Here is a 288,358-nt window from a genome sequence, read left to right as displayed (position 1 = left end):
CGTTCTCCCTTGAAGGCATAACAGCGTTGTCATTGATGCGATATGTGTCAAAATTCAGCTGAACCTTTTTACCGACGTTAGTGAGGAAATGTACTCATCTTGAAGTTCCTTATGAGATGACCAGCAATCACGATAATAACAAGGTTTCTTGATTCCCATTAGAATGTTTATAGCCAAAAATACTTTTAATTCAGCTTTAGAAAGAGGCTTGAAATTGCAACCTTTCTACGTTGCGTACAGGTTAGACTGGAAAACTATGTGTTCTAACATAGGTCACAAAACAGACACAAAAAAATCTACTGGTTGCATACCTTCATTGTCATTTTTAAGTTTTCCTCGTACACCAGCTTCCTCTGAAAAATTGGTGGCAAAGTTCATTGTACTGACGTCCTTTCTCCATGAAAAATTCGCAATGGAAGACAGTGGCAAATCGTCATCAGTGCTGAAACTACACTCCTGGAAATTGAAATAAGAACACCGTGAATTCATTGTCCCAGGAAGGGGAAACTTTATTGACACATTCCTGGGGTCAGATACATCACATGATCACACTGACAGAACCACAGGCACATAGACACAGGCAACAGAGCATGCACAATGTCGGCACTAGTACAGTGTATATCCACCTTTCACAGCAATGCAGGCTGCTATTCTCCCATGGAGACGATCGTAGAGATGCTGGATGTAGTCCTGTGGAACGGCTTGCCATGCCATTTCCACCTGGCGCCTCAGTTGGACCAGCATTCGTGCTGGACGTGCAGACCGCGTGAGACGACGCTTCATCCAGTCCCAAACATGGTTCTCATAAAAGTATAATAAAAAATAATGTAAGTATATTTCATCAAAATATTGGGAGTTTAAAGAATAAAGTAGATGAGCTTCTGGTTTGTTTGGAAGATTTAGAAGCTGAGAATGAAATAGATATACTATGCCTGTCTGAGCATCACATTGTTACTGATATGGATAAGGTAAATGTAAGTGGTTATAAGCTCTCTGCACATGTAATGAGAGAAAATATGGAGAAAGGAGGAGTTGCCATATATGTCAAAAGTTATCATTGTGCAAAAAGTATAGAAACAAAAAAGTTTTGTGTAGAGAAACATATAGAAGCATGTGCCTGTGAGCTTAATTTAAATAAAGGCACATTTATAATTGTAACTGTATATAGGTCCCCATCAGGAAATTTTCATCTATTTCTGAAAAATTTGGACTCCTTGTTGTGCTATCTGTCAGACAGGGGGAAGCAAATTATTATTTGTGGGGACTTCAATGTAGATTCTCTGAAAGAGGGTAATAGGAAAAATGACCTTGAAGTATTACTCGGTTCTTTCAATTTGACACCCGTTATTGATTTTCCTACTCGGGTGGTAAAGGATAGCAGCTCACTGATAGATAACTTCTTTATAGACCAAGATAAGTTTAACCAGATAAATGCTCAGCCTGTTGAGAATGGTCTTTCTGATCATGGTGCACAGCTAGTTACAATATATGACATAGCTCCATTCAGCAATACTAAACAGTCCTCCAAAGTAGTACGTTCAGTCAACAATTTAACAATTGCAAATTTCAGGGAAAGCTTACAGCAGTTAGACTGGGATGAGGTGCACCGTGAACCTGATGCCAATTTAAAATATAATTTATTTCATGACATTTTTGTAAATGCATTTGAAAACTGCTTCCCCAAGAAAATAGTTAAATATACTCGTAAGAAACCTTGTAACAAACCATGGCTTACTAAGGGTATAAAAATATCTTGTAACCGGAAAAGGGAAATGTATCTGACAGCAAGAAAGAGTAGTGACCCAGAAACTATCAAAAATTATAAAAACTACTGTGTTATATTAAGAAAAGTTATTAAAAAATCCAGGAGTATGTGTATCATGTCTGAAATCAGCAACTCTGATAATAAAATTAAAACAATTTGGAATATTATTAAAAGAGAAACAGGTCAACCAAGAGCAGAGGAAGACAGTATTACCATCAAATTGAATGAAAACTTTACGAACAAAAAGTCAGAAGTTGAAAATATTTTTAATAATCATTTTCTAAATGTGGATATAGTAGGATCCAGGTGTTCATTAGAAGATGCTAGGCTGTTAATGGAAGAGGCCATACCTATGCAATTTGATACAATTGAAATCTCACCCACTTCTCATTCTGAAATTAGGAAAATAATAAACTTGCTTAAAAGCAAATACTCACATGGAATTGATGGCATTTCCAGCAAAATAATAAAAGCTTGTTCTCAACAGATAAGTAAGATTCTCAGCCACCTGTGTAATAGCTCTCTGGAACAGGGCATTTTCCCTGATAGACTGAAATATGCTATTGTTATACCTTTGCATAAAAAGGGGGATAGATCTGATGTCAACAATTACCGTCCAATCTCCCTTCTAACAGCTTTATCCAAAATTTTTGAGAAAGTAATGTATTCAAGAGTAGCTTCACATATCTGTAAAAATGAAGTACTAACAAAATGTCAGTTTGGTTTCCAGAAAGGTTTTTCAACAGAAAATGCCATATATGCTTTCACCAGTCAAATTTTGAATGATCTGAATAACCGAACACCACCCATTGGGATTTTTTGTGATCTCTCAAAGGCTTTTGATTGTGTAAATCATGAAATTCTGCTAGAGAAGCTCAAGTATTGTGGCATGAGTGGGACAGTGCACAAATGGTTTAATTCGTACCTAACTGGAAGAGTGCAGAAAGTTGAAATAAGTAGTTCTCGTAACATGCAAAGATCAGCACATTCCTCAAACTGGGGAACTATCAAGAATGGGGTTCCACAAGGGTCAGTCTTGGGTCCTTTGTTGTTCTTATTATATATTAATGACTTGCCATTCTATATTCATGAAGAGGCAAAGTTAGTTCTCTTTGCTGATGATACAAGTATAGTAATCACACCTGAGAAACAAGAATTAACTGATGAAATTGTCAATACTGTCTTTCAGAAAATTACTAAGTGGTTCCTTGTAAACGGACTCTCACTGAATTTTGATAAGACACAGTACATACAGTTCCGTACAGTGAATGGTATGACGCCATTAATAAATATAGACCTTAATCAGAAGCATATAGCTAAGGTAGAATATTCCAAATTTTTAGGTATGTCCATTGATGAGAGATTAAATTGGAAGAAACACATTGATGATCTGCTGAAACGTTTGAGTTCAGCTACTTATGCAATAAGGGTCATTGCAAATTTTGGTGATAAACATCTTAGTAAATTAGCTTACTACGCCTATTTTCACTCATTGCTTTCATATGGCATCATATTTTGGGGTAATTCATCACTGAGGAATAAAGTATTTATTGCACAAAAGCGTGTAATCAGAATAATAGCTGGAGTCCACCCAAGATCATCCTGCAGACATTTATTTAAGGATCTAGGGATATTCACAGTAGCTTCTCAGTATATATACTCTCTTATGAAATTTGTTATTAACAACCAAACCCAATTCAAAAGTAACAGCAGTGTGCATAACTACAATACTAGGAGAAAGGACGATCTTCACTATTCAAGATTAAATCTAACTTTGGCACAGAAAGGGGTGAATTATACTGGCACTAAAGTCTTTGGTCACTTACCAAATAGTATCAAAAGTCTGACAGATAACCAACAAGTATTTAAGAAGAAATTAAAAGAATTTCTGAATGACAACTCCTTCTACTCCATAGAGGAATTTTTAGATATAAATTAAGAAAAAAAGAAAAAAAACAAAAATATTAAAAAAACAATAAAATAAAAAAAAAATAAAAATAAAATAAAATAAAAAATAAAGAAAAACAAAAAAACACAAAAAATAAAGTTGTTATATTAACTTAAGTATGTTGTTAAATTAACCTAATTATGTTATGTATTGGAAAATTCGACTCGTTCTACATCATTACGAAATATCGTATTCATGATCCATGGAACTAGTATTAATCTAATCTAATCTAATCTAATCTAATGGGGGACAGATCCGGAGATCTTGCTGGCCAGGGTAGTTGACTTACACCTTCTAGAGCACGTTGGGTGGCACGGGATACATGCGGACGTGCATTGTCCTGTTGGAACAGCAAGTTCCCTTGCCGGTCTAGGAATGGTAGAACGATGGGTTCGATGACGGTTTGGATGTACCGTGCACTATTCAGTGTCCCCTCGACGATCACCAGTGGTGTACGGCCAGTGTAGGAGATTGCTCCCCACACCATGATGCCGGGTGTTGGCCCTGTGTGCCTCGGTCGTATGCAGTCCAGATTGTGGCGCTCACCTGCACGGCGCCAAACATGCATACGACCATCATTGGCACCAAGGCAGAAGCGACTCTCATCGTTGAAGACGACACGTCTCCATTCGTCCCTCCATTCACGCCTGTCGCGACACCACTGGAGGCGGGCTGCACGATGTTGGGGCGTGAGCGGAAGACGGCCTAACGGTGTGCGGGACCGTAGCCCAGCTTCATGGAGACGGTTGCGAATGGTCCTCGCCGATACCCCAGGAGCAACAGTGTCCCTAATTTGCTGGGAAGTGGCGGTGCGGTCCCCTACGGCACTGCGTAGGATCCTACGGTCTTGGCGTGCATCCGTGCGTCGCTGCGGTCCGGTCCCAGGTCGACGGGCACGTGCACCTTCCGCCGACCACTGGCGACAACATCGATGTACTGTGGAGACCTCACGCCCCACGTGTTGAGCAATTCGGCGGTACGTCCACCCGGCCTCCCGCATGCCCACTATACGCCCTCGCTCAAAGTCCGTCAACTGCACATACGGTTCACGTCCACGCTGTCGCGGCATGCTACCAGTGTTAAAGACTGCGATGGAGCTCCGTATGCCACGGCAAACTGGCTGACACTGACGGCGGCGGTGCACAAATGCTGCGCAGCTAGCGCCATTTGACGGCCAACACCGCGGTTCCTGGTGTGTCCGCTGTGCCATGCGTGTGATCATTGCTTGTACAGCCCTCTCGCAGTGTCTGGAGCAAGTATGGTGGGTCTGACACACCGGTGTCAATGTGTTCTTTTTTCCATTTCCAGGAGTGTATTATCATTGTCATTGTCAAAATGGTCCCCACTCTCACTTTTCGATATAATTTGAGATAAAACAGGTGTTTTCGTTCGCAAATCCAGATCACTGTCTCCAACTAGCACATCACTTTCACCGTCACTGCTAGTGTCAATCTGTGAGTCTGGATCTGAAGGAATATCTGCGAAAAGGCGCTCCAGAATTTGCTCATCCTTTAGTCTGTGAGAATACATCACGTGAAACTGGGGAAAAAAATATTCGTCACACCTACTAATGCTGCCGTTACAGGAGCAATGGTTTCAAATGGAACCACCGCAATATTCACGGAAATAAATGCATTATTTTGGTTATTACTGCAGTACATATAGTATTAATGTAAACAGAAGAGTACTCTGCATTTAATATATGCATAAAAGTTACCTAATACAGAAGAATACAGTTACAATTTGAGAACAAAGACGTTCGCTCACAGCGTACAAAAATGGCTATCCAACTCGCCTCACTACTTGCTAATATTTACAGATTTTGAAGCGGTTCCAATGATAGCCGCTAGAGGGCAGCACTAACTAGGCTGCTGAAAGGTGTCCCCAGTTGTAGCCACTGTCCTTTCGCCACAAAATGAGAAAATTGTAGGTGGTTTCAAACGGAACCACTTCCCCTGAGAGGGTTAAATTTTCTGGGAAAATAAACGGCCCTAGTAACTGGTCACACACAACACCATATAAGACACTGACACTGAATCTGCGTTGAAATTGAGATATTTCCATAGCATGGGGATTTTCATCTGCCCAGACATGCATGTTGTAGATGCCATCTCTTGTAAAGTTTGCCTCATCACTGAACATTATGAAGAGATGGAGCTGCCAATTTCCATTTTACCAGCTACAAATCTGCAAACTGTTGGCACAATCCTGTGGCTCTAAATAGTGAACTTAATGCACATGAAAATGATACAGTCCATTCTTATGAAGAATCCTACATTGTGAAACGTTCATTCGGGTAGCTAGGCGTCTTGCACTTGAACGAGGTCTGCACTCTACTGTATTAAAAATGTTTTCCTCTTCTTGAACGTCACGATGTCTTTCGGAGTGAATGTGAATACTGGGAAGAGAGCCAGTTTCTAGCAGTGTTCGATATCTTCACCAAATATCTTAAAGAGAGTGCACTTATTTTTTGTAATATGTCAATTAGGAAGCAGCATGTATGGAACAACAGCAAAAAAGTGTGTGCAGGCTACACTGAGTTGGGCAACGTTGTGAATGTAGATGCTGAAGAACTGGCTACTGAAGATTTATTATTTCAGACAGTGTCATATACTGAAGATTAAAGTGTCCAGTTGCATATTTCTTTGCGAGTAAACTGTCATCAGACGTAATGACTGAAATTCTGAGAGTTTGTGTACTGAAACTGTTTTCTGTAGGTGTTCTTGTGAGATCAGTGCCATGTGATGGTGCTGCTGACAAAATTCAGACACTGAAGAATCTTGGCTGCTCATTGAACCTTGAAAATTTTACCCCTTACTTCAAGCATCTTGCCAATGACAGTAATGTTCATGCAGTTCTTGAGCCATGCCTCATGCTGAAATTAGTTCATAACACTTTAGCTTAAAAGAAAATTATTAACTTTGAAGCTGGAGATGTGAAGTGGGACTTTATTTTTAAATTACATTACCTGCAAGAGTGTGAATCTTTAAAAAATGCAGTTCACTCTCTGGTTCAGATGTGAATTTCTATAATAAGGAAATGAATGTCTCTTTACAGGCCCGGACAATGAGCTACAGTGTTGTTGATGCCATTTAATTTCTAGAGAGTTCTCAGCACACAGATTTTCATGGCGCTTTTTCCACTGTATAATTCATCAGAATTATTGGTAAACTGTTTGATGTGTGCAACTCTAGGAATATTTATACCAAGGGCTTTAAATAACCATTGAGAACTGAAAACGTAAACTGTTGGACTGAACTTCTGTGTTGTGCAGAATACTTCCTTCAAACATTAGGGATTGATGGTGTGTGTGCATTAGTACATCTACAAAAAATATTTGTACTGGGATTTTTGATGTGCATTAATGGTGTTAGAAACCTCTCACAGGGGTTTCTATTTCATGTTACTGAATCTCTAAAGTATTTCTTAACATACAGACTCTCACAAGATCATCTAGAACTCTTTTTCTTGCTGCTCTGAGAACAATGTTGCTCAAGAACAATGTTACTACAAGTGAGAAGAGTAATGTAGATGACACTGAGAAAGTGAGCTCTTCCAATGTTCATGAATTCATGTGCCATAAGAAGCAAAGTGGTAACTTCACTGATGATAGTGAAGATAGTACTTACTTTGAGGCCCTTGACTCAGCACCACTCAGTGAATACCAGAAGCTTATTACCTATTACGTGTCAGGATATGTTGTGAGAAAGCTTATGCAAATGTTAAGATGTACTGAGAGCAAAGACTTATTAATGTTCCTTACAAGTGCCCAAATGATCACATTCACTGCAAGACTCCTGTGGCAAATCCAACTGCCTCTATCATGAAGTTTGACAGATGTGGTTTCCTTTAAACTCAATACATTTTTTTGTGACAGGCTTATTAATTATGTTGGTTCTTTCTTATGTAAACAAGCCAACGTATTGGGCAAAGCGCATATGCAAGTCTCTGCCACTGACTGTGAAGACATGCCTGAGTCAAGTTAATATGATGGATTGCTACTGTGTACCTTCAGATTAGATTAAAGGAACACACAAAAAAGCAACAGCTGCTGCACAGGGTAACTTCTTGCATGAGGCAGAGGTTGGTGAAGCTAATTACATTTGCCAATGTATGACGTGTATATACAGGGTGCATCACCAAGTTTTCCCCCAGTTGCTGGAGGTTTGTAGGGAAGCAGCCTACTCACGCTGTAGTAAATTCACATCAGTTTCCATTGTGTGCCAGCCAGTCTGCTGTAACTAGCTCTGACGTCATAAATGTTGCGCAATACCTTAAAAATCAAGCACATGAACTAAAACTTTTCTAGCATGTCAGAAATAATACTAAATTAATGTGTGTTAAATATCAGTTCGATAACTTCAGCCATTTCCGAGATTTGGACGTTTTTCTGGAAAAATCATTGGCGCAACAGAACAGAGCTAGAGACTTCAAAATTTATATTTAGATTCATCTTTCATAATGATTTAATAAAAACAGTACTTTGGATTTCACATATTAAGATTTTAGTGGAAATTCATGATTTTCTGGTTTTCGTCTCAAAACTGAAGGAAGCAAGATAGATTAAGTAGGCTAGTAAATAAGGCTAGGATGTTTAGATTTAAATAGGTTGGAGGTCCGCTATGATTATGAAAATGTGTAAAGTTTCTTTTTAATACCTATAAAATTATAGCGATAGCGGATCTCAACAGGGCCAGTTCAGAGCTCATCTAGTGCGTGCAGGGCAATTAAATTAATTCTCTCGCCTAAAGTATTTAACTTAGCCACGTCAAAATTTTATTATCAATACTTACCTGCATGCTGAATGCACGTTTAATTTAAGAGCTTCTTCGGCCATCAGCCAAAGAAGCTATAACTTATTATGTATCTTGAAGTGGTGCGTTACTAGCCCAGCGGCTAGTCGGGAGAGCGGATTTGATCAGGCGATCCCTCAGCCGTCCGCACCGCGGCTATATATATAAGAACACTGCGCGAGGAAGCAAGGCCCCAGTTCTCTCCAGCCGCTGAATGACACGCCATCTGTGTCGGTAGTCGCGTCGCATCAGTGTATCTGCTACAAACAGCCTCGGGTGCCGTATTAAGTTACTAGAGATATGCGGAACCATGAAAACATTTTATGTGAAGTGTTAATTCTGGAATGATTTTCATTATCTAGCTTCAGTTTGCGTTTTGTCGTATTTTCACGTGCCGTCGCGGGACAGACATTCTACCAAATATTTAGTGTGGCGTTTGATGAAATATTTTCATCAAATTTTGGCGAGCATTCTTTTTAATATTTAATTCGGACATTTATAGTTGCATCAGCGCATTAGACTCTGAACTGCTCTGTTAGTTAGGTTGTAGGGATACTTGTGTTTTTTATCAGTGAATTTCAGAATATACTCAACTATTTTGGAAAACCGTTTTTGATTAGAAATCCCGGACAATCTCCTAATTCCTCAGAGCTATAAGCTGCAGCTATAAGAACATTCTCAGGTAAAGTGGGCACTAGGATATCTATTTACTGGCTCCAAGTTTTATTAAATCACTTTCTGGGGGTCACGGAGTAAATAGAGAGCCAGTGTTGAGAACGGCAAAAGACAGCAATAACAACATTCTAAAAGCTAGAAACTGATTCAACACGCAAGCGTATATCCAGCAATAGATTTACTATTATTACAAACTTATACATCCGCCGCCCCACATATGGTGCATCGGCCGGGAAAACAACTAAGTGAAAGTGATTTTTAACTATTCGGATTCGCGAGTGAAATGCGACACGCAACTGAGTATAGAACAGTGAATGTGTTACGTGTGCATGTGGACGACGCAATTGGATTAACAACGCATCTGGATTGACGGAGCTGGCACTGAGTCTAGCGGTGCTGCCGGCATCGCGAGAAGCCAGTCTCGCCGCACCGCAGTCGTCCGCTGGAGCAGCCGACGCAGAGCCTGCAATTGCGGGCCACGCTAACACACAACAGCCGTCGGAGAGCCGTCTGCAGTTCAACGTGCCACGTCGCATCAGGAATCCTGGTACGCCGCGCCGGCAACGCCATACGTCGTGCAGAAGGAACTAAGTTAAGTGAAAAGCTGTTAAAAAAATTTACTAACCTGCACTAAAAGACTGTTGGCGATGGAACCGCCAAAAGAAACTGAGGTTAAACTTAAATTAGAACCTATGTCTGTTGAGGGAACTGTAAATACAGACAACGGTTCGAGTGTAAATATGCATGAAAGTAGTAATGTTAAAGTGAAATATGAAGTGTTGTCTCCTGACAGTAGTGTGGGAAGGGGCAATGATTCAATAATAGAGACCCCTGTAGTAAAGCGGAAAGTAGAAATTGTAAATTTATTGGATGATAGTTTCTCTGATGAATTAAAAATGAAACAGTCATCAGAAATGGTAGAGTTTAAGAAGAAGAAGTTAGATATGACTAATCAATCAGAAGTTTCAGTTAGTTTTGATGATTCTGGTGTTGGAGCTAGTTTTTCGTCACCTGAGTGAGATAAAAAGCCAGCTCGTGAGCAACCCAAAGATGCTGGGGCTGTTGATTTAAATGTTATATTACAAGCAATAGCTGCCAGCAATGCTGAATTAAAGTCTGAAATGGTGGCCAGTCAAACAAATTTTAATAAACGGTTTGAGGCAATGGACAATAAATTAGAATCCAATAATGCTGAATTAAAGTATGAAATTGTGGCCAGCCAAACTAGTTTTAATAAACGATTGGAGGTAATGGACGATACCTTCAAGGCTGGTTGCAATAAGTTGAAAGAGGATCTTGACAGTTTGAATTGTAAAATTGATTGCAATCATGAGGATATTAAGAAAAAGGTTGCTCAACAGTTTTCTGAAATGTATAAAACAGTTAAATCCGAAGTTGCTGAGGTTCGCAAAGACTTCCAAATGGAAGATGCGAAGCTGGAGCACAAGTTAACAGAAAAGATCGAGGCAGAATCTGAACTGTGCTCAGATAGATTTAAAGATGTTAATATAAAAGTAAACATATGTCAAGCAGAAGTAGAAGCAATCAAAACTGACACTACTCATATTGTACAAAGAGTAGATAATGTTGAAACGAAAGTAGAAAATATCAGTACTAACATTGCTAACATTGAAAGTAAAGTAGCTTCAGTAACTTCTGGTAATGGTGGTATACAACAAGTTGTAGCTGCAAACGCCGCTTTTATCGGGTGTCGGCAGTTCTTGCGGTTCGATCCAGATAAAAATATCCACCCGCTAGATTTCTGGAACGATTTTGAAGATGTGATTCCACCAACTTGGTCTGAGCGAGAGAAAATCTCATTTATTAGAAGCCGTTTAGCAGGTGACGCCATGCGTTGGTCAGCTGATGTTATGTTGAAATGTAAAACTTTAGCGGAATTTAAAACAGCTTTTATTAATGAGTATTGGTCTAGCAATAAGCAAAATGAAGTGTTGAGAGAATTTTGGAGTGGAAAACGCTTCAATGCAGGCAAGGAGTCTATTAAAGAGTTTGCTAAGTCATGGATTTCACGTTTGTCACATTTGGCGGAAAAGCTAAAACCAGAAATGATTATACTAGGTCTGGAAGCTAAACTGCCATGGTACTGGCAAACTAGAATTATATCAGCTCCTAGAGACAATCTGGATCGTTTCATTGAGTATTTGGAACGTGTAGAACGTGTTGCTGCCAATGAGGAGCAAGCACGTAATAATAGAATTGCTAATAATAATGGTAGTAATTTTAGGAACGAGCAAAATGGCAATGTAAACATCAGAACAGTAGGTGTTCGCCATCCTAAGAGAGGTAGGAATTGGGGAAATAATTATCAGAACCAACAATGGCATCCAAGGGATAATAATTTTGTTCCAAACAGAAATATGCATGTAAACAACAGTACGGAAAGTAAGGCTATGCCAGCTAACTATAATGAAAATAAAGGAAACAGTAGTAGACCTAGGCAGGAAAACTAGTTCCCGTCTATGAGGACACTGGCGCTCACCAGGCGGTTACTTTTCCTAAGCCAGTAGTTAAGGGAATGGGTAAGACAGATCAGAATACTCAAACTGAACAGATGGATGAAATGTCGGTAGCACCTAAGGATACAACAGAAATATTAGATCACTCACAGTATTTGATAGATACCGTGTTAGAAACGCTTTCTAAGTGGGAAGAGAAAGAGAAGGCGCAACAGTGTAACAGTAGGGATGAGCTACAAAATACTGAATTGACAGGTGAAGAAGCAGAAGAAATTCATGCTTATATTTACGATGAGGATGATGTGCTCTTATCTAAAGTGCCTGTGCAGGATGTTGATAATGTACTAATAGATTTAGGACAGGAGATAAGTAGGAATGTAGAGGGTAGGCTGTTTGTGGTCAATGAACCCAGTAGCTGTGACCAGTTGTCACTTGAGAAGGAAACCGACGATAATGGTGAAAGTGGTTTAGCTGTAACTAATGTTATGCCCGGTCTGGAGGCGCAGAATCGCTCAGACTATAGTAATTTGGCTCATGTTCAGCAAACTAAATGTAATGAAGTCGTGCGGTGTTTCGATTTAAAATTAATAGACAGACTGGAAAAGGCAGCTGAAAATGTAATTCAGGAAACCCCTACACACTGTGACCTAAATGTAATGAAGACAGATGTTGATCACTTTAGTTGGAGACAAATCCAAAAGGAACTACTAGATGAATGTGAGGAACCACCTGTACAACCTAGAATAAGCCACCCTATAATAATAGTGAATATGTTGGGTAACAATGTACGTTGTCTCTTAGACAGTGGAAGTGAGGTGAGTGCAATATCTCAGTCCTTCTTTGATGCATTACCTGGTAAAGACAAACTTACTGTAATGAGGGTATCAGGACTAAGAATAATTGGTGCTACTGGCAAGGTGTCAAAAACAGTAAAGCAAGAAGCTTTGCTACCCTTTAACATAAATGGTAATGTAATTGATCATCCATGTTTAATTGTAAACAATCTCAGTATTGAGGTTTTAATTGGCATAGATTTCTTGTAAAAATATGAGAGTGTTGTTGACTTTGAAAGAAGCCAGTTAAAAATGGTCTTGCCAATAACCGGAGTAATTATAGTACCTTTTAGTGATAAATATGTAGTAACTGATCATGAAACTTGGGAGCTGCCTATACGAGTTCTGAAAAACAGGAGGTATTGGGACGAGGATGTTAATCTTAATAACAATAAGTTGAACACAGAAGAAGAAGAAGAAGCAATTATTTTAGACAAGATAGAAGCTAAGTTGCAGGAAATCGATAAAATTTCCGCCAATCAGAAGGAAGAACTGAGACAGGTTCTAAAAAGGCATCATAAAGTATTTTCGGATCGACCTGGCATAGTCAAGGGTTATGAATGTCAATTACAAGTGAAACCCGGCCAAGTGTTTTTCAGGAAGCCATACCAAATACATGTAGCTAGGAAGGAGGCAGTTCGAAAGGAAATACAGAGAATGCTAGAGTGGGGTGTGATTGAGAAAGCGGTCAGTGAGTACAATAATCCTCTTGTTGTTGTACCAAAAAGAGACGGGAGTGTCAGATTGGTCTTGGACGCTCGTTGGTTGAATGAAATTGTGGTTAGGGAAAGTGATAGACCGCAGAACATGGACGAGTTACTGCAAAAATTCCGGGGAGTAAAATTCTTAACGTCTATGGACATCACGTGTGGGTATTGGAATTTGCCACTGGCGGAAAGTTCAAGGAAGTACACAGCTTTCTTGTACGAAGGAGTTTGTTACCAATACCGTGTGGTACCTTTCGGACTTAATATCTCTGTTTGTGCCTTCGTACGTGTGATGTGCCATGTTTTAGGACCAGCTTTAAGCAATAAAATAACAGTTTACGTAGATGATCTGTTAATAGCAACTCCTACCTGGGAAGAACATATAGCTTTATTAGAGGAAGTGTTAGAGGCTATTGAGAGAGGTGGCATGAAACTAAAGATTGAAAAGACTGAGTGCGTTAAAGAGGAAATAGGTTTCTTGGGATATAGGATAAGTGGAAAAGGTATTCTGCCTGACCCAGGCAAGCTAGCAGTCATTGAAAAATTTGAGGCTCCCAGAAACAAGAAGCAATTGAGATCAATGTTCGGTCTTTTCGGCTTCTATAGGCGTTTTGTTAGTGACCAGGCTTTTAATGCTCCTTGTCTTCACCTCCTGCTGAAAAAGAATACCCCTTGGGTTTGGACAGCAGAATGTCAACAGGCGTTTGAGGTGCTTAAACAGTCTTTAATTAATAGTCCAATTTTGCATCATCCTGAGTTTGAAAAACCATTCTGTATGTCTGTTGATGCTAGTGGCTATGGTATAGCGGTGGAGATATTCCAGGTAGAAATAGAGAACGAACAAGAAGTGCACAAGACTATAGCTTTCGCAAGTCGATCTTTACAGGCAGCAGAGAGAAATTATGGCATCTCAGAACTAGAAGCGTTGGCAATTGTATTTGGGGTACAGAAGTTTGAGCAGTATCTATTAGGTCACAAGATAATAGTTTACAGTGACCATAAGGCTTTGACCTTTTTAAAGACCTGTAAGTTGAGGAATTCTCGTTTGGTAAGATGGTCATTGTATCTCCAGCAGTTTGACCTTGAGGTTAGATATATTCAAGGGAAAGACAATCTGGTAGCTGATGGGTTATCTAGAAGTGCAGAGCTCTGTGATGACGCAGGAATTACAGCAACAGACCCAAATGAAATTCGAATGTTTGCATTGCACGAAGTAAAGGAAGAAAGTGCATTAAAGAGGGTGATTAAGAACTTGAGACGTGAGCAGAATGCAGATGACCAACTGAAATTAGTGAAGAGCTATTTAGGAAATGCGAGCTATCCTAAGGTTTCGCAATACTATTGTTTGCATAAAGGTATTCTGTTTAGGAGGAAAAAGGTAGGTGTTTCTGAGTGGAAGCTGTGCTTTCCCTCACAACATGTAGACTTACTAATCGACTATGTACACCTGAGGTATGGGCACTACGGTGCAAAGAAGTGCATTGCAAAATTACAAGAGAAGGTTGTATTTGACAACATGTACCGCCGTGTGGCCAAGCGTCTAGCATCGTGTGTAGTGTGCCAAAAGGTCCGTGCTGCCAACACCAGAATACAAGGGGATATGCAGTCAGTAGAGCCAACTGAAACCCTAGAATTACTGGCTTGTGATTTGTTTGGCCCTCTTCCTGTTTCGAGAGGTGGTTGCACCCATGTTTTTGTTGTGGTGGATGGATTCAGTAAATATGTTAAGCTATACCCAATTAAAAGAGCAAATGCAAAAACATTGGTTGAAAAGTTGGAAAAAGATTTCTTCGTGAACGTTGGCGTTCCGAAGAATTTGCTGTCTGACAATGGACCTCAATTTACTTCTGATAGATTTAAGGAATGTCTAGATAAGGCCGGCGTGAAACATCTGAAAATATCTGCGTATTTCCCCCAAGGAAATATGAGTGAACGTATTATGAGGGAATTGAATAGGCTTTGCAGAACTTACTGTGCTCGGAAACACTCAAGTTGGGCAGAGCACATTAAGTATTTTGAGAATGTAATTAACAACTTAAGACATGATGCAACTGGTTTTGCACCTTGCGAATTGATGTTTGGCCAAGAACCGCACAATGTGATTGCAGATATGGTAGAATTCCCTATTCTAACGCAAATATCCACAGACGAGAAGAAACTAAAGGCTAGGGCTAATATGAGAAAAAGAGCGTTGGAAAGGAAGAAGCGTCATGACGCAAAAGCTGTACCTACTAGCTTTGAAATAGGTCAATTAGTCCTTGTCAAAACCAAAGAAAAATCAAAGAAAGTAAATGCAGAAACAAAAAAATTTATGTTCGTATACCAAGGACCTTTCAGGATAATAGGAAAGCCACATGCCAATGCATATAGGCTGGAGTACCCAAAAAGTAAGAAGCTATTAGGTCTCAGGAACGTGATTGACCTAAAGAAATTCATAGGTAGTGAATGAATGCTGTAGGGAGGAGGTTGTTCTTTAACCTCTACACAGTGTGGCAGCTGTGCAGTCCCAGCTGTGTGAGATCTTCTTTCCCATTTCAGGTCTCACTCAATCTTCATCTTTCCTATCCCCAAAAATTTCGACCTCTACTTTCCAACACAAAATTTTCCGGTATGATTTTCACGTCAATAATAAGCTAATGAATGCTGTAGGGAGGAGGTTGTTCTTTAACCTCTACACAGTGTGGCAGCTGTGCAGTCCCAGCTGTGTGAGATCTTCTTTCCCTTTCAGGTCTCACTCATCCTTCATCTTTCCTATCCCCAAAAATTTCGACCTCTACTTTCCAACACAAAATTTTCCGGTATGATTATCACGTCAATAATAAACTAATGAATGCTGTAGGGAGGAGGTTGTTCTGTAACCTCTACACAGTGTGGCAGCTGTGCAGTCCCAGCTGTGTGAGATCTTCTTTCCCTTTCAGGTCTCACTCATTCTTCATCTTTCCTATCCCCAAAAATTTCGACCCCTTCTTTCATACTAAAATTTTCCGTTATGGTTATCTTTACAGCATTAAACCAATGAATGCTGTAGGGAGGAGGTTGTTCTGTAACCTCTACACAGTGTGGCAGCTGTGCAGTCCCAGCTGTGTGAGATCTTCTTTTCCATTTAAGGTCTCACTCACTCTTCATCTTTCCTATCTACAAAATTTCGACATCTTCTTACAACACATAAAAATTTCTAACTGTTCTTTACAGCATTAAACTAATGAATGCTGTAGGGAGGAGGTTGTTCTGTAACCTCTACACAGTGTGGCAGCTGTGCAGTCCCAGCTGTGTGAGATCTTCTTTCCTTTTCAGGTCTCACTCACTCTTCATCTTTTCTATCCACCTAAAATTTCTAACTCTTCTTTACAGCATTAAACTAATAAATGCTGTAGGGAGGAGGTTGTTCTGTAACCTCTACAGTGTGGCAGCTGTGCAGTCCCAGCTGTGTGAGATCTTCTTTCCTTTTCAAGTCTCACTCACTCTTCATCTTTTCTATCCACCTAAAATTTCTAACTCTTCTTTACAGCATTAAACCAATGAATGCTGTAGGGAGGAGGTTGTTCTGTAACCTCTACACAGTGTGGCAGCTGTGCAGTCCCAGCTGTGTGAGATCTTCTTTCCCTTTCAGGTCTCACTCACTCTTCATCTTTTCTATCCACCTAAAATTTCTAACTCTTCTATACAGCATTAAACCAATGAATGCTGTAGGGAGGAGGTTGTTCTGTAACCTCTACACAGTGTGGCAGCTGTGCAGTCCCAGCTGTGTGAGATCTTCTTTCCCTTTCAGGTCTCACTCATTCTTCCTCTTTCCTATCCTCAAAAATTTCGACCTCTTCTTTCATACATTAAATTTTCCGGTATGGTTATCAATACAGCATTAAACTAATGAGTGCTGTAGGGAGGAGGTTGTTCTGTAACCTCTACACAGTGTGGCAGCTGTGCAGTCCCAGCTGTGTGAGATCTTCTTTCCTTTTCAGGTCTCACTCACTCTTCATCTTTTCTATCCACCTAAAATTTTCTAACTCTTCTTTACAGCATTTAACCAATGAATGCTGTAGGGAGGAGGTTGTTCTGTAACCTCTACACAGTGTGGCAGCTGTGCAGTCCCAGCTGTGTGAGATCTTCTTTCCATTTCAGGTCTCACTCATTCTTCCTCTTTTCTGTCCTCAAAAACTTCGACCTCTTCTTTCCAGACATGAAAATTTTCTGTCATGGCTATCAAGCCATGAGTTATGTAACCATACTATCTACCGATTAGTGACAAAAAAATACCTAATGTGACAAACCTAATAGTGACAAACAATAGAGAAGTATGACGTAATTAAGATATAAAATGTATTTGAGTAACAAGTATGTATAGTACCCTGGTAATATAATAAGTACAAAGTGTTGTTTTATTGGAAATGGTCCACCAACAGTAATTTAAAAAGATATATGAATTCATGTACAAGCAGGATCTGAAGTGGTAGTGAAACCTAGTGTATGCATTAGAGCTAGCTAATAAATAGTAAGAAAGAGATTGCTTAGTGTTATGAAAAATATGCAGATAAGTTGTAAGGATGAACTCACCTGGTGTAGCAAGGAAAGGCAGTGTAATAGAATTGAGCAGTGTTTGTGGTTGAGACGTGAAGGACACGTCCCTGAAGTATTTATAAGGTTGGAGCTGGCCATTATTTTAGTGTAGTGTGTGACAGGATACACCTACATGTATTGAGGTTATGAGTTGGAGGCGTGAATGCGACCATAGGTACCCTTATGTTAGATGAGACAGAGCAGCTCATGGTGTCCTATAGGTTTAAGGAATTTAGCATTACGCTCGTCCATAATTACTTGATGCACTTTAGTGGTAGGTCCACGAGAGACTACCTGAGGTTTCAGCGTCCGATCGAGTGGAAATGGATTGCCACGTGAGCAAACTAATCCACTGCAATACACTATGAATATGAAATAAATGTGCTGTCCTATGCTTTAAATATTAATAGAGTGAGTGTTAAATAAGTACATACACTAGCAAAATAAATAAATAACATACTGACAGACGTGAAACATTATTTTAGCTCAGCATAAATACACTTCAAAGTAAGTAAGTACCTAATTGCAGATGTGGAACTGACAACAGCAGAGGACCAATAAGTGGATTTAGTAGTCAACTAAACGTAGTGTGTTTTGAACACTCACAACTGTACTATTACCAAAAGTTACTCACATGTACAAAGAAGCTGAGAAAACAACCACTAATCATACTCATACTATCTCTAAGAATAAAGTAATCAAAGATGAGTCAGTTAAGTAAATAAAATGCAGATTTGTCAGGAATGTACCGAGCATTGGTTCAGTGTTCCGGCCCAGAAATAAGAAATTCAGATTAAATATGATTTATGATTGTATGCCTTGAGCATAAATTTTCTCTAGTACCTGACTAAAGGCGTTTGGAGCCATTTGTTTACCGATTTTATGACAATTAAGTAACCACGAGAATAAAATTGAAAAAATTCTGTTAACTTTGTTCCAGCAACATATTGAAGGATAAAATGTATATATCCCCATTTCATTGTGACCCACCCATAGATATTAAGTGGACAGAGTCTGAGGCACTCTTTTTGTTTGTTCTACAGGACAAACCAGATAATGGCAGCCTGGTAGCTGCGTGAAAGCGTGGAGTGACTTGGACACAACTCACAGTGACCCCTCCCCTTTCCCCCATGTAATTTAGAGAGAACGTGAAGGACGCACACCATAGCATCTTCCCCTTCTCTACCCTTGTGAATGGAAGTGGAGGACGCCAGCCAAAGCGGCTACAACCACGTGTGTAAAAATTATTTGTGAACTTTTCTTTCAGGTTTAGAAAAGACTGCTAAGAGATAATCATCTGTTTATGTATCATGTTATTTTCTTTGAATTTGTGTATGTAAAAATGTATTTAATGTAGTTAAGATTTTCATAATTTTTCAATTTGTATGTGTTTGTTTGTCTAAGGCAATATGTATGCCAAAATATTTCATTGACTTTGCTTAAAATTTTGAGTAATGACATTGTTTAAAAGGCAGTGAACATGCCTACAATTTAAATAATTAATGTAGGTAATCAGTTTTCTTTAATGTTTATACAGGTTTATATTTCAATTTTGATGTTTCATAGGAAGTTAAACTGTACTCTTGCTTCCCTTTTTGTAATTAAATTTTTTTTTCATTCATTAACATTCATAAACAAAAAATTTAAGTAGAGGGTGATGTAGGGAAGCAGCCTACTCACGCTGTAGTAAATTCACATCAGTTTCCATTGTGTGCCAGCCAGTCTGCTGTAACTAGCTCTGACGTCATAAATGTTGCGCAATACCTTAAAAATCAAGCACATGAACTAAAACTTTTCTAGCATGTCAGAAATAACACTAAATTAATGTGTGTTAAATATCAGTTCGATAACTTCAGCCATTTCCGAGATTTGGACGTTTTTCTGGAAAAATCATTGGCGCAACAGAACAGAGCTAGAGACTTCAAAATTTATATTTAGATTCATCTTTCATAATGATTTAATAAAAACAGTACTTTGGATTTCACATATTAAGATTTTAGTGGAAATTCATGATTTTCTGGTTTTCGTCTCAAAACTGAAGGAAGCAAGATAGATTAAGTAGGCTAGTAAATAAGGCTAGGATGTTTAGATTTAAATAGGTTGGAGGTCCGCTATGATTATGAAAATGTGTAAAGTTTCTTTTTAATACCTATAAAATTATAGCGATAGCGGATCTCAACAGGGCCAGTTCAGAGCTCATCTAGTGCGTGCAGGGCAATTAAATTAATTCTCTCGCCTAAAGTATTTAACTTAGCCACGTCAAAATTTTATTATCAATACTTACCTGCATGCTGAATGCACGTTTAATTTAAGAGCTTCTTCGGCCATCAGCCAAAGAAGCTATAACTTATTATGTATCTTGAAGTGGTGCGTTACTAGCCCAGCGGCTAGTCGGGAGAGCGGATTTGATCAGGCGATCCCTCAGCCGTCCGCACCGCGGCTATATATATAAGAACACTGCGCGAGGAAGCAAGGCCCCAGTTCTCTCCAGACGCTGAATGACACGCCATCTGTGTCGGTAGTCGCGTCGCATCAGTGTATCTGCTACAAACAGCCTCGGGTGCCGTATTAAGTTACTAGAGATATGCGGAACCATGAAAACATTTTATGTGAAGTGTTAATTCTGGAATGATTTTCATTATCTAGCTTCAGTTTGCGTTTTGTCGTATTTTCACGTGCCGTCGCGGGACAGACATTCTACCAAATATTTAGTGTGGCGTTTGATGAAATATTTTCATCAAATTTTGGCGAGCATTCTTTTTAATATTTAATTCGGACATTTATAGTTGCATCAGCGCATTAGACTCTGAACTGCTCTGTTAGTTAGGTTGTAGGGATACTTGTGTTTTTTATCAGTGAATTTCAGAATATACTCAACTATTTTGGAAAACCGTTTTTGATTAGAAATCCCGGACAATCTCCTAATTCCTCAGAGCTATAAGCTGCAGCTATAAGAACATTCTCAGGTAAAGTGGGCACTAGGATATCTATTTACTGGCTCCAAGTTTTATTAAATCACTTTCTGGGGGTCACGGAGTAAATAGAGAGCCAGTGTTGAGAACGGCAAAAGACAGCAATAACAACATTCTAAAAGCTAGAAACTGATTCAACACGCAAGCGTATATCCAGCAATAGATTTACTATTATTACAAACTTATACATCCGCCGCCCCACAGGTTCTTCCTTAGGTTATTTGGAACAAAAACTGTAAATACAGTAATATGATCAGATCCATAATTGAGCAGCTACAGTAACTGAAAAACGTAGCAAAGTGGCAGAAAAAACTTTTATTGTAGGATTTCGGTATCAAAAATGCACATAATGATTAGTTGAAACAATCATGTAGCATTCAGAGTGGATCAGCAAGTGTTCAAAATTTCCTCTCTGCATTTGAAGGTAACGATTTGCACGGGTTTCTTTTTTTCAGTACTTCTAGTGAAGACAGCTGTTGTTTCCATCTTTTTTCCACGCCACTTCAATTTCATCTGCAGTCGTCTCACTTTTTTCCTAAGGGCCACAATTCTGTGAGAGACATCAGTCTGAACACTTGCATCATACTTCTCATGATCGACATCGGCTTCACACAACGCATTTATCATTTGGATCTCATTCATTTCCTGAAACAAAATTAAAGGAATCTATCAGCAACTATTAGAAATTCAGAAAGATACATTAACAGCAATGTGTATCCTTGTTGTTAATGTAATACGTGGTTTTACCTCAGAAAATAATGATTTGTTCCGAATGAACTGCCTCCTTCAAAGTATTTCCACTTGCAAATGGCCTGGAAAACTGAATAAACTTTGTATAGCGTCATACTTCAGTAGCTGTCTATCAGCTCCTGGGCGAAACATGTAGCTGCTTTTTATAAAAGGAGATCTACAAATGACACTGTGTTTCAATGACATCCAGTATTCCCTTTGTACTGCATGCACCCATTTCTTTAAAAGTTCTGGACGTGAGTGAGGAAAACTGAAAAGATTTTAGATATCTTTTTACAGTATTTGAATTTCTCGAACATTTTTTCCTTAAGTATATAGAAGCATATGTAACTTACAGATGGAGTTGACTACCATGTCCTGGTGTCCCTCGATTACTGTATTACTATACAATATAACTCTTGACCATGTTTGCCAAAAAAGAAACAGAATCACTGTAAAATCATAAGTAGGAAGAACGATAAGAACTACTACTGTCCCATTACAATATGGTGACCTCACTAAGTCATGAGTTTCTAGGCAGAGACGCCTTGAGTAGTCTCTCCAGTTTATTATCGAATTCACTGGTTTTGTCTCACGGTGATTCCTGCTTGGTTTTTCGCCTACGTCGGGAAATGCCGTCTGCTAGCACATCTTTGGTGTTTTACTTCATTAGACACTGATACTTGTATCCAATTTTTCATTGCTCTGCATAATTATACATGTCTTGCGTTTTACACAGCACACTTTTTTGTAGACCACTGTTTACTGCTTCTAAGTGTGCACTGTTTTGTAGTGTAGCCAACATAACATTGCCACTAGTTTGTCTTTGTCCTATAATTTTTTTGTTAATTGTATGTGTGTTACTCTATTTAGTTATGGTGGTGTGTGTTTATATACTGTGTAAGAGTAGTGAAGAAATAGTGGTGGAGTGCTTTTTCTCTAGGTGGTGGAGGGAGAAGTAATGATGAATGGACATAAGTGTATAGTAGCATGATGGAGTACGGGTTGGAGGAAAAGGTGAGGAGCAAGAAGTGAAGTGAAACTGGGAGGGGGGAGGGTTTTGGGTGGGAGGGGATGGAGGATGGAAGGCTCTTTTCTTTTCCATGTTATTTCTTCGGTTAGTTTGTATAGTGTCTGGTTTCCAATATTTATTTGGCCATTGAGCAACTGTTTATTTTGTGTTAATGCTTTGTGAATGTGGAAATTTTCTTGGAAAGGTAGGAAGTGTCTGTCTTTACTGATTCTTATGTGTTCATAGCTTTTTCAGTATTGCTTGCTCTGTGGTATTATTGTTTTAGATTATCTGCAAATGTTGAATGGTTTGTACCACATTTAAATGCTCTGACGTGTTGTTTATACCTTGTGTTGAATGTCCTGCCAGTCATTTCAGTGTACATTTGCTCACAATCTCTGCAAATGAGCTGATAGATACCAGATCGTTGGTATCTGTTTGCTTTTGATTTCAGTTTTGGGATGTGCTTCTTTACTGAGGTTTTTGTTTCGTAAGCAATGTTTATAGCTTGATTTTTGTATATGCTACCTATTTTATGTGTGAATCTGTTTTGATAGGTCATTGTATGCCTTTTTTGTGATAGTGCAGGTTGTATGTGTTGGTGTGGTTCAGTTAGTTTTTTTTTAATTTTTTGTCTGTTTATTTTTCTGTTTAGTTTGTCTACCATTATTTCTTTGTGTCCATTTTAAATGTCGTTTGTTTTATAACGGCCAGCTCTTTCCAGTAATCATATTTGTTTAGAGGTATCCTGTTCAACTTATTTAACATGTATCTGAGTGCAGCCTGTTTCTGATTCTGCATGTGGATTGAGGTTGCATTTAAAATAATGCCACTTGTTGTGGGTTTTCTGTATATGTCAAATGTGTGATTGTTATTGTCTTTTGTTACGGTTATGTTTAGAAAGTTGAGTGAGTTTTCGTGTTCTTCTTCTATTGTGAGCTTTATGTTTTTGTGTAGAGTATTTATGTCTTTGTGCAGTTATTGTAACATATTTTTAGGTTCATCTGCCATGCATGTTATGTCATGTAAAGATCAAAAACAGTCTGAAAGCAGTAAAAGTTACGGCAAGCCGCTAAAAATGAGTGGCAGAAAGACGAAATTAAGTCACTATATAAGAGAAAACAGACACCAAACCTAGAATTATATGAAATTCACCTTCAGATAGCAAAAAGTTAAAAATTTTCCTACTTTCATGAACATACAAATGAAACAGTAAAATTGTTACAGTTATAACACAATGAAATTATTTTGAATTCAATCAAGAATACAGGAAGAAGGTTTACTCATGGCTTTACCCATTTCACGAATATTAGCTAACACTTTTATGAATCATATAGAAAAAATAATATTTGAAGACATAATAACAAATAAAAGCTACATCATCATCGACTGGTACAGGTACATAGATGACATAATATGCATGGTACATGCTTTACCTCAATAAAGCAAAACGAGTCTAGTGAAAAAACACGCATTTTCTTGTCGTTGTAACAGTGGAACGGAAATACCCTTGGAAAATAAACGCACTTTACGGGAGCACCCCTCATCGAACGCTAACAAAAGTCGATAGTAGTTTCTACTATCTTCGATAACGGCGTGTGACGCCATGTTTGCACGATGTACTGTGAACGTAGGCTACCCTCACAAAAGTCAATACACGGCCTCTGTTGCGTTCGATACAGCGTGTACACGTCATAATGACGTCACACATGGTCTTGACTGAGTGAACTTCTATTGGAGGGTTGACAACTAGCGCCACAGGTGACCAAGCAACGAAATTCCAAACAGAAGCACCTGCGCAGCAGAGGGAGGAGCGTCTGGATGAAGGTAAGAGCACCAATGGCCCTTTGTTAAGTTTTACCGCGTAATCAATTTTCATGCAATATTGTCGTATACCTGTGACTAAAAAGCGTCATCTCAGTGGTTAAATTATAATAGTAGCGCATTTTGGTTGTGCAATGGTCGGAAGGATCTGGGGCCTTTTGTACTGCTAATTATTACAGCTAATAGTTTGACTAATATTAAAACGATTGGCTGCTTTGCCACGATGTAGTCGATGCTTACCAAATTAAATTTCGGATCAATACATTATATTCTCAACTGCCTGGCTATAAGTATGCCTCATCGAAAGTATGTCGTCTCTAGTAACAGTATAGAGAGGAGTGTTCGATACGAGCGTCGGGTGTGACCAGTGACGCAGGAAACATGCGGCAAACGCCGTAAACAATATGACGATTATATCGTGAAGTTATCGTAGAGTTTTTTCAAAAAGGCTAAGGTACAGATCAGTCTCCCATCACAACCAATTTTTTATGCTTTCTTGTTCGTAGCCTTCGACAGCTTTTTTTTAAAAAAAAGAAAAAAAAACAGCAATTAAATTTACGTCACTGGCCAAAGCCGACGAATCCTATCGAACTTTCCCCTTGCTCCGTAAGTACACACTAATATGTGCCTGTCAAATCAGTGGCCTTGAGAAGAAAATGTAAGTTTTCCCACAGTGTTTTAAGGGAGAAACCTTTGTTTTGGTCATAATAAAACAACGGATTGCACCCCCCATCCCCGCCCATCCTCCCCCGACTTCATCCAGTGCCTGCTCCTCCCATTTTCAGCGTCATGCGCTATACGCCCGGCCACTCACAGTAAATTACGCATGCACAAAGGCGCATGCGTAGTTGCGCTCTGTTGGAAGTACACCAGAGAAAAACCATTGCATCTGAACATTCGTGACAATCTAGCTAATCAATATGATTGCTGCTCATTTCATTCGCAGCTAACCACTCCCTCAGAAATCGCGACATATTCAGAAAAAAGGGTCAAATATTTGTGACAAGAACGAAAATGACATTGCTGGTTTTCTCACTCTCAGCAATTTCGTCTTTGCCTTTTTGATCAGACTGATGTCACAAAATGGAACTCATTACTGATAGAGCACGCATATCCTACTTTCGAACGTGCTTTTTTTCGACTCTACGACGACACGCCCTAACCGCAGGATCACAGCTAACGCGTGCATAGTAATGCTTTAACATTGGTCATCATAAATTTTCTCATGATTTCTACGGATGTCGTTAACTGAAATTTAATTATAACAAGTTGCACCCAGAGTGCTAAATCTTCATGGCTTCTTTGCATTATAACGGCGTACTGCCGTTAACGCTTAAGTTATAGTACAGAAACAATCGAAATATGATGGAGCCAACATGGAGTCCCAAGGGTAGCGAGCGAGTGACGTCACGTGAGCGCTTTCCGATTTCAGCCGAAAGCCAGAAGCATATTGATTTTTCTACGCCCATCCAAGGCCCTCCCGCAACCATAAAAATCAAAAGTTTCGATTTTTGAAAATTTGTGATAAAACTTTCAATGACAAATGACTTTTAATAAAATACTGTTTCGAAATGAACGCTTTTAAAACTTAATTTCTTATAATTAAAAAAAAATCCTGGAAAATGCCGAACGACATTCCATCACGTTCCGGCCGAAATGAAACCCTGGTTAGAATACTGGGTTTTCAGGTTAATTTATTGGCTCTGAAGGTAATCCGATAAAAATAGGTGTGGGAAACATGCTTTGGTATAGCATAGGAGATGGGGAAAGTAGGGTAGACATACAACTGGAACTGCCTTGTGTTGGTAGGAGTTACATCGTCTGGCAGCACTGTCAAGTCCTGTCAAACAGGCGGTAGGGCATTGAGAGTAGTGGATTGAAATTCGAAATTAGGTAAGGTTCTGGGGTAGTTTTCGATATTTACACGTACTCGTGAGACTATTGTGTTATTTAATGTTAGTTGCGTTTTTGTAACGCCTACGTGTGTAAGTGTAAACATAATGCAATTAACCCTCTCAAAATCGATATTCCGGTGTTAAAGGGCGTGGAGGGGCGGGGGTTGTACTTTATGCTCACTTTTTGAAAATATTGTATCTGAGGTGGGGGGGGGGGGGGGGGGCGGGCCGGATGTTATTTATGTTCACCTTTTGAAAATATTTTGCTCTTGGTCACATAATTTATATTTTAAAATTCTGAAAAAATATTTATTTTTAAAGAAGTCGTGTACCAGATTCCCAAAATGTTTTTAATTGTTCAATAAAACTTAACCCATAATTTTAAGTCTCAGTAGCAATGACTTTCCAATGAGCGTCATATTAAGTATTTTCAGTTTCAGGGCCCTTCTAGCACTCCAGTGTCTCATTAAAAAGTATGCTGTGAGAAGTCAACAAGAAATAATTAACGAAATTTTTATTTTAAAAAAATGTGGTGATGACAAAGAAGCCCCCCCCCCCCCTTTCCTCCCTTTTTGTGGTACTGGTTACTGGAAGGGTGTACATATTTTGAAGGTAGAATATGCTAAAAGATATTTTCATAGCCTAGAACCAGTTTATACATCAGTAACTCTTCAAAAAGTCTGTTGTTAATGAGGGAACAACAATTAACAAATTTTGGTTTTATTTATTTAGGGTGATATATGCAATTTAGATTTTCCAGACGTTATAATATGCAGTTATTACAGGACTTCAGAACAAAGCTCACAATGAAGATTTAGGAAATTATCGCCCAGTTTCCTTGCTGACATCTATTTCCAAAATATTCAAAAAATGTAATTTACTTAAGAGTAGTTGCACATGTTAAGTGGGAACAATTTATGCAGCATGTCACAGTTTGGATTCCAGAAAGGTTGCTCGACTGAGATTGCTATTTATACAGTTACTCATCATATTGGACAAATCTTAAACAATAATAATAATAATAATAATAATAATAATAATGACAGTTGGTATTTTTTGTGATCTCTCCAAGGCCTTAGATTGTGTAAATCATTATACTCTCTTATAAAAGCTCCTTTTGGCTAAAATCAAAGTGTAGTATCTGTTCTTATTAGCTTAATATCTGATACATCTTGCATCGCAGGACCAGAATATTAAACTCATTTTTGGCTCATGACGGAGTGCTTCAAGTTTTCTGGAACTGATGGCTTTTTACTAAGCTGGTTTGAGTCATACTTGACAAACAAAAGACAAAAGCTTGTGCTGAATAATTCATAATTCAATGTCAGAATTGCATGAGCAGGAATAAAATGATGGTGTTCATTAATGTTAACAGTTAATCATATGTACAAATCCTGTAAACTGATTCATTCCACATCGTTTCAATAAAAGAGTCATTAAAATGATCTGTACTATATGTAACCTACCCACCTCTACCTATCTCCTCTCCCCCCCCCCCCTCCCCCCCCCCTCTCCCCATTAATACGTGTTACTAAAAACATGTTGGTGTTATGAGGGTTAAGTGTTACAAATAGGCATTCTTCCCTCAAATGCCTTAAAAAATAAATTGATTTCAGAAAGGATAGTCATTGTGTATATTGTTTATTGTGCCCACATATGTTGCTTATGCAAATGAACAATGTTCACCTTAGGAAGATGTATCAGACCATCATAAACAATAAATAATAACTTATATTTACGGGTGTTACTGTCTTATGTTAAGACACCATTTAATGACAGGCTTATTGGAGAACAGTGATATAACTTCTTCCCCGAGAAATGATGAAAAGAAACTTCATGAAGAATTTTTTTTAACACGGTGCTATGTTTTGTGCCAACTTTCAAGAAGCAGTTAATAAAATTAATACAAAGACAAATCAACATTCTGGGTTTGTTAATTAGCTTATTGTGAAAATATCATTTTATTTTCTTCAAGCATACTTCCACAAATTTGTTTTCCTTGTTTCTAACATTCCTTTCGCCTTTGTTATTGCATCCGCATTTGCAATTTATTGTATTACTTTTTATTGCCCTCCTGCTGATAAACAGATATGTATGAGCTTCCAGCATTCTGAAATAATTGCAGGTCTGCGACGTCTGGTAAACAGTACAATGAAAAACCAGCCAAAATCGCAAATTCCATTTTCTTTTATTTACCTGATAACTAGTTTGTGCCAGAGACCCATTTTAAAATCGTCCTACAGGACAGAAAACCAAATTTACACATGTACAATACAGATATTACCTTATTTTGGAGCACATGCCAGGAAAAACATATTGTTTCAAGACTTACGTAACATAGTCAAAATGGTATTTATGAAAAGACACATACAATATCAAAAATATATACTTATTATGAAGTGAAAATGAACAGTTACAGTGCATACAGATTACCGGCAGTCTACTACTGTTGCTGTAAGGAAACCTTGGGGAGGTGGTGCTCTATCAGGATATAGGAAACATTTCGTATGTATTACAATGTTCTCCAACCCTCAAAAATACAAGAGTTAATACCATAACAGTGCAAGTCAACAATAAAACTAATACTTTTGAAATCTGTACCAAAAGCAGTCACATACTTAAAATCATTGAACAGTAAAACACAGCAGTGTAACATATTGTGCATATGGCAAAGTTGTATGTCATGTTGGAATGTAAAAATCATTACATGTGAACCACAGTATTAGTATTAAGGAAAAAAGAAATAATAGGACATTGAAAAAAAAAAAAAAAAAAAATCTGAACTTGCAACCCTTTAGAAGCATAAAAACCTTACCAATAACAATCTTTAAAAACAATTTTTTTCCTGATATGTCCCAGGTAAAAACATACATTAAACCACAAAGTTGTCTTTCATAAAGCACTAAAAATGTACTTGCAATCCTGGTATAAACACATTCATGGACACATATGGTGGGAATGGGGTTGTAAAGAGAGAGAGGGGTAGGGGGTGGGGTGGAGGGCTGGAGAAACATGTAGGGGGAGAATGAAAATGGAGCAAAAAAGAGGGAGCCCAGTGGGCAACATAGCAAGAATGTAAATGTGTTATCAGTTGTAGTAAAACAAACTTACAGAAATTGGACCAGAAACAACTATTTGCCATTTTTATAATCAAATAAATAAGAACTACCATAGAGTAATAGATTCAACAGAGAAACCATGTGCATGTTACTCGGGAGTAATTGGACAAATAATATATGCCAACAAAAAGGAACATAAACAGTTAAAAAAATAATAATAATTTAGTGATGACCACATAATCAACCAGTAAAACGAGCTCCATAATCTGGTATCCAGTCATACCACATATGCGGTATAAAGGCACAACAAATGCAGAAACCTTGTTATCTAACCAACAGCAGCCTATAGGTACCACAAATAATAGGGCATACTGTAATCAAAAGTTATACTCCTCATATATTGGCAATGGAACACTAATGATGGAAGCACATGATAGACCAATAAGATTTGGAAGGGGGTGGTGGGGGGGGGGGGGGGGGGGGAGAGGAGTTGAGGGGAAGCACCAATTGCAGGTGGTAGTCAGAGGGGTGAAATAGCTGGAAACTGAACTCAGTACTTGACAGTCAACCTGGGGAACAAAATGTCACTGTGAGAATATTAGAAAAGGTGAGACTTGTAGAAGGGAGGGGAGGGAGGCAAATGAGAGGGAGGGAGGCAGGTAGGTATGCAGGCACTTGTTAGGAGTTTGGTGGAAATGATACGTCATTTTGGAATAGAGCAAAGAACTGACTAAACCAAATATTGACTTGTTTGTTCAGAACTTTATCTGACTCCCGTATTTTGCTCATAAAAAAGTCTCAAATTCCTCCAAAATTTCTGAGTGTATATTTCTTGGTGCATGATTCCAAACCGTTAGTGTGTTATCTGTAGTACCAACACTCCTCATTTATAAATGCTGTCCAAATGTGGTCCTGTTAGAAGGATCCACATGTAGAACTTGGGATTTTTAAGAGCAAAATAAAGCAGCCAGATAAAGTTTTGGATGAACCACTCAATTTGCAGTTTAGTTTTTCTTTACTGTGTTCCAAAATGATGTAGAGTTCATACTCTCTTCGCCTACCACCAACCCCTTTGTCATTTCTGCCAACCCCTTGGTCACAAACTCTTGTATACCCAGTTCCCCCTCCCTCCTCCACCACTCCATTTCTAATATTCTCATCATGACATTTTGTTTACTGGGTTGACTGTCATATATTGACTTCAGTGTCGAGCATTTTCATCCGTCTGACTACCGCCTGCAACTTGTGCTCCCCTCCCCCTTCCACCCTCCCTTAACTAGTTTATAAAAATAAATTACATGTATTACCATCTGTAGTTCGATTCTTGCAATTACCGGTGGTTTGTCTGGTGCTCCCCATAATTGTTGTGTTCCATTGCTGGTGTACTGAGGAGTACAACTTTTCATTTCAGTGTGCACTATTGTGGTACCTATAGGCTGCTGTTGGTTGGGTAATACAGTTTCTGTATTCATTGTGCCTTTATGTTGCATACATAGTGTGATGTGCATGCCAGATTATGAAGCTCGGATCACTGGTTGATCATGTGGTCTTCACCACTAAATTATTTTTGAGAAATTGTTTAGGTTCCTTTTGGTAGCATATGTTGTCAGAATGATTACGCCTGAGTAATATATGTGTATGGTTTCTCTGTTGAATCTGTTAGTCTATGGCAGTTCTTATTTATTTGACTATAAAAGTGGCAAATACTTGTTTCTGCTCCAATTTCAGTAAGTTTGTTTTACTACTACTAATAACATATTACTTACATTCTTGCTATGTTGCCCACTTGACCTCCCCCCCCCCCCCCCCCCTCCCCTCCTCCCACCTCCCAATCCTTATGGTGCTCCTTCATCTTCTCTCTCTCTCTCTCTCTCTCTCTCTCTCTCTCTCTCTCTCCCTCTCCCCCCCTCTCTCCCCTCCCTCCCTCCCTCCCTCCCTCCCTCCCTCCCTTGTCAACATGATGCAGTACAGCCTCTTCCATTACAGCCTCTTCCATTTTGGATGTGCAGTGTCTCCTTGGAGCATTAGTCATGTCTGCTGAGGATGAAGGTACCCCTTTCTTGAAGCCATTGTGTAATTGTAGCAAAAAGGGTATTTGATGGAGTCAGACGTGGATAACTAGCATTGTGGATTGATAAACGTGATGAACAGCTCTTCCGTTACTGTGAACTTCACCATGTAGAAGGATCGTGTCAGTATATTCTGCAAATGTGCACTCAGCCATGTCGCTCTAATACGTACATATACGTGAATGATGCTCAAACCAAGTCAGAGGTGTAGGACAGACGTCAAATGACATCAGCCAATCCATCAGCACCCCCCAACATGACTCCCCTGTTGCATAATTACTTATTAAACATGTTATCAAACAGCTGTAGGATGGGAATGGTACATTTCTGGACTTAGGTTCAAATTCAAAATATGATGTACGTGCACCCCTCTAAAAGTCCTAGAAGTTTGTAATAGGAATTTCTGAAAATCCTGTGTAACGACAAAATGGCTGCATCACACACCATTTTCTTTTTTACAAAGAACTCTCACTCAATATTCTATAAATGCCTTTTTCATTGATTTAATGATATATATTTCAGCTAGTGTTTCTGCTAATGACTACAGGAAGATGAAATTTAGATGTCAGTGGTTGCATGATGGGTTCATTGGCTCTTTCTTTTCATACAAGATTATTGTGCATGTGGGAAAAAATTTGATGATCACCCCTACACATCAATCTGAGCCTAGTAAAACAGTTTGTGAAAAATCTTACCCAAAAATGGAAAATATATTTTGAGTTTCTTTGCGAGATGTGTAATAATCTGACAGAACCGAAACTGATAGAGGGTGTAGAGGGAGGAACTGAAGAGGTTAAGGGGGGAGGAGGGCAAACAGCGGTGGGAAGTGGTAGCTGGGAACAGGGGCCACAGAAAGAGGACAGTGTCTGACAGTTTCCCAATTGGCACAACCAATAGATTTGCCTTGCTACCACAGTTAAGTAAGGAAGAGGCTCCAGTAGAAGTAGATGTAGTTAAGATGCAACAGAATTTCACTAGGAAACCAGCTGTTTCAAAAAAAGTAGAAAGTAAGAGGAAAGTTCTGTTGCTAGGTAGCAGCCATGGAAGAGGTGTGGGCCAGATTTTTCAGCAAAAATTAGGTGACAGGTACCAGGTCACAAACTTTTTCAAGCCAAGTGCAAGTCTTAGCCAGGTGGTAGAGGATATAGGTTCCTTGTGCAAGGGATTCACAAAGCAGGATCATGTGATGGTAGTGGGTGGAGTGGGATAAGGGCTACAGCATTGAGTGTGACCTGGTGAAAATAGCCTCAGCAACGACCCATACCAATGTTTGACTGGTGCCTGCTTTCGTGCGGCATGATCAGCCCCAGTTGAACCGCTCTGTCAGGAGGGTAAATATGGAGTTGGATCAGTTGCGTAGGGCGGCCACTTTGTCCGACATTGGACTGGTTCCTGTCGAGGCTATTGATAGGGGGAATTTCACAAGGCATGGCCTACATCTCAATAGGAAAGGGAAGGGTACACTGGCAGGGTTGTTAGCGAAATCCGTAAGGGGGGACACTAGTACTCATGGATGTACCTCTCTTTTAGGCTAATATCAGTGTCCAATGAGGAGTTCAGGCAGGCAGGTGCTAAAGAGGTCCAAAACTCACAAAATTCTCACAACAGGAAAGTCAATAATAATGTTACCATATTTAACCAAAATATAGGTGGATTATAGAAGAAAGTAGATTCTCAGAAAAGTAAAGTAAAAAATAATGTTACAATTTTTCACCAAAATATTCCGGGATTGAAGAATAAAGTTGATGATCTCCTGGTTTGTTTAGATGACATTGAATCTAACAATGTAATAGATATACTATGCCTGTCTGAGCATCACATTGTGTCTGATATGGAAAAAGTAAATATCAGTGGTTATAAATTAGCTGCACATATGAGTAGAGAGAATAAGGTGGGAGGAGGAGTTGCCACATATGTCAAAAGTTATCACTGTGTAGAAAGCTTAGATACAAAAAAGTTTTGTCTAGAGCAACATATAGAAGCATGTGCCTGTCAACTTAAACTGAAGGAGGGCTCTTTTATAATTGTAACTGTATATAGGTCCCCTTCAGGAAACTTTCATTTATTCCTGGAAAACTTGGATGCCTTGTTATTATTTGTGGGGACTTCAATGTTGATTCATTGAAAGAGTGTAATAGGAAGAATGACCTGGAAGTCTTGCTCGGTTCTTTCAATTTGACATCTGTCATTAATTTTCCTACTCGGGTAGTAAAGGACAGCAGCACATTGATAGATAACACTTTTATAGACCAAGATAGGTTTAAAAACATAAATTCTTGTCCTGTTGAGAATGGGCTTTCTGATCATGATGCTCAGCTAGTTACAGTATATGACATAGCTCCATTCAGTAATTCAAAACTGCCCTCCAAAGTTGTGCATTCAATTAATGACTCAACAATTAGAAATTTCAGAGAAAATCTTCAGCAGTTAGACTGGGATGAGGTGTACAAGGAACCCGATGCTAATTTAAAATATAACTTATTTCATGATACACTTGTAAGAGAATTGGGAAACTGTTTCCCCAAGAAAGTAGTTAAATCTAATTATAAGAAACTATGCAAAAAACCTTGGCGTACTAAAGGAATAAAAATATCTTGTAACCACAAAAGAGAACTGTATCTAACAACAAGAAAGAGTAATGACCCAGAAACAGCCAAGTATTATAAAAACTACTGTGCTACATTAAGAAAGGTTATTAAAAAAGCCCAGAAGCATGTGCATCATGTCTGAGATTAATACCTCTGATAACAAAATCAAAACAATTTGGAATATTATTACAAGGGAGACAGGACAACCAAGAGTACAGGATGACAGCATCACCATCAAAGCGAATTGAAACTTGATAAACAACAAGCCGGAAGTTGAAAACATTTTGAATAATCATTTTTTAAATGTTGTAGAGAAAATAGGATCTAAATGTTCATTAGAAGAAGCAAGGCAGTTAATGGAAGAGACCTTACCCACACCATTTGATACAATTGAAATTCCACCCACCTCTCCATCTGAAATTAGGAAGATAATAAACTCTCTCAAGAATAAAAGCTCACATGGGATTGATGGCATTTCCAGCAGGATAATAAAAGCTTGTTCTCAAGAAATAAGTGGGATTCTTAGCCACATATATAATAGCTCTCTGAAGCAGGGTATTTTCCCAGATAGACTGAAGTATGCCATTGTTATAGCGCTGCATAAAAAAGGGGATACGTCTGATGTCAACAACTACCGCCCAATCTCTCTTCTGACTTTCTTATCCAAAATTCTTGAAAAAGTAATGTATTGTTGAGTAGCTTCACACCTTTGTAAAAATAAAGTTTATACAAAATGTCAGTTTGGTTTCCAGAAGGGTTTCTCAACGGAAAATGCTATATATACTTTCACTAATGAAATATTAAATGCTCTGAGTAACCGGAAGTCACCCATTGGGATTTTTTGTGATCTATCAAAGGCTTTTGATTGTGTAAATCATGGAATACTTCTAGATAAGTTCAAGTACTGTGGTATGAATGGGACAGTGCTCAAATGGTTTAAATCATACCTAACTGGAAGAGTGCAGAAAGTTGAAATAAACAGTTCACATAATGTGGAAAAAACTGGTGATCTCTCAAACTGGGGAACAATCAAGAATGGGGTGCCGCAAGGTTCGGTCTTGGGTCCTCTGTTGTTCTTAATATATATTAATGACTTGCCATTCTATATTCACGAAGATGCAAAGCTGGTACTTTTTGCCGATGATACAAGTATAGCTATCGCACCCAACAGACAAGAATTAACTGGTGAAATTGTAAACGATGTTTTTTCAGTAAATCATTAAGTGGTTCTCTGCAAATGGGCTCTCATTAAACTTTGACAAAACACAGTATATACAGTTCCACACAGTAAATGGAAAGATCCCATTAATAAATATAGACTTTGATCAGAAATCGGTAGCTAAGGTAGAATATTCAAAATTTCTAGGTGTATGCAGTGATGAAGGGTTGAACTGGAAAAAACACACTGAGAACCTGCTGAAACGTTTGAGTTCAGCTACTTATGCTATCAGGGTCATTGCAAATTTTGGCGATGTACATATGAGTAAATTAGCTTACCACGCCTATTTTCATTCTCTGCTTTCGTATGGCATCATATTCTGGGGTAACTCATCATTGGGTAAAAGAGTGTTCATTGCACAAAAGCGTGTAATCAGAATAATTGCTGGAGCTCATCCAAGATCATCATGCAGACACTTATTTAAAGAGCTAGAAATCTTCACTGCAGCCTCACAATATATGTATTCACTTACGAAATTTGTTATTAACAATCCGAACGAATTCAGAAGTAATAGCAGTTTACATGGCTACAACACTAGGAGAAAGGATGATCTTCACTACTCAAGGTTAAATCTAACTTTGGCTCAGAAGGGGGTAAATTATGCTGCCACAAAAGTCTTTGGTCACTTACCTAATAGCATCAAAAGTCTGACAGATATCCATATAGCATTTAAAAGGAAATTAAAAGAATTTCTGAATGACAACACCTTCTACTCATTAGATGAATTTTTGGATATGGAAGAGTGTCATGTAATATTTTGTCTAATGTAATATCTTGTATAGACACCTTTTATTAACCTGACACGTTCCACATCATTACAAAGTGTCGTATTCATGATCTATGGAACAAGTACTAATCTAATGTAATCTAACCCTGACAAATATGAAGAAGCATGTGAATAAGAAAATTGGAGTTTGTCAGTTTGACCTCTAAAATCTGTAATGAAATGTTCAGTTCCAGAATGAGATTTTCACTCTGCAGCGGAGTGTGCGCTGATATGAAACTTCCTGGCAGATTAAAACTGTGTGCCCAACCGAGACTCGAACTCGGGACCTTTGCCTTTCGCGGGCAAGTGCTCTACCATCTGAGCTACCGAAGCACGACTCACGCCCGGTACTCACAGCTTTACTTCTGCCAGTATCTCGTCTCCTACCTTCTTTCAGGAGTGCTAGTTCTGCAAGGTTCGCAGGAGAGCTTCTGTAAAGTTTGGAAGGTAGGAGACGAGATATTGGCAGAAGTAAAGCTGTGAGTTCCGGGTGTGAGTCGTGCCTCGGTAGCTCAGATGGTAGAGCACTTGCCCGCGAAAGGGAAAGGTCCCGAGTTCGAGTCTCGGTCGGGCACACAGTTTTAATCTGCCAGGAAGTTTCATATCAGCACGCACTCCGCTGCAGAGTGAAAATCTCATTCTGGAAACATCCCCCTGGATGTGGCTAAGCAATGTCTCCGCTATATCCTTTCTTTCAGGAGTGCTAGTTCTGCAAGGTTCGCAGGAGAGCTTCTGTAAAGTTTGGAAGGTAGAAGACGAGATACTGGCAGAAGTAAAGCTGTGAGTACCGGGCGTGAGTCATGCTTCGGTAGCTCAGATGGTAGAGCACTTGCCCACGAAAGGCAAAGGTCCCGAGTTCGAGTCTCGGTCGGGCACACAGTTTTAATCTGCCAGGAAGTTTCAAATGTTCAGTTACCATGGAAAGTATTGTCACTTGCTGGTGCAGGAGTTAGTGAATAGAGTCAAACATTTTGGCCAATCAAAATCAAAATGTACATGTTTGTGAGGTTTTTGCAGTCAAAACTATAAAAATTGTAAAAAAATTTAGCTGGTGTGGCCTCTGAGTGGCACAGTTATATTGGGTGCTGTTAGGACAAATGAGAGAGCAAATATAAGGGCATGGACACATCAATCCTACATGATAAAGAGGAGTATTCATGTCTATGCTTCAATAAAACCTATATTTTTATTGAACAATTAAATAACTTTTCATTCCAACTGTGTGTGTTATATATTTTCTAGTTTATAATGAAGTTACCTTTGACAGGCCTGTATTGTACACAACCACCTAAATCCAGATATGGTTTCAGGGCCAGAAAACAGATAAAGCTATTAATGTAACAAAATGTGTTTAAAAAAAAAACAAAAAAAAAAAACAGTATAGCATTTGTCTGTGTAACTGTGGCTGGTGTCAACATTTTCACTCAGTTTAAACCCACACACAGTCTTTTCTTTATTACATGAGAAAATGCTTTGCTACCTGTTATTCTCAACATTTTATTTTAATTGAGCTAGGTTTTGGGTTCCAAGCCCATTTCTCATGTTACTGTTTCAAAGATGATTATTTATTGACTTTATTTATTTATTCACATTAATTCATCCATAGTCCATTTAGTGCAATAGTGTCAGACATGTGAGATAGATTACAGAAATAATTTATACAAATACAAAAAATTAACAAAGTAGGATAGGATTAGGTGAGGAGAAGGTAGCAAGTCGGCCCTGGTCTAGTTGAAGGAACCATCCCTGCATGCTATAAGTTCAGGTACCATCTTTTGGTTTGACCTGCCACTTTCCAAATTCTACAGAAGTGCAGGCCATATGGGGAAGGATGTCTTACATGGTGCATGAGTTAATTCATAGTGGCCTTAGATTCAATCTACTGAACCTCTTTTCATGGCTTTGCATCTCCACCTCCAATTCAACTATTTTGGTGAGGACACTATCCAGGGTATGTCAACTTCTTCTTTTGTCTCCTGTCCTTCCTTCGCCCCCATGACAATATTGGATTTCTCTGTGCCCAATATCCAGCACAGTAGCCAGTCTGTTGTGGTGGGGCTGTCATGTACCCATTTGGTGGATAGCCTCCTGACAACACAGGGATTGCACTGCTGATGCCTGAGCTGTAAACTCCCCATGTATGCCAAGGAGTAGATGCCTGTCTTCCTGGGGCATCAGGACTCCCGGCATTGGCCACCATGCCAGGTGGCCTTTGCTGTGTCTGGGTGGCACCCGTGGGGAGAGCCCCTGATCAGAGTGGGTGGCATCAGGGCGGATGACCCACAATGAAGCAGATTAAGTCGTCTCTTGCTGGTGACCGTATGACGCCAGCAGTCTCTAAGAAGGGCAAGATCGTGTACAATGCTGACAGATATGACCATAAATCGTTTCCCTCCCTCGCTACACCATGGGAGGAACGTAGGACTACAGAAAGAAGAACCATATTTGCCTCTGTATTTAATCTACCTATGAAGCCTCAATTTGTTGTTGATCATCGTGAGGATAAGTTTGGGAAAGTGATAGCGCTGTCCAAGATGAGAAGTGGTGCAGTCTTGATTCAGACAGCATCCCCAGCCCAATCCCGGGCTTTACTCTCTTGTGACTGGCTGGGTGATATTCCTGTTTCCGTCACACCCCATAAAAGCCTCAACATGGTCGAGGGGATTATTTTCCATCGTGACCTCCTCTTGCAGTCTGATGATGAGCTCCGCACCAATCTAGAATGGCGGGGTGCTCATTTCATCCGGTGCATTTACAGGGGACCCAAAGACAACCAGGGTTGTTACTGGTGCCTTCATCCTGGCCTTTGAGGGTGATTCATTGCCTGAAAAGGTCAAGGTGATGGTTCACCGCTGTGATGTTAAACCATATGTCCCTCCCCCTATGCGGTGCTGTAAGTGCTGGAAATTCGGGCACATGTCTTCCCGCTCCACTTCCAGCGCCACATGTCGAGACTGGACGTCCACTGCATCCAGAACTCCCTGTGTGCCTCCTCCCACTTGCATCAACTGCGGAGAGCAGCACTCCCCTGCTCACCAGACTGAACAGTACTCCAAAAGGAGCGGAAAATCATGGAGTACAAGACCTTGGACCGGTTGACTTACCACAAGGCTAAACGTAAATTTGAACTATTACACCTGTCCGTTCAGTTGACATCCACAAATGCTGCAGCTACATTACCATTACAAGTACCAGTTGCACCGCACTCTGTGCCAGCCCTCCAGGCCTCCAGAATACATCCGCCCCCTTGGTGGTAGGGGGAAAATCTCCTTCCACTGCTCCCAAAGTACGAGGGTCACTCTAAAAGAAATGCATACTATTTTTGTAAAAATAAACTTTTCATTCTGCATATGTGAATGTTTTACAGTGTGTAGATACATCCTTCCCACTTGTTTTCAAACTTAGTTCAACCCGTTCCCGTGAGTGGTGCCATCACAGCATGTCTTCAAGATGGCTGCTACACTTGACATTTGTCAGAAGCAACGTGCTGTCATAGAATTCCTGTGCTGTGAAAACAAGACAGTGGGAAACATCCACAAGAAGTTGAAAAAGGTGTATGGAGATGCTGCTGTCGATCGCAGTACAGTTAGTCGGTGGGCAAGCATGTTACGTGATGAAAGCAGGCACGGCAATATTGAGGATTGTCCTCACAGCGGCAGGCCTCGTACTGCACACACTCCAGAGAGTTAACGAATTGGTGACTGCTGACAGACACATCACAGTGAATGAACTGTCATGCTACGTTGGGATAGGGGAAGGAAGTGTTTGCAGAATACTGAAAGTGTTGGAGTTAAAAAAGGTTTGTGCCAGGTGGGTTCCCAGGATGTTGACAGTGGCTCACAAAGAAACAAGAAAAACGGTATGCAGCGAACTTTTGGAACAGTATGAGAATGATGGAGATGAATTTCTTGAAAGAATTGTGACAGGTGATGAAACATGGCTCCATCATTTTTCACCAGAGACGGAAGAGGCAGTCAGTGGAGTGGCATGATGCAAATTCACCCAAGAAAAAAAAAAAAAAAAATTCAAAACCACACCTTTTGCTGGAAAAGTTATGGCTACGGTGTTTTTCAATTACGAAGGACTCTTGCTTGTTGACGTCATGCCAAGTGGAACCACCATAAATTCTTATGCATATGTGATGACACTGAAGAAACTTCAAGCTCGACTGAGTCGTGTTCGACCACATCAGCAAAAGCAGGATGTTTTGCTGTTGCATGACAATGCATGACCACATGTCAGTCAAAAAACATGGAAGCGATCACAAAACTCAGATGGACAACGCTGAAACACCCGCCTTACAGTCCTGATCTGTTTCCATGTGACTATCATCTCTTTGGGAAACTGAAAGCCTCTGATCGTGGAACAAGGTGTGAAGATGATGACTCCCTTGTGCACGCTACCAAACAGTGGCTCCAACAGGTTGGTCCAGAATTTTACCTTGCGGGTATATAGGCGCTGGTTCCAAGATGGCGTAAGGCAGTTGAGAGGGATGGAAATTATGTGGAGAAATGAAAATATTGTTCCTAAAGGATGTATCTACACACTGTAAAACTTTCAAACATGTAGAATAAAAGATGGATTAAAAAAAATAGTGTGCATTTCTTTTGGAGTGACCCTCGTACCTACTTCATGCGGTACTTTGGATAAGTCCTCCCAGCAAGCCCCTAAAGAGAAGTGAGGGCAAGCAAACAAAGAAGTCTGCTGAGAAAAAGGGTTCTGAGGTGGCCCCAACACCACCACTCCCTACCAATTCTGCACCTGCTGGTGAGGTGGAGATCTCTGCATCCACTGAGGACGTGGATCTCACTGATGCCTCATCCACAGTAGGAATGGATACAAATACTCAGTCGGTGGCAGCAGGTGACCCTGAGGCATAACCTGCCTCCTTGCATGCTTAATGCCTTCCCAGCCTCATGATAACGTCATCCTCCAGTGGAATTGCTGCAGTTTTTTCCACCACTTGGCTGACCTACGACAACTGTTAAGCTTTACACCTTCATTCTGCATTGCCCCCCAGGAAACCTGGTTTCCAGCAATGCGGACCCCTGCCTTCCATGGCTATAGGGGATATTACAAGAACCGTAGCGACTATAATCGAGTGTCGGGTGGAGTTTGTGTCTATGTCCTGAACTCAATATGCAGTGAACCTGTACCCTTTCAAACCCCTCTTGAAGCCGTGGCTGTCAGGATAAGGACAACACAGGAAATAACTATCTGCAACATATATCTTCCTCCTGATGGTGCAGTACCCCTGAACACATTGACTGCACTGATTCGACAACTCCCCAAACCCTTCCTACTTTTGGCAGATTTTGACACCCATAACCACTTGTGGGGTGGCACCGTGCTTACTGGCTGAGGTAGAGATGTTGAAACTTTCCTGTCTCAACTCAACCCCTGCCTCTTGAATACTGGGGCCCTCACACATTTCAGTGTGGCACATACTCGGCCATTGATTTATCCCTCTGCAGCCCAGGACTTCTCCCATCTGTCCACTGGAGAGCCCACAATGACTTGTGTGGTAGTGACCACTTTCCCATCTTCCTGTCACTCCCCCAGGGCCATTCCCCCGGATGTCTACCAAGATGGGCTTTAAACAAGGCAGACTGGGAAGCTTTCACCTCTGCTGTCACTGTTGAATCTTCCCCACAAGATACCATCCATGTGGTAGTTTAGCAGCTTGCTAGAACTATCATTTCTGCGTCAGAAAACACGATCCCTTGTTCTTTAGGGTGCCCCTGGGGAAAGTCAGTACCTTGGTGGTCTCCGGAAATTGCTGAGGCCATTAAAGAGCATCGGCTAACTCTACAGCGACATAAGCGGCATCCTTACCTAGGGCACCTAATAGCTTTAAAACGGCTCCGTGCCCGCATTTGCCAGCTTACAAAAAGACAGAAACAGGAGTGTTGGGAGAGGTCCGTCTCAACCATTAGGTGCCATACATCACCTTCCCAAGTCTGGACGGAGATCAGACATGTTTGTGTGTACCAGACCCCGACAGGTGTTACTGGCATTAACATCAGTGGCATGTTACCTACCGATGCAAATGCAATTACTGAGCACTTTGCTAAGCACTATGCTTATGCCTCTGTTTCGGAGAATTACCCCCCAGCCTTTCGCACTCTCAAACAGTGGATGGAAGGTAAAGTCCTCATTCATTATATGCCCCATTTACAGAGTGGGAGCTCCTCAGTGCCCTTCCACATTGCCCCGACACAGCTCTTGGGCCAGATTGGATCCACAGTCAGATGGTTAAACATCTCTCATCTGACTACAAATGACATCTCCTAGTCATCACCAACTGGATCTGGTGCGATGGCGTCTTTCCATCGCACTGGTGGGAGAGCACCATCATACCAATGCTCAGACCTGGCAAAAACCCACTTGATGTGGATAGCTATCGGCCCATCAGCCTCACCAATATTCTTCTTAAGCTGCTGGAACGTATGGTGTGTCGGTCATCTGAACAGCCTTTTCCAGACACCAACACCTTGTTGCTGTCTTTTTCTTATTTATGAAAATCGAATGACACCACTTGGCGACATCATATCCTTGCCACATTATATGAGTGGGATCTTAGAGGCCCGCTCCAGATTTTTATCCAAAATTTTCTGTTGCTTGCTACTTTCCATGTCCAAGTTGGTGCCTCCCATAGTTCCCCCATACACAGGAGAATGGTGTCCCGCATGGCTCTGTATTGAGTGTATCTCTAGTTTTAGTGGCCATTAATAGTCTAGCAGCAGCTGTATGGCCATCGGTCTCACCCACTCTGTATGCAGACAACTTCTGCATTTTGTACTGCCCCACCAGTACAGGTGTTGCTGAGCGGCACCTACAGGGAGCCATCCACGAGGCGCATTCATGGGCTCTAGCCCACGGCTTCCAGTTCTCGGTCACAAAGTCGTGTGTTATGCACTTCTGTCGATGCCGTACCATTCATCCGGAACCAAGAACTTTACCTTACTGACAATCCCCTCGCTGTAGTGGAGACATATTGATTTTTAGGACTGATTTTCGATGCCAAATTGACTTGCCTTCTTCACCTTCGTCAGCTTAAGTAGAAGTGCTGGCAGCATCTCAATGCCCTCTGCTGCCTGAGCACCACCAACTGGGGTGCAGATTGCTCTACACTGCTGCAGCTCTACAGAGCCCTTGTTCTAGCCTGCTTTGACTATGGGAGTCTGGTTTATGGTTCATCGGTGCCCTCAGCATTGCGTTTACTCAACCCAGTGCACCACTGTGGCATTTGACTAGCGACAGGAGCTTTTAGGATGAGTCTAGTGACCAGCATCCTGGCAGAGGCTGAAGTCCCACCATTGCAGGTCAGGCATGCACAGCTGCTCACCAGTTACATTGCACACATTCGTAGTTCCCCTGCACATCTGAATTACCATCTCCTTTTCCCACCCACAGCAGTTCATCTCCCATATCGGCAGCCCAGGTCAGGGCTTACATTTGCAGTTCACATCTGATCCCTTCTATCTGAACTGGAGTCCTTGCCTTTACCACCTATACTCAAGGTCCATTCGCATACACCTCCATGGTGTACACGTAGGCTGTGGCTTTTCCTGGACCTTTCACATGGCCCAAAGGACTCGGTTCACCCTGCAGCTCTCTGCTGTCACTTCCTCTCGATTCTTGACATGTACTGAGGCCATGAAGTGGTTTACACCGATGGCTCGGTGGCTAATGGTCATGTCGGCTTCGCATATGTCCATGGAGGACATATTGAACAGCATTTCTTGCCCAATGGCTGTACTGTTTTCACTGCAGAGCTGGTGGCTATATCTCGTGCTCTTGAGCACATTCGTTCATGCCCTGGAGAGTCGTTTCTTCTGTGTACTGACTCCTTGAGCAGCTTACAAGCTATTGACCAGTGCTACCCTCATCATCCTTTGGTAGCGACCATCCAGGAGTCCATCTATGCCATGGAACAGTCTGGTCGTTCAGTGGTGTTTGTGTGGACCCCAGGGCACATCGAAATCCCAGGGAACAAACTTGCTGACAGGCTAGCCAAACAGGCTACACAGAAACCGCTTATGGAGATCGGCATTCCAATAACTGACCTGCGTTCACTTTTACGCTGCCAGGTTTTTCGGCTTTGGGAGACGGAATGGCATAGTCTCAGTACACACAACAAACTGTGTGCCATTAAGGAGACTATGAATGTGTGGCAGTCCTCCATGTGGGCCTCTCGCAGGGACTCTGTGGTTCTCTGCCGGCTCTGCATTGGCCACACTTTGGTGACCCACGGCTGCCTCTGCACCGTGAAGACTAGCCTCAGTGTCGATGCGGCACCCAGTTGATAGTGGCCCATATTCTGGTGCACTGTCCCACTTTGACTGCCCTGCGATGGAATCTTCTGTTACCGGACTCGTTGCTGCTAATTTTATCTGACAATGCCTCATTGGCTGATTTAGTTTTATGTTTTATTTGTGAGGATGTTTTTTGTTATTTGATCTAAGTTTTAGTGCATGTCCTTTGCCCCTCTGTGTCCTCCACCTTAGTGCTCGTAGGGTGGAGTTTTTAATGTGTTTCAGAGTGGCTGGCTTCTCCTTTTTATTCTCATGGTGAGCCAGTCATGGTAATCTGTTTTGTTGTTTTAATCTCTTCTACCTGTTTCTTGTGTTTCTGTGGTTTTCTTCTCCCCTTTTGACCATTTAAGTGTTTGTTGCCCTTCTGTCATTCTTGTGGTTTTTCCTTTTTCTCTGTTTTATGTTGTCAGCTTCACTTGTTTTATTGTCACCCTTGTGGCATTGTTTTATTCGGAACAAGGGACCGATGACGTAGCAGTTTGGTCCCTTCCCCCCCTCTTTTAAACCAACCAACCCAGTACATTAAGACTGGTATAGCCATCTCACTCAGAACGTGACTGAGAGGAGAATCACAAATACATTGTCTACATTGTGTGGTATAGCCATCTCACTCAGAACATGACTGAGAGTAGAATCACAAATACATTGTCTACATTGTGACTGCAACATGCAAAGGAAGTAAATCAATGAAAAAGACAATTTGAAAATGAATGTACTTCTGAAAAAGTGAAAACACATGATTGCATTAGATAACACTGCTTAAAAAATAACACATGAAAACCTGTCAACACTATATCCATCACAAGTAGGTTAGCATCATATCACTTCATGGAGGTGTATTGCACTGTGAAACAAAGGGAACAGAAACCAATGTCTGAAACAGTCTTTCGCAAAGACAACCACATCATCCATCCATCAGTTAACAGAATCAAAAGTACTCAACAATAAATGTGGGCCTAGTAATCCTGTTAGCTAACAGACTCGTTTACATTGTAGAAACACTTCTCAACAAGCAATGATTTTAACTCTGCTCTAAAAGCCTTTTCCATCTCAAACGTGTTTATGTATGTTGGCTGTACACTGTAAAGAATGATACAAATGTAGCTCGCATGTCTTTGAGTGTGGTTTGTTTTAGCTTGCTCTATTAATTAATTGATTAATTTCTTCTGAAACAGTCTACAATCAGCAAATAAATGAGGAATGATTCAGAGTACAATACCTTACAATGTACAACAAATAAACTAAATGATGATGCAAGGCAGTAATTATGTAATATTTAATCTGGATTACAGTTTAAATATGTAGAATCTAACTACAGTAAACTTGACAGTATTTAAGGATGGGCATGCATTATACAACTGAAAGGCACAGGGTTCATAGGCGAGTGAGAGAGGTCAACCACATTATCATTTAACTATACTTGTAATAACCAGAAGTGGTAAGAAATCTGAGTCTTTCTACAAATCTGAGTGTTCATTTGGGTGCCCTACAGCATTTTGTATGTTTGTACTATTTCATTTTGCTTCTTGGTATTCTACTGAAATATTCCAATGATGTCAAGTGCTCCAGATGTCCACCACTGATCTTGGAGTCAGGAATTTTCACAGTGGAAAGTGCAGGTTGGAATATCAACAATGTCAGGAAAACGATGGTGCTAATCACCTTTAAGATGATACACTGAGTTGCAGACAGTGCTATGAAGAGACTGTTGCACATTTAGCTTTTGGCTAAAGCCTTCTTCAGAAAAACACTTGTTTAATTTCTCTTGGTTGGGGACAGCACTTCTCTAATAATTTAATTGATTTGCAGCACATAACCATCTCTAATATTTCTGAGCAACCAGACATTGAAACTAGTGTTCAGTATGTGAAAGAGGCAAAAGGATATTGTGAAGACCAGAAAGATATTTGATTCTGGAGGGGATTATGTTCAGCTTGGATATATTTAGTCTGTTAATGTGGAAGATTATTACAATATAATGAAATTTTAATTAGGTTTGGACATAACATATTGTCATTTAAGAAACAATAATACACAACTGTTTTTTTCCAGATTTTAGTCAGTTGGCATAGTTGACACAAAACACTTGCTGTTACCATGGGAATGACAAATTTTCAATTTTTTATGTTTAGAATGAAGCCACAACAATACTGTGTAAGTCAAACATGGGTAATGAATTGTAAATTCAGCACTTTAACTGAATGAAACTTCACATAACAGGAGTACAGGGAGATCTGAGGCTTCTTGAGGACAAAACTGTTGTCCATAGGGTCTTTGCAATGTCAGAAAACTCTAGTGAAATGCAGGAAGACCAGAGGTGGTGCTAGCCAGGGGGGTTAACTGCACTGGCTCCAGGAGAGTTGCTGAAGGCCAAGATTCAATTAGGTAGTCATCCTAATTTCAGCATCAGAGGGAATTCCCAAGATAGTACCCCTATCCCAGTGATGAATACATTAGAGCCATCCATGAAGCAGACTTGCAAAGCATTGGCAGTTATTGCAGTGGCTTTCCACTACCAATCCTCTCAAAAATAAATCTCCGTGATCATACACTACTTTAAAGTGAGCAAGATTTCTTTCTTGGTGAGTAGATCTTTTGGAACATTATCCGTTTCCTTCATCTGAAGCTTTGACTCGGGAACTGCTTTCTAATCTGAAGAGATACGTCAAAAGCAATAACAGCATGCTGTGACTCTGTACACTTTTGCGTTGATGCTGTATTGTTTCTTCAACAATGATATAAAGATTGAAATTCTTCTTCACTAGTTGCAAATTACTTTAAGACTAAGCCTATGGTATACTGATGTTAAAATCATCAAATAACTCTGTGTATGTGGGCAGCTCTCATAAAGTCATTGAAATTTCCGATAAAGTTTCCTGCCTCAAACAAATATTTTCATGTGGTGAAAATAAACTACAGGGCTTAGCGAGGAATGTGTGTGAACTTATTTTCACTGGTTAATGATGTAATAGTGTCACAAACAAGAAGTTTTGTTTTCTCTGTTTCAGGTGTCTCCTTTTTAAGTGTTGATTAAAAAAAAAAAAAAAAATGATGCAGTACAAATCAGCTCCGAGGACCAGTAAGTACCTCACTGGAATACTACTTGTAGTGTACTTTGGACTGTAGCTTTGGGTACACCTTAAATAAGTTACACTGGGCACTATTCTAATGGAACTGTTATTTGAAAATATGAAGAACACTTATTTGTGGGTGAGGTGTCACTGTGTTAAAAGAGTGGGCTCAAAATCAAGGGAACTGGGTTCAGAGCTAATCCAATCATTCTCATTTGAGTTTTGCATTGTTTTTCTAAAGCTGTTCAGCCAAATACTGGATGATTCCTTCATGAAAACCATTGTCTGTTCTTTTTTGAACAACTACTTGAACCTCAGTAAGTCTGGAACCTCAGGTCATGGTGAAAGAGACATTAACACCCAATAAAAAATCTGCCATTCATGTTTGTCACTTAATAATGTAAGAGGAGAACTGTGCCATAGCTTGCTTTTTGGTGCAGTACTTCCATACCTTGTAATGACAGAAAGTGAGAAAATTTTTAAGCACAGCTGTTGACATAATTGGACTCAAGGAATTAATTATTGCAACTTGTATGTGGATTGTGAATATAATGGTGATTTATCATCTCTAAGTAATGTGTTCCAGCATCTGGTTTCAGTTTACACTCAAAAAGAACACATTTATTTTTTGTTCAGTGCATTGAAGTGGTCCTTCAGCAAATCTACAACTTTTGTGTATAATTTTCCACTGTGGGTGGGGCACTTTCATCTTGGAGTGCATACAACAGAAAAGGAAACTCTAATGGTGCATACTGTTTTTGTGGCCCAAGGGTAAAACCTCCACAAATTCTTATTTCTATGTAAAAGTTTTTAAGAAGAAAGAGAAATTAAAGAGATTACCTGGTGAAAGGAAGAGAGAACTGGAAGCACTGTCGATGTAGCACTGAAGCACTCATGCAGTCTACTTTCTAATATATTCCTTAATTGCAGTTCTTTGAGGTTGTCAGAGTGAAATAATATTATCTTTCAAAAATTAAGTTGCTAATTTTATGGCTGTTATTCAATTTAGAGATGAAAGACTGTTCAGTATTCTGAAAAGTTAAATTTTCTTGAAATGTAGGTGTAAGACCAGGGCTGTACTATTTTATATTAGGTAGGCCTACCTGTTTATATCTTGCTGTATGTACATTGAACTGAAGTTCAGGTAATTACACAATCACAAGTAACTGTTTTGATTTGTTATACTATGTTGCTTCTACTCCATTCCTTTTGAGCCCATCTAGAGCAGCATAGACACAATTTTTCCCCTTCCAAAGTTTTTCTAACACTACATCTCGTAGGTGTCACTTTCATCACTGAGATGTTGTACAGCATGCAGCTGTTAGTTTGAAATGACAATAAAACTCACTTCTTTTGGACCAATGACCTACCTGTTTGGTCCCACTCCCCCAAATCAACCAACCAACACACCTCACTTCTTTAATAGAGATGTGCCCACCAGCCCCCACCCCCCACCCCCCACCCCCCACCCTGCCACCCCTTCTGTTGTCGCATGCTAACACTAACAGAACAAATTGTTTTGTCTTCTTAGTCATTAGACAGAATAGTAGCAGTTTTCTATAATTATCAAATGAGATGATAATCAGTACTGCACACTGCATTAAACACAACTTTTTCAAAATAAAAGTCTTACACTGCTTATTGCTAGAGGTTGAAATATTGTTTCTTGTTGCCTAGCTTATATGTTGTTTTCTTTTGAAGTAATGTTGCATATCAATCTTGGTGAATGTTGGCCGTACTGCCACTTAAATTTTGAAGACCCTACTGCATGGAAGTAATGCAATGAATACACTAATGTCAAACGTTATGTATCTTCTGCTTATAGCTTAAACAATTGAGTAAAGTAGTGTAATTTTCAAGATGCTGCTGTAGTCTGAGTAGGCACAGAACTTAACCGCATGCATAGAATGGTATTGGCAGGTGGCATAATTATCATTAGATTCCTTAATTACTTGTTCTATCTCATATGATTGCAGCTATTCATCCAGCATCTGTTATTTCCCTTTTTCATTCATGACTGCTGTTTATTTCTGAGATTGTATCATAACATCTAGTGTGTTTTAAATTGTTGGATTCCTGTGTAAATGAGTGAGATGTGCTAAATTTACACATCATATAGATTGGTGGTATTATGCTAATTTCCTTGTTTCCTTACATCTGTGCCATTTCAGTCCAACAACATATTTTATAATGCATATCCATGGTTATTCATCCTCATGGTGTGTACTGCCTGTACCTGAAACACATTTGTCACTTTTACATCATTTCATTTTGCAGTCCATCTTCCTAAAAATAAGATTCTTTTCTGCAAATAATCACTATGGTATCACCCCTGGATCTAAAAGCAAAAGAATTTCATATATTGTTGCATTTTTGTTTACTTATTTTTACATTTAATGTTTCTTTTGTCACACCTAATTTATTTTTGAAGGTTTCATGCTAATATTACATCTTAGTGAGTAACTGTATTTAATTTACTTCATTTGTTAACAGCAATGAATTTTTCCTGTCTATTTTTACAGGCTCCGACACACTGTTGTGGCGTTTTGAAAGCTGTAATATTTTCATTGCTCCATGCAGTTATAGAAGGTATGCTTGTTCCAATTTAGACATATTTGCACTGGCTATCGCTGAGGACTTCTTCTCAAAATCGGTGTGCAATACATGACACACATTCTTTTGCAGCGTATGCAGTTACATCTCATTATGACATTAATAACTTACTAATTTTACATGGTATTTGAATGATTTTTTGGATTACTTACATTTGCAGCTTGCAGAGACATAACGTTCAAATGTTGTTTAATATGCTGTACATCATCATTTTTACTTTGTGTGTTGCGTCAGAAGTATGTTGGCATTGTTTTGTATCACCATTTTAACTTTGCAGGATAACCATTTGTGCACTTAAATTTTATGGATTTCCTTACAGAATTAATGATGGTGTAAGCTTTTTCCTAACAGTTTGTGCAGTGAGTATTTTGCTCTGTTTTGCAGGCTCATCATGGCTGTGCCATTGTAGTTGCTAGCATTTCACCGAATATTTCAAGCAGTGAGCTGCACTAGTTAGCTTACCTTAGACGAGAGTTGTGTGTAGCTTTCTTTTCTGAAATCCATTGTTTAAGAGGGGGTGTGGAAGTAAATAATTACTGTAGATGCCCCAGGGAACTTGGTTATGATTAAAGAACTTCGGAGACTCTGAGATATTAAGCTTGGCATTGATAAATTTCACAGTAGACGTTGTACTGTGAGAATTACGTGCTATGAAGTGTCAGTCCTTTAGCTTCATCATGGAGCATTGTGCATTTTTCATCAGTACAAAAGCTGTAGAGAGAGGAAAACATAATAAAAAAACCTTAACAAAGGAAGCAACATATTGTGGAGAAAAGTAGGGTTGTTGAGGCAAAATAATTTTTAGTCTGCAACATCCAGGACACTGTCCACGACCAAGTCACATTAAATATGTTCTATTACATAGATCTGAAAATCTTAGGTTCATTATTCACATCATAATTTTCTGTTCGAAATGTAGGCATGCTGAAAATTGAACCAGCACAGTAGTGGGCACCTTAGAGTACAAAGAACAATGAAGTGGTATCACAGCATAAACAATTTTCTTATTTAGTGTTAATTACAAATTCTGTGAGCAAGTAAAGTATACAAGTAGCCATTTCGGCAACTTCTTAAGCTTAATTTCACTGAAACAGGATTAGAACAGACTTACACACTAACTTTAATTACAAGAAAGGAGTTGTAACTTACAAGAATATCAAGCAACTTGCTTCCAAGAAATTATAAAGAAATTAGGCGATGACAGGGTGACCAGAACCAATGTTCTGAAGAGGTCCTGACAAGATTTCTGCCTTTATATTCAGTCAACATACTGATTTTTCGTGAGCACTTTCTCCATCTGAAAATCACATTGTATGTCCTACATTATTTCAATCACTGTAAACATCATTGACATAGAAACATAATGTGTAAAGATCAAGGTGCTTGTAAAAAGTACAGTTCTTGCATTCAGGAATAAAATAAATGTTTCCAACACAGGGATAGGTAAAAGGGTCTGGAGGTGCTTACCCGCCACATCTTTTAATCTGACCATTTATTGGTGAACTCACTCCCTTTCAAAATGGATGTTTATCGAGGACAACAGCAAGTGATACTGAAAGGTCATTGCTGTTTTGATCTAGAAGGCTTCTACTGGTACTTTACAGACTGATCACATTACCACTGTGATATAGTTGTACATGAAACCTACACATTGGAGCCCTCTGTACATCTTAAATGCCCATCTTTTCCTAGGAAGAGTAAGGAATATCACCCTGCACTGAGGGCAAATGTATGTTGTTTAGAGTTTCAGTAACTTGCTATCCTCTGAAGACCTAGTTTTCTTTCAGATAACACATGTTAGAACTGAACATTTGAGCTGCACCACACCATTTACGAGAGTGTTGCAGAGCAAAAGAGTTAGGCAAAGACATGATACATTCACTGGGTTGCAGATCAGTGGACAATAAATTTGTTTGACCAGGGACATAACATGAGCAATGATATAATTTCGTCACTTGCAACTACGAGGGTTGACTGAAAAGTAATGCCTCCACCTTCATAAATCTTCAACAGTTGGCAGCTTTGATATTTGGCAGGTACTTCTCTACAGCTCCAGTTGGCAGGAAGCCTTAGCAATGAACAGTTGTGTTGTTACAGTGTAAGGTATGAAACCTCGTGCAGACGGTCGGTCAATGCGATTTAAGCAACGTGCAGTCATTGAATTCTTGACAGCAGAAGATGTCACCCCAAGATAGATTCATCAGAGAATGAAAGCAGTTTATGGTGATTGTGTTGATGTGAGGGCTGTGCGTCGTTGGATGAGTAAGATGTTTAGGTGGAAACATCTGACCTGCGTGACAAACAGAGTTGGATGTCCTGTGACAGCAACCGCTGTGTTTCACAAGCAAAATGTTGGCAGATTGATTAAGGATGATCGTCGTATCACTCAGAGAACTCCAAAACGATGGATAACAAAAGTCCAAAAGGAAAAGGGAAATGTTTTCCTGCAGCATGACAATGGCGAACCACACACTTCACATGCCACCACAGCAGAACTTCAGAGGCTGAAACTCACCACCGTACGGCATCCTCCATACAGTCCAGATTTAGCACCGTCTTACTTCCATCTGTTGCCAATAATGAGATGATCTGCAGGGACATCATTATGCTTCTGATGAAGATGTTGGGAGAACTTTGAGACTGTGGTTGAGGCCATGTGCCTAACATTTTGTCTTTTAATGCTGCAGACATCTTTGGAGGCTAAAAAAACTTGATTAGTAGCTTTTCAAAATCAGACAAGCTCAGCAAGCCGAATTTCAGAAAGCTGCTAATGAAGTCTTTATAGCCTTCAAGGATGTCTCCAGAATTATGGGATGGAACATTAAGCACAGAAACATGCCTTAGACCAGGGCCTAATGCTGGTACATCTAAAATCACTGAGAATGTAAATGCGAATGGTAAAAGCTTTTATTGTGGGGCTCTGTGTTCTTTTATAATGTAACACATTAAGTTTCTGATGGTGCCTTTCAGCTCTAATATACCTGTTACTCTGTGAACAATATTTTCATTGGAGTTGATGCATGAAGGGCTCTGAAACTTTTTAAAAAATTAAACAAATTGATGGCTTTTCCAGAACCTTGACTTCGTTATTGAGTACTCATTTTATTTGCCATTGCATGAGATCATCATGGTTTACACAGAGCTTACTCTTGATCTCTCTTGCTATTTTCTTTCTGCTTGAACACTATAGTGTATACCTAACACAATGATACTTTACTTCCAGTTGTCCTTGAAGCCTAGTTATGAAGTCTCCAAAATTGAGAATAACTGTACCCTCTGCCAAGTATGTCATAGGTTTCAGAACAGCTAGTGAGTCATTCTCCACAAACCACCCATTACATCCAGTACAAAGTCACAAAAGCAGAAACAACTAAAATCACTGAGCCATTATGGAAAGCACTTACATCCAGTATCCACCATTAAATTACGTGCCTGATATACAGGTAGTGGGAAGAAAACCCCCTGCTACAGAATTCTGTGGGTGTAGGAAAGTGGCCTACTTTCACACTTACTGGGGAAATATATCTAAAACAGAATAACTTTGCAACACATAAGAGATATGAGCAATTGTTCATTAAAATAATGTACATTGAAAGATATTCGCCTTTTGCATGCAGAGGTGTGACGCTGACATAAAACCTCTGAACCTGATCTAACCTAACACAGTAAATGATATCTAACTGATATAATTAAAGTTTAGTTTATAGGTTCAGTGTCTCTAAACGCGCCCTATGAAGTCTAACACCGTGGGCTGCATCTGGCAGAGCCACAGCACATCTGAAAAATTAGTTCCTGTGTATTGAATTATATGGGCTATTAGTAACTGTTGACAAGCAAATTGGGTATTGTTTCTGAAACAAGTGGTACAAAATCTCCATTAGTGTAGTGCCTTTCCATTTTTATACATCTCCTTGCTCGCAATATGAGCATGAATTATGGCATGGGATCTTCAACATTGTTATCTTTTATGTTTGTATGCCAGTTTATTCATATGTCACTTAAAATTCCCACTGTTCTCCCAATATGTCGAGTCTGCATGGCACTTGGTATAAGTAGCTGGCTTGCTACCATGGAAGTTTCTCCAAATTCAGTCCAGGACATTGCTAACAATCTGTGGCAATGCATTGTTCTGGAGCATAATCTTCCAAGCTGCTATGGTCTATAAGTCCTACAGGTATTGATTAAAACCAGTAAATTGCCATATGCCATTACCGTAGCAACTAAATTTGCTACTCAAATTTTAATGAAGCATTTTTCTTTTTTTATCCGGACTGTAATTCCTCTGATAGAATTTAACACTTTCTCAGACTTGTTTGCCTATGTTGTCACTGAATACAAAGCCTGTTTTTCACACCTGTGGCATGAGATGTTGGTCTCCCCATTGTCTTTGCCTGGTATTTAATTGAAATGTGATGTAAATTGAGAAGTCATTCAGAAGACAAACCTTTGATAAAAACATTTATTCATTGGGAGGTTTGGAACTATAATTCCGATTTAAGTAGTTTTGTTGATATTCCACACACATTTCCCATTACTCCCATAATTGTTGGGACTTTTTGCATGTCTTTCCTGGAATCATGTTCACCTGCATCATCACATTTTGCATGGTATCTTTATTGGCTATCATAGCATTTTTCAGCTTGGCTAATAACCAAAAATCACAAGGAATCATCTCTGTGGAGGAGGGGGTTCGGTGAATTTAAGGAATGCTATTTTTGGCCAATCGAGTGTGAATCAGATAGGTGGGTGTGATACTGCAGTGAAGCTGTTATAAAGTCCTCAGTTCATCATCTTTGGAAGCGTGTAGAACTTTGCAATTAGCTTCTACTTAAAAACAAACACTATGGTGCAATATTACTGTCAGTCATTCAGTTGTCACCAAAGTTAGTACTTGTCAACAGACTGCTTGTTTGTGTCACTTCCTGCAGGCTGTAAAAAGTAGTGCTATGTTATCCTAAGATACCTTATTTTAATTTATTCTGATTTTTGGTGATGTGCTGTAGATTTACAGTAGGTACAGCTAAGCTTTGTGTAGTCTCCAAACAGTTCTTCGAAACTTTATTATAATGGCGGTTTTGCGATGGTTTTGGGGGGAAAATGCACCAATGCATAGTGTGAGGCACGAATACACAGTCCTTTGAAGGCTTTCGTTGTATGGGAATATAAGATTTCTCAGTGACCTCCTTTTCACAACAGGGAGTTGAAATCAGGTCACTCTTATAGCTCATTTGTCCTTCCATTAGGTAAAATAGACGTCCCAAAAGATACATATACTAGATGTTTCGCAGTGGGCCATCTTTCCACAGTTGATTGTGTTAGGTGTTATTTTGGTACATTTGAGTGGGCTATTACTCAGTTTTATTATATCTTTAATAATATGAAATAAATTCTTCTTTGTTAATAAGTATGACAAAGAAAAATAAATTAGTCAACTCACGATATGCTGTCCTGCACCTCTACATATTCTGTGATTTCTTTGGGCATTTATTTCCTGATGATTTGGTGCTTGTTAGAGAATTAGTAAAGCCAGTTGACACAGCTTACTTGGTAAGGATGTTTTCCCACCTTAGGCGTACGTGCTGAATTGATCTACTGTATGTTGTGGCTTGTAAGTTGTGCGGCTTTTAGCAGATGATTTTGAACAACTTTTATGGAATTGCTGGCATTATAGCAAAAAGGTAATACTGTCATACATATGAAGCTCTTATGGTAGATTTCCTTTACTTTTAAGTACATAACTGGGATCTTGTGATTACATTATAATTTCAGGGTGATAGTTTCTTAAAGCGCCTACATTGTTGGGTGAGGTTCAAACTTAGTAAGCATAGGATAATATTTGTGCATATTTCTGGGGATAGATGTTGCCAGGGTTTCCTGTTTATCTTGTTTCCTTTCATTTTGTTCTTTTTTGTCCTTTCTGGTAAAAGCTTTTCAGCTTCCTACATAGCAATTGCATTGTGTTGCTGTTTCTCTTACAGTTAGTTATTCGGTAACTTGTGCCTGACAGTACATATTTATTTGATCCACACTGGGCACAACAAGCTGCATATGTTACTTTCTTCTACACTGAATGTATTGTGCACCAGGTTTAACTGTACCAGGTGTACCGGTATGAAATGAGCGTTAAGATACAAATGTGTCGGTAGGGAACATTTGTTGTGAACGAGCCTTAATTTTTTTTTGTTTGGTTGGTATGACACCTGTCAAATATATTTAGTATACATCAAGTCATGGAACAAACAAAATCATATGTTTTCATTGTGTTAACAATGTCGAATTTTGTACCAGAAAGTGATGATTTTTGGAAAGTATTAATTTTTTGTTTTCATTTGAAAAAAAGTGCTGCAGAGTTACATCGAATGCTTGTCGAGGCATGTGGTGATCATGCTCTATCAGAAGCAAAATGCAAAAGATGGTTTCAACAGTTCTGAAATAATGATTTTGATGCTCTGAAATAATGATTATGATGTAAGAAATGAAGAACGTGGAAGACCACCAAAAAAGTTCGAAGACGCCGAATTGCAAACAATATTGGATGAAGGTGATACTTTGAGTCAAAAGCAAATGGCAGCAATGCTAAATGTTGCACAACAAACAATTTCTGACCGTTTGAAAGCTATGGGAAAGATCCAAAAGTGTGGAAAATGGGTGCCACATGAATTGAATGAAAGACAGATGGAAAACCGAAAAACCATTTGTCAAATTTTGCTTCAAAGACATGAAAGAAAATCAATTTTACATAAAATTGTTACTGGCGATGAAAAATGGATTTATCTTAAGAATCCTAAACGGGAAAAATCATGGGTTAATCCGGGACAACCATCAACATCGACTGCAAAACCAGATTGATTTGGCAAGAAGACAATGCTCTGTGTTTGGTGGGATCAGAAAGGTGTGGTGTATCATGAGCTTCTAAAACATGGTGAAACTGTGAATACTAATTGCTACAGACAACAAATGATCAATTTGAACTATGCGTTGATCGAAAAAAGACCAGAATGGGCCAGAAGACATGGCAAAGTAATTTTTTTACACGACAATGCACCTGCACACAAAGCAAAACTGGTTCAGGATACAATCAAAACACTTGGCTGGGAGCTGCTACCCCACCCGCCGTATTCACCAGACTTGACCCCTCCGACTACCATTTGTTTTCATCAATGGGACACGCATTGGCTGAGGAACACTTCGATTCCTATGGAGAAGTCGAAAATTGGGTATCTGATTGGTTTGCTTCAAAAAACGAATATTTCTATTGGCGTGGTGTCCACAAATTGCCAGAAAGATGGTCAAAATGTATAGAAAGCAATGGTCAGTACTTTGAATAAAATGTTTTTACTTTTCAATTCAAAATCAGTGTCTCATTTTCACAAAAAAACGCTCGTTTCATACCGGTACACGTGGTACAAGTGAGTGAATGAGAGAACAACATCTTTTCTTTCCAGATAAGAAGACAACTTGTGTCAAGCACTGCAGTTCTTTCCTTCAAATTCTTGGGACTTCAAAGTATTACTTATTGTAGTCCATACCTCACTGCAAACAACATGTATTATGATAAGAAATTACGTGCTGTAGATTTATGTTTACCCATTTCTTGTGATATTTACACTGGCCTTATCATTCAGTATGTGGAATAACACTTGGGTGCTTAGGCTGCCTTTGCAGTGGCGCCATTGCCATAGGTCACCCAAAAACATTGACCGACAGTGTGGTCTCTGTGGGAGTATGGAGGTTAGGTTAGCGGGCATGTACTACCCGCGAAACTGGAAAGCTGGAAAATCCGGGAAGAACTGAGGAAGTATTTCTTCCAGGAGAAAGTCAGGAAAAGCCTGGGAATTTTTTAGAACCCTGGGAAATTTACATTGTTTCAGTTTCCATTTAAATTTTTGTAGTTTTGACTGGTAAGAACTGATATTCTAACAAAGAATTTTACTTTACCCCACTACTGCAGAATAATACTGCAGCAATAAGAGAATAACATCAAAATGCAACTATAGTTGCAAAGAAAATGTGCCATTTACAACAACAAAACATGGTGCACACACAAGTGTCTGTTGACAGCAAAATGTGTCAAAGACTATTCAATGCTTCATAACAAGAAACTGCTTTTGATGCGTCTTTCTTGTGGGCCTCATTTCGGTGATCATGATGTCACAACTGTTTACATTTCTGATAGGTCACAGAAAAATATTGGGAGTGGTGGTTTGAGAAGCGTTAATTTAAAAGTAAATTTCCTTTTAATGTACTTCCACCAAAGAAAAAGTGTGTTTCACCTGAGAAAGTGTGTTTTTGAACAGGAAAAGTCCAGGAATTTTTTTTCTTGTCAACGTATACACATTGATTAGGTTAGACTCTATGCTATGTACAAAGCAGGTCAGAATTTAACTTCTTAGGGTGGGGTGGATATCAGGACACCTCTGTGTGTCGAGAAGAGTGGTGAATTACGGTTTTGCTATTAAAATGCTGCCAAATGCATGTGAATGACCTATATCTGTTGCAAAAAGAATGTGGTGAGTACTGTACACTCTGTCCTCAGTTACTGGAATTCTTTTCTTTCTTTCTTTTGCGTGTCCCTTTGTCCCGCAGTGACGCAGGGTCAGTGTGATTAATCAGATTTGGCAAGGTTAATTTAAGGGCTGGCTGGATGCCCTTCCTGTCACCACCCCGTACCCCCTGGGACCGAATTATTGTACCCCCTACTGTCTGCGTCTAGTGTAATCCATGGAATAGTGTGAATGTGTGCAGATGTCTGCGAGCCGTGTAACTGAGGTGGTATTTGGGGACCAGCCCGGTATTAACCTAGGGGGATATGGAAAACTGCCTAAAAACCACATCCAGGCCGGCTGGCACTCCAGCCTCTGTCGTTAATCTGCCAGGCGGATTCGATCCGAGGCCAGCGCCCCTACCCAAGTCCAGGAAGCAGCGCATTAGCGCTCACTGTAATAACAAAATAAATTGATAGGAGAAATGTTCTGTTCCATATCGAGATGATTCGTAGTGACGTTAACCCTTTCAGACCCCTTGGCTACAATTTTGTAGATTAACTTTTACTTTGTCTTAGAGAAGTATTTTTTCCCAATGGAAACCTGAAGTAGACATTTTGTGTATGTTCTACCTTTTCAACATGTGCAACTGCTGCCAGCTGTTGCGTATCACTATGAAAATATCACCAAGCCAGTGTAGCAGTATGCAGCAGCTTGTGACCACCAGAATACATGGATGTGGGTGTTGTTTTTATTTTGCATGGTAATTATTGAATGATCATTTTACTATTTATTACAACAGAGAATATTTCGTAATTAGTTATTTTAGTCCATAAAATGAAGTCAAATGTACAAAGTATGTTTTGAAAATGAGTACATGTTTTGTATAAATATTGCATCTCTAATCATTAAAAAATTACCTAACAGCTTTACCACATATATAAAAATTTTCCTTCCTCTGGAAAAAAATTCAGGTCTGAAAGAGTTAAAAAGCAAGATTAAAACATTCTGTTTTACTGTATTTATTTAAAGTTGTGTAGACATATGTCAATTAACCTTCAATGAATGCCACTCAGCATACACATGTAAGACAAGCATAAAGTTGAACATGAGATACTCTGTATGTCTAAAGCACTGAAAAGTGGAAATATAGCACATACCATACACCACATTTGTGAACCACTTAATATAACGGAATCACATCACACTGGCATAAAAATGCCAGTAAGCTATAATAATTTGTAGACAGCTATTGTCAACATACCACAACCCAAAAAATATCCACTACAACAGCTATAAGCATAAGATAAGCCATCCTCCTCACTTGAACAAATTACTTTTTGAGGTTTATAGTTTACACTTGAAATTTCTGATAAAGATTTTGCTTACTTGTGGTTTCCAATAAACATACGACTTCAGTCCATAGATACTGAACTGTATCCTGATTATGATATTTTCATCCTCAGGATACTACAAACTCTCATTGTACTGGACTAAACTTATCAGTTTCTCACATTCCATATTTTGTGTGTGAGAAAGTCGGTCAGTTTGACCAAAGAAAACAAATTTATTTGAATTTCACTGATTGTCATCCAAAGTCTGCATGTTTGGTTGATGAGTCAGCTATAGTGTGACCGTGCACATTGTGGCTTACTGATTTGAAAGATTGGGCTTCTTCGGCTGTTGTCTATCATTGGCAGATTCCACCAATATCGGTGCCACTGTGACCGCAGCCTTACGTTGTGACAAATAGCCAGTTCATATGCAGTGTACTAGAGCCATGTTCTTGCACTCCACCAGAGCAAGTTATATTTGAGGGCAGCTAATGAAAGAAATGAGACTGATGATAAAAACTTATTTAATTACCAAATATGTTCAGTTAGTGATGATTGCCTTTGAAATAGGACATAGTTGAATCAACATACATATTTATTCTCCACGTCTGTAATAGACTGCTTGAACAAATCACAGTGTGGTGATGCAGTTAAAGGCAAACAGAAATCTGATATACCATGGAAAATAGTTCCATACTAATTCAAGTAGCCCTGCTTTATTTATGGTGCACCTGAATATGTTTAGGGCAAGCTTTATCCTTCTCATTTACTGTCTGGCACTTATTGAGATTTGCATCTGGGGCTATCAGACACACATTTTTTGCGAACTACTGAAGCAATTAATTATGTAATACTTATAAAGATCAGTAATGATATTTTCTTCTTCAAGACACCATTGTGTTAAGCAAGGAAGGAACTTGATTACTATAGAAAGAATAGAAACATGTCACTGATTCCAATGAAGCAAAAAATATTTACTGCTGATTGAACATTACTTTTCTGTTAAACTATGATCAAACTATCATCTTCACAATTCATTTAATAGGTTAATTTCCTTTAAGGGCTAATAGTTATAAGATAAAAGTGCAGAGTATATTGAAGTACATCTCTTGGATTATTCACTGTTACTTAATTAATAACAAATGGTTGACAAAATTCCAGGCATACTGTTACAGTTAACTTCTTTGCATGTTGTCAGTTATTTTATCCATCATTTGGCTGGTCAACTTAAGATTTGAAGCAACAAATATAAAGAGCTGGTGAATCTGGTGCCACAGATGAAACAATCAAAATTCAACAGTATTATTAAAAGGAAAGTTGCCACTCACCATATAGCAGAGATGCTGAGTCGCCCCAGAATTCAAAGTTATGAAAAAAAAAACTTGAAATGATTTGGGTAGCATAAGATAAGGGCTCATTTTATTGTGTGATACTATTCATAATGGAGTAGCTGAATTTGATTGCTGACACACAAATGTCCTGTATGTTCAGGACGCAGGAACTGGTTTTGACAATTCAGACATGGCATAGAACCTCTACAGACTAAGTTAATTTGAAACATTGTTTATTTATAACATGAAGACTTTGAGCTTCAGGCCTAATAGAGAATTATATTTTTCCTTATTCTCCTGTGATGCACTTGAGCTGTAATAGTGTATCCCTCTTAATTTTGAAATCTGGGTTGTTGTGTCAAACCGGTCTGTAGTGTAGCCAAAGATCTAGTTGGAAGGTAATAATTTGTGAGTTAGTGAAATCAGCAACTGTGAATTCAAAGTAAAGGTTGTGGTAACAGACTTAGCTGTAGCAAAGCCCAAGGTCTAAATTTGCCTCATATTTAACTTACTGTTTGCTATAAGTAACTAAAACTAAAGTAATTTCAGAAAAGGTGTATCACATAATAGGCAAATCTCTGATGAGTATTTAGGTGTGTATTATGTACATACATTGTTCATCAGCTATGGTAAATGAAAGGGGATTTGTTTGGGGCACTACGTAATTATTACCCCCGCCCCCCTTGTTACTGTCTGAAACTATATGAAATTCATAATATACCACAAGCCTTATCTTTGTACAGTTACTGGTTGTAAGGTTAAGGTAACAGTCTGGTTCATGAATTTACAAAATTTCCAGGTTATTATTTTCATGTGCATTAGGCATGCATTATCTCCTTCATCTACAGTGTTGGTACATGTGTAACATTGTAACAAACTTGAGTCAGAAAAGAACTTACCTTGCACATTAATCTACCATTTCAGGCATCTGAACTATTCTTGGATGTGGTGAATGCTATGACCCACTCATGTTAATGGATAGCTCCTATGCAGCTCTCCATATTCTTCTTCTCTTTTACAGGGCTGTCCTCACGAAAAATGTCAGGGTACAGATACAGAGGGTACAGAGGTTATGGAGGTTATGGAGGCTACGGAAGTTATGGAGGTTATGGAGGTTACGGAGGTTATGGAGCTTATGGATATGCTATAGGACTGAAGCAGACAGACATTGATCAAATCTGGGATGATTTTAAACATGGCATGGAACAAGTTTATAGTCGCCAGCCAATGCCAAAACCTCGCTATATGCAATTATACACGTATCCTTTTCAAGACTGTTAATGTGCTATATTGTATGCTCCTCAGCATTGGACATTGTCATTCCACAAATAAAAATATCAAAAAGTTATTTTTTTTTTTTGTATGTTTGAAATCTTAATTATTTTTAACTAGCTATAAGATACCATTCACAGCCACTTTTATGGTTAATACTGAGACAGTTAAATTACAGAAATTGGTGCCGGTTGGAAAAGCATTTTATGCAATTTCATTGTACTGGATAAAAGTATATGTGAACAATGGAGAAAGTACGGAGTTGGTGAAGTAGATAATATTTTCATATACCTTGATCATGACTGAAGTCTTAGAGTAATTATCAGTTTAAAAAAATTAAAGCAGCCATTGACTCAAAAACTGGTCTGACCTGCCTGATTGGGGTTGGGATTTGGGGCCAAATCTTCTGCCATTGCAGTCATGTTTTGTGCCCTAGCACTGGGAGGGCCCGATGAACTGGTCTGTTATGTCTTGAAGGTCTTGGACACTTTCAGGTTCGATGGTGGCATCCAAGGTGTGTCGTGTCATGTTTGGAGCTATTTTTCTTCCACCAGTGCGCGCCGTGGATATGGCAGCCAAATTGAGAGCCCAACATTACTGCCACTGCTGTCGTTTTGGCAAGATTGTTTTGCAACCAAAAAATTGGCTACTAATGGTTTATGCTCTGTTGTGAAATGGAACGTTATAGTGCAAAAGTAGACAAGAAGCTTTTCGATTACATAAAGAGTTAATAAAATATCTGTTTTGACTCGTGAATAATTATTTTGCACCAGATTTTTGTTGTTGTTGTGTATCCAGTAGGTTTCTTGGTATGATCTGGATTTGTGTACTAACATTCCAACAATGTCGTATTGAGATAACTGCTGCTGTAACTCTTTGCCCTGACTGTAATTTGCTAAGGGCTGAAATGAAGGAAACTTTGGTTGTGATAAACCAAATGCATTTTACAGTTGGGAGACCAGTGATAAGGACGTCTTTACCATTATGTCTGTTCAGTTGATACATGAAATTGGCAGCCTTGGAAATGCATTTTGCATGATAAGTCATATTGTCTATACAAGCTTGTAATTCAGTAGTGTTGTTCATTCAAGGCAGTGTATCAGTGACTACGAGATGGCATTTCATCATCAAAGTGCCAGCTGTGCTGAGAACATGACCCAAATACTCAGCCTAATTAAAAAACTTGTTACTTGAACACTTAAAACCTACATCTCAGAGGTTAAAGACAATCCGCCAAACATTGTTTAAGTGGTACTCTTTCCTTACCCTTAGGACAATTGTCATCAATGTGGTTTGTGCATTATTGTGTAATGTGAGTGAGCTGTTTGAGGAAGCAATAGAAAACTGATAATTGTATGTGCATTAGCCACTCTGAATGGTAGCCTACTGTACTGATAATTATTTGTGTGGTCACTTCATCAAGATGGAGGTAGGTGTAGGCAAGATCTATCTTTGAAAAGTATTTGCCACCTCCTAATTTAGGAAGCTGTCCATTTGGACAAAGAATGGGCTAAGAGTTGATATTCATGGTGGTCTTTGCACAGTTATAACAAACCACTCACTTTTTCCGCTACAACTAACAGCATGACACAGTTCTAACAGTATGTTGTTTTAGGCCTGACTGTCTTGTGTTTCTGTATCATCAAGTCTGTGCGTGAAGTTGATTTGATGCGAGAATTGAAAGTTCTAGGTTTTGCTGCAAGTTTGAACCTAAAGTGTGCCTCAAAGCTGGAAGCACAACAAAGACATAGTGATAAAGAGCTGTAACTTTGACACATTGTGTAACAAGGTAACTTCATGGACTACACATCATTGGTTTTCCTCTTACTTACAGAATTTTCAAGTCAGTACCCAGACATCAATCTCCTAAAACATTATAACACAATTCACAAAAACTCAAAACGATTTCAATTTCAAAGTGCTGCTAAGGACAAAACATTTTCAGTTGAGTAATGTAGTTACCAGTAGCTGAGTCCGTAGCATACAAGTCTTGTAATCGTAAAGTGGCTGGATCAGTTATTGTTTATAGCAACTTTTTTTCTTTTTCCTTTCCTTTTATTTAAATTCTATATTTATTAACAGATGGGGTGTTAATTAAATTATATTGAATCACAATTTTTATTAAAAATATTTTTAGGTTTAAATACTAATAACTTGAAAGATAGGTTTATCCACAGTAAATTAAAAATTGATACAGAAATCCATAACATCAAAGAGAAAATAAAATACTTTATTTCTTAGACATTGAACAGTCTTATTGATGTATATTGTTGCCTTTTAACAGTAGGACATTTCACAAGCCAGTTAAATTTAAATTTATTTTGATGCAACCAGTAATTAAAAATAAAAAGATGTTACTTTTATTAAAAATTATAATTCTGTATTTTTGTTAACTAACTTTTCTGTCTGACAGTAAATATAAAATTTGAATAAAACTGCAAAGAAAAGGTTGCTGTTGAGAATAAAACCATCACTCAAAAGTCCTGCACACTGTGCATGCTAGACTGTTATGGTGGGGTGATCAAGCTGAAAGTCATGTCAGTTGTGTGAGTGAGATTTAAGATGTAATGGTCATATATGTGTTAGCTGGTTCGCATGGCTGTGCCATACAGTTTTAAAATGGAAGCTGAAACTGACTCAGGTTGGATTACACATAGTGATCAAAGTTTCTACATCAAAATCAAATCCCAACTTGCAAAGAATCCAACGGATATTTTCAACACTTTGAGAGAGGTATGGGGGAATAGTGTAGTGGTTCGTAGGACAGTATCATGGTAGTTTGCTCATTTCTGTGAAGATTGGATAATCACTGAGGACAACCGAAAAAGTTGACAGCAATTAACTGCAACAGACTACACCTCTCATGTTATTTTTAAGGACATTTTGAGAGGGGATCAACAAAAAAATGATGAAATTGTAAATTAGGCCAGAATGTCTGTCATGTCAGTTTACAAAATCATGACTGAAAAATTAAAGATGATACAAGATGGGTTCCACATGAATGAAAATCAGAAAGCAGGTCACAAAAGAATCACGGAATAATTGCTTCAATGTTATCAAACAGAACAACAGTTTCTGAAAAGAGTTGTTGCCCTTGATGAAACCTGGATATGAGATTTTGAGCCAAAATTGAAATCTCAGTTGTCACAGTGGAAAAGTTCAGACCCTCCGTGCCTGAAAAAATTCCACCACCAATAATTGCAGGTGAAACTGATGATGATCTTTGCATGTGACACGAATGGACTCAAAGCTACAAATACAGTGCCACAGGGGATGTGTGTAACAGGTGAATACTAAAAGATGTTTCTGCAACATGCTCCTGAAAATTTGGCAAAGAAGGCCTGACATGCTTGCAGCTGGTGTCCTCATTTTGGATGATAATGCAGGACCAGATATTGACCTACCAGTGAGAGCAGCACTTGACATATATGAATGGGAAATACTTCCCCACCTGCCATACAGTTCTGATATGAGCCCACCAGATTTAGATTTGTTTCCCAAATTGAAGGGACAACTTTGTGGAAAACATTCTGATACAAGTGATTAATCTGTAGTGACCTGAACAATCAGACAGCTCATCAATGAAGATAGCCCTTGTCTGTAATACAGAAGTTGCCAAAACATTGGGAAGCTGTCATAAGAAAGAATGGAGATTATGTTGAAGGCCTAGTAAGATATTTTGTAAAAGACACTATTTTACACTACAGAGCGAAATTGATGTGTGTGCATTGAACTTCAAATCCTATAAAATTACGAAGAAAATTGAGGAGGGCAAGTGTCTAATGTCCCCTTGTGTAATGGAGAAGGGAGTGCAACATGAGATAAAGTTGACAATAACCTGAACTGTAAAACTGAAAGCTGTAAAATTGTCAAATCCAAAGATGTTGATTGCCTGAGACAAAGCTGTGTCTAAAACAGTTATAGTAGAACATCATTAATCTGTTCCCTAAGGGATCAGGAGCATGATTGGAATGCAGAAGAGGTTGGATTATCAGAGGACCACCTTTATTGACCTGTAGCATCACAATATAGTACAGCACAACTTTAATGTTCAACTGGAAATACTGTCTGAAACATTGTTCCGTCTTTGAGAACTAACAAAACAGTAGAAAAGGTAGACACATTAAAAAATCTTACATGAAAGTATAATGTACAGTAAAATACTTACATATTATACAGTACAATATTGTTACTGTGAGAGAAAGTTCAGCAACTGCACATAATTTATTACAGTACTGCACTGACAAACAACTGACTCGTTTTGTGCAACAAGAGCCCTTGTAGGGAACATTTTGTAGTTTGTCAAACTCATGAATGTTACATATTTGATCAGAGAACAGATTAAGCTCTTTAACAAAATTTTGAAATTTTGGAACAAATTCATTGGAACTGTTTCGCCAACAGACTGCTTCTTGCTGGAATTAATTACATTTTGGATACCATGTCATTTCCACTGACATAACCAGCATTCACTCACTGTAAACTTTCCATTCTCGTTGTCCCCATTAAATTTTTCATACAAAATCAGTGACTTTTTTTTATGATTGGTCCAAATGACTGAGTTCTTTTTCTTGTCTGCCACTCAAACTACATCCACAAAGCATCGTCTAGAGTTTCACTTTTAGGAATCTTCAAAGTCTTGCGTATTTTCAGCTTGTTCTTATCATCAATCATCATTGTATGACTTTAAAGAGTTTTCCTAATTTTTTGCCAGTCTCAGACAGTTGTTACAACAAAGCGTACCTGACATGTGGTGTTTCGAAGGGAGTCACTTTTCTCTAACCTTACAAGTACTATATTTTTCCACTAAAGAGAGCGTCACAGATTTACATTTAGTTGATGCCACAATGTAGTTTTATGCACTTCAATACGTAAGAACAACACTGCAACTAATTTATAAAATATGTGTGTGCACTATCACGCACATTTATCGAGTTATACCCAAGTTGTTTCATACTAAAACTGATCACACTACTACTCCTATCATTGGCCAACTGCCTACTGATTCATATTGCAGATGACGATTTTTTACGAGTCCAAATGAACACTGGAAATGGGATGGTCAGACTAAGCAGGAAGTTAGACTGTGTGAGGTTGAATTTATGAGGTTCTACTGTTGCTCAAGAGTCATGAATTTATAGATCTCTGGTTTTTATGTTTCAGATTTTTCTTCATAAGCTTCAGAATGTTGCTTTGAACTGTTATGAATAGTGCTGTTTATGTCCTTTGTACAACTGTTGCTGATGTGTGATTGTTATGTAAGCTCAAAAGTGATGTCCAAAATTATGGATTGCCCTGCACTATGGAAAAGTTTGTCTCTGGGTAAATTGGAAAGAAATGGATTTGAAGCTGCTGAAATGTGGATAGGGCGGAAAAGAAATGAACAAGCTGAACAAAAAGAACAACCAACATTGAAGTCTTGAGGAAAGTCAAATGAAGAGATGAGATTATGAAAGGAAATGGGAAACAAAAAAATTCAATTTATTGGGCATGTCTTCAGATGCAACACTTCCATCATTAATATTCTTGAATGGAAAGAAAACAACTAGGACAGCCTAGGAAGTATTTGAAAGACATTGAGAAGGGGATAGAATGCAACAATTACTTGTAATTGAAACAAATAGTCATTGACAGAAGAGAATGGTTACATTGACTTGACATTAGCCTTTACAGTATGTATGTATGTTTTTTATGCAGAGAAAAGTTCTCGACAGTGGTACATAATTTCGTGGTCCATTATTAGCAAAAGCTGTATCTAAAGCATTTATGGCTATCGTATTTTACGGAGTATAAGGTGATACGTACTGTAAGATGCACATTAATTTTTAAGCCATTTTTAAAAAAGCATTTTTACTCTTTTTATTATTACATTCCAAAGAGCCAGATTCAGCTTATAAAATCGAACTGATGTTTAAAATCCCTGAAAATCATCACATGAACCACCACCTCCTCGTCCTCCTCCTCTTCCATCTGTTTGTTCCAGTCATCTTTCATATACACTTTAAATGGTTTATTTATCCAGGCATCAAGAGGTTGCAGTTGTGAAGTAAGTCCTCCCAGAATAACAGTAAGCTCTGTATTTCTCTGTCTCAATTTCTCTTTCACAGAATTTTTCAAATGACTAGTTAGCTGATCTAGCTCAATGAAAGAACTCTTCTTCAATAAAGCACGTTCCCTTCTCTCCCACACTTTGTTAATCCATAATTTCATACCAGCCTTGTCCAGCCAACCATTGTCATGTACATGACCACCACCACCACCACCACCACCACCACCACCACAACCACCGCCACCCGGTAGAATTTCAAAAGATTTTGTCATTGTTTTGTGCTGGAGAATGGTCATTCCATCAAGTTTAGTACCAACAGTACAGCATGGAAGGACAACGGTGTAATGCATTTTTTCATGTCCACTTGTCATTATAGTTACAGTTTTAGCAGTTTTCATGGCAATACTTCCGTTACTCGTCACATGAAATGTCACAGGAGTTTCATCCATATTCGTTATTTGGCTTAGCTCTAAAAGATAATATTTTCTCTTCATACTCTTGTGGTATTTTCTGAGATATTTTGGTTTTGCCTGAAATGTATTGGCAATTGTGAATATGGACAACCATCAGCCGTAGAATGGAATGACGTCAATGAAAATTTGTGCTGGACCGGGACTCGAACCTGGATTTCCAACTTATCACAAGCAGTTGCCTTACCATTTGGTTATCTGCACACACCTCACAGCAAGAACCAAACTTCCATATGTCATCAACATTGCTTCTACAACCTGTACTCGTACATCCATTGCGTATATTCCTGTACAGATGAGACATTGTACTTGAAAGTCTCGTGTCCAGTGTCAGCAGATAAATACAATATTGCAGTGCCTGCAATATCATATTTTGGTTTTGGTTTGCAAGCTAAATCTGTGACATTTCATAAACCTGTAACACCAACCAGTTCCACCATTAAAGTGTCTGTTAAGTTTCACTGTAGTGCAAGCTTACAAGCATGTTTTTGAATCATTTTTGTATTAATTCCAATGTCACTTTGATGGTGTCCCTAGTCTAACTCATTTTTCTCAATTCTTCTTTACTAGCCCACCAGTAGTGAATGGTTTTTTCTGTTGTTGGAGGGCCAAAATGCTGCTCAGCTGCTCTGTTTCCATGTTGTTTTGTATATGCTATTACTTTTAATTTGTAGCCCACATTATATGAATACCTTTTATTTTTTTTCCAGTACAAAACTAGCAACTAAAAAAATATTGTACTGTTACTGACAATGCAAATCACTTTCAGTTCAAGATCACTGGCACTGTAGACCACAGTGGTGAATCATAGGCTACACAGTGTTCTGGGTTTGTGAGAGCAGGCTGGGAGGGGAACGGTTTAAGCAAGCTTGTTAATCCTCACAAGCTGTTCATTCCATCGGTGCACTGCTGCTGCCAGTTGAATCCAATGTTGCCAGATAGAGACAGGTTTACTGCGGCATCGAATATATAGCCATTTTTAAGAATGTTGGGAATTTTAAATCAAACACTGGACATTTTTATGTTATTTGTGAGTGTGATGCACCTGAATTTTGAAGGCAATTTTTCAAAGAAATAAGTGAATCTTATAGTCCGTAAAATACAGTACATGTTTCTTTTTCTATAAGCACAGTGAAAAAAGTAGTCAAGAAATAATTGAGGCAGATATATTAAAAATACGAGGCACATAACGAGAAGTCATTCGATCAGAATACTCATAACATTTGTTTCTGGGTGTGCTGCCATTAAATTGCTTCTTGGTGGGTTTGCAAGGCATACATATGAATATATTTCAGGATTCATGAAACGGTTGTTATGAACTTGCTTACCTCATGAAGTAGTTGCTAATGAATATTTTGTGTTGCTTTCGTTGTATGAAAAATTTTTGTGTAGTGTGATGAAACACAGGTGGTGAGTATTTATGGTAGTTATACTTCAAATTTTTCTTAACATTTTTCCAGTTATGTTTACAACTACTGTACAAGTGTTCAGCAAAAAGTGAACCGCCCAATAAACAAATCAAAGAAGGGACCACATGGTGGGGCTCAGTTGGTGGGTTTTGAACTGTATAAAAGAGTGAAAGACTTTCTGAGGGATTATGTTATAACACTGTTCCAGGTAAGACAATGTATAATGTAAATGTTCATTCAGTTTTGTTTGCATTAATGGTTCACTGAGATTCTGTGTGATACATTATGGTTTGCGTGCAGAGGAGGGGAGGTGGGGAGGGGAGGGAGGGAGGACAGAGTGTCAGGAAAAAAGGAAATGGCAGGGCTGTATGGCATTGAACTGATAGTTAATTGGTGTTTCATAAGTACTCATTATGACATCATGCATGCTGTTAAGAATGCAATTGTGTAAATACCTTCTCTTTTTAAGTGCTGTTCCCAGCCTTACAGCTGCTCAGTATGTAGCACATGAATCATATTATTGGCCTATCCATTTTAATGTTATTTTGCAGCTTAAACTAGAGATTCTCCATTTGAAAAATATTTTCATGCAATTGTCATATTACTTACTAGTAGCATAAAGCTTTTTTTAATTTTTAGAATGCTGCATAATACATACCCTAATGAGAATTAATAACCTATTGGAAGGAGGTCTGAATATTCATTTGTGTGCATCAGAGTCAATTAGAAAGTTGCTGTTAGAAAACCTCTGGGAACAGTTGTGATCCTCTGAGTTATTAATATTATGCTGTTATAAATCATTCAGTGCACAGCTGGCATTTACATTTCACTTTTGTAATCATCCAGAAATCCACAGTTAGACTGGTGATTACTATTAAGTGAAATGCTTGTGACCTAAAAGTATTTTCAGAGTATGAATGAGGTTCCATTGTACATCAAAATGGCTGCATGTGCTTACTTTTTATCAGATTGAAAATGCTGAACTAGATATTAACCTGTAATTAAATAGTTGACACACACACACACACACACACACACACACACACACACACACACACACACACACAGAGAGAGAGAGAGAGAGAGAGAGAGAGAGAGAGAGAGAGAACACATTGAAGCAGCTATTATAAGATATTTGTGTGTATGGCATTCATTACTGATGGATATTAATGATATTTTGTGTGAGTAATATCTTGGAAGTGCTTTTTCTTTTGTTGCCATTTTATAATGATATTAATTTATTCTATTCATAGAAAAGATTGTGCTTATCCTGTGAAGACACTATACAGTATTTATTTTCTAATGTTAAGTGCTCACATGTAGGATATACTGGTTTTTACCATTTTTAAGCAGTTACTTATTTAATTTGAAAACAAAACACATTTAATCTTCAGCTACTAGTGATTTTTGCATTTTCGTAATTACTGTTTGTTTTGCAATAGATGTTCTACTTTAAACGAATTTGTCAGATAGACTTTAACCTTACTACAGGAATGTCACCCTCTGTATTTGCTAAAATTGGGTTAAAAAGTGCCTCCTCTGCTTAGTTGCATTCTGTGTAGTACATAAATTGGTGGAGACCTCTTATTAGACAGAAATTTAATAGCTTGAACAGTCTACCTGTCTGGTTCAGTACCAATGAAATGCAGTGAATGTTCGCCTGTAGAGCATGTTGTTCTTTTTTTTTTGTGTTGATGGAATTTCCTCAGTGATGACACATAACTTATTGCTCTCAAGGATCAGGAAGAGGTGGCAAAAATAATACCCACAATGATGTGATGTACCCTCCCTTTATAGAGATTCTGCAGAGGTTTGAATTTTAACCCAGGACTTTGGTACACAAACTAATGATGTGGAACTGGACACAGTTATCCCTTTATCAGCTAAATTTTGGTGAGTAACATTTCTTCCACTACAATGATTCAAACTGGCTGCTACAAGGGAGAGTATCGTCACACATTTATGCATTAGCAATGCCAACCACAAAGGCAGATATGCAAGGTTTCAAAAATGGTAGCATCTTCAGGATGTCAAAGCCAATCCTTAGAATTCAAGATTTTCTTTGTGTTGTGCAGCAGAAAAGGCATTATCATGTGAAGTCTTATTTAGGGGGGGGGGGGTCAGAATCAGTGCAGTTGGGCACAGTCATTCTCTGAATTTGGAAATAAAATACTACATGCTAGAAGCTGCAGAGAAGTAGTAGAGTTCATTTGACCATCTTGATTGGGCTGTGGTTCTTATAAATTGATTAATGCAAATGCTGGGATTTTTTCTTCAGAAAGGTTATGACCAATAACATTGCCTAGCTGAATTTGTGCTCCATCTGTAATGGTCCTATTGTCAATTGGATGTTAAAGTCTAATCTTTCTTCTTTCCTTCCAATCCTGCCCCAAGTCAGTGGTAGTCAACCTGGTCCCTACCACTCACAAGTGGGAATTCCGCCTTTCATGGTGGTCAGTAAGTGGTAGGGATTTTCAAAATATTTTCATTAGGTTTTCAAAAAAATCACCATTACTATGGAACTGATTTGGGGGGGGGGGGGGGGGGGCTAGAAAGTTCTAGTGCTAACAGAGATGCAAAAGTGGGTGCTAGGTAAAAAAATATTGACTGCCCCTGCTCTAAGCAAAAGTAATGTTTATAATGTGAAGGTATGAGAATTTTTATGTGTAACTAGACCATGTTTTGAGTGATTCTTGTTCTTCACACATAAAATGCTTTCTTTTTTATGTGATGCCATAAAGAAACTGACTGAAAAATACAAAGATGGTTGGTGTTATCTGTGGAAAAACATCTTGGGTGAAAATTTGTGTAGTGAGATATTAGTGTGAAGTACTGACTTGTTTCATATCTTATTTGACCACTGTTTTGTAATATGTTTGTGAAATTTTGTTGTCAAATGGTTTTGCAGGAGGGGGCGGATCTTATGGATGAAGATATCCTCCTGTTCTACACAAAGCAATGGGAAGACTTCCGGTTCAGTTCCAAAGTTCTAAATGGAATATGTGCGTACTTGAACAGGTAGTAAATCAGAGCATCATTTTAGATACCTTTATGGAATGCTGGAAATGTCCATGATACAAGGACGAAATTTGTTTTCATTGCTAGCAGTAACTATGTACTAAGGACAAAAAGTTATGGTTTGTACCGATGAGACTAAGAAAATGTGGTAATTTTAATGTGAATGCTGTTACTATTTTGTAATTAACACAATATGTTGTAAAATGTACTAGTAATTGTAGGGAAAAACACTGATTTCTGAGTGTTCAGTCAATAGTTTTGAAAATATTGTAACATATTATTTCCAAGTGTGAAAAGAGAAGTGTTTGGAGGAGCAATTATCTCTTTTAGATTGTTTTGGAGTAGGAATTTTGTGTCTTTTGAATCTGGCCTGATATGCAACTGTTTCTTGGGAATGTGATCCTTGCTGTTCATAATTTCAAAGCTGGAATCTGATAAAGTTTCCATGATCCCTGTGGGTTTCCACGATCCCATCACTTTCAAACTGTGACCTTGAGATGATTTTCCATTACTTGCCTAAGGTGAGCTGTAATGGAGACTCAAAATGCCATCCAAATATTGTGGTCTGTGCTGGATATTTTTTCAGTACTATAAAGTTGGAAATAATATTATGAGGAGGAGTCCTAATAAGAGGAAAAACTTTCCAAAGAAGAGCTGTTAGTGAGAGAAAAGGGGTGAGCAATGAAGAATGCAGGCATATGAGTCAAAAGCCAACCACTTTACAACTCACTCACTGTTGGCTGAAACTTCTGAATGTTTACAAATTTCTGGAGGTGATTGGAGTTCACGAAATCTTAGATGTACCCAGTAGCATTCCTGGTTAGGAGGCAAGGTATAGGTCCTGAAGGACATAGGTACTGTTTCTCTGTGTTACTGTTCTCAGAAGTTAGAAATTAGATATCTGCAGTAATTGATTAAATTATTCTAAAAGAAGCTTGCGATGATTTTCAAGTTCATTCCTTTGGAATAATAATCAGTTTTTCTGATTTTGTTGGTATGTGTTGTCTTTGCCCATGCACATTTTGGGTTGGTATGGGCCTCATATTTTATTGTGAAGATATTAGCTACAAGGAGAAAGTTAGAGACTGATAAAAAACTTGGCACAATTTAATTAAAGAAAAAAAAATGCATTTGTATACATAGAAGTGCAAAATACTTTGTGACTTCTGATCTGTTGGATTTTTGAGTGCTGTAAGGCTGTCCAGGGTGTCATTGGAGTAATGGCTATTAAATCCCTATCTCATGAATCAAAGCAAGGCTGGTGGCCCTTATATTTACAGTTTTTTAAGTTGTAACATGGTGTTGTAGAAGTGGTGACTTGACTACAAGAAGGGAGTGGTTGATGAGTGACATCCTGAGGCATCAAGGAACCATGGATTTGGTTATGAAAGGAAGTGTTGAGGGTAAAAATTGTCGAGGGAGGCCAAGGCTAGAATTTCTAGGCATTCACCAAACCCAAACCCAAACCCTTTCATCTGATTGCCACAGGATACAGCATGATTCATCACTCATTTCCAGTCATTCACTGTCTAGTGATGTTGCTCTTTGCAGCACCTTGAGTGTTGCTTGCCACTGACTACAGAAATATGTGGCTTATGAGGAGCTGCTTGACCAGTGTACCCATTATTCTGAACTTCCTATACAGTCAGTGAGTTAGCTGGATTGCTGGTAGCAATTTGCAACTTATGAGTGATTCCTTCTGTTGATTTCATGTGATTTTTTTTTATTTTATTTTTTTTATAGCTACTGTCCACAATGCTGAACACTATCTGTCCGTCAGTATATGAGATCTGACTAGTCCTTAAATAGCTGAATGTTGGATTAGATGTGCAGAGATGAAGAGGCTTGCACAGTGTGGAGAACTGAATTAAACCATTCTTCGAAATAAGTAGAACATCAAAGGCAACAGTAGGGATATTTGATCTGACACTGCCAATAAAGGTTTCCTTGTGATTCAGCAGTTCAACACATTGTTGTGAGCAGGAGCACATTAATTCTGGCAGAAGGTGGAGGGTGGATATTGCGTGCCAGTGCAGTATTTGCAAGTAAAAGTCTAAGTAACATTGCAGTATTGTTAAAAACTGAAGAAACCGTTAAACTATTGAATGTTAGCAACAAGGTATTACATAAATGACCTGATCAAAAGTATCCAAACAACTGAAAAGATTTTTGAATGGAGGCCAATTGGAAGAATACAGATAGGAAGGCCACGAAAGTGGTGGATAGACAAGAAGATATAAAATCTCTCAGAGTTAGAGAATAGCATAAAACTGTGCTGGAGAGGGCATAATGGACGAAATTTGTTGAAGAGGCTAAGACCCATGCAGGGCTGTAACATCATTAGGAGGAGGAGGAGCAGGAGGAGAAGAAATCAAAAGTATTGGGAATGTTACGTGATGGGGAAGTGACTACAAGATGCCATGAGAGATGAACCTGCCAGTACAGAAGGAAGTGGAGAGTATCATAGTGTAAGAACTAATAACAGCAGAAAGGACCAGTTAAGAGAGCTCAGTGACTTCGAATGTGGTCTATTCATTGGATGCCACCTGAGTAGCAAATCCATCAGGAACATGTCAATCCTTCTATAGCTGCCCAAGGCATTTGTTTGTGATGTAACTGTGAGGTGGACACGTGAAGGAACAACCACAGCTAACCATGCCTAGTCTGACCTCATATACTGATGGACAGATAGTGTTCAGTATTCCGGACAGTGGCTATGAAAAATCATGTGAAATCAACAGAAGGAATCGCTCATGAGTTGCAAATTGCTACCAGCAATCCACCCAACTCATTGACTATATAGGAAGTTTAAAATAATGGGGTACACTGGTCAAACAGCTCCTCATAAGCAACAATCAGTGGCAAGCAACACTTGAGGTGCTGTAAAGAGCAACTCCACTAGACAGTGGATGACTGGAAATGAGTGATGAATCATGCTGTATCCTGTGGCAATCAGATGGAGGGGTTTGGGTTTGGTGAATGCCTAGAAATTTTTACCTGATAGCGTGTGTAGTGCTGACTGTGCCAACAATGAAGTATGGATGAGGCAATGTTACAATGTGGGAGTGCTTTTGTGTTTAGGGTGTGGTCCCCATGTTGAGCTTAAGAAAACACTAAATGCAAAAAGATAACATAATTTACAGCATTTGTATAGTAGAGGAACAGTTCAAAGAAAATGATTTATCGTATCAGCTTGAAAATTCACTTTGCCATAAAGCAGCATCTTTGACACAACAGTGTGTGGACGTAACATTACAGAAATGGATTGGCCTGCCCAGAGCCCCAATGTGACGTAATGGAATATCTTTGGGATGGCTTAGAATGTTGACTTCACTGTAGACTCCAGCATCCAACGTCGCTACCTTGGTCTCGCCTATTGAGGAAGAATGGGCTGCCATCACCTCACCTCCACAGCAGAGGTCAAGCCTTCACAAAGCCATAGGGCTACAACAACTCATATTAATGTATGCTAATAAGTGTCCAGATACTATTCATCTGATAGTGTATGCACAAAATACTACAGAGTTGTATTCCATTACATTCAAAGCTTAACCCAGCATTTAAATCGTATATTACATAATCTATGGAGAAGTTGGGATTTATTGTTTTCTAGTATTCTGGGCCATGTAATTAAACCAACTTTGGATTTTATTTTGCATGTGAGAAAGAGGTTTATCACACAGGGAGGTGGGGTGTGTGAAGTGGGAACGATTGTGCCCCAATAATCTCTGCACATATATTCTGACAGTACAGGTGTTCATTAATCTGGGCTGTAGAGTTTTATAAAATGTATAAGAGGTGATCAAAAAGTTTCTGTTTGAAGGCTGTACAGTCAAGAATCAGTATAACAATCATGCAAAATTGCTCTGAGCATTGGGCAATAATGCTACCAAATCGACAGTGGAAGGTAAGCATTTGGTAAAATGCTGTGTCCTGCTACATGAATAAATCTGTAATTACCAGCTGCACACCCTCATCTGACAGGTATATTCAAGTCTTCAAGACCTTCTTTAGAGACCAAAGGCATGATAATGACAAAGGGAGAGATAAGAACCATAGGGTGTGTGCCCGAGTGTCTCCCGCCTGAGTTGGAGTAAATTCTGCATTAGGACAGTTGTGATATGGGGATGTGCATTAAAATGAAGCTGCAGGACTCCTTGGCACACCACACCATAACGGTGTTTTCCGTAGACGTGCTGCCCACACACATTCTTCATTCTCCGATGGATGTATACCAGTGTTTGCCCTTCAGCAACCAAGGAAAGAACTGCAGCATGTTGGTCATGTGTGAACACATTTGGTAATAACATCGTCATTGTTCACATTTCCTCATCTATGCCACACACATTATAAAGACATAAAGGCCACTCTAATCCCTTGCCTACATGTTGGTGGTTATACACTGCCATTGGAGTGGTACTACGTTGCATATATGCTGCAACAAACCCTTCAAATAGAAACTTTTTGATGACCCCTTATATTAAAAGGTCCTTTATATATTTTTGTGATAAAACTGGCAGTATCATCAAAGCAATATTTCCTGTTGTATGATGCATATTTGTGCATATTGATAATAGAAGGAGTAAAGGTTGAGCAAGAGACACGTAAGAAAAACTGAATTCTTAACCAAGTTTTTGGACAATGCCCTTGCTGTGAACTAACATTCACCCACACATGCATAGCTACATTACCCCAGAATAGCACAATGTAGCCCACACACATGAAAAACCACATAATTCAAAACTGAGATCGTGTAGCCAAGCATAACTATATGTTGCGTGATTATCCAGGGCTTTCCAGTATCTTGTTTCTCATGGCTTGTATCTTAGGCAATAAACAAAATATCTTAGTAACCATGTTCAAACTCTTCATGCTTAAGTGTCAGTGCTACCACCTCTCTTGAATACGGCAGGTTCTTCCTGAACTGCCATGTAGAATACACAATTTGTGGACTGCCCACATTTAAAATGTTGATGTTGTTGTGGACTGACAAGACAGCCAGTCCACAGTGACGGGTAACTGAAAGGCACGCACTTAGACTCAAGCAGGCTGGCTTGAGGTCTGAAACAGGATACGTAATGAATGCTATAAAGAAAAGTACGTAGCTGCTGGAATGCTTAACTTTAATCCATCATTTGCATACATCGTTCTTGATGAGACATGCTTCATACGATAACTATCAATTGCTATGGCGCCTTGCTAGGTCGTAGCCATTGACTTAGCTGAAGGCTATTCTAACTATCTTCTCTGCAAATAAACGAGGCTTCATCAGTGTTGCATCGCTAGCTAAGTCGTCCGTACAACTGGGGACGAGTGCTAGTGAGTCTCTTGAGACCTGCCGTGTGGTGGCGCTCGGTCTGCGATCACTGACAGTGGTGAAACGCGGGTCCAACATGTACTAATGGACCGCGGCCGATTTAAAGCTACCACCTAGCAAGTGTGGTGTCTGGCAGTGACACCACAGATGTGTTGAGGAGACGTGCGGATGTATTTTTTATTGTATGTTTCATGTGTATGCATTGTCACTACTTTTACTGTTGACGTTATTGTTACTTGATAAGTAATTTACAATCTTAACCATAAAACCTGGCTGCTGGCTGCCACAGAGACAATGTCTGAGTTGTTCAGTGAAGGCAGCCGATAAAACTGGCCATCCCTCAGTAGGCTATGGAAGTGTCTGGAGGAAGTCTTCTTCTCGAGCTGTCACAATGCTGTATTAGCTCATGGTCTAGTGGTAAATGTCACGAAATGTAGACACAAAACTTTGTGTTCAGCATCTCCTCTCTGTCGTGAGTAGCAATCTATCCTTTTCATAATATTGTCATTAATAAAATGCAAAGTATCGGTAACATGAGTGAGCCTGTGATCGGCATGAACTGTTAAGATAATACTCACTTTGGACTTTGAAATGGTCTGTTTTTACTAGTTGTCTTGCCATAAGCAAATACAATGGAAATGTGCCATTTCCTAAATAAAATTGTGTACTCGCAGTTACCAAAAATTATCGGCAGAAGCAGAAAGGACGTGATCAGTTGTATAGTATCATAGGTTTTTAGCCCTTGCACTGTGGGGATATTGGAAGTAGCAAAACAAATTTTTTATGGTTAGTTATTCTTAAGATTTCCTTATAGATTTTTGATATGGCTGCTTGTAGGAACACAGGAAGGCTGAAAATTTAGCCTTCAACAAGACTGGAGCTGTGAGCTAAAGGAACCTCCACTCACACAATATAAAAGATGAAATTAGTTGCAGTTTCCACGTGGAACAAGTTTCCAGGACTCAAAGCCATGAACTGACAACCTTATGTTACACCTTAAGTGAAAATCATTCTGATTATTCAATGGAAATGCCAAGGGAAAAAAATGAATTTAGCAGGATAATTCTGTGCTAACCAGGACATAACTCGTTGGTCACACAGTTGCCAAACATATCCTGCATTGTTGATAAGGTTCAGCCTTTGAGTTCCTTGAGTGGGCTAGAAAGTGACTACAATTCGCATCTCAGAGATGCAACTGTCAAGGGCCGGAATACCCAAAGTATTTGTCGATGAGTCTTATTTGCATCTCTGTAATTAGGTTTAGTTACTAATAATAATAGTCATATGCACTAACTGCAAAATAAACATCATAAATTAATAACTATTACAGTTACTTATAGTTTTCTGTCTTCAATGTACTGAAAACTAAAACACTGGTTTACCAGACAGGATTTGCATTTTTGGAGTGTTTCATAAATTATACTGTAAACATTATTGGACAACACGTCATTTTCTTTAAGAATGCTGTCATTGGCACTATCCTCTAAATGTAGGAACACAAATGAAAAGATAACACAGTATTGATGGCGAATCATGAACATCCACAGAGAGACTTTGTAAGCTATGAATAAGACAAAGTTTGAAATCAAGAAAGTCTAATATGCACGGAAGTCATACACATAGAGACTCTGTAAGCTATGAATAAGACAAAGTTCCAAATCAAGAAAATCTAATATGCATGGAAATCATACACCATGACCAAGAAAGAGGGCTCAAAAAGCAATCGGGAAAGTCAAACCAGCTAACATAAAAGGAGAAGCAGTTGTCACCAGAACATGGAACAAGGGACACAGAGCAATGACAGTAATGTGTAGAATAAGTGATCCTTAAGTAAAATTATAATTCGGTCTATAAATACTGAAAGTATGACAAAAATCATGTATTTGTAATGATTACAATATTATCACTTCTGATGCTCTGTCAATTAAAGTTAAAAGCGTATACATTGAAAAGCATTTCAATTTGCAGTATGCTTAAGACAGTGAGAACCAAGCTGAGTGTTTGGTGCTAATTTCCTATGCAACACTCCAGTTGACACAGTGTGTTATTGATTTAGTCCCTGATGATTTCATACAAACGACACCTATAGGCTACCCCGGTATTCATATGAGAATTAGCGAGGTTTTAATCATCTTAAGGAGTGGAAACCTTGCCCTATACAAACACTTGTCTTTCCTTGCCTGTGTATCCTGAGGGGATTATGCCTTAATGCCTTAAAACACTTAGCCATCCAAATCTCTAGTTTGTATACAACCCTCCACCTCTTCCCAGTACACATTGAACCAGCATTAGAAGATACAATCCGTGAATGAAAATGCTGAACTTTGAAACAAGCACACTTGCACCCACTTGTCCAACAAAATGAGGGAGGCTAGTCCTCCTAATAATCAACTTGCTTTTACTAATAGGACACAGGGAATCATAAACCAGAATGTTTTTTTAGTGATCAAGAGGAAGGAGAGGATATTTGAAAAAGTGTCCCCCTTCTAAACTGAAGAGCCAAAGAAACAGGTACACCTGCCTTAATATTGTGTAACATCGTGTAGCCCCCCCCCCCCCCCCCCCCCCCGCCCCCTGCAAGTATGCAGAAGTGCCATAACACGAAGTGGCAGGGACTTGGTTAGTGTCTGAAGTAGTGCTGGAGGGAACTGACACCATGAATCCTGCAGGGCTCTCCATAACTCCTTAAGAGTACAAGGGGGTCTCTTCTGAACAGCACATTCCAAGACATCCCAGATATGCTCAATAATGTTCATGTTTGGGGAGTTTAGTGGCCATCGAAGTGTTTAAACTCAGAAGAGTGTTCCTGGAGCCACTCTGTAGCAATTCTGGATGTGTGGGGTGTTGCAGTGTCCTGCTGGAATTGCCCAAGTCTGTCGGAATGAACATAAATGGATGCAGGTGATCAGACAGGATGTTTACGTATGTGTCACCTGTCAGAGTCATATCTAGAGTATCAGGGGTCCCAAATCACTACAACTGCACATGCCCGACACCATTACAGAGCCTCCACCAACTTGAACAGTCCCCTGTTGACATGCAGGGTCCACAGATTCATGAGGTTGTCTCCATACCCGCACACATCCATCCGCTCAATACAATTTGAAATGAGACTTGTCTGACCAAGCAAGATGTTTCCAATCATCAACAGTCCAATGTCGGTGTTGATGGGCCCAGACAAGGCATAAAGCTTTGTGCCATGCTGCCATCAAGGGTACACGAGTGGACCTTCGGCTCCGAAAGCTGATATTGATAATGTTTCATTGAATGATTTGCACGGTGACACTTGTTGATGGCTCAGAATTGAAATCTGCAGCAGTTTGCAGAAGGGTTGCACTTCTGTCACGTTGAATGATTCTCTTCAGTTGTCATTGGTCCCGTTCTTGCGGGATCATTTTCTGGTCGCAGCGCTGTAGGAGATTTGATGTTTTACCAGATTTCTGATACTCATGGTACACTTGTGAAATGGTCATATGGGAAAAATCCCCACTCCATTGCTGCCTCAGAGATGCTGTGTCCCATCACTTATGTGCCGACTATAACACCACTTTCAAACTCACTTAAATCTTGATAACCTGCCATTGTAGCAGCAGTAACCAATCTAACAACTGCGCCAGACACTTATTGTCTTATATAGGCATTGTCGACCATAGTGCTGTATTCTTCCTGTTGGCATATCCCTTTATTTGAATATGCATGCCTATACCAGTTTCTTTGGTGCTTCAGTGTATATCCATAAAGGCTTGGAAGGGCTTGCTGGTACCTTAGAGCCTATCAAGCAGTTGTGAAGTGGTTCCTTACTGATAGAGCCACAGAGCAAAGCAGGTGGAATTTCTTACGAAGTTGCAAAAATTGGTGGACTGTGACATAATTGTTGAGTTGTGTAACTCCCTTAACTCCAGCAAGGATGTGGTCACATGCCATAACGTTGTGGATGTGGATGTAAAAGAGCTGAAATAAGAATGGTCATCACAGGGAATAGTGGATATGGAGCAAAGGACACATAGGAATAATGGAGAAATTGAGTAGACTGCCACCTTCACTGTGACTTCAATTTCCCAGTGCTGCCTGAACACATCATGGCAAGGTTCCTACTGCTCTGTTATTGCTGAGGAACGCAAAATTCAGGAAAACAACCAAGCAGATCCTATACACAGAACCAGAAAGGAATATAAGGCAACAAAACCCCATCTTTACCAATTCTTTTGCTTCCATGGTGCAGAAATATGTTCCTAAGGTTAGAGCTTCCACGCATATGACATCCAGTGCACCACTGTTCACCACTAGCACCAGTACTTGCATCTGTACATGCCAAAGCAAAGTTAGTAAAGGCATAGTGATCCAGGGAGCTACGACAGAAGAGCCCAACAAGGGTTTTGCAGTGAGTCCATCACAAAGGCCCCCTAAAGCAGAGTGCCTCTCAACACCCCCTTTACCCTTCATCCGTGAAGGGTCAGAAGCTGTCCCAAGCACCATCAGAAATCATTTTGGCTCATTTGACTGATAAGGACATTATGGATTTTGATGCCTCATCGCTGAATTCAGGCAGTGTCTCCATCCCCTCTCCCTCTGAAAGTTCCTCAACACCCCAGCACAAGGACAGAGGTAAATCAATACCACATCAATGAAATGGCTCCCATATTCCAGTGGAATATTAATGGATACAGGACCTATCTGGAGGAAATGAGATGTTTTGAATTGGACAGACCTTAAGGCCTCTGTTTTCAAGGGACTCATTTCAAACAGAATGACTCGCTTGTACTTGGAGGCTACTGCCTCATGAGCCTGTTGACAGTGAGGTACTTGCACACCTTCTTGATGAACTACCCTGTCCCTTTCTCCTTTTAGGGGTCTCCAATGCACACAGTGTGCTATCAAGTTCTATTTCCACTTGCCTCAAGGGCTGGATGCTATAGGATCTGAAACGCACTACAGATATCATACTGATGAACATGGGTCAAGATATACATTTTAGCACTGCTACAGGTTTGTTTATAGTCACTTACCTCTCCTTCAGCTTGCCTGACTTTGCAGACACTGCTCAGTGGAGAGTGGATGAGGACGTTCATGGTAGTGACTACCATCCTATCTGGATCCATCTGCACTATGGAGCATATCCCAAAAAGAAGCCTCTGAGATGGTTGTTCAGAAAGGCTAGCTGGATGCTTCACAGGCAGTTAACTGTTTTCAAGCAGTGTGATGGTGTCCAGGACTGCATGGATGACATTATAGCTGTGATTCACCTTGCCGTGATACATCCATCCCAAAGTCAATGAGAACATGTAGGGGGTGACCTGTCCCTTGATGGAATGATGAGTGTCATTCTGTGGCTATGTGCAGATCCTGTCAGTGCCTTACTGGTGTGAATCTTGCAAGAGTTCCTAACCTCTAACAGTAGGTCCACATGCGCAAGTAAAGTATGGGAAGCCATCAGGCGGATCTCAAGGAGCAACTCAGGACCACTATTAGCAGCTGTACAAGAGTAGGTGTTTCTCCTAACATTGCTGACATATCTCAGGCAATGACTGAATCTTATAAATCCCTTATGGCCGATTCTATCCAGGATCCAGCTTTCCATCAATATTGGGAGAAACAGGAGAAGGCTGATTTTGATTTCTGTTCTTCCAGTATGGAGGAATACATCCAGCCTTTCTCTCTGTGTGAGTTGGATTCTGCATTGTCAACAGCTCGTGATACAATGCCCGGACACGACCCGATAACACACAGCATGTTGAAACAGTTTGACCCATTGTTGAAGGAGGTACTCCTCCAGCTCTTCAATGAAATTTTGTCGATGGAAGTCTTTCCCAGATCATGGAAAGAATATATTTTAATCCCAATTTTAAAACCAGGGAAAGACTGGATGAACCCTGGTAGTTACTGTAGCATTACCATGATTAGCTGCATAGGAAAGACACTGGAGCAAATAGTCGATCGGCACATAGTGTGGGTTCTCGAAACCAGGTCACTACTAAGTCACTCCCAGTGTGTGTGTTCAGGAGGTGTCACTCCACACTTGATATCCTGGCCCTGCTCAAAGAAGCAATTCAACAAGCTTTCCTTCATAAACAACACCTTATTGGTGTCTTCTTCAGTTTGAAAAAGGCCTATGATACTACCTGATGGCATAATATTTTGTTGCAGCTGTATCAGTGGGGGCTCCATGGACTTCTACCCACCTTCCTAGGATCCTTCCTCTCGGGCAGGTATTTTAAATACAAGGTTGGGAATGTCCGTTTTAAGCAGAAGATTGCTGTCCCTCAAGGGAGTGTTTTAAGTGTCTTGGCATTCGCCTCTGCAATAAACAATATTACATCCACAGTGTGGTGTTCCTTGTTTGTGGAAGACTTCTCCATCTTCTGTGCATCCTCCACCCTTTCAACAGCTACTTGACAATTGCAATTGACAATCAGGCAGTTGGAGGAATGGCCTTACACCACAGGTTTTAAAATCTGTGTGGAAAACTGTATTTATTTTAATCACTCTTGCTGTGTTTTTAATTTACCTGTTTTAAAACTGGAGGATACCATTCTCACTTTTAAGAAAAGTTGAAATATCTGGGCCTCACTTTTGACGAGAAGCTGACATGGCTGTCATACCTTAAAAAACTGAAGTTGAGATGTCTCAAGGCCTTAAACATCCGTAAATGTGTCAGTTGTAGGTCCTGGGGAGCCAACAGGGCATGTCTACTCTAATGTTATAAGGCCTTTGTGCTACCTCAGCTTGAATAAGGATGCCAGGCTTATGAGTCAGCAAAGTCTTCATACCTCAGGAGCAGTTCACCATGAGGGTATTAGGCTGTCAACAAGGACCTATCCCATAAGTCCTGTTGCTAGCCTTTGTGCGGAGGCTGGTGAGCCTCAGTGCCCATTCAAATTCTTCTTCTTGGGGTATGCCAAGCATGTAGGGCTTTATCCTGTCCTACATCACCAGCATTCTGCTATGTTGCATAGCCACTGCTGGGATGGCTATTCAGTCACCAGCTACAGGCAGCAATGCCATTTGAGATCTATGCAAGGGAGAGCCTTGAGTTACTACAGGTGGAGGTATTAACATTCAGAGACAGGGGTTGAGTATGGCATCCCCCTTGCTACAAATGAGACCGATATTACTTTTAGAACTGACTGCTTACAGGAAGCTTGTATCCCAGACTATATTTTCAAAATTAATTTTACTAGATTTTACATAGTCACCCAGTTTTATTACTGTTTACATATATGGGTCTAAGCATTGAAATTTTATCAGTTGCTCTGTATTGTTACTCAGCGTTGCCCTCAGGATTGGGCTACCAAAGCAATTTTCAGTTAATTATGTGGAATGTTTTGTTACCTTGAGAGCAGTGGCACAGATGAGATGGTGTCATGACAAGAAATTCCTTGTCTGCTCAGATTCTCAAAGTGTCCTCCTTGCTATTGGTCAGCCATGCCAAGCAGATTGGATGGTGCAAGAAGTGCAGGATACTCTCGTCTTGCAAAGGCAAGACAAGGAAATCATTTTCTAAATGAACTCATTGATTCAGCTGCAGAGGAGGCTAGAGCCCTTCCACCTCCTGCTCACTGTTCTGTCCCCTTGCAGGCTGTCACCCCTTTTATGACCAGGAAGGCCTTGTGTTGGTGAGAGGTTCAGTGGCTTTCTCTTGCATCATGAGGAGCCTGCAATATGACACAGGTGCAGGACACAGCTATCAATCAGACATATTTTAATTGTGTGTGTTTTATATAATGATGTGAGTGTTGAGATGGGTCTCCACAGGACCTGCCCTCTATTTTAAATGACAATGAGGCAAGTGGTGTTCATGTTTTAAGATTTTGTGTGGTGTCTGGAATTTCTCACATAAAACTGGGTGTGAGATTTTAATGTTTCACAGTGTGACTTGGGTCACTCAATATTAATAAGTAGTCATCCAGCCACAGTCATCTGTCCCTTTTTAACCATATCTTTACTGGTATTTTATCCACGATTTTATCTAGTTATTCTGCTATGTTTCATCAGGATTTTGTTATGGGATTTTCTGATAATCACCTTATTGAGATTTCTTTTCAGTTCTTGTGGATGAATGCGACTCGGTTTTCTGTTTTATAGTTATTTTTTAATATATTTTCACAATGCTCATCAGTATACGATTAATGCAAGGGCATTGGTGACCTTGCTGTTTAGTGATCTCACCCATAAATAATAATAATAATAATAATAATAATAAAGTCACCTATCATTGTTGTTGTTGCCACAAAATAATGATAATAGGAATAGTATTATTATTATTATTATTATTATTGCATACAGGAAAATCTCATTGTTGAGTGGCTGTAGGAGGATACAAGGTGACTTAACCAAAATTTCTAGTTGGCGTGATGAATGACAGCTTGCTCTGAATGTAGAATAATATAAGTTAAGGAGGATGAGTAGTAAAAAAAGAATCTTGTAATATTTGAATACAGCATTATTAGTGTATTGCTGGACACAGTCACATGAATAAAATATCTAGGCTTAACATTATAAAGGAACACGAAGTTGAATGAACATGTCAGATTGCTAGTAGGGAAGACGAATACTAGACTTTGTTTCATTGGGAGAATTTTTGGAAAGTGTAGCTCATATACAGGGTGTTACAAAAAGGTATGGCCAAACTTTCAGGAAACATTCATCACACACAAATAAAGAAAAGATGTTATGTGGACATGTGTCCGGAAACGCTTAATTTCCATGTTAGAGCTCATTTTAGTTTGTCCTTCCCCGTACGCTCAATGGAGTACATTATCATGATTTCATACGGGATACTCTACCTGTGCTGCTTGAACATGTGCCTTTACAAGTACGACACAACATGTGGTTCATGCACGATGGAGCTCCTGCACATTTCAGTCGAAGTGTTCGTACGCTTCTCAACAACAGATTCAGTGACCGATGGACTGGTAGAGGCGGACCAATTCCATGGCCTCCACGCTCTCCTGACCTCAACCCTCTTGACTTTCATTTATGGGGGCATTTGAAAGCTCTTGTCTACGCAACCCCGGTACCAAATGTAGAGACTCTTCGTGCTCATATTGTGGACGGCTGTGATACAATACGCCATTCTCCAGGGCTGCATCAGCGCATCAGGGATTCCATGTGACGGAGGGTGGATGCATGTATCCTCGCTAACGGAGGACATTTTGAACATTTCCTGTAACAAAGTGTTTGAAGTCATGCTGGTACGTTCTGTTGCTGTGTGTTTCCATTCCATTATTAATGTGATTTGAAGAGAAGTAATAAAATGAGCTCTAACATGGAAAGTAAGCGTTTCCGGACACATGTCCACATAACATATTTTCTTTCTTTGTGTGTGAGGAATGTTTCCTGAAAGTTTGGCCGTACCTTTTTGTAACACCCTGTATAAAGGAGATGGGATATAGAATGCTACTGTTAGCCATTCTTGAGTAGTACGGGAATTTTGGGGATCCCACCAGGTAGGATTAAAGGAAAACTTCAAAGTAGTTCAGAGGGGTACTGCTAGATTTGTTATAGTAAGTTTGATCAGCAGCCAAGTGTTAGAGTTGCTTCATGAGCTCAAATTGGAATCCCTGGAGGGGAGATGATGCTTTTTTCATGAGGCAATATTGTGGAAATTCAGAGAAGCTGCATTTGAGTCTGACCACAGAATGATTACACTACTGCCATTGTACATTTCACATAAGGACCATGAGAATAAGATGAAAGAAATTGGGGCTCATACAAAGGCTTATAGAAAGTCATTTCTATCTTGGTCTATTTGTGAGTGGAAAAGGAAGAGGAAATGACTAGTACTGGTATGTATTACCCTTTGCCATGCATTGTATAATGCCTTATGGAATATGTATGAAGATGTAGATGCAGACATCTTGACTGTTTGGAACATGACTTGCAAAACATCAAATACGGCACATTTGGAATCAGTGAGATGAGCAGCTATTGTCCTCAAATCTGGGCACCTTCTATTACAGAATAACTTGGATGTAAATTCGCAGATTGGTAACCTAGCCCAGCTAATTCTCAACAGCAGGGAACATCTTCTCATCAAGACAACATACATTTCAGACAGGCTGATTACGTAACCCTTAAGTTGAACTGTAAGATTAGCATTCAGATTATTTTTCCCTATGCAGCTACTTCCGCTTCAACATTGAAGAACTACAGCAGTTGTACGAGTATTGGACAACAGCAAAAGATTAAAAAACTACCATATTTTCCTAAATACTTGGCGATTTTAATACAAAAATTGGAGTGAAGTCCACAGAAGACCATTCATTGGAAATGTTGGACTCTAAACTCAAAACCAGAGATGACAAATGATGAATTTTCTTAACCACCAGCAGAAAAGTTAAGAGGAATGGAGCTGAACAAACTCTCAACAGAAATTACCAGCAGTAGTTGGACAGCAGTAAAAAAGTCACTGAGCACAAAAAAAAAAACAGAAAGAAATCAGTGATTCAGTTTCGAAACTGAGCAGCTAATAGAAGAAAGATGAAACATTGAGAGAGAGGCACCCAAATACAGAGACCTCAACAAAAATGTGCAAAGAAGATTATTAGAAAATATCAGTGAATGCAAAACACAAGGATGTTTATTCAACACAATGGAAAACATCAGAGAGAAATTATCAACAATACAGGTTGCCTCAATAGTAAGTTTCAGTATTCAGAGATATGATAGGAAAAAAACCTTTTGAAACAAAAAATGTGTAGCAAACATTGGCTCTCAAGTGTATACCTTAGGAGCTGTGAGCATTCATTCATCTTCAGAACTGTGGAACTCTTCTCTGCTACTGAACAAGTGCTCACAGCTCTTAAGGTGTGCATTTTAGAGCCCATGTTTACTAGACTTTTCTGCTTTGAATGATTATTTTGCCATGTCCCTGAATATTGACCATCCCTTCTGGGGTACCATTGTATATTCTTAAGTATTATCTAAAACAATCTGACATTGCTGAGGTTGTTTATTGATTCCATGCCTGTAAGAACCAGCTGGTTCTGAGGTAAAAGATGTTGTCAAACCTGTTTTGAACTGCGTATTTGTCTGAACAGGAATTTTCATTATGGTTGTTAGATAAGGAGTTGAAAAGGTAAACATTTGAGGGCTTAAGACCAGAAGAATTAAATGTGTGATGGAGGACTTGCTAAACAAACTCCTGGACAGTTTAGTTTGTGAAATCAGCAGAGTGCATTACTGTGTAGTAGCAACACTTGATGCGGGTTTTGTTGGTCATTTTCTTACACTCTGACTGAAAGGTGTCTTAGTTGTTGGCAACAGATACTAACTGCAATGGATACACCCTTTTGGACGAGTCTGTAGAGTGCAACACCCTATTTGAGCCCCCAGATGGAAAATACTACGTTCACACTGTCCTTTGCTCGAGTATATGTCATTTGCTAGGGTTCAGCCATTAATTTCTTTTGAAGAAGTTAACGTAAATGTGTCAGTCACTAGTAGCAATCCAGGAGGATTGCTCGATGAGCAAACTGATGACACTCAAGTGAATATGCAGCAATATTCACTCCCATAGTTTTTGTTGCTTTGAATTAGAGCTTGCAGTACACTTAAACCAGACTTCTGAACCGTGCCTATAGAATCCGAATGTCATACAATCGTTAAATGGTTGCAGTTCATCAAATGTCAGTTATCAAGACTTTCTGAAAATTCAGGGTGTATACGACCTGGGACAACCGGGATATTCGTGAAAAACTTGGGAATATTTTTATCCGGGAGAAAACCGGGAAAAACTTGGGAATTTTTCATTGTTTTAGTTTTCAGTTAAATTTTTGTGATTTTGATTGGTAAGAACCAATACTCTAACAAAGGATATTACTGTATCTTGCTTCTGCAGAATAATACTGCAGCAACAAAACATAAACGAGAGGGAGGAAAAAATAAAACTCAAGTCACAAAGGAAATGCGCCATATACAGCAACAAAACACAGTGCTCATACAAGCGTCTGGTAACAGCAAAGTGTGTCAAAGGCTTTAGGAAGACTATACAATCCTTCCTAACAACAAATTGCCTCTGATGAGCGTGACGTGACAGCTGTTTACATTAGATTCATTTGAGCAGTTGCGGGCGGGTTCTTGTGCATGCGCACTTGAGTTGCATATGAGTAGTACCACAGTCTAACATAACAGTCGCGACACTTCACACCGATTTTGTTGCCTACCGCGCCAGCAGTGCCCCAAGCGGCCAGTAAGTTAAACTGTTGAGTTCAGCGCGACCGTGAAAGCGAATAGTAGTTGTTTATTTTGATTTCTACAATGGTTTTTACAAGTGGGAGCGTTTGTAGTGCAATAAATTGCAGCAACAACAGGAAGAAGACACCACAGCTGTCTTTTTTTTAGGTTTCCTAAGGATCCTGACAGGTATATACCATCATCTTACTAAACTTTATCATCAGGTTCACTTGCAAACTACATGTGTATTAATGATTAATGTTTCATTTTAGGAGCAGAAAATGGCTAGTTCATAGCAGAAGAGAAGACCTTCTGAAAAAAGACCCAGTTTACCTGTATAATAATATTAAGTTTTTTTTGCTACATTTTGAACAAAACCAGTTCATGAACGCAGACAATAATAAACTCATGTGGAATGCAGTACCCACACTGTTTGACATCCCAAATGAGCCACATCAACTGACGATGAAGAGGAAACTGCCACAAAGATTCGACAATCCATGTACATCTACATCTACATCTACATCCATACTCCGCAGGCCACCTGACAGTGTGTGGCGGAGGGTAGTTTGAGTACCTCTATCGGTTCTCCCTTCTATTCCAGTCTCGTATTGTTTGTGGAAAGATAGATTGTCGGTATGCCTCTGTGTGGGCTCTAATCTCTCTGATTTTATTCTCATGGTCTCTTCGCAAGATATATGTAGGAGGGAGCAATATACTGTTTGACTCCTCGGTGAAGGTATGTTCTCAAAACTTCAACAAAGCCCGTATCGAGCTACTGAGTGTCTCTCCTGCAGAGTCTTCCACTAGAGTTTATCTATCATTTCCGTAACGCTTTCGCGATTACTAAATGATCCTGTAACGAAGTGAGCTGCTCTCCGTTGGATCTTCTCTATCTCTTCTATCAACCCTATCTGGTATGGATCCCTCACTGGTGAGCAATATTCAAGCAATGGATGGACAAGTGTACTGTAACCTACTTCCTTTGTTTTCGGATTGCATTTCCTTAGGACTCTTCCAATGAATCTCAGTCTGGCCTCTGCTTTACTGACGATCAACTTTATATGATCATTCCATTTTAAATAACTCCTAATGCCTACTCCCAGATAATTTATGGAATTAACTGCTTCTAGTTACTGACCTGCTATATTGTAGCTAAATGATAAAGGATCTTTCTTTCTTTATATTCACAGCACATTAAACTTGTCTACACTGAGATTCAATTGCCATTCCCTGCACCATGCGTCAGTTCATTGCAGATGCTCCTGCATTTTAGTACTATTATCCATTGTTACAACCTCTCGATATACTACAGCATCATCTGCAAAAAGCCTCAGTGAACTTCCGATGTTATCCACAAGGTCATTTATGTATATTGTGAATAGCAATGGTCCTACGACACTCCTCTGCAGCACCTGAAATCACTCTTACTTTGGAAGACTTCTCTCCATTGAGAATGACATGCTGCATTCTGTTATCTAGGAACTCTTCAATCCAATCACACAATTGGTCTGATAGTCCATATGCTCTTACTTTGTTCATTAAACGATTGTGGGGAGCTGTATCGAACGCCTTGCAGAAGTCAAGAAACACGGCATCTACCTGGGAACCCGTGTCTGTGGCCCTCTGAGTCTCGTGGACGAACAGCACGAAACACACGCTGGGTTTCACACGATCGTCTTTTTCGAAACCTATGCTGATTCCTACAGAGTAGATTTCTAGTCTTCAGAAAAGTCATTAAACTCGAACATAATACTTGTTCCAAAATTTTACAACTGATCGACGTTAGAGATATAGGTCTATAGTCCTGCACATCTGTTCGATGTCCCTTCTTGAAAACGGGGATGACCTGTGCCCTTTTCCAATCCTTTGGAATGCTACGGTCTTCTAGAGACCTACAGTACACTGCTGCAAGAAGGGGGGCAAGTTCCTTCGCGTACTCTGTGTAAAATTGAACTGGTGTTCCATCAGGTCCAGCGGCCTTTCCTCTTTTGAGCGATTTTAATTGTTTTTCTATCCCTCTGTCATCTATTTCAATATCTACCATTTTCTCATCTGTGCAACAATCTAGAGAAGGAGCTACAGTGCAGTCTTCCTCTGTGAAACAGATTTGGAGAAAGACATTTAGTATTTTGGCCTTTAGTCTGTCATCCTCTGTTTCAGTACCATTTTGGTCACAGAGTGTATGGACATTTTGTTTTGATCCACCTACTGCTTTGACATAAGACCAAAATTTCTTAGGATTTTCTGCCAAGTCAGTACATAGAACTTTACTTTCAAATTCATTGAATGCCTTTCGCATAGCCCTCCTCACACTACATTTCACTTTGTGTAATTTTTGTTTGTCTGCAAGGCTTTGGCTATGTTTATGTTTGCTGTGAAGTTCCCTTTGCTTCCGCAGGAGTTTTCTAACTCTGTTGTTGTACCACGGTGGCTCTTTTCCATCTCTTATGATCTTGCTTGGCACATACTCATCTAATGCACATTGTACAATGGTTTTGAACTTTGTCCACTGATCCTCAACACTATCTGTACTTGAGACAAAACTTTTGTGTTGAGCAGTCAAGTAATCTGAAATCTGCTTTTTGTCACTTTTGCTAAACAGAAAAATCTTCCTACCTTTTTTAATATTTCTATTTATGGCTGAAATCATCGATGCAGTAGCCACTTTATGATCACTGATTCCCTGTTCTGTGCTAACAGTTTCAAATAGTTCGAGTCTGTTTGTCACCAGAAGGTCTAATATGTTATCGCCACGAGTCAGTTCTCTGTTTAACTGCTCAAGGTAGTTTTCAGATAATGCACTTAAAAAAATTTCGCTGGATTCTTTGTCCCTGCCACCCATTATAAACATTTGAGTCTCCCAGTCTATATCTGGCAAATTAAAATCTCCACCCAGACCTATAACATGGTCAGGAAATCTACTCGAAATATTTTCCAAATTTTCCTTCAGGTGCTCAGCCACAACAGCTGCTGAGCCAGGGGGCCTGTAGAGACATCCAATTACCATGTTTGAGCCTGCTTTGACCGTGACCTTCACCCAAATTATTTCACCTTTGGGATCTCCGTCAATTTCCTTCGATACTATTGCACTTTTTATCGTTATAAACACATCTCCCCCTTCACTGTCCAGCCTGTCTCTGCAGTATACATTCCAATCTGAGTTTAGAATCTCATTATTGTTTACATCTGGTTTCATCCAACTTTCTGTCCCTAGTACTATGTGGGCATTGTGACCGTTTATTAATGAGAGCAGTTCTGGACCTTTCTATAGATGCTCCTGCAGTTTACTATTACAACATTAATATTGTTATTCCCTGTTGCGTTTTGCATACTATTACCTTGTCGCGTCTCAGGAGGCGTCTTGTCGGGCCTAGGGAGGGAATTCTCTAACCTAAAAAACCCACATGTGCACTCCACATGTACTCCACTACCCTTGTAGCTACTTCCTGTGTGTAGTGCATGCCTGACCTATTCAGGGGGACCCTACATTTCTCCACCCGATAGTGGAGGTCGAGTAATTTACACCCCAGATCTCCGCAGAATCGTTTGAGCCTCTGGTTTAAGCCTTCCACTCGGCTCCAAACCAGAGGACCGTGATCAATTCTGGGAACAACACTACAAATAGTGAGTTCAGATTCCACCCCACGAGTGAGGCTTTCCGCCTTCACCAACTCCTCCAACCACCTGTACGAACTGAGGTTGACCTCCGAACCCAGACAGCAGGAGTCATTGGTGCCAACATGAGCAACAGTATGCAGTTTGGTGCACCCAGTGCTCTGTATCACTGCCAGCAGGGCCTCCTCCACATCTCAGATGAGACCCCCCGGCAAGCAGACAGAGTGAACACTGGCCTTCTTCCCCGACCTTTCCGCTATTTCCCTAAGGGGATCCATCACCCGCCTAACGTAGGAGCTCCCAATCACTAATAAACCACTTCCCCCGTGTGCCTACTCGGATCTTGCTGAAGGAGTGGGCACATGTCCACTCACAGGCAGAGCGGGCGATGCCATACGGCCAGCCTCCACATTGACCCTCTGCCTCGTGCGCCGTGAACACCGCTGAACCCACCACTCTCCTTGGGGAGAGGGTGGCCCAACTGTGCCCGGTACCTGCGAAGATGCCATGACAGCAGGGACTGTGGCTGAAGCATGTAACCCCGGGGTGTACCATGCGACGCACCAGACTCCCCACTGCCACTACACTCCGAGGCAGCAGCCTGAAGACGGCTGACCGCGGCCATCAACATGTTCAGCTGTTCGCGAACAGTGGCCAGCTCCTCCTGCGTCCGTACACAACAGTCACACATTCTATCCATCCTGAGGAATCAACAATTTACTGTAGAGAGTTAATCAACTTTTAACTAGACTGCTAATTCACTAAGGGTGGCTGATAGCTGACTAAACTGTGGTTACTAGACACTTCTTGTTGAAAACAATGAAAATAAGTGCTACCTGTCTCTGGACTGTATTCAAAACAAACACTAGCACAACTAGCACAACAGCTGACTAAAGGGACTCTCTCTGACTGTATTCAAAACAAACACGGAATCTATGGAACACTATTACTAGTACTCAAAAATTAAAGCTCGCTAAAAGCAAAAACACACGGAAGAAGAAGTGACAAGTAAGAAAAATACAGTTAATACTTAAATTAATGTAGCTCGCTGCACAGCAGATGTGAATCAGATGGCAGTTACCAATGTGTTGTTGCTTGCCACTCTATTCATGGTTTTTGTCCATACTTGCACTTATTTTAGAATCATGTAAAGCTGTAAAACAGTCCTATGACAGAGCAGCAGCCAGTTCAACTCTCCATGTATCAGTGCCAGATTCGTGTGAATCATCAACACAGACCTGCTTTGATGATGAACTGGTTAGATTAAACACAGTTATTCGTGTCTTACAAAAGTGTGTGCAGTGTCAGAATGTGCAGATCGCTAGACTTCGTGCAAAACTATTACGGGACAAGGAAAGTGCTTACCAATTTAAATACAGACAGCGACATAAACTGTATCAGAAGTATCAAGTGAACAAGGACAAACGAATGCTGAAGACTATAGGATCCTGATATTTAAAAAAAAGATGCCCTTGACTTGTTTTTAAGCCAGATTAGCACGCCATTGAAAGAGAAAAGTGCTGCAAGATGGAAAGATGAAAATATTTGATTTTGTGTGAAATGTAGGGTAATCAGCTCATCTAATGTTTTCAGTGTATTTCTCCCACTATTTGGCAGTTGCTTGTCCCACTTAGGTTAATATAAAGATGAAGGTTGTACATGTGGCAACAGGTGACAATGACTAAAACACTGTAGGCCTACGTAATGATAAATGAGCCATCGATCCCTTTTGCATGTAGAGGTACATGTCTGTGCTTCTTAAGTGTGAATCTGTGTGTTTATATTCTTTTGATATCAACGTGGTATGCTGCAATTCTATCCAACATCACAAGTGTTTCTTCATGAATGAATTGTTGTTTGCCACTCTATTCATGGTTTTTGTCCATACTTGCACTTATTTTAGAATCATTTTTAGAAACATCTATGCCTTCTGATACTACAGAAACCCTTAAGAGGCAAGAAAATAACTCAAATATTTCGTAAATTACGTAGGAAATGGATGCAAAACAAATATTATGCTTACGATGCGTCTGACGTTCACCTTTCTCGCCGCTTGGAGTGCTAGTGTCATTCCGTCTGTCAAGGGTAACAACTTTTACAGCAGTGAGTGTCGCAACTGTTATGTTAGACTGTGGTAGTACCTTCTCCGTCTTCTGGCTACAGATGTGTGACTGGGCGCCACTATGTAATATTTCCCTGGTTCGGAAATATCGTGGAACCGAGGATGATGCACAGACCAGTGTGAGTTGTAGTGGGGAGGTGGGTAGTCTCCACGTGACCCTTGTTTACATTTAGTGATTTTTCTGTTTCCTCTTCATTTATTGCTCTCACATTAAATGAAAACAAAATGGATTTCTGTGGCCGGGAACTATCAAATGAATTAAAATATGTTCGCATCATTACGGAAAGCTAAAATATGTTATTAGTTTCAGGTTTTATTTCCACCTTTTTGACAGTCCAGCATTAATCGCATTGCAGAACAATGAAGTTATTTTTGTCAGTTTGCTAAAGAGATGTGGCTTTTATTAATCTTTTGTGCCAAGGCAGTCAATTTATTTGAAACAAAGTGTTTAATTTCACACTGTTGGCTAGTTTCAACTGTTCGCTGCATTTCAAGTGCACATTTTCCATCTTCTAGCTTGTATGGCATTATGCCATAATAAAGAACCAAACATGAGACAATACAGTACTGGCACTCAAGAAAATTTACATCCAAATCTGGACATACGAATGTGCACTTTCAGTTGAATTATGCATTTTAGTATGGTTCATGAATTTCTGGTGCTCTTGAAGTATCCTCTGATGTCTTGTTTCTTTTATGACATAATGCAAGATCTTTTAATGTGTTACGTGTACAAACATACGGGCTTCCTGTGTCATCGTAGCTGTGCAAGTGCAGTAACGCCTGTTATCTGGCACTCTCTGGCAACTGTTGAAATGAACCAATTTCTAACTGGTCACGGGAAAATATTGCGAATGGTGGTTTGAAAAGCGTTACTTTCAAAGTAAATTTCCTTTTATGCAAGGTGAACTATGTGCGAGAATGTACGATTAATTTCTTAAATCACAGAGCGTTTGACTCTCATTTAAAAATCAACTCTTTGAGGATGACCATCTAGAAGAATTTTGAGCCCAGAAGATCAGACATTTACGCCATTATTAAAAATTTTACTGGTACGTTTTTGTCTGTAACACACAGAGTTAAAAAAAAGATCAACATTATATGTAGAAGCTTAGCTTCTCTTGCAGCTTATTAATCTTAGAGACCAATATTATATGTGAAAGCTTTGTTTTTCTTGTAGCAACACTATGTATATTAATTTAAACCATTAACTTTTCTTATTTGTGTGTGCTTGCTACTGAAGAGTGATCTTGCTATTGGCTGACAACATCACGTGTCCTGTGCTGTCATCAGCTGGTGAGATCACGTGACATTAGCTACGACTGGCTTACAATCTTGATTTCAGTGCCTCAGAAAGTAACATGCGGTGTTTAGTGCAGTTTGAATTTATACCTTTGTAACCTGAAAATATACAGCGTACTTGTTGCTGCACATCAAATATCTTTCCAAAACATGTTTTTTCTCCCTGAGTTTTGTTTTCTAAAGTGCCAGGAAATTCTACGTTGGTGTATAAAACCATAAACATTCAAAGGATTGATAAGTTTTACAGTGCCAAGGAAAAGTATACTGTCACTTAACATTGAAAAAGTGTATTTTCACTCAGGAGAAAGTGTATTTTCAACCGGGAAAATCCAGGAATTTTTTTTCCTTGTCCATGTATACACCCTGATATTGAAAAATCATTCATGTCAGAATGATCTTTCTTGAAAAGAAAAGAAAAAACAAAAATTCTGGCTTGTTTTGCCCAAAAGCACTTATCCTACACATTGTATAAAAGATTCAAGCTACCACTGCTTCCTTCACCTCTCTAGTAAACTCAAAGCAAGCAATGCTGCCTTCATCTCTCTATTAATCCCAAGGTGAACAATATGTCAATAATTTTTTTCCACTTGCAACTCTATTTTACAATAAGATTAATATTAGAACTTCAGACATGAAAATGACAGTTCATAAACACACGCATAGGGCCATGGTCATGGTGTCAGACAGTGGGTGATGTGTGGCCAGTAGCTGTTGGCCATCCTGATTTAGGTGTTCTCTGATTTCCCTAAATTGCTCCAGGAAAATGCCAGGATGTTTCCCCTCAAAGGGCATGGCTTACTTCCTTCCTTGTCCTTCCCTAATCCAATGAGATCAATGACCTCGCTGTTTGGTCTCATCCCCCAAACAACCCCATTGTAGGATGAGGAAACTCTCAAGTGTGAACTGTTCTGATCCTGATGCAGCCATGAGCTGTTTCACAGAACTGTTTCTGGAAGTTCTTGCTATTACCGGTGGGCTAAAAAGTGAAGAAAATTGTCTGCAAGGTTCCATCAGTCTGATAAAGAGCAGACAGCTGAAATGCGATTTAAAAAAATTGGGGAATGTGTGGACCCAAACTCGCGATTTGTGTTTGTGACGTTTACCACTAGAGGGCGAGCTGATACAGCAGTGCCGGCCTGGGTGGCCGAGCGGTTCTAGGCGCTACAGTCTGGAACCGGGTGACCACTACGGTCGCAGGTTCGAATCCTGCCTCGGGCATGGATGTGTGTGATGTCCTTAGGTTAGTTAGGTTTAAGTAGTTCTAAGTTCTAGGGGACTGATGACCTCAGAAGTTAAGTCCCATAGTGCTCAAAGCCATTTTTTTTGATACAGCAGTGTAACAGAGTGAGAAAGAGACAGCACTTCCTCCAGACATTTCTGCATCCTACAGTGTTGTCAAACTGTGCATATGGCCTGGAGGGTGGCCAGTTTTAGTGGCCACCGTAAGTGAATGACTTGGGCTCAGTCTCTACGGCTGCCAGTTGGCATCCAAGTTCTATGTCTAGAAGACTGCACACTGTGTCATACTTAATATTCCTTTATTGTCTGTGAAGTATAAGCATCATAGAGCTGTGCTAGATACATTTAGCGTGAAACAGTATAAACTTTATAACTATTGAATCAAATAGCAGTTCTAGGGGTACTCTTGGGAATACCCAGAGTTTATCAGCCTAATAGAAACGCTCAAACAGAAGACCAGATATACAAGACATACAAAATACAAAATTCACAGGTCGTTATGTCTGTATCACTTAAAATCCTTTGAGAGTGAAACTGACGTGACGTTCAGTTGACATTTAAGCCCAAGAGCAGATGATTGGATTGTCCTGGTAATGTCTGTGGTAAGAGGAAAGCAAAGCACAGTGGTGTAGTACCACCTGGTGGAGTTGTTGTGGGAGATGAGATCTATTCTGCTTTAATTGAACCTTAGTGATGGTAGCACCTGGTCTGTGATCGGATTGGTAAGAAGGGAGAGAGGCATTGAAGATATCTCAACTAAAATTAATGGCTCTTTGATACTACCACTAATGCGTTTACATCAGTTGTGTGGGTGGTTTCATTTGTCACTTCCTCTTGGATTTGCAGTGTGGGACATGGTGTACCACAATTTTCATAATCTGCAACAGAAATTTCATGGTGCACGTATTGTGCCTGAAACATTCATAAATGTTAATATTTTGATACAATTTAACATGCCTTTCAAATGATATGGACTTTCTGGGGACCCTTTCCTCAAGAAGTTAACAACCATTGTAGAATCACTTGTACTAAGCTGTGGCCAAGGGGAAATAGTGGTCAACGTTGGGGCCTAGTCTCCATCAAGTCCCACCCATTGCCTTAGAAATCCTCATCTGGAGCTGGTTGTGAGTGAGGGCACAGATTGTGCATGTGTGCAGCTGCTGAAAGCAGGTGGTGTAGCAGTTGTTGCTCTCAGCTGCTGTAGTTGATGATTTCTGGTCTCTTCTTCAGTTTTGGCTGGGGCATTGACTGTAGTTATGGTTCACATATGGACAAGGAAAGGGAAATTACATAAGTAATCTGCTACTACAAGCCAGTTAATTCTTAAGAAATGTTTCCAAGAAATTGAAGTGTAGTTGTTCTCATGGATCTTCAGGCAGAGACAGCTCATGGGGCATAGCCCCACATTGCTGAACGTTTTATAGTGCAACAGTTACTCCTACATTGTCTGATGACCAACTTAGTTTTCACTTTCAGAACCTAATTAATTATAAAAAGAATTGCACTTGATTGTGGGATATGCAATCCATAAGAGGGTAACGTGCTACAGCAGCTGCAGGAAAAGGAATAAATAAATGAATGAAAGAAGTAAGTTCAGTATTTCAATGTTAGATCTACAAAAAGTGAATGTGTAGCTTACTATTGTTTTATGTAGTTCAGGAGTAAAAGAGACCTCTCAACAAATAGTAGAAACATTGTCATAGTTGCACACAAAATAGAATGAAAACTTTGCAAGCTTTCTGATGAATCTCTCTCTCTCTCTCTCTCTCTCTCTCTCTCTCTCTCACACACACACACACACACACACACACACACACACACACACATGAACCAATGCAGCTACATTGTGCCAACTGAACACACAGTGTCATGGCTACAGTTCAGCAGGTAGACAGATATGATGGGTGGGTAGAGGCAGGAATTGGGAGGAGAGTTTGAAGAGTGGTACATGGTTGTGTAAAGAGGCAACACATATGTGAGATAGGAATATGACACATTAGCACCAGAGCCAACGAGTTGGTGCAGTGCACGATGACTATTTGCATGGTTTGGGAGGGGGTGACAGGAAAGAACAGGGGAAGGGGAAACAGTTGAGTAGAGGGTATGACTGCAGTGGGTTAGTGGCAATTGTGGCCATGAGGATAACGCCCATCTGTGTGATTCAGAGAAGCTGGTGCTTGAGGGAAGGATCCAGAAGGCGTGGGTTGTACAGCAGCCATTGAACTCGAGCGTGTTGTGTTCTGCAGTACATTCTGCCACTGGGCCGGTCTGCTTTTGGCCACAGCTTGACAGTGGCCATTCATTCTGGTGGACAGCTGGATATCATTTCCACATAAAATGCTGTACAGAAATTGCAGTAGAGCTGATAGATGACATTGCTGCTTTCACAGATGGCCCTCCCTCTGATGGGATAGGATAAACTTGTGACAGGGCTGGAATAGGATGTGTTTGGTGGGCAAGTTTTGCAAATCTTGCACCTGGGTCTTCTATTGTCTGGTGAACAACATGGGGGGATGAGGCCGGCATTTCTTTACATCTTGCTCATGGGAGAATTAGAGGAGTGTGAAGATATGGCATGGGAAATATGCTTGTGGAGTAGGCTTAGGGGATAGGGCCCCTCTGAAGGCCTTTATGAGACCTTCAGCATACTGGGCAAGAGAACTCTGATCACTGCATATACGCCTTCCCTGGATGGCCAGGCTAAAAGGCAGTTATTTTTTTGGCATGGAAGGGGTGACAACTGTCAAATTAAAGGTACTGTATGTGGTTAGTAGGCTTGATATGGATAGAGGTATCCTTCCTAAATGAATTCCTGTGAAACATTCCATAATCTCAACAGTAACAGGGAAGATTAGGTGGCTCCTGAAGAGACATGAAATAGACCAGTGGTTTCCAACCTTTCTGAGACCATTAACTCTGGGTGTGATTAGATATTAGCTAGTACCTCCCCCCCCCCCCCCCCTGTCCATCACAGACACTAGCATCAAAGTACACTTCAAAACTAAAAAGAATTTTCTATGAACACTTTATTTTTAAAACAATTGAAAGATATACTGATGTTCCAAACAAATTGGTGTAGGCATGCGTATTCAAATACAGAGACAAATAAACAGGCAGAATATGGCACTGCGGGTGGCAATACGTATAAAAGACAGCAAGTGTCTGGTGTAGTTGTTAGACCGGTTACTACTTCTACAATGGCAGGTTATCAAGATTTAAGTGAGTTTGAACATGGTGTTATAGTCAGCACATGAGTGATGGGACATAGCATGTCCGAGGTAGTGAGTTAGTGACAATTTTCCTGTGCAACCATTTCACCACTGCACTGTGAATATCAGAATCTGGTAAAACACCAAATTTCCAACATTGCTGTGGCCGGAAAAAGATCCTGCAAAATTGGGACCAAGGACGACTGAAGAGATCGTTCAATGTGGCAGAACAACCACCCTTCTGCAAATTTCAATGCTGGGCCATTATAAGTGTCAGCATGTGAACCATTCAATGAAACATCATTGATCTGGCCTTTGGAGGTGAAGGCCCATTCATGTACCTTTGATGATTGCACGACACAAAGATTTATGCCTCGCCTAGGGCTGTCAGCACCAGCAGTGGACTGTTGATGACTGGAAACATGTTGCCTGGACGGCCAAGTCTCGTTTCAAATTGTAATTTTTTTTTTGGATGGACGTGTATGTGTAGGGAGACAACCTCATGAATCCGTGGACGCTGCATGTCAGCAGGGGACTGTTCAAGTTGGTGGAGGCTCTGTAATGGTGTGGGGCTTGTGCAGATATAGTGATATGGGACCCCTGATACGTCTAGATATGACTCTGACAGATTACACATACGTAAACATCCTGTCTGATCACCTGCATCCATTCATGTCCCTTGTGTATTCTGACAGACTTGGACAGTTCCAGCAGGACAATGCAACACCCCACACCCCCAGAATTGCTACAGAGTGGCTTCAGGAACACTCTTCTAAGTTTAAACGTTTCAGCTTGCCACCAGACTCACCAGACATGAACATTATTGAGCATATCTGGAATGCCTTGCACCCTCTTGTACTCTTACGAATTTGCGGAGAGCCCTGCAGGATTCATGGTGTCAGTTCCATCCAGCACTACTTCAGACATTAGTCGAGTCCATGCCACGACATGTTGTGGCACTTCTGCTTTCTCACCGGGGGGAAAAATTTTAACAGCAAGATGCTGTTTACAAACATATATTCACTACATCCGGTTAATATGAAATAATGGCAGCTGGCTGTATTGAAATTTCTGATGAAATGTTAGACTGTATGTATCAATCTTCATGTGGCAGACAGGAAGCTTGTATGGAACCTGGTGGCTGGCATTTGGAACACTACCTTTGAAAGACCTATTCCATTTCTTCTTGAGAATTGTTAACACTTGTTAATTACATTTTCCAGAGAGAGAGAGAGGGAGGGAGGGAGGGAGGGAGGGAGAGAGAGAGAGAGAGAGAGAGAGAGAGAGAGAGAGAGAGAGAGAGGGGGGGGGGGGGGAGGACTAGTTTCTAATTTAGTCTTGTTTCGTTTTGTTATTGTTGATAGGTATTTCAAAACAAAACAGTGTGACTTTTTAAAATAAATACTTGTCCTAGTGACTATTAAAATGTTTATGTGGGTTGCAATTTTATACCCTAGGCAAAACTTCATTTCTGTGAAGACAGCATATCAATAGCACATTCCATTTCAGAAGTGTGTAGGAGGCTGCAAGTTTTGGGTGAGTCACCCCTTATATTTGTATATGTGACTATCTCCAGAAAAATGTGCCGTAAATTGGAAAATCACAATTTTATTTTGTGTATTCTGATAGTAGGTGAAATTAGAATGTTCCACGAAGTAGGAGTGTCAACTGAATTTTGTGTTTATTTTAAAGTTTCCATTTTGTTTATAATGAAGTAGAGCAAAATGAAATTGGACAACAGTTTTCATGCACAACCAACTTATAAAGCCTGTTTGAAGAATTTGGCAGACAATGCAAATGCTGTATTATTTCACCCATACTGCATTTATTTCTTGCTCTGTAAAATTTTAGAAGTGCGTAACACATGATATTAAGACAATCACACTTAATGTAATTTAATTCATAATTTAGAAAGCCGTTGGATTCCTGTAGGAGTTGGTAGTGTGTAATTGCTGTGTTACTGTATAGTTAACAGAATGACGATTATAAACTGAATGATTTTGCTGGTTACTCTAGAGACCTCTAACCTCAGTGGGAATTGTCATCAATATTCCCATAATGTATAGCAAATATTTTGCTGTAGTGTGACTCTCAATTCAGTTCCTAGTAGTTCCATCTCTGCAAATGATACAGTAAGTTTAGCTTAGGCTGCTCTTGATGATGTTGGGGGGATGCCCATTTGGCTTCCTATTCTTTCTGCAAGTTAGCTGCCTGTTAATACTCATGTTGCAGTCAAGACTTCATATATTTATGTATGATATGTGATGACTGATTGAACATATAATGAGTGGTTAGTTTCCCATCTGTTGCAGAACAATTTACCCTGACTAACTTGCTCTTTGAAGATACAAAGGAATTAAAGACATTAGCTGCCAGTGGACATTGATTTACATCAGTAGGACAAGTTGAAATGGACATTGATTTATATCAATAGGACAAGTTGAAAATTTGTGCCTTACTGGGATTTGAACCCAGGTCTCCTGTGGGTTCAAATCTGTCTAGCATAAATTTTCAACTTGCGCCACTGATATAATAAATCAATGCCCACTGGTACCTAATACCTTCAATTTCTTTGTGTCATGATTCATAGTGGCTGCAGGATCAAAATTGTGTCTGTTAATTACACCACATATACAATTAACTTGCTCTTTATTATTTGGTCTCATCCAAGGTACATAATGTTCCAAAAAGATTCAAACAATTTCACAAAAAAGGATTTTCTATGTGAATGAAGATAGAAACTTGGATAAATTTTAACTCTCATAGGGCTACAAAGTTTTTATTTTAAAAAGAACCATCCAGTTCTACAACGGCAAATCAACTTGAATGCACTTTAGGGTGGCTCTTATATGATTAATTTTGAAAAAAATTTCCTGACATCTGTAAATATTTAAAAAAAAAGAGGAGGGTGTGTTTGTTGCTTGAATAAGTTCATTTTTGTGATAAATTTCAATTATGCTCATAAGACGAGAATGAAATTTTGTTATATTTGTATTTTCATTCCCATTGTGTATGTGAAAACCCCTTCTGAGTTCCTGTATGCCTTCTGAAAACAAAACACTGTATTTGGATTTCAGTATTCTTTCAAAACTTTTATAAACATAAGGTTGTATGTGTATCATGCAGTCTCACACAGGTTTACAAAAATCAACAATCAATGATTGCTCATGTATCCTCCTCTGCCACCTTACCCATCTTCGATTGTAATTAGTCTCCTGATTCAAAACTGAAAATGATCGGTGCATTTAATCATGAGCAATACCATACGATGAAGATGTGAAAGCATTCAGGAAGGAACTGATTAATCCCCAGAAATGGTCAATAAGGGTATGGAACAGTTTGTTTCTATTAAAATAATGATATTCATACAAGATTTGATTTGAGTGACAATTTCTTTCAAAAAGATTGTTCACAGTGGGACTGAAATGAAGATTTTGTCAACTCTCTGCACCTAATCATGAAATTGAAAATGATAAACGATCTTAATAGAGAACTACAAGAATAATTTATGATGAGAAACAGAAGCAGCATATGCTTCAAATTGTATATGAATATTGCCATAGGTTTCCAGAACATAAAAAGAGCCATTAAGAATGAAAGAGACATTTGCCACCCCCCCCCTCCCCCCCCCCCCCCCCCCACACACACACACAATAGTTCTATAGACTGCATAAATCAAATTAATACACTGAGGTGACAAAAGTTGTGGGATAGCAATATGTAGATACAAAGATGGCATTAGTATTGTGTACACAAGGTATAAAAGGGCAGTGCATTGGTGGAGCTGTCTTTTGTACTAATGTGAGTCATGTAAAAAGGTGTCGAACTTGATTATGACTGCATGACAGGAATTAACAAACTTTGACTGCTGAATGGCAGTTGGAGCTAAAGGCGTGGTACATTCCAACATTTTAACTGTTTTTCTTTTTTTAACCGTTTGAGAAATTGTTAGGGGATTCAGTATTCCAAGCTCTATAGTGTCAAGAGTGTGCCAAGAATACCAAATTTCAAGCATTACCTCTCACCATGGACAACACAGTGGCGCAGCCTTCACTTAATGATCAAGAGCAGCAGCATTTGTGCAGAGTTGTCAGTACTGACAGAAAAGCAACAATGCATGAAATAACTGTATCAGTGAGGGATGTATGACGAATATATTCGTTATCACAGTGTGGCAAAGTTTGGCGTTAATGGGCTATGGCAGCAGACGAGTGACGTGAGTGCCTTTGCTACCAGCACAAAATTACTTGCAACGCCTCTCCTGGGGGTCATAACCGTATCAGTTGGATTCTGCATGACTAGAAAACTGAGGTCTGGTCAGATGAGTCCCAATTTCAGTTGGTGCGAGCTGATGGTAGGGTTGAAGTGTGGTGCACTCCCCATGAAACCATGGACCCAAGCTGTCAACAAGTCATTGTGCAAGGTGGTTGCTCCATAATGCTGTGGGCTGTGTTTACAAGGAATGGACTGGATCCTCTGGTCCAACTGAACTGATCATTGACTGGAAATGGTTACTTTCAACTACTTGGAGACCATTTGCTGCCATTCAGGGACGTCATGTTCCCGGAACAACGATGGGGCTTTTATGGATGACAATGCGCCATGTCACCAGAGCACAATTTCTGGGGCAATTAGTTTGAAGAACATTATGGACAGTTCATGTGAATGATTTGGTCATCCATATTGGCCGACATTAATCCCATCAAACATTTATTGGACGTAATTGAGAGTTCATTTCATACACAAAACCCTGCACCCACAATACTTTCACAATTCACCCACAATACTTCCACAGTTATGAATGGCTATAGGAGCGGCATGGCTCAATACTTCTGCAGGGGACTTCCAACAACTTGTTGAGTCCATGCCATGTCCAGCTGCTGCACTTTGCTGGGCTAAAGTAGGTCTGACATGATTTAGAATATATCCTATGACTTTTTTCACCTCAGTGTACAACAGTATTGATACATAACTTGAGATTAATAAACTTATTTGTTAATCAGAAACTTTTCACCATTGTTTTTAACATAAGAGATAATGTTCATCCGCTCCCCTCCCAGTGTGGGGCGGGTGTTATCATGCAAAAGGATATTCCATCTGAAAGCATTCCTGGGTGTTTGGACTTAATGGAAGTTTGCTTTGATTGTTGTTCCATGCTCGAGGAACTCGACGAGCAGAGGGCCTCCACAGTTGAAGGAAGAGATCATCGTTACATTACCTTATGCCCCATCTCTGATGGTCCCACTGTTAACAGTTTATTAAACCCTTATCTTAATTTCATTCTCAAGGCTGTAGAACAAACCACAGAATTTAAACCTCATTTTCACTTATTCTCATATATGAAAGAACAGACCTTGTTGGTGGTCCACAGCTGTACAAAATAACTGAAAATTTATTTGCTGACTGTGAATTCATTGACATCAGCTTGTTTACTTATTGTGAAGATATTACTGCATGTAGATGTGAAGAGGTAGAGTTTTAATAGTGTTGTTAATAATATCTACAACATTTGATTCTGATAAGAAACAAATCTATGGACTGAAAGTAGTTTTCCACCAGTAAGTCACCAGAGTTCTCATAAACTGCGCTTCATTAGTAACTGTATGAAGAATGGAAATGTCAAACATTCTAAGTGCCATATTTTCACAAAACACATTATCAGTGCTTTTTGGTTCTTGGTACTTATTAAAAACTTAAATACACAGTATTGAGGTTGCACAATAATATTTATTTTATAGTTCGTTATGGACTAGTGTTCAGCCTTCTAGTCCATCCTCAGACAACTTCAGACTAAGTTAGTACACACCACACGAGAAAAACTTTATCTCCTGCACAAAGATCACTTGCCCAAAGTTATGTGACCTTTAACAAGAAGTATCGATATACAAAAACACAACCATAAAGAAATTCACAAAGCATCTCTGAACAAATAAATCTTGTGTTACCTTGTACTTAAAGATTAAAAGTATAAAAATTTATAGGCCTAAAATGGTGTACAAATGAGTACTGGCACAGATCATTATGCTATATGGACAAAATAGCTGGTGAGCTAAAGGGGCAAGGAGTCTATGGAATGTGCATGGGAACAGTTATAACAAACTTATTATCTAATGGTGAGAAAAGAATATTATCTGGGTGCTGCTACTTCAGTAAGGGTAAATTATGAGATTGTGTTTGGTCACTAAGGATAAGGTCAGGATTCAAGGATAAGGTAAAGATTCATTGACTGATGGTTATTAATAGACACAGTTGTGACTAATACTAGTTTTCTGCCTTTAGTTCATCTGTGGCAGGGCTTCACAATGTACGTGCTCACGGAGCAAGCTATGAGCAGCCAGGCGCAAGCACAGAGCAGCGCGAGCATGCTACCCCCACTACCGGACCAGAGCAGAGAACGGGGAGAGTCACGTGGGGCACACAACAGCTGCTGCCAGTCAATGTAAATCCGCGGCCACCTGCAGGGATATCACTCACGAATTATTACTGCGACAAATGAAACAAATAAAGGAGAATGTACATGTGCCACATAATTTTATTAGCTTAGTGTATGCCTCTACATTCGTATTAATTTGTGAACTGTTACACAATAAAAGGTGTCACTGAAGTGTGGGATTCTCGGCTATCTTGTACTTTTTGCCCTTTACAATTGCGTCTATGTTCGGAGTAGTTGTTCTTGTGCATCGTAGGCGCAGTGTGCTGTTTAAATTTCGATCAGACAATGTGTTTCTCAGGCGCGTCTTGTTACATTTCATTGCAGAGAACAGTTGTTCACAAACATACGTGGAACCAAACATTGATATTATTGTAGCCGCCAGTTTGTGCAAACGAGGAAATCTATCCTGAGGGAAGTGTCGGCAGAATTCCAAAATGTGTTTCTTGTTCTGAAATTTGTCTCTGTATTCTCCGTCACACTGCATGTCAATAAGTTCTAGTTGCAGCTCAGGACAAATCTTTTCAATATTCGCTGAATATGGAGAGGAGAACAGATCAAAATCACTGTCTAGTGCTGTCAGATCTTGAAAGCGTTGATCAAATTCTTCCTTAAAGGCAACTAAACTATGTGAATAACGTTCACAGTCTTTGTGAACATCTTGCATGGATGATAATTTAGGAAAATGAGCTAGATTTCCTGTTTCCAGCTGACTCACCCAAAGTGTCAATTTCATTTTAAAAGCTCGTATTCGATCTATGAAATGAGTAATTAGCAGATTTTTACCTTGCAGTGAAATGTTCAAAGCATTCAGATGGCTAGTTAAATCTGCTAAGAACGTGAGATCACATTTCCATGAAGGCTCTTTCAATTCAGGAACACACATGTTATTTATTTCCATGGACTTATTTATCTCATCTAATAGGGAAAAAAATCGATTTAATAATTCGCTACGACTAAGCCAGCGGACCCCACTGTAATAAGGCAGGCTACCATACTGGCTTTCTACATCCTCAAGAAAGCTTTTAAATTGCCTGTGTTGTAGCCCATGCTTCCTTATATAATTGGTTGTACGAACAACAACACTCATCACATTTTTTAGAGTGATACTCTTTGCACATAAGTTTTCCTGGTGGATCACACAGTGAACGCCCCTTATTTCATTCGGCACGGTCAGTTTTTTCATTTTCTCCTTCAACAGTGCAATGAAACCTGATTTTTTTTTTCCCTGTCATCGCTGGTGCACCATCTGTAGACACTGAAACTAAAGAATTCCACGACAATCCTATATTTTCAACACTCTCTTCAACACTACTTAAAATATCACCTCCAGTTGTAGTGTTCTTCATGGCTACTACATCGAGGAGCTCCTCCCTCACCTGAAGATCTCTATTAACACCTCTAATAAATATGGCAAGCTGCGCTGTCCCAGTGATATCAACACTTTCGTCCAGAGCTAGAGAATACGCCATAAAATCTTTACAGATTTTTGCAATCTGGCTCTGGACGTTGTCTGCCATGTCCTGTATGAGACGCATGATGGTCATGTTAGATAATGGCACAATCAGAAGCTGTTCAACTTGAGATGGACACAAATGTTCCGCTGCAACTACCAAATATTCTTTTATTAAATTGCCATCAGTGAAGGGGCGCAGGGATTTTGCTAAAAGCAAAGCAATTTTGTAACTCACTCTGAGAGCTGCCTCAGTTGATTTTTCTTCATCATCCAGATCTTCTTCGGATAGCTTCCTTTAAGTTTAATAACTTCCTGTGCACGATCTGGTCCATCACATTTTCCACTACCGTAGTCTTTCGCGTGGTACGACATATAATGTCGTTGCAAATTAAATTTCTTAAAAGAATTCAGCGTTTTGTGACGTACTAAACATTTTGCAACACCATCTTTTACTGTTAAGACACAATTCCTCCCAATGGGGGTTGAACTGCGAAAGCATGGTTGGGGTTACACAATGGTGACTTGACGTGATTCTTAACCTGCGAAGTGACTGTTAGAGCTGATCGTAGTACTTTAAACGTTACACAGTCGGCGCGAATTCAATAGGCACGCTGCGGCCCTATTCAAATGTGCACGCGCATTTCCCCTCCCTCCCCTTCCTCCCTACTCCGCGACCTTGCACCTGCTCGCGAGCACGTGCCTGAGCAGATGCGAGTACTCGCGCTCAAAACCGGCCAGCTGTTAAGCCCTGGTCTATGGAGAACATTACATTTAATATTATATAAATGACATTCATTCAAAGGATGTTCAGCCTTTGTAATTGTAATTTTTATTTGGGCCAGTAAATCTTACGTGTAAAGTAAAGCACATCAGATATCAGACATTGGAGAAGTCAGTGCAAATATATCTTCACGTTTACATGTTTTCTGTGTATTAATTATATTTTTTTCAGCTCTGACTTATTATTAAAATACTTTATCCTGAAAATTACAATTGAAAATATGAATAAACTAATATTAATGATTACAGCCTTCATATGCTACACGTAGGTAGTCATATTTATGCAATTTTTTGTAAGTGATAGAGAATGTGGCTTATACACTTAACATTAACTTTATTAGGCTCTCGAAGATTTTGGAGGAACTCTTCCAGACTATAGAAGCAATGTATTAAAAGACAGCCTTTCAATACCGATGTAAATTTGTTTAGATCATTTATTATTCCAATTTCTTTTGCAACTTTTTGTAAAAAATTTTACTATGGTGTAATGTTCCTTTTTGGTACAAACAGGTTTTTATTTGGAGCATGTGGAAGTCAGTTTTCTGTCATGTTATGATGCCGAAGATTTTCATTCCTGAAGAGGAAGCCAGGATGTGTTAACATATTTCTTAATAAAGGTTTAATTTTCAAGGAGGTAAATATATGAAAGGGCAAGAATCCCCATCCTTTTGAATAGTGATCTGCGGAGTTTGTTTCTTTATATTCCAGCCATGATTCTCATTATTCTTCTTTGCATCATATCTACAATAACAGTTGCCAAAGTTGACATTTCATCAGAAAGTGTCCGAGGAATTTCACAGAGTGAGAAAGAAGTGGCCAATGAAATATTAGCATCTCTGCAAGATGAATCAGTGCAGTGTGTAGTGTCATATACTCTCGACTGTGCAGACAATGTACACGAGTAGTACAATGATGATGATGATGATTATGATTATAAGTTTTTTTAACAAGTGTAAGTGATATTGAAACAGGTGTCAAACCATGTAATTCATAATCCTTGTTGGACTGGGACCGACAAATTCTGTCTCTAGTGAAACATAGTAAAGAACAATTGTTGTCCAAGGAGCAGGTACTAAACATAATTACGTACCTGGAAGATCATCTACATCTACATCGATACTCTGCAATCCACATTATGGCACATGGCGCATGGTGGATGGTACCTGTACCACTAGTAGCCATTTCCTTTCCTGTTCCACTCACAAATAGAATGAGGAAAAAATGACTGTCTATATGGCTCCATATGAGCCCTAATCTCTCTTATCTTATCTTATCTTTCTCATCCTTATGCGCTAGCAGCCTCCTCTGAATTGCTTTGATACCTTCCTTTAATCTGACCTGGTACAGATCCCAAACACTTGAGCAGTACTCAAGAATAGGTCACAGTAGTGTCCTATATGTAGTCTCCTTTACAGATGAACCTCACTTTTCTAGAATTCTCCCAATAAACCTAAGTTGACAATTTGTCTTTCTTACCACAACTCTCTAATGCTCATTCCATTTCATGTCACTTTGCAATGTGATGCCCAGATATTTGAACAATGTGACTGTGTCAAGCAGGACACTACTGAAGCTGTTTCTGAACATTATGGATATGTGTTTCCTACTAATACACATTAACTTACGTTTTTCTTCATTTAGAGCTAGCTGCCATTCATCACACCAACTTTAAATTTTGTCTAAGTCATCTTATATCCTCCTGCAGTCACTTTACTTCGACATCTTACACACCATAGCACCATAAGCAAACAACCACAGATTGCTGCCCTCCCTGTCCATCAAATCATTTATGTATATAGAGAATAATAGCAGTCCTATCACACTTTCCTGGGGCATTCCTGATGATACCCTTGTCTCTGATGAATGCTCGCCATTGAGGAGAGCATACTGGGTTGTATTATTTAAGAAGTCCTCTAGCCACTCACATATCAGTGTACCTATTCCATATGCTCATACATGCTGTAACAGCCTGCAGTGGGGTACTGTGTCAAATGCTTTCCGGAAATCTAGAAATACGGAATCTGCCTGATTCCCTGCATCCATAGTTCACAGTATATCATCTGAGGAAAAAGCACACTGCAGCATAGTAAAAAAAACAAAAAAACAAAAAAAAAAAAAAAAACACAATTATGTACAGATTTTGAACGAGTGTGCAGCAATATGACCATGACCATGTAGGGCATAAGAAAAACTGCGGACATTCAAGTGAGTACAAGGTGCGCATATTACAAAAACTAGCATTTGCACATTTCAAGGCTACTCAATACAGATTGCAGAATGCACACGATAGTGACCTGTGTGTGACGTAGATTACAGTGATCTCAAGGGAAGTGGTGGATGGTTGCATAACATCAAACAGGGCTACTGAATTGGAAGACGTAAGATAATGAAATTTCAAGCAAACATCAACTTGAAAATGCACAGCAAACTACAGAATTGGACTGAAAATTTGTTGGTGAGATAAACAAACTTATCCCATCGTTCAGTAATGAACTATTTTTTCTGTTCTAACCAATGGGGATTTGAAGAGAAAATTCATATGAAAGGAACCCTGGAAATTAGAGGTACCAAGAGAGATGTATCAAGTTCAACTAATGTCAATGCCGTAATGCATTCATATACAGTTATGCTGACTGTTAATATGGATGATAAATTGGCTGGAAAGTTATTTATTAAGTTGTCAGAAGTTGGAGGTGCTCGGCCCCCTACAATTTTTTCTCATGTGTGTGATCTTGCAATGGCAGTAGGGAATATTTATGCCACATCAAACAAGAGTGGGAAAATGAGCGTAAGAGAACAACTATGATATGAGTAGTGATTTTGGCCAATAGTGGGTCAAAATAATGTGCTTTTGCTTGATTCCTGGTCTCAGTATAAAAATCGTACTCCTTTAGAGCAAACTATCCCTCCTCAAAAGTGTATGACATTGCACTTCATACCACTTGCCACCAGTGGACAAATTAAGCCTCTGGATGTTTGTTTTTTCTATGCCTATTAAACATATTATCACACTATCTGCAGCTACACCTTAAAGGGTAGCAAGTTTCACAATAAAGTCCATGAAAAACTGTTTCACATTTGGTTACATGCCATTACATTCCATCACTTCTCATCACCCCTTTACACCCTATGATTCTACATGCATTCTTTAAGAGTGCATACCTAGCTGAACGTTCTGTACGGTTTGTACTTCCAAGGAGTTCACCTTCAATCTTGATGGTGCAAACTTTTGTGATCACTGTGGTATGCTATTTTTCATTCAGTGTTCAGGTGCAAGTGAATGGTTTGTTTTGAACATTTCATGAATGTCAATGACATCCATTTTGTGAAGTGCAATACATACATCCCATAGAAGGCTGATATCTGCATCTCCTGGACACTCATTTTCTGTTGCCCTCCTGATGCACATGGTGAGTCATTAGCAGCTAATATTTTTCCTGTCATAACTGTTAACAGAACATTTTCAAGTGAGCCTTACTAAAGAATGAACTTGCGACCTTGCACTCAATGGGTTCTGTGTAAGCCAGTTGTTAGGTGTACCTCTGACACAAATACTATCAAGTGTCTGCAGCAATAGGATATGGTCTATGATGTCAAAGGCCTTAGACAGATCAAGGCATATGGCAGTTACTTTTTCTCCACTATCAAGTTTGTTGAGCACTGCACTCAGAAATTCAAATACTGCTGTTTCTGTCGATCGGCTTTTCTGGAAACCGTGTTAGGCTGTGGATAATATGTTGCACTTTCCTAGGAAATCTAGATCTAGCAACTTCTTATGAAAAATGTCTTCTAAAATTTTTTTTTAAAGAAAGAGAAAGAAATAGATAGCAAAGCAATAGGTCTATAATTGGCTTTTCTTGCCATTTTTGAGCAGTGGCTTAAGTTTCACCATCTTTTGGCAGGAAGGAAAGATAACGGTTGTGAATGAACTGTTGAAAAGATGGGCTAATGGTATGGAATGTGTTTTTAATGACATAGCCTGAAATCTCATCCATATCTGTTCAAAATTTTATTCATAACTTAGTAATTCCTAGTATAATTTCCTTTGGGCTAGTTGGGGAAAGAAGTAGGGAGTCAGGGTTTCTATTTAAATTTGTTGGTGATGTGGTATAATATTTATTGGAAGATTTTATATCACATAGTAATTGTTCACTGATACTTTTGAAACTTTGTATTTAAAGCACTGGATACTTCTTCTGGATTTGTAATTTGTTTGTCTTCTTGGTCAAGCTGGAGGTTTACATTTTGAGGGGCTCAATTCCTACATGCTGTTTTACTATCTTCCACATGGCTTTCATTTTGTTCCTGGCTGTTATTTATTATATGGTGATCATTTCCCATTTTTTAGCTGCTTTTATGACTTTTTGAAGCACACCAGAAATTCTTCAGTAACATTTTGTGTTTTTGAAATTTCATAATGTCTTCTCTTTTCAGCACTAGATTTTTTAAGCCTGTTGTCAGCCCAAATTTTTGGTTTCTATATGGAAAAGAAATAGTGAAATAATGTGAGAATATTTCCATAAACATGTCACTTTTTTTAGATGTGTCCTCACATGTGTATACACTATGTGATCAAAAGTATCCGGACACCTCCAAAAACATACATTTTTCATATTAGGTGCATTGTGCTTCCACCTACTGCCAGGTACTACATATCAGGGACCTCAGTAGCCATTAGACATCGTGAGAGAGCAGAATGGGGCACTCCATGGAACTCACGGACTTCGAACGTGGTCAGGTGATTCAGTGTCACTTGTGTCATACATCTGTTTGTGAGATTTCCACTCTCCTAAACATCCATAGGTTCACTGTTTCCGATGTGATAGTGAAGTGCAAATGTGAAGAGACACTTACAGCTCAAAAGCGTGTAGGCTGACCTCGTCTGTTGTCTGACATAGACCACTGACAGTTGAAGAGGGTCCTAATGTGTAATAGGCAGACATCTATTCAGACCATCACACAGTAATTCCAAACTGCATCAGGACCCACTGCAAGAACTGTGATAGGTGGGAGGTGAGAAAACTTGGATTTCATGGACGAGCGCCTGCTCATAAGCCACACATCACGCCAGTAAATGCCAAATGACGCCTCGCATGGTGTAAGAAGTGTAAACGTAGGACGATTGAACTGTGGAAAAACATTGTGTGGAAAGATGAATCATGGTACACAATGTGGTGATCTGATAGCAAGGTTATGTATTGCGAATGCTCGGTGAAGTCATCTGCCAGTGTTTGTAGTGCCAACAGTAAAGTTCGGATGCGGTGGTGTTATGGTGTGGTCGTGTTTACAGGGAGGGGGCTTGTACCCCTTGTTGTTTTGCATGGCACTATCACAGCACAGGCCTACATTGATGTTTTAAGCACCTTCTTGCTTCCCACTGCTGAAGAGCAATTCGGGGATGGCAACTGCATCTTTCAACACGATCAAGCACCTGTTCATAATGCGTGGCCTGTGGTTACATGACATTAACATCCCTGTAATGGACTGGCTTGCTCAGAGTCCTGACCTGAACTCTATAGAACACCTATGGGATGTTTCGGAATGCCGAAATCGTGCCGGGCCTCACCGGCTGGCATTGATACCTCAGTGAAGAATGGGCTACTATTCCCCAAGAAACCTTCCAGAACCTGAATGAATGTATGCCTGCGAGAGTGGAAGCTGTCATCAAGGCTAAGGGTGGGCTAACACCATATTAAATTCCAGGATTATGGATGGAGGGGCTCACAAACTTGTAAATCATTTTCAGACGGGTGTCCAGATACTTTCAATCACATAGCGTATGTCATTATGTCATTCCATTTTTTTTTTTTTTTTGTTTTTTTTTTTTCAGTAAGTGCTTGAGGTGTTCTAAGTTTTGCTTGTGAAAATTTCTACCTTTTCTTGTCATTTGTGGTTAAGTATTGCCAGTGGAATTCAATAAATTGTGCACAGTGATTACTGAAACCTATATTCACACTTCCGATTCTGTATGAATATTTCTCTGAATTTATCAGTGCCTGATCTGTAATACCGGTGGATGATTTGGTTACTCTGGTAAGGGATTTAATGATGTTGAGTTGTTGTAAGTTTTTAATAAGGCCTCAAAGTTTAATCTGTCTTTTATTTATTTAGTCGTGTTCCATAGATCCAGTATACAAGAGAATTGTATGGGTGTGTAACGAGTCATAATTATACATGAGAAGAATAGCCTACTTATAGATGCAAATTGCAGTGTGTGTAAAGGAACAAAATGTGTTACCTATTACAAGCTTAAGCACTTTACAAGTAAAACAGAGGTGTAAAACAATACAATAATAAATTACAACTATTCCATATTAAGCTATAACTTTTATAGAAGTAAAGTACATTGTTATTCTGACATAGGCCATCATGTTCTGTTACAAAGTGGTAAAGGCAAATCTTACATGTCAGTGTGCCATATCTGACTAACAATATAGAAGTGTTTATGTCAAAGAACTCACCAAGAGAGTAAAAAGAGTGTTCCAGAAGATATTCTTTTAATTTACTTTTAAAGTGTGGTATTACAGTACTAAGATTTTTTATGTCCATAGGAAGTGCATTAAACACCTTTTTGCTTGAGAAGTGTACACCTTTTTGCACTAGGCTCAAGTTTTTCCCATCCACATGCAAGTCGTGTTTTGATCTTGTGTCATAGTCATGACAATCACTGTTGCTTTTGTGCATGGGTTGGTTCTTAAGCAAAAATGACCTAAGGGATAGGATGTATTGTGAGGCCACTGTTAATATTTTGGTTGTTTTATAAAGATTTCTGCATGAATGATTTCTACCACTCCACATAGAATTTGGATTGCTCTTTTCTGAGTGACAAGTATTTTATTTGCCATTGGTTGATTTCCCCAAAACATTATGCAATATGACAACTATGAATAAAATAGCCAAAATAAACAGCCTTAACAGGGTCAGTATTTGCAGTCACTCCTCTAATACATAATAAGTTGCTGAACTAAGTCTTTTTCCCAAGTCCAGAATATGGCTCAACCAATTTAATTTATTGTTGATGTGGAGGCCTAAAAATTTATAAGAATATGCTTGATGTATATCTTGATCATTACAGCTTAGACTTATGTCCTCCTGCACTTTCTGAGACCCATGGAAATGAATGTACTGTCTTTTTAAAAGTCAGGCATTTGCAGATGAATCATTTGTAGATATCATTGAACACAAAATTGGCAGATGTTGCAATGTAACTATCAGATGTTTTTTCAACTAAAAGAGATGTATCATCTACAAAGAGAGTAAATTTGGTAGTAGCTTTTTTACAGTGTGGAAGGTCATTAAGAAAAATAAGAAAGAACAAAGGGGCTAGCACAAAACCCTGTGGCACTCCTGTACCTACTGTTCCCCAACCACATGAGACTATTCTGCCATCTCTATAATTAAGCAATACCCTCTGCTTGCTATTCAGTTAGGTATGATAATATGATGCTTGGAATCCAAATTGACAATGGCTAAGAGCCTTGTGGATGTTCATGTGCTCAACTATTCTCTTATGTATAAGTTTCTCAAGAACTTTGGAGAAACTTGTTAAAAGGGAAATATGGCAGTAGTTAGAAGCATCAGTTTTATCCCCTTTCTTGACTAGTGGTTTCACATCTGCATACTTTATTCTGTCTGGGATAATTCCTTGTTGAAGGGATTCATTAAATACATGGCAAAGTTTTACACAAATGGCATTATGAGAATGTTTAAGTATCTTAGAGGAAAGATTATCCAAACCAGATGAATTTTTGGCCTGCATTTTAGTGATCATCCTTTTCATCTTTCCGTCAGTAACTGGGGCTATATGCACTTTACTTATTTTGCACAATCCAAATTCTTTCAGAAGGTCCATAACCTCATTGACCGAGCCCTTACAACTGGTTTTCTTGGAAGCTGTTAGAAAGTGCTCATTAAGGACACTTGCAACTGTATAAGTTTCTTTAATCAAACTACCACAATGTCTTACTTCTACATTAAAAACACTATAATCTTTTTTCCTCAGCTCCATTTTGATAGCACTCCAGATGATTTTTATTTTATTGTTTGAGTTGTCCTTTTCAGATTTAAAATGTAGTGTTTTAGAGCACATTGTAATCCTTTTCAGTATTTTACAATGTGATCGATAACGTTCTTTTGCAGTAGGCTCATCAGAACATCTTTTATGCAACTCTCTTTTTGTCTTACATGAGATTTGTATCCCTTTTGTAATCTGGGGTTTCATTATGCAAGCCTGGGGATTCATTTTTACAGTTTTTTTGGTGAAATACTGCTTCAAAAAGAGATATAAATTCATCTGTGGATAGGTTGAATTTAATATTAACATTACTTTCTTTATATACTGGGCTCCAGTCAATCTGCTGCAAGAGCTTATTGAAATTTTCTAACAGTGATTGTTCTGAAACAACTAAAAACTGATTTACATTTAATGCTCAGACATATGTTATTAATGAGAATTTGACCTACAGTACTACTGCTAAACTTATCAATAAAGATGATGTCGATAAGGCTTACACTGGTATCTGTCACTCGGGTAGGAAATTCAACTACTGGAGTTAGAGTGAAGGCTCATAACAAATGTTCTAGTTCTCTTTTATTGGTGTTGTCTGTAAGGAAGTTTACATTAAATTTACCCAGAATGACTAACTGCTTAGCCTTTGAATATATTTTTAACAAAACTGATTCAAGCTGTTTTAAGAAAACACAAATTTTCCCTGCAGTAGCTGTATATATTGTCACCACTGTAACAGATCTATTATCAGCAAAAATTTCAGATCCACAGGCTTCAAAATAAAATGAAAATCTTTACCATACATACGTAAGTGGTTTTTTTTTTGGGGGGGGGGGGGGGGAGGAAGATAGGGCAAAGTCCTCTGTCCTTGTAAGTGATGATATATTTTATGTCAATCATTTTTCATTAACACATATAAGTGTCTTTAAATTCACCTGATGACAATATTCCCATCTCATTAACTTTATTTGATAGGTACTGCACATTTTGGTGGAGGAACATAAATTTTAATGGTGGCATATTTACTTGGTTGCTTAGGCCTGTCTTGGTTTAACAGACATGAAATATCATTCATTACATTTTACTATTGTAGATTTCTTCCCCCAGTGATGTTTTACAAGATGAATTTAATATTTCTCTGGAATAAAAAAAAAAAGAAAAAAGAAAAACCATTGTGATTCTTCCCATTGTGTGTGAGGTGAGTTGGTGCGTCGTGACAAGGCGTTTCAGCAGTGGTTTTTGAAATTTTAACTTGTGGCACTGCAATTTGATGGGCGCTTCTTCTTGCTGTTTCAGCTTTTCTTCAATCATTGGAGTATTTGGTTGTTCAATTGAAACTGGTGATTCCATTTCTGCTGCTATAATTGGAGGTTGCACTAAGCCTGGCTGATTTTGATTTAATTGTTTCAGTGCTTTGCGTCCATGCTTCTGTGCATTCCATAGACAGAGAAGTCTTCCTTTTTTTGGCTGCCTGCATTAATATATGTTACATTACTGAAAAGCTCACATATTCTCCTGTATTTTCAGTAGTTGCTACTATTTCTGCATTTACACAAGATGTTTTCATGAGGTCGTGTCTCAGAGGTATGCTTATTATAAATCCTTTCATGCCCATAACCTTTTCCAATGCTTTTCTTATTCCAATGCTTTTCTTAAAGATTGCAAAACAAACTTAGCCTCATTTTTATAGACACCATTTGCTCCAACTGAAATAATGCAAGAGTTACAACTTCCTTGATTAATGTATGTGTCAGTATTGAGTAATGTCTGGCAGTGGAGCAACTGGTTTCACAAGTCCAGACTCGTTAATTTATTAGTTTGTCATTCACAATCTCTGCCAATCCTTTTCCATCACTATCTGAAAGCAAATAAATAATGCCAGCACCTTGTTTTGTGTGTTGGCTGTTAATTTTTGTTGTTTTCAGCTTTTAAACTTTCTGTTGCAGATTTGCATCGCTTGGTCTGTTTGTTTGTTTCTGATAGCATGCTAAATTTGTTTGTGCGCATGATATTGGTTCATTCAGTAACTTTCTTTGAGAATGTGATACTTCACTTTTCTCTTTGTTTGGAGTTTCAAGATTATTGTGAGGCAAGTTTGATTTGTTTGCATGCTTGTGCTCATTATTTTCCACTGTCACACTATTAACTGTTTGTGTGTGAGCAAAGCTGGAATCTTTCTTTTCAGCCACCTCCTCCTTTAATGCTCCATCAGTCTAGTCTGAGAATATTCACTTGCCTCTATAGACTTGATGCATCTCCACCAGAAAGCTAAAATCAAACAGTTATCTAAACTGAAACCAGACCCAACATCCACTAAACGTCAACAATTTGCAGAATATGTCATTAACTTATCGAACCTAAATTTAATTTCTGAAGTATTCCAAAATTTAAATAAGGGGATTAAATATGATCCAAAATGTAATATTTCTGGAAAACAGCTGGATATACTGTAAGTGTACCTTTGATATTCTTTGTCAGACAATGTATAAACAAAACATCTGGTACCACATGAACTAAAAATTGTAAATGCAGGTAGGTTCAATGCTAGTTGTAGGGAGCAAAGAGTGTTGACAACACTAAAGAAAAAACTGTCTTCTCAAGAAGTGATAGCCACCAAAGCTGATCAGGTGAACAGCTTTGGTGGCAAAAAGTTGGAATATATTGAAAAAGTGTTTACATTCATTAGTCCTGTAGATTTCCTCAGTTACATAATGAGCCCACTATAAAATATGCAGTAGACATGAAGCGCTGTATTAAAACCTTTAAAACCTGCCCATCAATATTTACTGACAGTCACTGCAAATACCTCACAGACACGCTATCCAACAGCACCCAGGTTGTATGGGTTACATAATATTCACAAAGAAGGTATTCCAATAAGACTTGTAGTGTCTTCAATTTCAGTACTTTACCATAAATTAGCCAAAGAGAGAGAGAGATTCACTGAGTAAAACAAAAACAAAATTTCAAATACCTAATTTGCTTCCATTAATGCAAAAACTAAAAAATGTACCCATTCCACCTACTGCAAAAAAGTTGTCTCACTTCATCTCAGCGGGCTATTTTGCAACATTCCTGTTGGAGAGGCTATGGAAATTTTGGCAGAATTGTTATATAAAACCAGAACAAATCCAGTGGAGAAACAGGATATAAGATTGGCTACTGAGACATGGTTAAAGCAAAATTATTTCCAATTCTAACAGACTCTCTGCAGTCAGATGGGTTATCAGTGGGGCCCTCGCTGAGCTCCTCGCTAGATGAAAAGTTTATGGATTATTTTGAGCAAACATTTTTAGGCAAAGAGCCCCTAATGTCTAAAAACAGAACTGCACTAGATATGTGGATGATTTACTGTGATTGTGGTCAGGTACCACCAGACAATTAAATAAATTTTTCCATCTTTTAAATTCACCCCACACCAAAATCAAGTTTACTATGGATTTGGGATCAGACTCAATGTGCTTTTTAGACATTACCATTGACATTAGCAAGCAAAAGCAGTTGTTTAAGAATGCGGGAAATACCTGCCAATTCCCAGCATCCCGTAACACACAGGCATGCAGCATTCCACTCTGTGGTGCATTGCCTGCCATCTGTACCCCAAATCAAATCAGATTTTGAAAATAAATTAAAACTAATTAAAGAAATAGCATATAGCAATAGTTATAGCTATACTCTAATTGAGAACGTACTTTGTAGAAAGAAGAGAGAGAGGATAAGAGCACTTCTGTGTCCTGCTCAGGAAGCACTAAACCACACTAAAAACACATGGGACACCATGCTATATGTAGATAGGAATTCACAGATACTTGCCAGTGAGCTAAAATCAGAAGCTATACTCCACATCTTTATGCCACAAATACTTTTGTCACATTCTATTCAACAATATGTAAAGACAAGATTCCACCTGAAGAAAAAAGTGGAATTAACAGGATATCTTGCAGTCTGCCATGTTGGTCAGTCAGGTAGGGCTGCAACTACTAGACTAACTGAGTATGAAAGGAGCTGGAGACTCCATCTTTGCTCAACATGGTCTGAATGAATGTTATTCTTATGATATTCAATGTTACATTCTACATAGAAAAACTAAAGGCACAAAAGGAACATGATTCAAAATTCTGCCCATTAATGAACACCAGTCAGTGAATCCTGACCTGATTCTCAATGACCAAACACAGTTTCATTATTCACGCTTACTGAAGTACCTACACTATGTACTTAAAAGTATCCGGACACCAGGCTGAAAATGACTTACAAGTTCGTGACACCCCTCCATTGGTAATGGTGTTGGCTTACCCTTAGCCTTGATGACAGCTTCCACTGTCACAGGCATACATTCAATCATGTGCTGGAGGGTCTCTTGGGAAATGGCAGCCCATTCTTCATGGAGCACTGCACTGAGGAGAGGTATTGATGTTGGTCGGTGAGGCCTGGCACGATTTTGGCGTTCCGAAACATCCCAAAGGTGTTCTATAGGATACAAGTCAGGACTCTGTTCAGGCCAGTCCATTACAGGGATGTTAATGTCATGTAATCACAGGCCGTGCATTATGAACAGGTGCTTGATCGTATTGAAAGATGCAATTGCCATCTCCGAATTGCTCTTCAACAGTGGGAAGCAAGGAGGTGTTTAAAACGTCAATGTAGGCCTGTGCTGTGATAATGCCATGCAAAACAACAAGGGGTGCAAGCCCCCTCACTGGAAACATGACCACACCATAACACCACCACCTCCGAATTTTATTGTTGGCACTACACACACTGGCAGATGACATTCACTGGACATTCGCCATACCCACACCCTGCAATCGGATTGCCACATTGTGTACCGTGATTTGTCACTCCACATAGTGTTTTTCCACTGTTCAGTCGTCCTATGTTTACACTCCTTACACCAAGCGAGGCGTCATTTGGCATTTACCGGTGTGATGTGTGGCTTATGAGCAGCTGCTCGACCACGAAATCCAAGTTTTCTCACCTCCCGCCTAACTTTCAGAGTACTTGCAGTGGATCCTGATGCAGTTTGGAATTACTGTGTGATGGTCTGAATAGATGTCTTCCTATTACACATTACGGCCCTCTTCGACTGTCGGCTGCTTCTTTGTCAACAGATGAGTTCAACCTATTCGCTTTTGTGCTGTACGTGTCCCTTCACATTTCCACTTCACTATCACATCGGAAACAGTGGGCCTATGGATGTTTAGGAGTGTGGAAATGTCGCGTACAGATGTATGACACAAGTGACACTCAATCACCTCACCATGTTCGAAGTCCGTGAGTTCCGTGGAGCACCCCATTCTGCTCGCTCATTGTGTCTAATGACTACTGATGTCACTGGTATGGATTAGCTGGCAATAGGTGGCAGCACAATGCACCTAATATGAAAAACATATGTTTTGGGGGCTGTTTGGATACTTTAAATGACATAGTATAACAGCAGCCGTTTAATATTTTTTTCTCTCTGTTACATAACATGCTTGTTATAATCATTCCACGTGCACGTTCCATGGACACCTTTATCCCCTCTGCCCCCCTTCCTCCTTTTTCGATATATTCATCACATCCATCATTTATTTTGCCCATATAACACAGTAGTATGTTCCAGAGCTCACTTGTACACCATTTTTGGCCTATGCTATCTTATACTTTTAATATTTCAGTACAAGGGATTACATGATTTATTTGTTCAGATCTTCATTGTGACTTTAATTACGTTGGTGATATTTTTATAGATACATAGTTGCTAAACATCATGTATCTTTGGAAAAACAATTTTTAATCAGCCATAAACTTTCACTGATGATGTAGGACTATCTGTTTGCCCTTAAGTTACCTGAGGATGGCCTAGGAAGCCCAAAATAAATGTTACTGTGGAACATCAGTATTCTGTATTTAAGTGTTTAAAATGCTACAGTATAGTTTATATTATTGCTTCAGGCTTCCTAAAAGTGCAGTTATTAGTTCAGTGATATACCATATCCCTCGAAGCTTTTCAGCTATTGTCACAGAATAAGGAACAAAAATGAATAAGGAACTTATTGCCAATCATTGAAATCCAAATTCACAGGCACAGTACATGTGATACTGCAGCAAGCAATCACTGTCAATGTACAGCATGTTACATAATTCCTGGTACTAATGGTGGCACTAGGTAAGATTGCAAAGCAACTTTGCAGGAAATATTTGGGGTCAGGCACAGATTTTGTTAAACTCTTCAGGCTGGAAAAAAAGGAGTAGTATCTGTGTATGCAGACACCCACAGTAAGAATGCAGGCCATAAAAAGTTCAGTGACAGTGATAGACAGCAAGTTAAAAGATCGCATAAACAGCTTCCCACATGTTGAAAGCCATGAAAATCATTCCAAGTTGAGTAAAAAGTACTTGAGTCCAGATTTAAACCTATCAAGAATGTCCATTTCATATATATGGTAATGTTTCTGCTGAAATCTGTTCCCTGCAGATTTTACATGTCAGTTATTTAGAGAGATTTTCCACATGTGTCTTTTCACAGGCCTCATACAGTCACATGCAGATTATGTGATGCACTAAGTTTTCACATACGAGATGATAAGGATACCTCAGTTACAGCCGAAGTTGAACAGACAAAAGTACATTGAATTTAATGGGCATTGTTAAATCTGAGTCATAACTCCCCAGTTGTGAAACTACTGTTATATCTATTGATATGAACAAGTGTTACCTGTATCAATGTTAGCACATTAAGTATATATTATAGAAGGAAGACAAATTGGGTTTCATGTCAGTGATAATTAAATTAGTGTAGATTCAGTTTTCATTCCGTAGACTAAAAAATTAGATGATTCTCATGGTTTTGGAACATGTGAGGAAGTATAACATAAAACATTTTAGTATAATACTCACTACGCTGATCATTTGTTAGGAGATTGTCAAGATATGTGAATACATTACAGTAAACTAGAACTTAATATTCACAGAATAAAACCCTATCAGAATGAAACATAGTTATGCACTTTTAATAAATCTATCATACACAAAATACCTAATCTTGACTGTTGTGACAAAGTGCTGTCAAAACTGAAATCCAACAGACATTTTTACTTATGCTGGTCTAACAGTCCCTGTTAAGATATTCATCTATGGAATAGAAGAAGTTGCATATCAAAAAGTCCTTAAAACTCTGTTTAAATTGGGCTTTATCTGAAACCAAGTTTGTAATGGTTGCTGGCAATTTATTGAGAATGTCTGTTCCTGAATATTGGACCCCTTGTAGGATGAAAGTCATATTATGCGGGGTAGCTCTTAGCTTACTTTATATTTGCTTAAAATCTTCAGTTTGGGCTACTTCAGCATAAAAAAAATTGTCATCTAGCCAGATAATTGTGCTGTCCAAAATAAAAATAGCACAGTTGTGTTTTTAATGATGTTTCTGGTAACTGTGGGATGGTTGGAAGAGTTAATACAGAAGTTTTTGGTTAATGGCTACAGTTTTTTCAGCTCTCGCAGAGGTTTTGCAGTTGTGTAGAAATAGAGTCTTTGTTCCACAAGATTTACATAAAATTGTTGAGTCAGCTAAAGCTATGAAATCATTCCATGTAATTTCAGTGCATACAACTGACTTTTTTAATTTTAAAGGTGCTGCTCTGCTGAACCATTGTTGTCAATGCAGGTGCATCTCCAAATGCAGTACAATAAAAGTGCCTCATACTTGTCAGTCTCAAATAGCTATTAAAAATTCTTACTCTGAAACAGAAGACTGGAAAAATGTCATTGTATTCAGTAGAGGAAAGAACATGGCTTTTGTATGCCATGCCATACTTCATCTGAAAGACAAGCCACATTTGTCAGTTGCAAAACAGGAAGACATGTTGGTGATGTTGCCACATTTTTTTTCTTCAATAGCACAGGAAATACTGCAGCAAATTTGACATCTGATCCCCAGAATGGTGTTGTGTAATAAGCAGAGTTCAGTACTGAGAGATTTTTTTCCTTGGATTTGATTTTGTTATTCTTTTGTTGAAAAAAAAAACCCAAGAAGTTCTTTTTTTTTTACTGCGGTTGTACTAGTTAAAACATTACAGCTGTATTTCTGTATATGTATAATCACAAATAAAACTTACTGCCTCAGTTTTATTGGCACATGAAATGGAAACTTTATTACTGACACTTAGAACCAGTCAGCTTCCTGGTATGGCACCTGGAATATTGTTGATAGAGGGGTATTTATTTTCTAATTTGTTTCATTTTTTGCAGTGATGATGTGAGCAGCATAATTCTGTGATACCATGCTGCTTTCCAATTTTTTGTGTACATATAAGTTATGTACAAATGTGAGATTTGTCATTTAGAATGTTTGACATTTCCACTCTTCAGATGTGTTGTTATTGGTGGAAATTTACAGAAAATTGATGTTTCTGACTAATGGAAACTATTTAGGACTGAAGTGCCACATCATTAAGAAGCATGGTCTTAGTATTGGAGCTATGAACTTAATTTTTGAAGAAAAGGCGATATATTATTTGCAGCAAATATCATTAAGGACTACTGAAAAGTTGTTTATTTATACAATTCCTTGATCTGGTTTCTACAAGGCATCTTAAATTTGTGCTGTAAGAAATTCATATTATCTGCTTTTGAACTCGGAAAACTTTAACTTGATTTGTCAAGTTACATCAAAATATGATACCAAATGGCGTAGAATGAAGTTAACAAATTGTGGCATCTTATTCATTTTTGTGTCATCTGTATGTATATGACATGATGTGCATTGAAAATAATTTCTTGTTCAAGTGTACCAGCAGTTCTTTAATATGCTCCTCCGAACTGAATTTATCATCAAGCTTAATCCAAACAAAGTAATGCTACTATGAACCTCTTCTATTTTCATGTCCCTGTATTTTGTGCCTATGGTATGAGCTGAACTCGGGTAGATCAGTTTGGTTTCCAGAGAAATGAGGGAACATATGAGGCAATACTGACCCTATGACGTATCTTAAAAGATATGTTGAAGGGAGGTGAACCCAGAACCTGTGTTTATAGCTTTTCTAGATTTAGAGAAAGCTTAAGACGATGGAGTCTGCGTATCAACTTTTGTGATCATTTGAGATGCTAAACTGTGTTAGCCATTTTTGCAGAGGAATTGAAGGCCAATTCACACTGGCCACCAAGTCAATGAAAGTCACATGGTCTCAACTCGCATGGCTGTCCGCAACGTTCCTCTTTTTTTGTGATAATTGCGATCTTGGCAAAATGATTTTCAACTGTTTTTATGCGTGAAGTGCACTTACAATACGCGGTAGCTTATGTACGTGCAAGCTGCAGTGCACATTTCTAAGAATGACATTTATTTGACTCAAATGGTTTGCTGCTTGCAGGAGTATCTAGTATATTACAGAAGAAAGACAGAAGTGCAAAAAACACAAAAAAAACTGCTGGTCTGAAAAATATCATTACTTAAGTGGCGTGGAAGGGGAATTTAACACACTATACAGAGAGCTCGAGGAAGAGGAATCTCCATCTTATGTTTCAGAAAGTCGAAGCACCAGTTTTCTCATTAATTATGTCAAATTGACTCAGAATTATCAAAGGGAACACAGTGTTACGAGCAGCCATCACAGCCTGTTAAAAAATTGGTTTGTTTAAGGTTAAGTTTAGTTGCTAGTCCAGTGCAAAGTTGTGTGCAATAGTCATATCTCCCTCAATACCTTTCCCTTCAAGATTAGTATGTTTTCGATACTTCATGTATTTGGCTTCTAGTAGTTCAAATGCTTTATTCATACTGGGGTTAGCTAGTGAAACCAAATAAATATTGATTGCTGACGCTTGTAAAACTGTTTCACACACAATCCAGAATACTACAATAAATAAGCCTGCCACAAACACATATTTAAACAAAGGCAACTTGCAGTGTCTGAAGATTTCAGTCCATTTCTTTGTGAAAGACTACAAATGCCTGACAACATTGAAATAAATTCTACCAGTTATAGGTGGTTCCCAACCTGGGGGTAATTACCCCCTGAAATTTTATGAGGGGGGAAAAACTGAACAATTCGATTCTGTTTCAGTCATGAAACTAAATTATTTTTAAAAGATCATTTTGTTAAACTCTAATACTGATTGCATACATGATCAATAATCACTTTTTCTCAGTTAGAAACTTGGAATTCACAGGTTACTCACATATTCCACTCAATACATATGTTGTTCCTTGTCCGGTACATTGCTGATGATAAAAATAAGACATACCTGTAACAAATGCTAAATATCTCAAGAAAATGTCTTCTCCAAGTTGTAGATAGTAACTGCAGTAGTCCAGTAACAGGTTCATTTTACTCGCTTCGAGACAGATAAATAAATTAATTGACAGCACAACACAGCAGTAACTACATAAGGGCCCCTGTAGTGCTGTACACAGTGCTATTATTATTATTATTATTATTATTATTACTATTAGAGTGGTTAGACAAAAAGCATTAACAGCATGAAATTGTCCAATTTCTGTCAGTTTAGAAGTAAGGAGTGATTTACAAACAGTATGTACAGTGCACACATGTGAACCTGTTTGATTTTAGAAGGGATTGTAATGTGCAGGTCAGGCAAGTGCCACAATGGAGAGGAGTAATACAGGGGAAGTATGTTTTGTAACAAGTGTCCACCCTCACTGTGGATAGTTAGCTTTCTTGTATTTCAAACACATCAGGGAAATTTGGAAAAAAAAAAGAAATCTTCTTTTGTCTCAGTAGATGAAATGATTTATTTATTCTGGTGTCATGCTTCGTTGCTGGCTGGGTGCTGCTGAGTACATGCGCCACGTCCCTTGTCCCACATTACAACTGCTTCTCCCCTTCCTACCACTCCCCTCAGCATGCCATCATTTCTTGTCACTAGCCTAGCAGCTGCCAAAGAGAGGCATGAGGAGTGGTTTGTTTGGATCTGATTCACAGAGACTGTAGACACAGTGGCCTTATACAGTGGTCATGTGTGCATGAGTTGTGTCAGAGTGACTGTGTGTGTGCTCTTGTTTTCTGTCAAAATCTATGGCTGAAATTTTATTTGTGAGAGGATGATTGTCTTTTCCATGTGCCTCTCTGCGGCTCAGCAGTCATCTTTACAGTGAGTCGCTACCGATCCTCATTATTATTGATTCTCAAGAGTATTTGAACAATTTATCTGTTGCATGGATTGATAACTGCAGTCTCATTTCATGGACATGCTGTCTGTGGCTCACAAATAGCTGGCCACACAAGTGGATTTTCATGACGGGCCAAAACCGCTGGCCATTTCTGCAGATATCTAACAGATCGGGCCTGCCAATTTGAAGCCATTCAGTTCCCATTAATGTGCAGCCCCTGTCTGTCGGATCTAGTCTCACCAATCTGCCCACAAGCTGGGTCTGTTTGTGTGTGGTGTAATGCAGCAGATTTTCGTGGTTTATCCATGGACAGGACTGCAGTCATCCATAATGCATCGGGCCTGCCGGTCTGAAGTCATTCAGTTTCCCGGTAATGTGCAGGCCCTGCCTATCGGATGTAGTGTCACCGATCTGCTCGCAGGCCGGGTCTGTTTGTGTATGGCATAGTGCAGCAAATTTTTGTGGATTATCCATGGACCCAGGACTGCAGTGCTCCTCACCTGGCCAGAGGCCATGGGTGAATTGTGACTGTCTCACTGCAAGTATGTTGTGCAGTGTGGCGTTTTGTCGACATTTTATTTGTTCTAGTACAATTTGGCACTTCAGAAGTACACCACTGAGCATTAAAATTTCTACACCAAGAAGAAATGCAGATGATAAATGGGTATTCATTGGACAAATATCTTATACTAGAACTGACATGTGATTACATTTTCACACAATTTGGGTGCATAGATCCTGAGAAATCAGTACCCAGAACAACCATCTCTGGCCCTAATAACGGCCTTGATATGCCTGAGCATTGAGTCAAACAGAGCTTGGATGGCGTGTACAGGTACAGCTACCCATGTAGCTTCGACATGATACCACAGTACATCAAGAGTAGTGACTGGTGTATTGTGATGGGCCAGATGTTTTCAATTGGTGAGAGATCTGGAGAATGTGCTGGCCAGGGCAGCAGTTGAATATTTTCTGTATCCAGAAAGGTCCGCACAGGACTTGCAATGTGCGGTCGTGCACTATCCTGCTGAAATGTAGGGTTTCGCAGGGATCAAATGAAGGGTAGAGCCATGGGTTGTAACACATCTGAAATGTAACATCCACTGTTCAAAGTGCCGTCAATGTGAACAAGAGGTGACCGAGACGTGTAACCAATGGCAGCCCATACCACCACGCCCGGTAATACGCCAGTATGGCATTTATGGATACACGCTTCCAATGTGTGTTCACTGCGATGTCGCCAAACACAGATGCGACCACCATGATGCTGTAAACAGTACCTGTATTCATCCGAAAAAATGACGTTTTGCCATTTGTGCACCCAGGTTCGTCGTTGAGTACACATCGCAGGTGCTCCTGTCTGTAATGCAGCGTCAATGGTAACCGCAGCCATGGTCTCCGAGCTGATAGTCGGTGCTGCTGCAAACATTGTTGAACTGTTCGTGCAGATGGTTGTAGTCTTGCAAACATCCCCATCTGTTGACTCAGGGATCGAGACTTGGCTGCACGATCCATTACAGCCACGCGGATAAGATGCCTGTCATCTTGACTGCTAGTGATACGAGTCCGTTGGGATCCAGCACGGCATTCCGTATCACCCTCCTGAACCCACCGATTCCATATTCTGCTAACAGTCATTGGATCTCGACCAACGCGAGCAGCAATGTCGCGACACAATAAACCGCAATTGCGATAGGTTACAATCCGACCTTTATCAAAGTCGGAAACGTGATGGTACACATTTCTCCTCCTTACACGAGGCATCACAACAATGTTTCACCAGGCAACGCTGGTCAACTGCTGTTTTTGTATGAGAAATTGGTTGGAAAATTTTCCTTATGTCAGCACATTGTAGGTGTTGCCACCGGCGCCAACCTTCTGTGAATGCTCGGAAAAGCTAACCATTTGCATATCACAACATCTTCTTCCTGTCGGTTAAATTTCGCATCTGTAGCACGTCATCTTCGTGGTGTAGCAATTTTAATGGCCAATAGCGTAGGTTGTGTGATAGAAAGTATGGATGATAAGAAGAAGAAAATTGTGTCAGTTACTGGCGTTTTGTGCACTATGTACTCATATATTTCTCAAAAGAAAAGTCAAACAATACCTGTAAAATAACATATATAACACAGTGGGTAATAACAGACAGTAACGAACATAGTAGAACCAATATTTTATTCGCCAATAACAGTATTAGTTTACCCAATTCTTCCCCTCCTTATACACTTCTTTTAAGAGGCCTACTTTTTTCTGAGGTTATTTCTGAAATCAGTGAAGGTATATTAAATCAGTGTTGCAACTCCAAGCAAATGTGTATTTTTGTCACCAAATGCGTTTTGTTTTATTGAAATAAAATAACATCAGTGGTCTTAATGAAACACACATACCATTTGGCTTGCTTCTTCCATCTAAAAACAGTTTATTACAAACAATGTTGATGTTAGTGCTTAAGATTTTTGCTCGCATCAGGAAACGCCATCTGCTTGCAAGATATCTCCTCGTTTGCACTATTGTTTCTTGTACTGTAGCTACAAAGACAGATTGTCAACTTACATCTCAACTTACCCTTGAGACCTCAAAATCTGTCAGGGAAAAAACCTAAAACTTGACTGGAAATCGCAGAATTTCACTTGGGGAAACTTGTGGCAACCCTGTTAATGCTTCATTTTAAAAATAAGTGTTCCAAGAAAAGTCTCTTGTTCTGCAGTTTAGTTAGGTGCTAAAATTAGTGAGAATGTGGGAGAGGAGGGAGGGTGGGGTACTAGCTAATGTCTGATTGCATTTAGGGGTAATGGTCTAAGAAAGGTTGGGAACCATTGTACTAATTAATTTGATTCTATTCACAGCACTTTTTTGACTTCAAGATGCAGCCATATTGCAATCCATTTCATTGTAGAACATTAAGTATGGAACCTCTAAGTATAAAAATCCACTATACAAATGTAGTAGAGGGCAAGTAATTTAGCACAATCATAGAGTGAGATTTTCACTCTGCAGGCAGGTTCGCAGAAGAGCTTCTGTGAAGTTTGGAAGGTAGGAGGCGAGGTACTGGCAGAATTGAAGCTGTGAGGACGGGTCGTGAGACGTGCTTGGATAGCTCAATTAGTAGAGCACTTGCCCGCAAAAGGCAAAGATCACGAGTTTGAGTCTCGATCCGGCACTCAGTATTAACACAGTCATGTTGTACAATTCAGACTGCTACCTCTCTGCTTCAATTCATCATTCGTCATTTATTATAAATTTTAACAAAAGAAATAACAAAACGAACCAATTTATAAACGAACATCAAACAAGTGATATCAGCCGCAAACACCATGACAAAACGAAATATGGAGGCCTGCACATGGCCTTATAGCCATAGCAGGAGGAAGTGAGCTTGTGCGCCACATCTTCAACAACAGACGGATGACGTCAATCATTAAATCTGGATGGTGCCGTGATGGCTCATGTGGATGCTGCCAGCTGCAATGCGTTGCACAATGTTTTGATGTGACTCGACGACCAGTGTAAATTGACCATAAAGGCGTAGCTCATTATATCTTCAATTGGTATATTCGCTGTGGTTTTGGAATCTATTGATGCCTTTATTTTCTTTGAAAATGTGAACCTGCCAACTTTCGTGGAAAAAATGAGCTCACAGTACTCTTTGTAAATGGTAAATTTGAAAGTCAAAGAATCAACGACACCGTGTAGCTCGATCAATTAACTTATAAAAATTGCCCCCAAGTAGCAGCGTGGCACGGAGTCCGCGTTATAAACTCGATGCAAGTACGGAATTACCTTCAGAAATGATTCAGTTGTTAAAATTAAAAACTGAAATGTCCAGCGCCAAATGTCCATATTGTTGACAAGTTACAAGTAACATATGAGGGTGATTTGAAAAGTTCTCAGAACGGAATAGAAAAAAAGTACTTACATCACTGAAACTTATTTTATTTTTCAATTTGTTCCCCTTGTAGATTAATGCACTTGGTCCAACAATGTTCTGGTACCTTGATCCCATCTCGAAAATGAGTTTCCTCCAGGCCTGAAAAATAATTGTCAACTCCAGCTATCAATTCTTTGTTTGAAGTGAATCTTCATCCATCAAAAAAAAATTTCGGGTTTTGGAACAGATGGAAGTCTGACGGAGCTATACCAGGTGAATAAGGCGGATATGGCAACAATTCATACCTTAGTTCGTGTAATCGACCACACATTTTTGATCCAGCGTTAAGAGTCGCGGCACCCATCTTGCAGATATTTTTTTCATTTCTAATTCTTCAGTTAAAATGTGATATACCCTTTCAGATGACTTGAAAAGACGCACCAAAACTCTTTAAAATGCGTGGAAAAAAAGATCAGTTAAGTGAAGTGCTGCCGTAACATAGGACTAGTATAATAAATTAAAAATTGAATGAAATTAATTTCTTGGGATGTAAATAAAAGTTATCCTCTTTCATGACGTAAACTGAAATAAAATCATCGCAATAAAGGAAACTAAAAATTTCTTGTTCATTACGTATATATGTTCCATTTAGTGAATTCTTCAAACTTTTAGTTCGAGTTTGAATTCCTGTCTAGTACTTTTTCATTTTCGTTCGTAGTTACGTGCAGTGTCACCTGACTCTCGTATGAAGGATACTATTTCAGGGTTTTGCCGAGGCCTTTATGGCTACCGCAGTGGCCCCGGTGCCCACAAAGTCCCTACCGTAATTCGTCCTCAGCAGCTATCCCTTACATGTTGTCATTACTTTTATACATTTCACAACAAAAAATTGTAGAGCTATATGTATCTTATCCTACATCCATTTTTTGAAGAACGATGTTTAGCATATTATCAAATTGTACATTGTGATCTTTAAATGAGAGTGCTCGATAATACTGTTTTTCGATATGCGTTCAGAATTCCTGTAGACTATCATCCCCTTTCTTGTTGATTGTATATGTAAACAGGCAGAATACGGTGCTGCGGTCGGCGACGCCTATATAAGACAACAAGTGTCTGGGGCAGTTGTTAGATCGGTTACTGCTGCTATAATGGCAGATTATCAATATTGAAGTCAGTTTGAATGTGGTGTTATAGTCGGCGCACGAACGGTGGGACACAGCATCTCCGAGGTAGAGTGAATATCAGGAATCCGGTAAAACATCAAATCTCCGGCTTCGCTGTGGCTGGAAAAAGATCCTGCAAGAATGGGACCAATGTCGACAAAAGAGAATCGTTCAATGTCACAGAAGTGCAACTATTCCGAAAATTGCTGCAGATTTCATTGCTGGGGCATCAACGTGTGTCCTCATGCGAACCATTCAATGAAACATTATCGATATGGGCTTTCGGAGCCAAAGGCCCACTCATCTACCCTTAATGACTGCACGACACAAAGCTTTACGCCTCACCTGGGCCGTCAACACCGACATCAACTGTTGATTACTGGAAACATGTTGCCTGGTCGGACGAGTCTCGTTTCAAATTGTGTCGAGCAGATGGACTTGTACGGGTATGGAGACAACCTCATGAATCAATGGACTATGCATGTCAGCAGTGGACTATTCAAGCTGGTGGAGGCTCTGGTAATGGTGTGGGGCGTTTGCATTTGGAGTGATATGGGAACCCTGATAAATCTACAGGGTGTTTCAAAAATGACCGGTATATTTGAAACAGCAATAAAAACTAAACGAGCAGCGATAGAAATACATCGTTTGTTGCAATATGCTTGGGACAACAGTACATTTTCGGGCAGACAAACTTTCGAAATTACAGTAGTTACAATTTTCAACAACAGATGGCGCTGCGGTCTGGGAAACTCTATAGTACGATATTTTCCACATATTCACAATGCGTAGCAATAATGTGGCGTAGTCTCTGAATGAAATTACCCGAAATCTTTGACAACGTGTCTGGCGGAATGGCTTCACATGCAGATGAGATGTACTGCTTCAGCTGTTCAATTGTTTCTGGATTCTGGCGGTACACCTGGTCTTTCAAGTGTCCCCACAGAAAGAAGTCACAGGGGTTCATGTCTGGCGAATAGGGAGGCCAATCCACGCCGCCTCCTGTATGTTTCGGATAGCCCAAAGCAATCACACGATCATCAAAATATTCATTCAGGAAATTAAAGACGTCAGCCGTGCGATGTGGCCGGGCACCATCTTGCATAAACCACGAGGTGTTCGCAGTGTCGTCTAAGGCAGTTTGTACCGCCACAAATTCACGAAGAATGTCCAGATAGCGTGATGCAGTAATCGTTTCGGATCTGAAAAATGGGCCAATGATTCCCTTGGAAGAAATGGCGGCCCAGACCAGTACTTTTTGAGGATGCAGGGACGATGGGACTGCAACATGGGGCTTTTCGGTTCCCCATATGCACCAGTTCTGTTTAGTGACGAAGCTGTCCAGGTAAAAATAAGCTTCGTCAGTAAACCAAATGCTGCCCACATGCATATCGCCGTCATCAATCCTGTGCACTATATCGTTAGCGAATGTCTCTCGTGCAGCAATGGTAGCGGCTCTGAGGGGTTGCCGCGTTTGAATTTTGTATGGATAGAGGTGTAAACTCTGGCGCATGAGACGATACGTGGACGTTGGCATCATTTGGACTGCAGCTGCAACACGGCGAACGGAAACCCGAGGCCGCTGTTGGATCACCTGCTGCACTAGCTGCGCGTTGCCCTCTGTGGTTGCTGTACGCGGTCGCCCTATCTTTCCAGCATGTTCATCCGTCACGTTCCCAGTCCGTTGAAATTTTTCAAACAGATCCTTTATTGTATCGCTTTTCGGTCCTTTGGTTACATTAAACCTCCGTTGAAAACTTCGTCTTGTTGCAACAAAACTGTGTTCTAGGCGGTGGAATTCCAACACCAGAAAAATCCTATGTTCTAAGGAATAAACCATGTTGTCTACAGCACACTTGCACGTTGTGAACAGCACACGCTTACAGCAGAAAGACGACGTACAGAATTTTTGAAACACCCTGTAGATACGACTCTGACAGGTGACATGTACGTAAGTATCCTGTCTGACAACCTGCATCCATTCATATCCACTGTGCATTCAGACGGACTTGGGCAATTCCAGCAGGACAATGCGACACCCCACAAATCCAGAATTTCTACAGAGTGGCTCCAGGAACACACTTCTGAGTTTAAACAGTCCTGCTGACCACCAAACTTTCCAGACATGAACATTATTGAGCATAGCCGGGATGTCTTGGAACGTGCTGTTCAGAAGAGATCTCCACCCCCTCATACTCTTTACAAATTTATGGACAGCGCTGCAGGATTCATGTTATCAATTCCCTCCACCACTACTTGTCCACCCACGGTAGCTGAGTGGTCAGTGCGACAGAATGTCAACCCTAAGGGCCCTGGTCATCACTTCTGTATCTAAGCTGGTCGTAGGTTGCGTTCCAAAAATGAACAGCATTGAGGCAGAAGTGATGACACGTTATGCAGGACCTGACCATCATTTCGCAAGACAATGCTCAAGCACGTACAGTGCAAGCTGTTACTGATTTGTTTGACTGATGGGGCTGCTAAGTCCTATACCATCTACTGCACTCCTCTGACTTAAGCCCTCGTGAGTTCAACTCGATTTCTAAACTGAAGGAAACACTTCACAGCATTCGCTTCCGAACGGTTACAAGTTCATCGGGCAATAGACCGCGCCACTCGAACTGTCAACACAACTGGTACTGCTAAGAGTATCCTACGACTTCCACATCGCTGGCAACGGGTTATACACAATGCTGGTGACTACTATGAAAGGCAGTAAAACTTTGAAACACGTATCTATTTTGTACGAACTGTAAATAAATAGTTGCTACTATTAAAGTTCCAACCCTCGTATTTACTGTCAGTTCTTTTAATCACAGGTATTTTTCTTTTTATCTCCTTCCAGATATGCAAACAGCTATCACATGTGAATCGATGTGACAGCGTGTTGACAGGGAAATATTTTTGACACAGATTTGTATCGCATAAACCAATACCATGACGTCTCTCATTTGTACTGATAACATTATTTACGACTCCGCATGAGGACTCCTTTATTTCACTTTATAAGATATTTGTGGCGAGATTTTTCCAGACTATCTTCCAATTCTTATCTGAGTATTTCTGTTCAATTCTGTTTCGTTTCATATTCTGCATCATCACTTCTATCATCGAACGGTTGTTTGCATCTGACTGGTTTCTTCACTTGGCTCTGATGTGAGTGAGTTCGATGTAAAATCGCCTTATATGTTGTAATTTAGGACTGATGGATGCTACATTCGTCCCGGGTCGAGGCTCTTGGGCTCTGTCACTTTCAGCAGTGCTGCAGTGATGGCGTCTGGACAGTTATCAGTGCACTCTGAATTTATTTTTTACATATAAGGCTGTTGTTTTCTGTGCATACCAATAAGACCTAATCCTCCTTCACCCATGTTTAGCGTTAAAGCATTGGATGCAACGCGGAATATGTGCCCATGGCATGTACAGGGTGTACATAAAGTCTGGGAACACTTTCAATTATTTATCGCATAAGAACCAAACGTTGTACACATATCATACGTATGTCATTTTGAATAGAAACCCTGAGAGTTCTTTTTTTTTTTTTTTCATGCATACCGCCACAGCGCAGTTTGCCGATAGTCAGCGCGTCGCAAACACGGCGAGTTCAGGTGCAGAGCGAGCTTTCTGTGTGTTGGGAGTTCGACAAAAACAAGTGTGCTACAGCTGTTCAGCGGATGTTTGGAGCCAAGTACGGTAAGGAGCCACCAACAAGGAAGGCCATTTACCACTGGCACAACAAATTCGTTACGACGGGTTGCTTGTGCCTGGCAAAGAGAAGCGGACGTCCTAGTGTGAGTGAAGCGAATGTGCCTTGTTACGTCGACAACTGTACAGGCCATTCTTCTTCGCCGAGAGCACTGTCACCAGATATTTCTACTTGGACATGTTGCAGCAATGGCTGATGCCTCAAATGCAATCGGACTCTCTGTTCATTTTTCAGCAGGATGGGGCTCCACCCGATTTTCCTCGTGAAGTTCGTGGGTACTTGAACACGGAGCAGCGGCATCGATGTATCGGCCTTACTACAGAAGGGGACAGCTGTTTCATGAAGTGGCCTCCTCGATCACCAGATCTCACTCCCTGTGACCTTTTTCTGTGGGGCACATTAAAGATCTGGTGAACGTACCGTCTCTACCACGTGATGTAACAGAGCTCCTGGAGAGAATACGGGCAGCGACTGCCACAGTCGACGATGCCATGCTTGGACGGGTATGGCAAGAATTCGATTACCGTATTGACGTCTGCCGGACCACCATGTTTCGCATATCGAATGTTTGTAAAACAAACAAACAAACAAAAAAAAAGTTTCGCTTCAAAATGCAATATGTATGACATCTGTACAATGTTTATTTCTTGTGCAATAAATAAGTGAAAGATTTACCAGACTTTATGTACACCCTGTATAATTACATACTAGAGTCATTATAGACTTCGCTATGCCCTTTGGAGATTGGCAAGCAATGTCATAAATAAAGTGCTTTTGCCGGGATATTAATATTAACCAACTGAACGTTCTGCAAGACCTTCACGTCTCTGCGTCTGTTTCCTCTTGTTGCGTATCTAATATTAGGTAACATTGCCTTCCAATTCATGGTATTCATTTTAAGTGGGCGCTTATGAAAGACGATTCCTAGGGATTTGTGTTGCTCCGCGTTTTCAGCCCAGTCTAAATACATCTTTACGAAACCTCTTAAGTTTAGCAGGAAACTTTTGGCCTCACTTAACATTGCCCCTGAGGCTTTACTCTACTCGTCCCGTACAGTTTTCAATACACATAACTCTTCTCTGCTCCTGACTAACATACCTAAGTAAAAAAATTTTGCTGAATGCTTTTATTGTCTCGACGTAAAACCTAAGGCTTCACCCAAGTATGTTTCCTTCTTTTCCGCCGCTTCTATTCCAAATGCACACGCAAATCCATTCTGGTACAACCAACTGCAACGCATAGTAATAAGTTGTTGTCCGCCGTCTTGAACTTTGACGAAAAGTATTATTGTGTAATACCCCTTTTTAGGGTCACGTCAAAGATCTTTGTCAAAGAAATTTGGCGAATATTTGATCATATTTCTTTGTTAAAGGCCGGTATTACACTATTAAATTTCTTTGTCAAAGATTTGATCAAAGATGTGATCAAATGTTCGTCAAATATATTTGACAAAGATCTTTGACATGGCGCTAAAAAGGGGTTTTACACTGTCATTATGCTGACAACAACTTGTTATTAACCGCAGCAGTTGCATGTACCACAATTGCACTGTGTGCACTTGCGGAAGAGAAGTGGGAAAAGAAAGGAAACGTACCTGGGTGAAGCCGTGGGTTTTACGACGACACGATAAAAGCATTCAACAAAACTTATTACGCAAGTACGTCAAGTCGTACATAAAATACTTAAGAATGGATGAACATACATTTCTGTATGTGCTCAGTGAAGTGTATCCTCATATCACAATGTACTGCTTTGCTACAGGAGAGAGTTAGGGTAGGTTAGGTGAGGTCTCCAATCTTCTTAATTTATTTTTGTATTCAGGGTGCCTCCCGTTGTTAAGCACCTCATCAGCTTCATACATCTCTATTAATTTTGTAGTTGTCGGTACACACCTATTGCATTTACCGGCAATGTTTATAAAGACACTACAGATGAAAGAACGCTGCAGCGATGCCAGCGCTCCACGTGGTAACATAAAGACACTACAGATGACAGAACGCTGCAGCGATGCTAGCGCTCCGCATGGTGACATGTCACATTGCGGTGAACAGAAGACGAGCGATTTCTTTGATCATATACAGGGTGATTCAAAAATGCATGTAAATATTTCAAGGGTGTATTTGTGAGGTAAATATAAGACAAAAATGTTCTATAAATGTTTTTCCATAAACGTTTAATTCCAGAGTTATCGTTAAATACGAAAGTCATGTCCGTATCAAAACGACGGCAGTGCAAGCAGCAGGATGCCATATACTGGTATGTAATTCACATACGTATCTCCCAACAGTTGATTCGAAACTGCATGAATAGTGTTTGTTTTTGTTTGCACGTGATGTTTACTCCTACTGTACGGAAGATGGCGCTGATGTTGTTGGTAACGGAAAAGTACGTCCTGTCGTTCATTCATCGTCGGAAGGCTAAAGGTTTCGTGCACATGATGTACTCAAACAGTGAGTATGCTGATATGCACCTTGTGTATGGTGCAGCAGATGGAAATGCACTTGCAGCAAGACGAAGGTACAGTGAGCTGTTTCCAGGAAGACGGTTACCAAGTCATCAGACGTTTGTATCTGTGGACAGACGTATGCGGGAGTATGGCATTCGTCCTGGGCCACATTCAGGTCGACCACTTGAGCATGCAGTGAACGTCGAGGAACATGTTTTGGACCTGGTAGACCAAGATCCATCTATCAGTACGAGACAAATTAGTGCAGCTGTACGACTTCCACAATCTACTGTATGGCGGCTGCTTCGGAGACAACAGTTGCATCCATTTCACCTGCAAAAAGTGCACGAATTGACACCTGAAGACTATCCTCGCCGTCAGCAATTCTGCCAGTGGTTACAAGAGCGTCATTTGAATGATCCAATGTTCATTCGGCGGATATTATTCACAGATGAGGCCATGTTTACTCGTGCGGGTGTAATCAGTTCGCATAATATGCACCAGTGGGCTGTCGAGAATCCTGGCGCGAGAATTGTGCGTGGATATCAACATCAATTCTCCATAAACATTTGGTGTGGTATTGTGGGGAATTACTTACTCGGACCTCATGTTCTGCCTCCAAGGCTGAATGGGCACGCGTACTGCGAATTTTTGGAGGGAGAATTGCCTGGATTGTTACAGGATGTCCCTCTTGCAACACGAGCCACCATGTGGTTTATGCACGATGGTGCTCCCGCCCATTACAGCCGCAACGTAAGGGCGTACCTCAATTCTGCGTATCCACATCGATGGATAGGTCGCGGAGGACCAATTGCTTGGCCAGCCAGATCACCTGACCTGAACCCTTTAGACTTTTATTTATGGGGCCGACTAAAGACATTGGTGTATTCTTCTGCAGTACCGAACAGAGAAGTGCTACAACAAAGAATTGAAGGTGGTTGTGAAATTATTCGTGGAGAGTTGAACGGACTGTGTAATGTGCAGAGATCATTGATGCGACGAGCACGGGTCTGTCTGCAAGTTCAGGGACAGCATTTTGAACATGCATTGCATTAAGATTTGTGCAAATACAGTACAGTACAGTACAGTCTGTAAAATGCTTCAATTTTCCTTAGTTATTGCGCATTGCTGTAGTTCAATCAACAGGACCTAAATTAATACAGTGTTCGCGAGGAATTGTTTCCGTTTGTTACGTCACGTTTATTTATCAGTTTGCGTTGTTAGTCCAAATGCACTGTAATTAAACTGTGAACTCTGGGAATTAAATACCTTACGTTGTATTGAATGTATTATCCTGTTTTGTTCATAACTCTGTAATAAGCCAAGTATGGAAAAAATTGTATAGAACATTTTTGTCTTATATTTACCTCACAAATACACCCTTGAAATATTTACATGCATTTTTGAATCACCCTGTATACAGCGAGGCCCTAGATTTGATCAAATATTTGACGACATTAGACTAAGTTCCCTATTACACCATCAAATTTCTTTGACAAAGATATTGGACAAAGAAATTTGATAGTGTAATTCCGGCCTAAGGCAGCTTACGTACTCGTCGATGTAAGTACATCGGGGGCATGCCGAGTGACTTCCGGCAGTGGGGACTGAGACTGAGTTACGACCTGCACTACGGAAGGGAGGGGTGTCGCATCTGTGTCAAGCTTCTCTACGTGCATCAACTGGTCAGCTAGTGGAGTGGACGCAGATGTATCTGCAGTCAACTACTGGGCTGTGACGGGCGCTTACTATTGTGTTGCACGGGTCGGCTGTCTCGCGCGACGTTCATTCGAGCTGCGGCCACGGCCGACTACGTCAGCGGCATGTTTACGGCCGGAGCGGCTGGGTGGGCCGCGTCGTCGCCAGACGGCAACTGGGCTCTGCGCGCGGCGCGGACGCTCGGCGCGTACATGCTCCGGAGAGTCGCAAACGCCGTTCTTGGTTTTCCGTCATACATCACCAATGCTCTATAGCTTGAGACTGTGATGAACGACGGGATGTTTTTTTTTTTTTTACCAAATCAATGTTACCTGGCAAACACAGGTGAGCACAGACAATGAAAAACCGCTACCTCTCCTCAGTAACCGAATATACACACCCATATTGACTAAGCGCTCGGCAAATATGATTAGGTGCCTTTTAGATTGGGTTATGTCACAAATTTCTCTCCCCCAATTTGATTTAGAGCTCCCTCATTAGTTTTTCGATCTACTGATATAATCTTCAGCATTCTTCAGTGGCATCATGTTTCAAAAGCTTGTATTTTCTTCTTGTCTGATGGGTTTATTGTCTATGTTTCACTTCTGTACAAGACTAGCTCCACAAAAATACCTTCAGAAGGAACTTCTTAACATATAAATTTATATTCAAAATTCACAAATTTCTGTTTCTTGGAAAGAGTGCTTTTCTTGCTATTACAAATCTGCACTATACCCGCTCTGCTTCGGTCATCATCAGTTTTTTTGTTGCACAACTCATAGACTACTTTTGCTGTGGGTGAACGATGGTAGAGGCACGCGTGGCGTCATTATGACATGTACACGCCGTATTGAAGACGACAGAAACCGCATATCGACTTTGTGGTCGTCCAAGACGCCAAACTGTGATAGCCATTTTTGCAGACGAATTAAAGGAGCAGCTCATTATATCTTCAATTATTATACTCACTGCGTTTTTTGAAGTTATTGATGTCATTATTTTCTTTGAAAATGTAAACCTGCCGACTGTTGGAAAAAAGGATCTCACAATTGGCTTTGTAAATGGTGAATTTGGGAAACGCTGTATGAACGTCAAAGCAGCACAGCACCTAAATAAAGTTATGCGGTGAAAGAAATACCATGTTGGAAACTCCTGAGGATAACTTTTTTTTAATGCGAAAATTGCCGCCAAGTAGCAGCTTGAAGCGGAGTCTACGCTAAACCACTGGCAGATACAGAAAAACCTCATGGAGGGGGCGCTAAAGATATCTTGCGCTACCTTTACGTTTACCACAATACAAAATAATCGAGTCACATACAAAGTTTAATAGAGTTTTATTTAAACTGATTATACACAAAGACAAGACAATGCCATCTTGTTGTTGTTGTGGTCTTCAGTCCTGAGACTGGTTTGATGCAGCTCTCCATGATACTCTATCCTGTGCAAGCTTCTTCATCTCCCAGTACCTACTGCAGCCTACATCCTTCTGAATCTGTTTAGTGTATTCATCTCTTGGTTTCCATCTACGATTTTTACCCTCCACGCTGCCCTCCAATACTAAACTGGTGATCCCTTGATGCCTCAGAACATGTACTACCAACCGATCACTTCTTCTAGTCAAGGTGTGCCACAAACTTCTCTTCTCCCCAATCCTATTCAATACTTCCTCATTAGTTATGTGATCTACCCATCTAACCTTCAGCATTCTTCTGTAGCACAACATTTCGAAAGCTTCTATTCTTTTCTTGTCTAAACTATTTATCGTCCATGTTTCACTTCCATACATGGCTACACTCCATACAAATACTTTCAGAAACGATTTCCTGACACTTGAATCTATACTTGATGTTAACAAATTTCTCTTCTTCAGAAACGCTTTCCTTGCCATTGCCAGTCTACATTTTATATCCTCTCTACTTCGACCATCATCAGTTATTTTGCTCCCCAAATAGCAAAACTCCTTCACTACTTTAAGTGTCTCATTTCCTAATCTAATTCCCTCAGCATCACCCGACTCAATTCGACTACATTCCATTATCCTCGTTTTGCTTATGTTGATGTTCATCTTATACCCTCTTTTCAAGACACTGTCCATTCCGTTCAACTGCTCTTCCAAGTCCTTTCCTGCCTCTGGCAGAATTACAATGTCATCGGCGAACCTTAATGTTTTTATTTCTTCTCCATGGATTTTAATGCCTACTCCGGACTTTTCTTTTGTTTCCTTTACTGCTTGCTCCATATACAGACTGAATAGCATTGGGGAGAGGCTACAAGCCTGTCTCACTCCCTTCCCAACAACTGCTTCCCTTTCATGTCCCTCGACTCTTAGAACTGTCATCTGCTTTCTATACAATGCCATCTTATGATATAAAAAAGTTACAATTGTGGTTCTCTTTCTTAAATGATGAACTCTGATAATCAATGTCAGACTGAGTGTTCAACAGAGCTAAGCCATTAAGTCGATCCTCCTTCATCGTCGAATTCAGCCATGTGTGTCTGTACGCCGCAATGTTGAAAAATTTCTTTCTACTGTAGCAACAGATGCAGGTAGACACGCAAATATCTTGTACAGCGTGTGCAAAGTAGGATAGTCAGATCTGGGAGAAACAGACAACACTTGCATAACAGTATCACAATCATTAAGGGCGTTTATGCTCGTTTGCTTGTATTGAAGAATCTCTCCCATTAGTCTCTTTTTAATCACCAAGAGTGATTCTTCTTCAGAGAGCGGTAGTACGGTTAAGCACTGATTCAATTTATTTGCTAGATCATTACCGTCATAGTTCAGTAGTTGTGAGGGCAAAAGGAAGTTGAATTTTAAATGATAAATATTTTCTTCAGCAGAACGTACTCTCATGTCATATGGTCCAGCGTTGGAATAAAAACAGTTATTTTCCAATATGTCGTAATTATGATTGCAGTTTTCCCTGTGTCTTTGTCTGCGTGTAGGACGAGGATCACTCATCTCCAGGTCTATTTGTTCCATAACTGTCTTCGCCTCTTCAACAATACGAGCAAAGTGGCTATCAACACTAGCTCTCATACTGTCGTACACCTTGAGTGTCGAATCTACACTACTGGCCATTAAAATTGCTACACCAAGAAGAAATTCAGATGATACAAACAGAGCTTGGATGGCGTGTACAGGTACAGATACCCATGCAGCTTCAACACGATACCACAGTTCATCAAGAGTAGTGACTAGCGTATTGTGATGAGCCAGTTGCTCGGCCACCATTGAGCCACGCGGGATTAGCCGAGCGGTCTGAGGCGCTGCAGTCGGACTGTGCGGCTGGTCCCGGCGGAGGTTCGAGTCCTCCCTCGGGCATGGGTGTGTGTGTTTGTGCTCAGGATAATTTAGGTTAAGTAGTATGTAAGCTTAGGGCCTGATGACCTTAGGATTTGAGTCCCATAAGATTTCACACACATTTGAACTTTTTTTTTTCAACCACCATTGACCAGACGTTTTCAATCGGTGAGAGATCTGGAGAATGTGCTGGCCAGGGCAGTAGTCGAACATTTTCTGTATCCAGAAACGCCCGTACAGGACCTGAAACATGCGGTCGTGCATTATCCTGCTAAAATGTAGGGTTTCGCATGGATCGAATGAAATGTAGAGCCACGGGTCGTAACACATCTGAAATGTAACGTCCACTGTTCAAAGTGCCGTCAATGCGAACAAGAGGTGACCGAGACGTGTAACCAATGGCACCCCATACCATCACGCCGGGTGATACGCCAGTATGGCGATGACGAATACACACTTCCAATGTGCATTCACCGCGATGTCGCCAAACACGGATGCGACCATCATGATGCTGATGGATTCATCCGAAAAATAGACGTTTTGCCATTCATGCACCCAGGTTCGTCGTTGAGTACACCATCGCAGGCGCTCCTGTCAGTGATGCCGCATCAAGGGTAAGCACAGCCATGGTCTCCGAACTGATAGTCGATGCTGCTGCAAACGTCGTCGAACTGTTCATGCAGATGGTTGTTGTCTTGCAAACGTCCACATCTGTTGACTCAGGGATCGAGACGTGGCTGCACGATCCGTTACAGCCATGAGGATAAGATGCGTGTCATCTCGACTGCTAGTGATACGAGGCCATTGGGATGCAGCACGGCGTTCTGTATTACCCTCCTGAACCCACCGATTCCATATTCTGCTAACAGTCATTGGATCTCGACCAACGCGAGCAGCAATGTCGTGATACGATAAACCGCAATCGCGATAGGCTACAATCCGACCTTTATCAAAGTCGGAAATATGATGGTACGCATTTCTCCTCCTTACACGAGGCATCACAACAACGTTTGACCAGGCAACGCCGGTCAACTGCTGGTTGTGTATGAGAAATCGGTTGGAAACTTTCCTCATGTCAGCACGTTGTAAGTATCGCCACCGGCGCCAACCTGAAAAGCTAATCATTTGCATATCACAGCATCTTATTCCTGTCGGTTAAATTTCGCGTCTGTAGGACGTCATCTTCGTGGTGTAGCAATTTTAATGGCCAGTAGTGTAATTTTGCTTTTGCTGTTGCGATGTCCAAGCTAGGGTCTTGTAAGATTTTGCTGACTGGATATGTTATGTTTATAATGTCACTTAGTGTAAACAGAGTGAGGATAAACTCGCAATTAGAGAAAGCTCGAAGGAGAATATTGGCTTTGGCAGCTGTTGTTCTATCCCTCGGACACTGTATTTCTTTAAGGACTTTGCAAAAGTCTTCCGAGATCAGCTGCGAATCGAGTAACACCATCATGTCGCTCAACCCATCTCGTTTGACAATGTGACTGCAGCGAGAGTTTTAGGTGACTCTTCAATGTTGCGGAGAGCCTATATCTACACAGTTCTCCAGTGACAGAGAAAGCCTTTCCATTCTCCTTAGAATCGTAGTCCCTAATACTTCACCAGTTACGCTACGCTCTTCATCTTGACCCTCTTGAGGTTCGTCATCAGTGTTTCCACTACACTCATTGTTTTTATGGATGTCAACGAAACCCAAAAATCTTTCGTGTACTTTGCTGTCACCATCAACATATCTTGCAGCTAAACTCAATTGGGAGATGTGCGCTATGTCCGTAGTCTCATCGAAGATTATGCTGTAATAACGAGAATCTTTTATTTCCTCCAGTATTCGTGATAACATAACTGTTTCACAGCATGGAATAAGTTTGTTAAACGTTTTTTTACTTATGTAAGTGGCGTTCGCTTTAGTGGTCTCAAGGTGATGTTTTACTTGCAAGTCTCCAGCGTCAGTTCTAAATCTTAGAAGAGCTCTAAAGTTTCCCTCGTTACTCACTATACTTTCACGATCACTTTCGTTTTCTAACAGAATCCTATCATCTCTATGCCCCCGCAGAAGAATATTTTGCTTTCCATGAAATATGATTATTTTTATTATAGTTACAAAACGGTCTCTGTTTTCCCTAATTCTTTCCATTTTCTGTCTTGACAATTGATTTATGACCTCAAGTTCGCGGTTGTCTCGTGTCGCGAAAAATAATTTTGCATCTGTTCACGCTTCAACGTGGTACTTGAGCTGAGAGTGGGTCTCAAGGTCACCATCTTTACCAGTAAGTCTGGCAAACTTTGTTAGTGGTGCAGTCATAAGTTTCTTGATGATAATGGATTTCTTTCCTCCAACCATTTTATTACACACAAAAATTGAACAGTTAATGCAAAGAAGTCCCTTTTTAAGTAGTGAGAACGCCAGCCACAGATACTGTCCAAAGTGATTATCGTGCACTTGTCTGCGTTCAACCCGTCTCATCGTGTTGTGCTCGGAAGTAGGAAAGATATAACCTTTTTCAGTTTTTCTTGAAGTTGTGAGAAGCTTGTGTTTTATATCATCACTAATATTCCCTGACGCTAATATGTCTAAATAATTGCCAATATCCATGGGATTAAAGGAACCAGTCAATGAACTTTGTTGTGGAAGTTTCGTTGAAGTGCTGGGCTCTGCCTGTACATCTGCTGGTGTTTTGCAGCTGAATAGTGACCGGCATCTTCAGATGTTTTTACTTTTCTTTTTATTTTTACATAATGATCAATTTTATTATACTGTTATGACGTAGGTGAATTTGGTGCCAATTATTCTCGAATAAACACTTTATTCTCACTGAAAAATGCAACACTAGTACACTTAGCGCTAAAATACACTTGGTCACACTCCGCATATTTCTAATATCACTAAGCACAATACTGACTGAAGTCCAGGGTAATAGCCAATAATTGCAGTTGTTCACTTTTTATCACTTACAAGTTATCGCGACGAGTGTAGCTTTCAAACTGACTACCTGGCGCATTACGTTGCGTTTGTGACTCACGTGCATTCAGTGCACGTTTGGAGCAGGTTAAGCAGGGCTTGCTGTTCCTGCATCGTAGATTCACAGTAGGTGTGTGGTCCTCTCTTTTTGGTTTGTCTTCTCTTTGTCACTACAGCAGTTCCTCTTCTCTTGCTGCCTGGACGTTATTCCAGCAGCAGGTCAGGCCATCTGGTCGCTGGCCGCCAGTGGAGTTGGTTTCCCACTCCACTGACCAGCGGGTTGTGTGACGTCCTCGCCGACTCGTAGAAGCAGCGCTTCAACGTAAGAACGCCCGCGATGTCGAGCAGCAGACGAGTGTCGTAATCCCTTGGCAGGTGGAGCGCCGGCCGAAGGGCTTTGTTCTGCACTCGTTGCAGCGTCTGGAGGTGGGTATCTGCAGCGTTTCCCCACACCACGGACGCATTCTCTAGCACCGGCGTGATGAGTGCTAGATAGAGCGTGAGGCCACAGTGAGGGAGCAGCGTCGTCGTAGGGTTGAGGAGGGGATACAACGAGCGCATCCGTCCAAGCGCTCGACCCCTGAGCTCCCGGATGTGTGGACCCCAGGTCAGGCGTCGATGCAGGGTGACGCCGAGGTATGTTCCAGTGCGCGACCATGGGGTGGGGCCTCCCATGATCCGTACTTGCGGCAGCGCGTCGGGTATGCGGCGGCACGTAACCACCACCGCCTGGCTCTTCCCGGCGTTGAACTTAAGCCGCCATTTCGTGGCCCGTGCTCCGACCTCGTTGCAGGCAAGCTGCAGGCGGTGGTGCATCAGCTGCGCGTACACAGCGCGGTATCGTCGGCGTAGAGCGCCAGATGTACCCTCGGTGTCGCCTTCGGGACATCGGCAGCGAAGAGGGAGTACAGAAGGGGGCCAAGCATGGACCCCTGCGGTACTCCACCTCGGATGTGGCGCGCTGTTGACACGCCACTGTCAGCACGCACATGGAAAGTGCGCCCGTGCAGGTATGACTGGAGAAGGCGGACGTGCGACACGGGCACCCCCTGTACCAGCAGCTTATACAGGAGGCCGTCGTGCCACACGCTATCAAAGGCCTTGGAGACGTCAAGGAGCACCGCCCCAAGGTTCTCGCGACACTCCAGGGCCCCCATCGCCTGCTCCACCAGTCGCAGTAGCTGATGATGTGTCGAATGCCCACTGCGGAAGCCAAACTGCTCGTCAGGAAGCAGGCGTTCTTCTCTGACGTGATGCTGCAGCCGTTTGGCGAATATCCTCACGAAGGTCTTCGAGAGCAAAGGCAGGAGTCTTATCGGGCGATAGTTGTGCGCCAGCTTGGGGTCTTTGCCAGCCTTCGGAATGGCGACCACCTCGGCGTGTTTCCACGCCACGGGGTAGGCGCCTGTGCGAAAGATGGCGTTGAAGGTTACCGTGACAACGCGCACTGCTTCCGGCGGCAGCTTCTTCAGCGGTGCGTTGTCGATCTTGTCGCATCCCCCTGCCTTCCTGGGCTGTAGGAAGGCGAGGTGACGTTGCACTTCATCCTCAGTGGTGGGTTCAATGACGCCCTCCTCCTGTTGATTTAGGTACGGCGGGAGACGCTCGTGCACCTCCTGGATTGCGTTGTCGTCGGCAACGTCGTCCATTGTCGTGAAATTATCCACAAAGGTGTCTGCCAGCACGCTGGTCTTCATGTCTGGCTCTGCAGCGACGTCATGACCAACTTGTAGCGGCAGGATGCGCTGGCCCTTGCTCAGAAAGTTCCTGGTCACGGCCCAGGCGCTACCGTCGTCGATTCTGAGCGTGGCTATTTTGCCAGCCCAGTCCCGATTTCGGTGGTGGCCGACGGCCGCCGAAACTCCCAGCGCAGGCGGTTGAGCAGCCGCTAGGTGGCGGGGTTTCGCATGATCTGCCACTCACGAAACACGCAGTTCTTCACACAGATCGACTCCAGGATGTCAGGCGGAAGCTGTTTGGAGTTCTCTTTCGGCTTCTGCAGTCCCCGCGGCGCTGCTGCATCTGCCGCCGCAAGTATGTAGTGGGTGAATGCTGCTAGTACTGCTGCATCCACCCCCTCCTCGTTGGGATCGGGTGTAGCTGTGACTGTCTGCCAGGTGCTGCTGAAAGTGCGCCCAGTTGGTGTTGGGCGGCGCTGCGATGGTCAGGTGGTGCCATTCCGTCTGTGTCCAGGTCAAAGATCACTGGCAGGTGATCGGAAGACAAGGCACAGCAAGTGGTCGCGATCGTGTTGTGTGCTGCCCCTTTCACGATCGCGATGTCAAGCACGTCGGGACGGCCGCGTATCTGGTAGTGCGTGGGGTCAAAGGGACCTAGCACCATGGTGCCATGGTCATTAACGACCCGGAGTAGCCGTCTGATGGTGGTGACCCTGGAGTTCCACTCCGGGTGTTTTGCGTTGATATCGCCGCTGATGAACAGATTCCCGCGCATTGACAGCAGCGTCTCGACGTCCCTGAAGTAGAGGTGTCCTGACGGCTGTCGGTAGGCCGCCACGAATGTTACGGGCCCACGGAAGTGTTGACCATGACGCCAGCGTCTTGGGGAGTTGCACCTGGTGGTGACGCAACGACGTCTGAACGTATACCGCCGTTGTGGGTGGCCCGGTCGGTGCAGTATCGGCGACAGTTCGCCTCCCGTACATCCACTCCCAGCTTCAGCCAAGTTTCTATGACGAGACAGACGTCCACATGTTCGTCCCGCAGAAACTGGCGAAATTCTCCCGCTTGGGAACGAATGCTGTTTGCGTTCCACACACAAACGGTTAGACCCTGGATGTGTTTATCCATTTTTGGGTGTGGAAACACCTGTTGTGGTGTTGGCCTGGGCGGCCGACTGCACTGCAGACTCAAACATCGGCGGGAGTTGTTGCAGGAGCTGCTTGAAGTCCTCCCTCAAGGCCCTGACATCATCCGCGACGTTCACTGTGGATGTCGTGTCAGTGCCGCTTCCTGGGCTCAAACACTGTCACTGTCACTGTCACTTAACCATACGAGTCTGCCCTGACTCGTGAAGGGGGCAGGCTAAACATACACTGCTATTCCTGCATAAACCTATTTTTGTGGAGTGGCTTCCTCACGGTCCGAATTGGCCTGAGGTGTTTTCTGGGGAGTGTTGTCCTTGCTCTGTCACGAGATATTACTCTCGTAACAGGTCAGGCCAACACGTGGTTGGCCTGTGGTGAATAGGGTCCCTAATGAGCCTATTGTCAGACCGTTCAGCCTGCTCATAGAAGACTCGCGCCGATTGTTTAAATCGGTCACGGAGGAAGGGGATGCCTGTTTGCTGGTGCAGCCGAGCAGTCGAATAGAGCCTCGGCAGGCGCAGTGCGAGCTCGAGCGCCCTGTTCTGCACCCTCTGCAGCTTGTTGATGTGTGTGTCGGGTGCGTTGCCCCACACCACGGCCACATATTCCAGCACTGGACCAACCAGTGCCAGATATAGCGTGATGCCGTGGTGGAGAGGCAAGGCAGACGACGAGTTGAGCAGAGGGTACAGAACGCATAGGCGCCCTATTGCTCTGTCCCTGACATTCTCGATGTGATTCCCAGGTAGCGGCCAGTCTTGCTCCATAGGACGGGGCTTCCCGTGATGGTGACTGGCGGAAGATCGGGTGGCAGTGGTCTTTGTGTGAACACCACTGCCTGGCTTTTCACCACATTCTGTTTCAGGTGTCACTTAGTCGACCACGCACCGAAGGCCTCACATCCACGCTGGAGCAGGCGGCGCATCTCGACCACCTTCATACTCCGCACGAATAGTGCCGAGTCGTCGGCGTATAGTGGCAACTTCACTGGCGCCACTTGCGGAGCGTCAGCAGTGAATAGAGAGTAGAGTTGTGGGCCGAGAACGGACCCCTGCTGCACTCAAGCACGTATGGGTCAGTGTGTGGACATCCCCTCGTTCTGTCGGCCAGATACAGTCGGAGTAGGACCCCATGTGACGTCAGAACCCCATGTGCAAAACGTTTGTACACGAGGCTGTTGTGCCACATGGAGTCGAATGCCCTGAGGACGTCGAGGAACACTGCTCCAAGGTATTCCCAAGTTTCCAGGGCGCACATGGCCTCTTCCACCAGCCGTATCAGCTGGTGAACTGTGGAGTGTCCCCTCCGGAAACCGAACTGCTCGTCCAGTATCACTCCTTCTGCTGTCACGTGGCGAAGCAGGCGCCTGGCGTAGAGGCGTTTGAACACTTTGGAGAGTGCCGGTAGCAGGCTGATGGGTCTGTAGTTTGCGGCGTCACGTGGATCCTTGTTCGCTTTGGGGATGGCCACCACCTCTGCGTGTTTCCACACAGAGGGGTAGACATCCGAGCGAAGGACCTGGTTGAAGATACCCACCAGCAGCAGATGGGCCCCTGCCAGCAGGTTTTTCAGCAGGTGGTTGGTGACCCCATCAGCGCCTCCGAGCTCCCTAGTGTTGAGCGCCTTCAGCTGTGCGGCCACCTCCGGCTCGGAGATGGCGTCGATTACGTCTCCGTCGTCCCTTGCCTCCAGGAACACCGGGAGTTGCTCGGCTACCCGCTGGATGTGGTCTTCATCCAGATTGTCGCCCACCGGGGTGAATGATGACTCGAATTGGTCCCCCAGGACACCTGCTTTGCCATCTGTGTCCGCGATCGATTCCAGGACTGTCTCCTGGAACTGCTCACAGTCCATGTGCCGGTATGTCTGTCGGCATGGTGGCAGCGTGGCTCCGGCGACATCTATGGCGAAGACCACCGGCAGGTGGTCCGACGACAGCGCACACTGTGTGGAGGTGGTTGTGTGGTGCCTGATGCCTTTTATGACTGCGACATCGAGCACGTCTGGCCGTCCCCTGGCCGGGTAGATTGTGTGCTCCTGTGGGCCCAGGACCTGGGCGCCGTTCTCTGGGCAGCGCAGGAAAGTCGACGGCCACTGACATTCGTGAGGCGGGAGTTCCATTCCGGGTGCTTCGCATTGAAATCACCCGCAATGAACACGCTCCCCCCAAATGCCAGCAGCACGTCGACGTCTGCCTCCTGGAGGTGTCCGCGGGGTGGCCTGTATACTGCCACAAACATGATCTGCCCAGCTGTCGTGGTACCAGTCACCCCGGTGGCTTCCAGGGTGGCCAGATCCGGGAGCTGCACCTGGTGGTGCGTGAGTGATGCACGGATGTAGATGGTGGTGCCCCTGCTGGCTGTTGGCCTGTCATTGCGGTACATGCACGTAGACCCCTGGTTTAAGGTGAGTTTCGCAGACCAGGCAGAGGTCAATGGCCTCGTCCAGCATGAACTGGCGAAACTCACCTTGTTGGGGGAACAAGCTGTCTGCATTGAAGCTGCAAACGTTCAGTCCATGTATGAGTCGACTATCCATAGTGGGCTTCGTGGTGACGGTAGCAGCCTGCAGGGCCTCCGTGACTGCCATGACTAGCACGGGAAGTTGTTGGAGCAGGGCAGAGAGGGAGCCCAGAAGAGCTCCCAGGTCTGCAGCTCCTGGTCCTGTTGATGGTGCGGGTGCAGCCGCAGCTGTGTGTGCGGGGGCGGCAGGGCGCGGCGTCGCCGTCACGTCCGTTCGCTGGGCCGCGTGCCCTGCAGCCTGAGGCACGAGAGTGTTGAGTGGACGGGCAGTGCGTCGTCCGCCATTGTGGTGGCCGGCCTGGGAGTCAACTGGTGGGGTCGACGAGCCAGGCGTGGTGGCTGGTGCGGTCTCGTTCGAGTCCTGTTGTGGAAGTGGTGGGAAGGCCACTTGTCGTCCCATGGTGGCGTTAGCGGACTCCCCCTTTGTAGCAGAGGCGCAGCTGGTGCCAGGTTGCACCTTCCTGGCAGTTGCTGTCCGTCCTTTCTGCTGTGGGCAGCGTCGGAATGCAGCGCAGCCTCTGTAGCCCGCCACATGTGGCTCGCTACAGTTGCAGCACTCTGGCGCCTCCTCTCTCTTCTTGGTGCAGTCCCGACTCTGGTGGGAGTCGGCGCACTTGACGCAGTGGGGCGGCACGGAGCAGAAGCTCGCCACGTGATCAAGGCCCTGGAAGGAGAAGCACTGGGCGCGCCTCCCCTTGGCCGTGAGTCGCTCCACTTCCACGCCAATCTGGGCCACCATCTGCAACTGAAAGACTTTCCTGTTTTCGAAGTTGTCTGGGAGTACAACTAGGAAAAAAGGCATATCTCACCTCGTCCTGGGCGACTTCATGATGGTCACGGAGCTGGCCATGTAGTCCAGCCCCGCCAGTTCGTCTTTGAGATGCGAAGTCTCCATTCGCAGTGGGAGGTGGCGGAAGACCTTTTTCAGCTGCTACAGGGGCTCTGCATTATGCGTAAAACCGTGTAGCTTGTCGTTCTCTGTGATCTTCATGGCTGCTCGGTAGTCATCCAAGGTGCCATCGAAACCCGGTATAGGTCTCGTCCGACACATTTGACATTGGCAATGGACGTGACTGTCTGAATTTTATCAAGGAAGGACTTGTAGGTGTCCTTCCATGAAACAGTTATCGGTGGTGGGGCGGGTGCCCACCTCTTAGGTGGCTCAGTGGCCTCCATGGCCTCTGGCTCGTTGACGTCGATGAATGAGTTCATTTCGAGCCGTTTGGCCTGAGCAGTGTGCCGCCGCTTCAGGACGGTGATCCCGTCGTCTGGCGCCTGGTCTGCCTCAGTGGGGGCAGGGTCGTCTGCCATCTTCTGCTTCTGGCTCCTCCTGCAAACAGACTGAGAAAATGTGGAGGAGTCGTCGTCCTCCGTGGCTGCAGGCCTCTTTCTAGAGGGCTGAGAGGTATCCATGGTTTCTGCCTCCAACAGATCGCCAAGATTGGCCTCTACTATGTCCTCCATCCTGTTGTTGTCGGCGTCAACTGGCAGAGTGGTGACGTCTTCTTTCGTCATGCCTGGCAGGACAGTGTCCGGTGCTGCAGTGGCCTCTTGATCGGGAGAGGCCAATGGGGCAGCCAGAGGTGCAGCAGTTTCTTGCGTAACTGACCCGTGGCGCAACACCCGTAGGGGCCGCCCCTGGCAGGGCAGTGTCATCTTCTGTCGACATGCCTGGTGGGGCTCCCAGCGGTAATCTCACCACTTCTCTGGCCATGCATCCGATGGACAGGAGGTACTGCTTGAACTTGCTCTCAGCTCATTCGTCAGCAGCGCGCTGCGGATAGTCCTGTTATGTATGTAAACGTGTCAGGACTTTATATACTTGCTCCGCTGTGAGCGGGCAAGTAACCACAGAGGAAGAATCCAGGCCATTGTCCGTCGTTATTTGCCGCGTCGGTGGTCTGCGCCCGTGGATGACTACCGCTGCTGACTGCTGACTGCCTGCCACGCACCTGGACGTCAGCGGGGGCGGCAGGACGCTGCTCAACCGACTTGTCGGGTGCCTTATCAGTGGCAGCGGAAGCGTAGCTCCTCCCTGTTCATACCAGTGTGGATTGTGCCAGCTGTCCTCTTTTTGCGGCGGCATGCCAGAAGGCAGTGCAGCCGCAGTAACACGACACATGTTTCTCGCCACAATGGCTGCACGTGGGCATGTCTGTCCTCGGAATCTTGCATTCCCGACTGGGATGGTCCCCTGCGTGTTTGCCACAGTGGGGAGGCATCTTGCAGTACTTTGCCACGAGGTCCAGGCCCTGGCAATTGAAGCACTGCGGCGGGCCGCGTCTCCTGTGCAGCTTTTCCACAGTGATGCTGACATTGGTCACGTGGGTCTGCTGGAAGATTTTGCAGTTCTCGACGGTGTCATCGAGAACTGCCATAAACAGTGGCATGTCAGAGTGGTCCCTGGGTAACTTCATACACTCCATGGTGTGTATCGGGAAGCCCAGGTCCTCAAGCAGCTCCTGCAGGTACCCAGGGTCCATGCTGAACGGGAGCTTGCGGAAGACGACTTTAAGAGTCTTCACTGGCTCTGAGGAGTAGGTGAAACTGTGCAGTCCCTCTCTCTTGGTGAGGTCCAGACCCCACAGTAGTCCTCTGCAGTCTTCATGATAACACGATGCAAGTCCCGCCCTGCGACTTGGAATGTCACATTCCCTTTGACTGCAGCTTTGATCTTCTCTTGGAATTCTTGGAAGCCGCCAGTCCACTTGATGACCATGGCAGGTGGTGGGGGCAACTTCTGCTGCTGCTGCTGGCTCTCCATGTGCTTGATGGCATCGCTAGAGAGGCCAGAGAACCGGTTGCCGGTGTTGACTGCTGACTGTTGTGCGAGCACCACAGCCCCAGCTGTGTGCTTACAAGAGGGCTGCATAAAACCCTCATTGTCTACAGTTGGGGGAAGGATCCTGGATCCCTTCCGCGACACCTTCCGCTGGGTGCGGAGCGTGGGCTTGCTACTAGACGTGCTAGTGGCGGACCTCTTCAAGTCAGTTTCCGTGCTCACATCTGCTGGCCACTTACGAGAGTGCTGCTACCTTCCATTGTTTCGGAAGACGGGTCGGTGCCTGGGATGAGGCCCATCAGGAAGGCGAGCTGCCTTTCCGCTTCCGGCGTGTGGCCTGGGTCCTTTGCAGGGGCTGTCTCCGGTGAAGTGGTGTCCTCAGGTGCAGGAGCTGACTCTGTTTCGGCTTGCGGCTGGGGAATGGCCAACTGTGGCGCGCGCGAAGCCAAGGGTATGCCTGGAGGGCCACGAACATCGAGCACACCGGCTATGGCATGCAGAGGCATGCCCCCATCCGCCGAAAGTGTGCGCTTGCCTTTCTGTGTAACGCCAGTCCTTCTGGACCTGTCAGACATAGGTGGACGGCGGTTCGTGGCCGCTGACGAGGCAAGCCCCACCATACGGCTGTCCGCCGTACCACTCGCTGCCTCAGCTGAGAGTGAGGTCGCATAATGCAGCAGGCTCTGCCGGACGGCGATCCGCCACACCCTTCGCTTCTTCACTGTGGTCCGCTCGGTATGGCATCACGGCTTGGAATACTACCTGGCAGTGACTCTGCTTCCCTTATATATGTGGCTCGGTTGTTTCTAGAACATTTGCTGCCAGAATGTCTGCTTCCAGATTTTTATGTGGTGTGAACAAATACCTAGTGTGAAAGCGACAGGCCAGTATGTACCTTAAACACTGATGCAGTTCTTCACTACACTTGTAACTGGTTGACAATATGGAGGATATGCTTTGGCGTGAGACATTTCAATCTTTAATTTTGACAACTGGATCATTTCTGAAGTTAATTCCCTACTTGTGTCAAGTTTAATGTGGACTCCATACCACGCTGCTACTTGGAGGCAATTTTCACCTTTAAAAAAAATTTAACCCCAAGCAATTATGAACATAGAACCTCTGCCTCTGCATAACTTTGTTTAATTGACTGTTCCACTATGATGTTGATGGACTTAGTTCTCAATTTACTGTTTACAAACTGAATTGTGAGCTTCTTTTTTCCCCCAAAAGTTTGCAGGTTCATATTTCCAAAGAAAACAAATACATAAATAGCTTCCACAATTGAGGATATAATAAGCTGCTCCTTTAATTCATTTACAAGAATTGCTACTGCAGTTTAGCATCTTGAACAATCACAAAAGTCGATAAGCAGTCTCAGTCATCTTTGATACAGCGTCACGCATGACTCTACCAGTATGCAATAACTAAATGTACTCGATGAGTTGTGCAATAAAATAACTGATGCTGACCGGAGCAGAGAGGATATCAAATGCAGATTTGTAATAACAAGAAAAGAGTTTCCAAAAAACCATAAATTTGGAATATTGAATGTAAATTTATATGTTGAGAAGTTCCTTCTGAAGGTATTTTTATGGAACTGGCCTTGTACAGAATTGAAACATAGACAATAAATCCATCAGACTAGAAGAAAATATAAGCATTTGAGATTTGATGCTACAGAAGAATGCTGAAGATTATATCAGTATGAAACTTCCTGGCAGATTAAAACTGTGTGCCCGACCGAGACTCGAACTCGGGACCTTTGCCTTTCGCGGGCAAGTGCTCTACCAACTGAGCTACCGAAGCACGAATCACGCCCGGTACTCACAGCTTTACTTCTGCCAGTACCTCGTCTCCTACCTTCCAAACTTTACAGAAGCTCTCCTGCGAACCTTGCAGAACTAGCACTCCTGAAAGTAAGGATATTGCAGAGACATGGCTTAGCCACAGCCTGGGGGATGTTTCCACAATGAGGCAAAGGTCCCGAGTTAGAGTCTCGGTCGGGCACACAGTTTTAATCTGCCAGGAAGTTTCATATCAGCGCACACTCCGCTGCAGAGTGAAAATATCTCATTCTGGAATTATATCAGTAGACTGAGTAACTAATGAGGAGGCACTAATTCAAATTGGGGGAAGGAAATTTGTGACATAATTCAACTAAAAGACAGGATTGATGGATAGGACCCCCAGGTAATCATCAGTTTGTTAGGCTTGAATACAGTATGTAGCTTCAAACTATGATGAAAAGGTTTGATGGGATAGACTACCATGGGTAGCTACATACACCTGCAATTTTTCCTTCCCATATTATACAAGCTTCACAGAAATTCTCCTGCCTACCTTGTGGGACTAACACTCCTGGAAGGAATGATAAAAGCAGAGAGTAGGCTTAACCACACCCAAGGGGATTCTTTCCAGTTTGAATTTTCACTCTGTGGTGAAGTATATGCTGATTTGAAACTTCCAGGCAGATAAAAACTATATGCTGGAGCAGGACTAAAACCTGGGACATTTGTCTTACACAGGTGTGTGCTTTATGCTTTACTGAATGAACTATCCAAGCATGTCATCCCATCCCAGATCTCAAGTTTGAGGCCTAGTCTGGTACACAGTTTTAATCTGCCAAGAAGTTTCAAATCAATGCACACTTCCTACAGAGTGAAAATTCAGTTTGCGTCATTGTCAGGCTGAAGACCATTAATAAATTATATGTAGCCAGTTCCTTGTTGTAGATGTATATTCTGATCAAGTGTTTTGTTAGTAATGATACTTATTATCTGTGACACGGTAGAATGAATTTTTTAAATGTAGGTTGAGCCTGTAAGGTATTTTAGAGACCAGCTGAAACTGGTTTCTGCCAAAGTATGGCTTATAAATGGAAATGAAAGTTTATTTAGCCCTGTTGTTCAAGCTTTTGAATGTTTCTACAGCAGGAGTTTTTAAAGAGCTGACATGTTTCACTGAAACTATGGTAGAGTTGTTCAATTTTTTTTTTTCTGCCAGTGATAATTGGAAACATCATTAGTGTAATAGGGTACAGCTCATCTGATGATTTGATACTAGTACAAAAAAATTGATGTTGGTAATGGTCTACTGTATATTTTCAGAACCACATACTGGCTGAAGCAGTGACATAGCCTAATGGAAAGACCATAATAAAATATGCTATTTAGTGGTCTGTTCAACTTATTTAGGATTCCTGAAATGAGATATTACTAATGATGAAAATTTTATCAATGTTCTTCTATGAACTCTGAATGATAAACAGGCAGAACCAAAGGAAATTGTAAGGCTAGCAGGATTAGGTTGCGCTGTTTATTTCCCTGTTATGCGGGATTTTTGTACTGTTTTGGAAGCTAGTCTAATTAGAGAAGTAAATATAGAAATAATGATTACAGCCACTGCATAATCCATGTGTGAATGTAAAGTCTGTGGAGCCACTGTACATCTGGTGGTGACAATGAATGCTAACCAGTAGCATTGGTTCCACCTCACAATGACCAACCTAGTGAATTTCGACATGCCTTTAGATTTAATAACTTGTGTTGTTGTCCTTGCAATGAAGCAGATAAGTGATTAAGTATGTGTAGATTATATTTGTTTAGGTCTTTGGTGAGCTTTGTCAAGTTAAGTCATCAAACCAAGACAGCTAACAATTGAATGATAGAATATACATTTTGTCTTTGTAGAGAGAGAACTGAACATCTTAATACAATGGCTGTTATTAAATTGGATGCATAACTGTAACACAAAGTGACTCTTAACATTTGTAGTAAATGGTAAGACATCATAATATGTACTAGTGATACAAGAGAAAGCATTGGGTTTGTTGAAATGCCAAATATTCAAAAAGTGTAATACATTAAAAGTAAATTTTCCTCTGTGTGTAAGGTAAACAAAACCAAATGGTCTCCTAGGGGATGACAACAGGTTGTTTCAAATATTTAGGGTAAAATTGAAACAGATGATGTTGGGGTCACAACCTATTATATTGAGATGGGAAACCAGTGGTCAGAAATGCATATTTATTGTGTTATGGGTACACACAGTGTACGTGTTATGGGTACACACAGTGTACACAATATGACACCAACATAGCTCATAGTAATTGTTCAAAGTTATGACTGCCAGTCTCAATGCATGCACAGCAAGGGCACATGAAGTTGTGCCTCACTCCCTCAAAGATCCTCGGTGTCTGTTGTACCAGGAAACAGACGACTTAGACCCTAGCAAGCAGGTCTTCATCCTTTTCTATGGGGTATCAGATACCAATATCTTGATGTAACCCCAGAGGAACAAGTCCAGGGGTGTCAGATCAGGGGATCACACTGTCTCTGGGACAGGACCTCCCTTTCCAATCCAACAATGAGTGTACATATTGTTCAGGTGCTCACGGACATTAATGTGGAAGGAGGCTGGTGCACCATTGTGTTGAAACCTCATCCTTTTGTGGACAACGAGGGGTACAGTCTCACAAGAACTGTGGCAGCACATCTTGCAGGAATGCAGGTAACGTGGACCAGTCAAACAGGGAGGCAGCAAGTAAGTTCCTATTAGATGATCTTGGGCAATGCCCAGACATACATTTACAGAGACTCGTTGCTGGTGGCCACTATTATGAATGGCATGCGAATTTTCCTCACTCCAGACATGGCTGTCCCAGTTGCTGAATACACCATCAAGAGTGAATGAGGCTTCATGTGTGAACAATACAAACTGTACAAAGTTTGACACAACAGCATCATGGTGTATAATCCACTGACAGAAGTTAATGCTGAGCTCAAAATCCATTGATACCTGTGCTTGCAAACGTTCTTTATGATAGGGGTCTAATACTTGTCCCCACTACTCTCCACACTGTATCCTTCAAGTCATGTACAGCATGTCTTCTGTTTTCTGGTCGAAAATGTACACTGTTTATCACCCACTGTCTGTTTCAATGTACAACAGACACCCGGTATCTTTGCAAGAGTGCAGCACAAGTGCATGCGCCACTGCAATACATGCATTGAAATGGTCATCACTTTGAACAATTACTATTAGCTACATTGTTGTTATGTGCTGTACCCTGTGTATGTCCATTACACAATGTATATGCATTAGTGACCATTTACGCCTTGTCTCAATATAATCGGTTGTGGATTTACTATCACCTGTTTCAATTTAACTGAAAATGTTTGAGACACCGTGTATACATTAAAGCCTAATAACATGCATGTGATTTAGTTAATGAATAACAGCATGTATAGTTTATCAAATTGTCCTTATATTCTTTATGTTAAAAATAAAAATGTATTGTATAAGTTTCTTCTTTCCATTTTCATTTTATATAGCTTCAGAATAATTGACAGTTTGCTAATTTTTTGCAGACATTGGGTCCGAAGAGAACGTGATGAAGGGAAGAAGACTGTATATGATGTGTATCAGCTGGCATTAGTTACATGGCGAGATAATTTGTTTAAACAGTTGAACAAACAGGTATTGGTACTGCTGCAGCAGTGTATATGGTATTTTTTTAAAAAATAGAAAAATACAGTGAGACCAAATTTAGTGGAACAGAAAATTGTGATTAGACTGCTGTAACTTCCATGAAGACTGGTATTTCATTATATACTGATCTTCGTAGTTATGCAAAATGAGTCAACTTTAAATCAATATATGTGCAAACCATTTAGTATTATTTTCAGTATATTCCATATCTTACAGACAGTTGTAGACATATACTGCTAAAGATGTATTGTGATGTGTTACTTGTAAGTATCATTTTAGTTAGTATTGTCAGTTCACTCAATTTTAATATGAGGGGACACTCCATTTTCTTGTTCCTATACTAAATATACACTCCTGGAAATGGAAAAAAGAACACATTGACACTGGTGTGTCAGACCCACCATACTTGCTCCGGACACTGCGAGAGGGCTGTACAAGCAATGATCACACGCACGGCACAGCGGACACACCAAGAACCGCAATGTTAGCCGTCGAATGGCGCTAGCTGCGCAGCATTTGTGCACCGCCGCCGTCAGTGTCAGCCAGTTTGCCGTGGCATACGGAGCTCCATCGCAGTCTTTAACACTGGTAGCATGCCGCGACAGCGTGGACGTGAACCGTATGTGCAGTTGACGGACTTTGAGCGAGGGCGTATAGTGGGCATGCGGGAGTCCGGGTGGACGTACCGCCGAATTGCTCAACACGTGGGGCGTGAGGTCTCCACAGTACATCGATGTTGTCGCCAGTGGTCGGCGGAAGGTGCACGTGCCCGTCAACCTGGGACCGGACCGCAGCGACGCACGGATGCACGCCAAGACCGTAGGATCCTACGCAGTGCCGTAGGGGACCGCACCGCCACTTCCCAGCAAATTAGGGACACTGTTGCTCCTGGGGTATCGGCGAGGACCATTCGCAACCGTCTCCACGAAGCTGGGCTACGGTCCCGCACACCGTTAGGCCGTCTTCCGCTCACGCCCCAACATCGTGCAGCCCGCCTCCAGTGGTGTCGCGACAGGCGTGAATGGAGGGACGAATGGAGACGTGTCATCTTCAGCGATGAGAGTCGCTTCTGCCTTGGTGCCAATGATGGTCGTATGCGTGTTTGGCGCCGTGCAGGTGAGCGCCACAATCAGGACTGCATACGACCGAGGCACACAGGGCCAACACCCGGCATCATGGTGTGGAGAGCGATCTCCTACACTGGCCGTACACCACTGGTGATCGTCGAGGGGACACTGAATAGTGCACGGTACATCCAAACCGTCATCGAACCCATCGTTCTACCATTCCTAGACCGGCAAGGGAACTTGCTGTTCCAACAGGACAATGCACGTCCGCATGTATCCCGTGCCACCCAACGTGCTCTAGAAGGTGTAAGTCAACTACCCTGGCCAGCAAGATCTCCGGATCTGTCCCCCATTGAGCATGTTTGGGACTGGATGAAGCGTCGTCTCACGCGGTCTGCACGTCCAGCACGAACGCTGGTCCAACTGAGGCGCCAGGTGGAAATGGCATGGCAAGCCGTTCCACAGAACTACATCCAGCATCTCTACGATCGTCTCCATGGGAGAATAGCAGCCTGCATTGCTGCGAAAGGTGGATATACACTGTACTAGTGCCGACATTGTGCATGCTCTGTTGCCTGTGTCTATGTGCCTGTGGTTCTGTCAGTGTGATCATGTGATGTATCTGACCCCAGGAATGTGTCAATAAAGTTTCCCCTTCCTGGGACAATGAATTCACGGTGTTCTTATTTTAATTTCCAGGAGTGTAGATTTACCTTATCGAAGGCATACAATCAGTGGTTCAGTGACATCTGCTGCATTATGCAATGCCAGGTAAGATGGCTCAATAGTTAGGACCATTTACTGACATTTACAAGAAATGAGTTTTAGATCCCTGCCAGCTCACCATGATATAGATTTCCCATGATTTTCTGAAATCAGTGGAACAAATGCCATAATAGTTTCTCAAATAAGGCCACAACTGTATTTCTTCAACATCCTTATCCTCTGAATTTGTTCTCTGTTTTTGGTGATGTCTTCCTTCCTTCTGGCTTTCCACTCAGAAATTGTTCAGTTGGAAGTAGTAGGCTGCCTTTTGGAAAAGGAAAGAAACTTATTCTTGTTTCCATTTTGTTTCAATATTAGAATAAATCATCAAGTAGACTCATAATGTGAGGGAAGATCGGAAAGTAATGCACAATAATTTTATTACCAAGAGGGTTATTAGATATTAAAACAAAAAAGTCACAGTTGTACTTAGATCTTTTACCTACTTTTCTTCATAGTCACCAATGTTATTCAACACATTTCTCCCATTGTGGTACCAGTTTCGATATTCCCTGTTAGTAGAAGTCCATTTGATTGGAGTATAACCATCTACGGACTGCTGATTTCATTTCTGCATCTGTTACAAAGCGTTAGCTGGCCAGGAATTTATTCGTGGTACCAAACAGATGAAAGTATAATGATGCAAGTTCTGAACTTTATGATGGATACCAGAGCACCTACTACCCAAATTTGGCAATTTTCTCATGACAGGAGCAGCATCATGGGGGTAAGCTTTGTCATGAAGAAGTTTGACATTGTCAGCATTAATGTTGTATTTGTCACAAACAGCATGATACAATGTAACCAAAGTTTTAATGTAAGCTGCAGCATTCACACTGGTCCCATGTTCACTGGAGTCCATCAATAACACATCATCCATATCCCAGAGCACTGTCACAAGCATTTTCCAAGCAGGTTGAGTCAGAGAACTTTTTTCATACTGGGGAACCAGCATGTTTCCACTCCATAGAGGCCTGCTTGTTTTTGGGCATGTAATGGTATGCCCATAACGTATCATCACTGACTTTCTGTGGCACAATGCATTAACCGATCAAAGCTTGTCACCATTTGCTGGCCCTTATGGTCATCTTTCAGGTTCTTAAGCACCCAGTGAGAACTAACATTATGAAATTTCAAAGTGTCATGAACAGTGTCATACACCACACCACAGGAATTTTTAACTGCTGCAAAAATGTTTGCACTTGCAACATTAGTCATTCAAAATTGCTGCCCCAATGGCTCCAACATACTGCGGGTTTCAGTTATTACTGGCCTCTCAGTGTGTGGCAAATCACTAAGCTTCACATGGCCCTCTTGGAAGAATTTGTAATTCGTAATTTATTTGCGTGAAACATGTAATTACATGCATAGCAATTGGTAGTACAATACAACAGTATATAATCTAATTTTACTTTATAATAGGAACTTGCACATCACTTGGAGACATTGCTATGGTCACATACAGTTGTTCCCATACATGTCATGCATGTCCTTCTGAATTTCACTTGGTTTATGCTCTTTGGCCCACAAATATTGAACTACACTTTGCTGCTCCTCACAGGTAGATAACAGTAACATGTGTGCCATGTTTTGATGACAATAATGTGTGTGCCTTGTTTGTTTCATAGTTTAGGCTTCTCTTGTTACAGCTGAACATGGAAACAAAATGCTCTGTGTAGTGCAAAAAAAAAAAAAAAAAAAAAAAAAAAAAAATGGCTCTGAGTACTATGGGACTCAACTGCTGAGGTCATTAGTCCCCTAGAACTTAGAACTAGTTAAACCTAACTAACCTAAGGACATCACAAACATCCATGCCTGAGGCAGGATTCGAACCTGCGACCGTAGCGGTCTTGCGGTTCCAGACTGCAGCGCCTTTAACCGCATGGCCACTTCGGCCGGCTCTGTGTAGTGCAAACTTCAAACTATACCTTAATAAAATTTCAACATTCTAGCTGCAGTACCAAGGGAGAAAAACATTATTGTGCATTACTTTCCAATCCTCCCTTGTATATAAGGTCCTGTTAATCTACTCTTGAAAGTCCTGGGATATCAAACAGAAGTTCTCTTTATTCATAGTCTGGAAACTTATACAGTAATAGTAACTGTAATCTTGATCATTAACACAGTGATTCAGAATGAAGATTTTTTTGCTCATGTGTAAGATAACTGTGATAATTTTAGATCTGTAATATCGTAAACCACAAATAATCTGAAGAATCAGTTAATTTGTTCTCGTCTTCTCCATACAGTTCATGAAATAATTTTGAAAATGCTTCCAACTTTATATGCTTCTACAACTTCTACAGGCAAACTGAAAGTGTTGATTTGAGTGGTTGCTCTCTTGATTGAATAAGGTCCTTCTCCTACTGCCTTCAAAGCTATCATTTGTTTTCATCACATGCAATATGCAGACAAGTCCCTTCAGTGAAAGTGTTTTACATTTTATTCTTTCAGATTTCATATCTATTCTTTACGGGTTGTATAACATAGTGACAGCACATTAAGAATTACATATCTAAGTATGGCAGTCTTTTGTGATCCAATTACCACAGCTAGAGCATCTTAACTCACTGATGGAAAAAAATTCACCACTGTGTGACATAAATGAAAGTTAGTAGATATGTTTCTACATCTGAAATATGATGCCTGTTCAAATTTCATGCCAGTCGTATAACAGTGGCTCTATTAGTGCCACTATGAGGATGCAAATCAGTTTTGTTTTAAATACACACCATAATGGCCATGAGCATTAGTTACCTTTGAGTCTGCATGTGGTGAGTTGATGTTAGTCATGAATGCCATCAAGGCAACAAAGTCATCATTATCAACACCTCACTGAGTTTGAATGAGGTCATGTATGAGAAGCTGGATGTTCCTTCTGTGATATTGCTGAAAAACTTGGCAATGTTGCCTCTGTATATGATTGCTGGCAGTGGTGGCCACAAGAATGTATGGTCGCAAGAAGACTGGGCTTCAGATAGCCACATGGCTCTACCAAGAGGGAAGATCATCGTGTTTGGTGTATGGCCCCTGTGTATCGTACTGCAACAGCAGCAGCAATTTGAGGAACAGTTGGCACCATAGTGACACAAAAAACTGTTTCAAGTTGTTTACTTCAAGGACAGCTCTGAGCCATATGCCCTGTAGCATGCATTCCACTGACCTCAAACCACCATAGACTGCAACTTCAGTGGTGTCATGTGAGAGCTCATTGGAGGACGGGATGGAGGTCTGTTGTGTTTTCTGATGAAAGCTGGTTCTGTGCCTCAGTGCCAGTGGCGCTAATGTGTTGGTTAGGAAGCCAGTTGAGGGCATGCAACCAGTCTGTCTGCATGCTAGACACACTGAACGTGTACCTACCATTACGGTCTGGGGTGCAATTTTGTATGACAGCAGGAGCACTCTCATGGTTATCCCACACACCCTGACTGCAAATCTGTATGTCAATCTGATGATTCCATCTTTTGTGCTTTCATTCATGAACAGGATTCTAGGGGATAACGCTTCTCCACATACTGCTGTTGTAAGCCAACATGCTCTACAGAGTGTAGACATGTTGCCTTGGCCTGATCGATCACCAGATCTGTCTCCAGTCAAGCATGCATGGCACATCATTGGACAACTTCAGCATCATCCACAAACAACATTAACTGTCCCTGTATTGACCTACAAAGTGCAACAGGCATGGAACACCATCCCACAAACTGACATCCAGCATGTGTACAACACAGTGCATGCATGTCTGCACGCTTACATTGAACATTCAGGCAGCTACACTGGTTATTAATATTCCAGTGTTTCATATTTGCAATGGCTTGTATCACTCTTGTATTAACCTGTGATCTTGCAATGTTATTCACTTAACTATTTTACCTAGACCAATGTATTCCCAAAATTTCATTACTTAACATTAATTATTTTTTTGGTGTTGCAATTTTTTTCATTTGTTTGTATTCATAAGACACAGTGACTGGTGATTGGCAGGGAAGTGCACTGTACACAGTTTCACACATACTGCAAGTGGCTAACTAAACCAATCAAATATAACTAAATAGCTGATATGAAAGTATGAAAAGGGAAAGTGATTATCAACACACTTTGTGGTTAACATATTGTCTTGAAATAAATAAGCTCCATAGTAGCAGTATACAGTTGCACTTTTCTTTCGTCTCAATCTAAACTTCCAGCATAAAGCCACAGTAAAAATTGCTTTTAAGTTTCTGTAAATAATGTTTTTATTTTTATCTTAATGTCATGACCAAGTTAGGTAGTGCAGTGTTTGACACACTAGACTTGCATTTGGTTCAAACCTGTGTCTGGCCACCCTGGTTTATGTTTTCCATAATTTCCCTAAATGACTTCAGGCAAACACTGGGCTGGTTCCTTTGAAAGGATATGGCCGACTTCCTTCCCCAACCTTCCCTAATCTGATGGGACCAATGACCTCACTATTTGGTCCCCATCCCCAAATCAACCAACCAACCATCTGTCTTAATGTAATGCAGGCCAGCATGTTATTTGTAACATGCCATTGGCTTTTTATGGTTTTTCTTAGAGGATATTGTAGTGATATTTGAATAATGATAGATCACTGCTCACCAAATAAAAATGGCATTAAACAGCAGATGGATATCGATAAAAGTATGGTTACCAGCTGATCTTTTTGGCAAAGTCACTTTGCTGATCATATGAAACTGTTGTCATAAACATTCAGTTGTATGGTATTGCAATGCCTGTGTTGTTCAGAAGTATGATGCAGAGTTCCTTCAGGCATGCATGCATGTCTGAAGGAACAGGCACTGTGACAACTACAGCCATTATGAAATACATGAAATGTATTCACAGTTGCAAATATGGACAATGAAAATTTGTGCCAGACCGGGACTTGTACTCAGATTTCCTGCTTATCGCAATTGGTCGCCTTACCATTAGATTATCCGAGCACACTTCATGGCCAGAACTCAGACTTCCGTATGTTGTTGTCCATGTGCCTATAGCCTACTCTTGTACATCCATTATGTATATTCCTGTGCAGGGGAGACATTTTAAGTTATGTCCGAAAGAACACAGAATCATACTTCTGAACAACACAGGCTCTGCAATATCATATTTATCAGCCGACACTGGGTAGGTGACTTTCAATTAATATTCTCCCCTGTACAGGAATATGCATAATGGATGTACAATGGAAGTTTGGGTCCAGCCATGAATCATGCTCAGATAGCATAATGGTAAGGTGATCATTTGCAGTAAGTGGGAATACTGGGTTTGAGTCATCAAGCAGATTTTCATTGTGATTCAAATGTACAGCTGATAGTTGTACATATTTTCAGCTGCAAATACATGTCATGTATTAATGTGTATCTTGATTACACTTATGTCACAAGTGCTTCTTTCATTCTCCTTTGATGCTTTCACTGCTTATGGGTCTTCATGTTTTTTGTCAATTGAGGTGGCACATTGGTATTGGTACTAGATGCACATTAGGAGAGAGCAGAGTTCAAATCACCATCTAATCATTTGAATTTAAGTTTTCCATGGTATCTGTGAATTTGTTAAGCTGATTCCTTGGGTTGCTCTTTTGAAAATGCCAAAGTCAGTTTCCTGCCCCGTTCTTGTTCAATCAGAATTTGTGCTATGCCTGTAATGACTTGGTCATCAGTAATGATGGATGTTAACAAGATGTTAAACCCATTTTTTTAATGGTAGTTTTTACTCCAGGCTGTATAAAATTGTTTTTCTGTTTTAAGCAAAAATTCATTTACTGATGTGTAACTACACTCTGTATTCCTAATTTGGTGCATACATCATGATTCCTTTTGTTGGCAAGAATCTCTTTATGATAGATGTACAGCTTCAGTCATCTGAAAGTAAGACACAGAGGAATTAAAGACATTAGCTGTCAGTGGGCATTGATTAATATCAATGGCGCAAGTTGAAAATTTGTGCTGCACTGCAGTTCAGACTTTCCCCATCGATGTAAATCAGTGCTGAATGGCAGCTAATATCTTTAATTCCTTTGTATCCTGATTCATATTGGCTGTAGGGTCAAAATGGTGTCTGTTGTTTGAGACATTTCTGAAAGAACAGAAGCAACATATACACAATTGGAGGTAAACTGCCAAACTATAACTCCTTTCTGTTCCTGTATTACTTGCCACACCATGAGTGTAATCATGTTGATTTCTCATATGCTTTTTAGTGGAGAGTAAGTTGCTGAACAATTAAAACAGAAAACCCTGCAATCGGGCACTGAAGACCACTGTATGCTGGCCAATTTTGTTATCTCTTACACCACAGTTTTCATGTGTAGCTATGGATTGAAACTGGATTTTTTTATGTTTCTTTCAGGTGACAAATGCTGTTTTGAAATTAATTGAAAGGGAACGTAATGGAGAAACAATAAACACAAGATTAGTAAGTGGAGTTATCAACTGTTATGTTGAATTGGGTAAGTGCACATTACTTATCAGTGGCAGTAGCTCTAGTAGTAGTCTTTTGTACAGAGATAATGGAGATTTATTATGTGGAATGACTGTTACTCATGACACAGGTAAAAAAAAAAAAAAAAAAAAAAAAAAAAAAAAAAAAAAAAAAAAAAAAAAAAAAAAGGTCCATCAGCTAATTTATGATGGCCGCAGGAATAAATTTTATTGTCACTATATTTCTGGGAAGGAACTCTAGCAGTTTCAGTTTGCCTTATTTTGCAAATCTGTGATGACTGTCACATGCATGGCAAATATTTAATTTCTGGTGCCACAGTTAGTCTGGTCTGTAAATTCATCAAACTTATACATACAGACTTCAAAGTTTTTCCCTGCCTGAATTTTTAAAATGTGCATTGATAATGGCAAAAATACACCTTGTTCTATGGTGAGCAAACACTGTATTCTGACATGGTACTACAGTGTTGTCACCTTGTGCACTAAAACACGTTCATATCATTCATGTCATGCTGTCTCCAAGAAGATTGACACACTGTTATCCCAGGTTTGATATATCATTCGTAGTAACCGTGTGGGAGTAATCCATAGCACGTACATCACCTCATTTACGTGTTTTTTCCACCCAAGACTCACTCAACTGAGCTGAGACATGACAAATGACACTTTTTATTGTATTTGTGCATACTGAAGAAATACGTTGGGGAGATATATGTTGAGCATGTGCGTAGAGTCATCCGAAAGTAATAATTCTCTGATAACATTTCAATAGAGAATGACAATGAGCAGCTGGAGAATTCTGTACTTGTGCTGCTCAGCGCTCTATTGTGTGGATGACTGTGAATGATATTACACTCGGATGACATCTACATCTACATCTACAGGGCTATTCTGCAAATCACACATAAGTGCCCAGCAGAGGGTTCATTGAATCATCTTCACACTAATTCTCCATTATTTCACTTTTGAACAGTGTATGGAAAACAATAACACCTATGTCTTTCCATTCAAGCTCTGATTTCCCTTATTTTATTATGATGATCATTTCTCCTCATGTAGGTCAGCATCAACAGAATATTTTCAAATTCAGAGGAGAAAGATCATGACTGAAATTTTGTGGGAAGATCCTGCCGCTACCAAAAATGCCTTTGTGTAAATGATTTCTGCCCCAAGTCCTGTATTGTGTCTGTGACACTCTCCCCCCCTATTTCTCAATAATACAAAATGTGCTACCCTTCTTTGAACTTTCTTGATGCGCAGCAGTACTCCAGAAGACAGACAAGTGCAGTGTAGGCAATCTCCTTAGTAGATCTGTTGCATCTTCTGTGTTCTTTCCAATCTAAGTTTTTTGTAATAGTAATTCCTAGGTATTTAGTTGAATATATGGCATTTAGATTTGATTGATTTATTGTGTAACCAAAGTTTAATTGATTTGTTTTAGCACCCATGTGGATGACATCACACTTTTCATTATTTAGAGACAATTGCCAATTTTTATACCATACAGATATCTTATCTAAATTGTTTTGCAATTGGTTTTGTTCTTCTGATGTCTTTATTACACGATAAATGTCTGCATCATCTGCAAATACCAAGCAAGGTGGCACAGTGGTTAGCACACTGGACTTGCATCCAGGAGAACAATAGTTCAAACCCACACCCGGCCATCCTGATTTAGGTTTGCTTCAGGCAAATGCTGGCATGGTTCCTTTGAAAGGGCACGGCCAACTTCCTTCTCCATCCTTCCCTAATCCAGTGGGACTGGTGACCTCACTGTTTGGTCCCCTCTGGCCCCAAATTAACCAACAATCTGCAAACAACCTAAGATGGCTGCTCAGGTTATCTCCTGAATAATTTATAAATATAAGGAGCAGCATAGGGCCTATAATACTACCTTAGGAAATGCCAGAAATCAGTTCTGTTTTACTCAATGACTTTCCATCAGTTACTATGAACTGTGACCTCTCTCACAGGAAAACACAAGTGTAGTCACATAACTGAGACAATATTCCATGAGCACGCAATTTGATAACAAGCCGCTTGTGAGCTATAGTGTCAAAAACCTTCTATAAATCTAAAAATATGGAATCAGTGTGAAATCCTCTGTCAATAGCACTCAACAATTCGTGTGAGTTAAGAGCTAGCTGTGCTTCAGAAGAACAATTTTTCTAAATCTGTGTTGACTGTGAGTCAATAGACTATTCTCTTCAAGGTAATTCATAATGTTCGAACACAATATATGATCCAAAATCCTGCTGCATGTCAATGATATGTGTCTGTAATTTAGTGAATTACTCCTGTTGCCTTTCTTGAATATTGGTGTGATCTATGCAACTTTCCAGTCTTTGGGTATGCGCCTTTCATTGACCAGGCAATATTATGTAATTGTTAAATATGGAGCTGTTGCATCAGTATACTGTGAAAGGAACCTAATTGGTATACAGTCTGGATCAGAAGACTTGCTTTTATTAAGTGATTTAAGTTGCTTCACTACTTTGAGGATATCTACTTCAAAGTTATTCATGTTGGCAGCTGTACTTGGTTAAAATTTTTCATGAGACCTGATTTTGATGGGTGTGTGGATTTAATTTTGGATTGTCCAGTCTAGTTTTAGGTTTTTCACCATGTTACCATCAGGAAGTCTTAACCTAGCTCTGTTGCTAGCCCTGTGAGTTTCTATGAGCCATACTGAGCAGACAGCTCATGTCATTGCACAGGCAACTGCTTCAAGATAGATTTTTCACTTCACTGTTAGTAACACAAACATATTCAGTAAACAAGTGTTGTGATGAATGCCCACATGATGAGCACCACTGCACACTGTCAACCCTTGTTGACACAGAATGACAGTGTGGATAAGATTAAATGGTGTAGTGATGTGTCAGGATAATATCACACACTGAGCTGTTCCAGCAATCTTAGCTAAATCACTTAAAATTGGAGCAACAATGCACTCTCTGGAACTGTACTTTCATGTACTACAAATAGAATGTGCTATCAGAAAACTATCTTAATTTATTATTGTGGTGCCTAAATGCTTGTTGAGAGGTTCAAACATTGATGGTGGTGTTACATTATCTGTACACAAGATACAATGATAGATATAAACTTTTGTTTGTGAAGAAACAATATTAGAGAAGGAAAGTTGCTACTCACCATGTAGCAGAGATGCTGAGTCGCGACAGGCACAACAGAAAGATTCATACAATTATAGCTTTCGGCCATTAAGGACTTTGTCAGCAATACACACACACACACACACACACACACACACACACATACACACACACATGCATGCAAATGCAACTTGCACACACGTTTGCAGTCTCAGACAACTGAAATCACACTCAGTTGTCTGAGGCTGCAGACATGTGTGCAAGATGCATTTGCGGGAGTGTGTGTGTGTGTGTGCGTCTATATTGCTGACAAAGGCCCTAATGGCTGAATGCTATAATTGTGTGAATCTTTTTGTTGTGCCTATCGCAACTTATCATCTCCTCTATATGGTGAGTAGCAATTTTCCTTCTCTAATATTGTTACATTCAATCCTGGATTTTCCATTGTTTGTTTGTGAAGTGTATGTTAGCCCTTAGACCATACTATTCCTTGTGCCACTGTCTGTTTGCACCCATGTAATTATTCCCATGCTTTGTGGCTATTTCTAGCAGTGCTGCGTAATCTGAAACGTTTTGGTGCACTTCTCCCAAATTAAGTGATAGCTGTAATTGCAAGTTGCCAACAATTTGAAGCTTTTGGCAGCAGGAAAGCAGGAATGTGTACTATGAAAATAAGGACATTACAGTTGATTTATTTTGACAGTGTTGTGAAGGTTTTTACTGGAGGAGTGAATGCAAACACAGTATTTTTTGGGCCGCGTGGGATTAGCCGAGCGATCTAAGGCACTGCAGTCATGGACTTTGCGGATGATCCTGGCGGAGATTCAAGTCCTCCCTTGGACATGGGTGTGTGTGTTTGTCCTTAGGATAATTTAGGTTAAGTAGTGTGTAAGCTTATGGACTGATGACCTTAGCAGTTAAGTCCCATAAGATTTTACACACATTTGAACATTTTGAGTAATTTTTGGTAAACAGATGTTTCAAGAATTTCTGTCCTTGAATAATACATTTCAAAATCAGGTTTCTGAACTATGCCTTGTAGGAATAACATTGCAAACAGAAATCTCAATTGCTGGTTGGTACCCATCCGTGCACATGCGATTGTTGTTTCAGGGTATCCTCATGTGAACTTACAAACCATTCACCACATTTGTCCATCTCATTAATTATCATTTTTGATAACCCATTCTCAAAAAAGAATGTGAAAATGCCAACTGCGGGCCCGAGCACTGTTCATCGAGGATGTGATGCAGCACCACCAGGCAGCCCGAGCTCAGTTTACTGAACACAGTTGAGCGGTTAAAACAACATTGTTTTGTTAGACTGAATGTAGTTTTTTGGTGTAATCAAACAATGGAAAGTCTACATTGGAATATCAACAATATTTTGAACAGGATAGATTGCTGTTACTCATCCTAAAGATGACACACTGAGGCACAGATAGGCACATGCTGGGTGTTTGGCCAGAGCCTCCTACAATGCACGAGCACACTCACCCCCTCCCCTCCCCTCCACCTGCCCCCCCCCCCCCTCCACACACACACACACATGCTCTCAACATGTCATCTTTACAGTGAACAGCAATCTATCCTGCTCATAACAATGTTAATTTTTTGGTGTTTTACTTACAAGAGTGGAGTACCATAATCAATTTAAGTTTCCTCATTATGGGAACTGCAGCATATACAGGGTGTTCATAAAGTCTGGGAACACTTTCAATTGTTTATTGCACAAGAACTAAACACTTAACAGATGTCATACGTATTGCATTTTGAAGAGAAACTCTGAAAGTTTCTCTTTCAATCATTTGATATGCAAACCAATAGTTATCCGGCAGATATCAATATGGTAATTGAATTCTTGCCAGACCTGTCCCACCATGGCATCATCGACTGTTGCAGTCACTTTCCGTATTCTCTCCCAGAGCTCTGCCACATCACTTGACAGTACATACACCATATTTTTATTGTGTTCCCACAGAAAAGCCACCCTGAGTGAGATCTGGCAATCGGCGAGGCCATTTCATGAAATAGCTGTCCCCTTCTGTAGCATGGCTGATCCATCGATATGGCATCTCTGGGTTCAGGTACCCACAAACTCCAATTCGAATGGTTTCATAGACAGCTTCTGTCGCAGGACTTTCCACGATGTCATTGGAGCCATTTTGAATTCATGGGATCCATGATGCACCAATTTCTTTGGACTCCTTGTGAATGTCTCTCGTATGTGCTCCACATTCACCTCACTCACACTGGGGTGTCCGCTTCTCTTTGCCAGGCCCAAGCAACGTACCTGAATTCGCCATGTTTGCAACTAGTGCAGACAAACTACACGTGGTGGTATACATGAAAAAAAAAAAAAAACTTTTAGGGTTTCAAAATTAGATATGTATGATATCTGTACAATGTTTGGTTCTTGTGAAATAAATAATTGGAAGTGTTCCCAGACATTATGTACACCCAGTGTTATCTTGCTTTGGGACATTATGCAGAGAATTAGTAGACATTATGCTGGTTGATATTTCATTTTTGTGTGTAAGCTTATTTCTGCTTTATTACCTTCATGAGTACATCTGCAAACAATTGCATTTATCTATGTTTTACATATTATATAATTTATAAAGTTTTCTTTACATTCATTGTGGTACTCACATGGTGGCACTGTAAACAGACATATGTCAAAACTATTATTTCTGTCCATATTTGTTGGATGTAACATTTTTTCAGCAATGTTTTTAAGTGTTTAATTATTTTACATTGCACATATGTTGTAATAAATTTTTTTATAATTTTGACAGTTGTAGAAATTCATGTTTGACAGCTGGTTGTTTTCAATATTAGATGTCAAACTTGGATTTCTATGACTGTCAAAATTATAAAAAACCTGTTTTAATATATGTGAATTGTTAAATCATCAAACAACTTTAATATATTACTGAGAAAACATTACATCCAAGAACTACGGACAGCAGCAATAGTTTACTCAAAGTTGAAATATGCCCATTTACAATGTTATGACATGAGTACCAAATCCAGTGTAAAAAAAACTTTACAAATTATATATTAAATAAAACACAAATATATGTGATTGTTTGCAAATGTACTGATGAAGGCAATACAGCTGAAATAAACGTATATACAAAAATTAAATACCAAACAGCATACTGCCTACTCATTCCGTGTGCAATGAATTTAGTTGAGGCAGACCACAATTTTAATAAATTGAATATTGATCTAGTTTGGATTACACTTATATTTTGGTACCACATAAATATGAGGAATGTATGCACTTGCAAAAACAAGGTGCCATGGGGGAGGGGAGTAGGGTCCAAAGTAGCAGTAGATAAAGCATGTAAGCAATGGTTTGCTGTACTGGTTGTTGTGAAAGTTTGAAACTCTGTGTGTTATTTTAAAAAAGATATTTTGTTTTTCCATACAGATTTATGGTATATGAAATCAGGGGTCACTGTTCACATTATTTGTTGGCTATTAGGCTGGAAATATTTATCAGAGAAAAATTTGATAAATTAAGTACTTTTTTCCTTCTTCCACTTTCTCATGTCAAGTGTGGAATTACTACCACTTGGCAAAATACAGTAAATTGGAACTTGATGTTAATATGGCAAGATGAAATGGGAATATGACATCAGCATGTAAGAAATAGGACTGCAGAATGAGATTTTCACTCTGCAGCGGAGTGTGCGCTGATATGAAACTTCCTGGCCGATTGAAACTGTGTGCCGGACCGAGACTCGAACTCGGGACCTTTGCCTATCGCGGGCAAGTGCTCTACCAACTGAGCTACCCAAGCACAACTCACGCCCCGTCCTCACAGCTTTACTTCTGCCAGTACCTCGTCTCCTACCTTCCAAACTTAACAGAAGCTCTCCTGCGAACCTTGCAGAACTAGCACTCCTGAAAGAAAGGATATTGCGGAGACATGGCTTAGCCACAGCCTAGGGGATGTTTCCAGAATGAGATTTTCACTCTGCAGCAGAGTGTGCACTGATATGAAACTTCCTAGCAGATTAAAACTGTGTGCCGGACCGAGACTCGAACTCGGGACCTTTGCCTTTCGCGGGCAAGTGCTCTACCAACTGAGCTACCCAAGCACGACTCACGCCCCGTCCTCACAGCTTTACTTCTGCCAGTACCTCGTCTCCTACCTTCAAAACTTAACAGAAGCTCTCCTGCGAACCTTGCAGATCTAGCACTCCTGAAAGGAAGGATATTGCGGAGACATGGCTTAGCCAAAGCCTAGGGGGTGTTTCCAGAATGAGATTTTCACTCAGCAGAGGAGTGTGCAATGATATGAAACTTCCTGGTAGATTAAAACTGTGTGCCGGTTCGCAGGAGAGCTTCTGTTAAGTTTGGAAGGTAGGAGACGAGGTACTGGCAGAAGTAAAGCTGTGAGGACGGGGTGAGAGTCGTGCTTGGGTAGCTCAGTTGGTAGAGCACTTGCCCGCGACAGGCAAAGGTCCCGAGTTCGAGTCTCGGTCCGGCACACAGTTTTAATATGCCAGGAAGTTTCATATCACCGCACACTCCGCTGCAGAGTGAAAATATCATTCTGGAAACATCCCCTAGGCTGTGTCTAAGCCAAGTCTCTGCATTATCCTTTCTTTCAGGAGTGCTAGTTCTGCAAGGTTCGCAGGAGAGCTTCTGTTAAGTTTGGAAGGTAGGAGACAAGGTACTGGCAGAAATAAAGCTGTGAGGATGGGGCGAGAGTCATGCTTGGGTAGCTCAGTTGGTAGAGCACTTGCCCGTGAAAGGCAAAGGTCCTGAGTTCGAGTCTCAGTCCGGCACACAGTTTTAATGTGCCAGGAAGTTTCATATCAGCGCACACTCCACTGCAGAGTGAAAATCTCATTCTGGATACATCCCTTAGGCTGTGTCTAAGCCAAGTCTGTGCATTATCCTTTCTTTCAGCAGTGCTACTTCTGCAAGGTTCGCAGGAGAGCTTTTGTTAAGTTTGGAAGGTAGGAGAGGAGGTACTGGCAGAAGTAAAGCTGTGTGACGGGGGTGAGTCATGCTTGGGTAGCTCAGTTGGTAGAGCACTTGCCCGCAAAAGGCAAAGGTCCTGAGTTTGAGTCTCGGTCCGGCACACAGTTTTTATCTGCCAGGAAGTTTCAATAGGACTGCATTTGTTCTCATAATACACTATTTGTTATAGAAACTTGCTTTGTGAAATTTTATGAGAGGTTTCTTCTTATAAAACTCTCTATTCCATATTAAATGTGTGTGATAATGAGTATGCTATTGTGCAACATTATCTTACGGTAGTCATAAAAATGTAATTATTTGAATGGTAAATTGGTCTTCTGATTTCAGGTTCAAATGAAGAGGATCCAGAAGGTAAAGGAAAGAACTTGATTCTCTACAAGGAGGCATTTGAAGATGTATTTCTGGCTGATACAGAAAGATACTATACCCGAGAAAGCACAGAATTTCTTCGGTACAGTTCAGTTCCTGAATATATGAAGAGGGTAAATATGCATTTGACTGTACAGAAGTATGACTTTCCGCACAATATATTTATTTTTTATAACCAATTTAGAAAGTTTATGTTGTTAACAAGGTGAAAATATGTGCTGGTTGCAGTGGAAGTTTGTTTACTATATTCTGTTGTATTGTACACATGTTTAATTCAACATAACACAGTGGTTAATAAATACACCTCCAACACAAAAGTTGTTTTTAATACCACAGTGGTTTTATTAGGCTTGGTCCTATTTTAGATGGTGTGTCCTTGCCTTACTCAGCCAGTTACAGGGAGACCTACAGTTTAATTTAGATTCCAAACTATGATGCAGCTTGGTATTTTTCACATTAAAAAGTCATTGCAAGAAATGAAAGAGGCAATAAGTGAAAGAAAAATCTTAGGGCACACTGGGATTAGAATAAGTAACAAGTGGGTAAATACTAGGAGTAAAAGGAACAATAGAGTTGTGATGATAATGAATGAAGTTAATAAGTACTGTGCCAAAATTAATCCTTAAAACTAAATAGCAAATATTTGTATAGAAAAGTGGAGGGAGAATCTAACAGGCAGTCTTCAAGTAACGTTTACATTGGTTCAGGCACAGAGGAATTAAAGATGTTAGCTACCAGTGGGCATTGATTTATATCAGTGGGGAAAGTTGAAATTTTGTGCTGGACTGGGATTTGTATTCAGCTCTCACGCTTACTGGCCAGATGCGCTGACCACTATCCCATCTGAATACAGGGATCATCGCAACTGCAACTGCAACTGCAACTGCATGGACTACCCTAGCACACCTCCTGTCAGACCCAAATTCTCAACTAATCCACACACTACTGATGTAGTGTCCTTTGCCCATTATACTCATTACTCTTGGCATTTTGCCAATTCCTGTTAGAGTTCAAGCTTGGTGTGCAAGACAAAAGGGAATTAAAGTGGGCATTGATTTGTATGAATTGAGAAAATTGAAAATTTGTGCCACACTGGGATTCAAATCCAGGTCTCCTGCTTGCTAGATAGATGCGCTGACTGATACACCATCCAGAATTTTCAGCTTTCTCCATTGATATAAATGAGTGCGCATTGGCAGCTAATATCCCTAATTCATTTTTGTCTTGATTCATAGTGTCTGCAGGATCAAAATGGTGTCTACAGACACCACATATATATTTTCATTGGTGTTACTCTATTCTACCTGCTTCCTGCTGACAACTTTCTTTCCATCACATTCTATCTTCAAATAATAAGTCCTGGTTTTTGTAGTTAAAAAGTTAAAAGATTATGAAATTTGTGTTAGCTAATGCTCTTTCTACTCCTCATGGCACTGTTACTGCTGACACAGTTAACTACCAAATGCAAAATATTTTCAACGGTAATGAAGGGAATTTGTTTCCAAGTAGTTTAAAGTTTTCAACACATGAAATTTCAAAGGCCTGAATGATGTAAAGAAGTCACATAAAAATGCGTGAAACATTTCAGAATTTGAAAATAATAAAGCTCGTAGTTTACATTGCTAATAGCTCTATTCTCCCTCTCTGTTCCCAGAGCTCCCTGCCCTGTGCACTTTCCTGTGGCACCCCATGCCTGCCTCATGTGCTTACTGGGCCACCCTGCCATTTCCTACAATGCTCTTGCCCCGTGTACATTCAGGATGTCCTCAGGCTCCCACCTCCCCCCTCCCATCCCCTCCCTTTTGTCATCATTTAGTGCATTTACTGCGGTGCCTCACAGGGCGTGTGGCTTCCCCTTTCCATTTCAGGGGGTCTTCGACGTGCCACTGGTGTTTCACATGATATGCCTTCCCCTTTCCATTTCACTCAGAACCTCTGCTCCCTGCCTTTATCCACAGCACTCCGCCCCGGCATCTGCAATTTTAAGGGGAAGGAATGATGTAAAGTTGTTACTTCAAATGAGACCAAAATTTGATGATGCAAACTCCGGTAGTTTCTGTTGTCTATGATACAATGACCCTCATATTTCCTACAGAGACTTCCTTGTATAGTTTCCCATAGTACTTTCAATGTGTACTTTTCCCTAGCACCCCAACACTGTCATTTACCATGGTACCTGGCCCCCTCTCATTTCCCGTGACACACCACCTCCTGTTTTTTTCCATGATCCACCCTCTGGTCTCTGCTGTGCAGTGCTCTACCCACTACAGAGCCATCTGCTGTGATTTAGACTGCTGTCTCATGTGCTGTGGCCGCCTTGCCTCAGATCCATCAACAATGTTACGCCCTTCCTGCCTGATCTTCTTGCCCCATGCCAGTTTCTAGTACCCTCCATCCATCAGGCCACACATGTGGCACTGTCCCTCCCTTTCATCTTGTATGTCCCCTTTTGCCTTGCTGTATCTTTCCATGGCTCTGCTGCCCAGTTTTGGTACCTGTGTGTTCTGCAGTGCTGATTTTGTTGGGTTGGTCCAGGGACGGATGTCGAGGAATAGTTGGGTGCTAAGACAGAGGGCAAAATAATTAGAAGCACACATAATATGTGTGTAATGTCACTTAACTTTCTTCTGCAAGTCCAAATAGTATTCCGAACTAGTATGTTATGCAGGCAAATTCATCAGAAACAGTCACACTAATAGAGAAGCAAACTAATAACACTCCAAAGGCTGCAAATGAAATCCAAAATTGTGGCTGGAGCTCCTGGTACTGTGATAACAGTGACAGTGTTGCATTGACAGCCATTGGTACCCTGTCTGGCACTGGACAGCACGATATATGGGGGAAGGCAAAGGTGGCTGTGACTGTGGGGTGCTCCTGGGCACCGAATCAACAAATGAAAAACCTGTGGCAATTTCACATAGCCCACACAAGTGCAGCTGATGCTGATGTTGCTTTTGCTGGCCAATTGGGCCTTCTGAGATATATAAAGAATGGCCTAAGACTTTCTCGATAACGCCTCATTTCTAGCACCTGTGTCTGCCAAAAATTCTGGAAAAGATGATATCAGTAACATTAAACTTAGACCACTCTGGAGGATGGGTTGACAGCTGCAGAGGATGCAGCAACTGAAGCAGTGTTCTATGTTGGTATCCATGCAAAACTTCTGCTGGTTGCATGGTGTTGTATTGCTGGGATCAGTATGATGAAAGGAAGAGCACTAATGCTTGGTTGTATGGGAAGCACATAACTTGTTCATCTGTTGCTTGAATGTTGGATGGAGCGTTCCACTTTGCCATTGTAGTAAGGGTAGAACAGTGCTTTCATAACATACTTAATGCCATTGGTGCCATAAAACTGCTGAAATCCTGCCAATGTGAACTGGGGTCCATTGTCCGAAACCAACACTACTGGTAGACCTCCAGAGCAAAATATCGAATTCAGAGTTTGGATAGTACTAGCCATTGTGGTGGAATGCAGGGTCACCACAAACAGAAACTTGCCAAAGGTGTCTACCACAACAAGCCAACGAGAATTCCAGCAGGGACCTGCAGAGTCAGTATGCAAGTGCTGCCAAGGGGCACTGGGTAAGGGCCAATAAAAAAATTTATGTGTTCTGCACACACTGGAAAAATTGAAATCAGTTGTTCAGTTGGAGTGTCCATGCCAACCAGTGTGCAGTGGTTTTATGTGAGCTGCTTAGTGTGCACAATACTCCAATGTCCTTGATGGAGAAGGCAAAGAATTTCCTTCTGAAGCAAATGTGACCCAACTACTCAGGATTTTGTCTGTGTGTAATATGACACACAGATGGACAGAAAGTTGTGGTGAAGAGCAAAATAATGGTGTACAACTGCATCACTAATCTGCTGAATTGAATCTGGCCAGCCAGTGCAGAGGTACTGCAACAGATTCTTGGGTCTAAAGTCTGCATCTGTGATGGGAAAACCATCAAGTGTTTCATTGTCCTGAACATGATTATGCAAACATGAACCTTCAAAAGTGTTGGATGCCAAATCAGCTCCAACTGGTAGGTGAGAGAGAGTGTCTGTGTTCGAATGCTTAGATGTTGGTCTGTACACAATTTTGTACTGGTGATTTGAGAGGAGCAGAGAGACCAACACTGCAGCTCTTGTGTCATGCATGGAGGGACTGGCTTCGAAGGGCTGGACAATGAGATGAGAGGCTTGTGATCTGTTGCCAAGTAAAATTTGCGGCCATATAAGTATTGGTGGAATTTCGTCACCTCATATATGATAGCAAGACCTTTGTTCTCAGCCTGCAAGTAGCTGCACTGTGCCTTGTTAAGGAGTTTTGATGTGAAGGTTATTGGCCTGTCTAATGATGCAACTCTATGTGACAGGACAGTGCCAATCCTGTAAGAGGATGCATCGACCACAAGCACACCTGGCTTAACAGAATTAAAATGTACCAAACAACAATTGCTCAGTAAAGCATCTTTCAGTTTCTGAAATGTGTCTGGACACTCTGTGGTCCATTTAAATGGAACATCTTTTGGTGAAAATGAAGCAGTGGAGCTGCAATCTGTATGGCATTTAGAATGAACCCAATGCAATAAGTCAATTTACCCAACACAGCTCGGAGTTCACAGATGTTCCCAGGAGCTGAGAGATCTTGTATGGTGGTTAAGTGTGACAGCAAAGAGTGGATGCCTTGACTGTTGAATGTCCTAAACATTCAATCTCAGTCTGGTAGAAGGCATACTTGTCCTTATTACACTGTAACCCGGCATCTGAGAGTACTTGAAACAATTTCCTGAGGTTGGAAAGATTTTCCTTGGGAGTAAAACTATGTCATCCAAATAGTTTGAACAAGAAGGAACTGTAGCAGTCAGCTGTGACAAATAACATTGAAAAATTGCAGGCTGCTGAAGAATAATCTCAAGAACTTAAATAACCCCATGAGGATGTTGATCACAAAAATTTCTTGCGACTGTTCATCCAGGGGAAGCTGCAGATAAGAATTTCAAAGATCAGTCTTCAAAAGAAGCAACCTGCACCAAATTTGTCAATGAGTTCCTCAGGCCATGACAAAGGGGAAAATCGATCACAGTGTGAATTTACTGTTGCCTTGAAATCTGCACATAAGTGTAACATGCCTGAAAGTTTTTTAAATATCATTAATGCTGATGCCCACTGACTGGCTGCTATGGGGGAAATCACACCATTGTCCTGCCAAGATAAGAGTTCTTATGCCACCTGATCTCTGATAGTGCAAGAGACAGGTCATGTTGAGCAAAATCCTGGTTGTGCATTGTCTTTCTTAGTAATGCGAGCCTCAAAATTAGTAGCTTTGTGTAGGCCATCTTGAAAAAGTCACTAAATTCATCACACATTTCAGCTAACTTGTATGTAGGCACAAAAGAGTTCACAGAGAGAACATTGCCTTGAATGGGCAACCCAATCAAATCAAAAGAATCCATGCCAAAAATGTTTTCACTGTCACATGGGCACAAAAGAGTGAATAAAATTGCTTGGTAATGTTACAAAAAGTGACAGGTAAGCTGTAAATGCCTAACAGAGGAATCTCATGTCCACCATAACCAGAAATAGTTGCCTGTGACTTCTGTAGCTTAGGCTTTTCTGACAGTTCATAAATGCTTCTGTTCAACAAAGTCACTGATGCACCAGTGTCCAACTGTGTATTATTTTTTGATTTACAGTCTCCAGAGTGATGCTGAATAGAAGAAGTGTGTGCACTTGATTTGCACTGTGTAACACTAGAGTGACTACTTGGATTTGAACGAAAAAAAAAAAAAAAAAAAAAAGAAACTGCATTTACATGCACTGATTGAGACTTTGTTGAATGTGTAAAGTGCTTGTTGGACTTGGGTTTTTGCCGACAGCTTGAAAGTGACTGTGCTTGCCACAATGATAATACTTAGCATCAAGACAGGGGACCACCTGACACTTGTGAGCTGTGAAACACTGAAGACAAGATTTTTCACAACTGGTCTGCTACCTGGCACACTGAATCTGTTTATACCACTGCCATGGCTGAGATTTTGTGTGCTGTTGTGCACGAGCTATGGGCACAGCCTGTTTACTAGTATTCTGTGTAGCACAAATAGGAGCATTATCAAAGTCGGCCATTGCACTGTCTCACAAATATTGATGCTCTGCTAATTCCAAAACTAGTTGCAAACTAGGATCATGAGTCTTACGAATCTGTTTGCATATGCAAGGATCTTCCACATTTTGAGTAATGGCATCCCTGATCACGGGATCTCTGTAATAACAACCACACTCGCACTTAAATTTGCAATGGCGTGTAAGCCCTTGTAAGTTTGCTACCCACTGCTTATGAGTCTGACTTGGTTACCTCTGCAAACAAAAGAATTTTTAACATGCTGCTGCCATGTTAATCTGTTCATCAAGTTGTTTGCATAGTGCAGCTGTTAGTTCTTCACAAGGAACACTTTCAGGGCAGGCAGTAGGGAAAAGCTTGCAGGCTAGCCTATACATTGACAAACCAATTGTTGCAAGAAAATAAGGTTGCCTGTCCCTACCTTCTGTGCGGTGTGCCATGATGCGTGCATTGAGCTTTGCTTGGTACTCAGATTACTCCTAGTATGTTGAATCAGAAGCACAGAATGGTGGTCCAGAAACAGGTGATGCTGGCTGTGGCTGTGTTGTGTGAGACGAGGTTGGCGATTGTATGGTGGCTTAAACTGCAAGCATTTCTTGTCATCATTTCCATCAAATTCTTACAGTGAAAAGTATGTACAGTCACTAAAAAACAATGAATTAAAGGAGAAAAAAATTGCAGCCAAGTGCAGGTCAAATTTTGGAACATCCATGGGTACAGTCTCATTGCCAGTTGTTGGTTTGGTCCAGGGGCAGATGCTGAAGAATAGGTGGGTGCTGAGACAGAGAGCGAAATAATTAGAAGCACACATTATATGTAACATCATATACTTAATGTTCTTTCGCAAGTCCAAACTAGTCAATTACACAGCCATGTTCATCATAAACAATCACAATAATAGTGAGGCAAACTAATATGCTGTAAAGGCTGCAGGTAAGCTCCATGATTAGACTGCCTGGTGTCGACGTGCTGTCTTCTTAATTATTAATTATTATTGTTTTGTGGTGGCGCTACTCACGTGTGCAGGTGCATCTACAAACTGGCTGTGGTTTGGCTGGGCAGTGACATTTGTTACTGCCAACCTGTTGATATAGAATGCCTGGCATAGTGTCAATAGTGTGTAACACCACAGATTCTATGACTAATACCTGGTACTGAGTATTTGAGTAATAGGGATTAGTGTCACAGTGAAAGTGGGCAATGTAAGCAACTACTATGTATCTTACTTCCTACTGTCATTCACTATATCTTAAATGTTGTCATTTTATATTATTTCTCAGTCTGAAATGTCTGTACTGATCATTTATGTCATGCAGTTGTTGCCCCTCATCTTTCTAGTGCCACAATTTCTTGATATGTCACACTATCATTTCCTGAAGCAGGATGGAACAAATGTATAATATTGCTAGACACTCCTACTCGTATTTGTTACATAGTGATAACAATGTGTTAATTTTTGGATTTGGGTTTCATTACCTGTTTTCTCCTTGTTGTATTTAAGTTCATGGCATATGGAAACCCCAGCATTGTAATTGATTAGAATCTAATTTTTCTTAAGTATACAATGCTTAAAATTTGTTTCAGGTTGAGCTGAGACTATTTGAAGAACAAAGACGAGTGCACATATACCTTCATCCAACAACATTGGATATTCTTTGTGACACATGCGAGAGGGTATTAATTGAAAAACAATTAGAAATGTTTCATGTAGAGTTCCAGAGGCTGCTCTATTTTTATAAAACCGAAGATCTTGGAAGAATGTACCAGTTGGTATCTCACATTTTATTTGGTCTACAAGACTTACGGAGCCTGTTTGACATCCATGTTACAAACATGGGCCTTGCTGCCATAGATCAAGTTGGTGAAGCTGCTCTGAATGTAAGCTACAAATCTGAGTCTAATAAATTTTCTTCTCCTTTTACTTTTTCTTGTGATGTCATAAAAGAACATGTTTTTCATTGTCTTAGCTCCTCTCTCTCTCTCTCTCTCTCTCTCTCTCTCTCTCTCTCTCTCCAGTCCTAATTGATATCTGTTGATGTTAATGGTTAACCTCCACATTATGAACAACAACTAACTATTATCTTTAGATGTTCAGCCATTTCATGGCCACATTCATTGGCTTCATTTATTGGTGTGACATCTCTGATGATAAACAAGGTTGCAGCTATAGCACTTTCACTACTAGTCATTTGCACTTTCTGTATCACTAGATTACTAGGGTATGAAGGAAGGGGGTCATTACTGTGTATGTGGACCTAACATATATCATGTGTTCAAAAAGTTCTTAGACTGATTTTATTCCTGGTATAAGCGATTTGAGCACAGTAACTACAGTGGAAACTTGAAATAACAGCTGTAAACAACAGATGTGCAGACTGCCAGTCAATTGTAAGCAGGCAGTGTTATGTAGCAGATGTGTGCTATAGTGTGCCAGCTTCTGACAGTTCTTTTCAGGAAAAATTCATCATGCATGACAAGGCATCATAAAATCAATATGAACAGTGAAGAGCATATGAAGGTTCGACACTTTTGATGATGTAATTGACATTCAAGCCAGTGTGACACAGAACAACGTCCTAAGGAAGGACTTTTCTGAAAGTTTCACATGGTTGTATGAATGTTCTGTGCATTGTACTCGAGTGGCAGCAGCGGTGGTGGTGGGGGGACTACGTACAACACCTGCAACATTAAACCACCATCTTACGTTTTCTCTATTTTTTATTAAACTAGTCTCAAAAATTTTTGGACTGACATGGTACATACAACTATTCTGAGATTTTCTTTGCCAATTTGTCTAATTTAATGTACAATTCATAATCTCAGTTTTCACTACATTTTTATGTGGCAGAATGTGTCAGTATCTGTTCTGTGTGAAGTTTGTGTATTTTCGATTTGATTTGATTTGATTTTAACAGGGAAGCTAAAACCATCTTAGATCTAAACCGCCCCTGCCTGCACCAAAACTGAGTTTATGGTGCGGTATCACTCCCTGTCTATCTAGTAAAGCCAACCAGTGCCCTTAAATAGTGCAAGGAGTCCCTCTACCAGTTTTTTGTTGGGCACAATTTCTTCAGGTCTAGTTGTCCCAAAGATTCTGTATCTTGTACTCTCCAATGCCATGCATTCAAAGATTAGGTGTGATGCAGTTTCTTCACCCTCATCACAGATCCTACATTTAGGGTCCTCTTCCATTATACCAATTGTGTGTAGGTGTTTTTTGAAATTCCCATGGCCGGTCATCAGTCCAGTCATCAGTTTGATCTCTTTCCTGTTCAATCCCAGGATTACAGAGCTTCTTTTAAAACATGGCTTGGGCATCATTACCTTACCATGTTTTTGTTTATGGACCTTGGTCCAATATCCTGCATGCTGTTTCCTAAGCCAGTTCTGTAGTTTTAACTTAATCATAGCCTTGGTGGTTGTCAAGACAATTCCAATCCAATAAATGGAGTTGTTGCCCCCATCCTAGCCAATCTGTTGGCTTGTTTATTGCCACAGATCCTGAGTGGCCAGGGACCCACACTAGGTTTACCCTATTGCTTCCCCCTAGCTCCACCAGAGCCCTGTGACATTCTGCAACAATCTTAGATCTTGTTGCAGGAGCTGCCAATGATTTCAGAGCTGCCTGGCTGTCTGAATAGATGTAGATGCTATGGTCCTTGTAGCACCTACGCATATTCTCCTCCACACATGCCCTGATTGCAGAAATTTCAGCTTGGAATACAGAGGCCAGTTTTCCTAGAGAGAAGTCTTGCCTGAACCCTGTACACCCCTGCCCAAACGCCTTGGTCTATTTTCAACCCATCTGTGAACCAAACGATGTCCCCTGTACAGTGTCGAACTGTTTTTTCCCACTGATCCCTGCTTCCAGTTATTATATTGTAAGGCTTGTCGAAGCAGTTGGGAGTTGTTATATAGTCGGCAGACATTTCCCCAGTCATTCCTATATTTACCTCACTCACTATGTTAGTGTGTGATTTTGGATATCTGAATGAGACCCAGTTGTTGCCAGTTTTAAGTCTGTGTGCCCCAGCTGCTGCCTCCGTCTTGACCCAAGGAGTAGTGGAGGCATGTACAGCATGGCTTCCATTCTGGCAGTTGGTATGCTGCTAATTCTGCCTGTTATGGCTAAGCAGGCCAATTTCTGCACCTTAGCAAGCTCCTTAGCTGCAACCCTCTGTTATACCTTCTTCCACCACACTGTGGCGCCGTAGGAAATCCTAGGTCTGACCACTGTGGTGTATATCCAGTGCATATTCCTGGGGCTCAGGCACCAGTTTTTGCCACAAGCCCTTCTAGTACCCACTAGAGTACTTTTTGCCTTGGAGCAGATACTCTTAATGTGCGGGGTCCATGTTAGTTTCTCATCTAAAGCTACCCCTAGATATTTCACTATCCCCTTCACAGGCAGAGTTTCATCGAAGAGCTTTAGATTCCAACTTGAGTGTTGAATATGTCTCTTTGTAAATGGCACCAAAACAGTCTTCTTGGGATTAACCCTCAGATCCTGTTTAATGCACCAATTTTGCACAATGTCCAAACTTCCTTGTGCCATATTTATAACTGTGTCAGTAAATTTGCCAAGTATTACTATGACAAGGTCATCTGCATATCCTTGGCAGAAGCATTGTCTGGAATTTAATTCCACAATGAGTTCGTTCACCACTAGATTCCACAATAGAGGAGACAGAACTCCTCCTTGTGGGCAGCCCCTAGTGGTGTTAATTACCATCTTTTCATGCATCATGGTAGCCTCTACCTTCCTTCCACTAAGCATGGCCTTGGTCCACCTGCATATAGTGGTCCCCAGGTTATGCACCTCTGCTGCCATTACCATGGAATCGAAGGTCATGTTACTGAAGGCCCCCTCGATATCCAGTAAGATAGAGAGGGCTATTTCCTGGAAGTGAAGTGCTTTCTCCACCTTCCCAACAAGCTGGTGGAGAGCTGACTCGCATGATTTACCTGGTTGATATGCGCAAGTATGTGTATTGTGTACAGTGAATTATTTTATGTTCAGGAATATCCTGTTCTCCATGTTCACACAGTCCTTTCTGTTGCCTTTTAATTTTATGTAAAGTTGTAATACGTATTGTGTCCCATAAAGAAGTAGATTGTGTACTGATAGTGATTGACATAGTTCAGTTTTCCTTTTCTTTGAAGCCCATGGAGAATATTTATAGCTCTTATTGCTGATGTGCTACTCTCCTGCCATAAATCCACCATCTAGTTTTGAAACTAGATTACTTATTGTGGCACATTTTTGTACTTCTTCTGGATCTTACATAAGCAACCAGTACCATGCTGCTACATATCTACTAGTTATATCATTTGGTAAATTCCCAGAATGGCAAGCAGTGACTCCACTAGCACAGTTCCAGAGACCCATTGAGTCTTATGATGAGTAGCCCATCTTGGTCTGGTGGAACTCAGTGTTATTTCTCTATTAACAGTGCTTGTGCACATACATTGACTGCAGAGGTAATGGTACTGCTGAAAATAGCACTGTAGTGTGTCCAGGTTGTTTGTATGTGTACTCTGCATGTCACAGAGCAAACTGTGGCTAGTTTATGCATTAGCATGCAGGCTTTTAAGTCCCACTGAGTAAACATGTACACAATACTTCCTTTTTATCCAAATTCACTCCTACAAATAATGCTCTGTTTTGTAGTTACAGGTCCCAACTTAACAATCAGGTTTCTCTGAAGTTTCTACCATGGTAGGAAGTGAGGTTTTGTATGTTTCAGTGGTAACTTTGTTTCGGGAACATCATCTCATTATGTTCCATCACACCACAGGTTTTATTTTACAGTGCAATCCTGGAATTCCCTGAAACCATGTCCTGGAGGTCATCTATAAGTACAATGATGTTTTGTATCCCCATTCCATGATTTGAAGAAGGGGCTCGGTTGGCAGATTACTTAAAATTGGTGCCTCATTATGCTCCCTGATGGCATCAATATTTTATATTTTCAAAGGAGTAAGTTTTATGCATATACCAAGTTCTCTTATCGATATGAACATTGTAAGCTACCAGAGATTACTGAAGGTGTCTGTGCTGTTTACCATTGCAATGATGTACTTTTGTTGGAATTTATCTGACCTGCCTGGGTGGCCGAGGGCATTGAAGTGCCCACTTCTGGTATGCAGGGGGATACACTGGCCCCACATTGAATACACCTCACAGATTAATGACAGGGGCTGGTGTGTTGTCCAGCCAAAATTTGGTTTTTAGGCAGTTTTCCATATGCACTTAGGTAAATACCAGGCTGGTTCCCAGTTTCCACCTCATTTGTACAATGCGCAAACACTTTGAAAAATGATGCCACATTTGCCCACATGATATACATCAGAAGTAGACAGAAGCAGTACACAGAGCCCTCCTTGGGGCAGGGGGGGGGGGGGGAGCTGGCAGTAGCTTTAAAATGCTTGTGGGAGTGGTGATCCCATCATAATTATAGCCTGTGTACAGGTATTGTATTGGAGAAATACCATACCAGACCCTACCTGGCATTAGCTGGATATGGGGCACCAGAATGGAAGGGTGTTGGGATTTATCTACTAAATGGAGTGGCTGATGTATGGCATCGTCCATTAACTTTTCATGTCTAAACTCATACTAGAATTGACTTAGGCCAAGGAAGACCATATGTTCTTAGAATTAACTAGGTCATTAATGGGGCAAATTGGCCATTGTATCTTGTGGTCCACATGGTTTTGCCATCTTTTATAATTACTTTGGGAGTCATTCAGCTAATCCATAATTGGGATTTCAGTCCAAGTTACATTCACTGCTGCAGCAGATTCCTTGACCAGGTGGTCAAAAAATTCACTACTGGTAATTTCACTATATGATTTTGCCCAGTTGAAGATAACAGATTTGTCTTCTCTTCACATCAATAATAGCACTTCAGTGATCATGTCTACAGTAGGGTTTTCAGTCTGCATGTGTACAACAGGGTTTTCACTTTTGCTGTGACTGAAGTTCTTCATAATTGTTAAAACAATTAGTGAATCACTGAGTTATTATGTATAAAGCAGTTGCCATATGTGAGCGCACATGTAGTACTTCTATTATGGCCACAAGTTGCATAGCTTGGTGTTTGGTCTTGTTGCTAATTTAAATAAATCAGACTTCTGTAAACTTGGAATGTAGCACATGTTTCCAGCATAGCTGGTGGTTTTTGAACCATTAGCCTATACATTAATTGGTGCGAAATTTGATGTTACAAACTGCATCAAAATTTTATTATCTGAGTGGGTATTGCTCTCATAAGGCATGGCAGTTTATACCATGTTATAGCAAGAAGTTCATAGCTCTGGTCCCATTGACTGGACAACAGTAATACAGCACGAAGAACAGGACGAGCACTCATTTGTGCTCAGTTAAATAATGATGTTTCTTCAGTGGCTGACCAGAGCGTGCCAAGAGGCCTCTGTAACATGAAAAACACAAGGCACAGAAGAATGTATGGTACAGTAAAACAGCATTGGTACCAAAAAAGCACTGGTAGCGTGGGGAAAAAAAACACTGATCTCATAAGGCACTCAGACCACAAGTTACAGAAAACATCAGTGACAGGGCTGACTTCAATTTCATCACCTGATGACTGCAACTGCTGCAGCATGTGGCAGGCAGGCACCAGTGAGTAGGAGTGGAAGTGATTAGAGGGCAGGTTGGTGTGCCATCCCTCCATTTGTGAGAGGCCATAGGGCAGGACTGAGGATGATGTCATTGAGGTCAGTGGTCAGTACCAGAGGCATCAGCAGGGGCATTGGAGACAACAGTCTCACAGGACCCAGCAGCAGAGGCGGCAGCAGTTGCTGCGGCATCAGGTGCAGCAGAGCCTGCACTGGCAATGACAGTCAAGTAGTGGGGGCAGAGGCAGGAACACCAGTCGGTGAACCCCTCTGCAGTGCGAACTGTCTGCAACACAGGAACAGGCATTGGCAGGGGCAGGGGAAGTGATGGAACGAGCCCCACCATGCGTAGCCGCAGCTGATCAAAGTGATTGGACATTGACCAATCAGGAGCACAGATGACATACAGGCGCCGGTGATGCTCAATTATGGCAGGAACCCAGTTCAGCCAGCAGCCAACACCGCAAGCCCAAACAGGTGCACCTGGCCAGAACTGTCATGGAGCTGGTGACGCCGGTGGAAGCAGCGTTGATTGCAGCAGGTGAAGGAGTGTCCGTGGTTGGCATCCATGTAGCAGCTCTGTCAGGCTCTTGTCCCCCACTAGAGTGAAATGGTACAAACACAAAAAACAGTCTAAAGCAATTTCAGGGGACCTGCCAGATACATACTTCCATATCTGAGTTTTAAACATCCACACCATGCATTCAGCCTCATCATTATATTGAGGATGAAATGGGGAAGCTGTGATATAGCAAACACCACTAGCCTGACAAAAAGATGCAAATTCTCCACAAACAAAGTGGGGCCATTTGTCAGTAACCACAATATATGGAAGCCCCTCAATTGCAAAAATCTTAAACAGGGCCAAAATAGTGGCCGCCATATGTGTGTGGACAGACAACGTGCCACATAGGGAAACTTGGAATAGACACCCACTACAGTGAGCCAATACCGGTTTAGGAAGGGCCCAGCAAAATTTACATGTAGACACTCTCATGGGCACTATGACATCAGTCAAGGAGGAAAAGACGACTGCAGGGCCACCTGTTGCTGAACACAGTGAGCACACACGGCGATAAGCCATGTAATGTCCCTATCTATGCATGGCCAATACACATGCCGGCAGGCCAAATCTTTGGTGCCAGAAGTCCTCCAATGACTGACACACAAAGCTGCAGTACATTACAGCATAAGGAAGTGGGAATCACAACCTGAGGAGCAGTGTCCTGTGTAGCTAACAAAAGAACTCCATTACACAGAAGGGTGGTGTTGGAGAGAGAAGTAACTATGTAAGGGATCCGGGTGTGGCCCAGGGTTTATTCTGCCAACCATATTGCACAAAAGAGAGGACCAGACTAAGTACAGGATCTGTGGTGATGGCTGATGCTAGTGATGGGAAAACCATCGACCAATTTCTGGTTCTCAATATGTAAATAGAAACAAAGCAACTTGTCCCAATCAAACACCAGGTCTGGCCTGATCAGAAAGCAAGATAAGTCATCAGTGTTGGCTTGTTGCGCCGTCGGCCAGTAATGGATCTGATAATGATAACGGGAGAGGAAGAGAGCCCACCACTGCAAACAGTGTGCTCCCTGGTCCAACATGGAAGCTGAAGGGTTAAAAAGAGCAATCAACAGCATGTGATCCATGGAACTTAGAACCATACAAGAAGACATGAAATTTCTTTAAGGCGGATACAATCGCTAAAGCCTCCCTTCCAGTCTGAGAATACCAATGCTGAGCAGGAGTTAAAGTCTTAGAAGCATAAGCAATGGGTCATTCAGAGCTGTCTGCGTATTTGTGTGCCAACACCATGCCAAGACTGTGCTGAGAGGCATCTGTAGCCAACACAAGATGCTGACACAGCTGAAAAGTGGCAAGGCATGGGGCAGATTGAAGTTTAGATAAGCAAAGTGAACGCTCAGTCACAAGCTGGGGGCCAGAGAAAAGGCATATTTTTATGCAAAAGTGTGTGCAGTGGCTGAGCAACACTGGATTTGTCCAGTAAAAACTTATGGTAGTATGCAACTTTACTAGAGATGCCTGTAATTCCTTAATGGAGGTTGGCCAAGGTAAAACTGCAGTTGCATCAACATTGTGATGCAACAGCTTGACCCCCATGCAAGAAACCTCAAAACCTAGGTACACAATTGATGGCTGAAAAAATTGAGATCTGGCAAGATTGCACTGAGACCCGCAGTCCGAAAAACAGAAAACAATGATCACTAAAGTGCTCTTCAGTGGAAGAATCCAAAACAATGATATTCTCAAGGTAGTTTGTGCAACCAATTACAGAGGCTATCAGCTGTTCTAAAAGATGCTAAAAATTACTGGTGCACTAGCAACACCAAAAGGCAAGAATGGATACTGGTATAGGCTGAAAGGTGTATTGGCAACAAAAAGGCACCTAGTGAACTCATCCAAGGGGAACTGGAGGTGTGCTTCTGACAAATCAATGTTGGAAGAGTAGTGGCTGCCTGAAAATTTTGTGAGCAACTCATCAGAGCAGGGCGAAGGGTATGTATCAATCACAGACTGTGCATTAATCATGACATTGAAGTCACCCCATAGATGAAGCTTACATGCCAGCAGCTTAATGATGACCAGTGGTGTAGCCTATTCACTAAAAGAAATAGGCTGAATGACATGGAGCTACATCAAATGGTCTAATTCAGCCTTGACAGATCCATGCAGTGTGACAGGTGTCTGTCAGGCCTGAAAAAAATGAGGGCAGGCGGACTCTTTCCTCGTAATGTGGGCCTGAAAACCAGTAGTACAACCTAGCCAAGGGAAAACAGAAACGAAACTTCAGAGCAGAGGGACTCCAGTTGCTGATACAGAACTTGATCTGACACTAAATTTACCTCATCAGCAATGGAGAAATCTAACGTGTTAAATGCATCTAACCTGAAAAGGTCTCTGGTGTGGGAATGAACCACAGTAAGGAAGGTGAGAGGGCAAAAAACAGATTTGAAAGATACAGGAGTGGAGAACTGACCTAGGATTGGAATCTGCTGTTTATTGTAGCCAACCAACTTCCATGAAACCTGGGTGTAGTAGTGCCTTTAACACATAAGTAAACATCTACAAATAGGGGAAGAGTCCTATTAATCAAGAAGTAATGTGTTTGACATTCATTGATCTGGTTTGAGCTCTTTTGGAAGAAATTTTCCACAGAGGTGCAATCAGTGTCGGTGAATTATGGAGGTTCACACACTTAAGTTAATAGTGAACTTTCAAGGTGTACCACACAGCTTGCCTACAGACCCTCAGCACTTTGTATTGACATATGTTGATTTTTTTCAATACAGATCCATAACAACTTCTTTCACAGTCAGTGGCTAGGCACAATGTAACCTAGTGGAGCATTAGAGCTGTGCGGACATTCCGTCACCACCACAATTGTGTAAAAACCCCTTCAGTTATTTTGATTGCTGCCTTTGATCAGTACTACAGATAATTTTACTGTGAATGTTTCTAAACCATTTCTTGTGAACCACTGTTTGAGTGTGCACATTGCTGTATTCAAATATGCTGTACAACCTTCTAGAGATGTAATCCTCACAGAGTTTCAGAAAATCAAAATTAAAAATTTGTGTGTACATACATTGTGGACAAAATTCATGCTATTGGAATGAAGTAAACTAGCATTCCATTGTAGAAACAATTTTCACCGTCAATTGAAGTAAGACTGATGACCCTGTAGTTTCGTCCCTTTACTCTCCAACCCAGTTGAAGTAATTGACTGAAGCAAGTCAGGTATTTTATGCCACTGAATAACTGTGCATTGATGTGGCTGCAGAAATTTGTTGAATGGCACACTGTATTAAGCTAAGGATGTAATTGATTAGGAGGTTTTACATTTGTTGAGTCATGGGTGAAACAGTGTAGATCTGATACTTGTAAACATCTGAGAGGGAAGAGTGTGTTTCTGTGTGTGTGTGTGTGTGTGTGTGTGTGTGTGTGTGTGTGTGTGTGTTTCTTTGGTGGCTTTGGCTTCAGTCTCAGTTGATACAACAGTAATGAAGTACAGATTACTGGATTGCTGGAGAGAGGAGCAATGCTGAACAAAGGCCCAGTGTGCCAACTAATTTTTCTTACATTTGAAGATTTAAAATACAACAAGGTAAACCACTAACGAGTCAGTTAAGAGAATGGTTACTTGGAGAAATTTCACTATGGTCAGTCAAATGTCCAATTGGCATACAGTTTTCAGCAGTGATAAAAGGTACCACACTATTTGCCAGACAATTCATAGTCAGGAATTAATGCCAAAGTTGCTGTAAACTAATGTCAAAAGTCCAATCAGTAGCCAAGCTAAATTCCAAATCCAAATTGGGGTCATCATAGGCCAATTGTTAATGGCTCATTACTTATGGTTTTATAAAAGAGTGCAAATTGGTCTTAGCATGCCAAGTCAAGCTGCCAGTTATATAGGCTGCTTCACACCCAGCAGTTCTGCACATTACAGCTACAGCTGGTGATTGTCTCTGCTGGCATATACTATCCATTAGGCCCCATCCTGCAGAAATCCTGCATGCACTCCTTATCGATGGCCACATCTGAGGAGATTAAACTTCTCTTCATTGCTATTGGATGGCGATATAATTGAGGAAATGCTGTAGGTTCTTTTATATTGATTGATGGCATTATTTTCATTTTTTGCACCCTGTATTTTGTATGATATGCAAGCTTCTTGGTAACAAACATTACTGTAAGCCAGTCTGCACCAAATTTATTTTGGTTTCAAATACTCTGATCTGTCCATCATATTTTGGGCATGCCTCTAGTATATCAGCTGATAATCATATAGCTGTTTTCAAGGCAAACCAGAATTGAAACCAATTGACACAATGGTGTGGAGTAAATGCACCTACATCAGAGATAAAACAGTTGGCAGCAGGAGTGTCATTCATAGATAAAACTTTATGCATCTAAGAATGAAACATAAGAAGCTTCGAGTCAGCATAGCTGTGATGCTTATGAATTAGGTGGTTAATTATTTAACTAGATGACATGTGTTGAAAACAGTACACACTTTACAAGAAAGGTACATTGAACACTTTGACACATCTGCCTTCTACATCCCAACAAATGTGCAGTGGCTGAACATTATGTTTCCACTGACCATTCCATGGATTACAAGAAAGTCAAGATATTAGCCACAGCCTCATCCTATTGGGATTCAGTGGTCAAGGGAACTGTGGAAATACCATTAGCAGACAACCTGCTCAGCTGATGAGCAGTTCCAGCTCAACAAGTCATGCAAACCACTCACTTCACATCTGTGCTTTCAGAGGAATTATTGTTCCAAGTTTTCACTGTGTGGAATACCAGCATGTGGCATCCATTCTAATAATTAACTATGTAATTCTTAAGCACTATGAATTTTTTGACTTACCACCTGCTGTGTTTTATACTTGGACACAAAGTTTTATCTACGACTGTCACTCTTGTTTCTGACTGTTTTATCTCTGATGCATGCACATTTACTCCAGAGTATTGTGTCAAGTGGCTTTAATTCTGTCATTGATTCATTTTGAAGATGGCTGTATGGTTATCATCTGAAATGTCAGTAGAAGAAATAATGCTATTATGAATTTGTGCCCAAAAGGTGATGGAATATTCTATCCATTGGGAAAACTTCAAGGAACACATATGCTGATTATGTTTTATTCACAGAATTGTGAGCTTCTTGGTACATGATGCATCATTGGAACATTTATTAATTATATATGCAGCAGTGATATGGCATTGTTTTCTGCTATATTCATAACACATATGGGATAGAACTTGAACAATGGGGAAACGTAACACTGTGCTATTCAGTGTGCCATCCAGGTATTTTGACATAGCAAGGTCACTACTGGGCTATGAATGTAACTGTATGCTGACAGGGGCCTCCTGCCTATGTCAACTTGTGTCGTTTCTGAGTCTTCTTAGTGATCATACCACCACCTCGCATTCTGTTTCTGAAGTGGTGGCATCTGGAAGAGATGTCTCAATATTCCAAATTATTCCTTGCTCAGTTATGAGGAACCTAGGTATGTAAGATTCTAGGTTATTTAGAATGATTACTTCATTATTAATCAATGTGTTTGCAGTTGCAACACTCATTGTTTCAACTTTAATTCTGATTCTCCCTGCTGCCAAAATGTTCAATCTGCAGTCTCCTATGTTACCATCATATCAAGCAATTTTTTGCTAAGTGCCACTGAATATAGCCTACTTATAGATACTTCCCACAAGGATGGCAAAAGTGTCACTGTTATGCATCTCATACTTGTTGACTGGGTTCTTTATTAGTGGGTGAAACATTGCTGATATTGTTGCTGCCTGGTACAGGATGCCTGTAGATGGTCTGATTTGATTTAACCACTGGCTGTGTATTGTCTTTGGACAAATTGATCAATACACATCTACATCTACATCTATACTCCGCGAGCCACCTTACGGTGTGTGGCGGAGGGTACTTATTGTACCACTATCTGATCCCCCCTTCCCTGTTCCATTCACAAATTGTGCGTGGGGAGAACGACTGCTTGTAAGTCTCCGTATTTGCTCTAATTTCTCGGATCTTTTCGTTGTGATCATTACGCGAGATATATGTGGGCGGTAGTAATATGTTGCCCATCTCTTCCCGGAATGTGCTCTCTCGTAATTTCGATAATAAACCTCTCCGTATTGCGTAACGCCTTTCTTGAAGTGTCCACCACTGGAGCTTGTTCAGCATCTCCGTAACGCTCTCGCGCTGACTAAATGTCCCCATGACGAATCGCGCTGCTTTTCGCTGGATCATGTCTATCTCTTCTATTAATCCAACCTGGTAAGGGTCCCATACTGATGAGCAATACTCAAGAATCGGACGAACAAGCGTTTTGTAAGCTACTTCTTTCGTCGATGAGTCACATTTTCTTAGAATTCTTCCTATGAATCTCAACCTGGCGCCTGCTTTTCCCACTATTTGTTTTATGTGATCATTCCACTTCAGATCGCTCCGGATAGTAACTCCTAAGTATTTTACGGTCGTTACCGTTTCCAATGATTTACCACCTATGGCATAATCGTACTGGAATGGATTTCTGCCCCTATGTATGCGCATTATATTACATTTATCTACGTTTAGGGAAAGCTGCCAGCTGTCGCACCATGCATTAATCCTCTGCAGGTCCTCCTGGAGTACGTACGAGTCTTCTGATGTTGCTACTTTCTTGTAGACAACCGTGTCATCTGCAAATAGCCTCACGGAGCTACCGATGTTGTCAACTAAGTCATTTATGTATATTGTAAACAATAAAGGTCCTATCACGCTTCCCTGCGGTACTCCCGAAATTACCTCTACATCTGCAGATTTTGAACCGTTAAGAATGACATGTTGTGTTCTTTCTTCTAGGAAATCCTGAATCCAATCACAAACCTGGTCCGATATTCCGTAAGCTCGTATTTTTTTCACTAAACGTAAGTGCGGAACCGTATCAAATGCCTTCCTGAAGTCCAGGAATACGGCATCAATCTGCTCGCCAGTGTCTACGGCACTGTGAATTTCTTGGGCAAATAGGGCGAGCTGAGTTTCACATGATCTCTGTTTGCGGAATCCATGTTGGTTATGATGAAGGAGATTTGTATTATCTAAGAACGTCATAATACGAGAACATAAAACATGTTCCATTATTCTACAACAGATTGACGTAAGCGAAATAGGCCTATAATTATTCGCATCTGATTTATGACCCTTCTTGAAAATGGGAACGACCTGCGCTTTCTTCCAGTCGCTAGGTACTTTACGTTCTTCCAGCGATCTACGATAAATTGCTGATAGAAAGGGGGCAAGTTCTTTAGCATAATCACTGTAGAATCTTAAGGGTATCTCGTCTGGTCCGGATGCTTTTCCGCTACTAAGTGATAGCAGTTGTTTTTCAATTCCGATATCGTTTATTTCAATATTTTCCATTTTGGCGTCCGTGCGACGGCTGAAGTCAGGGACCGTGTTACGATTTTCCGCAGTGAAACAGTTTCGGAACACTGAATTCAGTATTTCTGCCTTTCTTCGGTCGTCCTCTGTTTCGGTGCCATCGTGGTCAACGAGTGACTGAATAGGGGATTTAGATCCACTTACCGATTTTACATATGACCAAAACTTTTTAGGGTTCTTGTTTAGATTGTTTGCCAATGTTTTATGTTCGAATTTGTTGAATGCTTCTCTCATTGCTCTCTTTACGCTCTTTTTCGCTTCGTTCAGCTTTTCCTTATCAGCTATGATTCGACTACTCTTAAACCTATGATGAAGCTTTCTTTGTTTCCGTAGTACCTTTCGTACATGATTGTTATACCACGGTGGATCTTTCCCCTCGCTTTGGACCTTAGTCGGTACGAACTTATCTAAGGCGTACTGGACGATGTTTCTGAATTTTTTCCATTTTTGTTCCACATCCTCTTCCTCAGAAATGAACGTTTGATGGTGGTCACTCAGATATTCTGCGATTTGTGCCCTATCACTCTTGTTAAGCAAATATATTTTCCTTCCTTTCTTGGCATTTCTTATTACACTTGTAGTCATTGTGAACTTTGTTGAACAGTTACTAGCCCATCTTCTCCATGTTGCCTTTTCATCAGTTGATTTGTGATCAGCTGCTCTTGGCTGGTGACTGAAAGGGCTCCACAAATAAATTCATCCATCTGGTTTCCTCCTTGTTCAGGTATTGTACTAAACTATAAATAATGTGAAACATGCCATGCAGTGAAGTTGATACAGCTTTACAGAGTTTTGGCAGTACCGTGCCTTTATGGTACTGGCCACTGTCACACCAATCACATGGAAGAAAGGTAAACATGCTGGTACGTCTGAGTATCCTAAAATTCTGTCATCAGGAAGATATAAACTATAATATAGGAAACACTGTGCCAGGTGACCGTGTTCGTGAGTGATGCTTATTCAGTCAGTTGGAGAGCAATCTGAATGGTATGCTAGAAGAGCAACTTCTATACTACAGGCATTGCTAGGCAGTTGTTTCCCAGTCTTAATATTCATTCAAAAGTTTCATTAGGAATGGCACAATCTGAGGTGCTGTCTGTTGCTGAACTTCATTGTGGATGTTATCTGGCCTGGTGTTTTTATCGGATTTCAGTTTAGTCAGTGATAGCATAACTGACTCTTTCATAAATGTGGCTGTGAAATTCTCTTCAGTATCTTCCATATCTGGTGTTGTATATACACTTGAGTGTCTCTGTTAGGGTCATTGTCACAGTATAGATTCTGTAACAAATATTCAGCAATCTCTCCACCCTTGAGTCATTGATCAATCATTTAGCTTCAGTGTGGATGATATAACGTGTGTTTTGACTAGTTGTGGCAGGAGGTTGTAGATCCTGTTCTAGATGTTATATTGTATCAGTGCACTTTGGTAATGTTCCCATTTACTTAGCTTAGTCTATAGTAAAATGGAACTGTAATGATTTTCACAGTGTCTGTAACTAATGAGCCTGGTTTTTCTTTCCTGTGTCATTTAAGGCTCTGACATAGCCTTATGGGCATTCTCAACATCTGAAATAGATTGATCAGCTAGGGGTCCACATCTGTGTTGCTGAATTGCTTCGTTGTTGTAGATATTGGTGCTGAATGAGTCGAACTAATAATTGTGCCCTAAAGCCTATACTATTTACCACTGTATGGAAAAGATATGACCCGATAATATCCCTCAGTTTCTCTCAGTCTGCATTCTAAAGACTGAATTACATTTCAGATTTTGTTTTATTACATCTCTGATGGGGGTCTCCATAGGACTACCAAATTTTTTTCTTTGCAGTAAATCCACCAATTGAGGATGGAGATGTTGATATTCATAATGATCCCACATAGTTGTGTTCAGTTGCCTTACTCTGTTTAAAGATAAGAGCTCCACATCTTCTATCACATCCTGGATCAGCCTACCCCTTTTATTGGTTTGGTTCCCGTTTCACACTGCAGATCCTGTATGTATATCTTATCTAATTAACAAGTTAGTCCTGCAACCATATAGTGCTATAACATGTATTAAACTCCTGTAGGGCCCTATTTCTTGGGAGTACTATGTAAATGAAGAAGTTATCATCAGTGTCCCTGTGGGTTGGGGAACCTTCATCATCACAGTGTATTACATGTCCACATCCATCTCTTCAGTTGCCTTGAAAATCTCTACAGTCTTCAGAGTAATACTCTTTGCATTAAGTTATAAGACTTTGAGGTTTGAAAAGTTACTGGAATATAGTAAAATTTTGCCAAGTGTTCTGGGTAGTAAGTTTATCCTGTCTTCAACCCTTACTATATTTCTTCATATTTATTGAAGATGCAGGCCCTCTCCCTTCCATGAACATTCTTCTCACAATAGATCATTTTGTTCCCAAATTCAATTGGTAGATTGTACACAGAGCATCATGTGATAGTCGACTCCATTGTTGGGAATGTGATGGTATTCCCTTTGGGATGGCTCAACTATGCCAGAAGACCATTTGACACTGCTGTTGTTTCTCTATTACAATTCACAGTGTATTTCCTAGTAACATATCTGTGAGTTGCAGTGTAGATTATGATGATAATGATTATGATTATAATTATGATTATGATTATGAGGAGGAGGAGGAGGAAGAAGTGGTGGTGATGGTTGTGGTGGCTGTTAAGATTATTAACTTCTCACTTGCCGTTCTATCTACATCCATTACCTCCAAAAGACTGCATCCTTTATTCATAACTTCATGTAGCAAAGTCACCAGAGTACATTTCAGCAGGTTTCATCTGCTCATAATTTAAGCAATATACAAATATATCTATGCACTGCTTCCATTGCCAATGATTCAGGCACCTCACCATGTTGCGTGAAAGTCTGGCAAATGAGGTTCAGCATCCCATGACGCAAATAACCTAATCCCCAATTAAGCTGCGTTGATTACTTTGGAGAGCTGCCTAGTGTGTGGAGTGGGGAAGTCCATTCTTCATTGAAGAGAAACTGAGCTAAGAGTATAACACACTCAGAGAGGGAAAAAATGTTTTAATGCTTTCCAAGACTACACTTTCATAAAGTCAGTAATGAAGTAACCTAGACCAGATACCAATTGTCATTAAACATTTCATCAAGAATTTGAAACCATATGTATAGAAAATTTTGCAATCATTGCCCAACAGGGTGTTAAGTTTTTCTTGAGAAAGGCCTGATCATAGAAATTGACCAGTTGCATGTACAAATAAATAACTCAGAGAATAAAGTGTAATTCAAACCAAATACTGGTATTAACATGTAAATGATGACAGTTACTTAAAATACAAAACACCTGCACTTCTGTATGCAACTGCAGAATGTGAAACGGATAAAACCTATGAATATGCCCAGAAAGGAACAAACAACAGCAACAGAATACTGTATCTTCCAGGTGAGGTGATAAAGAAAAACAAAAATCAAGGAGAGCAACAAATCTTGAAGTTCCAGTTCAACGTCACCAGATTATGGCCTTGTCTGGTGGATCAGAGGATGACAGTCCTGATCATGAAGTTGTTACTGATGTCTGCCTGAGGGAGCCACTGTAAACTCCTCACTTTTACAATTTTCTGACTCTGTCAGAAATACATTGATGAAGAAAGAGAAAAGCATAACCCCTAACATGGCTGCTACATTATGCTCAAGGAAGAAATGAAACTGCTGGGAACAGCGTAGCTCATATGCTTGTGTCTGCTCTAAACAGATTTTAAGGATTCTGATTCCCCTGTGTCAAGAGATTAGTATCACTACAAAAAGTCAGTTGCTGTTGCAGTTTATGTACTGAATAAATTGATGAAACATTCCTCTAACTGCTCCAGCCCATTCCTTGTTTGAGTGGAGAACACCAGTGTAGTGGTACTCTACACTCTGGTACAAGTCAGATGAGTGTCCAGCATTCATCCATGATAGAATTATTGCTGAAACAGGCATTTGAGACTTAGTATCCACCAGTAATGAAGTTTACAACCATCCCTCCTCCAGCTATGACTCTGATTCATGGCATGTGACTAATTTTACCCCTTAAACATGGAAGGACCATAGTTTTCAGAGAAATTATTTTAGTGGTACTGTCATTAGCTATGTAAGAAAGATCTTGGATTATATAATCAGCTGCTGCCTTGTCTGTGTCTTAGAGTCCAGATAACTCCTTAGCCACTTTTAGTGTAGTTTCAGGAGATATTGTTCCAGCATCAATAACTTAAAAACCAGCTGGAGTCAGTTATACAGCAGGATTTCCTGCACAGGCAATTGGTTGTTTCTGAGACCTTGAAGTTTCTGCCATACCACTACTTTTAATGTCCTCGGACAGTTCCATATGTGGGACATGCAGAGACATCTACCCCTACATTTTTTCTGTTCTGCACCCCAGGAACTGGCAGATCATACTGTTGCATGACTACTTAGGAATCTCTTTTGAGTGCCTTTTGGAAATTGTGCATATTAGCAGATATCGATGTGTTGCTCAAAGTGTGAAGCAAATAATCACTTTAACTTCATAGAAGGCTCAGAATTATTTGAGATCATATGATACTTTGGAAAAGAAATCACCTAAATATGTTTTTCCTAACTTCGATGATCTTTTTAATAAACATCATACTTCACCAGTTTGTATACTTACAGATCAATACTGGGGAATTTCCTCACCTGTCCTGTGGTTTTCTCTTATCATCTCTTTAGGGACTGCCTTCCAGAAACATTTACCGTTTGCAGTCTGAGCTTTGCATGATCCTGAAAGCATTGGAGCTGATGGGATGTATTCAAGGGAAGAAATGTCTCATCTATTCCAATTCACTTATCAAGACAGAGGTTCTTTCATAGATATATTGAACATGGAAAATGATCCAGAAGGTGCAGTACCTCCTAGTCCTGCTACTAAAGCACAGAAGGGGACAGTCAGCTTTGTACTGTTGTACAGATGCATAAGAGAATGCAGCAAATGAAAACACCTATTGTGGTGACACTTGGTACTCTTGTATAGATGTGTAAGGGTATGCAGCAATTGAAGACACCTGTTATGGTAACAAAGTTGAACCATATGCCGTTCTTCTGTGAGCTCGTCAATTGGCATGTTGTTGAAGCAGGTTCTGCACCAATCAGAGAATGAGTGACTGGAGGTGAGACAGAAGAAGCAATAAGTGGCAAAAGCAACAATCTGACTGAGGCTTTCCTCCCTCCATTCCATAAGGTGCAATGAAGCCTCACTTACTCATCATCATATTGGGCGTAGACAAGCTATGCATGTCATTTTATTCTTGCAAGTGACTGTGACATATTCATTTCAGAATGCCACAACTTAATGGACATGTTTTATATTCAGAACAGAGGACAAAAGTAAGTGTAAGAGAAAACCTCAATTCATTTTAGCTGACAAAGAGATGACTGTGTTGTGCATTTTGAAGTTTTACATATTTTCTGGGCTCTGTATAAAAGTTTTAAATTACGTTATCAGATGTTTTTGACATTTTATGTTCTCAACCATACGTACTGCCATGTATTTAATGATGGTAAAGACCATGATGTCACCATCATATCAAGCATGTAAAGTGATGAAGTTTGATATCACCTCTAATCAGTGTTGTCAATACTCTGAAACATGCCCCTGAAAATGTGATTTTATAGAATTGTATAACTATTTATTGTGAATAATGTGGTACACTGGTTAAGGTGGTAAACTGGAATCACATTCAGGAGCAGTTGGTTTCAAATCCCTGTTTGGCTGCCCTCATTTATATCTTCTGTAATTTCTGTAAATCACTAAGTAAAATGCTGGGATAGGTATTTTGATATGGACACATCTGTGTCTCTGCTACCCCTCCCCCAGCCATCCAAATTTTTGTCCAATTTGAGCTTTTGCTGCCATATCTTTCCTCACAATAAATTCACATTTTCCTCACACAGACAAGTAAATATAACAGTGTGGTGGTTCAGTGCTGAAAAGTTATTGTTCAGTCCATATAAGTGTACAGTACATGAACAAAATCGCCAGATTTATCAAAGATTTGGTGCATATGGAGTTTATATTATTGCTAATGTATATCATGTAATAATAATAATAATAATAATAATAATCCATTTGACCATGACATAGTAGCCCAGAACATTTTATTAAATGTGCTTCTAGCTATGTTTATACCCATTTTTAACTCTGATGAGTCATGCTGTGAATCCCAGTGCCCTTTCTTGTGCAAGTTTAGTTTGTTTGAATGCTTTCTTTCTACACAATAAGTTTTCAAGACGAGATGTCTTATATGGTGGTTGAAGACTAACAGACAATGTAATACTTACAATGTTCTTTTTTAGTCTGAGAATGTTCACCAAGAAATAATTTTGTGAAATATGCTGAATAAACTAATTTCTGCATTTTTAAATTACATGTAGTTGTACTCTTGTGTACTACAAATATAAATGAAATAAGGCACTTCATTAAGTGTGGGTTGAGGTTTTTTAATTCTGATTGTGGTCTACTTGTAGTCCCCAAAAAACAGAACACTTTCAACTTCTTGTATTTCATTTTTGAGCAGATTGTAGTTGGTGTTGTTTCATGACAAATGGAGAACTACATGTATTGAGCCTTGTGAAAACTGCCATTGTTAACTTTGAACCATCTGTTTATATTTTCAGATTTTTCACAGGCTGCTTTTTGCTCAGATGAGTGTTACTGTTTTTTAATTCGTGTATTTATATCATTTGCGAAATGGACAGCATTTTATCTTGTGACATTGCAAACAAAAGATAATTAATCTACATTAGAAGCAACAAAGGACCAAAGATAGAACACAGGGGAGGACCAGGTTTTGCATGAGAATATTATGGTGCTCACAGTCAAAAATCTTTGCTGAGTTATGAAATAGTCCTAATAGTAATAATTTCTGATTGGTTGATTATAATACATCTTAACAAGATGAATGCAGACTGTTCAGTTGACAGCCTTTATCAGTATTCATATTCTTTGCCAATGACAATGTTTTTCTATACAAAATGTACATCTCTTCCTATGGCTTTTTTTAAATGCTTGTATTAATGAAATTTGGTGATCTCTTACCATTGTTTTGTCTCCTTTTTGTGAACTAGAAAATATTGCCGAGAAGTGAGAATATTGTCAATACTTTAATATATTACAAAGCTTATTTGAACAAAACAAATAAACAAACATGTAATATAGTTGACAGCACTGACTATTTGTTTTGAAGTTGTAGGATGAAACTGAATTTCATCAAATTTGTCTATGAATACTTTTCTTAAGAGTTTAAGGAACAATTCATGGCTTAGTTAGCTGCTACTGACAAATATGGCACAGAACAAGATTAAATGTACATTTAAAATGAAATATTACTGAATATATTTAACTTTATTATTGGTCACAGAGAATTTCATACATATTTTGATGCTACACAATGTAGTTCTCAGACTTTAGTGTACTGCCATTCTTGACAAATTTAACAAGAATTTAGTAACATTGCTGTGCATAATGATATAAAATATTTGTTTCAGGATCCAAAAATTTATGTGGAGATTATACTGGAAGTGTATAAGAAATACAATTATTTGGTTTTGACATCTTTTAAGAATGATGCGGGATTTGCTGCTGCTCTTGACAAAGCTTGTGGAAAATTTATCAATGGAAATTCAGTGACAAAACTGGCAAATAGTTCATCCAAGTCACCAGAACTACTTGCAAAATTTTGTGATTTAGTGCTGAAAAAAAGCAGCAGAATTCCTGAAGAAGCAGAACTCGAGGATACACTCAATCAAGTTGTACGTAAAATTCAGTTTTTTTCATGGAGTGATGCAAGCAAACATTTTGCAAATTGAAATTTTGCAATTATTGAAATTAAGCTTAAGTATACTGATTATCTAGAACAAGTCAGTCAGTTGTCTGAATTTGGGAATGGATATTATAAGTCCATTCCTCAAGTCGCAAGGCTATTTTTGTCATATGAACAGTGAGAAACCAATATTTTATATTTAGTTTTATCTACAGTAAAAGATAAAAATTACAAGGAGATATCTCAGATGTGCAGGTAGCAGTAAAGCAATCCCTCCCACCAGTGTGTACCAGCATATACTGCAACTCATTACCCCAGTCCTTCTTACAAGCTTCAATGATTTGCTGGTGCTGTTTTTGCTCCCATGTTTATCTCTGTACTCTGACATGCATTCAGTAGGAATACATGTGTGGGAAAGTGGCTTCTGTATCTCATAGCAGAAGATGGTTCTGGGCAGTATGGCTGCTAACTGATTGCTGTTGTCCAGTACTGAAATGACAACTGATCAGCTACATTGTTGCACATCTGTCTGCATTTTGCTATGGTGACTGTACTTTTCACAGAATTGGAATACACACTTAATACCTTTCATGCTTTAAAATGTGGAAAGCCCAGCACCAATATGATCTCTGTGATCTGAAGCAATGAAATTGCACACCTTGCCAGTCTTGCACTCAGCTACATTGCTGACAGCCAGTGCAGTATCTAGTGACATCCCAGTTAAATGAATCACTAAACTGCTCATGAGACTGTGTCAAGCACAGACTACCAATGAGCAGTTTTTCTCATGTATATGGTTGTAGTAGCAGTTGTTTGGTTTGCTTTTGCTTGCCTAACTAAGAAAATGAAGTACCCAGAAAACATGGTCGGATGTCAGTGTAATTTTGTATCCACACATATTAGTGTTGTTTGTGTTTAGTGTTGTTACCAGACATGGTAGGGTATGGAAGGGATGTGAACATCACCAGGTGTTGAGAGATCACTGTGAAGGACATGGAGATGCCATGTACTTGTGAGAGACAGTGTTATCAGCAGCTGACAGAGTTTGAAAGGGGTCTCGTTGTGGGTGTCGACCTGCTGGTCCAATCATGTAATATCCAGATTTGTAGAGCATTCAGATGTGGAAGTGGTCCAGCGTTTGACTGTATGGAAAGGTGAGGATAGGCAAACTTATCAAGACACCAGCTGACATCATATGGCCAAGAGAGGATTGCCATATTTGGCACCAAGCACACTGTAGCCCATTCATACCTGCACTGCTAGAACAAGTAATGGCCTCCTTGTAACATTGTGTGTCATCCCACACCATTGGTTGGAGAATAGCAGCAGCCAGACTAGAGAATACTGTCCCATGCATAGGCTGCCGTTAAAACCACAACACAGACAGCTGTGTTTGGAGTGGGGCTGTGACCAGGAAGCAGTGGGGTGTCACAGTGGGTCAGCTGTTGGCCTCGCCAGGTTATTCTGTTTCCTCCATGCCTCTCTGTTCCATAAGTGGAATGCACACACTTGTGTTTTGGAGGGGTGGAATAGGCTTGGAAGAATTGAACAAAGCTGTTATAGGCTGATTACCAGTAACGAAACAGAACTTCCATTTATACAAGTATTGGTGGAACTTGGTAATCCGATAGTTAAAGGTGAGTGCCTCTTTTTCATGTTGACTATAATTGTACTGTGCTTTGTTGAGAGTTTTTGAGGCAAAAGCAATGGACCTGTCAGATAAACCAATTCTGTGGGAGAACACAGCTCCAGTCCTATAAGAAGAAGCATTTCCTATGAGAAGATGCATCCACAGCTAGCTGTGCAAGGAAACACATTTTGTAACATCCCAAAAAGTTGCTGGCAAATTACACACACCAAGTAATAGTATTTTGTGACCATTGTATGCAGACAAAACAGAAGCAGGCTTCTGTAGCTGTAGGCTACCAATCATTTTGGTGGTGTCTGTATTGATGAGGGGAACAGGTGCACCTATTGTTCTCTGAGCCACTTGTAACCAGACAAAAGTTTGTTCTTCTGTCTGGGGACTACAGCAGAGACTTCTGTAAAGCTGAATAGGGAGCATTGGTCAGTGTCAGCTGTAGTGGCAGTGACAATATGACATTCATTTCCTGAAAGTTATACTGAAGCCATGCACTCTGGCTGCCTCATAAACAGACAGTCTACATATGACCTTGCTTACCACACTGAAAACACTTTGAATTACACCAAGGACAAGCTTTTCTATCATGCCTAGAAAAAAACCAAGGATAAGCTTTCCTCACATTATTCTGAAGTACACCATGTGCACCATGAGACCAAAAAGCTTCACTTTTACTTTTACAGTTAATCTAAACTCTTTTTTTATTTGGTTTTACGTTCGCTTTAGACTGAATGCCTTATGCACTGTGAATACAAGAAATAGATGGTGACTCAAAATCAGTTGTGTCCACAATATTTTGAGACACTGCAATAGACAAAACTGTTTTCAGATCCAGATCTGGCAGTTTTAAGATAGTAGCATGAATGCGTGAATCTGACACATTCTGCATGATCACATCATGCAACATAACATCACTATAGCCCAGGCCACAAGAACATTTAGACCTGAAATGTCTTGTTAGTCCTCTGAGTTCAGCAGTCCACTGTTTGTGAAAGATTTTTGAGGCTGCTGCTTTAGCTGGATGAATTTAAACTTCACTGCAGCAATATGAAGCTGAGCATCAAAATGTTCACCAAGCATATGAACAAGTTCATTGTAACTAACATCTTCCGTACCAGAATCAGAACACAATTTTCAAAATAGATACAAATGCGCACCATACCTGTAATGTTTTAGGTGCTGAAGTGGGCTCCCAGTTGCACAAGATATTCAGAGTAATCCATTTTGTTACTATTACACTGGGTGCAAAAATTGGCTGTGGTGCTGTTTGTTGTGATAGTAACATATTCATCTGTTGGATGCTGAGTAGGAGTCATTCAATATGTTGCACCTGAAACTTAAGAACTTCATTTAGAGACATTTCCCATGGTGACCCCATGGTGACACAGGCATGGCGAAATACTTTACAGGATATACAGTAAGAATCTGAATACCTAAGGAATAGTTTGGCCACTCACTAGCAGAACTCTACAAATAACCTGAAGGCAAACCAGGGTGGACTATGCACTGGAACTACATGTACTCATCACCACTGACTTTGTAAGCAGGTGAGGAAAGTCTTTGCAAGGGATGAGGCTTGTCATCATTTGTTGTGCCAAATGAATAAACACACATTTCCACTGTGGTGTGTCCTTAGATTTACTTCTGGAGGAGGCTGAGTGGATACAAGAACACAAACAAAATATTAGATCATGTTGTTGTAACTTGTACAACATGAAATACATAAGAAATTCTTCCAATCCATCTGTGGCATGAATCAGCAAACCAGTGTTTAATAGTATTCAGAATGAGATTTTCACTCTGCAGCGGAGTGTGCGCTGATATGAAACTTCCTGGCAGATTAAAACTGTGTGCCCGACCGAGACTCGAACTCAGGACCTTTGCCTTTCGCGGGCAAGTGCTCTACCACCTGAGCTACCGAAGCACGACTCACGCCCGGTACTCACAGCTTTACATCTGCCAGTATCTCGTCTCCTACCTTCCAAACTTTACAGAAGCTCTCCTGCGAACCTTGCAGAACTAGCACTCCTGAAAGAAAGGATATAGCGGAAACATGGCTTAGCCACAGCCTGGGGGATGTTTCCAGAATGAGATTTTCACTCTGCAGTGGAGTGTGCACTGATATGAAACTTCCTGGCAGATTAAAACTGTGTGCCCGACCGAGACTCGAACTTGGCACCTTTGCCTTTCGCGGGCAAGTGCTCTACCATCTGAGCTACCGAAGCATTAGTATTAGTTGAAAACAGGCTTGGTTGCAATTTTAGTTTTTTTATGTATCAACAAATAAGTAAAAAAAACTAAAATTGCAACCAAGACTGTTTTCAACTAATACTATGAAATACTTAACTTTGAATCAATCCATGTCCACAGGACTGTCTATGTGTATTTGTTACTGTCACTGAAGACTAATGTATCACTTGATACAGTACAAAATAATAGCCTCTTCTCCATATAGATCAGAGAAGTGGATCCATCCACTACATTTGAATTCGGCTGTTTTATTCTATGACATTCTGCCTTTTAGCGGTGTTTTTTTTCTGACGGACAATGAATGTTGGGTAAAAAGTTTCCAAGCTTTTTCCACTCTAATGTTTTAGTCATACATTCACCTGAAGATGTGGCTTTTAGTGCTACAAAACCAGTAGTGATCCAATAACAAAGGACTAAATACAGCTGAAGTGGTTATTAACCCTTTCACCGCGTGTTTACTCTCAGCGGCTCCCGTCCTGTGCGCGTTATTTTCACCCGATGCGTATATATACGACTGTAGCAGTCTACCGTTATTGATGTGATGAAAATGAGATGCAAAATACAGTATTGCCAGTGTAAATCATTTCCTTTTTTTAATCTTTGTTCAGAAAGTCTTATTTTGTTCAAAAAGGTACTTTATTAGGAGAAAAAAAATGCAAAACATATTACATTAGTAATATTTCAAAGTGTGATATCTCTCGAAACAAAAATTCAAACATAAAGGCACATTACAATTTACACAAATGTACCTTGTGTCACTTCATTTATCATGTTTTGCACATACAATACACCTTCTCTGGGTGGCCTTCTTCTTTGAAGTTCCTGGGATTAGCGAGATAAAGTCGCACTCGGTTAGGCGTAAGGGATTGTCACCATCAGCCAATCTCCTTCCACAATGTCCCTCTGTTTGCAGTTGGTGGTGAATCTCTAGGATCTCGTTGATAAGTTTCTGTTGAAAATCAGATACTGAAATATTTCGTCCCGTTTGAGTTTTATACAATGCATGCACATTGAGCAGAGACAGATCCACCAAATGAAAAAATACTTTTCATACCATTTTACAGTTTTTCGTACAAAGTCTACTGAACTCAGCATCATGCCGCTCCTGTCGACGGCACCCATGTTTTCAGTGTAGCTTATGATGCAAGCTGGTTTTGTTTTTGATTCATTCGTGGTTCTGTCCATTTTGTCCGTCGCTGTAATTTCGCTTGTGTGAAGAGTTGAAAGCATCCTCACTTCCCGCAAATGAAAGTGCTGGCAGGTCGACAGACACACAAACAAACACAAACATACACACAAAATTCAAGCTTTCGCAACAAACTGTTGCCTCATCAGGAAAGAAGGAAGGAGAGGGAAAGACGAAAGGATGTGGGTTTTAAGGGAGAGGGTAAGGAGTCATTCCACTTCATAACCTCTTAGTTCATCCCTATGAAATCCCCAAACCACCTTCCCTACCCTCTGGCTCCTACCCTTGTAACCGCCCCCGGTGTAAAACCTGTCCCATGCACCCTCCCACCACCACCTACTCCAGTCCTGTAACCCGGAAGGTGTACACGATCAAAGGCAGAGCCACGTGTGAAAGCACCCACGTGATCTACCAACTGACCTGCCTACACTGTGACGCATTCTATGTGGGAATGACCAGCAACAAACTGTCCATTCACATGAATGGACACAGGCAGACAGTGTTTGTTGGTAATGAGGATCACCCTGTGGCTAAACATGCCTTGGTGCACGGCCAGCACATCTTGGCACAGTGTTACACCGTCCGGGTTATCTGGATACTTCCCACTAACACCAACCTATCCGAACTCCGGAGATGGGAACTTGCTCTTCAATATATCCTCTCTTCCCGTTATCCACCAGGCCTCAATCTCCGCTAATTTCAAGTTGCCGCCACTCATACCTCACCTGTCATTCAACAACATCTTTGCCCCTGCACTTCTGCCTCGACTGACATCTCTGCCCAAACTCTTTGTCTTTAAATATGTCTGCTTGTGTCTGTATATGTGTGGATGGATATGTGTGTGTGTGTGCGAGTGTATACCCGTCCTTTTTTCCCCCTAAGGTAAGTCTTTCCACTCCCGGGATTGGAATGACTCCTTACCCTCTCCCTTAAAACCCACATCCTTTCGTCTTTCCCTCTCCTTCCCTCTTTCCTGATGAGGCAACAATTTGTTGCGAAAGCTTGAATTTTGTGTGTATGTTTGTGTGTCTATCGACGTGCCAGCGCTTTCGTTTGGTAAGTCACATCATCTTTGTTTTTAGATATATTTTTTACCAAGGTAACGTTCAAGTAAAGTGAGAACAATGCTTCCAGGTATTCCAACATTTACACCAAAGTCAGTTTCTTTTTTTACATCTGTTGGTGTATCCACATAAATAATAAAGTCAAGAATATAACCAGTTTCACAATCACATAACACAAAAAATTTTACACCAAATCTGTGGCGTTTGGAAGGAATGTACAGCGAGAAAAAGACCCGACCTTTGAAGAGAACTAAACTTTCATCAATGCACAAATTTTTAAAAGGATAGAAAGCACCTGGAAATACTTTTTGTAAGTGATCCACAATTCGACGTAATTTCCAGATTTTGTCATCTCCAGGGTCCTTACTGTTATCAGCAAAATGTAACATTCTAAGTAACAGAAGATATCTATCTCTTGGCATGATTTGCGCAAACATTGGAGTAGATAGTAACTGATCATTGGTCTAAGAACTGTTTATTTCATTTTTTCCCACTTGAGCCATCAGAAAATTTACAGCAAGGAAACAGTAAACTTTGTCACTGTGTTTTTCCATCGTCACAGTCTTGATTTTTCACTGGCATCATTGCAAAGGTGTTCATAATATAAATTACATTGCTCAGCTATGTAGCTCACAATTTATTGGCTAAAAAAAACTTGGAAGCAGTCGTATACAGTACATAAATCATCTAAATTGGCGATTTTGCAACCGAAACCACTGTTATCGAAATTATACACTTTAGGGTCCAAATCAGAGTCTTTCCATCTAAAATCAACTGTTTTGTGTCTCTTAGGAGATTTTTCAGGCAAACGCTCAGGCTCTCCTTCAGAATCAGAGAAAGAATCGATGATAACATCAAAATCTGGATCTGCATTTACTGGTTCAACATTTGTTGGTTCACAAATATTTTTTATATTTGTGGTGACAGATTTATCTGCCAGCTCATCATTGTCATTATCTGTCCACCCATAATCAGCTGGATTGGGCAAGATGATGTCCTTGTCATCACTTTGGTTTAGATTACTCAGCAGCTCATCGTCTGTAAATGGATGGTAACGTCACGTCATTTTATTCGGTAACGCGGAAACGGCCCCACACAAACTAGGTAATATAGCGATTCGAATGAACTCAGCAGAAAGAGAATTCAGCATTCAATAGTCTTTCAGGTATTTCCTAGTATTCCAACAATTGAACTGCATACTTGGGCAACAATTACCTCCGACTCGCTGGCCCAATTGTTGGTGTTATACGTAACTATACGACTGTAGCAGGGAACCGCTTCAAGTATTTTTTATAGCAAATAGTATATATACGTCTGGAGCACTGAAACAATTAGTGTATATTTACGTCTGGAGCAGTGAAACGGTTAATACCCAAGATGACTTTTCATAGCTGTGGTTGCCCCACCTACAAGGTTGTCTGCAATTAGCATGGAAGTTAGCCACTGAGTCTGTTGTGCCCACAAATTCAAGTGACCCATGTGGTCTTCATTTGGTTTCCTAAAACTGAACAAGACAGTGATACAAAAAATGCACATGAGATCCAACCTGAGCCAAAGGCTGAGCAGTGTCATGTACTGTCATCTAAGCAATGAGAACAACTGACACTAATAAATTGTATCTGGTGGGCCACTTGAATCTGACTGCACAACAGGCTGAATGGCCAACTTCAGTGCTAATTCATATGGAAATAATGCAACTTATTGAATTTTTTTTTAACAGTTATTTCTCAGCTCAGTGTACCCTGCAACACCCATAGAAACTTTTCAGACTGTTACTGACCATTCTTTGTTTATATGTTGCAATATTGCAAAATATACATCAGTTATTTTCCTAAAGCCACAGCATTCACTTGTTGAACCCAAGGTAAATTTTCTGGTATTGGAAAAATACTATCGAGTTTTTAAATTTTTATATTTCCTTTTATTAGAGTTATCATCAAAAAACTTCCTGCATAAACAAATTTTCTCCTCCAGTAAAGTAACTGTAATTCATTAACAGAGATTCATCATATGATGTATCATGTGACTGCTCACTTCCTGAATGTATGAATGTTTAGTTTCAGCAGTGTCATCATAGTAATTATTCTGATCAACTTAAAATCTGGAGGCTGGTTCAGTAACCAGCACATCCGTTGATTTGATAGTTTCTGGTATCTTTAAATAAATGCAACATTGTCCGCCCCAGTAGCTGAGTGGTCAGCGTGACGGATTGCCGTCCTCTGGGCCCGGGTTCGATTCCCGGCTGGGTCGGAGATTTTCTCCGCTCAGGGACTGGGTGTTGTGTTGTGTTCATCATCATTTCATCCCCATCCGGCGTGCAGGTCGCCCAATGTGGCGCCGAATGTAATAAGACCTGCGATATGGCGGCCGGACCTGCCCCGCGAGGGGCCTCCCGGCCAATGACGCCAAACGCTCATCATCATCAATGCAACATTGCAGCTTCTGCTGGGATGCACTTTAAATAACAACTTTAAATCTAATTTGAGAAAAAAGCACAATAATTTGACAATAATTCATAAACTTACTTGAAGATGAGTGCAGCTCCTCATTGTGTCAATTTTAACACATTCACATGATTCTTTTAGAGAAATAATACTGTGCCTTGCCAGATAGATGACAAAGATGGTATAGATGAGTAGCTGGCATCATAGTCCACCTAAAGTGCAAACTACTTATTGAAAGCAGCTCAGTTAGGGTGCCAAAGCAAAGCTCTGAGTTTGACTCATGTCGTCCTCTCACTCTGCTTCATTGTGATTTCAGAGGACAAGAAGGTATGCTCTTTTAGCCATATAATATATTGTTATACATGAAAGTACACTGAGCATTTTACTCTGTTTGTGTACTTTTAGGTTAGACATTCATTGTAAATCCATGGAAAATGTGAAAGCTAGACAAGCAAGCCCCTGTTTAGAATTATCTCTACATCACATATTTGTTTCGTACCTCCAAGCTACCTGACAGATGTTTTGGCACTAATTTTCCTAATTTTCATGATTGAATCATTTACCCACCAAGAATGGAGGCATTAGTTAATTTCTTTGTATATCACTTGTTTTATTGTGGACCAAAATATCACTATAAACTGTTTCCCCTAGCAACCAGTTCACAGTACATTTGCACTCATATGAGGTTTGTTCTCAGTACTCAATCACAGTCTGGAGGAAAAAATAAATGGTGTACACTATTGATGACTCAGCCTTAGTGTGGAACAGAAATGAGTGAGGTATTCAGTCATAAAATCTTTGACTGCATGCCGAGTAACGTAAAGAATTTAGTAAAATTAATTTCAAATGCAGATTAAAATTACAGCTACTTGACACGTCCTTCTACCCTACTGTAGAATTTCTGAGTGAGATTGTCAACATGTTGCTGTATTTTCTGCTGAGAAGATGTACTGTAATTGTATACCTGAGTAGTTCCATACTGTAACAAGATGTTGCAGTTATAATCTATGGAACATGCAAATAACTAATTGAGTGTTAGATTGGCTCTTTAGCCTGAAAGAAACTGTTTATTTTACAGTTAAATATATCATAGTATTGTATTTTCTAACAATGATTCAAGAACATATTCAGTATTTGGATTACTAAGTCATTTCACATAAATTTATGGTAGACAGTAGGCTCTAATGCCTTTTTGTACTTTATTAAAAATTTCATTCCAGAAGTGAAAAACATTTGGAAACATATTTTGTTTGTTTTGTTTTCAATTTCATATGGTACATACTGACTAATATGTCTCCTAGACATCAGTGAGTGTTAATTTTATTCCAATTTCTACAGATGATTGTCTTCAAGTACATAGAAGACAAAGATGTTTTTCAAAAATTTTATAGCAAAATGCTGGCAAAGCGTCTGGTGCACCATATGTCTGCAAGTGACGATGCGGAGGCATCAATGATCTCTAAATTAAAACAAACATGTGGTTTTGAGTACACATCAAAGCTGCAAAGGATGTTCCAGGTACGAAAAGATCTTCCTCTCCCTCCCTCCCCCCCCTCTCTCTCTTTTTCTCCCCCTCCCTCTCCCCTCTCTCCCTCCCCTCCCCCTCCCTCTCCCCCTCCCCCTCTCCCTCCTCCACCCCTCTTACTCCTCTCTCTCTCTCTCTCTCTCTCTCTCTCTCTCTCTCTCTCTCTCTGTCTGTCTCTCCTTTTTCAACTTGTTCTTCATTTCAGAGTAGCTTTATATTGTATTGTTGACAGATAAAGTTTGTGCAGTACCAATATACAGGAAGTAAAGAGACACAACATTGTAGTGTTGCAAGTTTAACTTTCACTTGTCGTATTGAAAATTGTTGTGGAAATGGGATTCACCTTACTGAAACTGTTATGATCTTTGTTATGGATTAACTGACGTGTTCAGCACCACTTTGCCAACTCACAACCAAACTGTCACGTTTCAACCATCTTGGACCTCGAACTACACTACAGATCACTCTCTTGCCACAGCATGCATTCCAAAAACTAATATAGACACGAAAGAAATAGTGTTCTGCCTCTTTCTGTTTGTGTACAATGACCTCACATTCCACATTATCATTATGCATTATGTTACAGGATGAGCAGATATCTGGTATCTGTAGGTGCAGTTAGCCCCTTGATACTGTCTTTGAAGGGAAGACTTGATTGATATGTGAAGACTAAGACTCAAAATCAGCTTCTGTGGAAATGAGAATCAGCTATATAGACTTGATAAGCAGAAAATGACTCAGTTGTCAAACTGTAGCATTGTATGAGGTGCATTCAAGTTCTAAGGCCTCCGATTTTTTTTTTCCAGACTGGAAAGAGATAGAAATATGCGCATTGTTTTAAAATGAGGCCGCGTTCATTGTCAATACGTCCCAGAGATGGCAGCACAGTATGGCAGATGGAATTTTACCGCCAGCGGCGAGAATGAGAACTGTTTTAAATACTTAAAATGGCGACGTTTTCCTTACTTGAACAGCGTGCAATCATTCGTTTTCTGAATTTGCGTGGCGTGAAACCAATTGAAATTCATCGACAGTTGAAGGAGGCATGTGGTGATGGAGTTGTGGATGTGTCGATAGTGCGTTCGTGGGTGCGACAGTTTAATGAAGGCAGAACATCATGTGACAACAAACCGAAACAACCTCGGGCTCGCACAAGCCGGTCTGACGACATGATCGAGAAAGTGGAGAGAATTGTTTTGGGGGATCGCCGAATGACTGTTGAACAGATCGCCTCCAGAGTTGGCATTTGTGTGGGTTCTGTGCACAAAATCCTGCATGACGACCTGAAAATGCGAAAAGTGTCATCCAGGTGGGTGCCACGAATGCTGTTGGATGACCACATGGCTGCCCGTGTGGCATGTTGCCAAGCAATGTTGACGCGCAACGACAGCATGAATGGGACTTTCTTTTCGTTGGTTGTGACCATGGGTGAGATGTGGATGCCATTTTTCAATCCAGAAACAAAGCGCCAGTCAGCTCAATGGAAGCACACAGATTCACCGCCACCAAAAAAATTTCGGGTAACCGCCAGTGCTGAAAACATGATGGTGTCCATGTTCTGGGACAGTGAGGGCATAATCCTTACCCATTGCGTTCCAAAGGGCACTACGGTAACAGGTGCATCCTACGAAAATGTTTTGAAGAACAAATTCCTTCCTGCACTGCAACAAAAACGTCTGGGAAGGGCTGCGCGTGTGCTGTTTCACCAAGACAACACACCCGCACATTGAGCTAATGTTACGCAACAGTTTCTTCGTGGTAACAACTTTGAAGTGATTCCTCATGCTCCCTACTCACGTGACCTGGCTCCTAGTGACTTTTGGCTTTTTCCAACAATGAAAGACACTCTCTGTGGCCGCACATTCACCAGCCGTGCTGCTATTGCCTCAGCGATTTTCCAGTGGTCAAAACAGACTCCTAAAGAAGCCTTTGCCACTGCCATGGAATCATGGTGTCAGCGTTGTGAAAAATGTGTACGTCTGCAGGGCGATTATGTCAAAAAGTAACGCCAGTTTCATCGATTTCGGGTGAGTAGTTAATTAGAAAAAAAATTGGAGACCTTAGAACTTGAATGCACCTCGTATAGTTATAAACACTGTGAATTGGTCAGGGAAACAAATCTAGAAATTATAAAATTTGTTCCCCCAACTTTAGTTGTGGTCTATTTCAGCAACCATGTTCAGTAATGTTTTACATAATCGAGAAAATGTTAGATGACCGAGAAAGATGGCTGAATGGATAAGACACTAAACTCACATTTTGGAGAGGTGTGGTTCAAATCCCTGTTCAACTATCTGGAACTACGTTCTTTGTGGTTTCACCAAGTTACTTAAAGGCTGTGGTGAAGTTCTTCATCCATATGTGCAGTACCTTGTCCTTGATCTCTAAATTACCTTGTCATTGGCAGGACATTCAACGCTATCTTTCATCTGAAACATGATGAAATAAATATAGGATACAGATGTACTTTCTAAGCTGCTACAGATCAAAGCACAACTGAAAGATGACACAGTGTTAATGTCCACTACTAGAGATTTTTTAATTTGGCAGAACAGAAGACTTGATTGGAGAAAAGATTATTTATTTATTTAAAAGATTATTTATTTTGAGTAGGAAAATCATGCAGAACACTATGTGTGTGATCACACAGCAGAATGGGATTAAGAGGTGAAATATTAATTATAGTGAAAATATGTGAATCTGATAGGCAATAGGTGGCATAAAGAGTGGTTAACAAGTTGGACAAGTAGAATAGACTGAGGATAAAGACATAGTGGAGATAAAAATGAACACCAACAGAGGAAAAGCGCATGGTCGGATGGTGGAGAAGCATCAGTTGTTGGTGATAAAAGTTGCAAAACTGAAGTGGGAGGGTGAAGGTTGGGGCTGAGGAGCTTTAAAAAATGTGAAGTCAGGGAAACAATTAAATTGAGTGAGAATTGGGGAAATGGAGTTAGACAATGGCAGATATGAAGAAGAGCAAGGAGAGTGTAATTTCTTTGATAGGAGTTTTGAGCATGAAATTGAGGCCAGTGGGCATTAGGAACCAAGCATGCAATGTGGAGCAAATTCTCATCTGCTATATTGTGAGAGTACTAGTTCTCTAGCAGTATCAAGATTGCCCACATGGTGAAATAATTGCAGAAGTAATTGCTATTGTTACAGCATATGCTCCATTACAAGGTATTGCACATGATCATTTAAGGCCCAGCTGATTTATGTCAATGTTTCCATACTGACAGCTTAGCAGTTGTCATAATTGCATGAATACACCGCTGGACAATGGTTGTACTTAAGATCATACATGACATGAGTGCTTGTACATTTCCTTAAATTAATTAGGTAATCTTGTAGCAATGATATTCAAGTGTATAGCTTTGGAGTTGTTATGGTTTTAAGGATATGAAACGTTGGGTAAGAAATTTGAGTGGTGAGGTGTCATAGGGCCTGACCAGGGTTTTGTGATGATTCAGATAGAGATACGAAGCCTCTTTTGATTATGTGTGGAAAACAGCAGCATGGATGGGCCTCACTGCAGAGCATTGTTATAGAAAATCTAATGAATATATTTTCTCTATCATTATTTGATTGTAGTTTCATTGGAGATCATTGTCAGCTCAAGAAGTATTGGCTGATAACTCCAGTAAGTTCAAAGTGTCATACTCTTGACACTCTTGCGTTATGTGTTTGGAATTTCGACCTACACACACATCTGAGGACAATTTGGGGCTCTGTGTGATGGCAATTGTTCTGAAATGTGGTGTCAAAAGCTGGTCTGAAGACTTGTATGTCTAATAGAAAATTTCTGTTGTAATTTGTCACATACAGTGAGTAACATATCATGGAACAAGCAACATTTTGGCTGTGCTCATTGTAAAAAACAAAAAAAAAGATTAATCTAGTACAGTTAGTCAGCAGGTGGTGGGAAAACTTATTTCCCTTAGTACCTACTCTCAGTTCATCAGAAAGATCTTCATGGCATCAAAGTATAAAATTATCTAGGAGTTTTCTGAATTTTTCGTGCAATCACATATTGGTTTAACTGCAAAATGAATTCAAAGAGCTAGACTTGGTTCTGTACACCATCAAGTCATACAATACTTCTCTCTGCAGGCTGCACATGATTTTACATCAGCTGCCTTGTAGTGATTATTTCTGTTGTCTACGAAATTGGTATTTTTGTAATTACTGATGGCAATTCTTTGAAACAGCTGAGGAGAATACATCGGCATTGAATAAGGTGATTATTTTCAGATAATTCTTGTGGTAATGTTTCAATGATAGCTGTCAAAAGAGTATTTCTTGCCTACCAGACTAACTTCACTTCTGCAGTAAATCAGACTATTTAGTTTTGTAGGTCTGTTGGCTGGGGGCAAGTGAATGGAGTGAGTGGAGTGAGAATCTGAACCATTTTGTAATTTTGGATGGAGCATTGGCAATGGAAATTGAAGATGAAAGATTCTTCTCCTTCTTGTCCCATTTATCATTTGTTTTGGTATGTTATTTGAGGTCTTGTGGTACAAAAGCAGTCAATGATTAGTTATTAGTGTCTGCAGTAATGAGTTACATTTTCAGAGATTAATCACATTGGAAGCATATTAGTTTGTTAAGAATTCTCCTGGCATAGGTTGTGTGATGTGCATGCACAGCATGAAGAAAAAATTCACACACACACACATACACAAACACACACACACACACACACACACACACACACACACACACACACACACAAACACTGTTGGCTTTATGTAATTCTTTATGTAACATCTGTGGGAGTCACCAGTAGATTTTATTCTTTTTAGAACTATTTTCAAGCACTATATTTACATACAGTTTTTGTTTTATCTAAGGCTATAATGAAATTAAGTGCAAATTTACAAGCATCTTTGTTGTGTATACAGGTCTGTTAATAATCTTTCTTTTTATAGTTACTGTTTTTAATACATTTTAGTATCATTGCAAAAATGTAAAAACAGTTTTGGCATAAAATGTAATTTTCTTAACACCTTGCACATTTTTGCACTTTATAAAGCAGTTGTTCTTGTTCACCAGGACATAGGTGTTTCCAAAGACTTAAACGAGATGTTCAAAACACATCTGATTAATTCACATGAACCATTGGACATAGATTTCAATATCCAAGTACTTTCATCTGGTTCTTGGCCATTTCAGCAGCCATGTGACTTTACAGTGCCCTCTGAAGTAAGTATTACTCTTAAATAGCATACTTGCTTTTGTATAGGCCTTGTGCTTGTATGTGTATGTGTGTGTGTGTGTGTGTGTGTGTGTGTGTGTGTGTCAGAGTGATACCTGTGATATACATTGCATAAATTGATAGCAATGATATGAGCTCAGTTGACCACCCAGATAGCCATGCGTGTTAAAGCACTGCTTTCTGGATGGTGAGGTGTGTCATCCTTGGTGACTGAATCTGCCCAGTGGCTTAATGATGAGGGTCGGTCTTCTGTTGAGCCTGTATGTGGTTTCTAAGCGAATTCCCACATCCAACTGAGTGAATAACAGGCTGGTACCCAAGTTCTACCACAATTACATGATTCGCAAACATTTAGAAAACTTTCACTCACTTTCACATGAATCACACTACACGCAAACAGCTGGAGTACACGTATTCCATCTCTGGGTGGTAACAGATGACAGGAAGGGCATTTGACTGGCCCTTAAACTAGCCATGCCAAATCTGTTGCTAACCATGCCGACCCTGTGCTGATGTACGACAAAGACACAAGAAGAAGAAGAAGAAGAAGAAGTGATATGAGGTCAGTTATCTTAGCATAGCATGATTGTGACCATTGTGAAACACAGTTGAAGGTCTGTCCAGTCATAGAGTACATGTGTTAAAACAATTGGAAAATATTACTGTGCTTTTTAAATTTTTATGATGTACATTAGAAATGTGTTCAAGAATAACAAATGTTGTTGTTGTTTTTGGTGGTGGTGGTGGTGCTGGTGCTGGTGGCGGCAGTGATGGTGGCGGCGGTTGTTGTTTTTAGTCCAAATACTGGTTTGATGCAGTTCTCTATGCTTGTCTATCCTGTACAAGCCTCTTCATTTCTGAATAACTGCTGCAACTCACATCCATTTGAACCTGCTTACTGCACTTGTTCCTTTATCTCCCTCTACAATTTTTAACCTCCACACTTGCCTCCATTATCAAGTTGACTATACCTGATTGCCTCAGGGTGTGTTGTATTAACCAATCCTTTCTTTTAGGCAAATTGGGCTGTAAATTTCGTTTTACCTCAGTTCAATTCAGTACAACCTCCTCATTAGTTATTCAGTCTACCAGTCTGACATACAGCATTTTTTTGCAGCACCACATTTCAAAAGCTATTGTCTTCTTGTGTGAACTGCTTATCTTCCACATTTTGCCCTTCAGTATAAGGCCACACTCAAAACAAATGTCTTCAGAAAAGACTTCCTAACACTTAAATTTATATTTTGTGTCAGTTAATTTCTCTTTCCAGAGAAGCTTTTCTTGCTATTTATTGCTAGTCTGTATTTTATATATTCTCTCTACTTCACCTATCATCAGTTATTTTACATCCCAAACAGCAAAACTCATTTACAATTTTCAATGTCCCAGTTCCTAATCTAATTCCCTTGCCATAACTGTGATTTAATTCCATTATATTCCATTGTTGTTTTCCTTACATTGACATCATCTTATAATCTCTTTTAAAGACATTATACATTCTGTGCAACTGTTCTGCCATGTACTTTGCCATCTCTGATAGAATTACAGCGTCCTGAGCAAACCTTGATCTTTATTTATTCTCCCTGTATTTTAATACCTTTTCATAATTCCTCACTGCTTGCTTATTGTATAGATAGAATAACATCAGAGATGGACTAAAGCCCTGTCTAACAGCTTTCTCAACCACTGCTTCCCTTTCATGTCCCTCAACTCTTATAATGCAGTACAAGTTGTAAATGCCCTTTCACTCCCTGTATTTTATCCTTGCTACCTTCAAAGTTTTAAAGATTTTATCTAGTCAACAGTGTCATAATTTTATCTAAATCTATAAATGCTGTAAATGTAGATTTACCTTTCTTTTAATGTAAGCCACAGGGAAAACTCAACCTGATCTTGCTCAGGGTCAGCTTCTACCAGTTTTCCCATTCTTTTTTAAATAGTTCATGTCAATATTTTGCAACCATGTCTTATTAAAATGATAGTTCAGTAGTATTCACAATTTCATATGGCTTGTATATCTTGCATACAAAGTGGAGTAGTTTTGTCATGGCTGACTTTCCCAAGGATTTCAAAAATTGTATAGGAATGTCATCTACTCCAGAAGACTCGTTTATACTTAGATCTTTAAGTGCTCTGTCAAATTTGTCTTCCAGTATCATGTCTTCCATTTCATCTGCACCTACTTCCAAAGATCTTTTTAATTTTTGTACAGGTGGCATCTATCTTCCCCATAGTTGTGCATGTTTCTTCTACCCATTACTACTTAGCCATTACGCATTTTTGTCAATCTCATTTTTAGACATATGTTATCCTCTGTAGATTTCACTATTTCATCTGACAAAGCTATCCATTGATCTTCTATTGAATTTCTTTCCCTTGCTGCAGTCCATCACTGCATAATGCTCCCTCTGAAACTATCATCAACCCCTGGTTCCTTCAATTTATCCTTATTCCATCTTCTAAAATTTCTACCTGTTTTTGCAGTTTCTTCAGTTTTAATGTGAAATCCATAACAAACGAGTTAGGGTCAAAAACTGCATCTACCCCTGAAATGTCCTTCTGTTTAAAGTCACTTTCTTGCAATTATATAATCAATATGAAACCATTCAGTGTCCCCAAGTCTCTTCTAAAATACAGTATTTTTTTATTATTCTTAAACCATGTGTTTGCAGTAATTAAATTATGTCCTGTGATGTACCCCCTGGCTGTATGCCAATTATTCTTTGCAAGTTGGACTTAATTTGAACCAACTTCAGCCAAGGGACCAACATTGTGTCCAATTAGATCACATAATTTTCAGCAAAATGTGTTGCAAACAAACTGGCAAATGCTATGAACTGAATCTACCAAGTAATCAGTTTGTGTTCATGTGAGTTAATTCTTTTTCATGCTCCATATACACTAATAGTGCATTTTCATCCTGGCCAGCATCCCATGGGCAGTCCCATTACTTGCCTCATTGTTTTATGGACCCACTTACTTTCCCTTCTCCATAGGCCCCTGGTTATCTCCACATTCCCATCCACATGCAAAATGCGGGCATGCCAAGTTCTCTAGGATGTTTTGACCACTGTGAAGGTAACCTCTCACAATTGAATGTCACTGTCGCAAATGGTCTCCCATTTAGTTGCACTCGCCTTAGAAACCACATCACTTAAATTCAATTACAAACATGGAGAGTTTAGACTCACAGGTGTACAACTATATTAAAGTGCTCATGCTAAAACTAACTACAAAGTGCCCCAATGGTCAAGAGTTTTCTATAATAGCAGTGTTAGTAGCAGATGGCTTTTCTATTAGTCATTGAATGAAGGTCAGTGAAGTGCTGGTCTCTTAAAGTGTCTGCTTTTGAACGTAACTTGAAATGCAATTGTGAATATAAAGTTAATGAACATTTACAATTTCTCCCTCTAAAGATGATGTACTGAGTACAGTCTCACTGGACACTGGAAAGTTGTTTGATTGGGTTGCACAGGTTGCAGATGTTGCATTCAGTGTCTTCTCTGTGTTTTCAGTGATAGCAGGTGGCAATTGAAATGTGCGATAAGCAATCACATCTCTGATATTAATACACTTCAAACCTGTGAAGGCCTTCACTGGATTACTAGGATACTGCACAATTGCAGCAGTGACCCAACCATTACCATGTTGAAGTGTATTTTCTGCGTAAGTGTAAAACTCAGAACACACCTGCAAAACACTGACAGGCCTTGCTGAATCACTTGCGCCCTGAAGTTACTACTTGTAGTAACTTCTATATCATCAGTGGCCTTATAAACCGTCATTGTCAATCTGTGTACTAAAAATGTGCTCTTAGCAGTTTTGTGGACACAGGAGTAATGGTTGTGATGAGAAAAATTTGGTTCCAATTTCTTGAAATAATTATATTGATGCCTTGGTGCAGTTGACCATCAGTACAGAACGAGTCTCTGTTGAATGACTTGACCAGGTGAACTGTGCATTGTTCTGAGTGCATGTGTTCATGTGAGAGTTTGCTGCTGAATACAATTAAGATATAGCCATCATCATTAAGCCGTACAGCAGAGCTGCATGATCTCAATGCAAAAATATAATGGCTATAGTTTCCCCCTGATTTCAGTTGTGTGCAGTAACAATATAGTGAGGCCATATTGGCTAATGTTACAAGGCCAGATCAGTCAATCATGCAGACTATTGCTCCTACCAACTACTGTAAAGGCTGCTGCCCATCATCAGGAACCATGGCCTAATCTGGCCTCGCTAAAGACACTCCTCGGTTGTAGTTTCACCTACAGTAGAGCTGTCTACATCACAGGGGCACGAGTCACCCAACACCTCCGAGTACACAAGGGCTGCCAACAGCTTTGTGATGTCACTCTTAGCTGCCCACATAAAACTGCTACATTGTGAGACCTGCTGCCACTTGTTACTCTGTTGTGAATTATTGCAAAGAAATCATGACTGGAGTACCTAATCACTGCATTTTTTGTCTTCGTTTAGCAGTGAAAAATTATGCTTAATGACTCACCTTCCCTTTGAACTTAGTTGTCATATCTGGAAATGCAAGTATGTGGTATGTAGGAAGCAATGTTTATTAAGTGTTCAAAGGGAATTTTATGTCAGACTGTACCTGAAAATTTGAACTTTTTGTTTCTTGACATTTTCAGGAGACTGCGCATCATGTTTGATTTTGCGTTTATCACTTAGCACAGTATGCACTGCAGCATTCATTTAAAGAGTAAAAGTATTTTATTATGGATTCATCGAGAGGCTAGTGACAGGCAACCAGTAATGCATATTAAGCAACAGAAGATAACATTGTCAAACTGTGCACTAAAAATTCTGAGTTTTGTTTCTTAACATCTTGAAAACAATTTGCAGCACTTAAGTTTGATTTTACAGTAGAAACATCATGCACTGCATCAAAGAGTAAAAACATTTTGCATTGGGGATTTATGGAAGGCAGTATTAACCAATACAGATCAAAGAGACAAAAATAAAAAATAAAATTATTTCAAATTGTGGCACATTGTTTGAAGTTTCTTCTTCTTAGGGCTTTGAAGAGATTGCACAGATGTATTATTATTATTATTCTTTTGCAATAATTATTCTTTTCAATATTTACAGTGGTCCATATAATTTTCCTACACATTTATGGGACAGTGTGTTGAGGACAACAGATTTCACACACCACATCACGAGCCATAACTATTTCTTTTGAGTTCAGGTGGTACTGTTCTATGATACAGCAGCTTCATGAAGGAAGTGTTGCCAACAAATTTTGCAGAGTCAAATAACTGTACATAACTACTGTCACAGGAAATTCATGCTGGGATTTCAAATTGCCTCTGTCCAATTGCATAATTAAATTAAACTGCTTATCAGTTGTCATAGACCTATTAAGTGTCAAAAATCTGTTCAGTCTGTACACTGAAGTTTCCTTAGTAATGAGCAGCAGCATAAAACAGCAATGTATGTTAAAACTGAGAGATCATATTCAACATGTTTGAAATCATCATTACAGATACAGAAATTAAGAAATTAATCACTAATATCACACACACTTCTTTCAGTACTATCATCACAACCATGCATCTCTACAATTCTCAACTTCTTTTGTGGGCGCACATTTAGTTCTAAGATAACACATGAGTCTTAACTTCGTTCCAATTTCCAACAACGCGCTGAGTGAGATATGATACTAACATCCTGACAATCATGTGTATAGCCATAATGTTGGTTCCAGAGAAGCAGTCTCGAACTTGCCTGGTAAGATATAAGATGTATTTAGTTACTTGCTACAGTATTCAGTTACCTGCATTAATCCATATATAGTAAGCTGAAGTGCTGTGTGTGTTTCTAGGGACAGTTCCCCATTCTCTGAGCTTAAACGTCTCCATTTGTGTAACCAAGTAATGAATTTATCCAGGAAACTGCTATGCATGTCTCCTGCTTTATTGGTCAGAGGCGTTTGCATTTTTCCTTTATGGTGAATTCCCTTCAGAGGTGTTTTAACATTAACAGTGGACCATGAGGTCCTAATCCAAATTTATAAATTTGGCTTTATCGTCCTCCCAGTTCTCTACATAATGAACTGGCCCCAACTCAACCAAGCAACTTTCAATATAGTCACTGAACACTTTCAATATAGTCACTGAACACTTGAGTAACCTGTTTAATATTTTTCCTTTCTAAAGCTGAAGGTCACAGAGCTTACGCTGACATACCATAACTATGTTTTTTACAGCTTTTGACGTTCTGTAATGTACTTCCCTAACTATAGCTGAAGATTCATATCTGACTGTATCAGGATAACAAGAAGTTTGCCTATGGGTCTTCAGATTCATCCAGTTGTTTCATATAGATTTAAAAATGTGAACAGTGTCATGTGGAAAAAAAAGAGGTCTTTTACTATCTGTAGGAAATAGATACACAAAACTAGCTTGTGATGCATTTGCAAAATGTATAACACATTTTTTATTGATGGCATTATTATCTGCAATGAGTGAAACTATCTGAAAGCCAACAGCTTCTACATCTACCACTAATGTCCTTACCACATTACACAAGTTTTCTGCATTCAGTTTCTTCACAGGCAATATGACACAACTTTTTTGAAAGGAGAATGAATATGCTGTATCATGAATAACTGTGCACTGATTGCTATTGCCAGCAGTAATATTTCCTACCTTGAAATCTACATATGGTTTGATGTGAATATCATGTAGCATAAAGATCACAAACAGTTCATGTGGTTCCAAACATGAAACTTCATCCTTCAAATGACTTAAGAAATTAGGATTACTTGGGTTCACATTTGTATTGCAGCTAAGCTTCCTTAATGAATTTGGATTAGATAGAATGACAAAACCAGATGTTCATAAAAACTTACAAACATGTGGAGAACAAAGAATAAAAAGCCCTGCACCAAATTTATGATGATCTTTGGATTGAAGAGATAATGCAGTTTGTGACTCCAGGAATGGAACAACCTTCTTCTTACCTTCTTTAACTTGTAAAGGTCCAAGAAAGACATGAATAACTGGCATGTGTAAATCACTCTCTCTGCCATTAATTAATTCTATAAATAACTCCAAAATGTTTTCAACTGTGTTTACATTGTTAACTGTCTGTGCTGGCAACAATATCTATAGCTGTCAAATGCAATTCAACAGTGAGGTTTCTGCAAACTTTTATATACACAATAACATATGGAGTCTTCTCAAAATTAAAATACAGAACAGTACATACTTTTTTCACAAATTTACTCCACAGTTCATTCTTTGTAACATTTTCACTTTATCTCACAAATTCATCATTAGTTTGAAAACTGCTGTTTTCCTTTTGTGCAGAAGTTGTTTCTGTGCTTTTGGATATAGCTGTTGCCAAAGCACCTGCTTTCAGCCTCTTGTCTTCTTTGACTTGGGGGTTCCCATGGAACATCTTGTCTTGAGCTCAAATATCTGGGACATTTGGTAATAAGCATGGTGCTGCACTTTCTTTCAATCTGGGATTTTCCAAAGGAAGTGTTAATGTTTTCCCTGCTTTTCAGTCAACTGCAGTGGTTTGGAGAATCAGATCTCTCAGGATAAAGTGTTCTTGACAAACTTGGAAAGGAAATGAAAAGAAAGTTATCCCTAACAAATTTTCAAATAAATTTTTTGTACCAGTGCTTACACATCATCTTGCTATAAATATTTCACATTATTAAAAGTATGCCACACATCTTTTTTAGTAAAGAGAGATCAGTACTTTTCTCTTCCTTAAAAACATTTTGTTATTCATTCTGCAGAAAATGCTACTCATCAAATTAAAAGAACTTTAGGATCAGAATTTTTGAAATGCCGCATTTACTTTTGTAATTGCTTAGGGAGTTAAAATTAAATTAGCTGTTCATGCTATCACATATAATTTTATGTAACTTATGCACTGTACAGTTGATACACAGTGAAACAATGTAAATCTGAAATTTGACTGTTGTTTGCACAACACTTTCAGTGAAACTGTTGCTGATGATGGAGCCTTTGTGGTTATAATTTATTGTTGCATACTTTGTTATAAATGTAACTTGATAGTGCTTACCACAGAATGTTCTGATGGAGTGAAGTTCTCCTGTCGAATTTCTTGAGTCCATTTCTTCCTCAGTGTGGTGTCCTTTTGAAATACGAACACAGATATCTTTTTCCCGGTATGTTAATTGCCAGTACAGCCTGGTGCACAACATTTATTCACCATAGTGTGATGGAAAGCAAATACTGTGCCATAGTGAAAGAGATGTCTAGAAATAACAACACATTCAGCAACTCACAGCTCAGCAGCAATCCACTAACAGTAAAACACTGTCATCATATTGCCAATATAGCCTCTAGCTGTAGACCATTTAGCATCACATCATGGTGACATAGCGAAACTGTTGGGTCGTCTTGTTTTTTAGAAGGTGTCAAAAGCCACTCCACGTTGCTTCATAGATGGAAATTTCGAATGATAACACAGAAAATATTGCAAATAATTTGATATTCAACAAAGATCTGAACACACACAGCCGGCCACGGTGGTCTCGCGGTTCTAGGCGCGCAGTCCGGGACCGCGCGACTGCTACGGTCACAGGTTCGAATCCTGCCTCGGGCATGGATGTGTGTGATGTCCTTAGGTTAGTTAGGTTTAAGTAGTTCTAAGTTCTAGGGGACTGATGACCACAGCTGTTAAGTCCCATAGTGCTCAGAGCCATTTGAACACACACACACACACACACACACACACACCACACACACACACACAAGCAGTTAGAGAAAAATGATTGATTATATGGTCATTTCTCTTAATACGTAAGTCATATTGTGAAAGACGTCGACTTGTTGATTCCTGTAATAACTGCAATATTTTCCATGAGTTGAGTATAGCAATTATAGGCTTATGTGCTTTTGATCATAATGATTAATTAATCCAATTGAATTAGACAGACAGGTACATACATCCCCCCTGCTCCTTCCTTGCACACTCACACACACATTCTCCCATATTTCATGTGCACACATGCTTCATCTTGTTCTGCAGTATTTCTTTTTGTTGTGCATAGCTTACTGTTTGACTTAGGTTGACAGAACTCCAAATCAAAACATTACTGACATGAACACTCATATAATAATAATAATAGCTTTATTCAACATCAAATGGTACACTGCACATGTACAAAGAAACAGTAACGATTAAAGTTATTTGTACTATACACCAGACACATTCTTCTGAATACGTCATTAATTTACAACAAAATTACAATAAGATGTTTACTGATTTCTATTCACATAATTTCACAAAGCATTTGTTGTTCTTCATATAAGTATGGTACTCTTCTAATGTTTAGAAAGGATGTTTTACTAAAAATTTCTTAAGCTGATGTTTCAGTTTAACTGTAGGAAGAGCCATGACTGCACTAGGCAGTGCATTAGCTAATTTTATACCTGCGTACTGAGGCCCCTTTTCGTAAAGTGCTATTCTGTGACTGCCAATGTAAAATCTTTCTTTATTTCTAGTATTGTACTGGTGGAAATCTGAATAAGACTTTAGAGACAGCTGCAGATGTAATCCCAGGAGTGTGTGCAGCATATAGTACAGTTAGTCCTTCCTCCTTAGTAACCTGTAACTCTACAAGGTGTTTTGTTCAGAAATACCTGGGCCAACTTTTATGTCCAGTGCAATTCGTTTCATGCCTAATGAAAATCCATGGTTGCAGATAGAGAAGAAATACCAAAAAAGACAATAGACTGTGTGATGCTGTTACATAACTGGACAGTGGACTTGAGCCTACTCATTTTCAAAGCATGCAGACTGATGATCAGGGTGGAGATCCAATTTGAAAAGGAGGCAAAAGTGATAGAAAGGAAATAAGAAAATATTTAATTCCTATCAGCTATTAGTGTTGTGTTTGATATTATACGGGACCATTTTGTTTCATTGTGTTTGTAAGATAGTAATATGTTTTGACCAGTTTCAAACCCATTAACACAAAAGCTTGTCAGGCTTCAAACATTAACTCATGGCTTGTTGTACATATCTTGGTTTAACAGCTAGTAAAAAATACAGTTAGTATTTATCTTCATTTTCTGCATCATATTTATCACTTGTACAGATAAAACTACAGTCAAAAAGTTAGTCGAAAATGAGAGAATTATTAAATGTTTTTGATTTTGTTTGATGCGTTTTTACTAGCTATAATAGTGAAATTCAAAATACTGAAATATTTTGGTATTTTCTTTTACTTGTTGCTTGGACATATAATGCAAGACTGAAGCACACCTGGATGTAAATTATGGCTTTGCTACACATCTATGTGCCAAAAAATGTGTACATAAATACGTTCAGCATTAATGTAGAAGCTCTGTAAACTAAGTTCACCAGAAATTCATAATATTGTATTGCTCAAAGTGCTCTGAATCATATTAGCAGAAAATTAGGTGCTACTTTCTTTCCTTTTCCTGTACAATTTCTTTTAAAGTTTACAAAATTTGCTGCTCTTACATTATTGAGCAAGACTGTACTCTTGATTTCTTCAGTTTTTTGTGCTTCTTTTTGTCTTCATTGGCTTTTAGTCACCCTTCACTACTCCTTCTCTTTATTTACAAAATTTCTGTATTTATTTTATCAAATTTTATTTCCCACCATTACATTTTTATTCATATTGGTACTTTTGTTTTTGTTCCCATATTTTATAGTTATTTTGGGTATGCCATGCCTTGTTAGCTCCATTAAATTGTGTATTAATGATAACATGACAAATAATGCTAACCTGGAGGTTTTTGACAATGTTATGCAAAATATGCTGTTTTCGTGAAATGTAGTAAAACTTGAAATTTTCTTCATTTCCATGTAAAAATGTTATAAATCTGAAGGCAGCAGGTTACCAATATGGTAAATGATAATTATCTAGTGGTGAAATTGGATTTTAACTTTTTTTCAAGGCTGAGGTAGGGGAGAGTGTTGTACTTTGAAACACTTTTCAGACTTTAGCCTTTAGCCAGCCCTGTAAAAGGAGTTTGATATATTTCCTTATTCCATTTTGAAATGATAGCATTCACTTTATGTGTGCTGCATCTTTTCTGAAATTGCAAAAATTACTCCAGAAATGCAAGGTTTTCGCAAATGTGAAAAATTGTTGTGAGGTACAACATGGTCACGAGTACCTAGGAATAAATATTCTATTCAGATTTAAAGTTTTGCAATAAAAAAAAATCATGTCAATACCGTATTTTATAGTTCTGTGGTACATTATTACTGTACAACACACCAGAAATTAGTAAGTTAAATCAAATTAAGAAGACTAATTATAAAAACACAGTTAGAAGTTAAAAAGATTTTTAAATAGAAGTTATTGACAACTAACACAAATTTCCATTTTCAAGACAGGAAAAAATGTTAAGACATTAGAGAAACTCAGTTCACTTCCAAATATTACATGCTTCATGGTAAGGCAACCTGTTTAAAAGTACAAGGAGGTGCATGACTGATGAACCGTCCACGTGTTACATAAATAGTTTTAAAAATATACAGAATTTTATTCACCATAAGACTCTCTAACCTAACAGGTTTAATACATAGCACTTAAATATCTAGAGCTCACAATGTTTACAAACTCTGCACAAAACACAGCCCCATGTCTCTCAACAACAAAAACTGCATAAGGCAGTTTCTAGTGTGCATCCCTTCATATGATTTGAGAATACTAGATTGAAACACTGACCAGGAAACATCATGTGCTTCTAGGAACATTGTACCACAGGCACAACATTCTCCTCGATGTACGTAATCTTAAAACGATTATTCATTTCCTGCATGAAGAATTGATGCCTTAGCTGTGACATCAGATGGAGAAACCCAATTCCCACGAACTCCATTCTGGATACAGTTTTACCTACTGGTGCCACATTTCCTAACTTTTCTGTACAACAAATTGTACCAAAAAATAATGAGTTTTAGAGAGGTCTTATGTGGTGCATCAGTTAAACAGTTATTTTTTTTTTGTAGCAAGCAAGTATAAATATGAAAACCACAAAATATGGAACTTTAACTTTGCAAACATGTAAATCATGTCTGCTCAGTTTGCTTTGCTCCTATCAGCCAGTCAAGCCTTGGACTACACTATAGATCATGCTGTCACCAAAAAACTGCATATCAATAAAAATAATATTGAGTATATACTGAAATAAGCATTCTCACTGTTCTGTTGTATAACCAGAAACTCATTTGTGTGACATCACAGAAACATATTTGTGTGACATCTCAAGCTGTGACTGGTTGATAAAATCAAACTGAGGAGGCACTTTGTTGGTTTACATGTTTGTGAAATAAAGTTGTATTTGGTGGTATTTGCATTCAGTTTTGTGCTACAAAAAAATGCGAAGTAATTGATGCAGCAGATTAAGATCACTCGAAAACATGTCACTTCTAGTACAATTTGTTGTGCAAAAGTGTCAAGGAATGTGCCATCACTGGGTAAAAATGTTATCTCTGTTCCAAGTTACAAATCTGTCTCTAATTAACTCAATGTCAATGGGACATTAAATCCTGATCTTCCTTCCTTCCAAGTTACGAGGTGCATTCAAGTTCTAAGGCCTCCGATTTTTTTTCTCCAGACTGGAAAGAGATAGAAACATGCGCATTGTTTTAAAATGAGGCCGCGGTCATTGTCAATTCGTTCCAGAGATGGCAGCACCGTACGGCAGATGGAATTTTACTGCCAGCGGCGAGAATGAGAACTGTTTTAAATACTTAAAATGGCGACGTTTTCCTTACTTGAACAGCTTGCAATCATTCGTTTTCTGAATTTGCGTGGTGTGGAACCAATTGAAATTCATCGACAGTTGAAGGAGACATGTGGTGATGGAGTTATGGATGTGTCGAAAGTGCATTCGTGGGTGCGACAGTTTAATGAAGGCAGAACATCGTGTGACAACAAACCGAAACAACCTCGGGCTCGCACAAGCCGGTCTGACGACATGATTGAGAAAGTGGAGAGAATTGTTTTGGGGGATCGCCGAATGACTGTTGAACAGATCGCCTCCAGAGTTGGCATTTGTATGGGTTCTGTGCACAAAATCCTGCATGACGACCTGAAAATGCAAAAAGTGTCATCCACGTGGGTGCCACGAATGCTGACGGACGACCACATGGCTGCCCATGTGGCATGTTGCCAAGCAAGAGGTGCATCCTACGAAAATGTTTTGAAGATCAAATTCCTTCCTGCACTGCAACAAAAACGTTCGGGAAGGGCTGCGCATGTGGTGTTTCACCAAGACAACGCACCCGCACATCGAGCTAACATTACGCAACAGTTTCTTCGTGATAACAACTTTGAAGTGATTCCTCATGCTCCCTACTCACCTGACCTGGCTCCTAGTGACTTTTGACTTTTTCCAACAATGAAAGACACTCTCTGTGGCCGCACATTCACCAGCCATGCTGCTATTGCCTCAGCGATTTTCCAGTGGTCAAAACAGACTCCTAAAGAAGCCTTCGACGCTGCCATGGAATCATGGCGTCAGCGTTGTGAAAAATGTGTACGTCTGCAGGGCGATTACGTCGAGAAGTAATGCCAGTTAATTAGAAAAAAAAATCGGAGGCCTTAGAACTTGAATGCACCTCGTACAATGGCTAGAAGATGGATTCATTACTGTGGGAAAATGAAGTTTTGGTGGTGAAACCAGCAAACTTCTTAAAAACATGAAGAAAGAAATACTTCAGGCAGAAGTGAAAGAAGCATTGAAAGACACTGTGTTGCAACTTCAAACTAGACTGCCAGCCCTTATGGCCACAGATCCGTGACAATCTGTGTAAACAGTCCTAGGTTCTTATTTTAGCACTAGAGTCATAATGAACTCTTTTAATGTTGACATGGCCTAGAATGAGATTTTCACTCTGCAGCGGAGTGTGCGCTGATATGAAACTTCCTGGCAGATTAAAACTGTGTGCCGGACCGAGACTTGAACTCGGGACCTTTGCCTGAGATACATGATTTGTGCATTACATACCTACTGAAAACTTATAGTAGCCTGCTGCTCTCCATTAATAATGTAATCAATAGAACTGCTGCAGCTCTGAATGTAAACGAAGAGACTAAACCACCTTCATCACTTTGAAGCAGCTCACTGCTAAGGCTCACTGTCTAATTAAATGCAAAGGCAAAGGTCCCGAGCTCGAGTCTCGGTCTGGCACACAGTTTTAATCTGCCAGGAAGTTTGACATGGCCTGTTATGTATACATGGAATGGAAGTTTCTGCAGTTTAGTGTTCTTCAAATCCCTTCAGAGTTTACTGGAAAAGCAACTTTCCATGCAAACAGAAAATACGAGCAATGTCAAATGTCTACTGTTGTACTGAAGGTAGTTTGGCTTCCACCTTCAAATATAGACCCCAAGCAGGTGTTTTCACACTGTAATGAAGTGTTGGCTAATGTGTCTGAAGAGAACCTGGAAGTTACGACACTGCTTTCTTTTTAAATATTTTCAATAGTGTTTAGTTGCAGAGTTATTTGTTCTTTAATTGATTAGATTTAATAATTTTAACATACATTTTTTTTCTCAATAATTGAAGTGAATGTGATGTGCAGTGGAAAAAAATATCCAATATTATTTGTAAGTATATGAACATCAGGTTTGATTCCATGGGGAAAAAGATGTGCCCAGCAACTGTATTTATTTTAAGTAATACAGGATACAGTGCTCAGTCACAAATAACATTTATTGCATATCCAGATTTTACTCACTGTGTGACCACCTTCAGTGTGAACTCAATCTTTGACATGAATGTTATATGTGTATATAAGTTGTTTCAATGTTTTAACTTACATGTACTGCACTGAAGATGGCCACACAGTGATGGAAATCTAGATATGCAGTAAACATTATCTGTGGCATATTGCTGTACACTTTACTACACAATATATGGACATGTCGCACCTGCTGGTTGAGTGGTAAAGTGCATCCCTGGAAACCAAAAAGTTGCAGGATCAAAACCTGGTTGGACTGCAGAATATTTCAGTCTACATTTAACCTAGCCTTTACATCTCAAGAAAGTGTAGGTTCACTAGAAATGACAAATGGTTTGGATTAAACAGTAGGTCCTTTTTCCCTGTAGGATTTCAGGGGTGGCTTAGGGATGGGAAAAGTCTCTGAAGTGGTGACCAGTTGAAAGATTTGGCCAAACTGTTGAGCTACATGGAATTACTATTATTTTGAACATAACACTAAAAAATGATGAAATAAAACCCAAATGAAGAACATACTTGAAAAATAAGCCTTTAGAAAGTAACAACTAAATTTTTGAGAAATTGCACCAAATTTGAGAAAAATAACATGGAAATTCATCAAAAAATAAAATTTTTATCTTTTACCTATCTACAACTTACTGCTGCTAACACGGCACTGTTACCTGTGTTTCACTATTAGTGTTATGGATGGGATTTTTCTCTCCTCACTGGCATTGTTTTGTTTCATTATATCTCCCCTTTGATTCACAACATATAGAAATTGTATAATAATTTTCAGCTCTATTACATTATGGCTGGCCCTGTTTAAAAATCTGTAACATTTTAAATAACAAGACTGTAATAATAAGTGTTGTGATTGTTGAGTGAAAACACTTGAAATAAATGTGAAGTACCTTTGAAAAATATTATCTCCTTTATGATATTTATATCTATTTTTCCAGCTGGAACGTAGTTTACAACGTTTTGCAATGTTCTATGGCACCCAGCACAATGGTAGGAAGCTGCATTGGTTGCATAACTTGTCAAAGGGAGAACTGGTTACAAACTGCTTCAAAAACAGGTTTGTTGCTTGTTTATCCATTGGCTAGAAAATAATGTCACTTTTATAGTTATGCATCTTTTGTTGTAAGCCTGTAGTATAATGTATAAGTTATAGTGTGTTTATGAAAGCTTTATGATATCTGATGTAAACCAGAGTATTTATCTTTGTTTTGGTTGTATTATGTTCTGAAATTTATGGGGCTCACTCTAAACACTAAAGGCTGTGGTTGACAGCAACCAGATATTGCACTTAAAAACTTAGATCTTACTAGCCCTGTAATAACCATACCAAACTGTATAGAGGAAGACCTTACTGTGACCATTCATGAGAAATTATTTAGCAGTCAGTAATAAAATAATGACCTCTCTACAGAAATCAACATTTTGTGGAAGTCAGTCATTTTCCACCCCCTTTTGCCACCTCCCTGACCATCTATGTATTATCCATTTACTTTGGTGTATTTGTCAGATAGTCATTAAAATTTTATTTGGGAGCAATTTCATTTCAACAAGTTTGTATGGAGTGTTTGTGGAAATGAATGTGATTTATAGCTTTCACTTTGTATTGTTTTGTTTCTTTAAGGTCTTTCCTTTCTATATCCAAAACACAAGCATCCTCGAATCAAGCTTTCTCAAAAGAGCTGAAATTATACTGTTAAGTTGCTTCTAAATCTTTTCTGTCTATACTGTCAGTTATTTGCCATGGAATTTGATGCAATAATACCTTCCATGTAAACAATTTGATGAAAACCTTCTTTGCCTCAGGTTATGTGCTTACTTATCAGAAGAATTCTTTCTACCAAGATTTTGTTTCTCCTGTAACATTTGTTAACCAAATCAACATTTTGTGGAAGTCAGTCATTTTCCACCCCCTTTTGCCACCTCCCTGACCATCTATGTATTATCCATTTACTTTGGTGTATTTGTCAGATAGTCATTAAAATTTTATTTGGGAGCAATTTCATTTCAACAAGTTTGTATGGAGTGTTTGTGGAAATGAATGTGATTTATAGCTTTCACTTTGTATTGTTTTGTTTCTTTAAGGTCTTTCCTTTCTATATCCAAAACACAAGCATCCTCGAATCAAGCTTTCTCAAAAGAGCTGAAATTATACTGTTAAGTTGCTTCTAAATCTTTTCTGTCTATACTGTCAGTTATTTGCCATGGAATTTGATGCAATAATACCTTCCATGTAAACAATTTGATGAAAACCTTCTTTGCCTCAGGTTATGTGCTTACTTATCAGAAGAATTCTTTCTACCAAGATTTTGTTTCTCCTGTAACATTTGTTAACCAAATTTTCCCTTCTTTATTTTCATACAAGGTGTTTCATCTTTGGGGAAAATACATCCTCCCATTTTTGATGTGCCAGATTTTATATCTTTTCTCGTGTAAATATGTTTTGGAGTGCTTAGTGTTGATCATTCCTTCACATTTATTAAACTGCCAGCACGAGAAAGGATTCATTCTGAAAACTAGCAAGTTTCCTTTCTTTTGTGTGTGTGCCTGTCAACAAGCCAATACTTCTGCTTTTTGATGGATGGTCTCCTGTACTCCTAAAACATCTACTTTCTTAACATTTTTGATACATCCACTTCTTATACATAGTTAACTGTATGAACCATCTTTCTTTCTCTCAGCAGTTCACAGTCCTTGTGTACACTGAAACACTGATTTCCAGTTTGTTAGAAAGCTCTTTTTGAAATTTGAGTCAATGCTGCTTACCACCTCCTTTCGTATTTTCTTTGCAGAGTTTATATACTTTTTTCAAGCTGTTAGCACGTTTCATGCTTTGCCCTTCATTCCTACATTTACTTATTTTTTAATTTCTGTCTTTTGTTTAGTTTTGAACATTGATTTGTAATCCTTCTTTTTTCATAAAATTTTATATTTCATTTACTTTTCTTATTGACAAGTTATCAATCGTGTATGGAGCAAAGGAAGAATGGCAGCTTAAATACATCTGTACACACTGTAATTAGTCTACTCATTCTTCACGATCTCTATGGGAGTCATATGATGTTTAATATCTCCAGGTATTTCTGTTTTGTATGGATCCATCACACAAAATGTTCTATCATGTGCGACACAAGTGTTCTGTAAACAATTTACTTTGTAGCCTGACTACATTTACGTAATACCCTGCCAATTAACTGAGTCTGCCACCTCCTTTACCTGTGACTGAGCTAATGTCACAATTCCATTTCATATCCATACAATTTGTTACATCCATCTGTTTCTATGTGTTGACTGATTCCAGTTGTGACACACTAATATTGTAGACAAATATACAAGAATGCGGCCAGTGTGATAGTTCATAAAGTACTATCATGAAAAATCGTAACTTGCACAGTGGAAAAATAAGTTGTACAAAGTGTAAAGATGAATTTATGAAGCTGAAAGATTGTGTTTATAATTTGCAATTCTTTCAAAACTTAAGAGAGAAAAAATTGAGTCACCAGCAAAAAAAAATTGGGCATATCTTCTGCAAGATAGTCCAAGCGATTCAGAACAGTGGACAAAAGTGCTATATAAAAACAGCATACATAAAGTGAAAACCACTGTGTAGTGCATGGAAATTTAGTGAGTGGCAGTTGTTTCCAAATACTTCCTAATACAGACTATTTAAAACTATAAACAGTGTGGAACCATGTGATAAGATCACTCATTAACAAAAGTAACAATGAAAAAAATGTGATTAAAGACACCATGGGTAACTGTAGTGATTATTGACCAAATAACAGTGATCCTTCCACAACAAGTACATGTAAAAGTGACGTTTACACTTATAGCCTCCAAATTGCGAAGTATATGTAGATATTAGATCAACATATGGTAAAACCAGGTGCAAAATTCAAGGCAGCAACTGCAGTCAGTCATGAAAAAATTTCAGGGCTAGACAATAGTGATTTTTTCTATTTTTCTTGCAGGGACATAGCAAAGAATGATGCAAAAGATTTCATGCTTTCCCTTAAACCTAGGCAGCATGAATTCAGAAATGCAGATGAAACCTAGGCAGCATGAATTCAGAAATGCAGATGCGGTCTTTTTTCTGTACCCCATCATCAATGTCTACATAATTGGTGCTGTTTGAATAAGGAAGTAGAAAAGATAAATAAAGTTACATAAAATGTATGCAGGCAATTTAAAAATATAATGTACATTGAAATAATCATGATAGGGAAATGATTTCATAGAGTATCTGGGTTCCCCATCAACAGCGAGGGAAAGGCAGTTGTTGGTCATGACTTCAGGTATGATTCATATGAAATCGGAGACAAAAGTGATGTATCTTTAGACTATAGCTACCAATATGGTGAAATGGTATTGATTTCTACCAAGACTGAGAGTGTTGATGATAATGCTTTTTTAACAAAAGTAAACATCCCAGCAACCTCAACATAGACAATTACAATGTGTTTGATTCGAATATACCGTGTCTGATGAGTGCTTGATTGAGGAAAAAACAGTAATAAAATATTTGTGTTGCTGCAAACTGATATCTGTTGCATAAGAAATAAGCTGTTAGAACTATAACATTTTTGTAGCAATAAGGATGTAGAGGTGATATGTGTCTCAGAACACTGCCTAGCCAAAAATCAAATTGACAGATTTATCACTCAGGGACACATTATAGCTGACATAACTTGTAGGAAACACACAAAAATGGTGGTGCTGGAATTTACATCAAACAGTGTCTTAAATTTTCAGAATTATAGTCTGTTCAAAATTACGTTGACAGCTATGATGGAAGCAGCAATGGGGACTTGGGGGGAGGGGGGGGTGAGCCCATGTGGGAGGCACAGACTGCATTCTGCCAATCCCATGATACCTGTTGCCAAACCTCACCGCATCATCACAACACTATCTGCTTGCACTGTGTTAGAATTTCAGGCAGCTTGCTTTCCTGATGAATCATTGCACGGTGCTGCTATTGTATTTGTTGTTACTGTTACTTATTGTGTGGTATCAAACAATGTCAGAAAGAAGTACGTCAAAAGTTATGAGTTGAAGTGTTTCTTGTTGTTCTCTTGGTCTGGGGATTTCTGTACAAGGTCAGTCGAGATACATGATTTGTGCATTACATACCTACTGAAAACTTATAGTAGCCTGCTGCTCTCCATTAATAATGTAATCAATAGAACTTATGCAGCTCTGAATGTAAACGAAAAGACTAAACCACCTTCATCACTTTGAAGCAGCTCACTGCCAAGGCTCAATGTCTAATTAAATGCTCTAAGAAGGAGTGCTGTGAGTTCTGACTTTCCACTTTGAGAGCCTATGCCTCATAATCTTCCATATTGGTCAAACCCCATTGTCTACTTTGCTATTAAAGATCAACAGCTGTCCTGGGTGTCTTCCTCCATAGTGGTGTTTCTAGGTTTTTGCTGATAACTTTGTGACACACTTTGCAGCAGCATTGGCATCATTTTCTTAGCCACCTACCTTTTGAACTCATAAACACAAATTGAAGACATATCCTTATTCTAAACCCCACCCCCCTGTCATGCCAAAACATATAATGAAGCTAACACTGATTGGGAATTGCTTCCAGGCCCTGATACAATTAATAATCAGATGATCCAACACTTGAATGTTATTCAAAGACTCTGTCTGCTCAGGATCTTCAAACATCTTTGGCTAGAAGGTATTTTCCCTTTGCAATACTGAGATAGTATCATCATCATCATCATCATCATCATCTTCATCATCATCATAATCCTTAAACCAGGCAGAAATCCTCGTCCATTGACAGCTATTGACCATTTAGCCTCACCAACTTTCTCTGCAAACTGCTTGACTGGATGGTAGGCCAATAATAATGCTGTGTTGTCAAATCATTGGACTTTTCTCCTCCCTGCCAGTGTAATTTCTGAGAGGGATGATCCACAATTGACTGTGTACAAGTAGTTTTGTTTGGAACAGCAATTTGACAGGCTTTTTCTTCATGCCAACACCACATAACAATCTTTTTTGATATGCATCAGGCACATGCCAGCACTTGATTCCATCACATTTTACTTTATCCATGACTGAGGCTTTTGAGCAGGCTGTTCCAGCTCATCGGCTCCGTTGTGTGCCGTGTCGCTCGCTGTGACCATTCAAGTGGGCCAGCGTGCCGGCACGTGGCATGGCTGGCTGAGGCATGTGGTAAGGCAAGCGTTTTGATGTGCCAGCTGCGTTTTACAAGATCGACAACCTCATACTCTTAGCTGCTAAGACGTGGTGACATGCTACACCAGGAAATACGATGTTCAGGAAATAAATAAGAAACAACTGTTTTACAAGAAATTGCATAGTAAATTTATTGGCCCTCTGTAGCTTGACAATTTCTTTTTATTACAAGATCGGAAAGATCAGGTATCAAAGTGTTCACAGCATTAATGCGGAGGATGGCCTTCATTGTTGCATCCTGAAGAAACGATCGTTCCTTAATTTTTACTCTTTTCATTGCTGAGAAAAGCTGCTCACAACAATACATAGATCCAAACATGCACATGATCTGAGCGGCATTGTTGTGAAGCTTGGGAAACGTTTTTTGCTGTAACAAACGATACCATCGTGACAGATCCAACGTGTTGTAGTACCTCTCTTTCAACAAAGTTGAATTTTGCAAATCAGTTATCTCCAGTTGAAGTGATGGTGACAAGTCATCATGGGAAACTGAAAAAGGAGTGCTGAACACCTTAAGTTCCAGTTCCAAACTAGTAAGTTCTCGGAATCGTGTTTCAAACGACGTGATGAGCTGCTTTAACTTTGCTTAGTAATCACCAAAAGTAGTACCTTCAGGTAGTTTTAAAGAAGCAAGACGATTGAAGAATGTTAGATGTCCATTACTCATCTGCCTCTCAAATAAACGTAACTTTTCCATGAACGCTTTGATCTGGTCGTGCATGTCAACGATTAGCTGCCCTTTGCCCTTCAGTGACAGATTTAAATTATTCAGATGCATAGTTATATGAGCTAGGAACGCCAGGTCTGATATCCATTTTGTATCTTTCAGACAACACATTTCTTCCCCTTTCATTTCGAGAAAAAGGGATATTTCCTCACGAATGGCAAAGAAAACATCAAGAACTTTTCCCCGACTCAGCCAACGAACTGTACTGTGGTAAGGTATATCCCCATACTCCACTTCCATATCTTTCAGGAATCCTTTGAATTGGCGATGATTCATACCATGATGACACACAAAATTCACACACTTCACGACATCTTTCATTACGCCACCTAGCTCTACTGTTTCAGCACACAGTGCCTCTTGGTGAATAAAACAATGAAGAGTCAAAATGTCTTTCCCGAATTCATCCCTGAGTTTATTTTTCAAACGAGAAGCAAAACCTTCATGACGCCCGATTATTTGTGCTGCATCATCTGTCATTACAGAATGGAGCTTATCCAACGGCAAATTCATATTGTCCACTGATTCAGAAACAGCTTCAAAAATGTCACGTCCTGTTGCGGTTTAATCGAGTGGTACCACATCCAAGAGTTCTTCAGTTACTTGCAGCTCCATGTCGACACCATGCACAAAGACTGCAAGCTGAGCCCAGTCCGATATGTCGGTGCTTTCGTCAAGCACTAGCGAAAATGCAACAAAGCTCTCCGCCTTTTTCCTGAGCTGTGTCTCTAAATCCACTGCCATGTCCAGGATTCAACGAGACATTGTTTGCTTTGACAGGCAAACCCCTTCAATTGCCTGCACCTCCACTGGAAACAAACATTGTGCAACTGCTACCATGCATGATTTTACGAGTGGTCCCACCGGAAATGGCTTGCCACTTGTCGCAATGATGTGAGCGACCCTGTAGCTTGCTCGAATTGCAGATTCAGTTGTGTTTTCTCTGCTCTCATTCACCTGAAAATTATAAACACATTACAGAACACAAACTATGTTGCATGTTTTGATACCCTCCGTATTACAAAACGGATTTTGAACTTACGTCTCCTGCTATGTCGTTCTTAAGCCTGGCTACCAGTTCTCTGCATGCAACGCCTTCTACCTGATCGTAGTGCGCTGCGTGAAGACGTGTATAATGTTGTTGTATATTGTACCTCTTCGCAGAATTAAATACTTTATGACATACAAGACATTGCGGATGACCATCCCTCTCAATGAATAGAAAGGTATCCTCCAATAGAGATACAGGGCTCTCGCGGCTAGTCATAGCTGTCATCGAACATGGATTATTGCGTCAGTTGTGGCTGCATGCGGCCAGAGGGCAGTGAGTTCGCTTTGCCCTCCACGCAGGCTCCGAGCTGCCGCAGGGAGCGCTCCGGAGCACTCTGGCTCCCTGGAGCTTGGTTGGAACAGCCTGCTTTTGAGGCTTACAATCTCCTTCAGCTCCATCATCAATCAGCAAGTGACCTGCACCCTCCCTCATACCCTCCCCCCTCCTGCTATTTGTCAACAATTTTTGCATTTCGTTTAGCTCCCAATCTATAGCTCCAAGGTGCTGTCTGAAGGGCCTCTTCTTGGACCCTTTCCTATGGTTTTCAGTTCTGTCTTGTGAAAATGCTAGTCATGAATTTATGTTGATGCACAGTCCCAATTTTGGGAATTGTTATTTCATAAAAAGCTAACATGGCTGCCCCGCATTTGTCAACTAAAAGCTAGCTGCATTCAAAAGCTTAATGCTCTCTGCTTACTTGCCCACAATAGTTGGGATGAGGATCTCACTACTCTACTGCATATTTACTGTGTCCAGGTCTTGTCCTGATTGGGCCGTGGTTGCCAACTTTATGGCTGAATGGAACCTTCAGCTTTGAAATTGTTGGACCTAGTCCATCACTGGTCACTGGCATCTTCCAGATTAGTCCCGTAGATAGTCTTCTTACCAAAGTGGGCTCTTACTTGTTAGTTCTGACAGTATCAACTCTTTCTCACTTACACATTCACCATCTGATAATTTCCTAATCATCTATCTTATCAGTTTCTTTTTACATACAAGGGGTGTTGACCCCTGACCTAATGTGGGATCACATTGAGGCCCTCTGCTGGGACCTCCATCTAACCTCCTTAGACTTGCCATGTTTTTCCGCAAACGCTCTCTTGGTTAGTACCCATATCACAAATGAAGACTCATCTATTTCAAGTACCAAAATTTCATTTGCTCCCATGACCTTTCGACATCGTTACCTCTCAGGTTTTCTAGAATATCAGGATGCTACTATCATTTACACCGAAGGCTCTAAACCCAGAGATAGGGCAGGATATGCTTTTACATCTCCCATCAGTCAGGAATAACATTTGCAGCCAAGAATGTGTAACGTTTTTACAATGGAGCTGTTGGCCATTAACGGAGCCCTATGGTTTATTTAACTGACCTCACTACTGACTCAGTTAGAAGTCTCCAGACTATTGATTGATGTTACTCTTGTCAGCCTCTGATATGTGATCTTCTCTCTGACCTTATTCAAACTGCATACTTAGTCATATTTACCTTGGTGCCAAGTCCGGTGGGTATCCCAGGGAATAAACTGGATGGAGCATTTGGCTATAGAAGTGGTTATTTGCTCAACATTCACTTTGGTGATCCCAAGTGAAGATTTATGGGTACAAATAAATATTTTCCTCACTCAGAGTTAGGAACAATCTTTGGTGGGCTACTGCCCCCTCTAATAAACTCCGCATTGTGTTCTGGGTTCTTTGCCCCCAGTACTGGCTGACGACTCATGTACAGTTGAACTGATCCCTTGTTGTCTCCATGAAAGTTGTTTTTATTCTCAGATATAATGTTTTAACTACTTTTGGTGCAGGGGCAGTGTGGTTGGGTTGGGGCATCTCACACTGCACTCTGGGTCTAGGGTCCCCTCAACCCATACTTCCTGTCTGCAGCTCGTGCTCGTGCGGTAGCGTTCTCGCTTCCCATGCCCGGGTTCCCAGGTTCGATTCCCGGCAGGGTCAGGGATTTTCTCAGCCTCGTGATGACTGGGTGTTGTGTGATGTCCTTAGGTTAGTTAGGTTTAAGTAGTTCTAAGTTCTAGGGGATTGACGACCATAGATGTTAAGTCCCATAGTGCTCAGAGCCATTTGAACCAACCCATACTTCCTTTGCCAGTTGCCTTGCTCATCCGTCTTTTATTCTGCTTTAATTGCTTTTACATGCAATTAGCCCTTTTCCTGCCACATGAGTTTTTCTGTTTTGTGCTAGCACTGTGATGAATAGTGAGTGCTGTTCCCATTTTTAACACTTCAACTATAATTCTTTGGGGTTCATGTGAGGTATGGCCACTGTTGCGTGCAGAGCCTTGAGGGATGCTTAACATGCCCCACCCATCTACTGACCTGATTAGTTCTCTCCCCTTATTTTATTATTGTCAGCCCAACTGATGCCCATTACATTGTTAGCCTACAAACTTTCACTAAAACAAATTTCCTGGCTGGAAGATGTTCTTTACTGTGTAACAGCGTTTGCCCTTAATCACATGGATGGGGGTCAGATGTGGGTTGTGTTTCTCTCACCACAGATGAGCTCTGGAGGAACCCTTGTCTTCTCCCTGACCTACATACCTGCTTAACCAATATATTTTTACTTACCATTAAGTTATTTATCAGCTCTAGTATCAATACTGCTTTCAGCATCTGGATTTTATCATTTGAACACGCTTCCAGAATTCAGTTAAATTTCTATCTGACCTCACTAACTCCGGGTGACCTGTCTCATGACCAAGGATCTGATGACCTCACTGTTTAATCCTTTAAGCCATAACAAAAAAAATGTGCATGTGTGTGTTTCCTCTCATTCTTCTATTCTTCCTTCCTCGTCAGTTTTCAAATGACATAATTTCATAATTCTTGTGATGCATTGGGGCTCTCAGTAATTTGATTCCTGGTTCAAGTGGTTGCCGAATACTACAGCACTAGTATATTTTAAAATCCACACAAATTAGAAAGGTGTGTTATGATACTACTGAGGTCCTAATTACTTAAGACTTCATTTGGTGGTGGGGAAAAGAAACGTTTTGTAACTCTGTACAGAATGTGTATTGTAAAAATTGTGTAGGTGGGTCTGGCAAGGGGGAGGGGGAGATGTGAAGTGGTGTGTGTTACTAACAAAAATAGCATATTCATCTACAGTTCTTTTTCCACTGTGGTTTTTTGTATTCAGTGGTGAGCAAGATACATGAGGCAGTGAAATACCCTCAGACTTCAAGAAGAATGTAATAATTCCAATTCCAAAGAAAGCAGGTGTTGATAGGTGTGAAATTACCAAACTATCAGTTTAATAAGTCATGGCTGCAAAATACTAAAACGAATTCTTTACAGACACATGGAAAAACTGGTAGAAGCCAACCTTGGGGAAAATCGGTTTGGATTCCATAGAAATGTTGGAATATGTGAGGCAATACTGACCCTATGACTTACCTTAGAAGATAGATTAAGGAAAAAGAAACCTATGTTTCTAGCATTTGTAGACTTGGAGAAAGCTTTTGACATTGTTGACTGGAATACTTTTTTTTCAAATTTTGAACATGGCAGGGGTAAAATACAGGGAGTGAAAGGCTATTTACAATTTGTACAGTAACCAAATGGCAGTTATAAGGGTCAAGAGGCACAAAAGGGAAGCAGTGACTGAGAAGGGAGTGATACAGGATTGTAGCCATCCCCAATGGTATTCAGTCTGTGTATTGCACAAGCAGTAAAATCCATGGAGAAGAGATAAAAACTTTGAGATTTGCTGATGACATTGTAATTCTGTCAGGGACGGCAGAGGACCTGGAAGGTAAATTGAACAGAATAGACAGTGTCTTGAAAGGAGGATATAAGATGAACATCCACAAAAGCAAAATGAGGCTAATGGAATGTAGTCAAATTAAATCAGGTGATGCTAAGGGAATTAGATCATGAAATGAGACACTTAAAGTAGTAGATGTCTTTCCAATAATATGAAACATGACTTCAATACTGAGAATCAACATCTGTCGAAAACCGTCTTCCACTGGTAGCAATAGAAGCCGTTGCAAAAATGAGGATGCACCTCATTGTCAGAAGTAGTCAGCGCATGCAATAACTGCAGCTGGTATGGCTTTACATGCAGACATTCATGTGAAATGGGCCAGACAGTTGACCATGGTATCTGCAGTTCTCTGCTCACATGAGTCATTGACTCCTTTGGGATCCTGATCTATGATTCCCACGCACAGTCCATCTTCTCTCCTGGGGATCTTGGATGGCTGTTTTCTCTGCACCTCATAAACAGCCAACTTCATAGACTATGTTATAACTCCCATGGATTATTTTCTCTGTTGGAGTCTTTTTACCTCCTATTTGGTACAAAGTCAAAATTGAACCACATTTAGCAAGTTCAAGACTCTAAGCACACAAACATTGGTCCGTTATATGCTGTGTTCTAAGATACCTGCCCACTAGGGGCACACCACACAACTATGCCACAGTGTGTATTAAGAATCAAAACTTGGAGAGACACTGATATGTGTAACTTTTTCTGTTTGTCTTGTAGTTTTTCTGTAGTCATCTTCTAAAGGCCCGGAGGTACTTATGAATAATCTTGTATATGAAATTAATTAAATGCGCTGAACTGAAATGAATGGATTGATGAGAGTGAACTGAAGAAAGATACAGTGACATTAAGTTAGAGCAAACCTTTCTTATGTGCTGAAACTGCAGTGTAATTAATATGTAGGGACAGTTGAAAATCTGTATCATACTGGGACTTGAACCCAGATTTCCTGCTTAACGCGAGCAGTCACATTAATCTTTACACTATCTGAGCATACCTACAGGCCTGATTCCAGTGTTCATTGTCACTGATGTTTCCATCTATGATTTGTAAACTCTTCTACCAAAGATGCTACACACTGATATCATTCCATGTCAGTGCATCATCATTGGTTACATCCCATCAATCTGTCCATTTAATTTCAGTATGTTTAATTAATTTCATACACAATGTGATTAAATAATGACTTTACAGGCTTTGGGACATGTCCCTTACACCAAAACAAGAAAAATGTCCAAAAATCCTTAGTTTTTGAGTTATTAATGAAAGTTTACATTAGGTGGCTTTCCAAGTGCAACCCAACAACTTCAGAGCACTCATTCAGGCTCTTCTGGACTCCCTCGGAGGAAGGCTGTACCCTGGTGGTCGCCGGAGATTGCTGAGGCTATTCGCGACCGTATGCGGGCCCTCCAGCGTCATAGGCGGCACCCGTCTCTAGAGACCCTCATCGCCTTTAAGAGGCTCCGTGCCTTGGCCCGTTGTCTTATTACACGGCGTAAGCAGGAGTGCTGGGAGAGGTATGTCTCATCCTTGGGCTCCCGTGTCTCCCCCTGGCTCGTGTGGTCCCGGATCTGGCGGATTTATGGATACCAGACCCCTATGGGTGTCCCTGGGATCTCCTTGGACAGCGCTGTCTGCACGGACGCTGCCACCATTGCTGAACACCTTGCTGCGCACTTTGCTCACAGCTCTGCGACTGCAACTTATCCCCCCACCTTTCGCTCTCTAAAGGAGCGAGCCGAGCAGACGCCGTTATCATTCCACATGCGTCGTTCTGAAAAATACAATGTTCCTTTCAGCAAGGGGGAATTCCTCGCTGCCCTCGCCGATTGCCCTGATACAGCACCAGGACCAGACTGCATCCACGCGCAGATGCTGAAGCATCTCTCCAGGGACTGCCAGAGACACATCCTCACCACCTTTAACCACATTTGGAGTGAGGGCGTGTTCCCGTCGCAATGGCGAGAGGGTCTTATTGTCCCCATCGTGAAGCCCGGTGCGGACCCACTGGCGGTGGACAGCTATCGTCCCATTACCCTCACCAATGTTTTGTGCAAATTGCTCGAACGTATGGTGGGGCGGTGTTTGTGTTGGGCCCTTAAGTCGCGCGGTCTCCTCGCTCCATCCCAGGGTGGCTTCCGTCGGGGCCGGTTTGCTGCGGACAATTTGGTGCGGCTGGAATCTGCTGTCCATACGGCCTTTGCCCGATGTCAGCATCTCGTTGCTGTCTTTTTTGATCTGCGGAAGGAGTATGACACCACATGGAGGCATCACATCCTTGCTACGTTGCATGAGTGGGGTCTTCGTGGTCGGCTCCCGGCTTTTCTTCAAACCTTTTTATTGCGCCGCCCTTTCTGGGTGCAAGTCGATGCTGCCTCTAGTTCCTCTTACACACAGGAAAATGGGGTCCTGCAGGGCTCGGTGTTGAGCGTTTCCTTATTTCTAGTGGCCATTAATGGTCTGGCTGCAGCCGTGGGGTCGTCGGTGTCTCCTTCTTTGTATGCCAATGACTTCTGCATCTCATTTAGCTCCACGACTACGGGAGTCGCCGAACGCAGGCTGCAAGTAGCCATTCGGAAGGCAGCATCATGGGCTCTGACTCATGGTTTTCAGTTCTCTGCAGCCAAGACTCGAGTTATGCACTTCTGCAGGCATCGGACGGTCCACCCTCATCCTGAACTTTACCTCGACAGCCACCTGCTTGAAGTGGTGGACACTTCTTAGGACTTGTCTTTGATGCCCGGCTCACATGGGTTCCTCATATTACTCAGCTGAAGCAAAAGTGCTGGCGGCACCTCAACGCCCTTCGCTGCCTGAGCCACACATCTTGGGGTGCGGATCGCTGCACGCTGTTGCGATTATACAGAGCCCTTGTGCAGTCCAGGCCTATGGGTCTGCATCACCCTTAGTGTTGAAGTTGTTAGACCCCATACACCACTGTGGGGTTCGGCTTGCAACTAGCGCTTTTCGTACGAGCCCCGTGGATAGTCTACTGGTGGAGGCCGGGGTTCCCCCGCTGCGGATTCGCCGCTATCGCTTGCTCGCCGACTATGCTGTCCACGTGCATTGCTCGCCGGGCCATCCCAATCGTCGCCTGCTTTTTCCCTGCCATGGTCCTCCATCTGCCCGAACGTCGACCTAGGTCTGGGCTTTCCATAGCTGTCCGCATCCAATCCCTGCTGTCGGAACTGGGGTTATTCCCTCTTCTGCCTCCCTTCCGGGTCCGTGCACCTACGCCCCCCTGGTGTTTGCCTCGGCTGTCCATCCGTCTGGACTTGGCACAGGGACCCAAGAACTCGGTTCTGCCTGTGGCCCTCCATCGCCATTTTCTTGCGCTCCTTGCCTCATTTTCGGGCTGTGAGACTGTCTACACTGATGGTTCCCTGGTTGATGGTCGCACTGCCTACGCTTTTGCTCACGCTGCCCATGTTGAACAGCGCTCCTTGCCGGCTGGCTGCAGTATTTTTACTGCAGACCTGGTGGCCATATTGCGCGCTCTTGAGCATATGCGTTCCTGCTCAGGTACGTCCATCGTCATCTGCAGTGACGGCCTCCAGGCCGTCGACCACTGCTATACCTCTTCTCCTCTGGTGTCCTCTATTCAGGAGTCTGTTTCTGCCATTACCCGCTCTGGTCGTTCGGTGGTCTTTATTTGGACGCCAGGTCACGTTGACATCCCGGGGAACGAATGTGTCGACAGGCTGGCCAAAGGGGTGATCGACGCCCCAACTTTGGAGATCGGCCTCACGGCTCGCGATCAGCAGTTGGTGTTGCACCGTAAGGTGCTTGGGATGTGGACTGCTGAGTGGCGTGGCATGACATCCCCGAATAAACTGCGGGCTGTTAAGGAGACGACCGATGTGTGGCGGTCCTCCCTGCGGGCTTCTCGCAGGGACTCTTGTCATCCTGTGTCGGCTCCGCATCGGCCATACCTACCTGACGCATGGCCATCTTTTGTGTCAGGAGCTCCCCCCTGTGTCAGTGTGGGTCCCGGCTGATGGTCGCCCACATTTTGTTGGAGTGTCTCCGACTGCGCACCCTCCGGCAGTCTTTTAATCTCCCAGGCACTTTGCCTTTGGTTTTATGTGACGACACCTCCATGGTTGATGACGTTTTAAATTTTATCCGTGGTAGTCCTTTTTATGGTTCCATTTAGGGAGGTCCTGCACCTTTCACTTTCTGTGTCTTTTGTCCTCGCGTCTCTCAATATTTGTTGCTGTTTTGGTGTGTCGTCAGATGGTTGACTCTTCCCCTTTTTTGTTCTCGTGGTCAGTCAACCGGTCTCCGGCCATCTTCTTTTCTTCTGTGTCTTTCTGTCTGGTGTTCATCTGTACTCTTCTTGCCTGTAGTGTTTGTTGCTGCATTTGTGTTCTTTTAGCGCCTGGGGGGCGTCTCCTCCCCCCCCCCCCCTTTTGTTTTTATCTGCTCCGCCGATTTTCGGCTCGCCTGTTTTTGGAATGGGGGACTGATGACCTTCGCTGTTTAGTCCCCCTTAAACATCCCAACAACCACCACCACCACTCATTCAAAGACAGCTTTGACTCATAGTATCCTAGATGGCATGATAATGTTGCACCACATTTTAGTCTTAGTGTTTGAGATTAACTGACTAGTACCTACATGACATGTCGATAGGTAGGGGAGGACCAGTTCCATGTGCTACATATTCTCCCAAAGTGAGTTCGTTGGAGTTATGTCTCTTGTGGCATCTTAAAAAATTGTTCATGCAGCTGTCAAGATGGATGAAAAAACTCTTCATCAATGTGGCATAGAACACTGCGGAACAGAGAGTATTTGAAAGGGCATGACAAGCCATGATTCAGCAAATGCATATGTTTATGGAAGCAACAGGACATTTTGAACATTTATTATGAGTTTCTAAGTTAATAACTATTTCAGTTACAACGTGTAACTGATGTGTTGAACACAAAGTTTCTTAATAAACTACATGTGCTTATATGAATTTTTTGCCTTGTTTTGCTGTAGGGAACCTGTCCATCAGGTTTGCAATTGTATTTTTGAATCACTATGCATATAGCCTTTGTTGCATGGTAAGTCATGGTCCTCCACTGACTTCATTCCCCCAAAGATGCTATTCTCACATACCTTATGGGAGAACCCCTGTAGTAATGTTCAGAAATCATTTGTGGAAACATAAATAAAATGAATTTTGAATTAGGCCTGGAGATGGGCTGATATAGCCAAATAATTAAGGTGATTGATTGTGATAAGCAGGAAATCCAGGTTTGAAGACCAATCTGGCACAGAATTTCATTTGTCACTACATATTCATTATATTGCAGGTTCACTATATCTGAATGATTTGCACTAATGTCATTGCATCTTAATCGCTTTCATACCTGTCAGTCTCTAGATTTCATTTCGGTGCATTAAATTAATTTCACACATTAATATGTTTATATGCTTTTCCCCTGGCCATATTGCATTTGTCAACAACAGAAACTTGATAGAAATATGATTTTTATAAGGCATGATTAAACAACTTCATAAGAGTGGACAAGTTGGTATAGTGGTTTAGACTTGCATTCAAAACGATTAGTGTTCATTCAATCTTTATTTAGGTTTACAATGGTTTCCAAAAATTATGTCAGACAAATGCTATATGTTTCCTTCAATAAACCCATGCTCAGTTTCTTTTCCTACCATAGCTTAATATTTGGTGTCAGTCAGAAGTTAAGCTCTAATGCTCATACCATTTTTTTTAAAATTAGTATATCAACTTAGAGGGGAAAAAGTTCTTGCTATTGAGCTGCAGACCTGATAACATTACTGAAAAGTTTGTGAGGATGTTTGGTCCTTTTTTGTACCTGTTTTCCAGTGTTTTTGGATGCCTTTCTTTGATAAATAGTTTAATATTGCCATTACAGTGAAACACTTATTGCTCAGCTGAATGTTTGCATCAACCTTTCTTTAGTACATAGTTTAATACTGCCATTACTATGAAACTCTTAATGTTCTGTCGAATGTTTCCATCAAAATGATATTTTGTTTCAGGTATACATTACAGGCATCAACCTTCCAGATGGCAGTATTATTGCAGTATAATTTGAGTGAGGTCTGGACAGTGCAACAGCTTCAGGAATCAACTCAAATTAGTCTTGATGTACTAGTACAGGTCATTCAAGTTCTCATGAAAACAAAGCTACTTCAGTCTGAAGATGATGAAAGTGATTTGCAACCTACTTCTGTTGTAGCATTATGTTCAAGCTACAAAAAGTAAGTCACTCACTAGCTTTATCTGTTCAGTAATTTGCATTCAAATGCATGGTAAAAATAGATAGAATTAGGGTGTTGAAGACACAACCTCCTTGTGTTGAAGGCCTCTTATGAAAAATTTTTTTCAGCCTGTGGCAGTTTCTCTGGTAATAATTTCTGTTTCAAAATAATAATATTCTGTATATTAAATACCCTCATCATAGTTTTCCCTCTCTTCCAGTAAGAAGCTCAGGGTGAATATCAACATACCATTGAAATCAGAATTGAGACATGATCAAGAGGCAACACAGAAGACTATCGAAGAAGATCGCAAAATATTAATACAGGCAGCCATAGTGAGAATACTGAAAATGAGAAAAACACTGAAGCACCAGCAACTTGTTGCTGAAGTATTAGAGCAGTTGGCATCAAGATTTAAGCCCAGAGTTCATGTTATCAAAGTAAGTAACATGTGGTGTAGATCAATAAGGTTATTTTATCCTTACAGCTCTGTAGCTTTAATATTAGATTGATCTTTATAGTTGAAACTGAAATTCTTAACTGATTTCTTATGAATAATGAAGACATAATTGTGTTTTATGCATAAATAATCATTGTTGTCTTGAATTCTTACAGAAATGTATTGATATCCTAATTGAGAAGGAATATTTGGAACGAGCAGAGAACCAAAGAGATACCTACAGTTACCTCGCTTGAATACTACATGGCAGATGGTGACCAAATGGTGGTCAAATGTTTCTGCAGTATGAGGATAATGTTACATACCATATATAATCATGTGCATTTGATATATGTAAAATTGTGCATGATGTACGTTTTGTTAATTTTTTATTACATTTATGTTGTAATAGAAAATCATGAATGTACAAAATAATTTACATTTTTTTATACGAAAAGTTTTTCAAAGAAGTAAAATGAGTTATTTTGCCCATCTTTTTATGAATCTAGTTTTGAGTGGCAGAATTGTGTGTGTGTGTGTGTGTGTGTGTGTGTGTGTGTGTGTGTGTGCGCGTGTGTGTGTGTGTGAAAGAGTGTGCACGTGCACCTGCATGAGTGCAAGTATGTGTGTGCGTGTGCATGTGCAGAATCAACTGCAGAACTGAGAGTAGTTGACATGTTAGATTGCTGAATATGAATTCAAATTTTTTATTGTTTTGATTAATTCTTATTTTTATTGCATAATTCTGTTACAAGAAAATATTAACATGAACTTACATTGAAAAGTATGCAGTTTTGATTTCAATTAGTTATTCCTGGAAATTTATACGTATATTGTATTTAAAAAAAAGTGAAAAAAAGGAAAGTGGATGTTCAGTGTTTACATAAGATAGGTGTCTATTATTGGTGTCTCATTAACTAATTAACTATCCTAATTGTGATTAACTGTGAGAATTATCTGTAGAAGTAAGAGTAGTTAACATTCTGCTAGATTGCTGAATATAAATTCGTATTTGTTATTGTTTTTGGTTAATTGGTATTGTTATTTCATAATTCTGTTACCAGCAAAGTTTCACAGAATTTTTATTGAAAGGTATGTGCTTTTGATTTCAATCATTTAAGCCTGGAAATTTATTATATATTGTAAACTAAAAAAAGTAGATGTTCAGTGTTTACATATAGTACGTGTCTGTTATTGGTGTCTCAGTAACTATTCTAATTGTGATTAACTGTGAGAATCACCTGCAGAACTAAGTGAAGTTGAAATCTTAGATTGCTGAATATGAATTCATATTAGTTATTGTTTTTGGTCAACTGGTATTGTTATTGCATAATTTTTTTTACCAGCACAATTTCACAAGAGTTTCGCTGAAGGGTTTGCGCTTTTGATTTCAATCAGTTAACCCAGGAAATTTATCATACATTGTAAACTAAAAAGAAAGAAAAGTGGATGTTCAGTTTTTACACATGGTAGGTGTTTATTATTGGTGTCTCAATGACTGTTGTAATTGTGATTAACTATGAGAATCACCTGTAGAATTACGAGTAGTTGACATGTTAGATTACTAAATATGAATTCATATTTTTTATTGTTTTGGTTAATTGATATTGTCACTGCATAATTCTGTTGCCAGAAAACATTCACAGAATTTTCATTGAAAGGTTGCACTTTGATTTCAAATAGTTATGTCTGGAAATTTATACATACATTGTAAATTATAAAAAAAGCTAATATTCAGTATTTACATATTGGTAGGTGTCTGTTATTGGTGTCTCAGTGACTATTCTAATTGTTATTAACTGCAAGAATCACCTGTAGAACTAAGTATAGTTGACATGTAGATTGCTGAATATACATTCATATTTGTTATTGTTTTTGATTAATTGATATTGTTATTGCATAATTCTGTTAGCAGCACACTGTCACAGGATTTCCACTGAAATGTATGCAGTTTTTTTATTTCAATCAGTTATCCCTGGAAATTTTTCATACATTGTAAACTAAAAAAAAGTGGATGTTCAGTGTTCACATATGGTAGGTGTCTATTATTGGTGTGTCTCTGACTATTGTAATTGTGATTGAGTGTGAGAATCACATGTAAAACTAAGAGTAGTTAACATGCTTTACTGCTGAATATGAATTCATATTAGTTATTGTTTTTGGTTATAGGTATTGTTACTGCATAATTCTATTACCAGAAAACTTTCACAGAAGTTTCATTTTCACTTTTGATTTCAACTGGTTATGCCCGGAAACATACATTAGAAACTAAAAACAAGTGGATGCTCGGCGTTTACATATAGTAGGTGTATGTCATTTGTGTCTCATTGACTAATCTAACTGCAATTAACTGTGAAAATCACATGTAGAACTAAGAGTAGTTGACATGTTATACTGCTGAATATGTACTCATATTTGTTGTTTTTTTGGTTAACTGGCATTGTCATTACGTAATTTTGTTACCAGGAAACATTCACAGAATTTTCATTGATAGGTATGCGCTTTTGATTTCAAATAGTTGTGGCTGGAAAATTTGTGCATACAATGTAAACTAAAAAAATAGAAAGTGGATGTTCAGTGTTTACATATGGTAGGTGTCTATTATTGGTGTCTCATTGAGTAGTCTAATTGTGATTAACTGTGAGAATAACCTGTAGAATAAGAGTAGTTGACATGTTAGATTGCTGAATATGAATTTATATTTGTTATTGTTTTTGGTCAATTGGTATTTTTATTGCATAGTTCCATTACCAGAAAACATTAACAGAATTTCCATTGAAAAGTATACACATTTAATTTCAATTTGTTATACCTGGGACTTTATACATACATTGGAAACTTTAAAAAAATGTGAATGTTCAATGTATACATATGGCAGGCATCTATTATTGGGTTATCATTGACTATTCTATTGTAATTGTGGTTAAGTGTGAGAATCTACTTCTGCAGAATAGGAGTATTTGACATATGAGATTGCTGAATATGAATTAATACTCATGATTGTTTTTGGTTAATTGGTATTGTAGTTCTCTTACCAGCAAAAAATCACAAAATTTTCGTTGAAGGACATGCACTTTTTATTTCTATCAGTTATACATGGAAATTTATACATACATTGTAAAGTAAAAAGAAAAAGTGGATGTTAAATGTATACATATGTTAGGTATGCATTATTAGTGTCTCATTGACTATTAAAATTGTCGTAATTGTCAGTGTATTACTGGGAGAAAATTTGGTACTTTAATCAGAGTGAAGATAGTGATCACCCACATAAATCTGTGTGTGTGTGCGTGTGTGTGTGTGTGTGTGTGTGTGTGTATGTGTATGTGTATGTGTGTGTGTGTGAGAGAGAGAGAGAGAGAGAGAGAGAGAGAGAGAGAGAGAGAAAGAGCCTGAAACAAAAAATTGTGAAACTTTTATGTGTTAACTATGCTGTGAAATATTAGACTATTGATGTAAAATTACAAAATTAAAACTCTGAGATTGAAAGTTGTTGACCTTTGAAATTATTGAACATATCTTGACCTTGTGCATTATTATTCAGAAACAATGTTACTGCAGAAAAAATGACATAGTTTCACTGAAAATCCTAAGTAACTTTATTTTTGACGTAATTCTTGTGATTTCTGATACAGATTAGTAGTGTGAAGTAAAACATATTTAAGTATAAATTCATTGACCATTGTCAGTTTCTGTGAGTAATACCTGTTACTCATATGACAAGGATGACGATTGTTACTGATACGTGTACTTCCTCCTCTCTCTCTCTCTCTCTCTCTCTCTCTCTTTCTCTCTCTCTCTCTCTCTGTGTGTGTGCAGGGGGAGGGTGTAGTATTTTTATTTTGTAACAGCTGTGGAATTACATTACTTGGATAGAAGTTTGCAAAGAAACCTGAGAATTTTCAGCTTTTGGAACCAATACATTTATCTTGATGTTGAGAGTTTTTTAAACTGTGTAACAGTTTGATGACCAAGTTTAGTACTTCCACTTTAAAAAACTATTTGGGAAAATTTCTTACCCTTATGTGCAGCTTAATGTAAAAGCTTATGTATGGCTTACTATTATGTCTCAAAATTATAACAGTGTTAATTGAAGAAAAGTTTGCAGAATACACTGCTGTGTCAGAGAATGAAGTCACATTAGAAACAGAAATTACTACTACTTCATTCAGTTGTAATATGGATATTTATATTAGTGTATACACTTTTTCAATGGCAAATCTGTAAAACATGTAAGCTATAAATTGATGTCAGATTGTTATAACTGTGGTAAATTTCTGTGAAAATTAAATGTCTAATATTTGGTGTTAAAAGCTATGAAATGATCATTTTTATTGTTATTTCCTAGGTTTCTGTCCCTTCTTACTTTACAACTTATTTCTGTTGTGAATTTTAGTTTGCTTTCAGTTTATTATCTGTAGAAGTACCATATAAGAAAAGGAATAACACAGTTTTGGTGACTCCTTTCTACAGAGCTTATGCTCAGGCAGAATGTTCTTGAGAATGATAATCAAGTGCTTTCTGGGGAAAAAGTACTGGATGGAATTCCCACTAGATGGAAAACAGCTTGGAAGTGGGTTACAAACAATATTGGGCAACAGATTTTGGTTTATATGTAAAGGGCACTTGTGCCTCCAAAGGACTAACTGTAATACATTCAAGACTAACATTGCTTCAACATGAACTTTTATTAAACTTAGAGCAGTCCACATTCATATGGAAACGATACAAATGGCAGCTGTTCAATGCACGAAGTATGTGAAATTACGAAGTATGTGAAATTGTTTACTTCTCATTAGAAGCTTTGGAACACTTGCCATTTCCCTGCGGCTCCAAGTGCATATGTGTTCACCACATGCATTCAACACACTTCCTCCTCCCCCTCTCTGTGTCCACCTCTTCTTCACTCTATCTATCTCATCCTCCCATCTCTATCTTTGTATCTCCTCTTCCACCTCTACCTTTGTATCTCCTCTTTCCCCCCTCTTTGTACATTTCCTCCACACGCTTCCCTGACTATATCTTTTCCTCCCTCCCTCTGACCATATCCTCCTTCCCCTTCCTCTTTCTGTCCTTGCTCTCACCCTTTCTTTTCCACCTGCCCACTGCCCTTCAACACTGTCTCATGCATCTCCCTCTATGTCCATTTACTCCTTCCCTCTCTCTCTGATCATCTGCCCCTCTATCCAACTCGACCTGTCCCCAGCCTTGTTCATTGACACATGTAGCCTCTGCAATACAGTTCAAGAAAACAAGCAAATACTACTATCACAACACACCTGTCTTGAAGAGCAGGCTACACATCAGGGGCTTGAAAATTATTTATTTGTTCCTGATGTACAGGAAGCCAGACAAAACAGGTCGATAAAGCAGGCCAATACTACTACAATGCAACACACTTGTCATACAGGGCAGTCTACATGTTAGAGCCCAGAAAACCATTTCTTGCCCCCGACATGAAGGCTGCACTGCAAAGCAGACTGATTTGGCAGGCTGATACTGTTTCCATGCAACATACCTGTCATGCATGCAGCCTGTATCCTAAGGGCTGAAAAAAAATAAGTTTATGCCCTATCGCTGCTCCCATTTGAGCTAGAAGGTTATAAATCCCACAGTGCTGATACTTGTGAGGCCAGCTGTTTTTGTGCCAAATTTGGTTGAGCAGGGATTTGGGAAGACATCATCGACATACACTCTGTTTTATATATGACAGATTAGTGATTCTGATCATTGTTAAGACTACGAATAATAACAGTACTATGATCCTTTGGTGGATTTGAATTATTTTATTATGCATTTATTAACCTGATAAAGGATTCAAGACAGTGAATGCCATGTTATAATTATGCATTTTGTAAAAGTAAATCAGAGGCCCAGGAGTGTTCTACAACAGCTGTTGAGATATGAGATAACATCTATCTTTGGCATAGTGTCAGTATGTGCATTACAGACTGGTAACACATGTTCTATAGATATTAAAAGATTAGGTGTGTGTGTGTGTGTGTGTGTGTGTGTGTGTGTAAGAAAGAGATAGAGAGAGAGAGCAGGGAAATGATTGGTTCACTGCAGCTCATGTTAGGCTGTTAGTATGAGGGATTAGTTGATTAGCCATTTGAGCACACACAGGGCTCGTGTTCAGGATGAATGTTCTTGGGAATGATCATTGAGTGCTTTCTAAAAATAATGGATGTGATATCCACTAACAGAAATACAGCTTGGAAGACATCATAAGAAAGAAGGTGACAAACAGTGTTACACAATAGATTTTGGTTTCCTGGAGGAAAAGGAAAATGTATCTATGTGTCAGGAACAACTCTGATGTTGATAGTGTAGCTCATTACAGCAGATACTGAAGAAAGTAATCCAGACTGCAAAGCAAATGCCTTGAGAAAAGCATACCCACATGACAACAAAAGGAATATAATGTGGAACATAGAGGAAGAAACTGGTAGAGCCAGAGATAAGGTGGAACAGATTGACTTAAGTGCAAATTATATGTAACAAGTGTGTATTTCATGACAGATTTCCTTAATGTGTGCTTTATATTTGTTACTGATAAGACAGGGTTGTCAGACACGGCAAATACTGCCCTTTAATACCTAGGATTGGCCTTTACAAACAGAAACTGTAAGAAGTCTGGCAGATAATATGCCTGCTGTCCAGACATGGGGAAGAATCTTTTTCACTGGCAATTTTAAGTTATTTATAAAACGACTTCATGTATTATTAAAGTTTATGACATGTAAACAGTCTTGGGGCTAATATTAGGTGGACATTTAATCTCAATCCTTAGGTATATTTATTCTTCAGGTATACTTAAATACTCTGTCATTTTCATAATCTAACTCTCCCTGAAATAATTTAAAATGAAAGCCCTGGAAATCAGCAGTGCTGCTATTGATAATATTTCTGTAGTTGTATCGAGATTTCAATTCCAGAAGTGTTAATTAATACTTGTAATTAAACTCAAAGACTAATAAATGAATAAAGAATTGTTGGACTTTTAAGATGTAGACATCAAACAGAGATCAATTGTGATTGCTACTGTACTTTTTTCCATGGCAGAAGTATACAACACAGTATATTTGAAACACTGGTTGAATCTGCTCATGTGTGCTGGTGTTGAAATAAGCGACTGACTGCAGGTGACATCAATAGCAAGTGATATATTGCTTGTGTGTGGTGTCATTCAATGTGACAAAAGAGGGTGTTATGAAACAGCTACAGAAGTTGATGTAAGATAACTGTATTAAGAAGAAGAACCTGATTTGGTTAATCAAGTGCATGGATATGCACATAGAAAACTTTTCAGAGTGCTAGGCAGAGATCATGCTAATGGAGAAATTTCAACATGAGTCTTGATGAAAGACACTGCTACAGCTTAGAGAATCCTCAAGGCTTAGCTTCTGTGCGCAGTGACAAATCAGTGGCAATGACTATTACTGACACTGTTGGTGCATCCCAACCCAGATCCCAAACATGCAGCTGCAGCCAGTCTCTCACAAGGCCCACACAGAGACACTATCTGCTGACTCCATCACACTGTTGACTGGCACCACTAACAGTGTGATACCTGCATAGTAATGATGTACACTTAAACACCACCATGGTAATTTACCTGACAGTGTTCTGTTGGTCTCTCAGTAACAACAGCCAACTGTGGAAAGAGCCACTGAGAGTTCTCCTCAACAGATATATTACTGTTCTATAATTTCAGTAGCACTGGAGATAAATATTAATTATACTGTAATTATGTTTTGTAAAGAATAACAGTAAATAATTTTCATAGGACAAAGCAGAACATTTTATGCAACTTGAGCATTACAATGTACTTTGTTTACATTTCTGCAGATGGAACATATAAACCCTTTATTTATTATTTAATTGTAAATGGAGCTCTCAAGTGCAGTTATTTTATTGTTAATAAATGTAATTGACTTTAATTAATGTACCGACATGGGGCCTTCTGTAAACTAAAAACTCATCACTACACAATTAGCCGTCACACCAGAGGTACGTAGCACAGTGTGGTGTTTTTAGGCACTATTTTATTGTTGTACATTCTCAGATTTTGAAAACTAGTTTATACACACATCAAAAAAAGTTTTGCATCATGTCGGTTCTGAGAGTTCCGAAATCTGTACAGAAAATTGGAATATAGATCAACATAAACATCATTTCCACCCTTTTTACTGCTCACGAAAACCACACACTGCGTGTTGTACCACCATACAGCGAGACCTTCAGAGGTGGTGGTCCAGATTGCCGTACAAACTGGTACCTCTAATACCCATTAGCATGTCCTCTTGCATTGATGCATACCTGTATTCGTTGTGGCATACTATCCACAAGTTCATCAAGGCACTGTTGGTCCAGATTTTCCCACTCATGAACAGCGATTCAGCATAGATCCTTCATCCCTCAGAGTGGCTGGTGGATCACATCATCCATAAACAGCCCCTTTCAATCTATCCCAGGCATATTTGATTGGGTTCACGTCTGGAGAACATGCTAGCCACTCTAGTCGAGTGATGTCGGTATCCTGAAGGAAGTCATTCACAAGACGTGCACAATGGGGGTGCGAATTCTCATTCATGAAGACGAATACCTCACCAACATGCTGCCGATATGGTTGCCTATCAGCCGGAGGATGGCAATCACATATCGTACAGCCATTACAACACCACCAGCAGTGTACATCAGCCCCACATAATGCCACCCCAAAACAGCAGGGAGCCTCCACCTTAACTGCACTCTCTGGACAGTGTGTCTAAGGCATTCAGCTGACTGGATTGCCTCCAAACACGTCTCTGATGATTGTCTGGTTGAAGGCATATGCGACACTCAATGGTGAAGGGAACATGATGCCAATCCTTAGCGGTATATATGGCATGTTGTTGGGCCCATCTGTACTCTGCTGCATGGTGTCAAGGTTACAAAAATGGAACTCACCATGGACATCGGGAGTAAAGCTGCACATCATGCAGCCTATTGTGCACAGTTTAAGATGTAACATGACGTCCTGTGGCTGCACTAAAAGCATTATTCAACGTGGTGGCATTGCTGTCAGGGTTCCTCTGAGCCCTAATCCGTAGGTAGCAGTCATCCACTGCAGTAGTAGCTCTTGGGTGGCCTGAGCGAGGCATATCATCGACAGTTCCTGTCTCTCTGTATCTCCTCCATGTCTGAATAACATTGCTTTGGTTCACTCCAAGACGCCTGGGCACTTCCCTTATTGAGAGCCCTTCCTGGCACAAAGTAACAATGTGGACACAATCAAACTGTGGTACTGATCGTCTAGGCATGGTTGAACTACAGACAATGTGAGCTGTGTACCTCCTACCTAGTGGAATGACTGGAACTGATTGGCTGTCGGACCCCTTCCATCTAATAGGGGCTGCTCATGCATGGTTGTTTACATCTTTGGGCGAGTTTAGTGGCATCTCTGAACAGTCAAAGGGACTGTGTCTGTGATACAATATCTACAGTCAACATCTATCTTCAGGAGTTCTGGGAACTGGGGTGACGCAAAACATTTTTTGATGTGTGTATATTGCATAGAAAACACTAGTGCAGCCCATATCAGATTGGATGTGTGTACTATCAACAGGAAGTTAGTAAGGACAATAGAAGAAGAAAACTGTGAGTCAGTGGTGGTTTGTACACTGTGTATTCATGTATTTCTCGGAAGAATGTGTGAAACGCAACGTTTCAGCCACCTCAGTCCGATTCAGAGAATCGCAGAGATAATGTATCTGGGGATTACAAGAACTACTTAAGAATAAGTCATTATAATTTTGATGCACTTTTAGGTGAGTACATTTCATTTTTGATGTGGAACAACTGGTGCCACAAATTGTACTTTAATTGTCAAACGAAACCAGCATAACAACCGGGAGAGCGGTGTGCTGACCACACACCGCTCCTATCCACATCCTCAGCTGAGGATGACACGGTGGTTGGATGGTCTCAATGGGCCACTTGTGGCCTGAAGATGGGGTTTTTATTTTTAGAAATGATGAGCTCTCTGCTACAGAAAGCAGACAAGGTAATGTGTGAAAGCATTTCAGTAGAACATAGATAGGCTGCCACACTTAGATATTTAGCAACTGCGTGGTGTAACAAGGTTATAAAATTCACAAGGACTGAAACCCAAACAGTGGGGTTTGATTTCCAAAATGTGCCAAATCATTTAACAGATCCTTTAGGTAGATACAATGACACAGAAAACTTTAGAAAGTGGGCTACAGTAAAGGATTATTATACTATGAATACCAAGATAACAATAAAATTAAAATAAGCAATACATATTCAAGAAGGAAAGAATTGACTAAATTCCTCATCCAAGCAGAAAAATTGAAGTAAAAAATGTTGCACTAATTTGAACACAACAAAAAGAAAAAAAGTATAAATAACATTTCTTGTAGTGGAATAAAAACTGATTTGTACACTGTTTCCTAAAATTAGAGCGACAGTCAGACGAACTAGTTTACTGTTCAGTATGTGATGATCCATTAGATGGATCACATGAGTCTCGAGTGTTCATGTGGTTGTAAGAAAACACAAAAAAGCCTGTGGGGCTTGTGATTCGTACAAACTGTGACATCAGTGACTTGTTTCTCATTCCAAAGATTGACTGAGAATTATTCATTTTATGCAATTTTGCCAAAACGCCGTTGTCCATACTTGTCAGCTTAGTACTGAGGTCTACATTGTTTCATAATGTAAGACTACACACACTATCAGTGGATTGTACAATATACACATCTGTCCTTTTGTTTTCCAGTTCAAAAAACTGGAAAAAAAGAACAGATGTGTATATTGTACAATCTGCTGATAGTGTGTGTAGCGTTACATTATGAAACAATGTGTATATATTGTGTGTTATGTGTGCAGCAACTGGGAGTTAGAAATGATTGAACAGTGTAGCACTAGCCTTTTACATTATTAAGGGGAGATGCTATCATTTGGGTTCAAAAAATTGATTTTTCAAAAGTATTTTATACTAATATAAGTATTAGAAATGTTAAACTCCACACTTGCAGCCACTTAAATGTTTCAAGACATTGGGCAAAAGGTGATGAGGATTCTTCCTTTTTCAAAGTTGTAATAGATAACATACCATACAATACTTCAATAGAAAAGCTTGAGTGTGTTGGTCACAGCCTAAAGAGGCTTGACGGTAGGCTTCGTCACTTGCTAAAGGAAAAGAAATGTGAAATGCTTGATGGTGGAAAACAACTAGTAGGAATGGCAGGTTTCCTCTTAAAGAAAATGATTCTCTCCAGGCTTGACGGTACGCTTCATCACTTGCTAAAGGAAAAGAAATGTGAAATGCTTGATGGTGGAAAACAACTAGTAGGAATGGCAGGTTTCCTCTTAAAGAAAATGATTCTCTCCAGTTATATTATGGGAGATCAGTTAGCAAAACCACCAACAATTTAGAGGTCTGACTGAGTCATACTGTGTGGGCAGTTTACTGTCACAAGCTATCCACTGACTTAAGACCAACACGTGATATGTACCCGAAAGATGATTGGTGTAAGTACAACACAGTAAATGAAACCCGTCCACATAATAACTTACTACCCTAACCTATCATGAATACAATTAAGCCCACATTCAAATTTCTTGTAAACCCCTGATTTACTAAGGAACTGTCTGCATGGGAAAACCTAAAATGCAAATAAAAGCCTAAATAATTTAATATGGATCAGATGCTCAAAAAGGACTTGTGGACAAGATTTACTGAAAATAGGAGTCTATGATGCACTTTTATATTTCAGTGAGAGAAGTAATGGCAGAATTGAAGTGCCAGAGAGAGTTGGTGTGAGTTTACTACAAAAGCATTTTACACCATCTATCAGGGAAGGCTCAGTGAAGCTGTCAGAGTGCTCTCTAATCTACAAATACAGGCCAGACAGAAGAGAAAGCTGAAGGGTGAGGAGTATCAATAAGGAGGATTTTAAAACACAGGTACGCCAGTTACTTGTTGAAATATATGAACTAAACTGGTTTATCACAGTTGCACACTTTTGACATCACTAGAAGCCTTTTCCCACCACATATATGAACAAATGCTATGAAATTTTCAAGAATTGTCAAAAACATGTTGCTCTCCCACTGAAACTAAGAAAATATAATACTTTCAGTTAAATTCTGATTTAGGTATCGAATTGTATGTTAGCAAAAGAAATTGATTTTGATTGTACTAATTCTAAACTTTGTAAATAATAATGTTTTAAAGACAAATTAATGATTTTAGTTCAGTGATATTTTAACCTTCTTAGGACCTTACAATAAAATGATTAGAATTTCATTTATGGCTTCTTAAAAGAATACAATTAAAAACATATCTGTGACAAAATAAGAATCCTGGGTCTTTTACTATATATTAGCATTAAAATACAGCTCTTTTCCTTCGCACATGCAAAATTTTAGATCCTCACCTTAATAACATTTTCTGTAGCATCGCCCCTTATGCATTTCTTTGTATAATGATTTTGTACACAAGGAATAAACTGACTAAAAGAGCGCTGCTTTAAACAGGCTGCTCTTTCATTTGGAAGAGAGGAGGTCTGATCTTGATCTGGCCATCCTGATTTAGATTTTCTGTGATTTCCCTAAATTGCTTCAGCCAAATGCCAGGATGGATGCTACTTTATGACCACAGCCAACTGCACTGAACAACAAAATTAAAGGATCACCTTTTCGAAACCATGTAATTGTCTCCCATTGCGATTCGTAATTTAGAAATTTGGCTCAAAGGTGCCTACAACCTTCCTCTATAAGGTCCAAAAGCGTGGCACCCTGTGACGTCACTCTCGAGTTCGGCTACGCTTAAAACTGCAAGGTGTCGACACGTGCAAAGAAAGGCCAGAGCTCAGTAGTTCATATAAGGTGGGTGAATCGTGCCACATTGGCACCAAATTTCACTATAATTCTGCTCAACACCTCCGTGGATGCGTCACACGATGGGAAGGTCGTCACAGACCCTATTACCCACATTTCACCCCTTTTTTGGCGCATTTCCGTTGTAGATCAGAACCACGATATTTGGGTGGCCAAGGAAAACATCTGACACACCAACACCACCGCTCAGAACCGACACGAAAAGAGCTCCGGAGATGGAATGATGGGCGTCAATGAAACTATCCCTTCACTTGGGCTGTTTATTCCCACACATTTCGCGGTTGAAAACGATAGTTGGTAGTGTGATGAGCAACAAGACGACGTTCACAACAATGTTCGACACTGTTAACACCCACCAGACGATTCAACCCTTCTCTAAGGACATAATGGGTCTTCATATCCACTGAACGTGATCTGGCCCCTTTGGAGGTAGTGCGATCGTATTTGCTTCGGTATACAGTGTGGAAGCACTATGGACAATTCAGAACCATTTGACGACATTTGAACGTTATCCGAAACAGCAAATCGGGTTTATGCTTTTCCAGCACCCCTGTTTCGCGCCCTGCCGTGCTGTGATCACAGGAGGGGATGCAGCGTTGACAAGTGCTTGAATAAAACGGAAGAGGGTCCCTCAAGGATCCCGTTGTTTGGCAACAACCTCGTTGGAACCCGCTCACCTTTGTTGGCCATATTAAAAATGTACCTGTACAAGACTTCAATACCCACTCTAAAATGGCGCTCTGCTGTGCTCTAGCAGAGTTGCTGGCGTATGGAAAATAAAGTGTGTTGTAGGGGTTGCCTATCTACCCACAGGTTTTAGAACAACAGAAAATCGCCATTTAGCAGTATGGGTGTCGAAGTCTCTGTACAGGTAAGCTACATTTTTTATGTGGTTAACAAAGGTACGCAGGTTGCAACTAGTGTGTTGCCGAATTGGGAAGGAGGGGGTGGGGGGGGGGGGGTCTTATATGGACACTTTGCCACTTCATTGACGCACTCTGCTGTGTACATAGTTCCGCGTAGTCAGCCCGTACACAACTTTCCCACTAGGGCGCGCCCCGCTAAGCAGAACAGCGCAGGGGCAGCGCTCGTCCGTCTCCGCGCGAGGTATTATAACGAGTGTACAGACCTCCGATCAGTCAGTCTGCATTAGTCTGCAACAGTCTGTATGAGTTCTAAATTTGTCTGTAGCAGTCTATAGTCAAGTTTCAGTCTCCGCCTAATAAGATTACCATTTTCCTGTACATAGCCATGAAGATAAATGTATAGACACTTTTGTCAAGTATCAGAGATATATGTGAGAATAAGATTAACGTACCAATACCAAAGGAACTTCATATTGTCAATTGTAAATAGCATCCAGAACCAAGTTAAGTAATTGGCTTGGTTCAAATGGCTCTGAGCACTATGGGACTTAACTACTGAGGTCATCAGTCCCCTAGAACTTAGAACTACTTACACCTAACTAACCTAAGGACATCACACACGTCCATGCCCGAGGCAGGATTCGAACCTGCGACCGTAGCGGTCACGTGGTTCCAAACTGACGCGCTTAGAACCGCACGGCCACACCGGCCGGCAGTTAAGTAATTTTTATGCTTGTTATTATTTTAATAAATGTGTGTGAAAATTAATCAAGTTCTGTTTAAAGTTGGTCACCGTCAATCTGCTACTCTAAGCGTGCAAGTGGCATTTCTATCGTCTGACCTAACGGCAGAAGATAACCACGCCACGATAAGACCACGAGACATATTGCTGACACTCGCCTACTTCATTAGAGTGACAAATCAAATAATCTGATGGTGTGTGTACTGAAGGTCTTACAGTACGCACACCACACATTCCCCGTGATCATTCCACAAGAGGGCTGTAAAAGCATAAACACCTTTGTTTGCTCCTGATTACGCTCGAATTTCGTCTAATGGTTTTGGACGGTCCCTAGGGGCTCCACCCTGTATACCAGAGCAAATATTGCGAGCGTTCTACGCTCCAAAGTGGGATTGCAACTCCACGTATCCTTAGAGAAGGGTTGAATCACCCGGGAAGGAGGGATGTCAACAGTGTCGAACGTTGTCAAGAACGTTGTCCTGTTCCTCATCACACTCCTCACTGTGGTTTTCAACCGTGAAATGGGTGGGAATCAATGTTCCAAGGGACATTGACGCCCTTTATGCCACCTTCTGAGCTCTTTTCGTGTCGATTCTCAACAGCGGTGTTGGTGTGTCTGAAATGTTTTCCTCGGTGAACCATAAGAATACCGCGTGATTGAAATACTATGAGTTGCGGTACTGACTTCCATTGTGAAGGCGTCAGGTGTGGGTAAGATGAGGGGTGGCGATCTCCCCGTCGTGTGGCACGTCCACGGTCACGTTGGGCAGACTTTTGGTAAAATTTGGTGGCAATGTGACATTATTAACACTCCTGACACCTCACATTAACTTCTGAGCTCTGGCCGTTTTCACGTGTCGACACCTCGCTCTGTGAGGCGTCGACGAGCCCGAAGGTGACGTTACAGAGGAAGTTATAAGGTGACTTTGACCCAGATTTCAGACTTATGCGTCACAGTGGAAAAGAATTACGGGTTGCACACCGTATCTGATCCGTCGGTGTCGAAATAGACCTGTAAATAAGCAGATGCCTGTGTATTTGAATTATGTTATTTTATTGTTCTTAAACTGTAACATCCAACACACGCTCAATATCACCACCTCTACTACTACTACTGCAACTTTTGAATAGGCCCCGTAATTTGTTTCAGATGCCACAGTCCAAATATGGGCAACCTAGCTTAGTGCTATAACTATAAGAACTTTTATAACATTATTTTGCTTACTATCTTCAGTGCTAACTATGAGTTTATCTTTACTGACGTCATAAAATGAGGAAGATTATCAGGTGGAAGCGTCACTGAAGCCCCAACTTTTTTATGAGCAGTTACAGCACGAACATTAAATTTACCTACTAAGAGACAAACGAAGGACTAAACTTCAGATCTTTCTGAACCGCAGTATTTGCCTAGCTTATCAATGTTTTGAATCCCCACAATCGATGGACTCTCAATCATTAAAGATGTTTTTCCAACTACAGGTTCTCGTGTAGAAGAAATGTAGAAATTCTTTTGGACTAAACGCCTACGTTACACATCGTACACATAGTCATTAGCGTCATATCTCTAAAGACTAAATATGTTGTCGTATTGGCAGTAGGCATTTTACATAATTTTCTGAACCTTCATGCACTGCATACAGAAATCCTCAGGCTGTTGATAGACAATCTCCAGTAACTCATGCAGCAGAGCCTGGTTTCTGGAGCGCTGAGAAAGAAAATCATTATTTAGTACTCTTACAACTCCACACCATAGCTCAGTTACATCCTTTGGATGACAAGAACAACAGAGATCAGTATCTGATTTTTTATGATAATAATGAAAAAGTGTCATGTCAGGATGAAGCGATAAACAAAGCAAAAACTCAGCTTTCTACTTTGGGGAAAGTGGGAGAGGACGAAAAGGTTAGAGTTAACATTAAATAAACTGGACATTACTGTTATTTCTTTTAAATAATTGATATTTTATTGAAGTTTAATCTTCACAAACATCATATTATGTGTAATTTGTGACAGAATAACTAAGTTTAAACATTCTACACGCAATTTTAAAAAAATGTGCCCATTTTCCATTTTGCCTTCATGTAGGGGGCATGATGGAAAGATCAAAAAGGCACAATGATAATGCCTTTTTCATTACCAGTAGCCGGCTGGGGTGGCCGAGTGGTTCTAGGCGCTACAGTCTGGAACCGCGCGACCGCTACGGTCGCAGGTTCGAATCCTGCCTCGGGCATGGATGTGTGTGATGTCCTTAGGTTAGTTAGGTTTTAGTAGATCTAAGTTCTGAGGGACTGATGACCTTAGAAGTTAAGTCCCATAGTGCTCAGAGCCAATTGAACCATTACCAGTAATATTTAAAACAATGAGGAAACTAACACTCTGAAACCTGAAAATTATTTGAAAAGTCAATAATTTCCTACTAGTCATAACCACAAGTTTTAAAAAATTACCGTTGTCAAGTTTCAACCATTTATGGACAGCAACGGCAAATATAAAATGATTGTTTCATATTATAATCTGTGGATTGCTCGTGAGTCCACCACTCACAAAAATTACACTGGATTCACTTTTCTTAATTTCTACTGTTAAGAGTATTCTTCACTACAAATAACCAACAACAAATTTTCCTCCATTAGGGTATTATCAGTAGGTGGCTCTGGCAATTGCAGTTTCGTATTATCTAGCATTTTATTCTCTTTAGTGCCAGAAGCACATTTTCTTTTCTTTGCACTTTATTGTTAATATTTCTGATTTTTGGCAGCACATCTGTTTTGTTTCAGACATTTTTGCCTTTGCGAGAGGTCACATATCGCTTGGTGAAAAAGATAAGTTGCTTCTGACAGAAGGTACTTTATATCGTGCTACGTTACCTTCACCAACAATTTGTTGCAGGAGATCCATTTCTTGAATTAACAGAATTAATTATAGACGGACCAGCAAGAACAGAGGCCTCGATGTATGAAGTTTCAACATGAGTAGCGAAATTACCTAATGAGAAGTCATTACCAATACCCAGCTTTTGAGAAACATCATATGCTGCGTTTAATGAAACTGAGAGCACCTCGGGAATATCGTCCAAAGTAGAGGACTCTGCGAGCTTCATTTCTTCCCAAACATGACCAGCATAAACCAATGAAGGAGCAAAATCTTCCTCTGAAAAGACATGGCTGTTCAGTGGACAGCTACCTCATGATGATGCATTTGTAATTGTTGCACATTTCTCAAAGGCAGTTTTTAACAATTTTTTATGTGTGTCCACAGCAATTTCTAAACAACTCTTAAAGGGCATAAAAAGGCCTACATCCAATGGCTGTAGCTTATAAGTTGTATGTGGAGGAACAGAAAGCATTATAATTACACGTTCCCGAGAATACTCAACTGCAGACAAATTAACATGAGCTGTATGATTGTCTAGAATAAGGAGAACAGGGTGATCTTGATACGGTCAGGCTGATTCCACAAAAAAATTCAGCCGTTGCATAAAAATATCTGAATTAATCCAAGCAGAATCTGAACACTAACCACAACTACCAATAGGAGCATTGCCTAACATTGTCTCTCCTAATCTTTTCCTGTGCCCAAATATAAAGCAAGGTGGGAGATAATTCCCAGCAGCATTACGGCAGGCAAAAAATGTGGTCAATTGGCCTCTCTCAGCTGAGCTGATCACTCCAACTTGTTTCTTCCCTTTTACAGAAATTACTGTAGGTAGTCTGTTTGCTGAAGTGTGTGCACTTGTTTTATCCATGTTTAAATATCAAGTGGTTTTTCAAACAAGTTGTATTTATTGTAAGTTTTCAATAAGTTATCAAAAAAGGCCACTGATCTGGACTTTGTTAAAACCTGCACATCTAGCTATGCTTGTAGCTCCAGGTATTCTGATGGATAAGTGTAGATGTCTTTTTATAAAACTCTCCAGCGAAGCTCTACGTGTTTTTCTATTCCTAAAATTATTAGGGATTTTGTTTCGTTCTGTAAAGCAAAATGCCAGTTCCTTAAGGGGTTCCTTTGTTAAACCACAGAATATTTTGTCCAGATCTTCTGTATAGCTGACATTCTCCACTTCAATTTCAGGAGAAAAAACAATTTTATATCTATCGAAAAACGTATTTGCAGATCTTATTTTGAGGTGTCAATGCAAAGTTCCTAGTGGAATGCCATACTGTCACGAAGCTTCTGTAAAGCTTATTCCACATGCTTTTTGCAGAGCACATTCCGTATTGTGTTCTGACCAGCTGCAACAATTGGTTTTTCGTTTCTAATTGTGCACCATCTGAAGAAAAGGCAGCATCAGATAAAAATGTAGATTTGTAGTAAATTAGGATAGGCCCTACATACCTAGCCACTGTTATTCCCATTTAATCTCTTAGGCAAATAAGATAATGACAGAAAATATTTAGAAGTACCAGTACGTTCAAGCAATATGTGAGCAAAACGGAAAGTGTCCATTTTGCCCCCATTTGTGTATTTCCATTTTGCACTCTTAACCTACAAGTGCAACTTCCTGTAAAACAGGATTTTCAGCCTCTCTAGCATTAACCTCAATCAAAAATCTTACATCATACATTAAATTTTTTCATGATCCAGTAAGTTACAATAGTGATTTATCAAATGACAAGTATTTACACTTTATTTGCAAAATGTATCTTACCTTGAATGACACTGAGGAGCAGCTTCTCACAATGATGCACTTCCCTGCAAACAGGATAGGCAACTTATCAACTTACCTTCTTTCATCCACTCCTTGCATTCATCTTGGAATGTCAAAGACTGTATAGTGCAAGTTGGTGATGGTTCAGAGACAAAAAGCATTTCCATTTTGCCCTCCCATTCCATTATGCCCTGTTTTCCACTAGTGGAGACAATGGTAAAAGACCAGTTTGGGTTCCAAACAAATGTTGGAAAACACTAGGCAGTACTGATATTACTGCTACATATCTGGTACCCAGGAGATAACCGACGGAAAAGTCAGGCAACACACATTTATTCATATTCTGACAACTAACAGCGTCTCATTAACATAAAGTAACTTTATAGCAACATAAACAATAGAGAATTAGCAGAAATGGATTACACAACACAAGGCTTCTTTTTGATTTAAACTGAAAGAACACTCTTCTGAAAAATAACTTGTAAATTCTGTTCCGAAACTCGGCGGTAACTATGGAGTTAAATCCCGCTCAGCGAGCAACGAAATCTTTCGAAGTCTAACACAAAGTCAAAATTCTGCTGAACAATCAGCAAAATATTTCTTCTAAGTCCGAAACAGAGTTTTAAAGCATGGACGAAGTGTGGAACAGTCATCCATTACCACTCTTCAGGGAGCCGATCAGAATGCCATCGCAGATCCGTGTGGTGAGGCAATTACCGGAGCTGCGAAGTTGCGAGTGATGTCAGCGGTGATTCCCCGTCTTAAGGCTGCGATGATTCTGCCTTCGAGGTTTTTTTCTCCTTTTTCCTTATTTCATCCCCCTCGCCCCATATGGATAGTGTGTGGGCTGTCAGCGGTACCCTTCCCCGCTCTTCAGCCAAACGAATTTTTAAAAAAAAAGTACGATGAGAAAATATAAAAAAATTTGGGGCTGCTTTCTATTTTAAATTAAAAATCAAGGTCGGTCTGTTAGAAAACTGAAATGTACACTGATGAGCCAAAACATTATGACTACTGCCCACTAGAGAGCCTGTATAGGGAGAGAGTGGCCAACCGGACGATACGGCGGCCATTTTTCTGCCAAACTGCGGGCGGGACCTTTGAATGGCCAGTAGTGGAGTAGTGGAGTACGCATTCACCGAATCAAAAGCACAAGACAATAGGGCGAAATCATTCGTTAAATGCCTTTCTTTACAGCTATAATATACTCATAGTAGCCTACTACGTACAGCACAGGAAAATTTGATACTGTGGCTGTAAAAATTATTCGTTACTTGCATTTATCTCCTTTAAAGTTCGTTTACTAGACATATTGCAATGAAAGTAACGTAAATAAAAAAAATATAGTGTATAGCATTTGTTTTGTATCGGAAGTGCATAACGCTAAAGATTTAATGTACCTGCATTACGTCAGATGAATGATAGTCGTAAGCAGTTATTTATTTGTGACATGCAAAAAGTGTGAGACGTATTAGTACTTCTTGTCATGTCTTCAAACTGTTTGCATGTCACAACTAAACAGCTGCTTACGACTTTCTTTCACACACACACACACACACACACACACACACACACACACACACACACACGCAAAAATGGTTCAAATGGCTCTGAGCACTATGCGACTTAACTTCTGAGGTCATCAGTCGCCTAGAACTTAGAACTAATTAAACCTAACTAACCTAAGAACATCACACACATCCATGCCCGAGGCAGGATTCGAACCTGCGACCGTAGCGGTGGCTCGGCTCCAGACTGTAGCGCCTAGAACCGCACGGCCACTCCGGCCAGCCACACACACACACACACACACACACACACACACACATATATATATATATATGGTATTACAAAAAGGTACGGCCAAACTTTCAGGAAACATTCCTCACACACAAATAAAGAAAAGATGTTATGTGGACATGTATCCGGAAACGCTTAATTTACATGTTAGAGCTCATTTTAGTTTCGTCAGTATGTACTGTAGCCAGCCACTGTGGCCGAGCGGTTCTAGGCGCTACAGTTTGGAACTGCGCGACCGCTACGGTCGCAGGTTCGAATCCTGCCTCGAGCATGGATGTGTGCGATGTCCTTAGGTTAGTTAGGTTTAAGTAGTTCTAAGTTCTAGGGGACTGATGACCTCAGCATTTAAGTCCCATAGTGCTCAGAGCCATTTGAACCATTATGTACTGTACTTCCTCGATTCACCGCCAGTTGGCCCAATTGAAGGAAGGTAATGTTGACTTCGGTGTTTGTGTTCATATGCGACTCATTGCTCTACAGTTCAAATGGTTCAAATGGCTCTGAGCACTATGGGACTTAACATCTGTCGTCATCAGTCCCCTAGAACTTAGAACTGCTTAAACCTAACTAACCTAAGGACATCACACACATCCATGCGACCGTAGCATACGCGCGGTTCCGGACTGCGCGCCTAGAACCGCTAGACCACCGCGGCCGGCTTGCTCTACAGTACTAGCATCAAGCACATCAGTACGTAGAATCAACAGGTTAGTGTTCATCACGAACGTGGGTTTGCAGTCAGTGCAATGTTTACAAATGCGGAGTTGGCAGATGCCCATTTGATGTACGGATTACCACGGGGAAATAGCCGTGGCGCGGTACGTTTGTATCGAGACAGATTTCCAGAACGAAGGTGTCCCGACATGAAGACGTTCGAAGCAATTGATCGGCGTCTTAGGGAGCACGGAACATTCGAGCCTATGACTCGCGACTGGGGAAGACCTAGAACGACGAGGACACCTGCAATGGACGAGGCAATTCTTCGTGCAGTTGACGATAACCCTAATGTCAGCGTCAGAGAAGTTGCTGCTGTACAAGGTAACGTTGAGTACGTCACTGTATGGAGAGTGCTACGGGAGAACCAGTTGTTTCCGTACCATGTATAGCGTGTGCAGGCACTGTCAGCAGCTGATTGGCCTCCACGGGTACACTTCTGCGAATGGTTCATCCAACAATGTGTCAATCCTCATTTCAGTGCAGATGTTCTCTTTACGGATGAGGCTTCATTCCAACGTGATCAAATTGTAAATTTTCACAATCAACATGTGTGGGCTGACGAGAATCCGCACGCAATTGTCCAATCACGTCATCAACACAGATTTTCTGTGAACGTTTGGGCAGGCATTATTGGTGATGTCTTGATTGGGCCGCATATTCTTCCACCTACGCTCAATGGAGCACATTATCAAAAAAAAATGGTTCAAATGGCTCTGAGCACTATGGGACTCAACTGCTGAGGTTATTAGTCCCCTAGAACTTAGAACTAGTTAAACCTAACTAACCTAAGGACATCACAAACATCCATGCCCGAGGCAGGATTCGAACCTGCGACCGTAGCGGTCTTGCGGTTCCAGACTGCAGCGCCTTTAACCGCACGGCCACTTCGGCCGGCGGAGCACATTATCACGATTTCATACGGGATACTCTACCTGTGCTACTAGAACATGTGCCTTTACAAGTACGACACAGCATGTGGTTCATGCGCGATGGAGCTCCTGCACATTTCAGTCGAAGTGTTCGTACGCTTCTCAACAACAGATTCGGTGACCAATGGATTAGTAGAGGCGGACCAATTCCACGGCCTCCACGCTCTCCTGACCTCAACCCTCTTGACTTTCATTTTTGGAGGCTTTTGAAAGCTCTTGTCTACGCAACCCCGGTACCAAATGTAGAGGCTGTTCATGCTCGTATTGTGGATGGTTGTGATAAAATACGCCATTCTCCAGGGCTGCATCAGCGCATCAGGGATTCCATGCGACGGAGGGTAGATGCATGTATCCTCGCTAACGGAGGACATTTGGAACATTTCCTGTAACAAAGTGTTTGAAGTCACGCTGGTATGTTCTGTTGCTGTGTGTTTCGATTCCATGATTAATGTGATTTGAAGAGAAGTAATAAAACGAGCTCTAACATGGAAAGTAAGCGTTTCCGGACACGTGTCCACATAACATATTTTCTTTCTTTGTGTGTGAGGAATGTTCCCTGAAAGTTTGGCCGTACCTTTTTGTAACACCCTGTATATATATATAACAACCGAAAAAGATTACAAAAATCAGGTAATGTTAAATGTAGGCTACTGTAATAACGACCAAATAAAACAAGAAAACTACCGTATATCTTCGACCCAACAGTAAGTAGGCCTATTAAAACTGTCTTCAAGAGTACCTACAATTATTTACTACGAATAATGTTTCAACAACCACAACAACTGCGGAAAACGTGCTTGCAACTTGCCAGCGTCAACAGTCAGGCAATAATACTGAAACCAAAATAATGCCTAGTGTTCTGATTCGGAACGAAATAAAGTTTGACGCTATAAAGTCTATTGAGCATGGCACAACAATTACAGGAACTTTCTGTTTCCAGCAAGGACTATCAGATATTGGCTTCAGAAGAGCTTGTGATGCTACCAGTATGCACGAACTGTTAAAGAAATAAGAGCTTAAAAAACGATATACAACTAAATCGAACATGCATGCACAACGCATAACAAGTCTCTCAATAATTCAAATACCTCTTAATCGTTTACAAAAGTCCTCTGAACTTCAATTCATCTCAAAAGCACGAGAGATGTTTGGCAGAAAAATGGCGCCAAAGCTAATCAACCAATCACGGGCAACTGCACCTATGGCCACTCTCTCTGTATACAGGCTCTCTACTGCCCACCGCGAGATTGAATGCCTCCTGGTGGTGTGCGGCCACGTAACACAGCAAGGAATGAATGTAATCAGAAGAGAGGCGAATGGGCAGTCATTATAGCGAAGATACGGGCCGCAAATGCGGAACTCCTCTGATATAAGCGGTTTTGACAAACTGCACATTGTTGTGGTGCTGCGGCTGGAAACGAGAATCTCTGAAACGGCGTTGGCACCTGTTGACGTACTACTGTCGTGAGCACCTATGGAAAGTGGTTGAAGGGCGTACTACTGTCGTGAGCCGCCATGGAATGTGGTTGAAGGATGGTGGAATAACGAGTAGGCCGTATGGTGTTGGACGACCACGTGTCATCACAAAACGTAGAGGTAGGAGGATCCCACACTCTGTAATCCAGGTTAGGTAGCGATCTGTGGCAGATCTGACGACAGAGTACAATGCTGGTGCAGGCACGAGTGTTTCGGAGCGCACCGTTCAAAGGCCAAGGACATCGTCAATTAAGATTGTAGTGGGCACAACATTCATTTCACCGTGGATCGATAGAAACATGTCCCCTGTCGAATGAATCGCATTTGTTGGTACACCAGATCGATGGTTTTGTCCTTACACGCCATCGTTCACGTGAATGGCCGCACGAAACATGCACCGCGCCACAGATGCGGGTCGGTGAAGGCATAATTGTGCTATGGAGTACACTGAACTGGGCTTCCATTAAAATCTGTGGTGGTAATCGAAGGCATGACAGCAGTGAACTACGTGATCATAATTGCGGACCACCTGCATCGCTTCATGCTGAAGACTCCCCGTAAGGCAATGACATCTTCCAGCAGGACAACTGTCCGTGTTGCAAGGTCAGAATCGTGCTACAGTGGTTTGAAGGGCATTATAGTGAACTCACATTGATATCTTCACCAGCAAATGTGCCTGATCTGTACCCACTGGAACACATACCGGCCGCCAGCTGCGTGCCCGAAAACCACTGTCCCGTAATTTGCGGGAATCGCTTGATCTATAGGTAGATGTGGTGCCACATACTTCTGGAATCCTGTCAAGTGTAACAACACAGGTGGTCATAATGAAACTTCCTGGCAGATTAAAATTTTGTGCCGCACCGAGACTCGAACTTGGGAACTTTGCCTTTCGCGGGCAAGTGCTCTACTATCTGAGCTATCCAAGCACGACTCAGGACCCCTCCTTACAGCTTTAATTCCGCCAGTAGCTGGCAGGAGGGGTGCTGAGTCGTGTTTGGGTAGCTCAGATGGGGCCGGCACGGTAGCTCAGCGTGTTCGATCAGCGAATTACCTACCCTCTGTAACAGAAAACCTGAGTGAACAGATCAATGAAGAATCTAAATGGATGTCATCGGACGTCCGCCCCGAACAAATTCAACGAACAATATAGAACAAAATGAGATGGTAGAACACTTTCCCGTGAAAGGCAAAGGTCCCGTGTTCGAGTCTCGGTCCGGAATACAGTTTTGGTCTGCCACGAAGTTTCATATCAGCGCACACTCCGCTGCAGAATCAAAATTTCATTCCAGGTGGTCATAATGTTTTGGCTCCTTGAGGTATGCATTTAAAAAATATGTTGCAGTAATGTGAAATTCTTCTGATAAAACACCGAAGTACTGCACTTACACTTAAATCTGAAGGACTTGCGCTGGGGTGAGAGATACTGCCTGAGGAGAGACTATGTTCTGTAGAGGTGGGGGGTGTGGGCAGAAAGATAGGAGCCTGTTACATAGGAAGAAACCATGGAGATGAGAGGAACGAGGTGAGATGAATAATGGGAAATACAGTCGGTGGGTAAGACAAAGGGTGAAGTGTCATGTAGGTAGGGCAATGGTTGCGAGAGGAGAGGGACGGGGATGGTGCAATATTTCTAGCTTTACAGCCATCGTATTCATCTACAAGACGCTCTTATTAGAACAGTTGAGGTGCCAGCAGTGGGAAGGTGACGTAGTTTGGTGTGAGTTACAGATGACAGATAGTTTGTTCGGTACGGGTATCGTGAGAAAGGCCGCCTTAATTCTGGTCCTTCTCCGCGATTGACTGCTGTGTTAGGAAATAGCGCACAAGATTTTTAAACTTTTGTTTTTAATATTAGAAAAAACTAAACATAAATTTAACTGCATTTCATATAAAAGCATCTCTCAATTGTAGGCCATCAATCCAGTATGTTAAAAGTGTTCTATACCAGCAGAACAAAAAACAAAAGCTAAACGAAAAGGCAGACGAAGCACTTCGGATCGCACAAAACTTGAATGGCAGGCGAAGTGGTTCGGCTATAAGGTCAGAGCTGGCTCGGCAGCCTCGGAGCACAGACATGTTGTCTGCCTCGGTCGGTACAATCTCTAATTATTTGGAAGTGTAATTGAGAACAGTTTGATAGTAATTACGCTAAAACGCAGTTCATTTATTTATTTATATCCTGTAAAAGTGTGAAGAAGGGAAAGTATTTGTGATTCATAAAGTGGAATATAATTGCGCAGTTTCTCGTCTTATGCTAATAAAAAGCAAGTAGAATCCAGTATAAACAAGCTTATTAAAATTTTAATTATTTGTACAATACCAGTTGCTCGTTCAGAGTTTATTATGGTCCCAAGATAAGGGATTCCCGACCTACGTGCGGTTTTCTGCACAGGGGACAACAACTATAGAAGACTGCAAGTTGGTGAACATTATTCAGAACTTATGCATTCCACTGAGGGCGCTGGAAGCAATTAGGCACCTCGCATGTAGTGCATGTAGCAAATGACATCAATGACACGTCATGTGTGGTAACACAGAGGAGATATGAAGGAGGGAAATTTTCGAGGGAAGGGATTTATCATACATTCGTAAATCCCTATCACTATCTCCATATCTCCTTCTCTCTTCCACTTACCGTACATGGCATCCATTGACCAGACGTTTTCAATCGGTGAGAGATCTGGAGAATGTGCTGGCCAGGGCAGCAGTAGAACATTCTCTGTATCCGGAAAGGCCCGTACAGGACCTGCAACATGCGGTCGTGCATTATCCTGCTGAAATGTAGGGTTTCGCAAGGATCGAATAAAGGGTAGAGCCACGGGTCGTAACACATCTGAAATGTAACGACCACTGTTCAAAGTGCCGTAAATGCGAACAAGAGGTGACCGAGACGTGTAACCAATGGCACCCATACCATTACGCCGGATGATATGCCAGCATGCCGATGACGAATACACGCTTCCAATGTGTGTTCACCGTGATGTCGCCAAACACGGATGCGACCATCATGATGCTGTAAACAGAACCTGGATTCATCAGAAAAAAATGATGTTTTGCCATTCGTGCGCCCAGATTCGTGTTTGAGTACACCATCGCAGGCGCTCCTGTCTGTGATGCAGCGTCAAGGGTAACCGCAACCATGGTCTCCGAGCTGATAGTCCATGCTGCTGCAAACGTCGTCGAACTGTTCGTGCAGATGGTTGTTGTCTTGCAAACGTCCTCATCTGTTGACTCAGGGATCGAGACGTGGCTGCACGATCCGTTACAGCCATGCGGATATGATGCCTGTCATCTCGACTGCTAGTGATAAGAGGCCGTTGGGCTCCAGCACGGCGTTCCGTATTACCCTCCTGAACCCACCGATTCCATATTCTGCTAACAGTCATTGGATCTCGACCAACGCGAGCAGCAATGTCGCGATACGATACACCGCAATCTCGATAGGCTACAATCCGACCTTTATCAAAGTCGGAAACGTGATGGTAGGTATTTCTCCTCCTTACACGAGGCATCACAACAACGTTTCACCAGGCAACGCCGGGCAACTGCTGTTTGTATATGAGAATTCGATTGGAAACTTTCCTCATGTCAGCACGTTGTAGGTGTCGCCACCGGCACCAACCTTGTGTGAATGCTCTGAAAAGCTAATCATTTGAATATCACAGCATCTTCCTGTCGGTTAAATTTCGCTTCTTTAGCACGTCATCTTTGCGGTGTAGCAATTTTAATGGCGAATAGTGTAGTACAACTGAGGGGCTGAGAGTACAAAGGGGAACAAATGACATTTCGCAATAAAGTGATCTCAGCGCACATTTGTTAAACTAAAATTTAAACTAAAGTGTGGAACTCTCCACAGTAAAAGGCATGCGAGCGTTTTTGGGCACAGTTGTGCACACAATGATAATAACGTTTAGTCTCTTAGCCGGTGCCTGACTGCGTTTAGAATACAAGTGATTTTAAAATTTTGTACATGACTGGAGCACCAACTCTAGGATGATATCTTCTTGTAGATACAGTAAACCTCCAGTCAGATGCAAAGTGGAAGGTTTATAAAAACGTCTTCTTCAGAAGGAAACATAGTCAACCAATAGAAGTTAACATTCAAAACATGTTTAGATATATAAAGGGTGAAGAAAAATTCTCGCACTCGCACTTCGCAGCGCGATTCATTACATAGTGGCAATACAAAAATGTCTGTCTCAAAATTTCGTCCCGCGCGTATTTTGGGTAGTAAATGGACGTTAAAGATTTGCAATCTGGCAACACTGTAATCACGTGTACGGTAACCATCTCTATCAGAATAATTTGGTAGTGCTGTACAGGTGGTGCAATAGAGTAGCGTTTTGGGTTAACATGCAGGAGGTCGAGTGTTCGATTCTGAGACGAGGCTTAGTTGTTTTTATTTGCTAAAAGTAGTCTGCATGGTACGGTATCTGGCGTCTTAATCGTCACACAGAGATTACAGTGGGTATCCTACAAAACATTTTCAGTTACGCACTATGAACACAGAAAAAGAAGCACAATCGTGTTCAGTGGTCAGCTTTTAAAGAAATCTTTTGCATGTCGTGCACACTCATTGTTTCGCACCACTGCATTGACTAGATTCCAAATTTTTTTGTGCGTACCCTCCCTCTGGAGTCTAGCCGATGCACTGGTGCGAAAAAATTCGCGTCCACGACGTGCAAAAGGCTTCCTTAAAAGCTGACCAATGAAAACAATTGTACTTCCATTTCTGTGTTCATGTTACGTAACTGGAAATGTTTTGTGGAAGACCCACTGTAATCGCTGTGTGACGATTAAGAGGCCAGACAACGTAAAACAGACTACTTTCAGAAAATAAAAACAAATAAGCCTTGACCCAAAATCGAACCCTCGATCTCTTCCACGCTAACCCAAAACGCTATCCACTGCACGAACTGCACGAAGCTACTATTATGTTCTGATACAGGTAGTTACCATACACGTGATTACAGTGTTGACTTTTTTTTTTCTTTATTGTATTTCAAGTCCCCCTTGGGGTGGGCTAGCAGCAGCATGTGCGCTGCTCTTCAGCCGAAAGACATAGAACAAACAATAGAAGACATTTAAAAAGAACAAAGGAGAGAATATGACGACATAGATATAAAAAAGGGGGAACATCATGGAAGGCAATAGACAAAAAAACGGGGTGACCGTAAAATGTAGATAAAAAACTGTTAAAACTGTTTATAAGTAGAACACACAAAAAGCTACACACTGCGACAATTAAAAGAACACAAGGCACAATATGACTGGAGCATAAAAGGTATCGACGGATAGTGTAGCACATAACAAACACTGACGGCGAACCTCAAGGCAGTACACAATTAAAATCACACCTCTTGACGCACAGGAGAAACAGCACTAAACACAACACTGATGTGGCACACTCACGATGATCAAAACAGAGGATCTGCCAGGCGCAAGGAGATGAGGGAGACCGGAAGAAGGGAGGGAGGGAGGGGAAGAGATGGGGGAGAAAAGCGGGGGGTGCACTGAGGAGGGCCAGGTAGGGAGGGATGTGGGAAGGAAAGAGGCCAGTATGGGGTGCAGGGTCTCAGGGGATGGGGGGGGGGGGGGGGAAGGAGGAAAATCCGCTCTGGGAGAAGGATCACAGTGTTGACAGGTTGCAGATCTTTGACGTCCATTTATTGTCCGAAATATACGCAGGATGAAATTTTGTGAGACATTTTTGTATTGCCAGTATGTGTGGAATCACCCTGCCCTGCGAAGTTCGAGCACGGGAGTTTTTCTTCTCCCTGTATACAGGGTGGTCCATTGATCGTGACTGAGCAAAACATCTCACGAAATAAGCGTCAAACGAAAAAACTACAAGGAACGAAACTTACTAGCTTGAAGGGGGAAACCAGATGGCGCTATGGATGGCCCGCTAGATGGCGCTGCCATAGGTCAAACGGATATCAACTACGTTTTTTTAAATAAGAACCCCCATTTTTATTACACATTCGTGTAGTACGTAAAGAAATATGAATGTTTTAGTTGGACCACTTTTTTTGCTTTGTGATAGATAGCGCTGTAATAGTCACAAACATATGGCTCACGATTTTAGACAAACAATTGGTAACAGGTAGGTTTTTTAAATTAAAATACGGAACGGAGGTACGTTTGAACATTTTATTTCGGTTGTTCCAATGTGATACATGTACCTTTGTGAACTTATCATTTCTGAGGACGCATGCAGTTACAGCGTGATTACCTGCAAATACCACATTAATGAAATAAATGTTCAGAATGATGTACGTCAACCTGAATGCATTTGGCAATACGTGTAACGACATTCCTCTCAACAGCGAGTAGTTCGCCTTCCGTAATGTTCTCACATGTATTGACAATGCTCTGACGCATGTTGTCAGGCGTTTTCGGTGGATCACGATAGCATTTACCCTTCAACTTTCCCCACAGAAGGAAATCCGGGGACGCCAGATCCGGTGAACATGCGGCCATGGTATGGTACTTCGACGACCAATCCACCTGTCATGAAATATGCTATTCAATACCGCTTCTACCGCACACGAGATATGTGCCAGACATCCATCATGTTGGAAGTACATCGCCATTCTGTCATGCAGTGAAACATCTTATAGTAACATCGGTAGAACATTAAGTAGGAAATCAGCATACAT

At 40.4% G+C, this 288,358-nt stretch overlaps 1 protein-coding gene and 1 pseudogene across 1 annotated transcript; both read left to right on the top strand.

Annotated features, from left to right (window-relative positions):
- Nucleotides 1–27,281: 27,281 nt before the first annotated feature.
- LOC124557434 lies at nucleotides 27,282–27,464 on the top strand (annotated as a pseudogene).
- A 19,745-nt stretch (nucleotides 27,465–47,209) lies between these two features.
- On the top strand, nucleotides 47,210–260,993 carry LOC124556540 (cullin-1-like). The gene is made up of 15 exons (XM_047130494.1): nucleotides 47,210–47,282; nucleotides 62,057–62,294; nucleotides 70,287–70,443; nucleotides 73,144–73,253; nucleotides 162,675–162,783; nucleotides 170,979–171,078; nucleotides 179,517–179,671; nucleotides 187,248–187,541; nucleotides 208,802–209,065; nucleotides 219,001–219,180; nucleotides 224,243–224,392; nucleotides 240,083–240,201; nucleotides 256,943–257,164; nucleotides 257,385–257,604; nucleotides 257,780–260,993. The coding sequence occupies exons 1-15, from the start codon at nucleotides 47,252–47,254 to the stop codon at nucleotides 257,858–257,860; spliced, it is 2,430 nt and encodes an 809-aa protein (XP_046986450.1). The 5' UTR covers nucleotides 47,210–47,251; the 3' UTR covers nucleotides 257,861–260,993.
- Nucleotides 260,994–288,358: the final 27,365 nt, after the last annotated feature.

Source organism: Schistocerca americana, chromosome X, assembly GCF_021461395.2.
Source record: "Schistocerca americana isolate TAMUIC-IGC-003095 chromosome X, iqSchAmer2.1, whole genome shotgun sequence".
In the NCBI taxonomy this organism is placed as follows: Eukaryota; Metazoa; Arthropoda; class Insecta; order Orthoptera; family Acrididae; genus Schistocerca; species Schistocerca americana.
This window is presented reverse-complemented; position numbering and strand designations above follow the sequence as displayed.

What these genes read in the sequence shown, in the direction of transcription:
- LOC124556540 (XM_047130494.1), top strand. Translation starts at nt 47,252, where the DNA reads ATGATGCAGTACAAATCAGCTCCGAGGACCA. An exon ending in ATGTTATAACACTGTTCCAG is followed by an intron (nt 70,444 to 73,143) that starts GTAAGACAATGT and finishes ATGGTTTTGCAG; the next exon opens with GAGGGGGCGGATCTTATGGA. An exon ending in TTCCTGAATATATGAAGAGG is followed by an intron (nt 179,672 to 187,247) that starts GTAAATATGCAT and finishes AATTTGTTTCAG; the next exon opens with GTTGAGCTGAGACTATTTGA.